Source organism: Oreochromis niloticus, linkage group LG16, assembly GCF_001858045.2.
Source record: "Oreochromis niloticus isolate F11D_XX linkage group LG16, O_niloticus_UMD_NMBU, whole genome shotgun sequence".
Taxonomy (NCBI): Eukaryota; Metazoa; Chordata; class Actinopteri; order Cichliformes; family Cichlidae; genus Oreochromis; species Oreochromis niloticus.
In genome coordinates, this window is record NC_031987.2 from 24,473,204 (window position 1) to 24,761,561 (window position 288,358).

The following is a 288,358-nucleotide window of genomic DNA, read 5'->3' on the forward strand; positions in this document are numbered from 1 at the left end:
CTGCCCAGATGCTCAGCCAATAAAATCTGGCCATTATTTGCTCCAGAGTTTTGTCATATTCCATATGCTCTATCATGGGGTTATAACAAGCCACCTGTAAAATAAGTGGAACACAACTGGGTGTGTTCCTCTTCTGTGAGAGTGTCACCACTCATTCAATAAAGCCTATCTTTAATCTATACAAAAAGCTGGTCGTTCAGTGCTGTGTCAGGACGCACCATAAATTTTCATCACTTGGTCAAAGACTGAGCATAGAGTTTCATCAAGCGACTGCTCAAATGGGAAATCACCCATGGAGTGAATCACTGGAGGCCTTGCCATCTCCTCCTCTCCAGAGTCAGTGTCGAATGACCTTGCATCACTGCTGAGTGCAGCGCAGACACTACATGTACATGTACATGTCCTACAAGGTCATGGACGCATCCCCACACACTGACCCAAAAAGTTATTAAACCCTGGCCAATCTGTCCCCAGAATTAAGGGATGTGTCAGGCACGAGCTAACTGTAGCCTTTACACTATGCATTTTCCTCTTATATTTTATTTGCAGTGGCACTATGGGATATTTGTGTATGTCCCCAACCTCCACCCACTCTGCCTCCAACAATGCCCCTGACTGAACCAGGGTTTGGTAGACCAGGGAATGTGTACAGCTCAAGTCCACCATGGCATGGCATATACCCCTATGACATCTTACCGGAAAACTATATGTATCTTCCTGGACGGGGGAAGCCCCAGCAACGTGGAACACCTGACCCACCTCAATTAGCGGACACTCTCAGAGGAGATGTCCCGGTCGCCGGCTCCTCCAACAGTCCTGCCCCGATGTCCATGCGATCCCCGGTCATCCTGTGCAGGACCACCGCAGGGCAAGGAGAAAGACAATGGCAGACAAGAAGCACCAGACAGAGTGTCCAGGTTTTCTGAATCTTGCATCTGCTGGTTGGCCTGATCCTGTAGCGCCTCTAGGTGCTTGAACTGCATCACCACCTGCTCCAGGTGCATAGCTGCCAGCTCCGCCACCATCTGAGCCAGGCTGTGTACTGGCTGCACGAGCCGTGTATCAGATATCTTGCGGTTAATCATTTAACACCACTGTGAACAGCAAGGACCCGGGTGTCATGTGCTTGCAGCAGCTTTGGAGCCATTGCCACCTGCACACTCCTCCCTCCTTCAGGTTTGGCATCACTGAAATAAGGAGAGCACAATTAATGAAGTCCTTTCAACTGCCCTGCCAGCCTCCCTGGTGCTGCCCCTCAAGCCCACTGCACCACCCCTCCACTGCAGCAGAGCCGTAGATCGCACCTTTGACACAATGGACAATTGAATTACTTGGATTACTGGGCAACATTTGTTGGATATGTCACTAAAAATGTCCCCAAAAGGCCCAAATACAGTGTTTTGGCTTCAAAATAACCTGGATCTAATAAAATATTTAACAATTATTTAATCTTTTTTTATAATTAAAAATGGCCTAAAGGCAACATATTATCTTACATTTAGTTGAAAAGCCTCCTGTACAATATACAGAACACTTTAATCATAATTTGAAGCTTGTAATACAGAGTTTACTGAGAGGAAGAAGGGCAAAAGCACTGTGTGGTAAAGAAGGCAGCAGATAGCTAGGAACCAAAAACTGTTGAAGAAATTGTTTTGCTTATTCACTGTATTTGGTTCATAAATGTACATTTCAGTGTGACTCAGCAACCTCACCTTCTAACAACTCTCATGTTGTGCTAGCAGAACTAGACTGTGGTCAGCTCTGCCGAGGAGTGGGGCAGTGATAAAGAGGCAATGCAGTACAGTAAAAACAAGAGGCTTTCAAAAATTACTAACATTTCTCAGGTTCAGCATTTAGTTTATTGTCCTTGTAATATTTAACTGGTTAAATACTTTTTAAAAGCCACCTTTGCATTCCAATTTTAAACAGCATTGTAAAGTGCTATGTAAAATTAAGCCACTTCATAAGGTACTTCATTAGGGACACCTCTTCAGTTGCTTCTTAATGCAAATATCTATTTAGACAATCACATGGCTCCTGTGTGCCATGTGATTGTGTGGATAAACTGTAAGGCTGTATGTGGATAAAACCACATGTATCCATGCAGGCCCAAGTGGGTGTGCTCACACAAATAAACAGATAAGCTGTCTGTAAACCTGCCTGATTTCCCGTCATATGTCAGCACAAATTAAGGTTTTCTGAGGAACAGCTATCAACTAAAAGAGTAGAAATATGTTTTTTGGAAGACAGTGAACTAAATAGTGTGCTGGCAAACAAAACCAGATACACATATTCAGACTGTTTCTGCTGATATGAGTTACTAATGGGGATATGTGAGATATGAGAACACTTAACAGCTTTTAAAACAAATTGCTAACATGTTCACAGATTTTTTTAATGTAAGATGCAAAAAGGAAGTGTATGGGTCATCAGTAACAGATGTTACAGTAACATAAACTTGTGGTATGAACCAGAAAATGAGAAGTAACTCTAAAATGTTCATAGATCTTTATCAACGATGCTTGGCTGAGAAACAGTTTTGCAAAAATGTTGTAGATAAAAATGTAATATCTCTCTCTTGTGTTTTTAACAGAGCTTAAACATTTTGTTTCTCAGCCCTGAAAAAATGTATTTTAATTTAGGAGTTTTGTCTCTGTTGGTTCCTCTGGGTTCTTCTTTTGTTTATATAAAAACATATTAAGTACATTTTGTGGGAAAAAAACAAACAAACTATGAATGCACACACAAGTACATGAAAGGAGTCCAAAGTCTTTGCAGCTCACAGTCTGAAGTACATCAAGGCAAACATTTCTGAAATTTAAACAACAAAAATGGAAGGTATTCAAAATAAAATGAGCTTCATACCATTTGTTCTAACCAGGTTAGCACAGGTGAATATTTCCTCTTTTTAGGAAAATATGTCTATGAATCCCCTCCAGCTGAAGTTGCTGTCTATTGGACGAGCACCACATGTTACAACAAACTGTTAAGGAGGTTGTGATGCTAAAGATATTAATAGATGACATTCCAATCCTACTGTATGCATAATCATTTAGGGTATCAATCTATTTGTTGACGATGAACTAAGTGTTTACAAAAGATAGATATACATTTGTAGATGATAAATGTTATATTAACAAAATACAAATGTGGTTTATCATTTATGAACCTTTGGTAAAGCATTAAGTAAGCATGAAAATATGATTAGAAAATGTTTAATAAATACACAGATCATTTTTCATGAACAAATAATGAGCAAATGTTTGTAAATGATCAGTATATAACTTGCTGATGTATTTTTAAGGTAGCCTATCAAAAGTGCAAAAAGTGATTAGGGTATTTTTAATTTTATAAACAAATTATATTAAATATGTAACTGGACTGCCGAGCACTAGAGGTGTTTGTACCTTACCTGTTACAGATGATCTGTATATGTAAGCTAAGTAATTAACACACCCTAAGAAAAATGTGTAAATAATTCCTTACATGTAAATGTGTCACATATCATTAATAGAGCTTCTTTGCTTGTAATAAATTAGATTATGCATATACAAGTTATTAACAAATCTTTCTGCATCCCCTTATTCTAAATTTTTTACCATATACAAACAATATTGTTATCGTTTATTATGTGTTTTTTTCCTTCTTTTTTATTATTTAAGATTTATCCAACTTTAAGTGAGCTGAAATGTCAAGACAGGTTAAAATCATTTTTGCTATAAGAATTTCTTAAACTGCATCTAAAGATAACAGAAGGATGTCTGAAACAGAATCACACATTTATAAAAGAGAGGTAGCACAAGCAGCATGAAACCATTTTTTATCCTCTTACATTAGTTGAGCATTTAACAGGAATGTGGCTAGCAAGAAACTGAATTACAAAAACAGTTTATATTTAGGAATGACAAAAAATAGCATAAAATAGCATTTTACGGTAGATGCTGTTTTATCATGGACATATAACATGGACATATAAGCAGAGAAGTGTATGTTATACATTTAACAACTCACGCTAAAGATTTCTGTTATGGGAAATAGTATTTGCTATAGTGTTTTGGAAATGCAGTTGAAACCCCAACACCAGAACTAAAGGATTTATCTATACCAGAAGTGGGGAACTCTGGTATAGATACATTAAGCTTCTCGGATGAGAGGTGAAACGTCTTCAAGCAACCTAAAGAAGTCCAGACGCTTTTCTTTCCAAGCTCGTTAGAAAGTCTTGAAAAATATGTTAGTTATATAAAAGTAGCATTGCACGGCTGTTTCTTCGAAGCCAAGATCATTTGATGACATCATGGAGGCTCCAGGTAAAAATAAAATTTACTTATTTCATTAACTCTTCTTTTTTTGGCTGAGCTGCTGTTGCCTGCAGTGGGCGCTGATGCATTGGCTTATTGAGGTATGTTGACATCTTCCTGTAACAACAATGAAGGTCTTAGGCTACGTTCACACTGCAGGTCTTAATGCTCAATTCCGATTTTTTGATCAAATCCGATTTTTTGTCTGCTTGTTCACACTACAAATAAAATGCGACAGCAAACGCGCTCTAGTGTGAACGCTCAAAGCGGCCCGCATGCGCAAAAGAAGACTTCACACACAACGCGCTCTGTTTAGACCCAGAGCAAACAATATTGTTTGACTGATGGCCCTTAATATAAAGACTTCGGACTTTACGTTTCCCAATTTTTGCTTTAAGTTGTTTTGTTATTTACATAATAATGTAATTAACCTAATAATGATCCTTATTGCTATTTTAGAGAGGAGCGGTGCTTCAAAGGATAGTTGCAGATTTCTGTCAGAATCTGCAGATTACACAGTACAAATAAAATGTTCACGTTGTCTTCCCAACAGTTTCACTAACATCTACTCTGGATGGCCAGGAAGCGTTCGCGATGTCTTCTCGGGCGCTTCTCCTGTGCTGATAATTGGCGTCTGCCTTGTGTCAGTGACGTAAAAGACGGATTTAATGCGACATGACCGTTCAAACAGCAGTTGCTTTCTAAAACATCGGATATGTATCGGATTCAGTACCACATACGAAAGTGACCCAGATCGGATTTGAAAATATCGGATTTGTGCCGTTCACACTGTCATACCATGATCGGATATGGGTCGCAAAGGGTCAAAAAAATCGGATTTGATGCGCTTTCGCCTGCAGTGTGAACGTAGCCTTAGTTTTTCTCGGAACTCCTTCCCCCCATTGTTCATTTGTCAGCTCATCCTAGCCAACTGGTAAACGTGGAGGTCTAGCACCAGTATTTAAATCTGAAATTTGGTGTCGCCAACTATTACCTGTTTTCTAGCCCAGCTTTGAATTGCAGCTTTTGGAATTTTTTTCTGTTTTAAAGGAAGTAATCAATCATTTAAGGAAACTCTTCACATTATTTGGCCTAGTATTTTACTTTTATTAAATGCTTCCTTTTCATCAGTTTGTGTATCAGCTGCTTTCAAGCATGCTGTTGTGCAACCCATTATTAAAAAATTTAAGAAACATTTCGCCACTTATCCAAGTGACTTCTTCAGTCTCAGCTGACTGCAGGTTTCCCCAACCTTATTAACAGTACATTTGCACATCAACTGAAACTAACCGACTGAATGAATAATGGGCTGTGAGGTTAGTTCCTTGATCATTAATATGCCAATTGTCATGACCATTGATCAACAATCACTGATCAAATACCACTGATCTTTGTCAATGACTCATTGACAGAGATCAATGGCCATGAGTACCATTCACAGTAAGTTGGTGAATGGCTGCAATCACAGCATTGTAAGATGGTGAAAGATGTACCCTTAGGCCCCCTTCTCGATTCAGAGATAAAAATGGCCTACTTGACCCCCCACTCAAATCAGCGTTCCTCCCTGTACAGGATGCGTCCATCCTCGTCACTGAAAGACTGACCTGTAGGTGTGACTAGACTGCAGAGTGCTGGCATGAGGAGTTCTCTTCTGTCATGGAAAAAAACATATTCACCTCTAAATTGGACTACTGAAATTCTCTCTATTTGGGTCTTGTTAGAACTTATTTTGTCTTTAAGATTATATTCCTCATAATTTAATCACACATTTGTTTTATCCTTTACTGCACGAAGTTATTTATTGTAGAATAGAGCTTTGAAAAGAGAATGCCCCACATTCCACAACCGGAATGTATCACAGTGGTGCTTAGTTTAGACTGGTACTTTGGCTCCATTCTCTTGTTCATTAACTAACTTGTAAAGCATTTTGGTCAACTTTGCTTTTAAATGTGATATAGAAAGAAAATTGACATTGACATACACACAAGGGGTAACGAGCAAACAGGCCACAGGTGGGAACACAGCTGACACTAATTCAGGCTAAAGAGGCAAAGGAAGCAGAACTGAACATGACACACACGAAGCAGGAGTCACCAAATTAAAACAGGAAGTAACCCACACTGGGACTCAAACATGTCAGGTTGACACGGAAACCAGAAAGAAACACACATGAAAACAAGACAAACTAAACATGTGACGTGGAACATAGTGGAGGCATGATAACAGTAAGCCAAGACTGGATAACAAAACTAAGACCAGAAAGTACAAATACAGATCATAGAAGAATGCAGGGTTCGTACAGGTGCTTGAAATCCTTGAAAATGCTTGGATTTTAATATTTTCCTTTCAAAGTTTGAAAAGCACTTGAATTTTGGATGTGATGCTTAAATCTCCTTGAAACTATAACTATATTTCAGTCACCACAAATAACTATCTGATTGAATAGTTTTCTTATGAGATACAGAAATAAAATCAGTCGCAAAGTCTAAAAGCAAAATTTCTCTGCCTAGGCTGCCTTGCTCCTCTGCATGTCAGACTGTTTCTATTCTCCATGCCTGTCTTACTGTACATGATGTTATTAGCACAAACACTTTAAAGGTGATAATTTAGGACTTCAACAATAATACAGCAATGTAGTTAAACATCTTACAGTTAGTTTTATTGGGAATGAACTTAAAAAAAATCTGTCCCCCTTTTTTTGTGTCATATAGGAAAGAAGTTTCAATATCTGATGACAAGACTTATTAATTTGGCCTTACTCTGTATTTTTTTGTGGTGTTTGCTGCAGTTTTCCTGTTGTGTGTGTGTGTGTGTGTGTGTGTGTGTGTGTGTGTGTGTAAAAGCTTGAATATGGACCTTGAAAGTGCTTAAAAAGTGCTTGAAATTGACCCTGAACAAGGTGTATGAACACTGAGAACCCTAAGAACCAAAACCTGGAACACAAACTTAACCTTAACATCATAACGACGCCTGAATGACAACAATACAAAATACAGAACTATAATATAAGAATAACAAACTAAAAAACTCCTAAACATTCCAAAAACTTAAAACTCTGGGTCACACACCCAGCACCATGACATTCTTAGTTTTAGACTAGTTGGTTGGTCTAATTTTTTTTTCCTTGTTTAGTCGACTAAGAAATTATTTGGCAGGAACATCCAAGTTTATATCGTTAAATGGTAATTATGAGATGTGTTTCTGGCCATTTTACAGAGAAACACCTAAATAACTCTTCAGCCTTTTCTCTGGTGCTCCATAAGAAGAAGTTGGTTTGAGTAAGATGGACATTGTGTAGTCTGTCTTCTGGAAATTGGAGTTTCAGTATGACAGACATGACACGGTTAAAGGCTCTGACCTCCACACTTCTCTTTTCCTTAGTTTTTTATTAAATTCTCCTTCACACCTTTCCTTTACCACACAATGCTTTCCACTAAGGTCAAAGAACAGTGATACGAAAAGGATGTAGGAGTGAACTATTAAGATGCAGTCACAGAGTGTGAACAAACTGATGAGGAGTAAGAGGGAGAGACTACAGGGAGTGCAGAATTATTAGGCAAGTTGTATTTTTGAGGAATAATTTTATTATTGAACAACAACCATGTTCTCAATGAACCCAAAAAACTCATCAATATCAAAGCTGAATGTTTTTGGAAGTAGTTTTTAGTTTGTGTTTAGTTTTAGCTATTTTAGGGGGATATCTGTGTGTGCAGGTGACTATTACTGTGCATAATTATTAGGCAACTTAACAAAAAACAAATATATACCCATTTCAATTATTTATTTTTACCAGTGAAACCAATATAACATCTCCACATTCACAAATATACATTTCTGACATTCAAAAACAAAACAAAAACAAATCAGCGCCCAATATAGCCACCTTTCTTTGCAAGGACACTCAAAAGCCTGCCATCCATGGATTCTGTCAGTGTTTTGATCTGTTCACCATCAACATTGCATGCAGCAGCAACCACAGCCTCCCAGACACTGTTCAGAGAGGTGTACTGTTTTCCCTCCTTGTAAATCTCACATTTGATGATGGACCACAGGTTCTCAATGGGGTTCAGATCAGGTGAACAAGGAGGCCATGTCATTAGTTTTTCTTCTTTTATACCCTTTCTTGCCAGCCACGCTGTGGAGTACTTGGACACGTGTGATGGAGCATTGTCCTGCATGAAAATCATGTTTTTCTTGAAGGATGCAGACTTCTTCCTGTACCACTGCTTGAAGAAGGTGTCTTCCAGAAACTGGCAGTAGGACTGGGAGTTGAGCTTGACTCCATCCTCAACCCGAAAAGGCCCCACAAGCTCATCTTTGATGATACCAGCCCAAACCAGTACTCCACCTCCACCTTGCTGGCGTCTGAGTGGGACTGTGTGGTCGCAAATTTTGAAGCCATTCTGATAACCTTCTCCCACCAACGATGTGGAGATCCAAATCCAATTAAAACCAGGACACTCAAAAAGATGCTCTGTAAAAGAGTAGAATTCTTGGAACAGAGTTTAATACACTGAATCATATGAACAGCAGGAAAAATACATACAGACATTTAGCAAGAAAATTACAAAGCAGAAAGCAAGCAAAGCAAAACCCCGGGGTGTACAGCCTTAAGCACAGACAGCAGAGCAACACGGAGACGGACAGGTAGCAGCAGCAGGAGGAAAAGAGCCCTGGGGGCGTCCTCTGGTCCCCTAATATAGGGACCAGTGTCGCCGCCCCCTGCTGCTGGGTAACTTTCCCACACGCCCCGCACAGCTGCTGGGGTCAGATAGCGGCCAAGGTCTTGGCCAAAGGCCATTCAGGACTCTGAGTACCCCTTGCTCTGGCTTATCACAATAGGTCATGACACGGTCAAAGGTCACACATTAATCCTAATTATTAAATCTTATTCAGCAAGTGGCACAATCTTATAACATATAATACACAGGTTACATGCTTAAAAACACTTCAGTTTGGGTTCAAAGTGTGTGTGTGTGTGTGTGCGTGTGTACTTTGTATGATATTTTATCGTTATGTGTTCAGGATCTCTGTTACAATGTTACTGTTTTGGTTGTGCTGCATTAAAGATGTTAAATTAATTAATTATTAAGTAGATTATTCAAGAGAACTCTCCCCCTACATTAACTGCCCTGTTACAGTACCAACTTAATAAACCTCGGTGAAGCAAAATGTCTTGTGCTTAAGACTCTACATGAAAGTTAAAATATATATGTTCAGTGCGCACAGATATATAGTGTATATAGTTACATAGTTATACATATCAAACAAAAATCCACCACATTCCCCCCTGTGGTACCTGGAGGTACCACCTAAAAAGACCCCATAACTAAAGAAGAACAAAAATTGTGAAAACTAATGCGTGCGCTGTTTTTTTGCTAACATATTTTAAAGCAAGCTGTAAATAGAACATAAGAATTTGTATAAAGATCCCACACAGTTGTTGCTCAAATGAATAAGCCCTTCCTTCCACCAAAACCCTCATAGTCATCAACATAACATTCTCCCAACATTCATTTCTCTTAGTCAATTAATTTAAGACAAATTGATTCATCTTCATTTGCAAATCATACTACACAGTATCCTAAACAGAATACTCAAGAAACTTAAAAATCAGCCTAATTACAGGAAAATGAAAGTAAGGCATAAAACACATCAGCAGAGACACATAATACATACATGGATTACACAACACCATTAGTGACATTAAAAATAACACAATTAAACAATTAATTCTAAGTTTTGGGTTTCATCTTGGTCAGGTGCAACTTCTTCTGAACAGACTTCTCAGTGTGGGCTTTGAAATGTCCTTTGTTAGCTTCAAGGTTGACATTTCTCTGCAGCAGCTTCAACCTTTACTCAACTTGTGTCCCTTTTTCAGTCCATATTTCAACCAATTTATGAGTCCGAGAAAAGTCTCTCTTGGTACTTCTTGACTGCTGGATCTTGCATAGCTTCTAAGAATACTCGAGACGACTTGGTCCTACTCTTGATTAAAGTCAGGGTCGGCGATGGGTAGTAGTTGATCTTGCACATCCATCATTCGGAAGCTGGTTTGGGCACTGTACGGCTCCACCTGGGCTGTAGGCTCTGCAGCAGGTTCAACAGCTACTGGATGGGTCATGGCTCAGCTGTCTGGAGCAGCCTGTTTCACTCCGTTGTCCCCTCACACTCGTCATCAGATCGCCAGCACCTGCTCCAGGACCTCTGCATCTCCGTCTGTTATCCGGATGCCATCTCCACCTGCAGAAAGATAACTTTGCAGAGTGCATTAGTTTTGTTCACAGTTAGCAATACAGGCCCTTTGTGAGGACTTATCTATGGACATTTGTGAGTATGCCATGCAGTGTTAGTTGTTGTAGTCTTGTTAGTTCACAACTGCATGCACCTTAGTACTAGAGTTAATATTTGTACCCAGTTGACCTCTTCCTTAACAAATTCCAATTCATTGCTTTATTTTGTGAAGCACCTTGAAATGTTTGTCTCAAATGCTGTTATAAAGAGAAAGCTTTACTTATCTTTACATAGCTACTAATTTAGGAAGTGCATAGTAAAGCTGCCACAAGTTGTTTCATTTACCTATTCATGTGTCTGTTTTCTGGTGATCAAGACATCTAATCACAGCCACAGGACCAGGGAGCTTTAGGGCGACTAGTAGCTGAGTTACTGCTTCTTCATACAATACATTATTGGGGATCTGTTGGCTTCTATAAGATCCTCTTTGTTCTTAAACACTATTTGAGCACATGTCAAATTTATATGCTGAATTTAGATAAACATTAACTCTGTCACCGGCCAATTCACATTTCATCATTAACACTTTTAGCCCTCTACTTAGCGTTGCTGGCTATATGACTGATCAAACTTCCCACACCTCTATAGCTGCCGAATCAGAATTTTCAAAGCTAAGTTAGACAATGCCACACTGACCACACAGTTCTTCATGTTGGCAGTAGTTAAACCATCACTCAAAAACCATCACTTGACCTAACTGTCCTAGCCAATTATAGGCCAATCTCCAACTTTCCTTTATGTCAAAAATCCCCACAAGAGATGCTGTAAAATAGTCACAGAGGAATGCCTTATTTAAAGAGTTTCAGTCAGGTTTCAGAGCACATCACAGTATAGAGACAGCTTTGGTGAAAGTTAAAAATGATCTTCTTAAGGCCTCTGACAGTGGATTGATCTCTATGTTCGATACTTGTGACCATAACATGTTATTCTAAGAATCCTCCCACATACACAAGACTAACCATTGAGCTTCACAAGGTTTCACACCAGGATCTATTTCTGTTTACATAACACATGCCTCCTTCAGGTAACACCACAAAAGACACAACATACCTCTGCCATGCTGATGACACCCTCTCTCTCATTCATCCATGAAGCCAAACAACACACACCTGTCAGTCAACCTAAAGGAATGCTCTGAATGGCATTATCTTGGTCTCCATTAACACTGTGAGGTTTCTTGGAGTAATTTTTTAAATCCCAATATGCACTAATATGTGCTTTTACAGGACTGCTTTCTTCAATTTCTGCAAGATCTCTAAAGTCCTGTCCCAGAGTGATGCTGGAAGACAAATTCATGCATTTATTACTTCTAGGCTGAGCTTTTATTATTATCAGGTTTTGGTAAAAACTCCTTAAAAAGCATTCAACTACATCAAAATGTTGCAACATGAATGCTGAAAGGGACTAGAATGACAGAGTATATTTCTCCTATTGACTTTTCTTCATAGGCTCCTTGTTAAATCTGTTTTTTTAATTACCATCCTGCTCCTATAGTACTATATCTCCCCACTTGACTCTCAAACTTTAAGCTTACTAGAATATTTAAAAGTAGAATGGGAAGCTGGGCCTCCGGTTTTTAGGTCTCTCTTTTGAGTTATTATTAGTTATTATCAATCTCTGGCTCTCCTACACAGCATGTTTTTAGTCCTGTCTCCTTCTCCTTACTCAGCTGGTCACAGCAGATGACCACTCCCCCCTGTGCCCAGGTCTACTGGGCATTTATTCCTGTTAAAAAGGGAGTTCCTCCTCTCCAAATTTCTTGCTAAAAGGGGGTCAGATAAATAATCGTTTTGTAATGTTTTAATTTTGCAGTTTATCCTTAGATAATAAAGTGCCCTTAGATGACTGGCATCATAATTCCATGCCTGTTCAACCTTGAGTTGAATACTATACAGCTTGACAGTCTTTGTTCTTATATAAAAATAGCCATTGAAAAGCTAAAACAGCTATATTAGACTAATCATACAAATTTTCATGCATGGGTTGTTCATAGACAGTAATCATAAGAAATTCCCTAATTGAACCTTGTTACACAATTTGGTGGTGGACTCTGAGGCAGACAATTACTTCACACCCCATTTTCCTTAACCTGAGTGATAGTAAATTTTGGACCGTAAATAATACATGTAATTGGCATTATATTTACAATACACCTGGATGGCCATGATGAACACTGAGACCTCCTGAAAAACAAACAGTTTTAATTGCAGGGTTAAAGGTCTACTTCAACTTTTGTAAATTTGGATTGTACTAGGTCAATAGTTGCTTACCTATTGAGGTTTAATCATTCTGACTCAACTCTGCCTTACCTTAATCTTCTCAGTTTGCCCCATACCAATGAAATGTTCTTCTCTTTCCTTTTGGTTGCCATGTGCCCGGTCAGACTGCATGTCCCTCCTCAGTGCTTCAAACTCTACCTTTGCACACTGGAACTAGAATAGAACTAGAATAGAGTCATTTAGTTCTGCAGGTTTTACTAGAGTATGCATTTGAGTAATTTAAATATATCAATCCACAGACAACTGGACCCTGCCACACACAGGAAAGATAATTTAGGCCCCATTTTTCTAAATTGAGGTTTGATCATTTTATAGGGGATCAGGCTTTAGCCTCTTTCCCTCCAAAATATCTGATAATTTAGATTTTCTCTTTTTTGGGGAGGGGGTTCATTCTTTGGGAGAGTTAACAATTTAGCTCTGCTAAGCTATATGTTCCCCCCTTTTCCCAATGCAGTTAGGATTATGACAGAATCCTTCACTGCTTTCTCCTCCACACTGCATTCATTTTTATTTTTCTTCCGTTTGAAAGGAACTACAAATTGCTCACACTGAATTATCGCACTATGGATGGTTTAGTGCTGCACGTTTAGAGCTAGCATCTTACTATTAGCTTCAACACATGAACTGAGGTAGCTGCCACTGGTCTATATGTAGCCACACTGAAAAAGATAAAAGACAGATTATTTGTCATATCTACATACAGATTTACATGTGTACACATTTGCACCCACACAGTTACATACATGTCAGGAGGATACCCAAGAGCAGTGTACCAGGGTCAGAAACAGCAGATGTTTAAATTTCTCATTTCATGTTACCAGGGATCCTGAGTTTCATCAGTACCACAACTTTTAGTAAATCCCCATGTGTACGTTTCATCCCTTCAATAATGCAATGCTCATAAGGTGATTAATAACTTCCCTAAGTTTATTTATCTGTCCCATGCCCTACTGGGGTTCTAATGCTCTGTGTGTATCTGTTCTAGTGTCAGTGAGAGTCATGTCTGTGCCCTTTATGTATTAAACTTCCTAATCTTAAATAATATTCTAATGTAAGAGTGTTAGTAATGAATATATTTCTAATAATCTCCTATCTAATGCTTTCATGTGGCCTAGTTCATATTATTTGTGTTCTTTTTCTACTGGGAGAGTAACACAAGGGGTGGAGCCCAGGGCTTTAAACTTATTAGTTTGCTGGGAGCATTACTGATGCAGCTGCTTCATGTTGTTCACTGTAGATATCATGGATAGTTAGGTACTCTGGTATCAGTCACAGTCCATGTACTGAAGATTTCTCTTGGCAGTAAATTCCTTGTTGTTACGGTGCTGCCCACATTCCTCTTGGAGTTCTCCAGGAACATCCACACAGAGAACATCCCAGATGCCGACGATGTGGGCTCTTAGAGCCCACCGATTGTCAGTCCTCAGCAGATTGATGAGTATGTCAGCTGACTAAAAGTATGTTTTAATACACTTTTCCAGCCCTCTGCAGATACAGTCTTTCATTGGACTCGAGGAGACTCAGTTTCATGAATTGTGGATCTTCACTTGGACACTCCTCTCTGGAGTTCCTGGGCTTTCACATGTGCCAACCATTGGATGTCGTCATCCAGCTGACTCCTCCTCTCCACCTTTGTACAGGCCTCATCAGTGACATAGGCCTTCGCAGTGCCAGTGTTGCTCTACTCCACAGGCTCATGGCCTGGTGTCTTTCACTGGTGATCTGTGTTTCTCCCCTTCAGTTGGTGAGCTCCTTCATCTGTAAGGAGGCATTTCTTTTTTTTTCATAGCAGGAGAGTCGTTGTTTGAAGTATGTGCATACATCAGTTAGTTAGTAACTGTTTTCATTTGCTCCACCTTTTTTTTCTTTTGCCTGTGAGCTCGACCTCATGTTACTCTCCATTATCTTACTCCTGGTCTTTGAATTCTCCTATTTAGCTTCCTTTCCTCTGACTCACAACTTTCTTTGTCCCACCTGTCTAATCACTCTTCACTCTTCAGCTCCTTAATCTGACTTCCTACATCTCAAACTTTCTAGTGTTTACTTCTCCTCTTCTAAGCCATAATCACTTTTGTCATGGTTTTTGTTTTTTTTGTTTAGTTTTTTAGTACAAAGATTCAACTTTTGATTTCTCCTTATTGCATTTTAGGTTAATATGTTTTATTTCTAATTACCAGCTTTTGCTGGAACAAAGGCTATGTCATCCCCTCCAAACCCTGCTCCTGTGTATTTCCCCCCTGCACGATGCACACTGCTTATTTAGGGAGCTTTCTGTTTCCTACTGGCAGCACAAATTTATCTATATTTGCTTCTTTATTTTTCTTGTAAAACTAAAACAAGATCATAGGGGCTTTATTATCATATACAACAGTTTTATGTTTTTCTGCTCAACTTTCCTGTAAGTGACAAGATGCAGCTGTGGGATTAACCCTGTCACTATTCAAAACCCTGATTCCTGAAACAATTACCCCCAAATTTTGTCACATTACTTATTAAACTTGACAAATTAAAAGCAATAGTAATTTTGCATATGTAAGAATTACCATATTGCATTTGCTAAAGACAGCATTTTGCAAGTTATTCCTTAAATGTATAAAGTGCAATTTATTTATTTACTTTCTTGGATGGTAAAAAGCACTCTGATGTTTTGGGACTCTTAAAACTTAAATGCTTCCTGATTCAAGCCTGACACTCGAGGCCTTAAAGGGTTAAGGCCCTCTTATGTCACGCACCTCTGAAGCTCGTCTAAATGTTATTTCTCTTATAGCTATAGAAGAAGAATTACACACAGTCTGACCAGCATCAAGGCGAGTGTTTTAGATACCAAAGATCCCTTTAATAATCCCTTCCCCCATACAATATCTAATCATGCTTTTTATTTATTGATCAGCATTTCTAATGATCCACAGCTGCAGGTTGACCAGCCATGCACCCCACAACTTTATTTCTGTTGTTTCTTTTCCCAGCCAAATATTCTTTTCCTTTAAATTTTTATTCTTTTTTTCTAAAGTGCTCGAGTGTAATCACTTTTCATTCTTACCTACTCTTCCTCTTATTTTACTATTACACTTAATGGCATTATTTATTACATCTTTCTAATTATTGTTTTATTATTGTTACCATTACACTCTAATCAGTTACTATTATATTTAAACTTTTTGTTTACTCGCTGAATTATTATTATTCTCAATTCTTTTCACTGCTTCTCTACTGTTATGTCTTATGCCCCTCCGTCATTCAGTTCTGTCTTACTTCCCTTTTCTTATTTTAATAGTTTGTTATATTTATTTTAATTTATCTGAGAACCAGTTTACTGGCCTTATCATTTTCCTCCCAGGTGTTTCTTCTAATATTTTATTCTCAAATTTAGAGCTTCTTTCTTCCTGTTCCTCACTCTGTTGGGCACTATTCTTTTTACATTTTTTGTTGTTTTTTGTTCATAGTACTCAGCATTTGATCACTTGTTTAAGCATCTTCACTGCTGTGGGCCTTAAACTTTACAAACAAGTTACATCTTTTTCTTTTTTTTTCTTTTTTAAGCAAACAATTTTGCTTCCTGTCTCAGGTGACTCCTCTGAGCTTCGCACAAGCTCACCATAACAATAACCTCTTTGAGACATGCAGGTCAATCTTTTACTCTTCTTCTCACACACTTGCATTTGGCTTAGATCATTTGAAAGCCTGTGCACTGGTCAAGGACACTCTTGGCAGGATGTCGGGGCCCACCCCACACACTCCACAGTCAGAGCAACTTGAGCCAGCTACACCCTGTGACGCTGTTTACGGGCTGCCTCCTGCAGCAGCGGCTCAGCTGATGTGAGCTCTCTCAGTACAACACTTTTCCTTTTTTCTCTCTACTGTCTCTGCTACTGTCTCCCTCTGCCACACTCAACAGGCGCTAAACTTTACTTGAAATTGTTAAGTCACAATCTCTGACTTATTAAACCACCATTTCCAACAAAACTCTTCTATTTCACTTCACTATTTTCCATCCAGTGATTTTAGCTATTATTCTCTGGGTTTGATACATCAGTTAGTTGCATTTAAACCCTGTCTACCTTCTTTTCTTTTCCCAACCATTTATTTGTGATGGCAGCATTTTAAACAGATCTCTAGCAGGTGTCTCTTTTTGTTAATTTGTTCATTATTTGTCCTCATGACCACTTCACCCAACATGTCAGCCTGTTTATTCTGAACTCCTCTAAGCTTCACACAATTTATTTCCAACAATCATTCATTTCACATCATATTACTCAGGTGCCTCTTGCACTCTCTGTATGCTTTTGGGTGAGTTTATGACCCCTCGGCAGAACTTTCTACAACATTATTTACTATTTCTTTGGTGAGTGATAACAAACCCTCAATATACATTTCACATGCAAACTCTGAGACATTATTAGATTCTTTTACAACTCCTGCATTTTACTGAGAACGATTTATGGAAGCTCTTTTGACTCTCTTATCTCCGTTGTAGCCCAAACATGTTCTTTTTTATTTGGTCTCTATCTGTTCAGCTGTTCTTAGATCATCACCACTACCTTCTATATTTCTCCAAACACAACACAAACCTCTCTATTTCATTTATTATTTGTTTGTGTGATTTATTTAATTTCCCTCTAATTATTTTAGTTTTATCCCAGCTATGTTTTATTATTAGAATTAGTTTATAGTTCTCATTCTTACTGTTATTAGTTTGGATATGTTATAATTTAGCTCTAGGTTAGGTTATCCTTTTTATTTTACTTTAGTCAAGCAGCTCTATTTCCAATTTATTTAACTTTTGGTCATACTTTTATTAAGCTAATAATCCAAAAAAAGTGCCTGCAATCCCTATTTACTCATTATCCCTATTTTGGCAATTAATATCTTCTTTTACTGAAATTTACCCACAAATCTTCCAACTTACTTCATGTTGCTGCTTGACAAATATTATTTCTACAGATCTTTCTGTTTAAATTCCTTAAACAACAACATTATTTTTCAGCGGCAGTGTCTATTTTCCTCTTTATATTCAAAAACTCTTAATTTTTTGCAGACTTATCTCTTTTAACTGCTCTGATGCTCCTCTCACTCCTCCACATACCGTAGGGATGATTCACAAACTGCCTGCAGACACAGCGCTCTGCAGCACAGAGAGCTCAGTTTTTTTAGTCTCTCAAATCAGTCCCTCTACAACTTTTTACTTATCTACCTACTAACTTCCCTTTTCCGTATTTATTTATCAAAACCCACCCCTTACGCGTATTCCTCTTATTTACAGCAAGAGTTATTTTAAGCAATATTTACAGCAATACATTGTTATACTCTAGACTACTACTTAGCAATATTTACAGCAGCGATTATACTTAAGGGTTAGTAACAGCTATTTACATATTTACACTTTGGCCGAAGGTGTCGCCTTTCATTCCGTGACGCGCGCATTTCATCTAGCCCGTCCAGACCGGTGGACTCGAAAGCCCTCAGATCCCTACTGTGAGCCCCAAGTCCCCGCGTTACTGGCTAGGAATTTATCCCCAAAAATCCCCCAAAGCCCGAGCAGTCCTGACTACCTAGCAATTCACTTGGGTTAACCAGGTTAACCAATTAAATGGTTAACGTAGTTAGCCTATATCACCTTATCTACTTAAATGGATAACTAGGTTTCCAGCGGTAACCACCTTGAGGGTGCCGACATATATTTCACTTTTCATCACTTTTATCACTTTTCATCACTTTTCATCACTTCAACTTTTTACTTCTGCGCAACTTACGCCTATTCTTCAGATGCACTAAAGAATAGCGGAAAAATAAACCCAAACTCCCCCAACACAGCCCTGGAGTCATACTCCAGCACAGGGCAGAGCAGCCTCTCACACACACAAACCCCAAATACGCACACACACATACAGCGCTCACTCACACTACCCCCGCGGGTCACACAAGTTACAGGAATAACACACACACATATGATGCAGTATTAAACTCCACTCCTTCAGCATCCGCAACTAGCATTATTTTTACAGTGTAACACTTTATCACTTAGAATAACAGCGACCATTTGATTAAAGTCCTTTTCAAGGTTAGGTGGAATCTACTCGGAGCCAAGGTGGAACCCCCCTCTGCACTCAGACAACACCAACATTGAGCAGAAAAAAACCTCTGCTTACCTTATTGTAGCGGCCGCTTGGTGTTCTCTGATGTGCAAGGCTTTGGCATTCCCCAAGGCTCCCAGCAATCACCTTAATTCCTTGTCCCTTCGTGGTCGCCAATTGTGGTCGCAAATTTTGAAGCCATTCTGATAACCTTCTCCCACCAACGATGTGGAGATCCAAATCCAATTAAAACCAGGACACTCAAAAAGATGCTCTGTAAAAGAGTAGAATTCTTGGAACAGAGTTTAATACACTGAATCATATGAACAGCAGGAAAAATACATACAGACATTTAGCAAGAAAATTACAAAGCAGAAAGCAAGCAAAGCAAAACCCCGGGGTGTACAGCCTTAAGCACAGACAGCAGAGCAACACGGAGACGGACAGGTAGCAGCAGCAGGAGGAAAAGAGCCCTGGGGGCGTCCTCTGGTCCCCTAATATAGGGACCAGTGTCGCCGCCCCCTGCTGCTGGGTAACTTTCCCACACGCCCCGCACAGCTGCTGGGGTCAGATAGCGGCCAAGGTCTTGGCCAAAGGCCATTCAGGACTCTGAGTACCCCTTGCTCTGGCTTATCACAATAGGTCATGACACGGTCAAAGGTCACACATTAATCCTAATTATTAAATCTTATTCAGCAAGTGGCACAATCTTATAACATATAATACACAGGTTACATGCTTAAAAACACTTCAGTTTGGGTTCAAAGTGTGTGTGTGTGTGTGTGCGTGTGTACTTTGTATGATATTTTATCGTTATGTGTTCAGGATCTCTGTTACAATGTTACTGTTTTGGTTGTGCTGCATTAAAGATGTTAAATTAATTAATTATTAAGTAGATTATTCAAGAGAACTCTCCCCCTACATTAACTGCCCTGTTACAGTACCAACTTAATAAACCTCGGTGAAGCAAAATGTCTTGTGCTTAAGACTCTACATGAAAGTTAAAATATATATGTTCAGTGCGCACAGATATATAGTGTATATAGTTACATAGTTATACATATCAAACAAAAATCCACCACAACTGGAGCTCTCTGCCCTTTACCAATCCAGCCACGGGCCCATCCATCTGGCCCATCAAGACTCACTCTCATTTCATCAGTCCATAAAACCTTAGAAAAATCAGTCTTGAGATATTTCTTGGCCCAGTCTTGACGTTTCAGCTTGTGTGTCTTGTTCAGTGGTGGTCGTCTTTCAGCCTTTCTTACCTTGGCCATGTCTCTGAGTATTGCACACCTTGTGCTTTTGGGCACTCCAGTGATGTTGCAGCTCTGAAATATGGCCAAACTGGTGGCAAGTGGCATCTTGGCAGCTGCACGCTTGACTTTTCTCAGTTCATGGGCAGTTATTTTGCGCCTTGGTTTTTCCACACGCTTCTTGCCACCCTGTTGACTATTTTGAATGAAACGCTTGATTGTTCGATGATCACGCTTCAGAAGCTTTGCAATTTTAAGACTGCTGCATCCCTCTGCAAGATATCTCACTATTTTTGACTTTTCTGAGCCTGTCAAGTCCTTCTTTTGACCCATTTTGCCAAAGGAAAGGAAGTTGCCTAATAATTATGCACACCTGATATAGGGTGTTGATGTCATTAGACCACACCCCTTCTCATTACAGAGATGCACATCACCTAATATGCTTAATTGGTAGTAGGCTTTCGAGCCTATACAGCTTGGAGTAAGACAACATGCATGAAGAGGATGATGTGGACAAAATACTCATTTGCCTAATAATTCTGCACTCCCTGTATTTATTGATGACTGATTGGGGAGTGACAAACAGGTGAGAAACGAGACACCTGTAAAAGTAACAACACAGATGAAAACAATGTTCAAATCAGGGGAAAACAGATGCAGGAATTAAAACTCATGCAGGTCAGAAACAGACATTTGTTTCAAAGTAAAACAGTAAATAAGTAAAATAATTAATACAGACATGAATATAAACACTCAATTACAAAGAAATAAGAATAAGCAAGGAACTGAGAAACACTGCAGGAAGTAAAACTAGACTTGAGCCTTGAAACAGAAGAAAGGATCACAAACTGACACTTACTAGCAGATCAAGTAAAAACAGAAACTCAACAATAATAATATGATAATAAAAATAATATCACAAGAAAAAAGAATGAAAATGCTAACTCGAACACTAAAATAAAAACCAAACAGGAAACCAAAACTTAACGACTTACCGTATTTTTCAGACCATAAGGCACACCGGATTATAAGGCACATTAAGCGAAACAAAACAGTCAGATAAGTCAAACTTTACTCAATTCATTCTTCTTGCTTCCTCCACTTCCGTACCATTGATTCATTAATGTTGAATTCTCTCGCTGCTCTATTCCCATGTTGTTGCAGTATATTAATGACTAACCTGGTATTGTGTATAAATTATCTCAGTTGTTCTCCTGACTGAAGTTTGGTCCGTTTACAGCATCCTGCCATGCAATTGCATTTGTCCCTAACCATCAGGAACCCTCACGTTAACTTTACTCGAGTGGAAAAAAGTTAGTGTTCATCCTCCAGCTTCACTGTGTTTATGTTATGCTAACATAGCTGTGTCGCTAGCGATCACGTAGCACATATACCAGCTAGCCCAACTTCAGTAACTACTGTTTAGTTTTCTGTCTTCATTTATGTTGGAAGTGATAGCAGAGCTGTACGTTTTCATTTTTTCAGAAATCTCTCAGTCAGAACATGCTATATCATGTTTAAGTGGAAACTAGCGAGCTAACTTCCTGCTAACTTCTAACTCTGTTAAATTTAATAAATTCTGTTTTCATGGATGCCTGGATGTTAAACTTAATTGTTACACCTGGTAAAGCAGCAACGCTGATCATTTTATTAAAGATGAAAGAATTTAGACAGTTTTTAACTCTCAGTGATGCTGCAGTGTTTGTTTGACTTTGGGACCTGAAGCAGACAGAGTTTTTGGACCCAGATTACTCTTCGAGGCTCCTAACTACGGTAGCCGTAATGCTCCGACAATCCATCAAGCGGTGCGGCTTCGTAGCTTACCAAAGTTGTACTAAAGCATTTTTTGACAGATGTTTGAGCGCCATGTACCACATAAAATCGGTTCGAGGTCAGTAAGCACAACCAGAATTCATACATAAGGCACAACGGATTATAAGGTGCACTGTAAATTTTTGAGAAAATTATAGGATTTTAAGTTCGCCTTATAGTGCCAAAAATACATAACATATATATTAAAAAAGCAACAACAAAGACTACACCTAGGAACCAAATACCTAGTCATTTTAGGCTAAAATTGAAATACAGAATTATATTTATTGTAGTCAAAGATAAAACTGCAAAACATTTATGAATAGGTCATCTTCCTGAAATCAGTTGTTTTCTGGAACTTTTTCACAGATCCATTGATAAGAAGATGAACACGAAAGATCATTCCAAGATTTTTGTTTATCCCTTCCGACATGAACACAGTCCTCTTCTCCACCATTATCAGGCTGATATCTTCCCCAGTACCTAGCAAGTCAGCAACAACATTATCTCATTATTATTATTAAGAAGAAATTAAGATGTTTGTTGCTTGTGTGTGTGTGGGGGGGGGGGGGGGCAAAGTAGCTGTAATTAATTTTGCTGAGTATAAATACACTTTACATTATAATCACCAAATAACAATGGGGATAAGAAAAAGAAAGTTTTGGGTTTGTCTTTTCAGAACATGGTGGTTTTTAATCACGCTTGCATAAATTCTGCAGATGGCAAAGCACACTGGTTCAGTACTTCTTCTGACCCCCTGTGGCCAAAACAAGTTATTAGCACACATCTTTAAGCTTTTGGTCGTACAGTTGGGATCCACTGACATGTTAGCTCACCATTGTGTTTAACAACCACCATTGGGTTTAACAAATATCTTTTGAAAATTCAGTAAAAGGAATAAACTGAACCAAAGTGAAGACTTACGTCAGAGTCAGTGGAGTCCCATCTACCCATTTCCATGTTCCCTCCTGTTCTTTGTCATGCAAACCAATCCAAACTCCTTCTGTGGTGATTGTAGAGATGAGGTTCTGTTTAATATGAAGGAAAAACTTTTTATTTTACTTTAGAACACAGTTTTAGTCTATGCAGTTTATTGTATCTAAAAGTCTCTTTTAAAAATCCAAAGCCAGCACTAATTAAAACTTCGAATTTTCTTCAACGCATTTCGTGCAACACTGAAGATACATTTAATGACAGCTCACACAGCAAAACACTCACTCATTCAAATCTTTAATTCTGTATGTCATTTTTTTTTCAACAATCAATAAGTCATTGCCACCAAAATATCTTCATATTGTCTAAACAAGCGTGGTCAAAATGTTAATATATTCTGTCAGTGGACTCTTAGAGGTGTCTGCTCATGTCATAAATCTAATACCCATTTTTACTAAAACATAATTTTTACTAAAACACATAGAATATCACAACCAAAAATCATGTGCTGTGGAAACCAAACATAGTGCAATAGTATTCTGTAGGTTACTGGACTTCCTGTCACTCCTGCCCTTGGCCAATGCCTCATAGGAAATGCTCTTTCCTGCAATGTATGCTGCATACCCTGCATTCGTTGGCATCTATTCCATATCCTGTTTTCCTTATCCTTGCTACACTGCCACACTTCCTTATTCTTCCTCCGCGTCTTCTTCCACTGACAGGTTGTTTCCCCGATACAATTTCTGTCTAAACAGATTTCTGTGATACACTCTAGTACATTTTAAAACGCTCATGATTTTTTTTTTTTACTTTATTTTGTGTTAACACTACAAAAAATGTATACTTTGAAATTAAAACTATTCAGCAAAAATGAAAAGGGTTTCATTAAATTCTGTATCGAATCACAGAAATCTAATCTGTCTAATAAGTGTCTGTCTCACACTCAGTGTTGGGCAAGTTACTTTGAAAAAGTAATTAATTATAGTTACTAGTTACTTCTTCAAAAAAGTAACTGAGTTAGTAACTGAGTTACAATATTCTAAAAGCAATTAATTACTTGAAAAGTAACTATTGCGTTACTTTAAAAAAAACGTTCAACCCTGTGGGGTCCAGGGTATAATTGGCCATTTTTAACTACTTTTGATTTTCCCTCCACATTTTACCTTTAAAAACTATTTATTCTGCCTTGTTTGGTATCATCCTTTTCAGCACAACCTCACGTGTCTGAATTTACAGTCATGTTTTCATTTTGATATACTGTATTAACACAATTAATCTAAAATCAGACATAAAACATAAAATCAGAGTAGAAAAAATTATATTTTTTACCATAACAACCACAAACATGTTTAATGAATCATATTTCATAACTTTAAATGCAAATATAAATTGTCAATTTTAAAATGCTATGCACAAGTTTTGCAAACAACAAAGTTATTTGCATCCATTTACCTTTTACCTTGATTTTTTAAATAACGATTTCAAACTATTTACAGAACAATCAGCTGTTCTGCATTCAATAAGATGGCACACAAATTATTTGTGCCACTCCAAAAAAATAATTTTTGTCCACTATAAAGGAGAACATCACAGCCTGATACCTGCAGGTCTGACAGCAGCAGGTGTATCACTCCTTTTTTTACCTGGAGACAGCAGTCACCTCATTGTTCTGACACACAACACAAAACTGTCCACAACACTACACACTAACTACACAAGACAACACATTAACTACACACCCCAAACACGCTAAACGTCACAAATCTCTCTCATATCTAAACTCGCTCTCCCTCTTTTTCTGCTCCCTCTCTCACTCTCTCTCTCGCCGTCACTCCTACAACTTCCCCTGTTTTTTTTTTTGGTTTGTTTTTTTGGTCATAAGCAGAGAGTGCTCGCTAGCGCTGTCCTTAGACAGTAAACGTGACAAAACTATTGAGGAAAAAACGCCGCGTATATATTGTTTATCATGACTCTGGTTTTACGTGGCCTATCAACACAATTTAAAAACTGGTATATATCACCTTGTTGCTTTGTCTTTAAGTGGTCATGTGATTGGCTTACCACAACTACTTTATTCTTCCTCAGTCAAACAGCAGCACTCGTGTGATTGTTTTGCCCCCTTAGCTCCAGGTGTTGTGCTAGACAGTGATCGTGATTACCGTCCGCGGGAGCGCGCGCAGCTGCTTAAAGCTGTAGCGTCCAGATTACTTACATAGTCAGCTACTTCCGTGCAACTGATATAAGATGCGGTAAGCTGAACACAGCTTCAACCGTCTGTTTGTTGAAAAATAGTAACGGACTGCATTTTCTTGTTATTAACTGTAACGGCGTTGTAACGATAGGAATAGTAATTAGTTAGATTACTCGTTACTGAAAATAGTAACGCCGTTAGTAACGCCGTTACTTGTAACGCCGTTATTCCCATCACTGGAGTAAGGTTAAGCAGATTGTCATACCCACGCTGTATCGGTCAAAGATCCTGGCGCTTGCTCATGAAAGCCAGTGGTCGGGACATTTAGGCATCACAAAAACGTATCAGTTACTATTAAAACACTTCTTCTGGCTTGGCATGAAACGTGATGTGGCAGCTTTCTGCCGTAGTTGCCATATGTGTCAACTTGCAGGTAAACCAAATCAGGTTATACCCCCTGCACCATTATGTCCCATCCCAGTAGTCGATCAACCATTTGATCACGTCATAGTAGACTGCGTAGGTCCACTACCAAGAACAAAGTCGGGAAACCAATATTTATTCACCATTATGTGTGCAGCTACACGTTTCCCTGAGGCTATTCCACTGCACAAAATTACAGCAAGGTCAGTTGTGAGAGCCCTTACTAAGTTTTTTTTCTACATTCGGCCTGCCTAAAGTCATTCAAACAGATCAAGGTTCTAACTTTCAGTCTAAATTATTCAAGCAAGTAGCTAAAAGCCTACAAATCAAACAGGTTGTGTCCTCTGCCTATCACCCAGAATCCCAAGGAGCTTTAGAGCGGTGGCATCAAACCTTAAAAGCCATGCTCCGCAAATATTGCTTAGAGGCCAAAGTGGATTGGGATGAAGGGATTCCCTTTGTTGTTTGCTGCTCGCGAAGCCGTCCAAGAGTCACTCGGGTTCAGTCCCTCTGAACTAGTGTTTGGCCACACGCCTCGTGGCCCACTTAAAGCAATAAAAGAGGAACTTTTGATCCCGGAAGGGAGCCCTAGAGTGGGAGTGACCAAGTATGTGCAAGATTTCCGTGAGCGTTTGAGTCAGGCTAATGCTCTGGCTAAGCAGCACCTCACTGTTTCACAAGGAAAAATGAAACGCACTTATGATAAGGCTGCTGTCAAACGACAATTCCAGACGGGAGATGAAGTACTTGTTCTCTTGCCTGTCCCCGGATCGTCTCTTTCTGCTAAGTATGAGGGGCCTTATGAGGTACGCGAAAGAGTAGGAGAAACTGATTACATAATCGGCATGCCAAATCGAAGACGCAAATCCCATGTTTGCCATATAAACATGTTAAAGTTGTACCACTCCAGACCCCAACCAAAACCCACTGGGAGCTGTGCTCCTGTGGCCATCTTCAGTCACTCAGAGGTAGAAAGCACAGACGAGGCTGATGGTTTAAAACTGAACTACTCCGGTTGTTCTAAGCCTCGCTTGCCTAACTCTGAAGTGTTAAAATCATTCCGGAGTCAGCTTGATCACCTGTCTTCCGAGCAACAAGAAGACGTAGCTAGTTTGGTCCATGAGTACCCCTGTTTATTTGGCGATGTGACAACACGAACTACAGTGCTAAAACATGACATTGATGTTCAGAATGCAAAGCCCATCAAACAACACCCTTATCGCGTAAATCCCACCAAACGTTTGTTGATGAAGCAAGAAACTGAGTACCTGCTACAACATGGTTTGGCAGAGCCCAGTCAGAGCCCCTGGAGCTCACCATGCTTGCTAGAAGTGAAGCCAGATGGTTCACCTCGTTTTATCACTGACTTCCGCAAAGTAAACGCCGTTACTGTCCCTGACTCTTACCCACTCCCTAGAATTGAGGATTGCGTGGACAGTATTGGAATGGCCCAATACGTGACTAAATTAGACCTTCTCAAAGGCTATTGGCAAGTCCCCTTAACCGAGCGTGCTTCTACCATTTCAGCTTTTGTAACGCCTGACACCTTTTTGCAGTATACTGTCATGGCATTTGGGATGTGTAATGCACCCGCGACATTCCAGAGATTGGTGAATACGGTCCTCTATGGCCTTTCCAACTATAGTGTTTACCTAGATGACCTGGTAATATACACTAAAACATGGTCGGACCATTTGTACACTCTGCGCCAAGTATTCTACCGTTTAGCTCAGGTTTCTTTAACCCTCAATCTAGCTAAATGTGAATTTGCTAAGGCCACAGTGACTTATTTGGGCAGAGAGGTGGGACGCGGGCAGGTGCGACCTCTTAACGCCAAGGTTGCAGTGATTATGGAGTATCCCACGCCTACCACCCGGCGGGAGTTGCGCAGATTCCTGGGAATGGTAGGTTATTACAGGAACTTCTGTAAAAACTTCTCCTCCATAGTCCAGCCGTTGACCAACCTGCTAAGCCCTAAGGTTGATTTCCTATGGTCTGATGAGTGCCAGGATGCCTTTGAAAGTGCAAAAGCCCTCCTATGCCACACTCCCGTGTTAACTGCCCCCGACTTGTACCTGTTGAGAATTTTATATTGGACACATTTACCATTTACCTCCAGCATCCCTAATGTAGAGCCCATTTTCAGAGATAATTGAATCCCATGTTCCCTCGTCAAAGGAACAATCAAGATCTTTTCCCCAAATACTTTACATGTGTTGTTTTTAACCAAATGACATAAGTTATACCATTTTGATGCCTTTGTAAGTAAGGGTAGAAGGAAACTCTGTTAGCTTTTTCTCCTGAGACAACTTTATTTTGTCTTTCAGACAGTCCCTAATTTGTAAATATCGCCAGAAATGGCCAGGTCCTTCCAAATTAAACTTTACAGTCGGATCATTAAAAGACACATGTGTGTTATCTTCATATAAATCACTTATTAATCTTATGCCTTTTTTGTGCCATTATGGCCAATAAATTGTTTGTTTACCTATTTTTATTTTTGGGTTGTGCCACAGGGGTGCATATTTTTGAAATTATGGGGACAGATTACAGCTCTTGTGAACCTCTTGCCACACCATTTTTGAAAACTTTAAAATAGGGTTGTCTACTCTATTCCCTTTATTGTCCAGTTTTGAGCCAACACCTCAATGGGGGTGAATGGAAAGGCCAGTTCATGTTCCATTAGAACCCAGTGTTTACACAGCTTGGACATTTCAAATGAGATGTAATGTAATGTTTTATGTTGGGTTGGGACAGACCCCCTTCTTTTCTCGGTTGGTACAGTCTACCAAGATTGATGCGAGGTCTACCACCATCCCAAAGGAAGTGTTTTATCTTATTATCATATCTTAAAAAATTTGTGGTGAAATACAAATTGGTATCATTCCAATGAAATAATTGATCAGAGGAGCTACTACCATCTTTATTGTATTTACTTTGCCCCATAATGTCAAGTGCAGCTTGCCCCATTTCTCCAAATTAGTTTTAATCCTAGTAAGTAGTTTTCCTACATTATCAGTCATAATCTCATCAACATTCAGATTAAGTATTATTCATAAATATTTCATCCCTTTTTGTAATGAATTAAAATTGAAAGCTGACAATGAATTAGCAATACATGTTTGAGATATTGGGATTGCCTCCGACTTATGCCACTTAATATTGTAACCTTATAACTTAGAGAATTCACCAATAACATTTAGCAATTTTGTAATAGAATTGGTAGAGTCCTGACACATCACCAAAATATTGTCTGCATACAGAAATAATTTGTTCTCTCCCCCCTTCGTTCACACCCACAATACCTGAATCTTCCCTAATTTTAATAGCCATGGGGTAACTTTTGACTCTCCTCTCACTTTGGATGTTCATGTAAAATCTCTGGTTCAGTCTTGCTTTTATCACTTAAGAAACATTGCTAAATTAAGTCCTTTTGTATCTCGCACTGAACTGGAGAATATTATACATGCATTCATTTCATCATGTTTGGACTACTGTAATTCCCTGTTCATATGTCTAAGCAAAAACTCCCTGGAACGTCTGCAGGTTGTTCAAAACGCTGCAGCGAGGCTTCTGACCAAATCCTCAAAGTAGTCACACATGACACTGTTGCTAATTCAGCTCCATTGGCTCCCCATTGAATACAGAGTCCATTTTAAGATTCTGGTTCTGACTTTTAGAGCTCTTCATGGACAAGCACCAGCTTACATTATTGAACTTCTACAGCCCTGTGTCCCTAGGAGGTCCCTGAGGTTATGTGATCAGGGCCTACTTGTCATACAGCATACAAGGCTGAGAACTAAGGGAGACAGAGCTTTTGCCACTGTGGCCCCCAGACTGTGGAACTCTCTCCCTCTGAGCTTAAGATCTGTGGGCTCAGTACTCTCTTTAAAAAAAAAAAAAACAAAAAAAACAACTAAAAACTCATCTTTTTTGAATTGCTTTTGGTTAACAGTTTTAAATTCCTTGGTATTTCTTTGTGAAGCAGTTTGTGATCTTTGTCTTGAAAGGTACTATATAAATAAAATTTTACTTACAAAGAGCCCTGTGAACAATTTATTTAGCAATATTTTTTTTATTATTATTTGTAGAATGAAGTATAAATTAATTTCATTAGAAAATGTTTAACTTAAGAGAAGTCTGAGTGTTTCTTTTCAAATACCAGTTCATGTATATTGTTCTGTAAATGTACTAAAATCTGAAATGTGTGACTTCCCCAAGAACCCAAAATGAAACTGACAGCAGAAATGCTTTCATTTTTATCTGTTTTTTGCTACAGAGCTAAAGAGCTAAAAAATGCTTGAGTGTCACTACTGACACTGATCTGCATCAAGGGTGAAATTGATAGCACTTTGCAGTTTGAATGTTTTTGCTAAAGGCTCCTCTGAGAACGTTTGCTCTTTGTTGCCATCTTCTGGTATGACTTGGGATAGCCAGTTATTTGATTACATCCGAGAGAGGAAAGCATGGTCTGCTTTATTTTAGAACATGTGAATGCAATGTTTATTTAGTAGAATCATTTATAAAGAGAGAATTAACTTGTAATCTGGCTATTTAACTTTTTGTGCAGTGATTATAAGTTTTTTGTGTGATTTGTTGCTTCTAAAGGCCTTTTCTCAGTTTTAACCTACTCTAACTGGCCTAAGTTAAGAGAGTGAAGTTAGACCCTCAATGTGGTCATTCTGTAGATGAGTTTAGTCTGAATTTCGACTCTAGCAAGACACTGGACATGGAAGACATTTACTGAGAGCAGTATTTCAAGTTCTACTTGTTAGACAAAAACAAACAAAACAAAAAACAAAAGCAAAAGACAAAAACACTAATTAAAAACCATTTTTGTAATGCCCCCTGGCCCTGATTTCAGTGATTTTACGTATCGTATCATCATGGCTGAATTAACATAAAGTTTTTTAATGGTAAGTTAGCCATAAAGCTATGGAGGACCACAAGAGCCACACGTATTGAAATAAAGAATTCTGTGCTTGAATAATGAATTGCACAATTAAATATGCATCTGTAAATTAATTTAAAAATGCATATTTTAATTACTTATTCAAACATAAATTATTAAATAATAAATTACCTTAATTTAATTTTAAAATCAATATTTTAAAATGAATTGTCAATCCATTATTACATACTTAAAATTGAAAAGGATTTTCACAAAAAAAGAATGAAACTCACAATAAAAACCTCATTTCAAAAACCATTTGTCATGGCTAGCAGGGAGGAGGGCGGAGATACATGAAGGATGACAGCAAGGAGAACACATGGTAGATTCACAGACGGACGCAGAGAGACTTGGGGAGAAAACGCAGACGGACCAGTAACAAGCAGGAGAAAACACAGGGGCCGTTTATCAATGCCCAAGTATGCGAGTACGTACTCGCGTGCTCGGTGAGTACGTACTCGCCGAGAACGCACGGGAGTACGTACCCGCCGAGAACGCGAGCACGGACTCGTGGGCCGTTTCTCAATTCTCAAGTACGCGAGCACGGACTCGTGATTTGTACAGTCGGAACACCTGCGTACGTGATGATGTCACAGGTCCGGAGTTTTTACTGCCGTCCCCTCTTAATTTAACTGTGAGTAACATGTTATGAAGCTTAACTTTAATCACAGCCAAACCGGTTTACTCAGGAACAAATAAAACACTGAAATAAACCAAACATTAACATTTAGAAGTGATCTAAGTGACTTATATATCATTTTTAACCTCAGTAGTGAAATCTCTATTAATAAAAATAGTGTACATGTACATACGTGTACATACCTTAATAAAAAAAAAGCAGGTGAGATGTTAGAACGCTTTTATTTCTATTCTAGTGGACACTCAATACTATAGACAGCTGCTGGGGTTTCTTTAACCTGAGTAGTGAGAGGACCGCGAGCGGGGGGGGGGACGATGTGCCGGGAGTCCGCTGTTGAGTTTTGGACGAAATGCATTCTGGGATATATAGCTGTCCCAAGTCTACACCGATGCATGCTCGATAAAATGGGCGGATCGAGAACACATCCGGGACTTTTTCGCGTTCTCGGCGTGATGCGTACTTCGAATTGGAACAGTACTTGGTCTCCGACTGATGACGTATCACGAGTACACGAGGACGCAAGTGCGCACAAGTACGCATATTGATAAACGCCCAGGGCCTATGTACACAGTAGAGTAATCAGGGAATTGGAGACAGGAGGGAAACACAGCTGGGAGAAATCAGGGCTAATGAGACTGGGGGAGCAAAACTAGACACATTCACATAAGACATGGACCTTCAAAGTAAAACAGGAAATACACGACAGACACAGAGATCCAGACTAGACACTGAACTTAACAGACAGACTGACGAGCAGACAATATGGCTGTGTCCCAATCCAGCGACCACACACTTCGGAGTACACATTTTGAGACCAATTACATCGCAGCGACACGACGACGGCTGTCCCAATTCGAAGTGTACTCCAAATGCGGTCGCCAAATGCGCCGTTGATTTCCCCAAACTTGAAGTGTGGTCCTGTGTAGACGTCGTGGTCCCAAATATCCCACAATTCATAGCGCGGCAGTGGGTGTGGATGATTTTGCCGAAAAAAGCGGCGGATGGCTGAAGCGAAGCGGCTGAAGAGTAAACTTTCAAAAGTAAGTACTGAATATTATGTCACTTATTTATGTGCGACTGTTTAATAATGAAGAACATTAAAACATTACTGTTGGCCACATGTCGGCAAAGTTATGTGACATTAGTGATGTTTGTACTAACTTGGTTTTAAAGCCTTTACTTTAAAATATACGCCGTTCAAATAGTTGACTTTAATCTTACAGAGAATGTGATAATTTTATGGATAATTAAAGTCAGTCATATATCCACAAACACAACAAGCTGAAAGTCAGTGATGCTGCTCGGTTTGCAGTCCTGAATATCACGGCACAAGCAGGATCCACTGCGCTGTTAATGTTAGCTATGTTATATTGCTGCCTCTGTTCGGTGGTGTCGAGCCAAACGGACTTTAACGTGTGTTTGAACGAGCTGACGGTTCACTCGTTAAGCTGAAAGAAAGATGCTTTAATCACAGGAGTCACACATGTGTCCACTGGACCATCTCTTCTTGTTTAGTACTCGTAATAACACAAATATGTTAAAAGTTTATTTTGTGACCCAGAAAGAGTAATATTTCAAACTCCGCCACTCTATCACACTGCCTCGTTTGAGTTTTGGACGAAATGGATTCTGGGATATTGCATTTTGTCATTTCGAGCTGATTGGAGACCAAAACAGCCAATCAGATTCTTTTGCATCCAAGTCTGTGATTGGCTGGTTTTGTGCCACAATTATAACTGTGTACAGAAAGAGTTGAACGCGCATGGACAGAAATGTTGAGAGCGCAAGCAACACATTGTGAGCAAGCGCAAATGCAAAAACTGAGCGAGAGGGGCTGCTATTGTGTGTGTGTGTGTGTGGATAATAGCAAACACTCAAATACATTTTTTGCACACAGCAATGAATTTTGTTCACTCAAATTTAGCTTTTCCTCACTCAAAATAAATTTCTCCTCAAAATGCAACACTTGTACCTGCAATTTTTTTTTTTTTCACGTGCGCTCAGAATAGTAACACAAAAATAACGCCATATAAATCCTCCTTGTCTTGTGCTGGTTTGTAGCAGTGTATACACCTGAGATTGTCACCTGTCTGTCTGTCCTGCACTCTCTCTCTTTTTCTTTCTCTCTGATTGTGTAATAAAAGTGTGAACATGTATTTATAAGTTACGCTTGTGTTTGAATCCTGCAGCTTTTCACACATTTGATTTCCATGTGTGACGACTGCAAGTGTCCAGAGTGAGGACAGACTGAGGGACCCACTGCTGCACATCATCTGTGAGGCTTTGCACCCCTGATGATCCACCAGGACAAACTCAGCAGTGTGTGAGGAAGAGGAGGAGGAAGAGCCAGCAGCAGCTGACAGATGGAGAGAATAGACAGACTGTTCCCTGTTTGTGAAGGACTCCTAGAAAAGTTTAAAATAACTAATTGTCTGTCCTGAATCAGTCTTATTAGGTAATGTTCAAATAATGTTATCATCCCAGTGTTTTCAGTGTGGGAGAAAGTACTCAGGGCCTTGGATTAGTAGTACTGCTGTGTTTGTTGCATCATATTGCTGTAATTGTTTATATGCTTTATATATTCTGAGGTAAGTTGATCTATAGTGTTACATCATATTCTATAAGGATGTTATGTGTTTGTTTACTTTCTGCCCAGTTTGACCCATTTAGCAGAAGTCAGCCTGTTTAAGGCTCTGATATCTATTCTGTATGACTTAAAGCAGTTATGACATGGTCTGATTTTCTCACCCAATAAAGGGATATTTAATATATTCGTCTACTCTTCATTCTATCAGAAACAGTTATCACAGCTCGTACATTTCCTTTTTACACATGTAAGCATTGAGCCAAATTTAGTAATGCCAACATATTAAACGAACAATATTTGTGTCTTATATATAATGCATCTCTATATACACTGTCAGAGATACTTGTCTTTGAGTGAAGATTTAAGAAACAACAGAATTATTAACTTTTAATTAGCTTTAAAACATGGAAACATTTTTATGGGCACAATGACAACTGATTTACTAACATGTTTAACCCATTGCGAATTATGGACAAAACCCCCACCTCAAAACTATCCAGTTTCTATGATTATAATAATATCTAAATTCATCATGTTCAACATCTATTATTAATATATTGGGTGAACTCGGAGACTTACTGCAGAGTCAGAGGCGTGCCGTCTACCCATTTCCACGTTCCCTCTTGTTCTATGTCATTTAAACCAATCCAAGTCCGTTTCTTGGTGAATGAAGCGATGAAGCTCTGTTCAACAAGCACACAAACATTCATGTTATGAATCACTTGACTCCCTTTTATTTCTGTCCCTTTGGCTGCAGATTCTCATCACCCTCATGCCTAATTCTTTCAGTGTAATGGGGGAATAACCTGTGTGTATGCTGCATCTTCCTACAGTCTGTTTTATTTTCCTTGCTATATCACCACACCAGTGTTGGAAAGGTTACTTTTAAAATGTATTCCACTACAGATTACAGAATACATCCCCCAAAATGTATTTTGTAACGTATTCCGTTACATTACTCAATGAGAGTAACGTATTCTGAATACTTTCGATTACTTAATTTTAATAATAATAATAGTAATAATACTATTACTGAAGGTTACTCACCATACCAATACCAACTAGATTTTTAAATATTAATATAAAATGAGTTACAGTAGGGTGGACATTGGGTAAGGCTGCACTTTTTGCAGCGATTTCAAATAGAAAACTATTCTGCGCGTGTATAAAACAGGTCCATGGCTCTGAACTGTAGTAAAGAGACCTCTGGCTAATACGTCGGGTTCTGTGTTGGGTTTTTAGCTGAAAACTAGCTTTACTGTCTGGGTCAGCTTTGCTAGCGAGAGACAGAGAGGGCGTTGAAAGGCTGCTCCAACAGGACTCATTGTTTGGGAGGAAAACAGGAACACAGTGTACAGTCGAGTCTTAATAGCTTACTTACAACTGGGCTCGTCAGGCACTCTTTTTGGGTGCAGTGGTTATTATTATATTTACATGCTTCATACATAGTATGCCTGTAACACTCTGCCTGTTGCCTTCATATTTAATACTTTTTTGAATAATACTTTTAAAAAATATTTCTTCACGTCATTATGTGGGCCACAAGTAGGGGTGACATGGACTGCGAGATTAGACCCAGGCATTAGAGCCTCTTAATGCGTGTTTTGTTTGGGTTTCCACCGGCATAGAATTAACAAAAATAGAGAGGGCATAGCCTAACATATTTATTTCAACAAAGTAACTGTATTCTGAATATCAACTTTTAAAATGGTAACTGTAACGGAATACAGTTACACATATTTTGTATTTTAAATACGTAACACCAGTACATGTATTCCATTACTCCCCAACACTGCACCAGACACCTTTGTTCACTAGCTGTAAGGTTGTTGCCCCCTAAAAAAAGCATTCTCTTCAACCTTTACAAATTGGTGCAACTTTGATGCACTTAAGTTGTCGGAACATATTATATAATCCTTGTAATCATCCCTACTTACATTCGGGGATTTGACAGATTTTCAAAATTAGATGAATGATTTTGATGAGCTTTATTGTTTACCTACTTTTTACTTTATTCTGTATTCACTCACAAAATGCCTTTTGCAAGTTATACTTGGTGTCCAGAGTGACTGATTCATGGCTGTTAAACTAGTCGAATGATGACATTTTTATGGAAACATTTTTTTTCTCTAACAGGGGAAAGCCGTGTTCATAATAATGTGGGGTTTGAATTTTAATATTCAATTAAATACACAATATAAAACATGCATGAACTTTGTACCTGTTCTTTAGGGCTGTCGATCACGACCAAATCTGCTCCTTGGTCAGTGCAGTGTTTTCTATCTGAATCCCAGGAACCAGATCTTTCAGACAGGAGATAACAGCTACAACAGAACTTGCTCCATCGAGTAGGACATGTTTTCTCTGGAAGAAACATCAAATAAGAAGTATTAAAGATCAACATGGAACATTCAGCAATGGCTTATTTGGAATCTATATTTTAACCTAACGAAGATCTACATGCACAGTGTGTTCACATACTGACAGTTGGTAAACGTATTTGTTTATCTTTAGTGACAGGGCTGCTATACCTCCTATAAAATAGCTTGTGAGCCTGACACTGCAATGCAAAGGAGATGCAATAAAACTTTACAGTGACTCAGATAAATATGTATATATCCATGAAGATTAAAGTTTGCTTTCTTAAATTACTGTCAATTCAGATATAATGAGAAAATATTTCCATCTATGGAAATATCTGCTTTTCCAATGAATCTAGGATAAGCGGAAGCAAATGGATGGATGGATATTTCCATCTATCACTGGAAAACGGAATCACTGAATTTCAGTGTAAAACTTTTTACAAAGACACACAACAGCTCAGAAAAGGACTCACTCTGGTTGAACAAACTCTGCAGCCTCTCCATCTCTTTGGTCATTTCAGTGAGGTTGGCCTTCAGCAGGTCTCTCTCCTCAGTCATAGAAGAAAGTTGTTTACTTGATGACAGATATTTGTGTAAGGAGCTTTTGTCTGAAATACAAATAAGTAAGCAAAGATGTTTTGGAGACACAAAAGACAAAAGAACACTGTTGCAGATTTATTTTAGAGCTAAGGAAAATTTTGTATCCTTGCTTTCATATATATGTGTGTGTATATATATATATATATGTATATATATAAATAAATCAACACAACACAACTCACAGTAGAAAGCAAGAATGATAATTCCAGCCAGCAGCCCCAACGAGAGAATAACAACTAAATAAAAACTTCTCTTGCAGCTCCTTGGACCTGAAAAGAAAATGTGGGTGGGGGAGTTGGGGGGCAATAATGCATGTAACAGTTATAGCAGATTTTAAAATTTTAATTTTAAATTTTTGTAGTTTCTTTCTTACCTGTGGGGTTTTTCATAGAAGACTTGTTGGCAGGTTTATTGACACTGACATAAATTTCCTCCATTGCATGAAAGGATGTGGATTATTTCTGAGAGCTCAGCTCTGCAGCACAGGACATGTGAAATGTGAGAGTCCCAGTGGTTTCAGTTTAGTCTTTTATTTTAAGTTCACAGGAAGTCGACAACATTTGGTTTGTGCAGCTATGCTACCACTGAAACTAGACCTGTTCTCAAGCGGTGCATCTATATACTGTTCTCGCTGGCTCTAGTGAGCCTTGACCTCCTGGCTAGCTATCGAGCAGGTGGGTAACAGATGTCTCCCAAAACGTCGGAGCACTTTTGCAAATATGCCATGTCTTGATAAATCGAGCAGATATTTGAAGTTTGCACAGCTACATTCTTGCCTGAAAATATCTTAAAAGTTTATTTTGTGATCCAGAAAGAGTAATATTAAAACTAAGTAGCTAGGTTGGGCCACGAAGGACGCATTTGGAGCAGCCTTCAAATTGGGACAGCCTTCGTCGCCTGGCTCGTCACCAATCCCAGAATTCATAGCACAGCCAAGCCAATTCCAGTTTCCAACAATGGCAGGAGCTACTTAGTTTTAATACATAGTTTAATACAAGAGCCAATGAGAATACCGCACTCTCGGCACACCGTGCCTCGACCTCCTGATAAGCTTCAAGCTGGCGGGCTCCGAAGGGTGCAGCCTATTTTGCAAGATCTCGCGAAAGTTTATCTTCATTTTTTTTTCTTCCATGTCCCTTGCGGTGCTCCGTAGACTAGAGTATAAAGTAAACATCATCAAAGCAAGTAAATACATAAAAAAACATCAGCGAATTGTAACTAAGGGTCATCTTATTGCCTTAGAAAATGAACACCCACAAGTGCCAATCCCACTCAAAACCTCTGTACCCTCACCCCTGACTTCTAAGTTAGACATCACCCAGATAGGAAAGTAAAGGTTGCCTAATTTGGTAAAAGTAATTCATATAGTCAGTAATGGCATATCTTATTTTCTCAAGGTAAAGTGTGTTTGTGAGTTTTGTAATACAGGATCTTTAATACAGGAATGTCTTTGCCCTTCCAAAGCTGCAGGATTAACTTCTTTGCAATGATCAGTGCATATGCTAAAAGGCATTTTTGTGCCTATTGTCAACCTATTGTAGACCCTGTGCTTCTTTCCAAGTCCCAAATACAATTATTGAAGGACTTAGGTCAATCCTAACTTTTAGAACACCGGATAGATTTGTCAAAATGCCACGCCAAAAACCCTGAAGCTTTGAACAAAGTGCAAAGCTATGCAGCAAAGTGCTGTGTCATGCATTTTTCACATAGGGGAGAGCAATCTGTATAGATTTTATGAATTTTTCTCCCTTGAATAGTGTAGTCTGTGTATAATTTTATACTGGATCAGATTGTGGCAGGCATTTATAGAAATTGTGCTTATACTGTGCAAAGCCTCCTGCCAGATGTCATCTTGCAAAGGGGTCCCAAGCTCAATCTCCCACTCTTCTTTAATTGAAACAGTAGAAGGGATGTTAATCTCCCGTAGTAAACTATAGAATAGTGGAATTTTCTGTTCAGGCCCTAGGCATTCACTTGGGCAGTTATCTAGCACATCAAGCTTGGCCCTCTCAAATTGTGGCAAACGTGATCAAACATAATTTTGTAGTTGAAGATATCTGAAAAAAATGACTGTTTAGTAATCCATATTCATTTTATAAGTGTTGAAATGACAGGAAGGTGTCATTTGAAAAAAATAGTCTTTCACTTTACAAATACCCAGTTCTTGCCACAAGGTGAAAGCCCCCATCAGCACAGGATGGAAAAAAATATGCAATACATATACAAAATGACAGTGTTTTAAGTTCAAGTTGTTTACTTTTTCTTTCCAGATTATTGATTGATTATAGTGTGCACCTTTACAGTAAGGAAGGCGGTTCTCCCGCTCCATCTGCAACCCTTTCTTAGCAATGCTGTACCATCCAACAGGAGAGGAAAATTATTCTTAAATTTGAAGCACAATAATAATGCATGAGATTAGGGTAACCTCATGCATTATTATGTTGTGTTTACAAAGATGTTCTTTTTTTTATTCTGTGTGATTTGTAATTCCATATAAATGGCATTATAATTGCATCCAACTTTTGGAAAAAATGATTTGGGCAGAAAGATGGTTATATTTTGAAGGAGGTACAAAAACTGCATCCATGTCTAGATCCTCTACAAAGTTTAAATTGAGTGGACAGCGTTTGATTTGTGGGTATTCTGGCAGTGAGGATTTTGTATAATTACTGAAAAATCACAAGAGAAGAGCAGAGTTCCATGCCAGCTGTTTTATTGAACAGGCAGGTCCACTGGATGTACACACTGGATTTCCAGTGTGGATGTAGACACTGGATATCTGGAGAATCCCACAGACTGGTCTGTATATATTTAGGGTTTAGTATTGATATGTATGCTGCTTGGCTCAGCCACGATGCTGGAATAGGATGCAGCGAAATGCTTGGATCTATTTTGATAGTAGTAGCACCTCTTACTCTCTGTCAGTCCAGGGCTGTTTAATCATGCCCAGAGACAACAGCAGACAGCAGATGTATCTGCAGATGAACAGTCTGACTACTGATGATTGTCCTGTTTATTATTGTGCTTGAGAGCCACAGTGACACTAGACGAGGAAACACTGAAAAAAACCCTCAGACGCATCACAAAAGAAAAATTTGATTTCCGCAGTTCACATTTTCAGAGATTAACTGCAGTTCAATGTCAACGACACCCTGAAAAAAAAAACCAATAAAAGTGCAAGGATCTGCAAAGGATCAATTTGGTAATCATTAATAATACTCAGTTCATCTTATTTACCTTTCAGGCCACATTATCACGTGTAGTAATCTCATACTTATTACAATAGTTCTTCAAAAACTATTGACAGACATCAGTACAGCTGAATTGGAACCCCTCTGTGTGTAAACAATTACAGTATAACATAAAGCTGGCAGAGGAGGAGTCTTCATACTGCTGATAAATTTAACTATGAAAAAAAAAGTAATTGCACAGCTTTGTGAAACTTTGACTGCTTCTATTCAGGAAGAAACTAATGACTTTCGTAACCTGTGTTAAAAGTTTTTAATGAATAATAATAAAAACACTGGATTTTGTTTTGATTTTTTTTTTTTTAATTAAAGGATCAAAGTTTACCCAATGGCTGGCACTTTAATCCATATTTCTGTGTATTTTGTCCATCTGTAATCAAACTAAACATCCTCACAAACTAAGATGAAGACTTGATATATTCAATTCAATTCAATTCAATTCAATTTTATTTATATAGCGCCAAATCACAACAAAAGTCGCCTCAAGGCGCTTTATATTGTACAGTAGATAGCACAATAATAAATACAGAGAAAAACCCAACAATCATATGACCCCCTATGAGCAAGCACTTTGGCGACAGTGGGAAGGAAAAACTCCCTTTTAACAGGAAGAAACCTCCGGCAGAACCAGGCTCAGGGAGGGGCGGCCATCTGCTGCGACCGGTTGGGGTGAAAGAAGGAAAACAGGATGAAAGACATGCTGTGGAAGAGAGACAGAGATTAATAACAGATATGATTCGATGCAGTTGGTTGCAGCAGAAGAAGAGAAGCAGATCACTTTTAGTACCAACATGTTCTCGGTGGCTCTGCTGCTGCTGGATCCTGTGACTGTCACTGAATAGAAACACTGACAGCATAGACACTACACACTGTTACTTTCATTAGAATTGCATTCAACATGTTTTTATTTAGGACACTACTATAGGATAGGCCGTGCCACAGTCAACTTTCATTGGGTTCTGAGCTACAACCGCTTATTTTTTGCCTTTTAACAAATGTATTTAATGAAGGTATTTTAATATTGGAAACAATCTGCCTCAATAGTGTATTTTCAAACCTGTGTGTAATTTTTTTGGTTAGTTTGAAAGATTAAGATAGATTAAGGCCACACTGTTTAAGTACACTTTTTCATATTGCTTGGTCTTGTAATTTTCCAATAAAAACAGTTCATGCTTTGTGCATGAACTGTACCTGGGAACGCCTTGGTGTTCCCCCGGATAAGCTGGAGGAGGTGGCTGGGGAGAGGGAGGTCTGGGCTTCTCTGCTTAGGCTGCTGCCCACGCGACCCGGCCCCGGATAAAGCGGAAGAAGATGGATGGATGGATGGATGGATGGATAGTTTGAAAACATGAAAACACACTCCCTTTATATTTGGTGGTGTTGTCACATTTTAACCTGCTAGGACCTGGCATCCACCTGTGTGAACATCACACTTTGGGTTGTCTAGACCAAAATACTAAATTTTGCTCTACAAGGGCCTGATATCCACTTACAAAGACATTATACTGCCACTGTCCTATCAAAATTTAAAGCAAATGTCCTCATATGTGGGTCTCATCTTTTTCAGAAACAAAAATCAGATTACAAAAATCACGTAATTCTTTGTTTTTGCATTCATCAGGTCCCAATCAGCCCAAATAGCAAAGAGAAATTAAAATGCATACCATGCAAGGTTCTTTATTTGTTCATTTCAATCTAATCTAATAAATACATACAATTCTAAAGAAAATTAAATACAGAAAAATAATGTTCTTGCATACAAGCTTCCTCACAGATCCCAAACCAGATGTGGGGGTTATTTCTGAGACTGTGCTGGAACTTAATTTTGAACAATTACCTAATGTGTGAGAAAATAATCCGCTGTCATGCTAATGGCGGTCTGCACTCTCTCACCTGTCTGTAAAAGTAGGCCTTAAAATTACTGCAGTGATCTATCAGAGATGTGCAGAGCGTGGAAGGAGAGTAAAAAAAATACAGGTCATTCACAGCAGGCAGTTTACTGCATTTTGATGATCCAACCCATACATGATTAGTAAAACTACTGTTAAGATGTCTACGTAACACAAGCTTTATAGCACAATCCCAAGAAACGAAAACGAAAATGTATAAAATAATTGTCAGCTGTTAAACATATACATTGTTGTTGCTATCATGGTCCCCTCTTTCTGACTTGTATCATTTCTAAAATACACTCTTCTCTGACAGGACCAACCAATAATCAATTTGCATTTATATTTTTATTTTCATTTTTGAATTAAAAAGAAAAAACATTGCAGTGCCATGCTTCCATGTTCAGAAACATTATTCAGCAAAAAAAAAAATAGAATGCAAACATCACTTTTTGTTTTCTGCTGTATCCTGCTTGTTTAGTGTGCACAACCTTCCACAACAATTTATATAAACCCCAATCAAAGCAAAAACGTGCTTTTATATATGTGTAGGAAGTGAATGAACTTCCATTATCTTTGCGCCCCCTTGTGGCTACAGAAGACATTACGACTGGTTTTCAAATTCCTGTTCTAATACATATTACAGGCGTTTTCTGAAGATGAATCACAATTTTATTTCTGTCGAAAATGCTGAGGAAACTGTATTTCAATAAGAATGGATCATTAAAATGTATTTAATGATCTTATCATTTTCTGCATCAGATTTTTAGCAAGTAGAATGCATGATACATGCTGTATTTGTGTAAACGCTATTTTTTCTGTAATCTGTACAGTAGATTAAAAAAAATAAGAAAAACACAAATACAGTAAAACACTATATGCACATATACACACACATACACAGCAAGAGAAAATAATCCGTTCCAATCCAACTAGAATAATAACAATAAAGTGAAGATAACATTAGTTTAATGCTTTCAGCAGTCACAATAACAAGCGAGCAAACATTAAGCAATATAAAATGCAAATGTTTAACCAGTGCAGATTTCAACCAGCATTAGCTACTGATGTGCCTTTTTAATGTCCGCACACCTGAGAACAGTTTAGCTATGTTTCAAACTAAAAATGCTCTAATATTGTACGGCAAATTACTCAATAATGCCCAAATGTTGCAGACTGAAATGTAACAATTTTAACAATCCTCTCTAGATGAAGCTCTTAGGTCTAATCTTTGAGATGCCAAAACACTGTTACAACTGCTGAAAGAATCTAAACAAAATTCATGCAATAAACCAACATTATCAATAAAAATACCACAAAATTATTGAAAAAATGTTGACACCATTTCCCCAGTGACGGTAATTATTGACTGAAACCACACTGAGCACACACTAAAGAAGACCACGGTCTTTTTTCCCCCAATGACATGAACTACAGTATTTATCTGCTTCCTAATAAGGGGCTGCATTCGATTCTCTAAAGTAAAGCTGTGTGCTGACAAAATAATACAGTAATGTGGACAAAAATACTACAACAAAAAAATTTTTGTGATCAAAGACAAGTAATGACTCCAAATACCTCATTTTGTCCAGATATTATTTGATCATTCAGGTAATACAGTTATAATAAAAAGATAATTTCCAAAAAGGTAGTATGCAATAGGACTTGAGTTTATGTTTGCTGAATGTGCTTATTCCAGTCATTTTTTCCCCACCAGAAGGCAAACTAATCAATCTTAATAATAATAATAATAATATTTTTTTTCTACACACCTGATGTGTCTCTGGAAGTATGTATGTATGTATGTATGTATGTATAAGTGCATAGAAGACTGTATTTTATGTTTTACCCAAAATGTGAAGCATGTTGTGACTGTATGTTTTTAAAAGTGCTATCCAAATAAAATGGGTCAGTTACTGATTACTATTATTGTTATTATAGACATAGTTATATTTCAAGGCTTGTTTTTTTACTAAAGCTTAATACCTATTCAGAAAAGGATATATAAAAAATGCTAATAAAATAACATGAACTAATTTGAAAAATATGTAAAATGTAAAATATGTAAAATTACATAAGTATTGTAACGGCTGAATTTTCAAACAAATTCAGCTGTTACAGTACTTTTTCACAGACCCACTGGTAAGAATCGTCACATCTTTCATCATTCCAGGAAGTTCCTGGATCTCTGATATGAACACAGTCCTCTCTAAGGTGGTGGTTGTCAGGCTGGCCAGATGCCCAGTATCTGGTGAGTCAATAAAAAAACAATATCAATATATTTTAATTAGATATAAAACAACATGGGAAAAATTACTACTGATAGCATGTTTAATCAATTGTGAATTATGGATACATGGACAACCCTCTGTCTCTAACAATAAATTGTTAAGTGGGTAAGAAAATGGACGGATGGATGAATGATAGCATTGGCTGTTGTCTCCTGGGTCTGTTTTTTTTCTTTATTATTCACCATAAAATGTTTAGTTAATAACAAGTTATATCCAAGTAAGGCCAAAACAGTCTCTAAGATTTTCAGTTCCTGGTGTCCAGGTTTATCAATTAAGTTATTTTCTTGATAAAATAACTTCACCAATGAAATAAATACATTAAAAAACATTACTTCTTTATTTAAAACATAACATTTACTTAGTAAATAAATATTATTTATAAAATTATATATTTATTACAAATATATTTAATATGTTGGCTGAACTTGAAGACTTACTGCAGAGTCAGAGGCGTTCCATCTACCCATTTCCACGTTCCCTCTTGTTCTATGTCATTTAAACCAATCCAAGTCCGTTCCTCGGTGAATGAAGCGATGAAATTCTGTTCAACAAGCACACAAACATTTGTGTTATGAATCACTAGACTTCCTTTTATTTCTGTCCCTTTGGCTACAGATTCTCCTCAGCTTTATACCCAACGCTCTTTCAGTGTAATGGGGGAACTGCCATGGTCTGTGGCCCAGTGTTTTGAATTATTAATAGTCATTGATTTCATTGTTATTTATAGTTTCTAGTCTCTTGGTTTCTGTCTCTCTGCCTCCCCTGTATTCCTTGTGTCAAGTTATGTTTTCATGTCTCTTCTTCAGTGGTTCCAGTGTCAAGTCCACATCTCAGTCTGTCTCATGTTTCCTGTTTTATTTTTATAGTTCCTTGTTAAAGTAGTGGAAAGTTTTATGGAAAGATTTTTTTTTTCGAACTGGGGAAAGTCATGTCCATAATAATGTGGGGTTTGAATTTTAATATTCATTAACAAACACAATATGCATGCACTTTGTACCTGTTCTTCAGGGCTGTCTATCACCACCAAATCTGCTCCTTGGTCTATGCAGTTTTTTCTAGCTGAATGCCAGGAACCAGATCTTCCAGACAGGAGATAACAGCTATGACTGAACATGCTCCATCCTGCAGGACATGTTTTATCTGGAAGAAACATCGAATAAGAAATATTACAGATCAACATGGAACATTCAGCTATTCTTTATATGGTCTCTGTTAATTAACTGGAATCTATATTTTATACCATCTATATACAAAATGCCTTGTGATCCCGACACTGCAATGCAGAGGAGATGCAACAATGATGACAATGATTCATGTGAAACATATCCATGAAGATTAAAGTTTGCTTTCATAAATTTGTCAAATTCTGTCAGTTCAGATATAATGAGAAAATATTTCCATCTACTGCTGAAAAATGGAATCACTGAATTTCAGAGTAAAACCTTTACAAAACACTGCAGTCTCTCCAGCTCTTTGGTCGTTTCAGTGAGGTTGGCCTTCAGCAGGTCTCTCTCCTCAGTAATTGAGGAAAGTTTGTTACTCATTGAGAGATATTCAGCTGAATCTTGTAAGGAGTTTTTGTCTGAAATACAGGTAAATAAGCAAAGATGTTTTTGACATCACAACACTGTTGCTGATTTATTAGAGAGCTGAGCAAAAATATTTTAGAATTTTGCCAGTAGGTAATAAAGATGGAGGCAGAGAAAGAAAGCAGAAAAGCACCATCTGCGTTTAAATCAAACGTCGGGACGCATTTGAGATTTTTTTTAACAACGATGGGACAAATGAGATGGATACGACACATGGGATTTGCAAGGTGTGTTGTATGAAAATAAAATACTCTGGGAATACTACGAACATGAGGGCCCATCCAAAAATAGCATTAACGGAGGACGGCAAAGCTAGCTCTAAATCAGCTCAACTGAAAAATCCACCAACGCTGGACACTCTTAGCTTAATAAAGCTATCTCCCAATTCAGAGTGAGCTAAGAAAATAACACAATCTATCACGTACTTCATCTGCAAAGACCTGCGTCCTGACAACATTATGGAAAAGAAGGTCTTTTCTTACATGCTCAAGATGCTGGAACCCAGGTATGTGATACCATCACAACGTTTTTTCGCGGACACAGCCGTACCCAATCTCTACATAGACATGAAGCGTAAAGCTGAGGAAAATTTGAGCACAGCAGAAAGGGTTGCAACGCTTAGACCTCATGGGCTGTGGTTTCATATGTGACTATAAGAGCTCATTATCTCACAGCGGACTGGCGACTGCTGTCATACGTTTCTGCGCTGGTCAGAAACATATGATTCTCCAAAGTCGAACATGAAATGAAAGTCACACTGCAGCGAACATTGCCGATGTCCTCCAAAATGCAGCGCAGAAATGGGGGATTGCCTAAAAAAATCTGGTGGTTGTCACCGATAATATGATTCTAATATGATTGCCACTCAGCTAGCGGGATACCTGCATGTGAAGTCCTGCATGTGAAGTCTTTCGCCCATACGCTCAATCTTGCATCACAATCAGCCTTAAACCTGCCTGCAGTATCCAGGGTCTTGGGGAGAGTGCGGCGCATAACTGGGTTTTTCAATAGAAGCGCAGTGGCAAACCACGCTCTGGAGCAAAAACAGAAAATTTTGCACCTCCCAACTCACAAGCTCAAGACCAACGCCTGCACGAGATGGAACAGTGCTTATGACATGCTCCAGTGTTTCCTTGAACAACAACCTGCCATTTGTGCAGCACTGCTGTCTCCCGAAGTTAGAAAGAGTAGCACAGATATCTTTACTCTAAATGAGAAGAAATTGTCCAGGCTTTGACGTCAATGCAAGTTGCAACTACTGTGATGTCTGAGGAAAAGAATCCTACTCTGTCTCTCGGAGCACCGCTGCTAGCACAGCTGTTGCATGACACACATGACAACATTGGCGACACCGCGCTGGTCAGAAACATCAAGCAAAATTTTAGTCAAGATCTTAAGAAGAGATATGCCAGCACAGTCGAGAGGAACACCCTCTATACAGCATCAGCTCTCGACCCACGCTTTAAACCCTGCCGTTCCTGTTACGAGAGGAAAGACAAAAAACCTATGCCAGAGTGGTTGCTGAGGCTATAACCCTTCAGATAAGCAAACATTCTGGTGTTATAATTTAAATACCTTACAATATTAGTAGACATTATATTTTTGTCATATTGGTAAGGTTCTATTTAACAATTAAATACATTAATTATAATTTACTGAAGAAAAACAACATATTACTGCATACTAAAAGATATAACATATTTATTTTCTCTCTCTCTCTGTATGTGTGTGTGTTTTATAAAGGAAGAGAAGAGGCAGCAGCCCATCTCTGAGCCAGAAGCCCATGAATATCATGAGGAACCTGACGACACTGAACAAAATCCCAGACCCCCTCTCATACCAGCCAAGATGAGGAAGTCTTGTGGGCTAACAGACTTGCTTGGTCAGACTTATGGTGATGTTAGAGCCCCACCAAAATCATTATCTGCCACAGCTGAGGACGAGGTGAAAAGATACCAGGAGGTCACGGCACTGGCACTCACAGAAGACCCACTAAACTGGTGGAAATCCCATGAGAAAGTCTATCCTTTCCTGGCCACACTGGCAAAAAGATACCTTTGTATCCCAGGTACTAGTGTCTCGGCTGAAAGAGTCTTCTTGACCGCTGGAGACATCGTCACAGCAAAACGGAGCACTCTGACTTCAGAGCATGTTGATCAGCTCCTCTTTCTGAGCAAGAATGCTGACATTCCTTCACTGTCTTTTTTTAGGGCAGCAACAAACAGGACAGTTTACTTATTTTAATTTAAGACAACATGTTTTATTTTATTTAAATTTTTTATTTAATGTAAAATTATATTTTGTTTTACTTTACTTTCAAATTCTTCAGTTGCTGAAGGGGCTGCACAGTTTTTGCAAATTGCATGGTTCAGAATAGCTATAATTGTACCAGATGATTGCATTCAGTTAAGTTGGATTAGTCTGTAATACAAACCGTTCAGTCTGTCAACAATAAAACTGACTGAGAGAAAGTCTGAGTGTGAGACTTTGTTATTAGATAAAATGAATATTGATAAAGTTTACCTTTATGGACAGAATCTGCAGTAGAAAAAATGTGATAAATTGCAAAATATCGTATTGCAATACTGAGAATATTGCAAAATATGAAAAAAATTGCAATAATATCGTATCGTGGAGTGTATGGTGATTCCCACCTCTAGTATGTATATACATACACAGACACACAACACCACAACACTAACAAGAAAACACAACAACAAAGAAACACAACTCACAGTACAAAGCAAGAGTGATAATTCCAGCCAGCAGGCCCAAGGAGAGAATAACAAGTACATAAAAGCCTCTCTTGTAGCTCCTTGGACCTGAAAAGAAAAAAACAATAGTGGTTGTGGTGAAGGGGGTGATAATAATAATAACAGTTTTAAAAATTAAAACTGAAAATTTTTGTAGATTCTTTCTTACCTGTGGGGTTTTTTATAGAAGACCTGTTGGCACGTTTGAAATCATCTTCATTGATATTAATTTCCTTCATTGCACGATGGGTTGTGGATTATTTCTGAGAGCTCAGCTCTGTGGCACAGGACATGTGAAGTGTGAGAATCTCACTGGTTTCACTTGATTCTAAGGTTTTAAGCTCAGAGGAAGTCGCCTACTTAATATGTGGTTTGTGCAGCTATGCTACTGTTACAGCGCTGAAATGATGGACCAACCCATCTCCTGTGCAACATGTTTATTTTTAACTTAACAGAAAACTGTAAAAACAGAAAAATAGACATTAATCACTTGTTTCGGCCCGCGGCCGGTGTTCCAGATTAACTGGCGTCACAGGTTAACCGGCGTCATAGATCAACTGGCGTTGGTCGAACAGATAAAATAAACCTTTAAAATAAATGAAATGGTATTATGTATTTATTTTTGGCCTACATCAGTAAGAAATGCCAAATTATATACACAAAGTTATAGAAATCACCACTCCCGTTGTTCATGATGATTTCAATAACATCACATAATAACATGTAACATCACATCCTGTAACCATAGTCAGCCTGTGTCTTTTCTCTGGAAATAAACAGCCAATATAGGTAATCCATCAACATGGCTGGAGAGAGTTGGTAGTTATATACAGTCTGTATAAGTGTGGTTAATATAATAAACATTTGTAAGGAGATGGCAGTTACTGTGAATTTACAGCAGTTACACAGTGATTAGTAATAAACAGAGCCAGTGAGAGTGAGTGCATTTAAGAAAGTGAGTGACTCAGGTGTGTCAATTGATTTGTCATCTGTTTTTGTGTGTGTAGGAGAGCTAGAAGTGTTTACTTGTAATGCTAGGAACATGTATAATGTAATTTCCAAAACTTGCATATGATCTGCAATTTGTAGCAGACCTACTGACTATCACATAGCAGCTGGAGCAGTCTCAAATGGAAGTCAGTCCACTACTGCCACCTGTGGCCAAGTGCCACTGTTTTTGCTATGTCTACCACCAGTGTTGGTCAAGTTACTTGAAAAAAGTAATCAGTAACTAATTACTGATTACTTCCCCAAAAAGTAATCCCGTTACTTTACTGATTACTTATTTTCAAAAGTAATTAGTTACTTAGTTACTTTTTAAAAACACGACTTACAACCTGAATAGGTGATAAAGCGATAGATCTTTCAGCCCAATTCTACTTTTTCTGCATAATCCATCATACAAAATGTAATCAAATTGAAAAGTCTCTTTTTAAAACTTGTTTTATTAGTTTTAATCTTTTAACTTTATGCATCAAGCAAAAATTAAATTATATGCAACATTCTCTGACTGGAAGAAATTTGTTTAACATTTAAACCTATTTTCTGCACATTCCAGCACATAAAATAAAACATTTTTTTGTGTGAAAAACAGCAGAAAATAAATAAAATCAAAGACACAGCGGTCCTGTTGCTCTATTTTCACCTGTATAGCAGGCGGATGTTTGCCCTGGTGCAGTTTGTCTGTGAATTTCTCATTCCCTGGTAGCGTACTCGGTGCTTGCTCTGAAGTTTAGGGTTTTTTTGCTGTAAAAAGAAGTTTTCTTCCCATGCAGTGAACAGCGGACGCTAATGTTTTTGTCACTTTTTATGGATTCAAACTCAAAGTAAAGTCAGTACTTCCACACTTTAAACGCTGCATGCTCATACTCTCTCCCGCACTCGATATATTATCCATTGTTGATCTGCACACAGCTGTTGTCACGAACGTCGCACTCACTTATGTCATTGTCATGAAACACTCTTGCAAAAAAATCACGGTTTTAGTAACGCAGTAATGCAACGTGCTTACGGGAAAGTAACAGTAATCTAATGACCTTTTTTGCAACAGTAATCCCTTACTTTACTCGTTACTTGAAAAAAGTAATCGGATTACAGTAACGCGTTGCCCATCTCTGTCTACCACACATCTGTTCGACCAACGCCAGTTGATCTGCGACGCCAGTAAATCTGTTACACCGTACGCTGCCTCTTCACCACTGACACTACTTCTTCTAGTGTAGATAACATTATTTTTTCCAAACTTATACAGTTTAATATTCACATGCACCACTTTTATAAACTGCATGAATAACAAAAAAATACATCTTACTGTATGCACAAGCGCCATAGTGAACTCTCATTACAGTTTTATCTTGGTTTTTACTACTGTTTTAATCTATTTATGAACCTGTCTTATTAACTGTATTTATTAAACTAGATCCCTTTCAAATAAATATTTTTCTTAACATATTTCTACAGCATCCACTCTTAATGAACTAAACATACAGCAATTTTCTCTTATTGTGCAAAACATATATATTGTGGCTTTAACCCCCAAAAATATACCTGCCATGAACTTACAGACTTTCGGTACAGTCTAACAACTGGTCAGACGATCAGAATGTGCAGCATGGGTGAGAGGTTATTTTCATCAGCAGTCTTTTCTGTGTGGTTAGGCATGTTTGACGACATATCTTAAAGTGGATAAATTGGTGGTTGGGATTCTTTGATCAACCAAAAACATTGGCTTAAGTCGTGGTCCAGGCTATCTTCCCTTGTTGGTCTTCCAGATCTTTTCATCATTCTTTAATGGAAAAATCTTGGGATTTCAACTGCTTTGGTAGGTTCAAGTAGATAAATGAAACTATTCTCTTATGTGAGTATTGCACCAACTCTACAATTGGGTGTCCTTTTAACTTGTCTCCCCACTGGCTATTATGAGATTTGAAAGCTGAAAGTAGTTTAAAACAGTGAAATAATGATTACTTTGAGACTCTATTGCGAGTGACCAGATCCTGAAAACTGAGCATTGAATTTGCATCATTTAAATCCTCTAGTACCTGAATAGAATTATGATTACTTTTGCTACATTTCTTTCACCTGTCAAAGCTTTACTAAAAATGGGCTTACTACTAATATTAATGTAGGGTTCCATATTACCAAAAATCTGCATTATTAACAATGTTATCTTCTTTCACTAGAGTCAGATTACCAAAATGTTCCACCACCAGAAATGTCCACCTATTTATTTATTTATTTATTTTTGCTACTTATGACCTAATAAGAGCATTTTTTAGATCCTTTCAGGTTAATTTTGGGAAACCAGAAGTTTTCCAGAGAGTTCTGCACTGCATCTTTTAAAACGGAAAACATGCCTTAATAAAGAACATTGAAACGTAAACAAAGGTGGTACAAAGCTTGACCTTATGCTACATGTTCCTGTTTGCTATGATTACTGCAAAGTCTCTTTGAAAACAAATTATATGAAACTGCTAGGTGTCAAGAGATTTACTCTAAAGACACTTCTTCAGCTAAGAGTCTAAGGGTAGAAACACACACAGACGCTGTGGTTTTCACTTGTATACAAGGGCGGTCACAGAACGCTCACACCAGAGTGGGGGCCCTGTGATGCGCGCTCTGTTCTTGCACTTGTCTTTATTTATATACAAAAATAATACAACAGTGAATACGTCTATTCATAGGCAGAGGAAAGTTAGTGCGTAGGGAGTGAAGATAAGAGTGGTTCAGGTGTATGCATGTGTGTTGTGGGATACAGAAAGACGCGGCCTCTCTTCTCGTTAGGGAGCGTCAGATAAGAGTGTCCAGCTCTCCTCTTCCTGCTTGTTCAGCTATTATCGCTGTGAGAAAGAATTTATAAAACAGTCTTGTAGTGGACAACAGTCTAAGTCATCAAAAGGTCAACATACAGTATTCTATCATATGCAAACTTATATCATTAAAAGCTTATACTGACTACTAAGTACAATTTTCCATTGACATTCCCTCCTGTTGTCAGTATAACTTTCAAGTGAGATATCAGTATGTAACATCTTGTTGTACAGTTTCTATCACACCATCATTAATCACACAAAGTCTTCATGTTCCAACGGGTCGGAGTCATCATCATCGTCATCATTTGTCACGGCTATGTATGCAGCAACAGTGGAAACAATTATACGGTTAATCATGAGTTTTAGACATGGCAGTATACATGTTACAAAGACACAAAATAAAAGTAAGAATACAAAAAGGGATAAATAGAATAAATAAGAATAAGAATACAAAGGAATTGCAAGTATTTCAAGTATTTCAAGTATTGAAGTCTATTGCACCGTTGGTTTTTAACAAAAAGTATTACACAGTGAAAAGGGAGTAGTAGTCTTTTTAGCAGTCACTTGTATTATTTACATAGGCCTGATTTTGGGCCTGCTGGATCTGTCTCAAGGCGTTCAGGGCGTCAGTCATGTTTGATGAGTGTACATTGTCTGATGTGTGTGTGTGTCATTTCTCACTCAATCAACAAGTGCACGTCTGTTCAGGTGTGTGTTTCTCTTCATTCTGAGTCAGTGTGTGTAGATGTGTATGTTTGTGTATGTTGGCGTGTTTATCACCTTCCTGTTCTGGTGTTTTGGGTAAACCACGGCCTGAAGCGTGCCCTGGGGTCCTGCCCTCCTCCTTTTCAGTCCAGTTGCGACCATTGCTGCTGCTGCTCATAGTTCAGTTTGTCCTGGTCCTGGCCCCAATTGGGGCAGTCCTTTCTCCAGTGTCCATGCTCACCGCAGGTGAAACCTGCATCTTCTTCTGTGTTTTGTCCATTCTGAGGTGCCTTTTGACCTCAGTTGCTCCTCCTGTCTCTGGCACGCCCTTTCTTCTGCTGCCCGATCATCCGTGTTGGTCCGTCACTGTCCTGTACAGTGTTAATGCAGAGTTATCAAGGTCAGCATTCTTTTGCTCGGCCTTACTTTTCATTCGGGCTTAATGGGCGTCTCGTCACAGCTCTGTCAGCTGAAGCTGTCTGGAAATCTCCCCCGTGTAGTGAAACGGGCCTTGGATTTAACGCTCTCCGTCTCTGCTGCATGAGATCGCTTTCCTGTAGCACTGTTGACATTTTTAGATTGTTGTTATGGGTCCAGCTGCTGCAGCATTTGGTCAGGGTCAGGGTCAGAGATGGTAGAGGGGAGAGCAGGAGTCCAGGTCAGCTTCGGCTTTCAGGACCGGCAAAGCAGCCTGTAATTAAACATAAAGAGAAAAAACAAAAACAAAACAAAAACAGACGAACAGGAAAATGATGTTGTATTGGCTGTGTTATTCAGAGAGGGGAGAAACACCGGGCCAGGCCCTGTGTCAGCCTTCTCTCCCCCTTTTTTGTTTTTCCTCACAATATAATCAACTCATAACCCACCAAGTTGACAGGACAACACAGGTAGATATTAAAATTCGTAAGATCACGTTTAAAAGCACAAAAAAGGAATTTTCCTTCCTTCAGTAATCACTTGTATGATTCAATCAGCAGAAAACATCTCACAATTTGACTCTTAACCACTAAATTTGTTGTTTCATCACTGGTTGGTCATACCAGTCTTTCTTTTTGAAGTTGTTGTCCTGCAACCCAGAGAGTTTATTTGTTAGTAGTGGATAAACTTCAGCATTTGATAACAAAACTATTAAGTTTTCCCTGTTTTAACACTAATGAGGGATATAGGCGCATGTATAGTGTGTGCTGTAGTGTAAGCTGTTCTTCATTGCATGTATGTGTATTAGTAGCTTGCAAGCAGGGCCTCTGGGCCTGTCTCACCCAAAAGAGCATTTTCTCAACAGTTGCCTTTCTCTCACGTGTGTTAAGAAAGGCAAATGTGCTTGTAGCAGTTGTGAGATTATTATGCTGTTATATATTACATTATACCTGTAATCAAAATGAGTGAATCATGATACTGCTGTAGGCCACATCACACTTCTGAGTTAAAAGAATGTGAAAATCATTAGATTTATTAGATAGGTTTGTATTATCCTATGCTGCTGATTTATTGTGAGTGAGTTACACTGTTTCATGACATTTCATATTGCCGAGTTATGAAAAGAATATTGTATTCAGAGAGTAGGGGCCTCTCTCTTTTTTTTTTTGTGATAGTAAAAAGAACAGAGCACATGCCACGGGAGCGTCACCCCCACCTTTGGTGGAGGCAGAAAAACAGGGAGCCAAGGTCATAACTCAGGCTCACTAAGAGTTAGAAAGAATATGAATGCTTAGTTTGTGGCTGTGGCGCATTTTGTATGGCTTCTTTTCTTTGTTTAGTAGCTTTCTGCCTTCACCTGAGGGTGTGCCCTAAGCATGTGACTTCAGGTCTCCATAATTGGAGTTTATTTAAAGATAAATAAAATGATTTCATATATTGCTCGCAGATCATGCATTAGACGGTATGTTGCAGTATTAGCCTGCTTCAACACTTAAGCAAAACATCACTATTTGTTTTATTATTATTATTATTATTATTATTATTATTATAAATTCTCCTTTCTCAAAAACAGAAAATGAAATTGTAGTTGTTCTTGGTTGAGAAACACAAAACCTCCCTTTTCCCCCTTTTTTTTTCAAAACAAGAAACTAAGTTTTAACTTTTCTGGCTTGTCACCTAAAACAAAACAGACAACCCAGCTCTCAGCTGGCTCTGAACAGAAGTTACAGTACTCATCACTCAAGCAACATTTCAAAAAACAAAAGAAACAAAAACAAAACTCAGCACACTGCACAGAGAACAACAACAATACACAACTGAAGATGTTGTTCTTGTTTGTTCTCCTTGAATTTTAGAATAAAGTTATTACATCTGCATTAGTAAATCATATGCCTAATCATTATGTGTCACTGTGATCCACAAGTATGATCACAAATTTAGTCATTTTTCAACCCAACAAAACAAAAAACAAAACAAAACAAAAACAAGTTACTGATGGCTTGAACGCTTTACACACGAGTCAGGATGCAAAAAGGCTGCTGCCAAAAACAAATCAGAAGCGTGAGGGAAAAAAAAACAAAAAAAACTGAGCCCACAGACAGCTTCATGTTTGAGCTTTAATAGCGGTTTCCCTCCCTCTGATGTGTTCTTATGTAGCTCCTGCTCTAAAAAATGTGTAACCTGCTCATCAGCTTAGCAGTGACCATGTATTTAATTCAGCTTCTCAATTGTGAAGCTTTAGCTGTTGTATAGAGGGTTTAGCTTGTTAGTTGTTAGTATAGGTGTGCTCTATATTTCAGCAATGTCTCATCTAGGATGACAGGTTTTCAAGCAGGTCAAGTGCCTCTATGCACTTAATTAGTTTAGATATTTTCTTTATCTCATATGTCATTATACTGAATTTGAGCAAACCTTAAGCTTGATGCAGACTACTTTTAACAATTATCCACCTCACATCATAGCTAACTGAGGTGCCTCTTCATATTAATATTATGTTATTATTAATGTTATTATCTTTTTATATAACAGCAATAGTATATTACAATATTTTATTTTGCATCCATCAAGGGATGGGGGTGATCTGCAGTTTCACCCCGTCCCAAGCTGGAGACATTTTCCTTTTCACACACTTTCCTTGGCTGAACAATGACAAAACCTTAATATACCTTATGCATCTCTCTATTTCATTTAATATGTGTTTGTGTGAGTTATGTATTTTCATGCAGTCTATCCATTCTAGGCACGGTCGTCCTGCCAACTATATTTCATTGTTAATACCAGTTTACAGGTTGTTATCCTTGCTTTTATCAATTTGAATACATTACAGTTGTTTTATTTAACTTTATTCCTCTTGCATTTATATGTATTCAGTTGGGTCTGTTTCCAGCCCTTTTTAAACTTATACTTGGATCTCTAATTTTACTTGGTGAGGGATTATTATGTTCTTCCTAATCTGAACTGCTTCTTTGTTTCTTACAGTCACGTGCAAAATGTCCCTCTTTTCCACACCTCCAGCATGCAGTATTAAAGTCACTGTTTGGTGTGTGTCTAAACCTGTCTCTACCCCTGCTCCTGCCCTACGCATTCCTCTCCCTCTCTTTTGGCCTCTGAAACCTCCCCTGTAGCCTCCACTGAAAGCTGTGAGAACAGTGTCAGCGTCGAGGGCAAAAACTGAGACCTTCTCTTTCTTTTTCACCACTGTCTGTGCATGGTTAGCATATTGAAACGCCTCATCTGCTGTGCCCGTATCTTGCGTTACCCAATTCTTTTCTACATGAGACCTAATGGGTGGTAGTAATCCTTCAATGAAAGTGCGTTTAAATAGATTTTTATTTTCCTCTTTCTTTTTCTTATTTTCAGTTCTCCTTTCAGCTTCAGTTTCCCATGCTTGGAAAAGTTTATATTCTTCTTCACGTTTTAATTTCTTCTTTGGGTCTTTTGTTAATGTAATTTCTTGTTTCAGGACAGCTTTCAACTGGGTAACAGCTGAGGGATTGCATTACCCTTCCCAGCTGTGGTTTTTAGCTTTTTGTGGATTTCTCCACCTATTTGCACTTATTCTACCTGCTCCGGTTTGTTGTTTTTCTAAACATTCCTCATCAGGTGTTAATTTTGCTTGTTTATTCCCCATTGTCAAAGATTTTGCTGGGCTGTCACTGGCACGCTTGACTTCAGAGTGGTTGCTGATACGCCCTTCTACTTCACTTCTAAAAATGAAGCGGTATCAGTTTTACGAGATAAAACTCAACCGTTCTCATTTGTCACCAGTACGTGAGCCTCAGCAAAGAAAACAAATAAAATAGAAGTAGTTCAGCAGCGTATTGTGCTGTAAAATCAACTTACTTCCAGACACATACACACACATAGACATTTGCGCGCTTTTACTAATTCGGTTCCTTATGGCGATTCCTAACCTATTTTATTTGTCGGTTCATTAAGGCGATTCCTAACCTATTTTATTTGTCGGTTCATTAAGGCGATTCCTAACCTATTTTATTTGTCGGTTCATTAAGGCGATTCCTAACCTATTTTATTTGTCGGTTCATTAAGGCGATTCCTAACCTATTTTATTTGTCGGTTCATTATGGCGATTCCTAACCAAAGTAGTGTTTCTCACCTCTCAGACGTCTCACTGGTGATTCGGATCGTCAGACTGAATCCCGCCGCCGTGGACCAGACTAAAAACACCGGCCTGGACCCGAATTCACACGTTCCAGGGCTTTCGGCCTCGTCTAAGAGGGCTGTGCACAGACTTCGGTGCTGGCTCCACGGCGTCAGGAAACAGTATGCCAGATCCTGGAACAGAGTCACAGATAACAGTTCTGATGTTTCTGCCCCGGCTACGAAGGACCAAAATAAATGTCAAGAGATTTACTCTAAAGACACTTCTTCAGCTAAGAGTCTAAGGGTAGAAACACACACAGACGCTGTGGTTTTCACTTGTATACAAGGGCGGTCACAGAACGCTCACACCAGAGTGGGGGCCCTGTGATGCGCGCTCTGTTCTTGCACTTGTCTTTATTTATATACAAAAATAATACAACAGTGAATACGTCTATTCATAGGCAGAGGAAAGTTAGTGCGTAGGGAGTGAAGATAAGAGTGGTTCAGGTGTATGCATGTGTGTTGTGGGATACAGAAAGACGCGGCCTCTCTTCTCGTTAGGGAGCGTCAGATAAGAGTGTCCAGCTCTCCTCTTCCTGCTTGTTCAGCTATTATCGCTGTGAGAAAGAATTTATAAAACAGTCTTGTAGTGGACAACAGTCTAAGTCATCAAAAGGTCAACATACAGTATTCTATCATATGCAAACTTATATCATTAAAAGCTTATACTGACTACTAAGTAGAGATGGACCGATCCGATATTAGGTATCGGTATCGGTCCGATACTGACCTTAATTACTGGATCGGATATCAGCGAGAAATAAAAAATGTAATCTGATCCATTAAATATCAAAAAAGCAGCTCACAAAACTTGTGACAGCCGTAACTCGGCTCATAACCATAGCACGTTGCAGCAGTATGCGTCACCTGATACAGCGGCTGTGTGTATTTGTAGCCTCACTACCAAACCAGCATTTCATCTCCGAGGAAGTTATCCCAGAGAGAAGTAAAGCAAGTGTGTAAGTTCATCTCTGAATGTTTGTAAAGCATTCCCGCATTAAGCTTAACAACCAATATATGGAGCGACTGCCTCTCTCTCTCCCTCACCTTCCTGCCGCTACTTCAATCATGAAACTGCTTAACGATCAGCTGATCGGCTTTTTTGTCACGAGTCTGTCTCTCTTCTTTGTTTTTGGCCCACTTTGCACCAGAAGGAGGAAACCAGCGGCTGAACAACAGCAGCACCTTTAAGCTTGATAAGCTGTTGTTAGAATTTATTTAATATTACTTTCTACACCAGGATCCTTTTCTACGTAGCTGACGGCTGGTAACTGTGCAGGGGCGGATCTAGCAAAGTTTAGCCAGGGGGGCCGATAGGGCATGAACAGGGAAAAGGGGGCACAAAGACATACTTTTCTTTCTTATTCTCATTTAAAATATCTAGCTTTTAATAAATAATTATCTGAATCTTACACCCAAAGTTTTAATCTGATGTAAAATGTATAGAAGTCCATTTCTGTATATAGTAACTGTTAAGTCTAATATACCCTAGTAAGCTATAGTACTTTTTCCTTTGGGAAGATACCATCTGTGCAGTCTGCAATTCTGTTGAAGAAAGATGTTGAATCTATTTAATTATTCTTGAAAAATAATTTATTTCTGTGCATTTTTTTTCGCCCTGCATCAAATTAAAGTTGATTACATCGATTAAGCATCATGAGGTGGAGGGTGGGGGGTGGTTCCCTATTTTTTTTTGCTGGGAGTTTGCAACCCTATTAGTTAGGTTGCTTAATATTTCTGCTAAGTACTCTTTAAAATAGCAGAATAGGGAGGATGGAGCAGGTTTAAGTTTATTAGATTGATCAGTGTTGCTGAACTATGAAATATTTTGGGCGCAGTGTATTTTTTACATACAGGTATAACAGAATAGCTTTAGTGTTGTTGTTTATTTAAACTTGAGTATGAACTTATACAAAATGCAGCAAGATATTAAAAAAACAGTTTTATTGATTAAAAAAACACACTATATCGGATTCATATCGGTATCGGCAGATATCCAAATTTATGATATCGGTATCGGTATCGGACATAAAAAAGTGGTATCGTGCCATCTCTACTACTAAGTACAATTTTCCATTGACACTAGGTCATCCAGATTGTCTAAGACCTACAAATGTTTCTGTGTAGATGCAAAGTGCTGCTGCTTTGCTGTTCTCTGTTTTATTTTTAATTCTTTTGTTGATCTTGTGCGCTTTGCTCTTGCTCTTTTAACATGATGTTGGGTTTTAACGAATGTTCACCTTAATAGTTAAGGTCAATTAATTAGGGCCCGAGCACCAATGTGCAAAACCCCTATTGTAATCGCTCAGTTAATTGTTAATTGAAATGAATTGGCTTTTTGAGGGCCTAGACATGCTCAAAAACGTATGAAATTTTGCAAATGCATCAGGTCTGGTGAAAAATTACTTATATTAATTGGTTCAGACATGGGCCGGGTAAAATGGCTCAGTAGCGCCCCGTACAAACATGAATAATCTGAGTTTACATTGAATACTGTGAGTTTTTATCAAAGGGCGCGAGCCCAGCAGCATGGCAAATTTCAGTGTGAACAATTAAATTGCTGTAACTCAAAGAAATCCAGTGTAATTTCTTCCCAGATTTTTTTTAACTGGATAAATAAAGGATTTATAAAAGTCACTGCCAAAAAGTGATTGCAGCTTCTACCTTGTTACAGGGCTGTTGTTTGTGGCTCAAGATGACTTGATATCATTCACGAGGGATACATTTGACATATGTTTCACGTATTATAGACCAACAAGTTATTTATAGTAGTTTAAATACGAGCAATCAGTTTTCAGCATATACCAGAAACCAGTTTTTGGCAGACGATCACTTTTTGGTACAACACCGGTCATTTGTACACATTTACTGTGTTATATAAAATATATAAACCAAATGTCTTTGAAACTTATAGAATCTAGTCTTTTGGTAGCACTTTATCAAACTGTTGTTTGCTACAGAGTTACAAGTATTATACTAGTAGTAACATAGCATCCACCATCTCCTGCTTGCATATTTCTGAAAACATCTTTGTGGTGTGGCAGCCATCAATTGAGCCAGCCCTGCAAACCCTGTGGATGGACAATGCAGTGGACAGTGGGAGAAAGCATCCTAAAGCTCTCTTTGCAGACCACCCTGTGTGATTCTCCACTCGCCGACCAGAAAAGACAAACCGCAGGTCTCAGTTGCAGCAGCCCATCCACGTCTGATCTTGCTTCGGCAGATTGAGCAACACTGCCAGAGACTTCCTGTAATCGATTACAGTTGTTAAAGAAACCGTCCGGGAACAGGTCACTCAGGTTAATCATGTGTGAAGAACTGCAAATATTGTTTTTCCATCTTTAAATACCCATATGGAAAACAAATAGAAAAACCTTGTAAAAGACTTAGATAAGATGTGGCCTACTTCATATAGTGAATCATATAAGGTTTATATGATTTACTCATGAAAGTGGCCACTTTCTCATTACTTTCATATATTATTTTAGTAAGAATCCAAAACATACAAGTTTCATTTATATAATTTTTCAAGGGATCTTATATCTGTTTTCAGGGTTTCACACAAGACAGATACAAACTTTATAAGATTTATATATATATATCTTTTCCATATGGGTATTGTTGGTGTATTCAAAATATTCTTGTTTAATTGTTATTGTCATTGATTTTATCATCAAATAAATATCCACCTAAAATTGTTCAAAGTTAGCGTTATGTTCATATGTGATAAAAATACCTGTGAATTAAATTGAGATCAGTGACAATTACTGTTTGTTTTAATCAATTTATTAATAACATAAAACTTTTAAACTACTGCAACATATAACAACGTAACAAATATATCCAAATAAATAAATTTCTTAATGCATAACTCATTTTGGAACTAATCTTTCAAGAAGTGAAAACAGTCCGTCCTCTCCTCAGCCTCTCTTTGCTGCCTCAGGTCCTCTCTGATGAGGTCTAGCAGCTCATCACCCTGTGTCTTTTCCTCTTTCTCCCTGTTGTGGATGCTGACTTGCTTCCTTGTCGCTTTCTTTTTGGTTACCTTCATGGATGAGGTGATAGGACAGGAGGCCTTCCGTTTGGCCACTGTCCTAATTTCCTCTCTCCCCGAGGACACTCCAGGGCCAAGCGCAGCAGTGTGCTTCCCACTGACTCCCTCTCCTGACCCTGGATACTTGCAATCCTAAAGGCAGAGGAAATCAAAAATGACAGTAGACAAATAAAAACAACACAACAACTCTTAGTTTTTTGGGGGGTTTTTTGGTTTTTTTATTGTACAATGTACCAAAATACATCGCAGAACTTAAGCAGACCCACCAAAAGTGTACAATTATAGGTGATGAGGAACGAAGCAGCCATCAATCAAAGAAGAAAGGAAAGGCACAGTAATAGAAGTCTCCAGCAGCATACAATTATCTTAATGTCCTTCCTTATAAAGTAAGATATAACTAAATTAAAAAGAAAAGAAAAAAAAATAGTAATAATACTAAAAAAAAAAGGAAAAAAAAAAAGGAAAACGTACAGTCTACGCACATACAGTCTATCTACATTAGTTTAGAAGCAGCATCAAAAAATCAAGTAAGGTGTGAGCTTTATTAACATTACATTTGTCTAATGAAGCCTTCAATAAAGAGACTTCATTTTTAAAAGCAGCAAAGATCGGAGTAATTTTCAAGAAGCGACATTTATGAATGAAGAATTTTGCGACTATAAATAGGTTGTTAATCCCAAATTCTATTTTCTTATTTACTGTTTGTAGGCCAACTCTAATTACTTGAAAGGTTAGAGAAGGGCAGTCAATATTTTTAGAAGTTAACCAGTACTGGAAACCATCCCAAAAAGATCTGGTGCTTTCACATGAGTAGAAAAGGTGCTCTGTAGTCTCAATATCAGTGCTGCAAAATGTGCATGTGTTCGTATCTATATTGGATTTCTTGTGAAGATAATCCTTGGACGGGTATATGGCATTTAACACTTTAAAGTGAATTTCTTTAGCTTAGTAATTGCACATTTATTAACTTGTGTTCTTAAGAATTATCTTCTTGATAACACAGAAACATACTTTGTGGTTTTTTTCTTTGTCCTGATCACACGCAACAAATCAGAGAAGAGAGGAAACATCACAAGTTCTGTACAGCAGCGGTCTGTGGAACTGTAGATAGTATTATACTGCTAGCAGGCTCCTGTGTAGCTGCAAGAGCAAATAATTATAACAAAACAGCATTACAGGAAAAGGTGCAGAAGGGAAGCACTAAATACTGACTAACACCTCTTGATAAGTATAGATCAAAAAGCAGAACTAGGTAGAGAGCTTGACGCGCTTAGAGACTCCACATACTACAAATAGAAAATGAGGCTATGTGCAGAGAAAAAGAGGCAGAGTGGATGTGCAGAACCATAAAAGGTGAGATGAATTGATGTGTAAGACCTTAAAAGGAAAGGATAAGAATGTTAAAGGAGGAAGGAGATGTTTTGATTGAAACTGAGTGAATGGTATTAAATGAGGAATCACTAAGAAGTATCAATGTAACAGACTGAGGGAGCGCCCCTCGGATCAGCAGGAGGCTTTTGCGCTGAGCACATCCCCCATGTACATGGAAGAATACAGAAGCTGCTGAACTGAAAAGTCTGTCTCGAGTCTTGTTTGTTTTTTACCAGGTCAGAATCCACGAATCAGGGGCGACAGCTGGTCGCCAACAGGTCCACGAGTGGTTTGGTACCGGGCTGTGAGAGCTGAGGCTCGGGTGTGAAATTTATGGTTTTCAGGGTTTTTATTGGTGACTCGGTTTCCCTGGGTCTTTTACCGTGTTGTAGTTGTGTGTTTTATTTTGGAAGAAATATTTACGCGTTACCATAGCGACTAGAGAGCATTAAAGGGCAGAGAGGAGGATGTTAATCCTCCAAAACATCCAAAACATCTCCTTCCTCCTTTAACATTCTTATCTTTTCCTTTTACAGTCTTACACATCAATTCATCTTTCCTTTTATGGTTCTGCACATCCACTCTGCCTCTCTTTCTCTGCACACAGCCTCATTTTCTATGAGCGTGAGTATGTGGGGTCTCTAAGCACGTCAAGCTCTCCATCTAGTTCTGCTTTTTGATCTATACTTATCAAGAGGTGTTAGTCAGTATTTAGTGCTTCCCTTCTGCACCTTTTCCTGTAATGCTGTTTTTGTTATAATTATTTGCTCTTGCAGCTACACAGGAGCCTGCTAGCGGTATAATACTATCTACAGTTCCACAGACCGCTGCTGTACAGAACTTGTGATGTCCAGACGGTATTCCTCTTGTGTTCTGCTGTGCAAACTTTTGGATTTAGGGATTAACATAGTTGCCATGGTTTCCTCTCTTCCTTATTTGTTGCGTGTGATCAGGACAAAAAAATTACCAAGTATGTATGTGTGTTATGAAGAAGATAATTCTTAAGAACACAAGTTAATAAATGTGCAATTACTAAGAGTTGTTGTGTTGTTTTTATTTGTCTACTGTCATTTTTGATTTCCTCTGCCTTTAGGATTGCAAGTATCCAGGGTCAGGAGAGGGAATCAGTGGGAAGTCCACTGCCTCCATTGGCCCTGGTTTGCCCTCATGGATGAGGTGATAGGACAGATGCCTTCCATTAAGCATCCTGTCCTAATTTCCTCTCTCTCTGAGGACACTCCAGGGCCAAGCCCAGCAGTGGGTAACCAAAACGAAAGCGACGAGGAAGCGAGTCAGCCACCCACAACGGGGAGAAAAAGACACAGGGTGATGAGCTGCTAGACCTCATCAGAGAGGACATGAGGCAGCAAAGAGAGGCTGAGGAGAGGACAGACTGTTTTCACTTCTTGAAAGATTAGTTCCAAAATGAGTTATGCATTAAGAAATTTATTTATTTGGATATATTTGTTACGTTGTTATGTGTTGCAATGGTTTAAAAGTTTTATGCTATTAATAAATTGATTAAAACAAACAGTAATTGTCACTGAACTCAGTTTAATTTACAGGTATTTTTATCACATATGAACATAACGCTAACTTTGAACAATTTTAGGTGGATATTTATTTGATGGCAACAACAATATTTTGAATACACCAACAATATTTAAAGACGGAAAAACAATATTTATAGTTGTTCACACAGGATTAACCTGAGTGGTAAGATGAAATGCACAGTGGTTATCATCAGCATGGCTTGACGCACCAGGGTTCAAGGGCCCTCCCAACGCTGCTTGCAGCTTTAATTGTGAGTGAATTTTTATTATGCATTGTTAGAAATGCATACTCTCAATTGAAGAAGCCAGTTAAGCCCAACAAAAAGTGACTTCGGTCTTTTTTTGTGTGTGTTTTGCATGCCTTGCATGTAGGCCAACGTGCAGGGCTGGACTGGGACAAAAAATCGGCCCGGGCATTTTGAGAGACCAGCCCAGCAGGCATTATAGGAAAAACCATAAAGCCTTTAAATGAAAACAAACACCGTTTGTGACAGTGATGTACACTCTCTTGTTGGTATATATGTATAATCTAATAAAGTTAAACCTACAGCATCCTCCCTATTCTGGTATTCATCTGAATTTCAAGAGCGGGACCACTCCTCCTTCACGCCCCCTCCGCCCCCCCCCTCTCCAATACCTGATGTTCTCATTTTCATGCGAACACCCCTCATCGGCAGACGCCTCACAAATTCTGATTCCTACTCACCCTTAGGCTCATCACCATGGATTCCCCGTCGCTCAGCCCATCGGACCAAGACCTCACTCTTTGTCCACCTGATTTTCCCCTGGCAGTTCGGGATCTGCAAACTGATCTTCCTAGCGGAGCCGCCGCGGAGTGCCCTATTACAGCCGGTGTTCCAGATTAACTGGCGTCGCAGATTAACTGGATTTGGTCGAACAGATGTGTGGCAGACTTGCATTTTCAGGAGCTGCTACCGACAAACCAGCAAAAAAACGCCAAATGTGTCATCTGTGACACTTGTGAGGTTATCTCAAACACACTCCATCCGTCTTGATGCCGTTGAACAACAAAATGTTTAAAAATGTCATGAGTTTACCTGGTGATATCCTCATGCGCGACGCGATCGCGAAAACAGCAAACAATTAACACCACGCCGATGTTGTTCACAGGACAGCAAGAGTAAACGATCGGGAGAATCTAGTCGTCGTTATTGTTCCCCTCCTACGTTTTATTACTCCGATTTCAACGCTTTTGCTTCACAACTAAAGCGTGCAGTTTACTTTGTGTGTACTAAAATCGACTCGACTCAACCAGCGCCACCTGTGGCCAAGTGCCATAGCCTACACCAGGGGTCTGCAACCTTTTACACCTAAAGAGCCATTTGGACCCGGTTTCCACGCAAAAGAAAACACTGGGAGCCGCAAATACTTTTTGACATCTAAAAGGAAGATAACACTATATATATTGTTTTTTACCTTTGTGTGAACAACTAAGATGTGTTGCTTATGAAATCCTTGAAGTGCTACAGAGAAAATTACATTTTATTTATGTAATCAACACATTTTGAACTCTTAAAGAAATATAACAAAAGCAAAGACACCCAGCTGAACTAAAATGATCCATGTAGCAAACAAAAACTGTTGTGAGCCGCCACCCTTATATCGCCTTTGGGCTTTTGGAGCCTTGACCTGACTTTTAAAAAATAATTGGTAAAAAAGCTCTATGCTGCTGAAAAATGAAAAACAGATATTTGCAAAATTCTGCCTAAATATGTATTTTACCTGGTTAATGCGTGCGGCGGGGGCGTGGTCTGCAGCGCCGCTGCAGGGGAGGCGGACGCACCTGAGCGGCACCCGCAATCACGCCTCACTGCCTTAAAGTCTGTGCTCTCTCTGCTGTTGTTGTTGGTGGTGGTGGTGTGTGTCGGGCTGTGAGCTGCGAAGCTACAGCCGGCTGTATGCGTACAGCAACCGTGTGTGAAAAGTGGTCAATAAAGAGATGCTGAAAAGCGCGTTCATGCAAACATCATCGGGTCTGCCGTGATTTGTTTACAATGGGACTTCTGCTCCTGAACCTCTGCACACAGCGTCTGCTAATCGGTGCTGTGCGAAGTCAGTTTACGCAGGACTGTAAGCTGTCATCTGTCGTCTGTGAGGCGTGAGCAGTGTTTGTCTTTAACATAGTTCACGGTGGAGCTGCTGACATAATGTGGATCCGAAGATCCATAATTGGCCTACCTGGGGTTGAAAGTCTCGATAAATGCACGGTGTTTCGGCGGGAATACCGGCTTCCGCGAGTGTGACGCTTATATTGAGCGAGGAAAAAATAATAGAATATAATTTTATATTTATATTTCAATATCACAATAATCTTCCAATTTAGAACTACACTCTTAGAAAGGATGTGTTAAAAATTGACACAAAAAATGTGTTGTTACACTATTAACACATTTTGTGTGAATTTTAGCATAACATGTGTAAGAAAATGTGTAAACATTGAAAAAATGTGTAAAAAGCTTAACACACTTGATGTGTTGCACAGTTTAACACATTCTGTGTGTTATTTTCGGAATCTAACAACAGGACCTAAAAGCAGCGCAGTAATTTGATGCTAGCCCTTTGTTTAGTGAAATAAATTGTAGATGAACAATGTATTAAAACTATATTAACTGAATAAATAAAATGTTTAGTTATTGTTTGTTTTACATAATCATTTCCTCATTACTTTCAACAAATAACACATTTTATAATGTAATGTGGACCAAGGTGTGTATGGTGTACTAAAATTCTGAAAGAGGATAAATTTTTTATTTCTCAATGTGTATGGCATACCAATTAATGGCCATGGCTATACTATAAGCATAAGTATCCACACAAAACAGGCTTAATTTTGACCGTAACATGTGAACTAGGGCAATACAAGTGAAGTAAAAGTAGAAAATGAAATGAGTAAGAACACACATGCTGAAAAGTGAAACAAATTCTGCCCAGCAACATGCATACCAGCGGCGGGAAGGGGGCGCTATGTTTTCGCGCCACTGAGACAAAGGAGACAAAGATGGAGGTTACATCGCCTAGTATGTTGTCAGACCTTACAGTAAGTATAATTTACCAGTTTATCTTAATGTACTGAAAGTATGTCGGGTTTCTGGAAGAATGTGAAACTTTGAATTTATACAAAATATAGGAGTTATATAGGAGTTTTGAGTTTAAGTTAATTACTGCTTAACTATACCTAGCTAACCTTAATGTAACAGTCTTGCTAACATATCCTACTCTTAATTTTAGTATTAGTTCTTGGCTTTAGTGCCCTACTTCATTAGAGTAAATGTGTTTTGGTAGTATTTTTATGTATTACTTTATTCATGTATTTATCTATTTACTTTATTTATGTATTAGAGTATTCAGAAATTGCTCTTAGAACCAGTGTTGTAGTTGAGCTAGCGGCTCCCACAGGCATTCTGGTGTCTATGAGCAACGCCAGAGTCAGCGCCTAACCGTAGCAGTGTTGTGTAAAATGACAATATTGTTGTTAGCTCTGAATATAGCAAATGTAGTTATCACCGAGACCATTCGTTTGCTAGCACATAATAGGAATAAAGACTGAGTAACTTTAACATGAAATATACCTCATATTGACAGAGATAACTATTTTTTAAGCAGTTAAAGCAGTTTTTGCATCTAGTATAATTAACTAAAGTATGTGCGCATTCTTTTTTAAGGCTTATTGCTGGAAACATGCTCTGATATAGTTTCTGTTTTATGCAGACCTTCTGAGGAAGTAATAGTCAGTGTTATTTAAAAAAACACAACAGCAACTTGACCATGCATATTATCTTACTTATTTAGCCATGTGTTTCTTTTTTTCAGCACGCATATGACAACTTAGAATCTGTCAAAGTCCTTGTAACCACTTTTATAGATGAGAAGTAAATTTTTTAAAGTAAATTTAGCATTTTAATAATGTAAATTCCACTACATACTGTAAATTGCACTTGTTTCCACTTACTGTGTATCTTTTAACCTTTATCTCATTATTTATTAGCGCTTTTTTTTTCTTAGTTAAAATTGCTCAGCTGTTACCCATATACCTCTGTCCTTTCTTCCTCAGGAGCATTATTACGTCCAGTCTCCCATTGTGGATTCCTAAACTGCGCAACCTTAGACGGAATAAGAAGCGAAAAGTGACAGATGACTGTAGTGAAGACAAGAAGCTCAGGCAAGAGGATGGGAATACCAGCAGCACAGATGAGTGGGTCACCCTGATCAAAAGATTGCGGCCCTCAGCTGAGAACCTTCCAGCTATCATGTCAGGCATGGAGGAAACATACACCAGTCGCAGAGCCTGGATTAGCAAGGACTCCCCCACTGCCGCTGGAATATTCAGAGAGTACCCACGGTTTTTGGACATGCCAAGTCTGGTAAGTTGCTTGGTTTCCTGGTAATGGTTTATGTACTCCTTCTTCACTCAGTTGTGTTTTGCATACAAAGTATGTAACAGGAGTGGATACATTTGGAGGTATGTTTATGAGCTCCTAGTGAATATTTTGAAAGTTTTATAATTTCAGAGTTGGATCATTATTCACTGGGCTTTTATTACAATGAGCATCACTTTTCACATGATCCAAAATCTTACTCGTACCACCAAATGACTATAATAGTAGGGACATCAAATGACAATGTAGAAGTACTGCTCATGGAAGTGAAAAACCTACAAAAAATCACCTAAATCTGTATGAAACTCTGCTTTCAGCAGCACTATTTTCAGCACAAAAAGCTCTACAGGACAAACCGCAGACAGGCAAAATAAGAAATTGGCTGCTAGAACATCAGCTAAAAAGTCCTAATTTTTTTCTAAGGGTCTGATGGGACCCAAATCATAGCTAAAATTAAGGAATAATAGACTTGTATTCAAATACCACCCCAAGTAAATTGTTATGTTTCAATGTGTAGGTAAGCTTGATGTGGAAGTGGGTAACAGAAATGTGATACTGTAAAGTTTGATTTTAGCCATACAGCTACCAAATGGGCAGAATGTACTTTTGATTTCATGTATTTAATGCTTTATTTTAAACTTAAACACTGTTTTTTCTCTCCACAAGGTGGACTTGGAGTTTGGCAAGCTTACAGGAGGAAAGACAGATCTCTTTTTACGAAAATGGGAAGCCAGTATCATTCCGAAGCTCAAATCAGTAGCTGCCCTGGAAACAAGAGTGATCTAAAGAGTGCAACCAGGCAGTACATCATTGTTGCTAAGAATGACAGAGTAACCATTTCTCTGAATGAAGCCCAGACGTGTGTTGTGGATAAACTTTTCAAACTGTACTGGGTATGTAACTTGTCCTATCCAGCACCGGTTGTCTTCACCTTCTTTGAGTTTGTCTATGACCTGCCGCTGTCCACCCAAAGGAAAACCAAAGTACTGGAGCTGATTGCACAGATTAAAGCATGCAAGTACAAAATGTTCACCTGTCCAAAATGTAGAGAGTCTCTGTTCACAAAGGTGAGAAACCTCATTTGGCATCTTTGTCAAATACACTGCTTATCAGGACTCTGACCATTTTTATGCCTATGCAGTGGAAAGGTCAGACAATATGAACTGATTGGGTGAAATCTTTGATTTTTGGCCTTTATATATAGTGACAAGCTTTGATGCTAATAAGCTGTATTTTTATATTATATATTTATATTAGCTGTACAAAATTGTATAACCTGGATGCTATAATCGCCAAAATGTATGTTTTTCTGTTTGCATGCAACTGCACATTTGTTGAATGTTGACAATTTGTTGAAGATGACAATTGTTGCCTTTAAAAAAATTTAATTCATGTATTGTCTGGACATGATTATATTATATATATATATGTATAATATATTTTGCCCTTTTTTCAATTTTTTGACATTTTAATGATCTAGAGAGATAGAAAGTTAGTCAGATATGAATTTTGTTTGATTTTGTCAAGTAAAAATTGTGATATAGCTTTGGCTAAAATTGAATTTAAAACTTTTTAATTGAAAATATTCTGACAGTTGTTGTTTATTCAGTTTGTAATGATTTATAATATGCTAAATAAAAAATGGAATTCAATAAATATCATATATACCTATCTTTTTTCTCCTTTTTTTCAAAAATTGAAATGTACACATTTTAACACATCTTTGTGTCAAAATAACACATCCTTGTGTTTACGTTTTTTAACACAGAAGATGTGTTAAAGGAGCAGACACATTAATTGTGTTTAAACTGACACATCATGTGTTGTCCCTGAGCTGATGCAGCACATGTGTTAAAATTTAACACATCATGTGTCAATTTTAACACATCCCTTCTAAGAGTGTACAAGTTTAAAAGAACTAACATAAATAAAATACACTTCAGCGAAATACTTCTAATTTATTTTCCCAAACCACGCGGAGCCGCACTATAAGGACTAAAGAGCCGCATGCGGCTCCGGAGCCGCGGGTTGCCGACCCCTGGCCTACACCCAGATCAACTTGTGACACACATCTGCACCACGTTTGAATTCGTTTCATGCACAATACATTTGTACTTTTCAATTGTGTCTGTGCGTCATGCAAATAAACCTTTGAAATGAATGAAATTATGTCATATTTATTATTGGCCTACATTTGTAAAAAAAAAAAAAAAAAAAATTCCAAATTATATACACAAAGTTATAGAAATCACCACTCCAATTGCTCATCGTGATTTTGATATTTTCTTTTTCCATAACAATGAAATACGCCTTGGACAAACATGACACATCAATATTTTATTAGTGTTGTGACATCACATCCTGTAAGCATAGTCTGCCTGTGTCTTTTCTCTGGAAATGAATATTTTCAGCCAATATAGGCAATCCATCAACATGGCTGGAGAGTTGGTAAGTGTGGTTAATCCAATAAACATTTGTAAGGAGATGGCAGTTACTGTGAATTTACAGCAGTTACACAGTGATTAGTAATAAACAGAGCCAGTGAGAGTGAGTGCATTTAAGAAAGTCAGTGACTCAGGTGTGTCGATTGGTTTGTCATCTGTTGTTGAGTCTGGAGGAGACGTAGAAATCTTTTGTTTTAAATCTAAGTTAGGAAGATTCATGTTTTAAAACAAGCACTTTTTGTGAGAAATGCAAGAAGTACATCTGCAGAAAGCACATAGTTACATTCTGTCCATGATGTGGACAAAATTGAAAATGTTGAACATTGAAAAACTGAGAACGTCGGGCAAGTTCAAAAGAAATGTGTTTGTAAAAATGAAAAACCTTTACCAAATTGTTCCTAAAAATAGTTATGGAAAGTCAAACTGTTGTATGTCTGTGTTCTACATGTTTATCTAATGGAAAATAAAGTTGCTATTGTTTTATTGCAGTTTTTTGACAATTCTGAGTGGATTTACACAGTACGGGTCAAAATGACCCGCAACATATTCAATGTCATTTTTAAAAAAAACATAATACAAGGGTTAATTTCCAAAACTTGCATATGATCTTCAATTTGTAGCAGATCCACTATCACATAGCAGCTGGAGCAGTCTCAAATGAGGTCAGTCCACTACTGCCACCTGTGGCCAAGTGCTACTACTAGATTAACTTGTGATACATCTGCACCTGCTTCTATGACCACATTAAGTAGAGGCTGAGTGGCTGCACTTACACCTGGTGCATTCAAATCCACCCACAAACATGTTGAAAGATGCAATGCCAGCAATGTGGATTGTCAACACTAAAAACAATCATTAAGCAAAGACAACAGCACTGTAAAATCTAATTAGTTCCCAGAACTAAAAAAAAACTAAGGAAACTCGTTGCCTCAAAAAAATTGAGTAAAGCTTAGCTAAAAATGACTAAGTTAGGGCAACTTACTCATTTTGAGTACACTGTACAGCCTTGTTAGTTCCCAGAACTAAAAAAAAATATGTAAACTCGTTGCCTCAAAAAAACTAAGTAAAGCTTACTTAAGATGACTGTTAGGACAACTTGTACATTGCAAGTCTACAGTATTAAGAATAACTTGATATTTCTGACTGTACAATACTAATTGTTTACCTACTGACAAACATTCCAAGTTCAACTAAATGAAAAAACAATTTGTGGTAACCTGAATATGATTAAAAATAATTAACAACACTTTTTGTAATGATGTTAAAATCAGCCCAACTTTTATTTTCAAACACAACAAAGTATAACAGCCAACATACTGGACACTGTTCTGCTGAACAACAAACAATTATATTGCCATCACTGTTATAATCTTACAATGAAACAAAGTCACAGATGTAATTATTCTGAAAATAAGTTTAGGTCTACCACAGTTTGTTTTGTACTTACATTACTTATATAATCAAAATAAAATATTTATTGTTCTGTCACAAGTGCAGTCTCTAATTTAAACAACACATTTGTTTTTCATCCCAACACAGGAGCTGGAATGTTGTATTATTTTAAGGATGGCTTGTTTCCAGTCCAGGCATTACTGCCTGAATGACTGTCATGGATCGAGGTGATCCAAATGTAGGTGCAGAAGAAAGTCTTTAACTTCCCTTAAGTACACTGGCAGTGGATGTGGGTTGGAGATGCAATGAGCTTGAACTTGCAGGCGACCATCTTCACTGACCACACCATCTGTGACGGAGGACTCATCTCTCCTGGTGTCCTGCAAGCAAACAATCATATTTTTTGGAACATGAACTTAATTGCTTTCTTAAAACATTTTTTTCTGCATTTGGTATAGAACAGACTCCAATTTAGACAATCACAGACTCCCTCCCCACCGGAGAGGTAACATTCAATGTCCCAATTGTTAGTCTGGATAGCGGGTGGAGGGAGGTTTGGAGTCTTCACACACCCCCGTTCTCTGCGGCCTGCTGGAGCGGGGGGGCTAGGAGGAGGAGTTGGCCGTCCGACTGGGGTCTGGAATGTGGGGCCTCCCTGCTGCTGCGGAGTCGGGGCGGTCTGCTTCTCCCCACCGCAGGGAAAAGGGTAACACCACCTGGGTCTGGGTGCAGTTTCCCCTCCAGGGGCAAGGGTACCCAGACCCGGTTCTTAGAGTACGCTTGGGGAGAGTGATTGTGTGTACAGCGTCTCTTTATGTCTGTCTCCGCGTTGGTTGAGTGTGGAATAATTGCCTATGAGAGCATGAGGGTGGGAATGGATGTTTGTGTCTATATGTCAGGTTGGGTATCAGACGCCACCTCTCTGGGGACATCTCAGGCCCTCCAAGGTTTGGAGGCCCATCTCGCCCCACCACTTCCCCTGCCGGTGGCGGACGCCCTCAGACATCAGTGCGTTGGTGGTTCTGTGTGTCCGGGGGTGGGCGCCCAGGTACACACCGGCTCACTCCTTGGCGGCTGCTTATCGGGGCCTGGAGCCTGGGGCTCGCTCGGGCCACTTCAAATATCACCGCCTTTATCCAGGGGATGCCATACCCTGCATTTATGGACTTCCTAAGATCCACAAGGAAGGGGTCCCACTCAGACCCATAGTCAGTAGCATAAACTCAGCCACTTATAACATTGCAAAACACCTTGCTACCATCCTTGCACCTCTCGTGGGGAACACCCCACACCACATCAAGAACTCCACCGACTTCACCGACAAGGTCCAGAAACTTACCCTGGATCCAGATGAAACCATGGTGTCCTTTGATGTAGTCTCTCTCTTCACTTGCATACCCACCACGGAGGCAGTGGAGACTGTCAGAAAACGACTACAAGAAGACAGCTCCTTGGAAGACAGGACCAACTTCACACCCGATCAGATTTGCACACTGTTAGACCTCTGCCTTACCACAACATACTTCAAATACAACGAAGGCTTCTACAGACAAAAACATGGCTGTGCCATGGGCTCCCCTGTTTCACCTATTGTAGCCAACCTTTACATGGAGGAAGTTGAAAGAAAGGCTCTTGGCTCTTTCAAAGGAGGAGCACCCAGCCACTGGTACAGATATGTAGACGACACCTGGGTCAAAATCAAGACACAACAAGTGGAATCCTTCACTGCGCACATTAACGCCGTGGATAAAAACATCAAGTTCACCAGGGAAGACACAAAGGATAACTGTTTGCCTTTCCTGGACTGCGCTGTGCACATTGAAGAGAATGGCAACCTCAACATTGAAGTTTACCGGAAGCCCACACACACGGACCAGTACTGCCTCTTTGACTCCCATCACCCTCTGGAACACAAACTTGGAGTAATTAGGACCCTACACCACCGGGCAGAACATGTTCCCTCTAAGCCTGAAGGGAAAAAGAAGGAACACACACATGTAAAGGAAGCACTGAAAACATGCGGTTATCCTAACTGGGCGTTCATAAAGTCAGCAAAGAGGCACAGAAAAGAAGATCAGACACCAGCGAGGGAGGATAAGAAAGACAGACGCAACAACATTGTCATCCCCTATGTAGCCGGTGTATCAGAGAAACTCAGGAGAGTTTTCTCCAAGCACGACATCCCAGTGTACTTCAGACCAAGCAACACACTCAGACACAAACTGGTTCACCCGAAAGACAAAACTCCAAAACACAGACTGAACAACGTGGTGTATGCGGTACAGTGCAGCGAGGAATGCCCGGACCTCTACATTGGAGAGACCAAACAGCCACTTCACAAGCGTATGGCACAACATAGAAGAGCCACCTCCACAGGACAAGACTCAGCAGTCCATCTGCATCTTAAGGATAAAGGTCACTCTTTCGAGGATGCCAATGTTCACATTTTGGACAGGGAGGACAGATGGTTTGAAAGAGGAGTGAAAGAGGCCATCTATGTCCACTGTGAGCGACCATCTTTGAACAGAGGCGGTGGTTTACGACACCAACTGTCTGCCATCTATAATCCAGTTTTGAGTTCCCTCCCCAGACGCCTTAACGCCCACTCACATCCTGGGCCATCTGACCTCAGGAATTCACATGACAAGGTGGGGCCAGGTTTCACAATGGGCTCACCCGAAACCCTGGCTGATTAGGTCCCACACCCACTTTCACACCTTGGCGCATGTGATTAGAGGATCACCAGGGGGTCCTTTGTCCCTCCTTGGGGGGATACTCCCACTGGGTTTAAATCTGGGACTCTCGGCCATTTGACCTTAGAACTGAAGAAGCTTCTCGGATGAGAGGTGAAACGTCTTCAAGCAACTTAAAGAAGTCCAGACGCCTTTCTTTGCAAACTCCTTTGAAGACAACGTGGAGAAAATCTCTGATTACAGCCCCTCTGATGAAGATAACTTTGAGGTACTTCCACTTCAAGTTGCAGGCAGTTTCAGTGGAAAATGTCATTTAAAATGACTCCATGACCCAAAAAATTGGTGGGCAGGCAAGGTTTGTGTGTGTGTATGTGTTGTGTGTTGCAGGAATCCCCTCGGTGGAGATTTAGGAGATGACTGAAAATTCAGAACCCCTGGCCAGTATTCCATATGGCTCTTTAAACTCTGCCTTACTAGGTCTTACCGCTCTCAACTACCACTATTGTTCTGCTCCATTTCTGGGCATTCCTTTTTGTTTAAGTCACTATACAAGTCACTGTCATTAAAACATGGCCAGATGATGTTCTCCTCCAGCTACAGGACTGTTTTGATCTAACAGACTGGTGATCTTTGAACAGCAGGACCTGAAGACCATCACTCAGTCTGTCCTTTTCTACATCAAGTGCTGTGTAGAGAATGTGACAGTGACCAAAACCATCCAGGTTTTTTCTAATCGAAAACCTTGAATGACGAGTTGAGGACAGTTCTCTGTACAGCACTGCCAGAGCCAACCTGAGGAGGGGCATCAAACAGGCCAAAGAGGCCTACAGGAGGAGAATAGAGGGTTTCTTCACTGATAACAACCCCCGCCAGGTATGGAGAGACATCTAAGCCCTCACCACCTACAAAGGCCAGAGCCCCACAACCCCCGACACCAGCCTCAAACTCGCAGAGGAGCTCATCGCCTTCTTTGCTTGGTTCTGCTGACCTTCTATCACTTCTCAGTGGAGAGTGTGTTCTCCTACTGCCTGGGCGTTTGGTACACAGGGGTCACAACTGAGAACAGGAAGGCTGCGCACTGGGTAATTAACACGGCCCCAAAAAATCATTGCCTACTACCACCCCTGGAGGCCATCGCCAGATCCTCCTGTCTCAGGAAAACCAGAGCCATAACAGGTGGCCCCTTGCACCCTGCCCACCACCTGTTTGACCTGCTGCCCTCCAGTCGGCGTCTCAGGTCAATCAGGTCCCACACCTCCAGGCTCACAAATATCTTCTTCCCCTGGGCACCCCACCCGTGCCCACACACCTCAATGATCTGAGCCATGTTCTCAGTAACCCTCATCACTCAGGCTACTTACACACTCAGACCAAGTCTTTTCTTTGCACTACTTCTGAGCATTTTGCAACTATTTTGTTCTCCAATGTGTGCCTTTCTCTTATATTTGTATATATTTATCTTGTTTGTATATGTCCCTCTTGATTGTATATATTTATCCTGTTTGCAATTTATTCCTGCCGTCTACTATTTATATTTGATTCCAGCACAGTTGGTGTGAATACAACAGTAAAAAAAAAACAAACAAAAAAAAACATTCAATGTCCCAATTGTCAGTCTGGATAGCCCTGACCACCACGCAACATACAATAATGTCATGAAAGCATCATTTTAAAAAGGGCTATGCAAACATGGCCAATAACTTTCATTCTAATGATGTGCAAAATGATTTGGGCACAACACAAATTTTGCTGTTAGAAAACTTGCAGACTTCACTATATACAGTGTAGACCCTCTAAACTAAGTTTGGGGGATGTGATCTTTCAAGAAATGCAGACCAAACTGTTGTTGTTTGTTTACTTACACCTCTTATAGAATTAACTGGAGTCACCAGCAACAGCATAGTGCAGTCATATCTCAAGTCTAATAACAGAAGACAGGAAAAGATCAGTAAAGAAAGAACTTCCCCAAACCAAAGCACAAATAAAACAATAAGTAAAACAGGCTGATCTAAAGTATGATTAAATTTCAGCCTGATTAATATAAATGTCACTGACAGTTGCTAATATATTGGAAAACCAAAATACTTACTGATGTCTTTCTGTCCAACAGCAAGAGTGCTGGTCCCGAGCCTCAAAGACAGTAAGAAGCAAGCAGAGGGAGAAAAAACAGAACATTTTTCAGAAACTGATTTGATCCTTAATGGCTGTGCAATCATTGTAACATAGAGTTTGCTTATGTTGTTAAATAAAGGCTAGATTTGACATTAATAGATGCCACAGATGTTCAAAAGCTGCCACAAAGCATGAAAAAAAAAAAATAGACGTCTCCAAAAACGTCGGAGCATTTTTGCAAATATGTGATGTCTTGAGCAGATATCTGAACTTTACACAGCTACATTCTCGACTGAAAATATCTTAAAAGTTTATTTTGTGACCCAGAAAAAGTAATACGTTTTTTAGCCGCGCTCCTCCGCCATTGCCGTGCTTACAAGTACGCACAGGCTCCGACAACCGCGGCTGACAAATGCGATCCTCCTTTTCCCCAGACTACCCTTTCTGGGTCACAAAATAACCTTTTAAGATATTTTCAGGCGAGAATGTCGCTGTGTAATGCTCAAATATCTACTTAATTTATCAAAATATCACATATATGCAAAAGTGCTTCCACGTTTTTGGAGAGCTTTGTTATCCACCAGCGCGATAGCTGACCGGGAGGTCAAGGCTTGATAGAGTCCGCAAGCACAGCTAATTCCTGGCGTATTGTTTTCAACCCCCCTGCGGTCTTTTGCTAGTCAGGTTAAACATGATATATATAGTTAGTTAGTTATGGCTATGGATTGAAAATACCCCCCACACCCCACCCCACCCCTAACGGCTGCACCTCCCGAAGAATTTTGTCTGGGCTCTTATCTCACTTTTTTTTATTTCAGACAATCAACAGAAAATTTCACAGACATAGTTTTATATAAGGTTTTTAAGGCTGTGGTGTTAATTTTTAAGTAACATGAGCCCAGCGGCAGCAGCAACGCTAGGCTAACACTAACTAGCTAGCAAGATTATAAACCTGGTGCTAAACTAAGAGAAGCCACAAAATCAGTTTGAATAAGAGAGACCGGCCCACCATTATAGGAAAAAACTTCAACCTGCCCTTCCCGTCATTCGACATCACAACAGTTTCCAGCTTCATATCTCATGCCTTCCGGTTCCTGAGCATCAAAATTCCCACCATAAAGACATACTTCAGCGGCATCAACTTCTTTGCCAAACTCCTCACAGGTTCACCATGCCCATACATTGCATCATCCCAGATATCACAACTCATCAAAGGTCTCCAGCGTCAGTCACCTGCCACGACCCCACACCGCTTACCCCTAACTTCAGATCTTCTACATCGCTGCATCTCTACCCTCCGGCTGAAGTATAGCGACTACTTCCTGGCACGCACACTTGAAGCCATGTTCCTGCTCGCTTTTTCCGGCTTCTTACGCTGTTCCGAATTCACCTCCTCATCTTCGAAGTTCCATCCGACTCTTCATCCGTGCTTGAGTGACATCCACCCAGTCTCCCAAGACTGCCTCATTTTTACCCTCAAACGAAGCAAAACCAATCAATCGGGCAGCCCCACACCTATATACTACTTTAAAATAAACTCACCTTTAAGTCCCTTCGAATCACTAACCCGTTACCTCGACCTCAGAAAATCTCAGCACGCCTTACCTTCAGATCCTCTGTTCCTCACCGAATCTGGCCACGCCCCAACCAGGACATGGTTCCTCTCACACTTTCGCCAAGTGCTCTCGTCTTCTGGGATTCCTCCAAATCTCTTCTCTGGCCATTCCTTCCGCATCGCAAAGGAATCCCTGACCACTTAATCAAGCTCCTGGGTCGATGATCATCACAAGCCTACCTGTCACACATTCACAACAATCTCCAAGACCTCCGTAATGCCCAGTCTTCGCTCCTGTAGGGGATGCCAAAATGGAACAGAAGAAGCTGGAGTGCACAGAAACTGCAATGCAAGTTGGTAGAGATGCAGGTATACGGACTTTCTGGATTCCACAGACTATCACCTAAAAAGAATAAACAAATGACATTGCTGCAAATTTTGTAGAATAACATTTTAATATTATTTTAAAAATAAAATATTTTTTTTATATTATATTCCAAGTCAAATGGAAGTCTTTCTAAAGTTATTTAATGATATTTATATTATGAACAGCAGATTTCTGTTTTGTTAAGACATTTTAAGTTTTTAACGTTTTAAGATAAAATAAACACACACAAAACAAATGCAGACAACAAAAACACAAAACCTGCAAACCCACCCGACTGACCAAAATCAACTCAAAATACTCCCACATGACAGAATCTTCTCTCTTTCTCAGTGGCTCCGTATCGCTCAATAGAATGATCAGTGGTTTGCTATCTCTCACCATCAAAACACTCCACAAATCCCGCGAATGATTCACTTCCTTTTAAACCCTAGAGTCAAGTACCGAAGCAGTTAGGTTCCAAATGAAGTTGACTCTGAAGTTGTCTTCATTTTGTTCCTGTATTGAGAAACACCACTTCAGTAAGAGTGCACGGACTACAGCAAAGCAGGGTAGTTTGGGAAAATCTATAATCCTTGTCTGCTTCCTAATTGTGGAGGACCACAAGTGTCAAAATGAAATAAATGAGCAAATAAATAATAAATCATTAAATGATTGAAATGCCAGCACAGGCATCCAGTATCCGTAGTTTCAGGTGCTGCACATCTTGTATCTTCACACCATAGACAATTGCCTTCAGATGACCCCAAAGATAAAAGTCTAAGGGGGTCAGATCGGGAGACCTTGGGGGCCATTCAACTGGCCCACGACGACCAATCGACTTTCCAGGAAACTGTTCATCTAGGAATGCTCGGACCTGGCACCCATAATGTGGTGGTGCACCATCTTGCTGGAAAAACTAAGGGAATGTGCCAGCTTCAGTGCATAAAGAGGGAAACACATCATCATGTAGCAATTTCAAATATCCAGTGGCCTTGAGGTTTCCATTGATGAAGAATGGACCCACTATCGTTGTACCCCATATACCACACCAAACCATCACTTTTGTTGTTCCAACAGTCTTGGAGGGATCCATCCAATGTGGGTTAGTGTCAGACAGATAGCGGTGGTTTTGTTTGTTAACTTCACCATTCACATAAAAGTTTGCCTCATCACTGAACAAAATCTTCTGCGTGAACTGAGGGTCCTGTTCCAGTTTTTGTTTTTTTGTTTTTTTATAAATATTTTTATTGAGACACAAATGTACATTAATTTACAATGACAATACAATCTGTTCCCCTCACACATTTGTTAATTTTTCTTACATGAACAGATACAATAATACACACACACACATACAGGAACAACCACACATACGCTTATATAAAATTGAGAAAAAGCAAACAAAAACAAAAACTAAGAAGAAAACCAAAACAAACACACACACACACACACACACAAAAGAAAAAAAAAAAAAAGGGGGGGGGGGGGGGATTATATTAATCAGCTGGTAGAACGTTTAATGACTTGCAATAGTTTACGAAGGGGCCCCAGATACGATAAAATCCTCTGTATTTGCCCTTCGCCACAAGGCCTATCTTTTGCAATTTAAGAAATAACATCACATCTCTAAACTATAAAGAAACTGAAGGTGGCTTTGAAGATTTCCAAAGGAGTAAGATGCAATGTCTAGCCAAAAGTGATGTAAAGGCTAATATTTTGAAGTGTGTAGGGTCTGTCAGACCAGTGTTGTCTGGAAGCCCAAAAACAGCTAGAAAAGGGTCCATGCAGATTTGGGTCCCAAGAGCCTTGGAAAGAATAACTGAATACTGACTCCAGAAGCCATGGAGTCTCGGGCACAGAAAGAACATATGACCTAGGTCACATGGGGTGGCATGACATCTCTCACACTGATCCATCACTTGTGGGTAAATCTCAGAAAGACGAGATTTTGAATAGTAAACCCTGTACAATACCTTGAACTGGATAAGTTGTAACCTGGCACAGGACGTACTATAACGGACATTGGATACTGCTTTCTCCCATTGCTGATCCGAAAAAATTACTCCTAACTCCCGCTCCCAAGCCCTCCTAATTTTAACAACTGAATGGACATTTAAATCCATAAGTTGTTTATATATTAAGGATATAATTGACTTCTTATTGGGTTTAAGGGATAAGAATTCCTCCCATGGTTGGACGTTTGGAAGAAGAGGGTAGGAGGGGAAGAGAGCAGAAGTGCAGTGCCGTGCCTGAAAATAACGGAATAGATTGGTAGCCGGAAGATTTGTTTCCGAACACAGGTCTAAAAAAGTTAAGAAAGTGCCATCTTTATAGAGATCCTTAAAAGTATTAATACCATGACGCTTCCACTGTACATAGGTACCATCAATGAGGCCAGGAGTAAACAGATGGTTCTGTGTGATGGGCATGTGTACTGATGCAGAAATGTACTTAAAATGACTCCTGAATTGTGACCAAATCCTTAGACTAGACTGTACCACGGGGTTTTTTGTGAAATGAGAAGGCTTAAGTGGTAGTGGAGAGAACAATAAAGCTTCTAAGGATGAGGAAGTGCACGACAGGCGCTCCAGTTTACACCACAGCAGTTCTTGAGATTCAAGCCAATGGGTCAATTTGTGAATATGAGAGGACCAATAGTAAAATAAAAAGTTAGGCAAGGCAAGACCACCATCAAACGTCAGTCTCTGTAATAATGATTTCCTCACCCTGGGATGTTTCCCTCCCCACAAAAACGATATGACTAGCTGGTCCAACTTTTTGAAAAAAGCTTTAGGTAAAAATATAGGAATACTCTGAAACAGAAATAACAATCGAGGCAAAATGTTCATCTTTACAGCATTGATCCGACCAATTAGGGACAAGGGTAGCGAATTCCATCTTTGAAAATCTGATTGAATTTGAGTGATTAAAGGGGAGAAATTGGAAGAGTATAAAGAAGACAAAGTACGAGTCACGTTAACTCCCAAATATTTAAAACCGGCAGGGCTAAGTCTAAAAGGAACGTCAGATTGTTTAAGTGTAAGACTTAAAGAATTTATGGGGAAACATTCACTTTTAAGAAGATTTATTTTGTAACCTGACAGAGCGCCGAACTCGTTTAATAGAGACACAATCGATGGTATGCTAGATAAGGGATCCGAAACATATAGAAGCAGGTCATCTGCATACAAAGACAATTTTAAGTCAAGGCCAGACCGGGAAATGCCATGAAAATGAGGAAGGGCCTTCAAAGCTATAGATAGGGGTTCAATTACAATAGCAAAAAGTAGGGGGGACAGGGGGCAACCCTGTCTCGTGCCGCGTGACAATGAGAAGTAGCCAGAGGAAACACCATTTGTATAGACACTGGCTTGGGGTGCCTTGTACAACAGTCGAATCCATGAAATAAATCTGTCCTTGAAACCAAATCTTTGTAAAACCGCAAAGAGAAAGCTCCACTCTACACGATCGAAAGCTTTTTCAGCGTCAAGTGAGATAACTATTTCCGGATTAGTGGTCGAGTGTTGGGAAAGAATGACATTCAAAAGCGTGCGAACATTAAAGAACAGCTGGCGGCCTTTGATAAAGCCATTCTGTTCATCTGAAATAATAGTAGGAAGAACCTTTTCAAGGCGAATTGCTAAAATTTTAGCCAAGACTTTAACATCCACATTCAGCAGTGAAATAGGCCTATATGAGGTGCAAGACGTAGGATCCTTACCCTTCTTTAAGAGAACAGTAATTAGTGCTTGAGACAATGTAGGGGGCAATAGTCCACGTTCAAAAGATTCGTTATACACTGAAAGAAGTAGTGGGGCTAACTTGTCTATAAATGTTTTAAAAAATTCAACTGAAAACCCGTCAGGTCCTGGTGCCTTACTATTGTGCATGGTCTTGATTGCATGCACAATTTCATCCAACCTAAAAGGGGCATCTAATTGTTCAGACATAACAGGATCGACAGTGGGCATTGTAAGACCGTTAAAAAAAGAATCCACCTCAGAAGCGTCAGCAGCAGATTCAGATTCATATAGGGAGGAATAATACTTCTTAAACACCTCATTTACTTCCTTTGAATCAGAGACCAAGTTGCCTGCTGCATCTTTAATTTGAGAAATTAAGCGAGAAGAGGCCTGACGCTTTAACTGATGGGCCAAAAGCCTTCTGGGCTTATCACCATGTTCATAATAAGTCGCACGAGCACGAAGTAAAAGGCGTTCAGCATCTGCCGTAGAAAGTAAATCAAATTCGGTCTGCAAGTCAAGTCGTCTTTTATGCAAAGCAGGAGTGGGACTGGCTACAACCTGTCTATCTATGTCACAAATTTGTGTAGTCAAAGTTTGAAGTTTGGCTTTGTGGTTTTTAGTGGAATGGGCAGAGAAAGAAATTATTTGCCCACGCACATATGCTTTAAGAGATTCCCAAAGCAATGACCTCGTAACTGTATCGCTGTCGTTAAACACCATAAAGTCATCAATTGCGGATTTGATAAAGGTAACAAATCCCTCATCCGAAAGCAACAAAGAGTTAAATCTCCAGGGTGAGGAAAAAGAGGACTGGGCTATGAGCTTGATGTCAACGCTAAGTGGTGCGTGATCGGAAATGACAATTGGATGATATGTAGATGACAGTACTTTTGGAATAAGGGAACCGTCCACAAAAAAATAATCAATCCGCGAAAAGGATTGATGTACCTGAGAAAAGAAAGAGTATGCTCTGGTAGTAGGGTTAGAAAACCTCCAGGGATCTACAAAACCATTCTGAAACATAAACTCTGAAATAGACTTGGACATAGAGGATTGGGTCAGGGTCCGAGGATTCGAGCGATCTAAGGCAGGATCAATAACACAGTTCAAGTCACCACCCAATATTAAAAGATGAGTATCAAGGGAAGGGAGACTACTCAAAAGTGCATCTGTAAAACCTGGATTATCAAAATTCGGCGCATACACATTGACTAAGAGGACGGGTACATTGTACATGGTACCTACAACAACCAAATATCTCCCGTTTTTGTCAGCTTTAATCTCAGAGGCTGTAAACTGTACCCTTCTGTTTATTAAGATCGCCACCCCCCTGGCTTTTGAATTAAACATTGAATGGAATGTATGTCCCACCCATGGGCACCTGAGCCTAAGATGATCTCTATTTCGCAAATGGGTCTCTTGCAAAAACATTACATCACTCTTTAGACGTTTAAGATGCGAGAATATTTTAGATCGTTTAATTGGGCTATTCATACCTTTGACATTCCAAGTTAAAAATCTAATACCACTATTGCCTAAGGACTGACCTGAAGTGCTAGTCATTGCAGAAAGATAAAAGAGAAAATACTTATTTCTTCACCCCCAAAGAAAGAACAAGTGGGAAAAACACACTCACACAAACACACAAACCAAAACCACAACAACAGAAGTACAGCTTCAGAATAAAAGTAATAATAACATGTCAAACACACCCTCCCGCCTCCCCCCTGCACAGCAAAAGCCCCCATCCCCAAACGATGGAGACGGCAGTGCACGCTCCCACCCGGAGCAATCTGAACAAAAACGCTCCGGACTACGAAACGAACCGTGTCAAACTAAAGCTCCAACAGAGTCAGTTCTCAATAGATTAAAAGGCACAAATAAAATAAAAATAACAATTATATTTCACTACAAGACAGGTAAAACAAAACAAGTGTTTGGCAGAGTAACAAACTTAACTTACCACAAAGACGTTTGGATTTGGATCATTCGCTATTTCAAACAAACGAACAAAATAAACATTGTCCCGCTATGTTTTTATCGCGTGGTTATTGTCTTAATATATTCCTTGGCCTCTTCTGGCGAGACGAAGTCGCGCTGCATTCCTTGATAAGTGATCCGTAGCCTTGCCGGATAGAGGATCCCAAATCGGACTCCCTGGATGCCGCGAAGCTGGCGACGGACCTCATTGAAAGCCGCACGGGCCCGCGCTGTCTTAGCCGTGTGGTCGGGGAACACAGAAATGGTCATATTATTTATCTGTACCCTCTGCAGCTCCCTGGCTTTCTGGAGAATCCTAGCACAGTCCGCGTAATAGTGCAGCTTCACAACCATAGCGCGGGGACGTTCACCGATGTTAGGTTTGGGGGCCAAAGTCCGGTGGGCTCTGTCTACAAGCGGCTCCTTCCCAAGCTGAAATGCCTCCATCAACAGCACGGACACGTCTGTAGCAGACAGGACGTTCTCCTCTGGCACACCAACAATGCGTATGTTATTGCGGCGAGACCTGGACTCCAAATCCTCACATTTATTATCCAATTTGGCCAACTCCTTTGACATCGCATCCACTTTGGCTTGGAGGTGGACAATATCATCCGTGCATGTAGAGAGAGACTGCTCCATCTCCGTAACTGTGCTTCTGAGGCCAGCGAATTCCTGCCGCATGGTCGTTATGTCTGAGGAAAGGTCCGTCTTTAGTTGCTGTATGTCGGACCTTATAGACGTGAGATTCTCCGCAAACGCTGCCGTCAGTTCCTTTTTAAACAGTGCTGAAATTTCTTCACGAAGTTCAGAGAGGAGTTCGGCCTTCGTGAACTTCTCCGTATCGACGAGCAGCGTGTCAGGCGACCCAGGCAGTGGCGAAGTTTTACCACGAGGCGGGGATGCAGTGCTAGCAGCAGGCCGCAAGTTCGGCTGAGAGGTGATTGCGCTCTTATTAACCTTACGCGACATTGTAAACGCAAAAACAGTCTTGTCTCAGAACTATACAAAACAGTTGATATATTAAAAAAAAAAAAAAAAAAACCCGTCAAAATGTGCCTGGAAATACTCAATAATAACTAGACTCTGTAGGAGCTGCGTTCGGTGCGACCTACGCCATGTTCACGTAAACCGGAAGTCCCCAGTTTTTGTTTTGCCCATTCTGCAAATTCTGTGCGCCGATCTGGGTCATCCTCGTTGAGATGCTGCAGTAGCTGGAGTTTGTAAGGGTGCCATTTGTGAGTAGCTAATATCCGCCGAAGGGATGTTCCACTAATGCCACTCTCCAGTGACATGCAACGAGTGCTACGCTGTGGGCTCTTGCTGAATGAAGCTAGGACTGCCACTGATGTTTCTTCATCAGTGACAGTTTTCTTGCGTCCACATTTTGGCAAATCCAACACTGAACCAGTTTCACGAAACTTAGCAAGCATTTTGCTAACTGTAGCATGGGAGATGGGTGGTCTTGTAGGGTGTCTTGCATTGAAATCTGCTGCAATGACCCGGTTACTGCGTTCACCAGATATCAACACGATTTCGATCCGCTTCTCACGTGTTAACCTCTTCGACATGTCAATGGCTGTGAACAAAGAGAAACTTGTAAATAACTCATGAAAGAATAAAGTTACGTTGAAACCAAGCACACCATTGTTTTTCTTGTGACATTACCAATAAGTTTGATGTGTCACATGGCCCTCTTTCTGTTGAAAAAACAAAAGTTGTATCCAAGATGGCCGACTTCTAAATGGCCACCATGGTCACCACCCATCTTGAGGAGTTTGCCCCCTCACATATACTAATGTGCCACAAACAGGACTTTAATATCACCAACCATTCCCATTTTATTACGGTGTATCCATATAAATGGCCCACCCTGTACATTTGTTTGGGTTTTTTTACAGATACAAAGACATGTAGAAATATAAGATATACGATAAACTTTTCCAGGTAACACTTACAGGATCTCTCTCAGGACATTAACATTTAGTACACATATTTAAGCTTTTGCCCTTAGTTTTGCTCATTGCACTGACACATGAGCTCGTCAGGGAAGTTGTTTCTGCATCTACGTGACTGTGTGAGCTGATTATTGTGGACCCAAATGCAGAGAACAGGAGGCAGAAGTGAAATGACAAACAGGAGGGAATTGAGACACCAATGAAAGAAATTACACAGATAAGAACGATCTTCAAATCAGGAGAAAACAGATGCGGGAAGTAAAACTAACACATGACAGAAATAGAAATTTGTAACAGCAAAACTGTACATGTGTGATTGTATCATTAAAAAATAAAACAAAACATAAAGTTGTTTGGTGCTTTTTCGCAGATCCACTTAACAGAAGTCGAACATGGAAGATCATTCCATGACTTTTTTCTATCATTTCTGAAATGAGCACAGTCTTCTTTTCCACCACCATCATCAGGTTGATGTTCTGCCCAGTACCTAGCCTAGCAGGTGAGTAAAAACAACATTATCTTATTATTATTGAGGAAAAATTCAGATGTTTGGTGTGGGTGTGGGGGATTTCATCAGCTAAATTTTCCATCAACATATCCATTAACTTTGAGAAAGTTGAGTAACAGACTGTACATTAGGATCAATGAATTTCAGGAAATGATGAAGAGGAAAACCAAGTCATTAGTAGGGATGGGTATCGTTTAGGTTTTATCCGATACCGGTGCAAAACCGGTACTTTTGAAATGGTGCCGGTGCTTAAACGGTGCTCAAACCGGTGCTTAAAGAATGGAGAACACAAACTTTGTCCAAAAACCTCTTATGTTTTTATTTTTAGCAGTCTTTTTTTTTATGGTGACTCCACTGTTGAAAATGGATGGAGATCTTTGACTATAAATTTTGTCACTGCCCCATGAATTTCATCCACTTTTTCTTTGGTCATTTTAGCCTTTTTGGCCAGGGTGAAGGGAGTATCTGCCATCAAACAAGAAGACAGCCGCATGTAACTACGACGGTGTTTGCTAGTTCACCTTACATGCATTAGTGTAATAATGTGGTTAGCCTACTCAACGTAAATTACACACGAACAACAATAAGCTACTCGCCCAGAGAAGAACGGCTGCTGCTGCCATCATCATCCATCATCATTTCCGCTACACTGGCAGGGCTAGGGGCCAGGACTCTACTCTTCGGGTTTTTGGGGGATGTTGCTAACTCCGGGTCCGATAACAGGCACCACACCCGCAGTAGATGTGCACGGTGTGAGGTCTTGCAGCAAGGTGTCAAATACGGTGCATTTTTCAGCTTTTTTTTCAGACTTTTGACCGCTTCGCCTTGGGCGTTTTTAATCTGTAGCTCTTCTCTAAAAGAACGTACGTACCTGGGCCCGCCTACTACGCTTGCCAAGGTAAAATGATTGGCTAGAATCCAAAGTGTATGACATCTCAAGAAAAAAAAAGCACCGAAATAAAGCACCGAAATGTGCGCTGCTTTTCGGTCTGGTTCTGACTGAACCAAAGTGAAGACTTATGTGAAAATCACTGGAGTCCCATCTACCCATTTCCATGTTCCCTCCTGTTCTTTGTCATTCAAACCAATCCAAGTGTATTCATTGGTGATCGCAGAGAGGAAGGTCTGTTTAACATGAAGAAAAAAAATAGTTTTGAACCACAATTTTAGTCTATGTAGTTCATTTTATCTAAAAATCTATTTTAAATATCCCCAAACAGCACAAATTAAATCATTTACTCAGTTTCTTTTACACATTTATTTCAAGGAATTTGAAATAATGTCGCAACAGCTCATACAGCAAAAAACTCTAGTTAACCTGTAACATGTTGTAACTCCCCCAAACAACCAATAAGTCACTGTCACCAAATTCTCCTGATACTGTCTAAGCAAGAGTGATCAGAATTAATGTTTTCTGTCACTGGACTCTTAGAGATACCTCTAAGAGTGATGTCATAAAGCTCCTACACATTTCACTAAATAACTGCAGAACCAGATTTATTTTTCTACGGATATTTATTGTTTGCATGTTGTTGTCTCCATGTTAATATTCACAAGCTGATTTTGACAGCAGAAGGTTTTAAATTCTAGTAAAAGACATAATGAGTTAAGAAAAGTGTTTTTGTCTGCAATGAACAAACTTACAAAAATACAAAATATAGTGTAAGGCCTGGAGAATCCCACAGACTGACCTGTAAATACTCAGGGTTTAGTGAAAAATATTATTGGAATACTTGGATTAGACAGGCTGCTGGATGGAGGATGGACAGGATGGGATTGCCTTTATCTGGGGTGAGAGTAGTGACAGCTACTGCTCTCAGGCAGTTGCCAACACATCATTATACATGATCCTCAATAAGAGAAATGCTGTTAAGTGTACTAAGGGTTAAATACAGAATCATATGTCATATGTGATTTTGCTGCAAGGTAATTATGTTTAATGGCTTAACACTGATCAGAATCTAACCAGGTATAAGTTTAACCAACCAGGACCTGCTAAGACTTCCTGTACAGACAGACTTCCTGTACAGGGGTGCTGGTGCCACAGATCAACACACAAGAGTGAGATTTGTTGTACAAAATGTCAGCACATCAAAAGACATCAAACACTCTTTTCAGCTGTTTTTTTTTAACCCCATAGGTACAGGAATTAACCGTGACTCAGCAACACAGTTAAAAAATACAATAAAGCTGCTTAACAGGGAAATATTTTAGTGATGCTTAGACGTTCCTCTTTTTTTTTTTACTTTAAATGTTTTATTGGTGTATATGTACATTTTAAATGAATGAAAAATACATAAAAGACTATAGTGGAGACCAATGGGCTCCATGAAGAATCATCCTGACTTAATGGTTGTTTTCCTTAACCTTTCAGTTTACTGGAGTCGTAAGGACAATGCAGTCATTTTACAAACATTATGACCCCATAACAAATGATATGCTTGAAATACAGAAGCCGTTTATTTATTTATTTGTAGGTACTGATGCTCAAACACTGACTCAGTCTGAAATAGTGATTAAAAGATCTGGAGAATCCCACAAACTGGTCTATATTTAGGGTTTAGAATTGATATGTATGCTGCTTGGCTCAGCCATGATGCTGGAATAGGATTGTAGTGGATTGCTTGGATTTACTTCAATAGTAGTAGCACCTCTTACTCTCTGTCAGTCCAGGGACGATTTATCATCTCCAAAAACAACAGCAGTGAAAGCAGTGACTGTAGCTGGACAAATTGTGCAGATTTTAGTACCGACACGTTTTCTGTAGCTCTGCTGCTGCTGGGTGACTGTCACTGAACAGAAACACTGACAGCGTGGACACTGTTACTTTCATTAGAACTGATTTCAACATGTTTTCTCTACATGTATAAAGTGTGACCAGCTCACACAGCCAGCCTCTGTGATTCTGCAGCCACTTTTGATCCGGACTGTATGTGCAGGAAGTGAATGAACTTCCATTACCATTTCGCCCCCTGGTGGCTACAGAAGACATTCCCACTGGTTTTTATAAAAGCTGCTTGGGGGTGTTAACGTTCCTGCTCTTGCACATATCACAGGCGGGGTATATCACTGTTCTATGGGTTTGCATAATCATGAGAAAAGACACAGAAGTCAAATTCTTTTTCTGTCCACTTTTCTGAAGATGAATCACAATGTTATATCTGTCAAACGCATGCTGAGGAAACTGCATTTCAATAAGAATGCATCATAGTTTATATTTACAGTTTTTAGTCTCTTGGTTTCTGTCTCTCTGCCTCCCCTGTATTCCTTGTGTCACATCTAGTCATGTTATGCTTTCATGTCTGTTCTTCAAGTGTCAAGTAGACGTCTGAGTCTCATGTTTGCTGTTTATTTTGATAGTTCCTTGTTAAACTAGTCAAATGATGAAATTTTTATGGAAACATTTTTATTCAAATTGGGGAAAGTCATGTTCATAACAACGTGGGGTTTGAAAGTCAATATTCATTAAAAAACACAATACAACACACTCATGCACTTTGTACCTGTTCTTCAGGGCTGTCTATCACCACCAAATCTGCTCCTTGGTCTGTGCAGTGTTTTCTAGCTGAATGCCAGGAGTCAGATCTTTCAGAAAGGAGATAACAGCTGAGGAAACTGCATTTCAATAAGAATGCATCATGAAAATGTATGTTTTAATGATTAAAAAAGTTAAAATAACAATGGCAAGACCTTATCATTTTCTGCTTCAGATTTTTAGCAAGTAGAATGCAAAATAATTGCTTTATGTATGTAAAAGCATTTTTTTCTGTAATCTGTACAGTAGATTAAAAAATAAGAAAACACATAAATACAGTAACAAACACACACACACACACACACACACAGACACACAGCAAGAAAAAATAATCTCAGTTTTCCAACTGGAATAATAACAATAAAGTGAAGATAACATTAGTTTAAACGCTTTCAGCAGTCACAATGACAAGCGAGCACATTTGCAACATGAACGTGTGCAAATGTGCTGTTTCATGTCCGCACACCTGAGAACAGTTTAGCTATGTTTCAAACTAAAAACACTCAATATTGTCTGGCAAATTACTCAATAATGCCCAAATGTTGCAGACTGAAATGTAACAATTTTAACAGTCCTCTCTAGATGAAGCTCTTAGGTCTAATCTTTGAGATGCCAAAACGCTTTTACAACCGCTGAAAGAGTCTAAACAGAACTCATGCAATAAACCTACATTATCAATAAAAATACCACAAAATTATTCAAAACATGTTGACACCATTTCCCCAGTGACGGTAATTATTGACTGAAACCACACTGAGCACACACTAAAGAAGACCACGGTCTTTTTTCTTTTCTTTTTTTTATGACAGGAACTACAGTCTTTATCTTCTTCCTAATAAGGGGCTGCATTTGATTCTCTAAAGTAAAACTGTGTGCTGTGACTGTATGTTTTTAGAAGTGCTATCCAAAAAAAAAATGGGTGAGTTATTCGTTATTATTACTGTTATTATAGACATAGTTATATTTCAAGGGTTGTTTTTCACTAACGCTTAATACTTATTCAGAAAAGGATATATAAAAATGCAAATAAAATAACAATCATGGCTTAATTAGAAAAAAAATTACAAATCCAATTTTCCAACAAATTCAACTTTTACAGTAGTTTTTCACAGACCCATTGGAGAGAATTTTCACATCTTTCATCATTCCAGGAAGTTTCTTGATATCTGATATGAGCACAGTCCTCACTAAACAACAGGTTGTCAGGCTGATGAGATGCCCAGTATCTGGTGAGTCAATAAAAAACAATATTAATATCTTTGAATTAGATATAAAACAACATGGGAAAAATGACTACTGATAGCATGTTTAACCCATTGTGAATTATGGATACATGCACAACCCTCTGTCTCTAATAATAAATTGTTAAGTTGTTAAGAAAATGGATGGACAGATGATAGTGTTGGCTGTTGTCTCCTGGGTCTGTTTTTTTCCATTATTCATCATAAAATGTTTAGTTAATATCAAGTCATATCCAAGTAAGGCCAAAACAGTCTCTAAGATTTTCAGTTCCTGGTGTCTTGGTTTATCAATGAAGTTATTTTCTTGATGAAATAACTTCACCAAGAAAATAAATAAATTAAAAAACATTACTTCTTTATTTATAAAACATAATATTTACTTAGTAAATACATATTATTTATAAAAATATTTATTTATTACAAATATATTTAATATACTGGGTGAACTCGAAGACTTACTGCAGAGTCAGAGGAGTTCCATCTACCCATTTCCACGTTCCCTCTTGTTCTATGTCATTTAAACCAATCCAAGTCTCTTTCTGGGTGAATGAAGTGACGAAGTCCTGTTCAGCAAGCACACAAACATTTGTGTTATGAATCACTAGACTCTTTTTTTTTCTGTCCCTCTGGCTACAGATTCTCATCAGCTTTATACCCAATGCTCTTTCAGTGTAATGGGGGAATTTCCATGTTTTGTGTTTTTGAATTATTAATAGTCGTTGACTTCATTGTTATTTATATTTTCTAGTCTCTTGGTTTCTGTCTCTCTGCCTCCCCTGTGTTCCTTGTGTCACATCTAGTCAAGTTATGCTTTCATGTCTGTTCTTCAAGTGTCAAGTACACGTGTCAGTCTGAGTCTCATGTTTGCTGTTTATTTTGATAGTTCCTTGTTAAACTAGTCAAATGATGAAATTTTTATAGAAACATTTTTATTCAAATTGGGGAAAGTCATGTTCATAACAACGTGGGGTTTGAAAGTCAATATTCATTAACAAACACAATATAACACACTCATGCACTTTGTACCTGTTCTTTAGGGCTGTCTATCACCACCAAATCTGCTCCTTGGTCTGTGCAGTGTTTTCTAGCTGAATGCCAGGAGTCAGATCTTTCAGAGAGGAGATAGCAGCTACATCTGAACTCGCTCCATCCCGCAGGACATGTTTTCTCTGGAAGAAACATCAAATAAGAAATATTACAGATCAACATGGAACATTCAGCAATGCTTTATTTGGTCTCTGTTAATTAACTGGAATCTATATTTTATACCATCTCTATATAAAATGCCTGGTGATCCTGACACTGCAATGCAGAGGAGATGCAACAATGATGACAATGATTCATGTGAAACATATCCATGAAGATTAAAGTTTGCTTTCTAAAATTTCTGTCAGTTCAGATATAATGAGAAAATATTTCCATATCTCACTAGAAAATGGAATCACTGAATTTCAGTCTAAACCCTTTTACAAAGACACACAACAGCTCAGACAAGGACTCACTCTGGTTGAACAAACTCTGCAGCCTCTCCAGCTCGTTGGTCATTTCAGTGAGGTTGGCCTTCAGCAGGTCTCTCTCCTCAGTCATAGAAGAAAGTTGGTTACGAACTACAGAGACATTTGCATTTAGAAGCTCTCTCTCCTCAGTTATTGAGGAAAGTTTGTTACTCATTGAGAGATATTCAGCTGAATCTTGTAAGGAGTTTTTGTCTGAAATACAGATAAATAAGCAAAGATGTTTTTGAGACACAAAAGAACACTGTTGCTGATTTATTTTTGACCTAAGCAAAAATATTTTTGAATTTTGCCAGTAGGTAATGAAACATGTTATATATATAACAGAAGAAAACAACAACAAAGCAACACAACACAACTCACAGTAGAAAGCAAGAGTGAGAAGTCCAGCCAGCAGCCCCAACGAGAGAATGACAACTAAATAAAAGCTTCTCTTGTAGCTCCTTGGACCTGAAAAGAAAAAACAATAGTGTTTGTGGTGAAGGGGGTGATAATGGTAATAACAGATTTAATATTTTAAACTTTACATTTTTGTATTTTCTTTCTTACCTGTGGGTTTTTTTGTAGATGGCTTGTTGGCAGGTTTGACATATCGTTCATTGACATAAATTTCCTCCATTGCGTGAAAGGATGTGGATTATTTCTGAGCTCAACTCTGTGGCACAGGACATGTGAAGTGTGAGAATCTCACTGGTTTCAGTTGATTCTAAAGTTTTAAGTTCAGAGGAAGTCGCCTATTCAATATGTGGTTTGTGCAGCTATGCTACCACTGAAACTAGAGCTGTGTGTATGTATGTGTATATATATGTGTGTGTGTGTGTATATATATATGGCTCAGTAATGAATAGTGTAGATTTCTGACTGAGACATTTAAATCTTAAACCTTTAAATATTTAAATAGTGCTGTGAAAATGTATTTATTAATGGGGCAGTGTAAGGCTCCTAACGCTGCCACCAACATTCAACAGAAAAACTTGTCAGTAAAAAGTTGCTGAAATATCAAAAATGTGAAAAAAGACACCAGAGCTCATGATAGTTTGATGCAGTATATTTTATTTTTCAACCAACCCAGGTCAGCACTCATAAAAGACTGATTATGATCACTTTTTGTTGTAATGCAATGTCTGTGTTTTTATCTGTTTTTCGAACTAAGGGAAACTGTCTTATACAGCACATCACAAACATACATCATACTGAGTTTCCCTGGGAACATTACCCCAATCCCAAACCCTACAAGTCCCTTTCCACCCCCACCCCACCTCTACCAACTCATATCACCTTTACAGCATGACCACAACATACCAATGACAACACAGTTTGGTGTAACAGATAAGGAAAGAGGAACAATAGATCAGTAATTTAAAACAAAACGAAAGAAAATACACGTATAAACTCGCACTTCTGAGTAGTCTTTTAGTCTAATTCCCTTCCCAGTTTTGGACTGTTGAGGGGTTCGCATAATTAACTCTAGCTGAGGATAGTTCTAGGTACAAGATATCTAACAAAGTGTTCAGCCAGTGTTTCACCAAGAGTTCATGTGGTGGCAGCCACCTCTGAACCACTAGTTTTTTGGCCGCAGTCATGCCTGCCAAGCATAATTTGCGCACTTTCGTTGTCATTGAAAACCTGGAGTCGTCAAGTATAAGATGTAGCAGTGGGTCAACAGGAAGACTGCGATACATCAGTAATGACAGCATCTTTATTACCTTGCCCCAGAAGAAGAACACTGCAGGACATTCCCATAGAGAATGATGCAAGGTGCTCTTTCTTTGCTGTTCTCTGTTTTATTTTGTTTCTGTTGTTGATCTTGTGTGCCTTTGAACTGAAATGAATTTGCTTTTTGAGGGCCTAGACATGCTCAAAAACTCATGAAATTTTGCACACGCATCAGGTCTGGAGAAAAATTACTTATTTTAATGGTTTCAGACATGGACAGGGCAAAATGGCTCAGTAGCATGGACAGAATGATCCACAGTACCTCCTAGAAAATTTCAAAAGAGCAGCCCCTGCACTATGTTTAATCTATGAGTCTGAAATTTGGCAGCCTGATGTAAGATATTAAGATGTACAAAGAAGTCTGATAGAGTCATATGCTAAACCCAGGAAGTTGGCCACTTTGAATTTAATATGTAATTTTAGGGACATTTTTCATCGTTTTCAGGCCTCGTACTTTAACAAACTCCTCCTAAGGTTTTAATCAGATCAACATGATCTTCAGTCAGTGGAAACTAAAGACCTTGGTGTAGTTAAATTGCAAAGCTTTTGGGGTTTTGTGTTACAGCATAGTCACAGCGACACGTCGAGTTTTAGTCATTCGCCAACTAGCACACAACTGCTGTAACTCTAGGACACTTTATCCAATCTCTCCCAAACTTCACAGGCATGATGAGAGCCGAGCCCCGAACAGATTGATATGCTAATAGTATAGTCATACCTGCCAATAGTTAGAGTGCTGAGTAGTGGGAAGAGGAAATGCACACTAGATTATAATCATCATTGATCTAGATGAAATCTTAACTGGCCATTCAACACACAACGTGCATCTGTGTGACATTTGCTCAGATGGTATTCTCCATTGCCACCAAGTGGAAATAGGTGTTCAGCATGGCTTGACACACTGGGGTCCGAGGGCCCTCCCAACACTGCTTGCAGCTTTAATTGTGATTGAAGTTTTAGTATGCATTGTTAGAAATGCATACTCCCAATTGAAGAAGCCAGTTAAGCCCAACAAAAAGTGGCTTTGCATGTCTTGCATGTAGGCCAAAGTGTGGTTTTATGTATTCACTTGTATTGGTAGAACGCTATTTTTGACATGCTGTGTGGTTGCCTTACAAGCTATACTGTGTCATCTCAATGAGGATTTCACCTCATCTTTGTTTTAGTATTTGCTGTGTTTAAGTTAATATTTTGTTTTTGTTTTTGTTGTCTTTGTTTAGTTTTTATTACCCGACAGTTGTGGAAAAATAATTTGAGCATTGAAACCAAACTAAAAGCTCCTTTATAGCCATCATGTGGACACAATCTTTGTCTATTCAGTGGTTGGGAGTGAAATTCTCACCATCATGTAGGCACCAGCTTGGTAATGAAGTGTATCGTGGCTTACGATCAGTTGTTTTCCTGTTTTCATACACTCTTTCTTTGTACAGGAAAGTTACAAATACATATCAATAGTACACAGAGGTTAGATGAGGTGAAACACAAATTTTCCATTACAAAGGTAAGGCTTAGTTTTACTGGTGATTTATTTATTTCATTTTTAAAACAAATTGAGGTTTTCTTTGGTTGTCACCGAAGCTACAAATGTGAAGTAAAAAAACTGGATAAAAAACTTGAAAGTGGAGCTGACAAGTTATGATTCACCTGTAATAAAAAACATAAAAAATGAAATCTTAGTTTTCTAACAATTACATTGAGATATGTTTACTGCACTGCATAATTAAAAAAAAAAAAGAAAACAAAAAAGCAGGGCAACAAGACACCACCAGAGATGTGTTTTATAAGAAGTGAATGTTTTCCTCGCCTACACTGTAATAGTTCAAAAGCACAAAGGCCAAAAAAAATGCAAATAACTGCAATATGAGAAGTCCTCCTCTCATCTTTCCCGTCACTCTCAGGGGAATGTTTATTTTCTTTGCTCTCTTCACCTTCATCATCTTCACTCACTTCTTCCCCACTATCCGTTAGACAGGCAGATCTCTAAGACACAAGATTATCTTGATAATTGTGAAAACGTATTTGTGTTCATGACATGACCGCTACAGTTACAGTATCTTGGTTGAATAAGGGTAACAGCATTATGTTAAAATGTAGTAGATTAAGTTAGGATTATACAGCATATATACATATGCTATGTCCCAATTCAGGGGCTGCATCCTTCGGAGGCTGTATTTAAAGGCCGATTGGATCACAGCCAGGCAACGAAGGCTGCTCCAAATGCGTCTGACAAATGTGGCCTCCTTTTCCCCAGATTTCTGGGATGGGTCGGGTGTATCCTTCGTGGCCCAACCTATCCCAGAAATCATAGCTCGGCCCCGCCAATTCCAGTTTCCGACAATGGCAGCTACTTAGTTTTAATATTACTCTTTCTGGAAAAGTACTCTGATGTTTTTGGAGCTGTCTGTTACTCACCAGCTCGATAGCTGACCGGGTGGTCAAGGCTCACTAGAGCCGGCGACAACACCGGACTCCCAGCACATCGTTTTCTGACCCCACACAGTCTTTCGCTCTGAGGTTAAACATGATATATAAGTCACTTAGATAACTTAAAAATGTTATTGTTTGGCTTTTTCAGTGTTTTATTTGTTCGTGAGTAAATCGGTTTGGCTGAGATTAAAATGATAGTTTTCGCACAGCTGAATAAACACCAAACAGAAAACTGATTAAGCAGAAGTGTGAGATGGTAGAGATTTTACTCCAATGTCCTGTTATATTTTAGATAGCAACAAGACAGTGGTGACGCTAATCTGCAAGCTAGAGTGTCCCATTTCAGAGCTTCGCACTTCCGACCTTCTCGGTCTTCGGAGAACCCGGCCCACGTAGACCACAAAGGCCAGGTCTTCCGAAGGATGCGGCCCCTGAATTGAGACATAGCTATAGAGGGGTCTAATAGTCTTGTGGATGTGCTGGTTGATTTAGTAATAAGTGAAAACATTTGTATTAGTGTTCAGTTAGGTGTGCTACCTACTTCAGGATACTTAAATTAGAACCAGCAAAAGCTAAATAAACTTGAAACTCATGCTGCTAAGTTTGGACTGAGTGATTGGAATAACTAACAGCTGCCACTACATGAGCTCTGTTCCCTGTATTCAGTCTGTCCACGTCTTTGTGTGCTTCTCAGGTTTCCTCTTTCATTTTGATAGTCCCCAGTCCTGTTTTTAGTGTGTTCAGTTTTGCTTTCACCCAGTCTTGTTATGTTTAATTAATTCCAGCTGTGTTTCCCTCCAGTTTCTTCTTGTCTGTTCCATGTTCTTTCATTTATGCCAAGTCATGAGTTCCTTGTTTGCCATTTTAGTTTCTAGTTTACCTTTTGTTTGTTTCTAGTGATGTCCCAGTGAAGCTTTCTGAAGCACTGCAGCTTGTGTTGAAAAGCTTCGAGTAATGAACCTTTTTTCAACGCAAGAGTCCTCTCTGTGACATCTGGTGGCCAAAAATATCAAGAGCAGCTTGACTCTACAAAATAAAATGAACTGCTTCATTATGACTGCCCACTCTACAGAGTGGAGTTCACAGTTCTGTCTGATATTGGGCCACCGTTGTGTTGCTTGAGTGAAAAAATTGTTATGTTTATTTGTTTAATAAATAATTCTCATCAATAAACTTTCCTTGTTTAAACACATGTCATGGTGTGGTCTGTCTTTGCTTGTGACTTCTTGATGTTGGTAAATACAATAGATGAAAAATACATATAATATATATAGAGAGAGAATAATGTACAACACATTATGGAGTATGCTTCTGCTGTGAGGTCCAGCCTCTGTGTACTTATGCAATTAATCACTGAACAGCTGGACAGGTATGTTTTTAAATAATATTATATTAGGCCAATTTTCCTTACAGACTATCACCTAAAAAGAATTTAAAAAATGAAATTATATTAAATTTAAGTCAAATGGAAGTCTTTCTAAAGTAATGTAATGATATTTATATTATGAAAAGCAGATTTTTGTTTTGTTAAGACATTTTAAGTTTTTCATGTTTTCACATAAAATAAACACACACAAAACAAAGGCAAACAACAAGAACACAAACCCTGCAAACCCACCTGACTGACCAAAATCAATCAAAATACTTCCACATGACAGAACCTCCTGTCTTCCTTGCTGGCTCTGTATCGCTCAATAGAATGATCAGTGGTTTGCTATCTCTCACCATCAAAACACTCCACAAATCCCGCAAATGATTCACTTCCTTATAAATCACTGAATCAAGTACCGAAGCAGTTAGGTTCTAAATGAAGTTTCGGATGTCATTGATCACATGACTCTGGCCAAGCTAATCAAGCCTCGACTCAGTGCTTCTGAAGCAGTGTGTTGTGTTTTTTTTGACACACGTCAGCTTCAAGCGGGCCATCTTTATTTGTTTCTTTATATTCATTTTTTAGTTGAGCATCATATCAAATAAAGCAACCTCTATGTTTATTTCTCTTGCCTCTGAGTCTTGCATTGCAGTCCTACCCTTGCCTGTCTTACGACCTTCAATGACAAATACACAATCAGGTTTCTGACATACACAAATCTATTAATTCTGCGAGTCATTACTAAAAGCTAATCTTAACCTGTAATGATGGGTGGGTAACAATAACTCATAACAACCACTTATGGGAAATCAAAACAAGACACATAAAAACACATAAAAAAAATAAAAGAAATAATACTTTCAATCTAGGAAACACACCTTCACGGATCAGAGATCTATGGTGAACAAACTTTTCATCAGTTCTGGTCACATAAATTGACACACAGCTTCATGACCTGGGAATATGTCCTTTAAAATGTTTAATAGTACTTCACTCTCCACACACAGCTGCTTTAAATGGTGAAGATCAAAATTTAACATAAGAGTGCCCTCTAGTGGCCAGTATTGCATGTTACAATCTCGGGGAGAGTTCATGCCTTAATGGATTTTCTACAGCTGTACTGTTGTCTTCATTTTGTTCCTCTATTGAGAAACACCACTTCAGTAAGACTGCACGGACCACAGCAAAGCACGGTAGCTTCCTTTGGGAAAATCTATAATCCTTGTCTGCTTCCTAATTGTGGAGGGCCAAAAGTGTCAAAATGAAATAAATGAGCTAATAAATAATAAATCATTAAATGATTAAAATGTCATTATTAATTAATTAAATTGGAAATGCATAAATATTTAAGTTGTCAATTTTTTTCAATTAAATAATTGATATTTAATTATTCACATATGTAATTATTCATTTCCAATTTCAATTATTTAATGATGCATTTATTCATTCCATGTTAGCATTTGTGGCCCCCCATACTGAATTACAGGCTGTCTTTGATTATCTAAAGTAAAACTGTTTGCTCATCAAATAATTATAAACAGCAATACTGCCACAACTAGCTGTTTCCTCTAAAAAAGGTTTTTGCTTGTTTTTTTGTTTTTTACAGATACAAATGCAGTCACAATAGAGTAAAAAAAGATTAAAATTAAAATGTAGGATTGAGTAACAACCACACAGTAGAATTAAAATGTAAGACATTTAGAAATATTTGATCTACAATAAACTATACAGGCTTATGGTACTTTATTTTTTGTTTTTAACAGATCCACTTTAGAGAAGCTGTATATAAAAGATCATTCCAGGTCCTGTTCTCATTATTTCTCGTATGAGCGGAATTTTCCAGGTAACACTCACCAATTAATGAATCCATTGGGAATAATGAGTCATTAATTCTGTAGGCCTTTGGAGAACTTTTAAATCTTTCACTCTTAGTGTTCTCATCAGTGTAATTTTAACTTTTAGTTTTTGGTTATAAAGTGATCACCACAAAATATCTACAGTGATAATATAACTCATGCCTTTAGGAAACAGCTGACAAGTTTTTATCTTCCCATGTGGCCAAAAATGAATATTTAGCACACATATTTAAGCTTTTGCCCTTAGTTTTGCTCATCGCACTGACACATGAGCTCATCATGGAGGTTGTTTCTGCATCTATGTGACTGTGTGAGCTGATTGTGAGCCCAAATACAGAAAACAAGAGGCAGAGGTGAATTTAAAACCAGCTTTTAATACTGCTTAGTCCTTATGAACTCTCCTTCATTATGTTTTCTACTGAGGTCAGCGTGGCAAAACTATTTACACAATGGTGGCTGATTGGTAAATGACAAACAGGAGGGAATTGAGAGACAAGTGAAAGACATTACACAGATAAGAACCATCTTCAAATCAGGAGAAAACAGATGCAAGAAGTGAAACTAACAAATGACAGAAATAGAAATTTGTAACAGCAAAAGGCACACTCATTATAGAATAAAACAGAGTTCAAACTTAGTTTGTGAATTACAGTTAAGGCTAAATCTGTAAAACTTGTGATTATATCATTTTTAAAAAACCATAAAGTTGTTTGGTGCTTTTTCGCAGATCCACTTAAGAGAAGTGGAACATGGAAGATCATTCCAGGACTTTTTCTCATCATTTCTGAAATGAGCACAGTCTTCGTTTCCACCACCATCATCAGGTTGATGTTCTGCCCAGTACCTAGCAGGTGAGTAAAAACAACACTATCTTATTATTGAGGAAAAATTCAGATGTTTGTTGTGGGTGTGGGAGGATTTCATCAGCTAAATTTTCCATCAACAGCTTGGATTAAATTACTGAGAAGGCTGATTAACACACTAGGATCAACGAATTTCAGGTAATGATGAAGAGGAAAACCAAGTCAACCAAGTCATTAGTATACAATCTTTAAGCCTCTGGACTTGTAGTTTGGCTCAGCCCACTGACCAGTGTGATTCTATATGTAGAAATGTCTGTTGGAAGTTATAGACTGAACCTACTTACGTTAAAATCACTGGAGTCCCGTCTACCCATTTCCATGTTCCCTCCTGTTCTTTGTCATTTAAACCAATCCAAGTGTGTTCATTGGTGATCGCAGAGAGGAAGGTCTGTTTAACATGATGAAAAAAGTAGTTTTGAACCACAATTTTAGTCTATGTAGTTCATTTGATCTAAAAACCTACTTTAAATATCCCCAAACAGCACAAATTAAAACATTTACTCAGTTTCTTTTACACATTTATTTCAAGATTTTTCCTCAACACTGAAGAAAAACAGCTCATACTCATACAGCAAAACACTCTAGTTAACCTGCAACATGTTGTAACTCCCCCAAACAACCAATAAGTCACTGGCACCAAATTCTCCTGATAGTGTCTAAGCAAGAGTGATCAGAATTAATGTTTTCTGTCACTGGACTCTTAGAGGTGTCTAATAATTTCATAAATCTTCCACACATTTCACTAAATAACTGCTGAACCACATTTCATTTTCCAAGGATATTTATTGCTTGCATGTTGTTGATTTTGAGTGCAGAAGGTTTTAAATTCTAGTAAAAGACATAATGAGTTAAGAAAAGTGTTTTTGTCTGCAATGAACAAACTTAGAAAAATACAAAACATAGTGTAACAGTAATAGCAGTTATAGTAGCAGTGCTTCAAATTACTGGATTTCCTGTTGCTCCCATCCACCTCATAGCAAATACTCTCTATTGCAATGTAACAGAGGAAGAACCTTTGTATGCTGGCTTCAATGCATTCTTTGGCAGCTTCATATATTCTGTTTTCCTTATTGTTGTTAAATGCAGAAAGGATCATAAGAAACCATTTGTTTTTTGTTATATTTTTGTTCAAAACCCAAAAAACTTATTTACATGGTACGGATTCCAATTTTTGTTTACAAGCTCAATAACTCACACATACATAAAAACTGTACCTGTTCTTTACCGCAGTCAATAACCACCAGATCTGCTCCTCTGACTCTGCAGTCCTTTCTGGCTGCATCCCAGGAAGCAGAGCTTTCAGAGAGGAGATAGCAGCTATGGCTGAAATTACTCCATCCTACAGGACATGTTTTTTCTGGAAGGAAAAGTAATACTTCAGTTCAGAAAGAATTTAGACAGTTTTTAACTCTCAGTGATGCCGCAGTGTTCGTTTGACTTGGGACCTGAACGGACGGAGTTTAGGACCCAGATTACTCCGCGAGGCTCCTGACTATGGTAGCCATAATGCTCTGATAATCCATCAAGCGCTGTGGCTTCATAGCTTATCAAATTCGTACTAACTCTTTTGACTGATGTGTACCACATAAAATCGGTTCGAGGTCAGTAAGCACAACCAGAATTCATACATAAGGTGCACTGTCGATTTTTCAGAAAATTGAAGGATTTTAAGGTTGCCTTATAGTGTGGGAAATACGGTAGTCAAAAATAACCAGTTATATTTTGGACCTGAGACAAAGTATATTAGGTATAAATTTTTTATCATGACAGTGTAAATTTGTGTAAATTTAAGCATGTAACAATCTGAGGGTTTTTTTCTAACAAAAAGTGAAACTTATGTTAGACTTGTGTTTGTAAATGAACCGCCTCATATTGTGTTGCTTTCTGGATTTTATACTTATTGGGCTACATATTTATTTATTTATCATACAGGCTTTACAGTACATAAAATCAATATTCACATGTTTTATGTAACCGACTGTTTAACTATGTCGTCTACAGTAAATAATTAAGCTGTAGATTATATTCATATGAAACATGTTTATACTTACTGCGCTTGAATCATTTTAACCATATGTAACACCTGCATGTGTGTGTTTTTTTTCTTTTGTTGTTGTTGTTTTTAAAGGCTTTGATTTTGCCACCCCATTTGATTTCCATGCCACCCTAAGAGATTTTCTCCAGATTCTCTAGAAGCCACTCCTCAGTAAAAGGCACATGTCACCCTCTAGTTTTTCTAAAGGACTCTCAGATTATGAGGAGAAAAATTTGATGAAAAAGATATTTAACTATTTGGTCTGAATGGCATGTGTCATGTCTGGAGGAAACATGTCCCTGCTCATTACCTGGCCGATACCACCCCTACAGTGAAGCATGGTGGTGGCAGCATCATGCTGTAGGGATGTTTTTTGGCAGCAGGAACGGGGAGACCACTCATGTACAGAGACATGCTTGATGCTAAGTTGCCCGCCCAGAGCCCAGATTTGAGCCCAATTAAACATCTGGGATAAGATCTGAAAATGGCCATGCACCAACACTTTCATGCAAGCTGATGAAGCTTGCGAGGTTCTGTAAAAAAAAAATGTGAGAAACTGCCCAAAGATAGGTGTGCCAAGCTTCTGTCATCATAGAAAGATGGCTGTAATTGTATTGAGCAAAGGCTGTGAATACTTATGTACAAGTTATATTTTTCCCCAAAAGTTGATTCTATTCACCTGGACCTAACTAGCACCACAGTGGCGCTACTTTCAGTCATATATATATGACTGAAAGTAGCGCCACTGTGGTGCTAGTTTCACTATAAAACATTTGCATAATGCATTGCATTTGCATAATGACTGAAACTAGCACCACTGTGGTGCTAGTTGGTGCTCAGAGAAATAGTTTTTTTTTTAAATCAGGAAGCTCTTGAAGAAAAAAACAGGAAACTTAAATTTAAAGTTGCACCCTTTACAATAAGTGGAAGTGCTGAATCTCGTAATGTGTCCCGATCTGAAAAGAATCGATGCATGTTTCTGAGACCTCATGCATTGATACTTAAGGTTTCGCTAGCAAAATTCAAATTCTATAATTTTATTATTTGCCAGAATAAAAGGTTTTCAAGAATTACTGTAATTTTTTTTAGACACATACAAAATACAATTTAAGGAGCACATGCAAGGTGCAAGGACTCACTCAGTCTGGTCAAATTCTGAAGCCTCTCCAGCTCTCTGGCATTTTCAGTGAGGTTGGCAAGTTTGTTACTCATCTCAGAGAGATTGGCATGCAGCAGGTCTCTGTCCTCAGTCATGGAGGCAAGTTTGTTACTCATCTCAGAGAGATTTGCAGCTGAATCTCGTAATGTGTCCCGATCTGAAAAGAATCGATGCATGTTTCTGAGACCTCATGCATTGATACTTAAGGTTTCGCTAGCAAAATTCAAATTCTATAATTTTATTATTTGCCAGAATAAAAGGTTTTCAAGAATTACTGTAATTACAATAAGTGGAAGTGCTGTCAATGTTTTGCTGACAAAGGTTCTTTATGTTATATTATGGTTCTTAACATTAATTATGCATGACTAAAGATTGTTATTGCAAGGATGAAACAGAGTTTAACAGTGATTTATTAATTTTTAGCTATTTTTACGTTTTTTTGTTGGGTTTTTTTGCATTTTTTTTTTTATTGAAATCCAGCCTTCAGGAAGATTTAACTGTGGCTGACCTCTCAAGTTTTTTTGTTTTTTTTTAGACACATACAAAATACAATTTAAGGAGCACATGCAAGGTGCAAGGACTCACTCAGTCTGGTCAAATTCTGAAGCCTCTCCAGCTCTCTGGCATTTTCAGTGAGGTTGGCATGCAGCAGGTCTCTGTCCTCAGTCATGGAGGCAAGTTTGTTACTCATCTCAGAGAGATTTGCAGCTGAATCTCGTAATGTGTCCCGATCTGAAAAGAATGGATGCATGTTTCTGAGACCTCATGCATTGATACTTAAGGTTTTGCTAGCAAAATTCAAATTCTATAATTTTATTATTTGCCAGAATAAAAGATTTTCAAGAATTACTGTAACTGTTATGTTGCTGTGGAACCAGACTCACAGTAGACCCCAAGAATGATGAGTCCAACAAGCAGGGAAAGGCTCAGCAGAGCCAGAGAGAGAATAACACCTGAATGGGAACTCCTCTTACAGCTCCTTGGATCTGGAAGAAAGAGAAGTAAAGTGTTGAACAGTGACAGAAAAATATATATTATAAAAAATATGTTAAAATATTTCTGTTCCCGTTGTGTCACTTCCTCCTGACCTCGGCATTTTGTTGAAGGTATTGGGTTATTAGGTTTGACGTGGTCAACGTTGACATAAATTTCCTCCATCATTCGTAAGAACCCAGTTTAATTATAACATGGTCAGCTCTGCAGCACAGAATATACTTGTGTCACAGTTTCTCCCTTTCTCAACTCTAGAGGAAGTCACATGACTAAGATGTTATTAATATAATAAGAGGAAATTACATAAAACTAAGAAATTAGTATGAGGTTATCATTTGCCTTTGTATAGCAGATCTCTGACTCAAATAGCCTTTATTTTTATTTTTTGGAAACCCATGTAGTGAAAGGCAAGTGGAAAGAAACCATATTCAATTCATTTCTATTCATCTCATTCATGAAAGCTGTTGGCTGCTGGTAAACAAGTTTATTTTCTTAAATAGTCTCTATAAGAATATAGATATTTTTGTCAGAAACATTTCTGAGATGAGTGACTGAAAATGTCAAAACAAATAATGATTAAAATTAATGAAGCATTTTAAAATCTGAAATAGTACAAATATGACAACATAGCAACTGTTTAAACTGAGGCACTTTAGTGTTTTTTGAATTTATGTTTGAAAGTCTTTGACATGCAAGAAAAGACAGGAAAAGCTCTGCAACGCTAAAAATAATGGACTGTTAAATTAGAAACATGCCATGCTCTGTTTCTGTTGATTCAAAAGTGTCAGTCTCTCAGTGTTATCCCTGTGATAAACTGGCGACCTGTCCAGGTTGTACCCTACTTTTTATTTTTATTTTTCAAGCACACACACACTCTTTGTTATGGTACTTTCCAGTGCTTGCTGCCCTGGCTTCTGTGTTCCTCCGGTAGCAGTCTCCCCTCTCCGACCCCGGCCGCTACTGAAATAGGGAAGGTATGATTAGAAGATGTTCTCTGGCTGTGCCAAACCAGCCTCTCCAACACCATGCCCTGAACCTGCTACTCCACTTCTCCCCTGCAGCTGAGCTGCCAACCACACCCCGTCACAGGACTATTGTGACTATGTCCTGGAGTTTAAAAATGTCAACAAAGTGCAAATCCTACAAAAGAAAGAAGGATGTTCATTCACTTTCGTTTAGTCGACCCAACTGGGGTTATCAAAACTAAAGTTAACGCTGAGTACCATAATCCAAATCTGACTGAGAGAGTCAGCAGGCAAGAATTTTTTTTAAAAGCCACAAGAAAGCACTGAGACACACAGATGAGGAATCTGAGACTAAGGAGAAAAGGTTAAATATATACGTGTCACAGGCAGAAATACAGACACCAGAAGAATATGCACTTAAACCATTTTTTCCTTAATGAATGCAGATGTCTGTCATACATCTGTAGAGAAAGATGTGTTTCAGTGAAAACGTGTTACTTTTAAAAAAGAGAAAAAGTAAATTCGATTATTTTATGAATAAAAATATTAAAACAACACAGATAGTACCGCATCCTTTTTCGCATCAGAAGGAGCTTTTGTCATTTTATGGTTTTCATTCCATTTGTTCATTTAGCAGTGACAATAGCAGAGGCCCACTTGTGATAAGATTCTACATGCATGCATACAACTAGTGTCAGGAGTGATCTTGCTATACTAAGTTGAGAAAGTGGTATTACTATTACTAAAGTTATATGATTAAAACATGTGAGAAAAGAAATCTGCCACCACACACCACACAGTGCAACGTCCAATATTAAACAGCGACTGGGTGATTTAGGTTCCTCACAGAAGTGTAACCTCAGAAGTCTAGGTGTTATTTTTGATGAAGCTTTTTCTCTGGAGTGAAACTTAAATCAGATAGTAAGAACCTGCTTTTTTCATTCGAGGAACATCTCAAAACTTAGATCTATGGTGTCAACAACTGAACTTGAGATGATAATCCATGTTTTTGTCTCTACAAGACTCGACTATTGTAATAGTCTGTTTACCGGTCTAAACAAGAAAGGGCTAGCTCGTCTATTGGTTGTTCAAAACTCTGCAGCGAGACTACTGACTCGCTCAAACAAAGGAGCTCATATTTAAGTCCTGTTTTAAAGTCGCTACACTGGCTACCAATCAGATTTAGGTTCCATTTTAAAATTCTAGTTTTAACCTTTAGAGCACTACAGGGACAGGCCCCTCCCTATATTGCTGATCTGATTTGTATACGTACCTCTTCTTGTAACCTGAAGTCATCAAATCAAAACCTTTTAGCGGTCCCCCACACTCATTTTAGAATTTGAGGGGACCGATCTTTCCAAGCTGTTGCACCCAGACTGTGGAATGCTCTATTTCTACAGTGCCTGGACTCGGTGGAGACCTTCAAAAAGCAGCTAAAGACAATTTTATTTCAAAAAGCTTTTAATGAGACCAGGGATTTTATGATGTATTTATGATTGTATTGTGTTTTTGTTGTCTCTCTTGTGAAGCACTTTGTGACATCTGTCTTTGAAAAGTGCTATATAAATAAACTTTTACTTCCTTACTTTGCGCAGTGGTGTTGCTACAGTTCCACCAGATATGGTTTACCTTGAAATCGAAATTATTAAACAGTATGTTTGCTATCTTGTAAAAATTAAGGTAGTTTTATGAATTAATTTAAAGGTAAAAATGAGCAAAATAGATTATTTAGACAAAAACACGATTTTACAGTAATTACTAGCTTGTGATGTTTTGGTATTTTTAGCATATTTTGCAAAAAAAATAAATATTTTTGCAGTAAAATTTTTTAATATCTAAATATTATGCCAAAACTGAAAGTTATGTATTGCTTCTTGATTCACGACAATTAATTGTTTCCAATACAGAGACATGCATTTTGGAGCTAGCGGTCTATTGCTGTTGCAATTTGGCAGTTTTTCATTGTAATTCTTACACACATACAAAAGAAAATGGAAGAAAATCCATTAATTAAATCAATTTTATTATACTGGTTATACCAGTGGTTATACCAGTGGTTTTTCAAACCACTGGTATAACGTGCCTCTCATGCTGAGACAGCTGGGATAGGCTCCAGGGCCCCCTGCGACCCTGAAAGGACAAGCGGAAGCGAATGGATTGATGGTTTGAAAACTGTGTGCAGGTGGTGGAAGCAAAAGAGCAAAAAATAAAAATAGAAATAAATAACTGAAATGTGTGACTTTTGTTGTTGTGCGCTTCCCATTTTAAAGTAGTTCATATTTTCAATTTATGAGACTTTGTAAGAGCTAAACATCAGTTTAATTCAGTATTAATTATATACTGCCAAATCACAGTAACAATCTCCTCAAGGCACTTTATATTTTAAGGTAAAGACCTTACGAGAGCAAAGGTTTGCTGCGCATTGTTTTTTTTGTCTGTCAACTTAAGCGGTGCGCTGCATTGGTTTAATGCATGTCTGAAATGACATTAAGGTTCCAGCACAGAAGTGATGCAAGATAATGCTAAAATATTTTCCGGAATGTTAAAAAATGATTGAATATAAACATTGATTATCTTGGTATTATAAATTATAAACTATAAACACATACATATAGTATTGTGCAAAAATCTTGGGTCACCTCTCATTTCTTCATATTTTGAAAGGAAAATGGAAAATCTGTTAATTTATTGAAACAAGTCCAAACATACATAGAAATGCACCATGTAAAGCAAAACCAGAATCTGACTGATTATATTGATGTTGAAAAGTAACGTTTGGTATGGCAGTGATTGATCTTTAAACAGCCTAAACTCTCTTAAACTTTCATGTAATTTATTTAAGTAGTCTTCAGGAATAGTTTAGATTACTTGAAGGATTTTCCTGTTGTCTGTAACGATGATCCCACACTGTATTGTGCTCTGGGAGGCTAATCATGACTGATATGGCATGCTTTTACTACAATAACAGTGTGTTTGGGAACACTGTCAAAAAATAACTTGTTGCCAGTCAAATGCTTTCCAAATGGCATTACCTGGTGGACAGAAATCTGACGGTACTTTACCATGTTCACACTTCCCTCAGTGTTGACAAATTCCCCAACACCACTGGCTGAAGTGTAGCCCCAATTCATGACAAAGCCTCCACCATGTTTTACAGATAGCTGTAGACATTAACTGTTGTAGCTCTCCCCTGAATCAAATTTGGTTTCATCACTCCACTATACATACCACCACATATTTTAACTACAAACTTAGATAGTAGATTGATCAACTGAAGGCCCAGATATAAGATATCTATATGTGACACATACTCCCTCGCATCTTTCCTTGACCACATGACATTTTCCACTAATGTCAAGGAACAATAATTTTTTAAAAAGCAGGCATGAGTTAACTTTTTGGACTATTCAACCAAGACTGCCAGAACTATGTATGCAGTGATGGCTGATCTGGGGAGTGACAAACAGGAGAAACAGGAGACACTGGTGAAAGTAACACAGATGTGAACAGTCTTAAAATCAGGTGAAAACAGAATCAAGAAGTAAAACTAATACAGGACGCAAATGGAAAAGAGGAAACATGCAAACGAGAAGTAACACAGGCATGAATATAAACACTCAATAACACAGAAATCAAATGGAGAAAGGAACAGAGAAAAACTGCAGGAAATAAAACTACCTCTCAAACTACCTAATAAAAATTAATATTTGAAACAAATGTGACACAACTGAAAGAATAAAGTAAAAAAAAATATTCAAAGACTCAATAATAGCGTCAAAATAAAATAATTTACTGAGTTAACAATGAAATCAAAACAGGAATCATTTTAACAAATACAAAACTCAGAACTGCAAAGCTGGAATAAAAATACAAAAATAAACAGCTCTGCTTGTTTTGTATAATGATATCCCTCTGACAGTCTCCACTGAAGTAAAAGGAAAAATGCACATTAGCACATCAGCTACAACAAAATACCTCATCATTACAGAATACAACAGACTGATACATTTATAATCACAGCTTAAACACAAAAACATTTATGAACAGATCATCTTTAAGAAACTGTACAGTGGTTTGGTGTTTTTTCACATATCCACTTCAGAGAAGCTGAACAAGAAAGATCATTCCAGGACTTTTTCTTATCGTTTCTGACATGAACACAGTCCTCTTTTCCACCACCATCGTCAGGTTGAGCTTCTGCCCAGTACCTAGCAGGCCAGTAACAATAACATCAGCTTAATTTTATCAAGTTTAAATTCAGATGTTTGATGTGGGTATGGAGGGTTTCATTAGAAAAATTTCAGATAATCATGGAGATGACAACCAATTTCTTTTGAGGACATAGCATTTGCTAAACAGGTCTGTACAAAGTATACAGGCAGACAAACCCAGCAGGACATCAGGTGTGATATAATATCTTCTTCTGACTAAGGTTGCCAAAACAAGTCATCATTTAGGGGTACACCTTTAAGCGTTTGGCCTTGTAGTTTGGCTCAACCCACTAATATGTTGACTCACCAATGAGGCATTCATCTGTAGGTTATCAAATAGCTGAAATTTACTGAAAGTAATAACTTAACCAAAGTGAAGACTTACATCAGATTTAGTGGAGTTCCATCTACCCATCTCCATGTTCCCTCCTGTTCTTTGTCATTCAAACCAATCCAAGTGTGTTCATTGGTGACTGCAGAGAGGAACGTCTGTTTAACATGAAGAAAAAAACATGCTATTTTAGTCTTGAATCACAATTTTAGCCTATGTAGTTTATTCCAATTTTATCAAGCATCTCTTTTAAAAAAGCCAAACCAGCAATAATTAAACTTTGAGTTTTCTCGCAACATGTTTCTTGCAACATTCTTCCTCAGCAATAAATATAAATATACTTAAAAGCTCATATATTAAAAAAACATTAGTTATAATTGTTGAGGTTATCTCTGTTTCATCTGTATTATTGTAGTACAATATAAAGCGCTTTGAGGCGAGTGTTGTTGTCACTTGGTGCTATATAAATAAAATGCAATTGTCACGGCTGTGGCAGCAGTCGTGTGATGTAATGAAGGAGGACCCAAGTTGCAGACAATGGCGATGATGCGAGTGAGTTTATTTACAGTGAACGATAATGAACAGAAGTGAGGACAAAACTAAGCCAAAAACTACAGTAGCTTGCAAAAGTATTCGGCCCCCTTGAACTTTCCCACATTTTGTCACATTACAGCTACAAACATGACTCAATTTTATTGAAATTCCACGTGAAAGACCAACACAAAGTGGTGTACACGTGAGAAGTGGAACGAAAATCATACAGGATTCCAAACATTTTTTACAAATAAATAACTGCAAAGTGGGGTGTGCGTAATTATTCAGCCCCCTTTGGTCTGAGTGCAGTCAGTTGCCCATAGACATTGCCTGATGAGTGCTAATGACTAAATAGAGTGCACCTGTGTGTAATCTAATGTCAGTACAAATACAGCTGCTCTGTGACGGCCTCAGAGCTTGTCTAAGAGAATATTGGGAGCAACAACACCATGAAGTCCAAAGAACACACCAGACAGGGTGGATAAAGGGATAAAATTATTGAGAAATTTAAAGCAGGCTTAGGCTACAAAAAGATTTCCCAAGCCTTGAACATCCCACGGAGCACTGTTCAAGCGATCATTCAGAAACGGAAGGAGTATGGCACAACTGTAAACCTACCAAGACAAGGCCGTCCACCTAAACTCACAGGCCAAACAAGGAGAGCACTGATCAGAAATGCAGCCAAGAGGCCCATGGTGACTCTGGACGAGCTGCAGAGATCTACAGCTCAGGTGGGGGAATCTGTCCATAGGACAACTATTAGTCGTGCACTGCACAAAGACTTGAGACTGGGGCGGAGGTTCACCTTCCAGCAGGACAACGACCCTAAACATAAAGCCAGGGCAACAATGGAATGGTTTAAACAAAACATATCCATGTGTTAGAATGGCCCAGTCAAAGTCCAGATCTAAATCCAATCGAGAATCTGTGGCAAGATCTGAAAACTGCTGTTCACAAACGCTGTCCATCTAATCTGACTGAGCTGGAGCTGTTTTGCAAAGAAGAATGGGCAAGAATTTCAGTCTGTAGATGTGCAAAGCTGGTAGAGACATACCCTAAACGACTGGCAGCTGTAATTGCAGCAAAAGGTTGTTCTACAAAGTATTCAAAGACACATCCCACTTTTCAGTTATTTATTTGTAAAAAATGTTTCGAATCGTATGATTTTCGTTCCAGTTCTCACGTGTACACCACTTTGTGTTGGTCTTTCATGTGGAATTCCAATAAAATTGATTCATGCTTGTAGCTGTAATGTGACAAAATGTGGGAAAGTTCAAGGGGGCCGAATACTTTTGCAAGCCACTGTAAACTGGTGAAAACTAGTGAAGAAACCTGAAATCACACAAAATACGGGAAAACAGCACGGAGAATGTAGGGCAGAGAAACACAGAAATACACAGAATAACACAGACGGAGCGACGACGAGCAGAGGCGAACACACACTATAAATACACACCAGGTAATGAGGAAATGACACGCAGGGGTGGACACAGCTGAAACTAATGGGCACAACGAGACACAGACTTTCAAAGTAAAACAGGAAATTCACAGACTGTTTTACAAACACATACTCCCATAGATCATCGTGATGTTGTTTATTATGTTGCTCTTTTTCTTTTCTTCTGCTTGTTTTCTCTTTTTTCTTTCTCAACAGGTGATCCAGGTGATTGATATATGTATTTTTGGTCTGCTTATTTTGTTGGTTTTTGTTTTTTGCCCTTTATCCCCGTCCCTCTTCCCCGCTGTTTTTCTTTCCCTCTCCCCTTTCTTTTCCCCAGTCAAGTCTGTCCTGTATTTAGCAAGTGAAAATAAAATAAAATAAACAATAAAAGGTGAATCAAATAGACCATTACGGCAAGGCTGGGATGGTCCATTTGGTAAAGTAAATCCGTTGGGCTTCTTTTTTCGCCTTTAGACAATAATTCTGATGGCAAAAGAGCCAAACAGGACAGACAAAAACCCCCCCCCAAAAAACACATACTCAGAGACACGAACAGAACACCGGGGGAGGACACGGGTACGGATAACAGAACACTAAACACAAGAACCAAAACCTTAGGAACTAAGAAAACAAGAATTAACCCGAAACATAAGATGACACCAATATTAAACACAAAATGCTGGGTCAACGACCCAGGATCATGACAGCAATTGAATTAAAGTGAACTGAATTAAAGTAAACTTAATTGAATTGAAGAAGTCATGGCCATCAAAATCAAAACCCAAGCAAGAGTGGTCATCAATGCTAATGTGTTGTGTCAGTGGACTCTTAGAAGTGTTTGATGTTCAGTGTTGGGGAGTAATGGAATACATGTGCACATGTTACGTATTTAAAATACAAAATAGTAGCTGTATTCTTTTACAGTTACCATTTGTGGTGGGGAGTGGTCTCCGGTGCCGTGCAGGGAGGGCCCACGCACCTGCGCGGCATCGGCAATTATGCCCGCCAACCTGCGTAAGGGGAATTGGGTTGTTGTGTGTTACCTTTTGTCGTGTGATGTGGGGCTGACGGCCAAGAACTGAAGGCAGAATAAATAAAATGGCTCTAACGCCGAATCTGTGGTCCCGCCATGTCTCAGTCACGCCATACCATTTAAAAAGGTGATAATTAGAATACAGTTACTTTGTTGAAATAAATGGATTACATGGCGGTCTTTTCCTGTTTCATATGTTAGGCTATCCCCTCTCTAGCTTCTCTCTAATTTTGGCAATCCTGCACATTGCTGGAAACCCAAACACCATTGTGTAATGGTGGCATTACACAATGGACCCAGAGCCAGCACAACAGAGCCAGCAGTGCACGGGCAGGAATGCATTTCTTACTTGGAAATTCCGACACCACTTCATATTTAAAAAAGAAAGAGTTGGGCGAAATCTGACCGTGCAATGCAAACCCTGTTTGCCAGCAACTAAGCTGCTCTCAGCGTCAAAAGACTCCACCTCCAACCTAAAGAAACATCTGGAAGTAAATTCTTTGTTAGCCCACTGCAACTACCTTGTTTTAGTTGTGGTAGCTACCTGGGTTCTGTGCCACTTCAGTATCTTCGATGTACTATTGCTGTGTGATTTATTACTACTAGGTTAATTCATAGACCGCAGACTGTTAGACTTGATGGATAGCATTAACAACCTGCTAGCTCCAAATAATCATGTGCAGTTGAATATATAATATATTATATATATATGAATATATATATATATACGACACAGGAGGGAAACCATGGCAACAACCAACATATGATCAAGTAGCAGTTAATAATAAAAATTAAATGTTACTGACTAGCATATTAATCATACATGTTTAGAGGCAGCAGCCGACCAAGATAGTGTGCATTTGTGAGTACCTGTTTGGACACGTGTGTGAGCACTTGTGTGTGCACCTTTGTGTGTGAGCGCGCTTGTGTTCATTAATAGTAGATGTGGGGAACCACAGCCCTGCACCCCAGGACATGAAGCAGGCATGGAAATGAACCAGGCCCAGACATCCAGAGGCAGAAGCCACAGAGGGCTGCAGCAATGAGTCCACAGGCTCCGCCTTTGTTACACAGTAAAGGTAAAAACATGTATACTATTATAATATCACTCAAAGGTTACTCAGGCCTTAAAAATTAACAGATACTACAGCCAGCTACGGCAGAACAGACCCCACCCCAGCACAGGGCCGACAGAGCCAGGGGAGCCAGGCCCTACCAATCAGCCACACCCAAGCACCCAGACACAGAGAACCACCAATGCACCGGTGTTGATGTGTGTTGTTCTAAAGTACATTTAAAACAGGGGAGGGGCGTGGCACCAACAACCCTCTGCCAGACAACAGCTGGTGTCAGCATGAGAACCCTCAGTGTCTACATGTATTAAAATTGAGAGGTGGGCACCAGCACCAGTGGTGAGGCTGAATAAACAGAATGTCCTCTGGACGCCGTTTAGTGTGCCCACCCATAAGGCCGTATATGTAAGTGTAATGATAGTGTAAGTAATGTGAGTGTTGTGGAAAGAATTGAGGCATAAGTGGCCAGGAGGGGAAAAGTAATTTTTAAGGGTTTCATTCATAGCAATATAATTTTTTTTTTTTTTACAAGATACAATTATAGTTGTTTCAGGGTTTCCTGTGTAGATATGTGCTAAGTTAAAGACTGAAAGGTTGATAGAAATGCCTATTTTTTATTGAATACTGGGCAAAGCTATTTACATAAAATAAATAGTATAATAGTATAGAGTATTAACTTCAATATTCAATATTCATTTACAAACACAATAACTCACACATACATAAAAACTGTACCTGCTCTTCAGGGCTGTCAATAACCACCAGATCTGTTCCTCTGTCTCTGCAGTCCTTTCTGGCTGCATCCCAGGAAGCAGAGCTTTCAGACAGGAGATAGCAGCTATGGTTGAACCTGGTCCATCCCGCAGGACATTTTTTATCTGGAAGAAATTACCAACAAGTAATTTTTCAGTTAGTGAATGATCTTTTAGGAACTTTACTACGATGCTTATTTAATCTCTGTTTAATAAACTGGAATCCTCCAGTCTATTCACTTACTGACTGTTATATTTGTTTGTTTGGTTTATTTAACATAACCACAGTTAGTATCTCTTTTACTTCAACAGAGAACAAATGTAACACCAACAACACCAGGAAAGTGTGCGGACCCACCGCACCCACTTCCTGCTGGGAAAATAAAAGACAAAGTGGATTATGTCAACTTCATGAAAACACTGTAGCTTGATTGTTTGTGTGATCACTTTGTTGATGAAAGCTGGACCAGGCATAGTTGATCACTGATGTGCTTTTTCATTTGCCAAATGATACTGCCCACAAATATAATGCCTGCATACTTGGACGATATTTCTACTGCCTCTTTGTAGTGCTGCTTAAGTGCTGAAGCACACGAAATGTCTGTGGCTAATTTCTAAGCCTAACTACTGTTTTTAAAGTGACAAGTTTATGTATATTTGATCAGAAATATTTTTCCTTCATGTCTAAAGCTGGGTGGGAGATCAATATGTTACTGCAGCCAAAATATGAAAAGCAACACCGAAAATACAGCTGAACTAAATCTAAATAATGGGGAAGCAAAACAAAATATAACACTAGATCTACTTGTTGTGGATTCATTTTTCTTTGTTTCTTTCTTTTTTTTTTCCAAATTTTTTTAAAAATAAGGTTAATGTGTGTTTGTTAGTTTATTTACACAACAGCTCATACAAGGACTCACTTTGGTTGAACAAAAAATGCAGTCCCTCAAATTCTTTGGTCTTTTCAGTGAGATTGGCTTGAAGCAGGTCTCTGTCCTCAGTCATGGAAGAAAGCCTGTGACTCACTGCAGAAACATTTGCATTGAGAAGGTCTCTCTCCTCACTCATTGAGAAAAAGAAAAGCTTGTGATCATTAGAACCCATATCAATGACCAACACAACTCACAGAGGAAACCAAGAGTAATAAGTCCAGCCAGCAGGAAAACACTCAGCAGACTCAGAGCCAGAATAATAACCAAATACGAACTGCTCTTAGAGCTCCTTTGACCTGAAAAGAAAGGAAAAATAAACAAAATAGGGAACCTAATACAATGTGCAACAGTTAAAACACCTCTGCTTTTTCCAATTTCTGCCACTTCTTTCTTACCTGTGCGATTTCTTGAATATGTTGGGTTGTCACTTTTGAGATATTTAGTATTGACATAAATTTCCTCCATTGCATGAAAGGACGTGGATCATTTATGAGAGGTCTGCAGTACAGGACATGTGAAATGTGAAAGCCTCAAAGGTTTCAGTTATACTTTTTTTTTTTTAGAATCAGAGGAAGTAACCTATTGAATATGTGGTTTGTGCAGCTATGCTACCACTGAAACTGGATCTGTTCTTTAGCAGTGTATAGAATAGAATAGCAATCTTTTGTCATTGTTCATGCACAGTGAAATTATGGCTGCCCCGTGCCAACTGTGCAGGAGAAAAAAAAAAATAGTAAAGAGGTCAAGGGGTCACCAGTGGTGGCCCTGTTTTTCTGAGACAGGAAGATGTAGTGATGGCCTCCAGGGGTGGCAGAGGGCAGCCAATTATTTTTTGGGCACTGTTAATTACCTTCCGTGCAACCTTCCTGTTCTCACAAGTGGCCCCTGCGTACCCCAACCTGTTCTGTTGTTGCAATGTGTGCCTTTTCTATTTTTTTGTATACTATATCAATCTTGATTGTATATGTTTATTATTTATTCCTGTTGTCTTACTATTTATACTTTATTCCAGCCCAGTTGGTGTGGAGCACCCACAATTTTGTTGTACATGTACAATGGCAATAAAGTGTTATTCAATGCTATTGTATTCCATTAGAAATCAGAATAGGAGTATTACACAACATAATAGGTTTATTGTGATTTTATTTGGCTTTTGTTCTGCTCCTGCTAAATTGCTTTAATAAAATATTGCACATTCAGTCTAAATTGTGGACATTCCCTTTTGAACCCTTGTTTTGTCCTGGTCTGCGGGGCAGACTGAGTGGAGAGAGTGAGGTGGACCCAGGAGAAGACACAGGCGAGGAGGCGGGACTGAACTTTAAACAAAAGGCGAGCCTTTATTGTGGCTGATACAAAGGCAAGACAAAACAGCAGTGACAGTGGCTAAACTAAACTAGAACCTAAACTGGTGAAACTAAGAACTGAAAACTATGACGACTGTGACAACTATGAACAAGATTTTGTGCTGGGACATGACCTGCAGTCTTGAAACCTGACATGACCTGAGGGATGAAACACAGACGACGCAACACTGACAAAGAGCAACGCGGGGCTTAAATACACTGAGAGATAACGAGGGGAATGAGACACAGGAGCAGAACACAGCTGGGAGTAATCTGACATGGCAAGACCAAGAGGAAGCAAAAGTCAATACACTGACATAGGACACAGACTTTCAAAGTAAAATAGGAAACATAACAGACGTGGACTTGACTAGGGGAGACAGCAACCATGGAACACAGAAACAGAAACCAAAAGACTAGAGAGGATAAACAATTACAAAATCAAAGTTCAATAATGATACAAAACTCAAAACACTCTCCAGAACCCCCAGCTGACGTAGTGTGATGCTGCCCGGGCTCTCCAGAACCCCAGCTGGAACAGAAGACAGCTGAACAGGCCGCGGACCCCCCAGTGGAGACAGACGGCTGAACGGGCCCCTCGGAACCTCCAGGGGAGGCAGAAACAGGACCAGCAGGTATGAAGTCCTCTGGTACAGATGAAGCTGGTTGGAGCTGCACAGGGCAGTGGTTCTGACCAGGCAGCAACAGCAGGATGCAGTCCTCGACTGTCCGAATGAGCTCACTAGAGCTTCCAGCAAAGGAGGGAAGTAGCATACTTAACTCGCCCGAGATCTCAGCAGGGAGTAATTGCTGAGACAGCCCGGCTGAGCTCCGAGGAAAAACAGGTTGCGCTGGCTTCTTTCTAACCAGGGGTCAAGAGTCAGCTGAGAGCTGTAACTCAGCCTCTGGGGAGGCCTTGGAGAGAGTAATAGTCTCTAAATCAGCCAGCTCTTGAAAGATAATTAGCGTCTTAGTGGGACTATCTCCCTCCTTAGAATGAGTGGGTGGAGATGGTGGCTGGATAGGTGGCTGAATTGACTGTTGAGCTGAAACCTGAGCTGATAACTGAACTACAGGCTGACCTGACCTGCAAGCTTAGCTAATGGCAGAGCTACGGACAGAGCTAACGGCTATAGTAGTGATTGTAGTTATAGCTAACGGCTATAGTAGTGGTTGTAGTGGAAGTTGAGTGGGTGGTTGTAGTGATGGCTGAGCAGGAGACTGAGCAGGAGGCTCAACTGAGGGCAACTGAGCAGGAGGCCGGGCGGCTGACTGAGCTGAAGGCCGAGCGACTGACTGAGCTGAAGAGTGGGCTACAGGCTGAACTAATAGATGAGCTAATAATGGCTGAACTGATGGCAAAACTAAAGATTGAGCATACCAAGCTGCAAGGCTTTTTAGAAGGGTGGCTGAGTCCTTCTTGCCTGGGCCACCCATGCCAAAAAGTTCAAAACAGAGCCTCGCTCTCAGATCCGTAATTAATTGCAGTAGTCCTTCGAAGTCCAAAACACTAATATTACAGGTAGTGGATGACAGGAAGTTATCAAAAAACACTACCTCTGGAAGCTTCTTATAGAGATCCACAGCGTGGATCATCCGCCGGCAATAATCCCACAGCTACTCGAGATTCTCCCCCTCCGAGGCAAAACCTGAGTCCGCTGGATTCATAATGGTCACGTCGTACTGTCCTGGTCTGTGGGGCAGACCGAGTGGAGAGAGTGAGGTGGACCCACTCTCCCTAACCCTAACCCTTAACCCCTAACCCAAGACAGGGACAGTGGCTAAACTAAACTAGAACCTAAACTGGTGAAATTAAGAACTGTGAAAACTATGACAACTGTGATAACTATGAACAAGATTTTGTGCTGGGACATGAAAGAACTATGAAACATATACAAAAACGAGCAACATGAACATGACCTGCACAGAGTCTTGAAACCTGACAGACCTGAGGGATGAAACACAGACGACACGACACTGACAAAGAGCAACACGGGGCTTCAAGTTCAATAATGATACAAAATTCAAAACACTGGGTCACCGACCCAGGACCATGACATGGTTAAACAGTAAAGGTAAAAACATGTATTATCATAATATCACTTAAAGGGTTTTTACAGGTTACTCTGATCTTACAAATTTACAGATGCTTGGGGCCTATTTTCCAGGCCATTAAATTTAACCCAGTTAGTTACCAAGTGCATTTAAAGGAGAGCTGCTAGTAAAAGATGTAACTGAGGGGCCAACCTGGATCACAAGGCCACCCTGGCAAGCACGCCTTCATCTAGAGCTGGCGAGTCTCCTACCAGGTTCTGTTTGCCTAATGGGTAATACTCATAGGATGAGAGACTTTTAAAACGGAGAGCTGGTTCCAGACGTTCCTGTACTCAGGTTGCCTGGTCAAAATCCACACTTTAGAAAGTGACTACATAAAAATATGCAAAACTCCATTAATAGTAGAACTGTTAAAATAACAATAAAATTATTTTTTTTTTTTTTAAGTTATTAATGCCCCGAATAGAATAGAATAACATAGAATAGCCCTTTATTGTGAATGTACATGTACAATGAAATAAAGCTTTAGAGAGTATTTTTGTTAGTTACTTCCTCTTTTCTTTATCAGTGCTCCAAAACTTCCCTCAGCACTGTTCTTCTTCAAGGGGGTTCCTACCACAACTACTACAAAGATGCCTTAATAAATGGGTTATGGTGATCCTTTATTATTTTTTACACTACATAGGTAAGCTCACTTTTGTGACTTGAATAAGTCATTCTGAGTATAAACAAATATAATCATAATAAAATCTACTGGGATATGATCCACCTCGACAACCATACTGGTATTGAAATGTTTCGTGCTGTATCACTTAGTTCAGTTTCTCAGCTTGCTTGCTTTCCGGTTTTCAGAGGGAAGTTGATGAGAGAGAGCAAACAGTGCTGTCTACTAGGCTACCCTACTGGAACCTACATAACTGGATTATAAGGAAAGAACACAAGAACTTTGAGAGACTACTCATATGAGTCATTTAAGAGATTCTGCTCTGACAACTGAAGCTTAACTTTTACCAAAGACTGTGCACGGCACACCAGAAACTTTCTTTCTGTGAAGAACCCAGAGAGGGTTATTTGGTTATTATTGATTTCATAAATAGTGTTATTATGTATTTCCTGAGTTAATTTTTTCTATTAAGTACCCAGAGAGGGTTATTTGATCTCGGAAAGGGTTATTATGTTTGGTTATGTGTGGCTTTCTGGAAAACAATAAATGTTTACATTTCGGCAAACCTGCGATCGTCACACTTTTTCTGTTACAAACTGACCCTTGCCCCCATCAGAGAAGGGAAAAGTTATGTGGCCCTCACTGGAAAAAGTTTGGGGACCCCTGGTTTAAATGAAGCATATGCGTAAGTTCAATAAGAAAGGTCTGTAATTAATTACTTATATACTTTTCCATAGTATTACATTTGAATTTAACAGTTCAATCTTTCAAATAACGGACAAATATTTGTGAAATCATGATACATTTGTGAATGTATTTTAACAATCTAAATATGCATATGTACAGACAAATATATTTAAAAAACAAGAAAATTATGTTTTATTACATTTACAGTGATTTTATGTTATTTTACATTTGAAATGTGAAATCACAGTCTATTTATGTAAATTTAATGATATTCTAGAAGAACAGTACAAAACTGTAAAATACACAGTAAAATACTTTTATATTACTTTTTTTTTTTTACAGTGCACTCTTTTTCTTCTTCTTCTTTTTTTTAAATGTACGCAGTCAGAACAGAGTACAACATTAAATTGAAATGCAGAATAGAACAAGAATCACAGTTAAAATGTCAAAGCATGTAGAAATACATGCTCTCTAAGAAACTGTACAGTGGTGTCTTGGTATTTCTTTACAGATCCATTTCATAGAAGCTGTACATGAAATATCATTCCAAGTCCTCTGATCTTCAGCTCTTATATGCACACAATCTTCTTCACTGGTCAGTGAGCCTCCATTATTGGGTTCATTTGTTGCCCAGTTCCTAAAGAACAAAGGTTTTATATAAGAACGTATCAGTAAGATGAAGAAATGGAGTGTGGGGATTGAATCCCCATAAAAAATATGACAATGACCCCACTGTCTCTACTAGTTTTTGGAGAAAGTTAGCATGCATACGTCAGTCTCCAGATAAAAATTAATGTGTCATTAAGATCATTAATTTTTCCCCTGAAATATGCCATTAAGGTAGAAAGATGGTGCAGTTGTTAACAGTGTTGTATAGATTCAAATCTACTGTGTCCTTTCTGTGTGCAGTTTGCATTTTCTCTGCCTGTGTGGGTTCTCCGTCACTTCCTCCCACAGTACAAAGACGTGTGCTAGCTGAGTGGTGGAGAAAATGGATAGATCGATGTATTTGTCATGAAATGTTCAAAAGGTCGTAACTGAGTTCTTCTGCCCCCATGTGCCCCCCCAAAAAGTCAGTAGCATCCATCTTTAACCTTTTGCCCTTATTTTGGCTCAACCACCTGACATGTAAGCTCACTGATGAGGTTATTTCTGCATACATCTATGTTCATGAAAAAACACATTGCCGGAAATCCAGTAAATGTAATAAACTGAACTAAAGTGAAGACTTACGCCAGAGTCAGTGGAGTTCCATCTACCCATTTCCACTGTCCCTCCATTCCATTGTCAGTCAAACCAATCCAAGTGTTTTCTTTGATGATTGTAGTGAGAAAGTTCTGTTTAAAATGAAAAACAAAAAACAAAAACAGAATTTAGGGTGTGCTGTCTGTACTAGTTTTGTCTAAACATATCTATTGAATGCATGCAAAGAAAATTCTTAATTTTTTTGACACTGTTGTCATCATTCTCATCGATCTCTCTGGTTCTTTGAAAAATAAACACTCAGACATTTAAAACCTTTGTAATGCTTTTATTTAAAACCTCGGCGCATAGGGAGATCATGCAACCTAAAAGCAGATTTGAGGAGTAATGTGTCGGATGCAAACTAAACGGCTCTTAGAGCATGTGCGAATCTTTCGTCACTTTGCCAACATTGCAACAGTTAATGTATTTGAATGACACAGTTAGCGCCCAGTTAGCTCTTAGCATTTCTCGACAGCTCTGCCTCCTTTTCGACTGCCCGAGACATTTAAACAATGGATACCTCCGTATACAAACAAATTCATGCTTTTCTCCTCAATGTAGAGCTTCCCCCGATTGAACAACAGCGCTGTAAAATAAGAAGAATGGCGCCTAATTACAGACTTAATAATATAGACTTAGTAATATGTCACGTGAAGATTCATCAGCCAGATTAAGTTTTTACTGACAATTGACAGTGATAGCGGACATCATCATCACTATTCCAATCAATTCTCTCCACACAGACAAGCATAGAAACACTTGACTATTACTAAATCAAATTTAACACGCATACACAAACACGATTTGTAATGACGCAAGTTCAGTTGACAATACGGCTCATTCGCTTGGTCATCAAGTGGCGGTATGCTCGTACACTGGGGAGTAATGTAGACAAAATGTAGACATTTTTGTCTACATTATATTGAAATATTTCACTATTGCAAAAATTTTAAGAGATACTTGTTATTCTTAACATCTTAACAGATACCCTGACCAGTAACTATCGTAAAATGCTTCGAGCGGAAGTAGACGCCTTTCGCACATGCGTGGTACGGATCGGGTTTCCAGTTTGGATTGGGTAGTGACAAAAGCTGTGTCCCAAAACGTAGGCTGCATCCTTCGGAGGCCGCATTTGAAGGCCGATTACGTCAAAGCCAGGCGACGAAGGCTGTCCCAATTCGTCGACTCCTTCAAATGTGACCCACAAATGCGTCCTTCATTTCCCTGAATTTGAAGGATGGGTGGGGTGTGTCCTTTGTGGCCCACCATATCCCAGAATTCATAGCGCAGCCCAGCCAGTTCCAGTTTCCAACAATGGCGGCCGCTACTAAGTTTTAATATTACTCTTATTAATCTTTCTGGGTCACAAAATAAACTTTTAACATATTTTCAGGCGAGAAAGTAGCCGTGTAAACTTCAAATATCTGCTTGGTTTATCAAGACATCGCATATTTGCAAAAGTGCTCCGACGTTTTCGGAGACGTCTGTTACCCACCAGCTCGATAGCTAACCGGGGAGTTCAATGGTCACTGGAGCCGGCGAGAGCAGCGGACTCCCGGCTAGATCGTTTTCAGACCCCCGCTGTCTTTCGCTACTCAGGTTAAACATGATATATAAGTCACTTGGATAACTTAAAAATGTAATTGTTTGGCTTTTTTCTGTGTTTTATTTGTTCTGGAGTAAATCAGTTTGGCTGAGATCAAAGTTATTAGATTAGATTAAATAAAACTTTATTAATTAATTATTATTATAATTATCCCGGTTCCTCCGGGATTTTCACACAGCTGAATAAATGTCAAACAGAAAACTGATTAAACAGAAGTGTGAGACGGTCGAGAATTTACTCCAGTGTCCTGTTATATTTTAGATAGCAAGGAGCAGACAGGTGAGTTTATTAAACTCCACTGAGACAGCGGTGACGCAAATCTGGAGGCTAGACTGTCCCATTTCACAGCCTCGCACTTCCGGCTTTCTCGGTCTTTGAAGGACCCGGTCCACGTAGACCGCGAAGCCTGGGTCCTCCGAAGGATGCAGCCTATGTTTTGGGACACAACTATTGCCTTGTGTTAGCGGTGAGCAGGGGGGAGGGGGGGCAAAAACACAGCCTTGTGTTAGCTGAGTAGAGGGGGGAGGGGTGGTAGTTACACTTGCAGTAGCACAGGAACAAAGCAGGAGGGAGAGAGACAGAAAGACAGCCAGGGGCAACAACAAGAGACAACATCGTCACATTAGAAAGGTATAGTAAAGAAAATGAGTGACACCAAGAAAAGAACCAAATCTGGAACCATTTCAATGTTATTGACAATACAAAGGCAGAGTGTAGAGTCTGCAAGAAAAGAATATCATACAGAGCCAGGTCCACAACCAACCTCCACAGACACCTGAGAACTGTCCAACCAATCAGTGCAATGGGAAGATAAAACGCAGTCAGCTGAGTGTGATATTAATGAAGGTGCCAGTGTGTCTACTGCAGCTGTTGCTGCTGCTCCTTCTACAGCATCATGCAGTATACCACCACAACCACCAAAACCAACCCACAGCTCTATGAGACAGTTTTGCGGAAGTCTGTGACCCCAGCAAGGCAGAACTTAGTTGATAAAGACCTGGCAAAAATGATTGCACTTGATTTCCAACTGAAGGATTTTAGGAATAAAGGATTCAGGAAGTTTATGCATGCACTGAATCCTCTGCATGGAATTCCAAGCAGAAAAACACTCTCCCAAAAGAATCATCCCAGGCCATGGCAGAGGACGTGCATCTTCTTTTTGTTTTGCATATTTTAATTTATATTTTACTGTGTTGCGGTTTGCAGTGTTTTGTGTTGTTTCACTTCAGACAGATCCTACAGATTCATTTCAGACAGCTCCTACTCCTGATGTTATGAGAGGCAGACCCCCACTGTCAATGAATTCCTCACGCTCTACAGTTACACACCAGGGCTTATAACTAAACCAACTGATTTGGCACGCCAGACGTCAGGGTTCAGCAACTTAATCTCATTCTTGGGAGATTTAAGGTCACATGAAATGCTTTGAGAACAAAAGTCCACTATTGTCCTTTAAACAGGGGCTGACAAAGTCATCCTAACAAAACACACACACACAAAGAATACAACATTCCTACAGACATATTAATTCACATTCCTTTGAACAACTTAAATCCTTCATTCATTTGAAAGGTTAATGGAAACACATAACATGAGTGAATAAATTAATTGCAATATACACACACTGTACCTGTTCTTCAGGGCTCTCTATCACCACCAGATCTGCTCCTTTATCTCTACAGTCCCGTCTAGCTTCATCCCAGATACCAGAGGTTCCAGAGAGGAAATAAAAGACACCACTGAACATTTTCCATCCTGTAGGACACGTTTTCTCTGGAAGAAACATCAAGCAAGAGACAATCCAGACCAGCAAATAACCCATAATGCTCATCAGATCTCAGAAAAGAGTTACAAAATACTTTTAATTCCTTAATTCTTTTTCAGGCCATTATCATATTCCATTGAATCCATTTGTTCAGTGAGACCAAATTGTTACTGGCTTGACTGCGGCTCACAAATTACGCGGTGATGCCCTGTTGCCAAAGCCAGCCATTACATCAGCTAGTGCCAAAGCCAAAATAAATAGATAGATAAATGCTCTAACACTATTGATGTAGTTATATTATCAGAAATGTGTGATTCAGGAAGTTGAAAGAGCATAATTAAGGAGCTTCATTCCCCCCGAAAATTTTTGCAAAGTCCTGGTGTTAGCTTGATCCGGGTTGTGCAATTAAAATCATGGTCATGGTTATAACCATGGCACAAAAAAGACACACACACATCAGCGCCGTAACTAATCACCTAAACATCTGAGTGCGAAGTTATATTTGAAGTATTATAGCATGCCTGTGTGGACTAGGTCAGTTCAGTTTTGGCTGGGGAGTAGTTGCAAGGCTAAAATACTGAAAGACAAATGGAATACGGTATACGGTAACATAATATGATGGGGAAGTAAAACTGAACATAGGGCACATGGGATGAGAGACTATGTAAATAAAAAAGGAGGTAACTATAACACTGAGGCCAGGACTAAGACATAAAACCTGGACACAACTAAACAGGGAAACTGGACAGACATGGAGATATGACTGTGAGACAGAAAAGGATCACAAAAGATGGATAAATCTTGCATAATCAAAGTGCATAGACAGAGCTAGAATATAATATGAATATGAACTAGAATACAAAAATGTTTCCGCAGGTCCTTCCTCCCTGCAGCTGTCAGACTGTACAATCAGAACTGCTCCCAACAATCATAGATGTTTACATCTGCGCTGTAACTGCAATAAGTTAATCAACCGATTCGCACTACAACCTGGTTTGCCCAGGTTAAAGCACAAGTAATTCTCAAAATTGAAAAGAATCACTAAACTCAAAGAAACACAAAACCCTGGGTCCAAGAACGAGGGGCCATGACAATGTTTTGTGGCAGTACAACTCAGCACATAAAAACAAAATTAATCAAAATACATTAAGGTCTATTTGTTTGGGGGGAAGGGGGGTATAAAGGAATGTATTCCAGGATGCATCGTGTTTTTTGTGCCAGTCATATTTGTCTTGTAAATGTGAATTTACAAGAAATGGAATCACTCAGTAAAACCTTTTACAAAGACACAAAACAGCTCAGACAAGGACTCACTCTGGTTGAACAAACTCTGCAGCTTCTCCAACTCTTTGGTCTTTTCAGTGAGGTCAGCTTGCAGCTCCTCAGTCATGGAAAAAATTTGGTCAATCATGGCAGAGACATTTGCATTTAGAAGGTCTCTCTCCTCACTCATTGAGGAAAATTGGTTATTCATAGCAGACAGAAGTTCGCTTGAATCACGATCTAAAACAAAGACAAGTAGGACGCATGTTTTTGAGACTCAAACAACACCAGACATTTATTCTTTGACTGCTTCTGGCTTCTTCTGATTAATTTTATCCTAAAATGTTTTACTTATCTTACTTTTTGAGTCTTCTTTTATTTAAACATTACCGAGTTTACTCATATTTCATTAGAAATATTGTTAATTATGGGCTATCCAGAAAAAGAAAAAGAAAAGCTTGTGATCATTAGAACAGATATCAATAACCAACAGAACTTACAGAGGAAACCAAGAGTGACAAGTCCAGCCAGTAGGAAGACACTCAGCAGGCTCAGACACAAAATAATAACCAAATACAAACTCTTCTTAGTGCTCCTTTCACCTGAAAAGAAAGGAAACATAAATAAATGTATAAAATAAAATAGGGAACCCAATAAAGTGTGAAACAGTAGAGATGTTAAAACACCCTTTTTTTTAAGCACTTTAAGCATTTTTTTAACATTTCTTTCCTCCCAATTTCTGCCACTTCTTTCTTACCTGTGCAATTTGTTGAATGTGTTGGGTTGACACATTTGAGATGTTCAGTATTGACATAAGTTTCTTCCATTGCATGAAAGGGTGTGGATCATTAATGAGAGCTCAGCTCTGCAGCACAGGACATATTAAGTGTGAACATCTCACTGGTTTCGGTTTATTCTTTTTTATGCTCAGAGGAAATCACCTATTTAATATGTGGTTTGTGCAGCTATGCTACCACTGAAACTGGATCTGTTCTTGGCCTGTGTATTTATATAGACATGTGAAAGGATAAAGAAGATAATCTGTAAAAGAAAAAAAGAGTTTTAAGAGGAACATTTATATAACACAGGGGTCGGCAACCTTTCTGATGGCGAGTGCCATTTAAAATTTCCTCAGAAGTCAGTGTGCCATATGATTGCATTAGCAATAAATTTAATAACGCTCTATATTAACAGTCACACACTATATAGAACAACTTTATAGAATTATATTTGTTCGCAGATGTTGGCAGCTATCAGCAAATAGTTATCAGCTATTTTGAAACAAAAACAAAAAAAAGTTCCATAACAAGAACTCCATTACAGCAAATACAGAAAATACAAATGCTATTTATGGTCTCCTCACAACAATGATAAGAAAAATAAACTGGACCAATATGGCATGTTTGTTAATACAGAGACACACATGTTAATGTGATCTCTGGTCTCCCACTCAGAGACACAGGTCTCCGAGTGTCCAGCATTCAGACGGCTACCTGAGGACACTCATGTGAGAGAAAATCTGCTCACACAGATATGTAGAGCCAAATACTGTCAATAAGGCCTCTGCAATGTTCTGAAGACAGTTAAACTTGTCAGGTAGTGATGTCCAGCAGGTGAAAATGCAAGCTCCATGAACATGCACAGCTGTGGATACCAGCTGCTTCGATGTCGCATTAACTGGCATTAACTCAGCCAGTTAATGTGAGACAAATCTAGCTGCTCATTAAAGATTTCTGGTTTGATCAGAAGATAAAAAATTGGTCCATACACCTGAAAGTCCCAAAAGTGCATTGTGAATTCTGTCTCGAGTCTATGGATGTGTCTGTGTATTTCCGTGGTGCTGATGCTGTGCTGAGCGGACAGCTCCTGAAGCTTTTGAAGTGTCGGAATGTGGAAAGCTAGCAATGTCCCTCTCACTGGTAGGCTAAGTTATTTTTAGCCAACTACAAGTTGAATCTGGTAGTTGGGTTTGTTAGCTAAGATACCGTCATTAAGAAGCTGCACAACTAATGTGTCTATGCGAGCTAATTTGCGATGTGCAACCCTGGCTCGGCCATTTATTTGTTAATGCACCTTCTCAGATTAATTCACTGCGTGTTGTGCCCAGGGCTGGACTGGGACAAAAAACCGGCCCGGGCATTTTGACTAGATACCAGCCCCACCAGGTATTAAATCCATAAAGCCTTTGAATGAAAACAAACGCTGTTGTGACAGTGATGTACACTGTCTTGTTGGTATAAGTATGATTTCTATACATTTTATGTCAGATAAAAACTTTGGTTGTAAGCTTCAGATAATTATTTAATAACAGCCAGACATTTTAAATGAGAATAAGAAAGTATTTCTTTGTGCCCCCCGTTCCCTGTTAATGCCCTACCTGGCCCCCTGGCAAAACTTTACTAGATCCGCCCCTGCACAGTTATCAGCTGTCAGCTAATTAGAAACAGATCCTGGTGTTATTTGTCTCTCAGAAACAGTTCATAACTTCCCTTCAACTCATCCATGTCACCTAAAAGGTAAACCTGTTTCTCCATCACCTGTTCAGCTCTGATGATTCAGTAAGGACATCTCCTGGTTTCATCTGCATGTTTCCCTCTCACCAGATATACAAACCCATATCATGACCAGCAGCTTTACAGCTGTGGCTCCAGTAAACATCAGCTGATACTAGAAAGTAATATTAAATAAATTCTAACAACAGCTGATCAAGCTTAAACGTGCTGCTGTTGTTTAGCACGACATCCGCTGGTTTCTTCTTTCTGGCGCAAATAAACAAACACGAGAGAAAAGCCGATCAGCTGATCATTGATCGTTTCATGATTGAAGTAGCAACAGGAGAGGGAGGGGAGAGAATGAGAGAAGAAGAGGCAGCTGTGCAGCATAAAGACAGAATAAATCCAGCATTGTGTCTTTTTTTTTAATTTTAGCTAAAGTACGGGACAAACTGTGTTCCTTTTCAGCTTAATACGAAACGCGTAATATTTTCTCTGAATGAGGGACGATTCTGTCTTTTTACAGGCAACTCTACTAACTAAACTTGTGAATAAAATACAGTTCACTATGGTATCACTAACATCAAAGCACACACCCAGCTGTATAGAAACTCCGTCATGCTAGCTAGAGTACGAGTTATTGTAACTGACTGTAAAAAGTCAGCACAACAAAAATAAACTCCACCTAAACTTGGTTTATATCTGACCCAGATAGACTGCAGGTCATAACTTCTTACCTTAAGTTCAGTTCACCTGACACTCGGCCGCCTCGGGTCTCTCCTCCTCCTGCCTCCCTTTTCTCTCATCCACCTGCTGGCCTCCACCACTTGTTAATTTTACTGAATCTGAGGAAGCGCCGCCATAGCCACCACCAAATAACTGAGTTATTTTTACACACCGACCAGCATCTGAACAAACCGCCACCTTTCATTGTTTATACCGTTACAAAGGGAAAAAAAAAGTCACCGGGCCACCGAGCAAATGCCCGATGGCCAGTCCAGCATTGGTCGTGCCATCAGTTAACCCTTCGTGCCAGCTGTGGCACGCGTGCAGAGGGTTGCCGACCCCTGATATAACATATATATAAAACATGAAGTAGCTATTCACCCTATCTTCTGCACTTAACACTGTTGGGTTTTAACACATGTTCACCTTAAGGGCTGTTTTTGATTTAATTGTTTGAAAGCCTTACACTGGCTAGGTTAATATATTTTGACTAAACCTTAGACATTATTAGAGTTCTACCAATTGAAAGAGGCAGTTTACCCCAGAAAATGGTGTTTTGCATGCCTTACATATAGGCCAATGTGTGGTTTTGATGTGTGGTGACTTGTATTGGTAGAATGCTATTTATGGCATACTCTGTCGCAGTCTTGTAAACCATGCTGTCATTTCAGTCACTGATTAACCTCATTCCTGTTTTGGTATATGCTTGTTTTCATTTGTTATCTTGTTTTATTTTTATTACTCATCAGTCACATTTGGGTTTACAGGGCTTAAGTAAATTATTTACATTGTTTTTAAAACAAATTCTGTTTTACTTTGAAACATAACCATGTCGATCATCAGCTGAAAACTTGGCATATCCCAGCAGGGTGTACAGGACAAAATCCTAACCAAGTCTCGCAGTGGTACCTCTCAGCCTCCTGTGCAAAGAGGTTTAATATCAATTTGAAAGTCCTAAGTGACTTCCTTTTTTGAATTATCACATTCGCAGACTTGAGTGTCCATGCCACCTGCCCGGCATGATCACAACACCTTGACAGCCTTTTTGGCTAAGAAGTAAAAGCCATCAAAATTTGAAGTGTTATATGACCTTATAATGATGGCACCAAGTCTATCTTAATTTTTTGTTTTTCACAGTCACTTTTCAAATATAAATTTGAAAAAGAGTGCACAGAAAAGGGATGTCTCCTTTCCTGTACACTCCATAATATTACCCGCACCCCAGCGACACAGTGTAGTCAAAATGTAAGCAATTATGCACTACTTGAAATTATTTATGCCACAATTTGTGTTTCCTTTCCTGTCGAATTCCCAGAATTTATGTATTCTATAAAAAAAAATACATAAAAAGCTTTTCTTTTTCTTTTTTTGTTTGGGCCAAACGGTTATTGTTTTTCACCTTGTTCTTCCTGGTCTTGGACACTTTCTCTCTATCCTCTCTCGTTCCTCATTCTTCTTTCTTTGCACTGACAATTACACAAACATACTGTATTCATCAAGAATGCTTTTTCCCTCTCTGTCCTTGTGCTGCCGTTGCAAAGGTAATTGTAACAATTAAGAAGAATTTACAACGGATAAAAGATATAAACTTTTTCTTCTTTAAATAAATATATCCAAGATTGGGAAAAAAGGAATTAAACATACATATTCTATGGAGACTTGGAGTAACATATAAATGTAGCTCATAATAATGCTGATTTAAAAAATAACAACAATTAAATATTATCACTTTGTAACCAGTTAGTCATTTTACTTGTTTTTACAAACCTACGTGATGGTTGTTGTATCCAAAAACAACCATGTATGAGAAAGCGTGCTTTTTACGCTTGCTTTTTTTTTTTTTTTTTTTTTTTTTTTTGGCCTGTTACAGCTCGAGCCAATCAGCAGACCGTATATTGAGACGCTGGTGAGTGTGTTGCCACGACAACGAACCAAGACAACATTTACTTGCACGCTGCTACCTGACTGACAGAGGGCTTTATGTAAAGTAAGAAGTTCTTCGACACAGCGGTGAGTTCTTATTAAGATGCTTGTTTGTGAGGTGTTTTAATCGATCCAGCATTAACGTTCAAGTGAACGCAGAGAGCTCTTACAGCCTGCACAGTATGTACAACTACGGTTTAAGTATTGTGAAGTGCTTAAGAGACTGAGAATATAATAAAGGGCAAAACGCAACGAAATATTTCATCCCAACGAATAGTACAATGGTTAAAATAAAAACAATGTAAACATAAATAAAACAGCTTGGCTTTAGAGACTATTTATGCCAGTGGTTCCCAAACTTTTTTTGCTGGGCACCCCTTTGTTTTACAAGAAAAATGTTTGCGCCCCCCCCTCGCGCGCGCACGCACGAACACAGCCTCCAACCACACTCACCCATATTTTGCTCCATTGCGGGTTATTTCACACCTCAGACATTTAGTAAACAATTAAGCAAATACAAGTAATCTGCAATAAATTACAGGTAGTAAGAAAATAAACTACTAACTCTTTTACGCTGTGTCCACACCTACACGGGTATTTTTGAAAACGCAGCTGTTTCGTCCACGTAAACGGCGTTTCGAGTCACCGAAAACGGAGATTTTTTTAAAACTCCTTTTTTTGCGTTTACGTGTGGACAAGGAATACAGAGTTCGTCACGTCAAAGGGATGTGCCTTTTTCCAAGTCACGCTGTGCGCCACGTTATTGTTTACATGAGATGAATTGCAGAATAGCAGATAGAGACAAAATACTGTTAATCTGACTATCTTCAGGTTTTACACGCTTACATATACACACAGCTACTGTCCCTCTATTTAGAAAGGCAGAGGCGTCACGGTGTGATTATTTTACTTGTAGTTGTTTTTTTCCTGTGTAATAATATTCAACATTGCTATCAATACATTTTTCAATCCCTCTGCAAAATGGGTTCAAAAACATAAACAACTGTGGGATACTGTTTATCCATGATTTGAACAGGGGGAACAAATTGTGGCAGGATCAGCCTGATGTTATTTGTATCCCGCTGTAACTTTACTGTATAAAGAGCTAACATCTCCTAAATGCCAGGAGTAGTTAGTCATTACAACAAGTGTTTGTGAACTAAAAATCAAGAATGTGGGATCCTGTTTGTCCGTGATTTGAAGAGCCCAGCGCTGCTCCCGACAAAGGGAAAACCAATTATGCAGGGGAGACCTACCTTGGCACTTGTGCAGGTGAAACCAAAGGGAAGATATGCTTCACCATATTTTCTAGTCTTTGGCTTAGAATGAAGTTGGTTTGGAAACATATTCAGCTATGCTTCATCTCCTGATTTGCGTTTCTGGAGGCGCCCCGTGCTAGCAGTGTCCAAGCATTGTTGTTTTTGTTTTGTTTTTTCCTTTTCATACCGCGCCCCCCCTGCAATGGCTCTGCGCCCCCCCCTAGGGGGCGGGCCCCACACTTTGGGAAGGTCTGATTTATGCTAGCTACTTCTCCTTTTCTTCGTCACTGCTCCAAAATGTTCTTACTCACAGGGAGCACTGCACTTCGTCGGGGGGTTTCGTAAACTTGTCAGCTAACCAAAGACTTCTGAATAAATGAAATATATATATGTATATGTATATACATATATATGTATTGAGAGAGAGAGAGATAAGCTTCTTTTTTGATTTTTGTAAAAAGTAAGTTGTATCAAATTTACTTTTTTAGTCCACTTTCATCATGTTAATCATGTTAATCAAATGTTTCTAAAGTCACATCAATGACAAATTTCCTTTTACTTTATCATCCCAATTTCCCATGGGATGAATAAAGTATTATCTATCTATCTATCAATCAATCAATCAATCAATCAATCAATCAATCAATCAAAAAACCCATATTTCATTAAACAGTCATTAAGTCATGCTGAGAAAGCACTTGATTTCTGAAATTGAATATAAATCTTCACATTATTGTACCATATGTATGAGATATACTCAAGTGACCTTGGTATACAGTATATAGATTTAAATTGTTAAAGACACACCCTAATGCTACTTCTGAACTTGATGTGATAACTGAAACATAAAAAATGGATGTCTAGTTTATGACTCCATGTGTTGTCTTGTGTTCTTCTGTTTCCTTTCTTGCAGGTGATTTTACCACACAACATATTCAGAATGAGCTTCACTCAGATGAAGAAAAAAGCATCCCTGCTTTGTAACAATAAGCGTGTGAAGGAGAAGAAAACAAGGGTGAGGTCCTAACTTGCAGTTTTTGTCCTGTTCTCTGTAATTTTGAAGCTGCTTGCCAGTTATGTTGTGAAATATGGCCATATGACAGCTTTCAGGTGACAAGGAAATGAAGATGTTACAGTAGATGTCAGAATTGGGATTTTCTGACAGATTAACAGGTTTCTATTTTCTTGTGACCTACCTGTTGGACATTGCCCCATTCTTTTTAAAATAATGACACGTTGTCCTAATAATCACTTTGGCTTTCCATAGGGAACAAAATTACATGGCTACAGTGTTTTGTTGCAGTGCATTTTAGCTCTCTTCCACTTCACTTACAATTTTCTCAGGTCAGAATGTGGAACACTAAAGTCCATACTTGCTTACTTATTTGGTAAGATTGTTAAAAATAAAAAAATAGGCTCCTCATCAGTGTGAGCTGCGCTGTTACACACCTGACAGAAACTGGGTACAATGTTCAGGGACACCGTGGAGTGATTAACATTTTTTACTCTACATTAGTTGTTATTTCATCTCATGCTCTAAAATATTTTATATTTTCAAAATAAGTGCATCCAGATAGTCTTTAGAATTTATAAAGATTCTTTAAATCTGTGATATTTTCAAAATAAAAGACTTAATTTGTTATGAGAAGCCACCAGTTTGCTTTGTTTCCATTTAGATATTGGAATCCATCAAGATGTTTTAATATGGTCAGATTTTCAAAATAAAAGCCCTCGCTAGATATGGATCATAACATTCAGAAATATAAGATAGGTAATAACAGATAATCAAATCTAATTAAAAAACATATTCTCTCTATCTGCTGCAGATGCTCATTTTTACAGTCTTGTGGCATTTATCTCTCTTTAGCTTTTTTAACCAAGATATTTAACTGAAGCAAGTAGCAGTGCAAACAGTCCCACTGCAGTTTCTCCAGAAATTCAACAGCCTATTTGTTTGTTCTCAACATTTATTTCTTCTTACCTCATGTTTAATTCCACAATAAATAGTTTGCTTAACTACATAGTAAAAAAAAATCTAATGCAATACATTACCCTGGTTATTAAATAAAAACATAAATATTGCATTTGCAGTTTTGCTGCTATGTTAATAATTTACATTTTGAGCTAAGATCATTTTCCTTCAGAGAGACTAAGTCCACTTAGTTGTTTATTTGCTTTAGGTGCACCGATGAAAAGTTACCAGAGGATTGTGTAGAAAATATATTAACGGCAAAATGCTGCACAAAATGCTGCAGAACATTAACATTATTTGAGTTTATGTATATGCATGCATTAGAGCTGTAAGCTGAGCTGTTTCAAGAGCAACAGCCTACAGCTCACCGCCTCATTACTGCTGATTAGGAGACCGTAAATAGGCCTGTGTTGCTGTATGTTTGCAGGTGACTCCATCAGTTTTCACCCAGGAGATGTTGCAGTCCACAGAGGAGCGCCTGAGTAACACAGCTGAGGTGCACCCACCTCGCATCCTGGAGTTGCTTGACCTGAGCACCGCTCCACATCACAAAGTAAATGCCAGCTAATTCTGTGATATCACACTAGTTTAAAAACTTGCTTCCTATTACACAGTGATATGGTATAATATTAACTTGGAACCAGGTCCTAAAGGATTGTAAATAGCAATAATGAGAACAATGAAAGTGGCAACAGTCTACCTTAAAAGATGCAAATTGAATGGGAGTTCTTATTTTTAAATATTTTCTTTGAAATCACTTCCTCCTGATTCAGGAGGAGGATCTTAGAGCAGAGAAGCTATCAGGTTATTTATAAGTTTTCCTCAGAGAACCAAACCTCAAAGTATTACTTTAACTCTGCAAACATTAAAATCACTTACCTAGCAATAGAGACTCTTGTGCTGCAAAAACAGCTCTGACCCTTCAGGTGAAGAACTGTAGACAGGCTGAGGTTGAAATAATGAGGAATTTGACTAAATCACAGGACATTTGGCTGACCACCAGTCTGGTGATTTTTCACGCTCATCATTTGTAGGGTTGTCACGACATTATATTTTCTCCCCATAATTGATTGTATATTTTAAAGTTACATCTGCACAAAGGCTAGGATTGCCTAAAAAAGAGATGATTAATATTATTGGCATCATACTGTGTGTCCATCTTCCACTGTTATTTAGGAAAAACATTTTTTCTTTTTACTGCTGGTCATTACATCAATATGAATAAAATGCTTGTTTAAATATTAACAAATATTGTCATGTGCTCACAAAGTAGCAAAGCAAATTCAATACGTATTGAGTACAAAGTGTAAGGCAAATGTGGTAAGACATTCTGTTGTTAGAGCCAAAGTACCTGTACCGAGGAAATCTAAAGCATTACCTCTGTATGTGCGTTTTGCTAGGGTTCTTTTCCAGATATAGATCAGCCGCTCTTTCAGCCCTACCCATCTGAGCTGGTCTTCCAGAATTTCACTCCTAGACAGACCTACAAGTTACCACTGCTGCTTCTCAATAATGACAAGGTATGTTAATCAAAAGAGTAATGAAGATTAAATTATTTTGAAATCAGCTTGACTGTCAAGCCTATATTTGAATCAGAAACATTTGTGAAAAAACACAGCCGCAGCATGACTATTTAAAAAACAGAAAATGTGTGGAGTGTGAAGAAAAGGTCATTGCTGACTGGAGGAAATCTATATAAGATACCATTAAGCAATGATTAATAATCACTATCTTTGTGCTTGTTGCTGTGCTGGGTTTTTGCACTTTTCTATAGTTTATGTTTATTTTTTTTGTTCAGGTTTCACGGCAAGTGAAGCTGGAGCAGCAGAACTCCGTGTATTTCAGCATTTTGCCTTCAAGTGATGCACGTAGCAACGTTGCACCAGGAATGTCTGCCACTTTCACAGTCTTCTTCACCCCACACGAAAACAAGGTACAAGAGACGTTTGCGTTTGATTGGACTGTGCAGCACAAAAACAAAGAAGGCTAGACTCAGAGAACGAAACACAATGTCACAATAACCACATATAGGATGAGGATAAGCTCATATTATCTCATATAGCCTTTACCAGACTTTATGCATAAACTTTAGGTTTAGGACTCAAGTGTGATTTATTTGGTTTGTTTCTTATTTACATTTGAATAACTGAGCAGCTAATGGACTAAACAGTTTGTTTCTCTCACCCCAAACCTGTAGCATCGGATGGCTGCCACTTCCCGAGTCTAATTCTGTCCGTGGTTTCTTCCTGTTAAAAGGGAATTTTTCCTCCCCACTGTCACAAAGTGCTTGCTGATGGGGGTTTCTCTATTTTACTGTAGGGTCTTTGCTGTACAACATAAAGTCTCTAGAGCCGACTTCTGTTGTGAATTGAACTGAAATGAATTGAATCAAACTGGATTAAACTGAACTGCTTGCGTGCCCAAATTCAGTGGCAAAAAATTATTTAACAACTGATATAATAAAGTATATAGAGTTTGCATGTTTGCAGCAGGCTTTTCTCCTTGTCTACGCAGGACTACCACCATAGACTGGTTTGTGTGACAGAGAGGGAAAAGTTTGAGATTCCAATCCGGGCCATTGGGCCACGTGCCATTCTTGACTTTCGAGACAAGCTCGACTTGCCCGTGTGTCCCGTGAAAGCTTCAACTGAGAAGACTCAACTTGTTTGTAATGCAGGAAACAGCAAAGCCAAATTCAGGCTCCACACAGAGAGGTGAGAGTCAGCACAAGAAGGGCTTATGTCTATGTTTTGGAGTAATTTTCTATATTTTACTGTACAACAGTAAAACAGTCATTCTTGTGCCCAGTGAAAAGTTATTTTTAAAGTTCAGTTTGTGAAAACTGAAAAGCTCAGTTAAATACATTTGAGAAAAAATCCAGAATCATAAGTGAACAGAAAACATTTTTTTTACCTACTTATCAAAAATGACATGATGGAGTCTTGGGTATGCCTTTAACTAGACTTTGCGGTACTTCTTGTTGAGTCTGGTTAAAAATTTGCTCTTCCTCTGTCAGTTTCTAAAACAGTAACCTATAATTGCAGGCCTTTTTCAGTGACACCCGAGTTTGGGACGCTTGATGTTGGCGAGAGCATGCAGGTGACTGTGGTTTTCCACCCAATGAACACAGGAAACCACAGGCAGGATCTGTTGCTGCACTACCATACTGGTGAGAAAACAAAACTGTGACATCAATGAGACTTGTGTTAAAGACTCTTCAACCTAAGATGTAACAGATAAATACATACTAATAAGGGGCTTGCGAGAGGAGTGCGTGTGTGTTTGTTGGTTAGGGGGCCAGTGAAGTCAAAGGTGACATACTGTAGGTGATGAAAGAGAATATAGCCAGTCCTTAGGGACAGAAGATTCAGCTCATAATGGCTGTATTATATCACATTTCCTGCTCAGTATGGCTACCTCCGAGGGGCTGTTTTCTCTCCTCCCTGATTTCTTCTCATAGTACATGTCACATCTTGTGGACTACCAGAATCTGGTATTTGGGAATCTTCTGTTGTCTTTCAATTACACAGGAGTAACACTGTTAAATTTCATTGAAATCCTGACAGTATTCCTCCATATTTTTACAAATGACTAATCAAAACAAAAGTAGAGAAAAAAATGATCTCTTGATACCTATACTCCACCACTTAAGTGACCCTCTGGTAATTACTAGGTCATAATAAGCACCATGATGTCTTCTGATCAGGTGAAGATGTGTACATTAGCCTGCATGGGTCTTGTGAGGAACTGAACATCCACCTTGAACCTGACTCCATCTGGATGGAGAATACTTATGTCTCCCTGATCAGTACACGCACAGTGTCCCTCACCAACCACAGTGACATCCCTCTCCAGTACTGCTGGACTTTGTGGCCCAGCCAACAAGAAGAGGACCTGAGCTTATTGAGGTATTTATGCATGCGCACAAAATGCATTTATTAGAGCATGTGTTGCCAGAAATGAGCTCGGGTACCCATCACATTCTTTCTGTCGTGCAGATCTTTGTTCTTCTACTGGCCTCTTTTTCTCTCTGACACTCCTCATTTGCTATTTGTTATACTTTTCACTGTCTCTCCCTGCTTGCCTCTAGGGACGGCTCAGTGCTCCAGCAGAAGGAAGAAGTCGAGCTAGGACAGTTGCTTAAGTCCGACCCTGCAGGGATCCATTACCTCCCGCTGCAGTCCAGAGCCCCACAGGAACACAGAAGTCAGGATGCAAACGACTACCTCTTGGCCCTTTCACACAGCTGTATAACTGCGGAGCCTGCGGTGTGTTTGTGTTTCATTGTCTTGTTGTGTGTTCACATGATTTTCCTCTTGCCAGACTGATTAGTTGATTAAATGTCATTACACTGCCCATTGTTTCTTTTCCATCAACTCTCCTATAGTATGTCTGCATAATGTAATAGTTTTAAGTGGGGAGAAGGAACAGTGACCCAGCTCCATGTCTAAAAGCACGTGAAATTTGTTGATGTTTCTGTGAATCATTTCTTGCAGCATGCTCTACCGTCAGCGCTGTATTATTGCTGTGAGAACAGAATTCTGAAAAGGTTGATCAGATCTGATGTTAAAACTGTCACAGAGACTTTGTGATCAAGTCTGTTAGCATGTAAATTCTGTCTGATTCTTCTGTGACATTAGAACCACAGATTTGGGCCTTTCTGTCCGGAGACCTTTAGATAGTATGAGCTGTTCTGTCTTCTGTCCCCAACTCAGCCCCATTCCCTGGACAAAGAGATGGACAACAGAAAGTTAGGGAGGTCATCTGTGTATGTGTGTGTGTTTGCGCACGCACGCGCGTATGTGTGTGTGTGGAGTAAAGACTGACCAAAGAATCAGTTGTTTTCTTCTTCTTACGTTTTTGTAATGTTTGCATTTTGTTTCACTAAAATAATTATTGTTTTCTTTATGTGATTCAGGAAGGGGAAATATGGCCCAGCACCACAGCGAAGTTCACCATCATCTTCAAGCCTGAGGAGGCCAGACTTTATCAACAAACCATATACTGCGATGTCACAGGTCAGTGCATGGCTGGAAGAAAATTATGCTTATTCAGGTTTCACAAACACACACACATACAGCAGCAAAAGATAATAATGAATAATGTTATCAGTTTAATCAATACTTTTTTGTCCATTTTAGTCATGTTTACATTGTTAAAAAAATAGAGCATAATCACAGAAACATAGAGGCAACTTTTAAACGTCACATGCATAAACTCTGTGTGATGTTTGCTTTCCTGTGTCCTACAATTTTCCTTTCTCTGTCTTTAGCTCTGTTATAACTCTTTCATCATGGCTGTTTGTCATCTTAGGATGTGAATCACCGTTACCCCTCACAGTCAACGGTAAGGGCATGGGCCCTCAACTTGTACTTAACTATGATGGGATGAACTTAAAAGATTTATTCATAGGTGAAAGATTTCGTCAAGAGGTAAGAAAAACCAAGCCAGTGTGAACACGTTACGTTATTGCCAGTATGGCTCTAATGTATAATGCTTGAGCTACAACTTTGTGTGAGTTGAATTCAGCCTTGGTGGTTGCACTGCAAGGTTATAGTTCTTATCCACAAGCAAACAAAACAGCATATATTGTTAAAAAAGCTGTAAAATAAAATCAAACAAAATCAAAAGTTTTTCTTTTGACAGTTTTAATGCACAAATGTAATGCTGAGAGACTCTACCACCTTTTATCGATTCATCTACTCCATTAAACACATTTTGTATAGATGATCATTGTTGGGTATTTGTTCTCATACAAGAACTCTATCTTCAGGTGCAGTTGTCAAACAAAGGGCCAATTGATGCCCCTTTCAGGTGGTCAAGTCCTGACACTGCTTTTGGCCGCTGTTTCTCCTTCAATCCTGAGGAAGGTGTTGTTCCCTCTGGTGCCTGCCAGATAGTGGAAGTATCCTTCCGCAGTCCCATTCTGGGTTCATTCTTTGAAGATTTGCTGCTAACTGTGGCAGGACAACCTCAACCACTGACCTTCACTGTCGGGTAAAGTTAGCAAGCAGCAGAGCCAGTTCTCTGCCAGGACATTTACATCTAACAAAGCACAAATAAAAGCTGACCCACGAGCAGTGGGTCTATTACACTCTCAGTGCGTATTTTCAAATCTAATTGTTCCCGAGGTTTCAAGGTTTCTTTGTCTTTTCTTTGCAGGGGTTCCATCATTCGTCCCACAATCCACTTCAGTGTTTCAGAGCTTAATTTTGGGGATGTAGCCTTTGGTACATCACTTTTGCTCTTCTAGTTTTTATAACATATATCCAGAGAATAATGACAGACATCATCTTAATATTTTCACATTTTCTCATATTGGCTTCTTTTAATCTCCCTGCATAGGTTTTCCAGTAACAGTTGGTTGTACGCTCTTCAACCCGTCCTTTGTACCCGTGAACTTCATCCTGCGTGTCTTGGGAGACGGGCTGGGCTCTCCTAGTGTTAGCTCATTCAAACAGGTTTCTGATGAGTCACTGAAAGATTGGCAAGGTCATACTGCTAGAGATCTTCATCCATGCCCTGTGGAGTTCACGGTCAGCCCGGCAGCAGGGTCAGTGCGTAGCGTGTCCGATGTCGACATTCAGGTACAGTTTATTAACACCATCCCCGCCACTGACAAAATATTCCAGCAATCAGTGTTTTCATGTTATGAAATAGTAGGAAAAAAGCCCCAAATATTCAGTTTTTATTTTTTATATACATGTAAATTATGTAGATTATTTAAATAATATAAAAAAAATATTCTGGGGAATCTTGAAGGATTAGTAAATCTCATTGACATGTTTTGCTGGTTTAGAAAATAATCACATTTCTAGCCAGCAGTCATTAACATGGTGATTACCCTGTCGATACTGGGGTCTTTAGAGCTGAAGGTGACATTAATGAACTTTATTTCTTTTCCTTTTAACCTTAGACACTTGTTGTCCTGTCTGTGTATTGCTGTTTTTGTGGTCTTGTTGTATGTCTGTGTGATGTTTGTACAGGTCACACTGTGCTCCAACACAGTCAAGACGTACCAGCTGTCACTGGTGGTGGATATTGAAGGTGTTGGGGAGGAAATTCTGACTCTGCCTATAAATGCTAGGTACATAAACATGCTTAATGTCCAGACATACTCAAATAAACAGCTATTGAAGTCATTTCTGTCACAGCAAAATGAATCTAACATGTCATACTGGGCCCATGTACACAGATCTTTATTCTCTATTAGCCTAAGACTGAAGATCTTTTTACCTTTGAAAAGAGAAACTTAATAAAAAATGATGAATAAAAATGAATGACCATCCATCTGATATAGGAAAATGGAATAAAACCTCTTTGTTGTGGTGTCTTGGTTGGTGGATAAGACCCATACAATCCATGAAATGACATACATTACTATAATTTTTCTTTAAAAACATTCAAAGTATAGTAGTTTTTACTCAGCTATATTTGTCATTATAGATTAAACAGAGCATATTATGTTCATTACCAACTCTTCAAGTCGAGCATCACTTAAGGATCCCAATTAGTAGGATGAGTGTTAAGTAATCTCTTCTGTCATCCTTTTTCCTAAAGCAATGTAGCTTTTTTCTATCAGTAGTCTCTGTTGCACTTTTGTTTGTTTGCATCCATTGAACTTGTATATATAGCTGGTAAAAAATTTTGGAGAATTAATAGAGTTTAGGCATGATGAAGTGCAATTACAGATCTTTTATTCTCCTCCCCTTTTCCTTGTTTTTCTCCTGATTGTCTGACTTGCTTTTTTCTCTGTGTTGATAGGTGTGTTATGCCTCAGATTTTGGTGGATACTCCAGTGTTAGACTTTGAAAGGTGTTTCCTCAATCAACCCTATGAACAGAAAGTGCGGTTGAACAACCCCAGCAATTTGCCTGCCTGCTACGGCATGCTTGATCAGGTTGGATGGATCACTTGAGCAACCAAAATTATAGTTTACATGTTTTTGGCATCCACTAAAGTGTCTTACACTGTACTTTTACTTTTCAATCAATATGAAGTTGGAGCCAGGAGATAGTTAGCTTAGCGTAAAAATGAGAAATACCCACTTTTAGCTCGTCGCTTGTCACAAGGGGTCACCACAGGTAATAGATTTCTATATCAGATGCTGTTCCTGATGCAACTGCTAAGGGATTTGGGTCTCTTCCTTAGAACAAACTGGGATCTTTCACTTGTTAGGCAAATATGTAAACTGTTACAGTGTGGAGCCATGAGCATAAGATTGGAAATGAGCAAACAAAAGAACTGGCTTTGTCTAAATATAAAGCATTTCACTCAAAAAATGTTTATTTGGGATTAAGTTTAAAAAATTATATTCCACACAACTGTGTCATGTAACTTCTAAGAAAGCGTTCAAGTTTTATTTGTGTTATTTTGCTTTGGATTCATTTGGATTTTTGAGACAAAGGACAACAAAAACTTTCCATATATAATCAGAGACTGTGCTTCATGTATATATAAAGCAGAGATGAATACTTTGTGTACATGTGCACTGAGGCAACTTACCTAAACACATTTTGTGCCAGATCTGTGTGCTGACATTAAAACATATAATTTAGTTTTTCTTTTTGCTCTCCCTGTTTTCAGGAATATGAGGAGAATCCTTCACTGCTTTTAGGCAGTTCTGCACCTAGAGGAGTGATTCATCCGGGCACCTCAGAGGAGCTTCCTGTGCGTCTCCTAGCCAAGGCTGTTGGAACGCTACATCACACGATACGTATTGCTATATTTGGCAGCCCCCAGCCACCCCTGGTCAGTGGAAGTGTATGTGTGGGAGTGCAAGTTGTGTGTAGGTCTGAATACCGGCATGGTGTTTATTCTCTAATCCTCCTACTTCTCTTCTGTTTCAGGAGGTGGCCTTGTCATGTATTGGGCACGGGCCACTAGTTCACATTCAAACCACACAGCTACACTTTGGCAAAATCCCAGTTCTGATGGACATTGGCAAAACCCTGCTCCTGTCAAACCACTCACCTATTCCAGCTCACTTTACCACTCCAATGGTACAAACACTAACCCAAGAAAACAAAAATACCATTTGTGACTTAGACCGGCAGGCGCATACTATTTACTTATATCTGTCCAACCATAGATCTGTGCACATATTGGCAGACTGACTTTCTTAACTCCTGTAATTGATCAATTTTCAGTCTAACTGGATATGTAATTTATGAGGTAATGATTTTACTGCTATGTTAACCTTTGAAATAATTAGTTGCTGCTTAAATCTGACTCCTTCCCCGTGAGAATAAGGGGCTTCCTTTGCACTAGTCATTTTAAACCGAATTGTAACATTTTGCCAGTTCAGATAGACTTTAATGGTATAATGATGTAGTCTCACTGTTTGGTGTAACATTTATGGACAAAAAATGCTGTTAACCTTTACTGTTGACCAGACTTCAACTTTCATCTCTTGCTCTCTCTTAATCTCTTATCTCTCAGAGTTCATTCATAGCAAACTTTTGCAGCACAGTTATAGAAAATGCTCCTACTTGATATTTTCATGCATCACATTTTAGTGTTGGAACGACCTATTGGAGCTTCTACGCTGCCTTGGTTTTCTCCTCAGCTCATGATGTTCACACTATGAATAGACTCAGATTTTTGTTTCTGCTTCCTTAGAGCATCAGAAAGCCCTTTTGGCGTATTGAGCCCAGTGAGGGGGAGGTGCCACCAGGGAGCCAGGTGGAGCTCAAGGTTGTGGTGCATCTGAAGGACACAGTTCAGTTTGAGGGCAAGTTAGAGGTTTCCATACAGGACAGTCAGCCACTCACTGTCCTCCTGTCTGCCACTGGAACTGGCACTACAATTGTCAGTGACAGGCCTTTTGGTCCCAGCCTTGACCTGGGCACCCACTTCAGGTAGAAATCCCATTTTCATAGACAAAAACTGAGCTTTTCCTAGCTATTAACTCACGATGTAGATGTGAATAATATGACACTGACACTATCCTTTGTCTTTATTCTACTTTATAAGTCATGAACCATACCAGTACCACTTCAAGCTCTGCAACCATGGCAAGCGAGTACACCGGATGTACTGGAAGGTCGATACCTCACAGCCCACTGCAAAACTCTGCAAAGGTGGCAGCTTGCCCAACCAAAGCTTCCTACCCCCTATCTGCACTCTTAAACAGAGAGATGATCCAAGACGTGGATCTTCACTCCCTTCCAGTAGGGAGAAGTCGATGGTCAGCCTCAGACCGTCTCGTCTGGAACTTTTTCCAGGTGGCTCTGCTGACATGGTGCTGACAGTCTCTGCAGACGCCCCGAAGGTGAAATAGTTTGTTTCAAGTTAAAGGTTTGCACATGCACTAAATGACATGTTGTAGCATACTAAGCAGCATAGAACATGTAAAGAATGCTTCTTTTTGACAACGCAGGTTGTACGAGAACGTCTGGTGTGCTATGCTATAGTCGGCCAGCAAGGGTATCAGGAGAAGATCATGTCTGTAGACATTACTTGTCGCTTTGTGGCTCCGCTGCTCAGCATTTCCTCAAAGCAGCTGAACTTCTACATAAAGAAGGTTAGTCTTGAGCAAAAATTAGAAACAGTGCCTTTTCTAGAATAAATGCATATACTGAATGCTCTCTATTGTAATGCTCTGAATGTTGTCTGTATTGTATGTATTTTTAAATATTATCTAAAGCCTAGTTAAAGGCTAAAGTTAAATATCCATAAGCTACAACTTTGATAGATAGCTATGTCAGTCTTACAGGTGTCCTTAACGCATTTCAAGATTCACAACCAAATGCAACACAGATGTTGTGTAGTTTATGGATATTGTGACAGGATGTCTAGCATATTCCAAACTCTGTATAGTTTAGTGAAGGCATTTAGATTATTTGAAAATTACAGTAACTTAACCTTATTAAAGACATCATTAGTTAACAGTTAAGAGCTAGTTGTCGGTTAAACTGCAGCTGCTTCATTCCTGTCCTTTATTGTGGTTCATTTAATTAAAGATTTATATATGTGTTACAGGTCAAAGGGGAGAGTGTGCGGCCCCTGTATGAGAAGCTGATCTTGAAGAACGTGTCCTCTCTGCCTGTATCCATGAAGCTGTCGCTCATAGAACCTTTCTCTCTGTGTGAGGCCCCAGGGCAGCGCAGTACAGCCACCACTAAGGTGCACATTGTTGTTTGCTAGTTGTTTTCATTTCAAGTTCCAGGAAAGCAGGTTTTCTTGATTCTCACTATTCTACGATATAGCCATACACTAATGTTTGTGAACATTTTTGTGGAAACGTCTGTGGTGATGATTGAATGATCCTGATTAGACGAATATTTCTGTTAAACTTGGGTCCTGTGGCAGAATTATAATATATAAATAAATAAATAAATAATTTTATTAAATGATTTCTTTCTTCCAGGTGCAAGACCATGCTCTGTGAAAGAAGTGCTCTTACACTGATTTGCCCAATATACTGAAGTGCTATAACTCCAATAATAATGTTGTGTATTTTTTTCAGTCTGTGGTTTTAGGCGACAAGTGTGAGGCTGAGTTGTGGGTATGCTTTAATCCAGCTTTCTATAAGGATCGAGTGTCACACATTGTGGATGAGGTAACTATGGTACAGCCTCTTTTGATATAACATGCTGTTATCTTCTTTCAGTTGTGCATTTTTGAGCAGTGGCTTATTCTCCTGGATTTACATTGAAATTAAATAGGCTGAAATTAAAAACTTTTGTTGTTTTTTTACTCATTTAATGATCTAAAACTAATGTCTAAAACTAATTAAGCTATTCAAAGCCTTGGCTTTGAATAAATGTTCACTTAATAACATAGTTTTTCCCTCTTTCTTGAAATGTTTTTCAGTATCTTGAGGTAAATTACTTGGGACACCCACAGCAGGATGTAGTGGACCTGCATGCTGAGGTCCACTACCCCAACCTCGACTTCCCCTCCACCACTGTAGATTTTGACTGTGTGTTAAACTGCACAGAAACTCACAAAATAATGACCATCACAAACTGTTCCCTGCTTCCTGTGTCCTATTACTGGACCTTTCTGGATGACCACATTAACACCAGGTACAGTCACACAGAATCTGCCCAAACAGTATTAGAACATGTATCACATTTATAAACCAGGCACTGCAGCTTCATGTTGTATAATTGTAAAGTGATTGTGTAATAAGTCTTTTAAACCCAGAATTGTTCTGTTTTAGATGTTATGTGGGTGAGAAACAGCCAGCCACATCACTTAAGAAAGAGATTAAAGTGCTGTTACAGTGTTAATACAGAACCTATTTGGATATTTATTTTGACCAAGTAGTCTAGAGTCAAGTTTGAGATCAAATATCTGACAGCTAAAGCTTGGCCAAAACTGGGTCATGCAACAGGACAAGAATTCCAAGCTCACCAGCAAATCCACAACAGAATCATGTGTGTTTGTATAAACATGACCAAAATAGTTCAGTGAGTTAACTAATTTCTAGTATCTGTACTTTAAAAAAAAAAAAAAATCTTGGCTCTGTAAGATGCCAAAGTGAGGAAATATCCTGAATATTTTAACTTCAGATCTGAGTAAAGTTCTCTTAAAGGGAGAGGAAATACAACTGCACGATCAACTGATTCTGATTTTAAAAAATGAAATAATGGGTCCACTTCAAGAAGATCTTGAATTTGTTTGGGTTTTTTTCCACCAAGATGCTAAAAGACAGTATCATATTTTTCCTTCATTGCAGATAATTTTTCATATTTTCCATTTATTGTAAGATTTCAATGCATTGATTATGAAAAATATATTTTTAACTTTAGGGATGGTTTATTTGACTATTTTGCTCTTATAGAAAAACAGAGATGCTGAAAGGAAAAAAGAAAAAGAAGCAGAAACTTTCAGAAAGTCAACTGGAAGAATGGAGGCTCTCCTCTGCAACTCTTTCACCTGCCTTTTCAGCTCCTCAAACCCCCATGCTAGCTGCAGATCAACAAAGCAGCACACAAGGTCCTGTGCGTGTGGAGGAGGTAAGCAAATATTTCCATGTAAGAAATTTCTTCTTTTCTTTTAGGCGCACGAAACATAAGCAGACTTGTTATCAAAAGAAACTAGACATAACATTTATGTCCAGTTACTTATGAGTCCTTGCTAAAATAATACAACAATGCCATTTAAAAAGATAAAATAGTTTTATTGTCACAAGCCAGTTGTGTTGTGTTGTGTTTGTGGTGTTCCAAACAGATTACCAGCAGTGCCCTCTGGTGGACAATCCATGCAACATGAATAATGGTTGAAGGGCGTTTCCTCTGTCCTTTCTTTACTTTAAAATTTTCATAGTAGATTCATGGATGTAGTGAATGAAGGCATGCAGAGGGTTGGTGAGATGGTCCGCTGTGATGACGCTTAAAGCAAGCAGCTGAAAAAAAGAATAAATCATTTGGGCTCTAGTTGCAGCTATGATTTTGTTCTTCACTGATTCAATCATAGAGTATTTTTTTATAATCAAATTTAATTAGATTCTTGTTTATATATTGTAAAATTTTTAAATGTATTGTCCACCATCTTTCAAAACTGAGATTCAGAACATTGCTGAGAGTAAAACCTAAATAACATCTCTATGTCTACTGGTTTTCTTGTTGTGTGTGTAGGTATTTGATATCTTGCCGACACATGGTCATCTACAGCCTGGGGATCAGCAGGCAGTCACGTTCTCTTTCTACGGCCACGAAAATATCAGCAGACAGGTGGTCGCGCAGTGCCATGTAGAGGATGGGCCTACATATGAAATCATTCTCAGAGGACATGCATCAGAAATCAGCTACACCCTTGACACCACCCATTTGGACTTTGGCCAGCAGGTACGTATACAAGGCACCTTAATTCTTACGTTTAGCACCTGGTATCTTTATTCCAGCCAGCTCCATCTGTCCAGTGGTTAAAGTTCAAAGTGTGAGTATTTGGACTCTCAGCTTAAACACATTCAATTTAAAATAAAATAATGAAAACTACATTAAGGTACCAAATCTCAGATTTAATTTTAGTAAGTTTATATTAATATACAAAGAACTGTGTGAGGATGGAGCAGTTTTAACATGAAGATAACGATAAAAGAGCTCCCATTTGACTCAGAGCCTTATAATTCACAATAGTTTACATTTTAACTGAGGTGCAAAGAGCACAAATTATTAAAGGTAATAATGAGAATTCAAAACTGCTCAGATCCAAAGCATATTGCTTGGCAAATTGTTGTTAGACCCTTCAAGAAGTGAGTTGGGTTGACCTCTGTGAATGCCTTAGAAAGGGAGGAAGGGTCAAATGATATTCTGTGAAACATTTGAAATGATACCATGTGCATCTCTCAGCTTAGTTTTGAACACTTAGAAAGTTAAACACTGTATAGAAAGACTTACATTTGCCATATTTCTATACACCAATCAGGCCTAACATTATGACCACTGACAAGTGAAGTGAATAACACTTTTAATTTTTTTACATCATGGCATCTGTTAATAGATTGGATTTGATTCAGAGTAACATGTTTTTGCTTCCCCTGCTTGTGCCCTTATGTGTAAAACTATCCTTTCTCATATTTTTATAAACCTTGAGATTAAAAAATGTCCATTACAGTCAATGCTTTTTTCTTTTTTTATTGTTTTCTCTACCAAATACAGTATACTAGGTTACTAGGTGGAGTACTTTGTCTGTTTGCAGTAAGCGGCTTGACATGATCATTAATAAAAGTAAAGGTGCAGTTAACTTTAAAAGGCAGATGAGTGTTTCTTCTCTCCTCTTAGTCTTTGTCCTTTGCTTCTAGCTTTTTCATTGTGTAGCTGAAGTTGATGTAACCCTGACAAATACGGGCAAGGTGGGCTTCAAATACAGTATACACCCTCATAGAGAGGAGGAGGAGGAAGAGGTTGGTGAGAAGGAAGTACGGCAGATGAAGGTCTTTGAACATGAGGTCAGACCTGGTTGGCCTGCAGTTATTCCTGCTCAGGTGAGCTTATAAGTTTGCCATTTCAATTGTGGATGTTCAAAGCTATTTTATCATGAAAAGGATGGCTTTCCTTATGTGTGTGTGTGTGTTTGAGACAGGGTTACCTTGATGCTGGTATGGTACAGGTTCTCCGTGTACTCTACCTTCCGGGCATTCCTGAAGTGTTTAAGAAGAAGCTTCAGATGCAGGTGGCTTTCCTACCACTAGAGGAGATCACTCTGACTGGTGTGGGAGTGTTCCCCAGGATCAGCCTGAATTTACCACGAAACCTGTGTATGCACACACACATACACACAGATATGTTCAATCCAAAATCAATGAGCTAAAAGATGAATATTTAACTCATTCAAATTTACTTTAAAATAGTGCTTTTGCTCAAAATAAATAAATGATTCTGCATCAGACAAAAAGGGCTGAAACACAGTCAGCATAAAGTAGGACTTGTAAATACATATGATTGCATCAGTGTGTTACCATCTTATAGAACTATATAAGTATGTTGTCAATTATCCTTGTGAACTCCTATTTCCCTCTTTTTCTCTTTAAACCAGTTTTGTTGAAAAGCATCAAGCTCAAACGGTCCATAATAGACCTCTATTATGATAACAGTTCTTGAGGCACAAATTCAACTTCTTATTTCTGCACTGTGATTTCTCTTGCAGCAGAGGAGTGTTATAGTGACGTGTTACCGCAGGCCAGAACAGCTGTGGAGAAAGATGGAGTCAAAGAGAAGCTTATGAATGAAATTACTGTTCGGGAAGGAGCAGCAACAGAGGCGACGCGCACACTCACAGTCAGTACCTTCATATTAGTGACACCTCACATTTTCTATAATTTTGTTGAGGATTAAGAAAAAATACCTATTAATATGTATGCTGACTTGATATTGTGGACATGTAAGGAATTAATGAGGATTTGTAGGGAAAATTAAGCACAAATAAAATCCCTCATTGCAGAGGTATTTACAGTTGTAGAATGGTAAGGTTTGTTTCCTCTGTTGAGTTTTAAGTGTTTTTACCACTTCTTGTGTCCCCTGCTATTCTCTGTTCTCTCTTTGACCTCTAGTATGAAGATCTGCTTCACATGGAAATCGAACGATTGTTGGTCAAAAAAAATGCTCTTGCTGTGGCTAATAGCTTGCTGGAGACTGAAGAACCACAAGAATCCTTCAGAAAGTGGAACAAGCTAATAAAGTATGTAAACACAACTACACACATGCATTTTGGTGGAACAGATGGTGACTCTGTGTTTTGAAGTGAGAACTTTGTCAAACTGTGCTGGGGAATTTGTGACTGTTTAGCTTTTTTTACTTTGTGCACTCTTGATACGATGTCATTATATCTCGTTGAAAGTCCACAAATCTATAATATAATGTATACGATACTTAAGTTGAGTATACAAAGCAAAATTACATTTAGTAAAATTATAATACATATATTCTAAACATTTTTACAGACTTAAGTCTATAACAATAAATTATCTTACTAACATGCTTGTTTGTGCCCAGTGTTTTATTCTTATTATTTAAATTTTTTCCCCAGGTTCCAACTCCCAGAGTACATTCTGGATTTTGGTTTTGTCATTCCTGGCAAAGTCGTGAGTCGTGCTGTAAAAGTCAGCAATAATGGATCAATACCTGTGTCTTTCCATCCCACTAGCAAACATCTTGGGGACACAGGTAATGCAATGTCCTCTGACATTTTCAGGTCATCATCACTCTCTCTCTCTCTCTCTGTTAGACTAATTTACAAGAACAAAAGGAAAATAAACTGGATCTCTGATAACTCTAGAACAAAGATGAGGTAGCTGAACAAGTGACAGTTTTACCTACAAACACTTAGATGGTTTAAGAAAGATTACAACAAGACACAAGGTTACAATCTTGGATCGGGATAGTTTGTTAAAGTGGGGTAAGATTCATTGGTGAATCTAAATTGTCCGTAGGTGTGAATGTGAGTGTGAATGGTTGTCTGTCTCTCTGCGTTAGCCCTGCATCAGGCTGGGAACCTGTCCAGGGTGTACCCTGCCTCTCACCCTGTGGTAGCTGGGATAGGCTCTCCAGCCCCCCTGCAACCTTGAGAAGGATAAGCAGAAGAGAATGGATCAATGGATGGATGGATGGATGGATGGATGGATGGAATAAGGATATGTTTGGAAATGTAATTAAGAGAAATGGCGCTGCTTTAAAGCAACACCAAGTATTGATTTCTTGTAGTTTTTTTTTTCTAGCTTAATGTGTTCTGAATGAAGATAATAGAAAATGTAGATTTGTAGCAGTTTTTAAACCATCTTCATATCTAAAGCTTTTGTACACTGTGGTGAATTTAAGTATTCACCTCAAGTAAAAGTATACATTTTTTAATTTCTCTTTAATTTAAATGATTTTAAAATAATTTATGACTCTTTTTGGTTCCTCACAGGTTTCACAGTAGACTTTGAAATCATGAAGAACCAACCCCGTGATGAGACGAAGAGTTTCACAGTTAAATTTGACCCTCAAGGAGTCAACCTGAATTTGGGTTATACGAGTGCTATTTTCCCGATCCAGGTATACACAGGCTTACACCTGTATATGTCCACAAACTAAATTTGTGTCTTTTCACTCTCCCTCTATAAGTCTTTTTGGATCTAAGATGATTTTCTTTGCTGTTACAGGTCACAGGTGGTCCAACGGTGCAGGTGCGACTGTGCGCAGTGGTAACCATGCCAGCTGTCACCGTTTCCAGTGATACGATTCAGTTTGACACTCTGCAGTGTGGCATGTGTCAGGTACACTATGATAACAATGGATGATGACTGTGTGAAAGTTCTTTTCTCTTCCTATTCTTTTATCATCCAATATTTAATTTGAAATATTTACAAAGTCAAAAATTGCTGTGCCTTGAAAAATATTTTCAAGGCACAGCAATTTCCCCCCATTCTTTCTTCTAATTCCACCATAATAAGCAAAAAACAATACAAAAAAAGAGTACAAACAATATTTGTAGTGTATACAAAATCTTTACAAAAATCAAGCAAACAATAATAGCGATTCATTTCACCATCTAAGTGTATAAATAAGGCTCAAATATTTATATTAACTCTGTGTCTGCGTTTTTTGTTTTTAAGCTCTACTGTTATTCCATTGCATACTGTTTTTTAGAATAAAAATTAATGATACAAAAACGAAATTCACAACTTTAAGTCATGTTTCATCTTTTTAATCCATCTTTTATATACTTTATGTGTATAAATTGAATTTATTTTCTTCATTTGTGATTGGACTGAAATATGTAGGTAGAATCATATAACCATCCACAGTCGGATGATACAGAGAACCAGTGAGTACTTTCATTCAAATTAAATAAGTAAAGTAAGTAAAATTTTATTTATATAGCACCTTTCAAGACAAAGATCACAAAGTGCTTCACAAAAAATCAATAAAAATGTAAAAATAAAAAAACAAAAAACAGAATAAAGAACAAGCTAACTAAATGCAAATCAGAAAGATGAGGGGTTTTGTTTTTAGACCACTGAGTCCACAGATCTAAAACTCAAAGGGAGAGACTTCCAGTGTCTGTGGCCCATTCTGGCAAAAGCGCTCTCCTTTAGTTTTCAGCTTGTATGATGTACAGTAACTGTGTCCTGATAAGAAGACCTCAGGGACCTGCTGGAGACGTATGGCTGCAAAAGTTCAATGATTTAAGCTGGTGCTTGACCGTTAAGAGCTCTAAAAGTCAGAACCAGATGTCACAGTCTGCGCTTGCTGACCGTGTGGAGTGAGAATAGTGGAGGAGGAACATAACTCAGACACACAAAGGATGAGGGAGACCTAAACACAGGGGACACACGACAGACTCATACACCGAAGACATGACACTATGGACAATGTAGTGGGGAGACACAGACATGGGAGGAACCTAAACAGACAAGAACTAAATAGAGAAACATAGAACTAATAAATGCATGGATAACAATTTCAAGTTTAGAGCATGAAACAATGGTACTTAACCTAGCAATATTTCTTAAATGATAAAAACAAGAGCCTACCAGAGCTCTGACATGCAAATCTAAAGTGAATGCACAGTCAAGACTTACCCTTAGATTCCTGACAGATGATTTCACAAATGACAAAAGAGGGCCAAGAGCTTTCATTAAACTGGCCACAAATCTATCAGTGGACAGACCAGGTCTTCTGTTTTATCTCCTTTAAGTTGGAGAAAGTCAGTCATCCAGCCATTAATGGAGTCTAAGCACCTATCCAGGATCTGCAGCTTAGAAGTATATTGGGGATTAAAAGAGATATATAATTGAATATCATCTGCATAGCAGTGATAGCAAAACCTCTTAAAGGTACTAAGAATGTGCTCAGGTGGGAGCAGGAATGTATGTTTACAGTCGTTTTATTACACCTCTGTGTAATGTAAGACATTCTAGGCTTAAAATTATTGCATTTTGAAAAACAATAGTTCATTTTAACCAGGTGAACATAAATTGAGCTGATGTGCAACTTAAAAAATCAGTCGAGACAAGAATCTTTTTGTTTCAACGAACAGTGAAAATCAGAAATAGTTCCGCCAGGTAAAGGTGCTTAAGCCTCAGGCTGGCTGAAACAGAGATTTTCTGTCATGTGGTGCAGGTAAGACAAACTGTCACAAAAACCTGAAAACATTTACAACATGCATGATTGACTTCAGAATGAGAAGGAAGGCATATTTTTGTCCAAAACATAGACTAAGAGATAATAGATCCTGACTGAGTTAGAACAGATACTAAAATATAGTAAGTAGATGCTGTGTGTGTAAAACAGTTATTAACAGTTAATGAACGTGGTTATTTTTATGTATTTAAAAACATATTGGGTTTGTTACTTTCGTTAGTGTTTGTTTTGAAAACATTAATGAATTCAAACATGTTTGAATTACAGTGTGTTCCACTGAGATGAAAAAAATATATGCAATTACAGTAAAATCTATTATTCAAAGCTAACCACGTTTGCAAATTTCTCATCTCTATATTTCTTTTCTTGGACTTGAGCATCCCTATATAATTCACATTCCTTAGTTATCATTACTGGGCCATGGTACAGCCTTTCACTTCATCTCATCTTTTAAATTTGCCCTTTTTACCAGTTCTCGCTTTAATTCAAGTTTCTTCTGATTGGCTGTTCCTCACAATTAACAGTTTTGAACAGCAGGTAAGTCCGGCTGCACACAGCACACAGCTCTAACTGGGCTCACTGTGGTGTCCTCCTACATATGGTTTCCAAGAAATCCGGTAAATTAGTGAATTGTCAGACCTATACATTCCAACCTTTGGTATTCTAAGGGCATGAGTAAATCTCTTTAATTGAAACCAGTTTTGACTTGCAGTAATGCGATGTCATTATATTTAATGACATATTGTTGTGCAAAATGTAAGAATTTCTTTAAAACCCAACAGATGAAGACAATACAGCTGCTGAACCATGAGTCTGTGCCATGTCACTGGAGCATAGCTGAGGAGGTTAAGCCTTTTAAAAAGGTATGACTGTTGTTATTTTATGAATATAAAAAATGGAATCCACAGGCCATCTGTGTCGTGCCAAGAAAGATATCAGATAGAGAGAAGTACAGTAAATGTGATGCCTGCATTTGTTCTTGTTCTCACTCAGATCGATAAGTTCCTGCCCCTCTACAAGCGTAAAAAAGCCTTGCAGGAGCAGCGTCCACCTCCAGTGGTGTTTGAGATGTTTCCCTCCTCTGGTGTGCTGTCCCCTGGTGAAAGGGTCAATGTCCACATAAAGTTCAAGCCTGCTGATGGGGTGAACTGCTTTTAATATTAGAACAATAACTGTTAGATATAATTAGTAGCATAACATCATACTGCTTAATCATGAAAAAGTTGCAAGAGAACATGATATAAAAGATGTCAAAAGACGGACTGATCTGCTCTATTTGTCTTTCAGTGTCCTTACAACAGACGGCTAGTGGTGCGAGTTGCTGACAGCACCCAGGAGGTGTTCATCACAGCTCAGGGTCAGGGTGAAGATCCACATCTCGAGTTCTGCCCGTCGGTACTCGAGCTGGGGCCTTGTCTCCCTGCCAGCACTGACGTTGAAGCTGAGGTTACAGTGAAAAACCCCTGTTCTTTCCCCATTGAGTTTTACTCCCTGGAGTTTGACACACAGTATCTCCAGGAAGAAGAGGTAGCACTTTTTTTTCTAAAGTTTCAGAAATATTGTTGCAAATTTACTTTAAAATGAAGTGCATGATTTTTAAAGGCAAGGCTACAAGTGGTGTAGTAATATGAAGAGATTATGTGATTTCCTTTCATTGATAAAATACAGCATGATTAAAAAGGCATCAGAAAAACACAAAGTAGAAATGGTGTGCAATGCAATTCTGATTGGGTAGTTTTCTTCCACTACAGTTAATCTCACACAGCTTTCCTGAATTAAATTATTTGTTTTTGTCTTTTGCATTATGTGGTGTCTCTAATAAGACATTTTTTCTGGGTTTTTAACTACCCTCTCTTCTCATGGTCACATGCAGATTCTGCGTTTGATGCAGGATTATAAAGACAACAGTGTGTTACTACTTCCTCCACGTGTCCCGGGAGAAGGGCTTCCCTCAGAACTGCTGGACTATTACAAAGAGTATTGGTCCAAGATGAAGGATGAAGGTATCTTTAAAGATACCTAAGCAGCTATTGATAATATACAAACAGTTGTGTTAGCACATATTTGTTTTAATGTCTGTCATAATGTCACTTTTAATCGATCTGTGTGCCCCAGAGCTGAAGGCAGGTATGGATCATGACGATCAAAATGAAGACACACAGGGAGGAAAAAATAAGCCTAAACTAGATGAAGACCACCCAGAAATTAGTGCTACAAGTGTGAAACCACCTGAAATGTGTAAGTACAACAAGTTTCTTCTTTGTTGGTTCTCAGTCATCCAGGCTATGATCACCTTGAGTTGAAAGCAACAGGACTTCTTTGTAATGTCCTTTAAGATGTTTCACTTCTCATCTAGCAGTTTATAAAAAAATGCCATCAGACTTATTTTGATTGTAAAATTAACATTCAAATTCAAATTCAGTTTTCTCAGAATTGACCAGATTGGCGAGCAGCGAGAGTCTAAGACAGTTTGAGATGACCCCTGTCTGCAGAGCAGTTGCCCGACATATGGGTGTTGACCTGTCACCTGAGGCTCTGGTTGCACGCAACTGCAGAGGCATTGCTATTGTCGTATATGGAGCCCCACTGACAGGTTTAAAAACACATTCTGCAATGAAAGAATTTAAATGAAGATAGTGTATAAAACAATCATCCCCAGTCAGTTAACTTGATATAAAAGATGTGTGTGTGTGTGTGTTTCTCCTTTTTTTTTTTTTTTCAGATAAGAGCAGCATAGCAGCTGCTCTGGCACTTCAGTATGGAGCGGTGTGCCTCTGTGTTGATGATGTGGTTACAGATATGCTTTTAAATGGCACTTCACCAGTTAGCCTGACAGCCAGACAACTCTTTGACTTTGCTGCTACAGAGCATGCTCAGAAAAATGCTAAGGAAGCTGGTAAGCTGGAAGCTAGAGAAGCAGCTTGTGATGGAAAAATGAGTAACACCTTTAACTGGTCATTTTCAGTTTTAGGTAAACGGTTAAGAGTTTTTTTGGAATTAACAGTAAAAGTCTGTGTATATTCTTAAACATCCCTCAAAATAATGTTGTCTCACCTTTTTGTTTTTAATTAGACTAAATAACATTGTTGAGAAAAACATCCATTAATTCATTAATTTTCTAGCTGCTTATCCAGTTCAGGGTTGTGGATGGGCTGCAGCGTGATTCAGCTGTCAAAGGAAAAGAGGGTGCGACCCGGGCAGATCGCCAGTTTATTGCATGGTCTGAAAAAAGCATAATCTTTAAAAACCATCCCAAAACACAGATACATGTTTTGAAAACAGAAAGGTTTTAATATGTTTTGAAAACTGAAATTAAATTATGAATTTATCGTTGATGTGAACAGGTCCAAACAAAAGACACAAAAAATAGCCTGATATCAGGCAGCAATGCCAACTCTTCATAGCCTGACTCTCACATCTGCAGCCAGGCAAACACAAAGAGGACAGAAGAGTAAACCTTCTCTATATGTGATTGTTGATTTTTATTAAGCTGTTTTGTTTGTTTTTTCATTTAGCTAAACACATCTTAATAGTTGTACTATAAAGTGATGAAGAAAATGTACATGGCAGTATAAAAACTCACCAGAATTTAGAAAATGGTGTAAAAATGAAAATTTCCTTGGGATTAAACCATTAGAACCTACACTTATTGTATCCTCTGCAGTAAATTAAATGAAGCTTACCCCCATACTTACAGATATTTCAGATCTTTTACAGTAAGGCAGGATGCCAGAGTAGAAGAGTAACTAAAAATTACCCACCTGCTACCAGGTCTGGTCATTGAGGAAACGTCTGGATCAGGACCCACAGCAGCCTCAGATCCAGATTCATCGACTTTTATGCTAAATACAGCCAACAACTGCGAGGACAACAGTAATGAAAACGACTCCAAGGCTCCCCTGATGACGGAAAATCAACACATTGTCCATTCTCTGGTACATTTTCTCGAAGTATCTCCGTATCTGTTGTCTTTGAGCTTTTCACAGGACTTTATTTTGTTTGTTTTTACTTTTTATTTCTGTTTTAATGTATTTCTTTTCTCTATGAATTGGTGGCCTGATCCTTGCTTTGAAGTTAAATAATTCATTTAAATTTCATTTCATTTACATCTCTATACAAAACTATTTTATAAACTGTGAATACAGAGTAATTGTTACTCATAGAAAACCAATTTATTTAGTGTGATTTTGCTTCAGGGAGGAGATGTGACCACACTGAGGAGTCTGTTGCCTGAGCATTTACTGGTTGATATCCTAGCAGAAAGATTTCAGGTGAGGTGAAACATCCTATTACACTGTGTAAACATTGTGTGTATATACAGAAAAGTACAAACTGAAGAACTCTTAGCCAATGGTGTGCATTAATTTGGCGCAAATAAGAATGTTTTCTCTCATGTTTCTCTATTTATTTTGTAATTCTCACTAATGTTTGTGCTTACGTTGTGATTACAGTTAAGCGATTGTTATCGTGGAATAGTGATTGATGGCCTGGACTCAGCGTACACTCGGGTTCCAGCGAGCACTCTGCAGGTTGTTCTCAAGGCCTTAACTAACCGCCAACACATCTATTTGGTCAACTTATCTGACTCTTATACAGCCCTGAAGGCACGGGAAAGAGCTCAAAGAGAAGCTGAAGGTAAAATATTTACAGACAGAAATTCTTATACCTGTGAACAGAACTCATAGTTGTCATGTTTATGTATTGAATTAGATAAATGACCAAAACTGTGTGTGTGTGTTTCAGAGGCTCTGCAGAAGGAGAAAGCTGCCAGGGAGGAACAATGGCTACAGGAAATGGATGAGGAGGAGTATAATGCTCTGCCACAGGAGGTGAAGGAGCACATTAACAAAAAACACAGAGAGGAATTCCGACAGCAGAAGTTCAGGTACTGACAATATTTATTTTTTTCAGTGAGGTTTTAATTTCTAGTTTTACTAAACTGCACAAAGTCAAAACTGATGTTTTAGCTTGATGAAATGGACACAGTCATCAATGGTATGATCAACATGCCTAGTGAGGCTCAGTTCTCTGGGTGAAAATGCCTTGTTGATGTCAGAGTAGGGCTGCTCAATTAATCGAATTTTAATCTAAATTACGATCTGGGCTTTCAATGATCATTAAAAATGACTGAGCCGATTATTAGCACCTCCCTCGTGCTTTACTCTCGAAACAAGGATGTCCCCGAATCCTTGTTTACTATGTTATGAAGAATTTAGGCACTTCTGAAAGCAAAAGGGAGCCCAAGCCAGTGATAGCATTACATGCCTAATAAAGTCATCATAAATGATAAGGGAGGTACAGAGTGGTTAATCCATGTAATACAGATGATTAAATTAAATTTCATATTTAAGTTGTTAAGAAGAAAAAGAAAATATAAACACCAATTATGAAAAATAGCAGATTGGACTGAATAAGTTCTGCAATGAACACTTCCAGTTTTTAACATTAGTCTGAAAGGTGAATTTTTAATCAAAATGGCGTATTCAAATAATACAAACAAGCATAATAAATACGTAATATGTGGTTTAACAATTATATAAATCATGGTTTAGAACATGGCATAAGCCACTATAACCACATTTTAAGGTATTTGATGTCATTCATTATCTGCTTAAACCAGTTATAGACTTAGATTTACTATATCTACCATGTAATAAAAGCCCTCATAGTGATCATAAATATAGAGACTTGAAACTAGTTCTTGTTTCCTTCTACGTCTAGGAATATTGTGCACAGTTTTATTTATGCTGAGCATGCACACTTTCACTCAAATACCAGGAATATATTCAAGTTCAAATGAAAGTAACTAAAAACAATTCACCTGTGTGTAAGGGCGCAGATGGCGAAAGAGCTTGAAGAAAAGAGGCAACAGGAAGAGAACCAAAGGTTGAAAGAGGTGGGAGGAAAGAAGGACATTAAAGAACCATCAAGGAAGAAGAGCTTGCTGGGGGTAAAGCAGGTCTGTATCCAGTCTGAAGACCAGCAAATACAGAGAAAAATTAGAGCACTGAATTATTTTGTCCCATTTCCTCTGTAGTCAACAGGGGCATTGAATGTGCTAAGGGCGTCTTCTGTTAACCACTCCAAAGAGCCACTAGGGGACACAAGAGAGCAATGTCATCTAAGTGAAGGTGCAGACAAGTGTAAAAAAAACATGTAATATTTTATAAAATGTAATATAGAGTAAAAAATGAAACAGTTTATAGAGTGCAGTATAATCAGTTACTGAGTGACTTCTGGTCGTTATTCCTACAGAGCATCATAGCAAAGAGGCTGATGATCCACAGAAGCAGACAGAAGGAACCAAAGGAACCACAGGTTCTCCTCAACCCACAGACACACTGGAGAAAGACAAGGTAGATTAGAGCTTAGCAACGATGTCAACACACTCAACCCCAGTGCATTATTTAAAATGGTAGATATGTATAGTAGACTAGTTACCTACTTTGTAACTTACTGGAGTTTTTATACTGCATGTTTGGGATATATTATTTCATAAGATTGTGCAATGTTATACAACAAATCAGATATGAGGAATAATGGAATAATAAATTGAGATGAGTTCTTACTATTTTAACAACATGTCTGATTTTTTCAAGTATGTTTTGAACACTTACTTGATTTTAATTTGAGAAAAAAGACACTCAAGAAACAAAAGTACTTCTTGTAGGCCTATCTGTTACTGTGTGTGCTGTGAAATCTTCAGCTTCTTTTACTTTAGTTTTTAAAACCACTCAATGAAGAATTAATGATTTACTCTGCAATCCAGTGTGTCTTGCATTCTGCACAGGATCTAATTACATTAAAGTATTTAATTTTGCTTTTATATCTAACATGAATTGTGTTTGTTGCCAGAATACAGAAACTGTAAATGTGAAGAGTGCAGGAGAAGAAAAAGAGTTGAAAGATGGAAAACAAGCAGGGGAGAGGAATCAAAAAGACAGAGCAAGAAGACAGAGCTTACCTGCTGGGAAGGTTTGTGCAAACATGCCATTTAAGGGCTCTTTGTTAAGTCAATAACATAAAACCCGAGGCCTGTATTACAAAGCAGGATTTAGTCCAAGTAACTTCGGGTCCAATCCTGGGTTTTCCGTACTTCTTATTCAGATGCTTCTTACTCGCCTTGGTTACTTATGCTGTAAACCTAACTTGTTCTGGTGCACATTATGTTCTACATTAGAGGTTAACAGACTCACATCATTGCCTACTAACCATTCAAGTGCCACCATTCATTCATTCTCCATTCTCCATTGCTCACCATACCCCCATTCAGTCCCGGGTGGAGAACCTGCAGTCTCAGTTCTGTCAATACGAGGAGAGCCAAGCCCTGGTGGAACATATCCTGCACCACTGGGACCGGCGCCGGGGATTGTTGTTGGTCCCACTCCCCACTGAAGATGCTTTAGGGTCAGCTGAAGTTATAACAGAGAAGCAGGTGTGTTAGGTGGCCAACACACCTGGTGGTCCTCCACCAGTGGCCCTCCAATCCCTCCTTTTTTTTAACTTAAATGTAAGACTGCTTGGAAAATTGGAAAGGTGTGCTATATTTCTTTATCCTTGTTTGAATCCAAAATATTTTTTCCATCTACACAGTCCTCTGCTGATAAGAAGAGCAGGAGAGTCTGTAACAAGCTCATATCACCTTTGCACAGTCAAATAGCGGGACTGTCAGAAGCAGAGAAGGCAGAAGACAAGGCATCTCCTCTGGACATTCCATATATTGTGTTAAATGTAACAGAAAAAGACTACATGAGCATCATAAGCAGCTCTTTGCCTCCCCTAGATGAGGTATGGCAAACATTTCACAGATCTTTCATTTTTATAAAATTATTAATTATGTTTCTGTTGAAAATTTTCCCTCATGGAATTGTTCTTTATGGAATTGTTTAAGATGAACTCCTAATCTATTTTCTTCTCTGCTTTGGTCTCATTAGGTGTTGGATGATTTAGGGATAGGTCCTAGTGGCCCTCCAATCCCTCCTCCTGTCACCTTCTCTGTCGTTCCTTTTCCCAAAAAAAGAGAGCAAGCTAAACTAGAACAGACCTGTTTCACCTTCCTGATTCCTTCACGGCTGGATGAAAAGAACAAGGACAAGAAAGAGGACGAGCTTCAAGCATCCGTTGTAAAGTTAGCGGTAATGTCTATACAAAAAAACCATTTGAGGCAAAATCTGAAATATAAGCAACTTGGACCTCATGTCCATTTAACCCACACAAGCTTATTCTGGTGTTAAAAGCATGAAATTTTAGATTTTCAAGTCAGAACACTGTTTGTCTGCTGTTTTTGTAAAGGAAGAGGCAGCAGGCTCTAAAAGTCATGGCAAGGCCACCATTAAGGACAGTGCAGTGGCGAAGGACAAGGATAAAACGGGCCGAGAGATTCACAGGAGTAAGAAACAGACTTCCGCCAAAACAAAAGCACAGGGACCAGACCGTCTCGGGTCACGTTCACATGCTTCCTTCCACCCTGAGGACACTGACCAAGAAGAACATCAAGCAAACTTGGAACAAAAACGCAGCCATATGTAAGACGTACTGCAGAATCACTGATGTTCATTAGTGTTTTTTAATTTGTTGTTGGTGCTGCTTGTCTGAGTGTGTGCTTCTATGCATTTAGTCTGACAGCATTTCGCTGGGTTGTGCCAGCTGGCGGTGAGGCGGTACTCAAGATCTGGTTCTACTCAGAGTCCCCAGGAACCTTTAAACATACCTTCAACTTTGAGATAGTCGGGACCCGGAGACTCAACCAGCTCATCTGCAGAGGAGTTTCTACCTATCCTTCCATCAGCAGCGATTACACGTCAGTCTGCATAGTGTGATGAACTAATGTAGTGAAATAACTGCAAACAGAGAGGTTGTAGTTGGTGTGTTGTGTTCTGCTTCACTTTGTAAAAATCTAGATCTATTTTTCACAGATGAATTAAGTGTGAAGCTTTTTCATAGTCTGACGTTTTGTGTGTGATTTCCACAGGACTGTGTTTCCCCACAGTAAGAAAGTCACTCAAACTAAAGAATTGCTTCCTAAGACCTATGTAATTAAACCTGGATACTTTGAGTTTGGACCTTTGCTCTGTGGCAAGACCAGAGACAGGTGAGAGGCAGAACGATGGCTGTAAATGGTTTCATGTGGTTGTGGTTTTCTTTGTATTTACAGATTCACGTGTCTGTTTTCTAGATACAAGGAAAACAGGTATCCCGAGAACTCAGAGAAGCTGGTGATTCACAATAACTCATGTCTGGAGGCTGAGGTCCAATTCAGTTTCAAGCATGATATGCAGGCCACCACATATCTGTTGGACCCCCCAGCCATGACCCTCAAACCGAACCAGAAACAGGTAGAATAGCACTAATGCTGTCTGATAATTTTACTTTACTTTCTCTACTTACATTTAAATATTTTTCCACCCTACAAGGAGTTGATGCTTTGGTCGTACCCAACAAAAGTAGGACAAATGAAGGACAGCTTGATTTGCCAGATCAAAGACAATCCTGAGCTTGTGGTCATTGAGCTTTCGTGCTGGGGCGTTCGGCCAGAGTTGGAGTTGGAAAGCAAGCATTTGCACTTTGACAGGATTTTGCTGCACAGGTACCAATATATACAGCAGTAATTCAGGGAACACTCGTAACTATTGCTCAGTTTACAGATTCACAAGTGAATTTGAAAAAAAAATCAAGAAATTTCTCCTCAAGAAAGGAGCTTCATGATAAAATCCAAATATGCTACAGTGGATAATTTGCGATTTCTCTCTCTTCACCCAACCTTTTTTTTTTTTTATCCTGCCCAGGAGGGACAGCCGCAGCATTATGATGTATAATAAGACAGCTCTGCCAGTGTCCTGGAGACTGCAGGGTGTGGAAGAGTTGGGTGATGAGTTCACTGTGCCACAAGATCAGGGCATCATCTCACCAAACTCTTCTTTCCCTTTGAGCTTGCGCTTCAGAGCCCGAAGGCCACTCAATATTAAGAGAATCTTACGTCTGGAGGTAGAGTACAACCAGAGCAGTACTCATGGTGTAGTTAATAAATAACATGAAATACATGAATATATTATAGACGTGTTATACACACAGAAGTACATCATGTGGGGTTTTTTCCAGGTATCCGATGTGGAGAAAATTCTAGGTGTTGTATACACTGAAAATATTCAGGTTACTGCCGAAGCCTATGACGTGGACCTGGAAATCAGTCCAGGTACAAATGAAACAGCTTTTCGTTTAAAAAAGTGAATTTGGGCCTTTTATTGATTTAAATGCAGTAAACGATCCGTTTTTGACCGTTTTGAACCTGCACTTCCATTCTCCGCATTTTATGCAAAGGAAGGAGTCACATAAAAATGATATTTAAGTTGAAAAAATGTAACAAGGATGTTACAGTAACTGAAAATCCATCATACAGACACTGTTATATACATTTATATTTCCTTAAATAATGAAAATTAAGTAGAGCTGCCTTTTTATCATGAGGAAATATTTTTGTCACAGAGAACCGGCATCTAACGCAGTTAAGAACCATTAACAGATAGCACTGCAAAATGACTGACTGAGTGGGTGGCAGGATATAATAACGACCAATAATGTACTACATGCTCATGTTTCTATGTCAGATGGCTGTCTTAATTTTGGAACCATCAGAGTCTTTGAGGAGGTCAGACTATCTCTCAGATTGAAAAACCAAGGAAAATATGAAGTATCATACAAGTGAGTTTAAACTGATAGTTTTTGCAATATTTTATTCATATAAAGGTTTTCATGGAAGGGTCGTTTAATTTTATTGTTCTCTTATCACAAGGTTTAATGTCGAGCAGACAGACCCAGCGCAGCCAGACCTAAACTCCATTTTCAAAGTGTCTCCTCAGTGTGGTAGTCTGATGCCCAACAAGCCCACAACAGTGAACATCGTCTTCAAACCTGATGTGGAAGTGTTCATTAAAGACCAACCTATCCTGCCTTGCCAGGTTTGATCCATAAAAAGTAAAAACTTTATTTAAAAGATTGAAATAATTGATAGCTGACACTGAGTGAGCTCATCTTTTGCAGGTGATTGAACCGAGCATTGGGACAGGAGGAGAAACTGTAGCTATCGTGGCGATCAGGGTATCAGCCCGATCTGTTTTCACCAGGTGAAGGCCGATTCATGCTCTCATTAATTCTGCACTATTAATATATTACTTATTAATAGTGCAGAAACATTATTGTATTAGCACAGTTAGTATAGAATTTGAAAAACTGTGTTTCTTTCATCTCATTTCCAGCCTCTTATTTTGTTCATATGAAGCAGCTTAGTAGTTGTTTTTTTGTTTTTGGTGTTTTATGGTCGTCTCTCTTCAGGTACAAGATCACACCTTCATCTGACTTGAACTTTGGTCCTCTGATCTATGGCAACAAGAAAAGCCAAAGCTTCACCATCGAAAACAATGGGGTCTTTGAGGCCTCTTTCACCATCTGCCGCAGGATCACAGATCCCGTGAGGACAGGGTAGGCCGACAGAACACACAAAAACAACAGTTTTAGTTTTAGTTTTCACAAAACAAAATTTTGTAACATTTAATGTTAATAAATTTTGTTTTTTGCTCTTTACATTCTGGCCTCAGGGGTCCAGGTAAGACAATATCAAGAGAGACCCTTTCAGGGAGGCCTAATGCTGCCAAAATACCACCAGAATCCTTTCAGAGTTTTCTTCAGGTGAGAGAACGCTGGTGAATTTCACACCAGTGACATCGCCTGATAGATGGTCCTGTTTGTGGTTTTACAGTCATTGGACTCTTCATTAATTTTCTTAGAGTTACATTTTCTGTTTATTTTGAGGTGAGACAAGCTAATAATTAATCCCAAAACAGTCCTGACATTTTGTCTTTCAGTTCCTTTGAGTTGTTATGGATTTACAAAAGTAAAACAGACAACATAGACATTGAAAAGGTCTATAAAGTGAATTAATATTAAAATGATAAAACCCCTTAATTTTAACAGGGAAGCAATACAAAAAATGGTGATGATGGTCATGAAATAAAATTGTGTATAATTTTGTGTCTTTGATTTTTATGCTTAAGAATTTTTAAAGCAAAATAAACTAAATTCTGCTCTTTGACATTAAATTTGATTTCTTTTTCTAAATACTCATTTCAGTATTCTCATCACCTCTCATTGCTTCCTCTCATTTTCCTGAATTCTTCCAGAATCGCCTCAGCGTGGGTATGTTCTCAGTGTCTCCCTGCATTGGGAGCCTACAGCCAGGGTCTCAGCAGCTGGTGACAGTGGACTGTGCAGCTGAACAGCTGGGCAGGTGGAGCCAGGGTCTGCACATTGACATCATTGGGCGTGACCCCTCAGACCATCCTGATGGCATACCCTACACACTGCTGGCTGAAGTCTGCAAGCCAGGTGAAAGCTGTATGATTCTTTTTTGATCAGTAAACCTGGTCAGGCTCAGCTCTGCAGTCCTGAAATTACCAAAAGCATATTAAAAAGGTTTTTGATCAAAAATTAAATTCTGTTCTAAACTTACTGCTAGCTGTTCTTTGATTTAAATCATATTATATCTAGCTCTTTTTTTTTTGTTTCTAGGCATAGTATTGGATATGGCCTCCATCTTTGAGGAACACCATCTGTGCTGCAGCACTAGCCAGCTTTCTTCAGAGCAGTTTTGCAGTGCTGAAGGGATTTTTGTGCTGGATGAAAATAAGTTTATCTTCAACAAAATCCTGGTGGGTCAAACCAGCCGAGCTCGCTTCAAGCTCACCAACAGCAGCAAGGTCCCCTGCATGCTCAGCTTGGCCATCAGAAGTGCTGGGCCTAAGGTGAAGTCTTTAAAGTCACAAGGATAAATGTATATAGGACTGTTTCTGTCTATCATAATGTAGGTAGAAGTTTGAGTCTAAAATATGTATGTTTTACAGTCATCCCGACACATTGAGGTCTTTGACTTGCCTGTGACAACACTGAGCATTCCCAGCCTCTCGCACGCGTTTCCTGTTGTCACCTTCACACCTCAGGCAATGCAGCATTACAGTGCTGTGTTTGAGGCCAAGGTGGAGGGAAGTGGGAGGTAAAGAAGCAAATGACTGTGTATGCCACTGCAGTGTTGTCTTTAGTTTTTCTATGCCTTTTTTTTCCCCCTGTTACTACTGTATATAATAACAGAGTAACAGCACCGGTTGTTTTCTGCTGCTGACTTCTCCCACCCTGCTCTCTTCTCTCTGCTGGATTAAGAGTGACACCCACAAATAAGACCAGCGTGCTGGAGTTTGACCTTTTGGGACAAGGCACTCTGCCCAGTGTTTGCGTGGTACGTCCAGGTCTGAGGGGCAGTAAAGGAAGCCCAGTGCTGCACTTCAGACAGGTACCGGTAGGGCGCAGACATATCCGACCCCTGGTGCTGCTAAATAATGGAAATGTTCCAGCTGAGGTGAGAGGAGGGAAAAATGCCAAATTTCGTCTGTTTACCCATTTGAAATTCAGTAAAACCAAATTATACCAAAATATAAATATTATTATTTACAATGCATTCATAAACATAAACAGTCTAGGTAGAATTTCATGAATAATGAATGTGTTTTCTGAAAATGTGTATAGGTCCAGATTGACATGCTGGATGAGCATGGTGTGTTCACCCTAAAAGCTGCGTCTGACAACGTTAACACCTCCGTGGACTCCACACAGCGTGCTTCAGGTAAATAAAACTTATATTTGTGAAACTACGCCTACAGAAAAATGCACTGTAATTTTAACTGTAATGTTTTAATGCTCATTTTACTACAGCACGCTAAAGGTAAAGCTGACATTTCTTTAATCTGAGCACACACACTGAATCCTTCATGCAGTGAAGCTTGCCTGCTCACTATTGTCTAACTCATGATCAAATCAGTCACTTAGATGAAGTAGACTTCCTGACACATTGCAGAAATTGAGTTCTTAAGGCTGTAGTGTGACTTTCTCTCCTAAGTGCCCATCTTAACATTGCTGGGTATGGTCTTACATATTGTTGTAAGGATTCATCGCATTAGCTGGCAGTTTTTCATGGTCCATGAGCATCAACGTGACCTTATTCCAAGAACTTCCCATTCAATTTATGTCCCAATTTATGATTTATGGATCCTAACCGACATGACTCGGTTTTACCGTCTTTTCTTTGAGGTCAAGTGTGATCTTGTTTTAGTTTAACAAATGCACTGAAAACTAGTGGGTGAGGCTTTAAACCATTCACACTTCCCCCTCCTCAGTGATTTCTGACATTTTTCCTTCTCCACAGAGCACAAATCGGTGCACAGAGTAAACCTAAAGCTGAAGATTAATGAACCAGTGGAGATTGAGGTTGGCTTCTGCTCTGATAAACCCTTGAGTGTCAAGGCAAAAATGTCACTGCAAGTGAAGGACAATCAGCAGAGCAACACTACAATAGAAGTAACAGGAGAGGCTTACCAGCCAATCATCTCTCTAGATCACATCAGCAGGTCGTTGCAGGACATAGATCATGAAGATGAAGAAGAAGGTGTGGCAAGAGATTTTTTTACAAAACCTCCTAATCTTGTGATTTAGTGCAACAGAAGCTCGAGTCTTTTATTAAAAACCTAATTTCTCGTTTATAGGTAATTATGAGGTGCTGAATTTTGGTGACTGCCATGTAAACGTTCCATACAAAGAAAGTTTTACTATGACCAACCACAGCAGCAGCCAGGTGCTGAGGTTTGAGTGGCCCCCTGGTGGACCTCATGTCAGCTTTTCACCACAGGTAAAACATCAACAAAGTGGCAGAGACTTTAAAACTGTTAAATGGTGGAGCCAAAAAATACTTTTTCATAGCAGTGATAAAATGTACATTGTCAAAAGTTGCTGGTTAGTTTGGCATTATTTTTGAAACAAAATAATGCCTCAGTGCAATCAACATTTCTCTTGTGCAATAATTAAATAATTTGTGGTTTTAAATATGTACCAATGACTTTATATTCATTTATTGATTATATTTGCTCTTTTTAAACTTTGTATTGATGGTTTTTTTGTTTTTATGTGAGTTTGTGCAACACAATTTCATTCTGCAATGCATATTTGAGGTAGTGCTGACAACAACAACAATAAAAAAATCTTGAATCAAACCAGCATCAACAAATAGTCACATATGGGGGTAGATGCTGTTAACTCCTAATACAGCCATAGACATTATTTCTGAACACTTGCAATTCCTTTCCTAAGACTTTATTGATTGTAGTAATTTTCCATTTTCTCTTGCTTGATTTACTGCCGGCTCAGGAAAACATTTAGCTGCTTGTTGTTACAGGTGGGACACCTTCATGCTGGTTGCTCTAAGGAAGTGATTGTCACATTTAGCTCCAGCGAGCCAGTGACTCTGTCTCAGCTGCAAATGAGATGTAAGGTTTGCCAGGTGGAGTTCCAGCAGCCTGTAGAGGAGGTAGCTGACTGGGATGACCGACACAAGACGGTACACTGGCTGAGTTCTTCAGAGAAAGCTTCAGATGTATCCAAACAGGCTGTAAAGGACAAGGTACGGGTGGTGCCTAGCTTATTGTGCTAGAGAGACAGGTGGTGTCAAATGCTGTATAGGGAGACAAGTTAATAAATCACATTCTTTTATCCAGGTGATAAGAACAGATCCTGAGCCTTGCTGCTCTGTGGTCGACGGCTCTCAGGTGGAGCTTGAATTAAGCATCAGTGCTGTCTGCGACTATGTGAAGTTAAGCTGCAGCACAGACACCATCCGCTTTGAGAACACCATGCTTTTCCAAACCAGGCTGCAGCAGTAAGTCAGGCTTTGTGTACAACATATTCCAAGTCATCAAACCTAATAATATGTAATATGGTATTCTTGTGAAACATTATTTGGGGTTTCTTATTCATCAGATAAAAATGAAAATGCTAAAGATCAAAAAGAGATAGCCACTAAAGGCTTATATGTGATGTATATCTAACATTACATTCCTCAACAGTGGGCACCGTAAATCTAAATTCAAAAATATATCTTTCTTTCTGAGTATTGTGTTACTTTTTTTGTTGTCTGCACACACGCACATAGACTGCAGGTTGTGAATGAGGGAAGTATGAAGGTGGAATTCTCCTGGGAAGTTCTCATGGATCCAAGCAGCAATATTGTCAGCTGTGACCAAGAAGGTACAACAGAAATATTATATCATCAATATTATTGGGCCAACTTGTCATTGTTGGATTTGATCCTGAAAATAAGTGCTATTTCTTTCTGTACCAACACGTGAATATTTTAAAAGCTGGACTTGACTCTGTGTAAATGTCTACATGTGCTGTTTAACAGAGGGGACCTCGACTTCTCGACCTGGCAGCAGATCAGCAGGATCACTGACTGAAGCCCGTCCTCTAGCAAACTTGTTGTCACTTCTAATGTTGAACCGTGAGCTGCCTCCTTTCAGCGTTGAACCCAGCGTAGGGACCATGAAGCCGGGTGCCAGGCAGAACTTCACTGTTCGCTTTTTACCTCTGCAGGTGTCCACTTTTCAGGGAAAGCTGTTTTGCAGGTAAGGGAAGTGTAACATTTCCATGCAGGTAAACGTTTAACTAGGTATTTTCTTCAAGTTTTTTGAAAATGGCATCAATGGTTTGGACGCTTTTCTTTCCTTTTTGTGAGTATGCACATTTCTTCCAGTATTCAGAACTTGCAGGATGGGGAACAGGCCCCGTGTATCTCAGTGTGTGGCCGCAGCCTTTTGCCCCAATTCCACTTTGACCTGGAAGATTCAGACTACATCAGTGGGAATCGTCGTAACTCTGAATTCAGTGGCCCTCTGGACCCAAACACCAGAATTTTGGAGATTCATGCCATTGGTTTGTCTGTGCCATCAACACGGTAATAGCATGTAAGGTTAGAACTTCTATCTCTGTCAGTGTAACGCTGAATGTTTCATGCTCTCGGTTGACTCTTTAGGTCTTTTAGTGTGGTGAACCCAACCAGTAAGCCCTACTCATTCAAATGGAGGTGTGAGGACAAAAGTAGGAGCCATTTCCACTGTCTCGTTCCATCTGGCGTCATTCCCCCTGGGAACAAAGCCGAAGTAAGAATAGACAGAGTGCACCCCCCATAACAATAATGGTCTTTTCGTTGTAAAGTATCTCACAGAGTGTGCTACCTCATTCCCATCTTGATTTTGTTTTCTCCATTAGTAAGTCTTCGGTTCTCTTTTTTTACCTTTATCTGTCTTTATTCATCTCACTCACTCCACTAGTTTTTCTTGAAGTAACAGTATATAGCATTATGACCACCTGCCTGATATCTACCCTCACCCCCACCACCACCACCACCTCTCTTTTGCCATGAAAATACCACATAACTGTGATGCACTGGGTATTCTGATACCTTTCTATCAGAACCACCATTAATTTTTTTGGCAATTTGAGCTCCGGTAACTCGTCTGTTTTCATAAATGAGTCTTGGCCACCTCTGAACCTGTTTTGTCTGCTTTGTTTGCAGGTGTGTTTTGAGTATGTTGCTGAGCAGCTGGATGCAGTGGAGTCCCTCTGGACCTTCATGGTTGACACTCTATCGCTGTCTGTTCCCTTCCTGTGTGTGGGCACTGCTAGAGAACCAATCACCTATCTCGACAGACCTCACTTTGACTTTGGGGAACTGCTTATTGGTAAATGCAGTTTTAATATATACAAATGCAAAAGTTCAAATAGTTTCTTATACTTATACCTTGTACATATTTGCTTCTTTTGATGGTGAGATTAGAGGGATTTTCGTCTTCAACTGTATATATCTTTTGTGATCTATTTAATCTTAAGCTTGGCTAATGAAATGCAACAAAGAGTACATGTCATTCAATACAATCTTGCAATTGAGCATAGATTTACTGCAGGTATGATGATGTCCTGCTCTGCCAACTCAGTCCCTGCCTGCATCAGCTGATGCCTCTACGAATGCCCTTCACAAATCCAATTGGCAGCTCTCACACAGGGCATGCTACCTAAGTTGCTTTAGCCTACCCACGGTTGGTGTGCATCTGCAAGCTGCTTTGCAACCCACTTCCAACACAGCTCCTCTTTCAGTTTATGCCTTAAGATTAGTAAATATACTGTCTCTAATGATAGGATGGTGTTAATGGCAGATGTGTTGCTACAATAGGTTTTTTTTTTTTAAGAATAAATGAATCTATCACATTCTGATACAGATTACTTTGAATTTTTTCCATGTACTCTTAAAGGACAAAAAGTGGAACAGGCAGTTAATTTTGTGAATGAAGAGGACGAGCCCTTCCATTTCTCTGTGGTTCCTTCATCTCTTTTCTGTGAAGACCAGCAATCGAGGCTCATATTGGAGCCCATGACTGGCACAGTGGCACCCAAAAACAGGTTAATGACTCTATAATCTTCATTAGATAACGATGAAATATGCTCCCCAATGGCATGTTATAGAAAGTCTAAGAGAAAACTGCATCAGATAATTGTAAACTGTTTTGTGCAGGTTGCCGTTATTGGTGTCGTTCACACCTTCCTGTGAAGGTTATGTGAGTTTCAAAGTGGTTCTGAGGGTGAAGAAGAAGTCAGAACCACTCACACTGATCATCAAGGCTGATTGTTTCACCCTAAGCACTTCTGTACAAGTTGAGAAGCCAGAGGGGGGCCTCAAAATGATTGCCCCCAACCACCAAGAAACTCTGGACTTTGGGGAGGTCGGCACAGTTTGATGATACAGACAAAAATATTCATATGTATATATGTACAGCCACCTTCCTTTACATGACAGCTTAGAACTTCCTGTGTGTCTGTCTGTACAGGTGGGGATTTCAGAGCAATCCACTTTTACTTTTCTGGTGTCCAATCTGTCAAGATTCATCCTGGAAGTGAACTTTGAACTAACGGGTCCCAAAGCACTGCAACACCACTTAGTCACAAAAACACAAAATGCTGCCATCGGTGCTGGGAAGCAGCTGCAGTCTTCACTGTGCTTTTTCCCCCAATGCATTTGCAACCTGAAAGATGTCAAACTAAATATCAAGGTAATAGGCTAGTGTGGATTTTTACAGAGGTAACATGCTTTAAAGGATCAGCGAGGCTTTTAAGTCTAAAGGAAAACATCATGCTTGTAGTTCTCTTTTAAGACAAGCTCATGTACATGTAGGCAGTTTGGATGAAGTTATCATTTTCATTAACAAAAATGAAATGAAATTAAAAATAGATCATCTTTTAGAACTAAGTCTATCTGAGTATTGTGTGATGTTTTTTTTGTTTCATTGCTGACAGTTTAACCAAAAGGCATTTCCAGTGGAAATTGGCTGACATATCCTGAGCATAACCATGTATAATATCCACAAAAATTAAAAGGAGGTTATACACTGCGGTAATATTATGTTGAAGCACAGTACGTATCACTCGGCGAGGCTCCTGCCTACGGTGGCCGTAATGCTCCCACAATCCATCAAGTGGTGTGGCTTTGTAGCTTATCAAAGTTGTACTAAGACATTTTTGGACAGATTTTCGAGCGCCGTGTACCACATAAAATCGGTTTGAGGTCTGTAAGCACAACCAGAATACATACATAAGGTGCACAGGATTATAAGGGGCACTGTCGATTTTTCAGACAATCAAAGGATTTTAAGAGCGACTTATTTTCCGAAAAACACAGTAATAATGACGGCCCGCTTGCATGCTCTACCAAAAAATGTGCTTTGGTGTGTATCTGACGGATGAAAGCCAAACCAGTTCCACATCACTGAAGTTGCAGCATTTTTACAAACCAATTCTGGTTCATCTGTCATTCATTGATCCGCTTTCGCCCTTCTCATTCTCCGTTGCCGCCATGCTTTTTCTGCCATGTGCGTATGAAAACAAAGGCACTGCGCATGCACGTTTTACCCATATTCTATCGCGACATTTTATTTTCTTATCGTTGCCTAACATTATACTGGTATTACCGTGAACGGTATGATATGGCCCAGCCCTAGGTGTGAAAGATAATAATTATTGAATTCTACTTTCTGGGCATTTCCGTTTCCCCTTTCTGATGTAAATTTCTTCTTGATTCATCTCATCAGGTGAAACGTGGGCCAATATTTGCCTTTGATATAAAAGGCAAGGCTGTATCACCCAGTCTCGAATTCTCTTCTACCAAGCTTAACTTTGGAAAGTGCTTCTTGTACTGTCCTGGTATGGAACCGGCAGCTCAGACCCTAGTGTTAAGGAACAACGGCAAAAGGGACATCAGGTGTGTTTAAGTCACAGAACCATAAGCATGATTTTTTATGAATTAGTGAATTAGAGTTCTCATATTTATTAATATAATATGATATAATATGTAATATTAATATTATATTAACACATAATGTTTTGCTGCAAATATCATCAAAGCAGAACAGATTTATTTTAAAATGTGAGGTAACTGACATTTGATATTTTTTATCTCTAAACTAGTTTTCTGGATTTATGGTAACTTAATGTTAAACAGTTGTTGTCGTAGTTTGAATTCCAGTTTTTCAAGGTTTCAAGGTTCTTCAAACATTCAACTGATGTTACTGGTTTTACTCTTATCTGGCTCGTTGGCTGGTCCTGTCCTGGCCAACTCTGCATGATGCGTGGGAAGAAGAGGGAGACACTGCTGTAACTTTGCATGAAGCAGATCTTTAATTATTTTCATATAAGGCAGCAACAGTGCATGACAATATCAGTTACACTCAAACATGTGCACATTCACACACTTTACAGTTGATTACAGTAACTTAATGACTGTGTCAGCTCTTCATGGTGGTTGCAGCTCACTGTCACATAATCTTGTCCCAGGCTTCCTACAACAGGAAGTAACATCACACAGAAGGTCCAGAAACAAGAGGATCATTTAGAGCCTGATTGATAAATTACTTTTAATTCAATTTAGAATTTTTACTCAGCATTTTTTCAGTGTCGCAGTTTAAAAATAAGCTTCTTTTTTTAATGCTGCAGCAAGCCATGGATTACTCATTTACACTCTGCTCGAATCAGCCGGTTGTTGTATTTGTTGCAGTTTATATGTTGCCACTGGGAAACTGCAGATTTTGATGTTGCATAGTTTATTTCTGTTTGACAAACTTTCCAAAATCAACACTCAGAACATCGTAGAGGATGTTTCTCCTGCCTCTTCTTTACTTTTTAATTTGTGTTTATCATATGTCTCAAATACAAATACCAGAATATCATTAATATCACTGATAGTGACACCACCGATATATCAGTCAGGCTCTAGTTTCATTCAGATTTTTGTTTTTTTGTGTCAGGTAACTCTGAGAACAGCACGTTGCTGTGTAGATAAACAAAAATTTGACTCACAGAATCTGATCCTTCAAAGCTTGTGCTTTCAGCAGGATGCCTCAGTTCTGTTTCTCTCCACGACTCAGTTGTTACTATAATCAGAATAAATGAGATTTTCACAGTCTAAAATCAGATTCTTGTCTTTTACTCCTCAGCATCCAGTGTCAGTTCAAGAACACTGCTTTCTTGGAGATGGACTTCCATGCAGATATTTTGACACCTGGTGGTGTAAAAGAGATACCATTCACCTTTTATCCTCGTGAGCCATGTCAGTATCACGAGAAGCTCACCTTCATCTTAAACAGCTGTGTCACAAAACAGGTGGAGATACTGGGGCAGGGCATCGAGATGAAGGTGAGAATCACTGTGCATGTGCTGGACTCAACAACTATATTTAGGTTTTTGGTCAACTTGGCCAGTTTAAATAAGAATTTCTTCAGTTAACATAGCAAACAAGCAAGCAATTTATTTATATAGCACTTTCAGATCAACCCCCAGCTGAACACAAAGTGCTGTACACTTGACATGCCAGTAATGATACACTGAACAAGTTAAAAAAAATAAAAATAATATAAAATAAAGAAAAATATTTTTTGTAAAAAGATGATAATTAAAATGACATTTAAAATAATACAATTAGCACAAATAGCAAAAAAATAATAAAATAGTATAAAATGATAATTAGAATTACATGAATACCCACCTCACAGTGGTTATGGATGGATTAAAAGGCATCTTTTAGATCTAGTATAGTCTTATTTCAATATAGCATTTAACTGTATTATATGTTTGAAAAAAGCAACTTGAACACATGTAGCATTTATAAAATCAAGCTACATATTTAATAATTTTATTGATATCAGATTTTCAAAAACCTGGATCCAATGTGAAGATGCTCTCATGTCCACTGGCTTCATAATTTGACTATAAAATGTATCAAAATCAGTATGTTTTTAATATCATATCCTGACTTTGTGTCCTAGCTGGAAGTTGAGCATCCAAGGCAGAAGAAGGTGAAATTGGGACCTCTGAAACTGGGTCAGAAGATGAAAAAACAGGTGGTTCTAGTAAACCGCAGCAGTATCGACCTTTCTTGCACCCTAATGCTCAGCACAGATACACCAATTGATCAAAAGGTATGCAGACAGACAACACAGGCAAGATACACATAAACAGCAGTCCACTGGAGAAGCACTTCATGTCACCCTCTCTCCCAGGATCTGTCTTTCAGTCCAGAAGGTGAGCTGAAGCTGAAGTCTAGTGGCGGGTCATGTAATGTTCAGATCCATTTCTCACCTCATCAGCGCATTCGTCCCTTCACTGCTGAGCTGCAGGCAAAGTGTTTAGGCTTGATCCAACCCCTTCTGACCATCCAAGGCTCTTGCCAGGTACATAAATTTCACTGTGAGACAGATGATCTGTTTCTTTATGTCTCTTGATCAGCACCAGCTTCTAATCAGGAGTAAATTGTCACATAAAATATTTTTTAATAAACCTTTCCTTCAGACTTCCTTTAAAAAAGTTCTGACTATAGACAGTATTGCTAATATGAATTAAACTGAATGCTATGATCTTATAACAACGATTACCGTTAACGTAACTCACAAAAAACTACCAGGGTGTTGAAGTTCAGCTGGACCAGGACTGCCTTTCCTTTGGAGCTGTGGTCCAGCACTGCCAGGTCAAGAAGAAGATTGTCATGACAAATACTGGAGACAGTAGTGCCAGGTAAGGTTAGACGCTACCAGCAAACAAATCTCCACACAGACACACAGTATTGTGTTATTGCAATCAGGTGTCACATGCACAGAATTATATCCTCCTATTTGCGTTTTACTTTTCAATCCACCTTCTTACAGGTTTAACTGGAAAACAGAGGATTTTCCTGCAGAGTTGTCCATTGTGCCATTAAAAGGATTTATCAACCCAGGGATGGAAGTTCCCTTTCAAGTGACGTTTGCCCCTGTGGAGCTGCGTAATGACACAAGATATGAGAATCTGTCCTGCTTTGTGGAGGGTTCCTCCTCACCCCTCACCCTCACTGTCACTGGCTCCTGCATCGCCACCTCCACTAGCAGAGAGGTTTGACTGAAGCACCTTTTCAGACAAATACAGTGTTGAGTAATATAGTAAACAAATAAAACAAAACAAAAACACAAACATCTGATTGATCATTGGATAGTTACGTGTTAAGAGCTATTTCAGGTTAACTGAATGCTTTCGAAGAACAGTGAGGATGAGAATGTGTCATATTTACATGATGCATGTATGTGATCTAACTTTTAAAAATCACTGACTTACGTGTGTAAGTGATGTATTATTTGTGCTATTGAGTTAAAAGTGAGAGACTTTAATCTTACCTTTCAGTCTTCATGTACAGAGCAGCAGTGCTGTATGTATTCAGTAAACTAACAATGCATTTCTGTTTCCATTTAATTATTTTAAATAACCACATGGCATGGCACACTTAATAAAGATCTGCTCACTCACATGGGACAATTTATTGACTGGTTACTGGGACAGTGCTTCCAGTAACCAGTCAATACATTCAGCATTGGCTACATCATATCTATTAAGAAAATGTGGAAAAAGCAGAAAATACTATTTTGTAAATGAACTAATTGAAACCAGATGATGGCACAATAGTAAAGATGACTGTCAGTGTTTCAGATTGTAGGGATGGTTAGAGGTCAACATCAGGCAATGTGAAACATATGTAAGAGATTTTAAAACATATTACTTGGCTTCAATTAGCTCAGTAACACTAATGGCTACAAGAAGTCTATCTAGAGAATGAGTTGAAGGTAATCTAATTTTTTACCATAACACAGGAATTAATTTCTCGTATCAGCAGATGTAGCTCAGATGTGGGAAGATTATGTTTTGACATCAGAAGTTTAAACTTCACACATCATCTGTTCTTTGTAATGTCAGTGCCTTTGAGCTATCTGTCACTGAACTGTTGCTGCCATCTCTCTGTGTGCAGGTGGTGAATTTTGTTTGCCCAGTTCGTGGCTCTCACACTCAGACCCTGTCTGTGCTCAACCCCACAAACCAGTGTTGCAGCATCGCACCTGTCATTGAGGGTGAGCACTGGAGTGCTGCGCTCTCTGTGAACTTCCAGCCCCACCAGAACACAGCATTCACAATCACCTACCGACCTATGACCATGACTGCTTCTGGACAAAAACATCAGGTAGAGGAGCAATGCCATTTTAGTGGCACTGAGTTTAATATGAAATGTATGTAAATATGATTGATTGATTAAATGGATTTAATCCCTGAAAATTGTACATTTCTCCTTCCTTTTGCCTCAGGGATCAGTCTTTTTTGCTTTTCCCGATGGGACAGGCATCCTGTACTCCTTGCAGGGAACTGCTGATCCTCCTAAGGCAGAGGACACTATTGAGCACGAGCTGCCGGCAAAAACTAGCCACACCGTGCTGCTTCCTGTGCACAACTGGCTCTCTAGGCAACAGCGGTAAAACACTTAAGACCACATTTACTAATCAGGGCAAAAACACTGAAAGGTGTGGTTATATTTAAGATAAGATAAGATAACATAAGATGGCCTTTATTAGTCCCACAGGTGGGAAATTTGTTTTGTTACAGCAAAAGTGCAAAGTTATGTAGCAGAAATTAGAAAACACTGGAATGCAATAAAATACAATAAAATAAAATAAAATACTATATACAATAGAATAAAATAGAATAGAATAATATATACAATAGAATAAAATAGAAATACAAATACTATATACAACTGAGTAGGAAAATACAAAAACACAACTTCGTCAGAAGAAGAATTGCACGTATAGCAGTCTTATTGCACATGTGTGGGTTTGTGTGTTTGATCAGCTGCAAAAGTCTTTATTGTAGAGTCTGACAGCAGTGGGGAGGAAAGACCTGCGAAATCTCTCCGTCCCACACCGTGGGTGCCGCAGTCTCCCACTGAAGGAGCTGCTCAGTGCTGTCACAGTCTCATGCATGGGGTGGGAGATGTTGTCCAACAGGGATGACAGCTTAGCCGCCATTCTCCTGTCACTCACCACCTCCACTGGGTCCAGAGGGCATCCTAGAACAGAGCTGGCCCTTCGGATCAGCCTGTTCAGTCTCTTCCTGTCCCCAGCAGAGATGCTGCCCCCCAGCAGACCACACCATAAAAGATGGCTGAGGCCACCACAGAGTCATAGAAGGTCTTCAGGAGTGGGCCCTCCACTCCAAACGACCTGAGTCTCCGAAGCAGGTACAGCCTGCTCTGCCCTTTCCTGTAGAGGGCGTCTGAGTTATGAGTCCAGTCCAGTTTGCTGTTCAGATGAACACCAAGGTACCTGTAGCTGTCCACAGCCTCGATGTCCATACCTTGGATGTTCAGTGGTTGCAGTGGAGGATGCTTGTGCCTGCGGAAGTCTACCACCAGCTCCTTGGTTTTACTGGCGTTGATCTGGAGGTAGTTCAGCTGGCACCAGTCCACAAAGTCTTGAGTCAGTCCTCTGTACTCCTTGTCGTCCCCATCAGTGATGAGGCCGACTATTGCAGAGTCATCAGAGAACTTCTGCAGGAAGCACTGGGTGGAGTTGTGGGAGAAGTCTGCAGTGTAGATGGTGAAGAGGAACGGAGCCAGAACCGTTCCCTGTGGGGCCCCCGTACTGCAGACGACCCTGTCCGACACACAGCCCTGAGTCCTCACATACTGTGGTCGGTCGGTGAGGTAGTCCAAAATCCAGGTAGTGAGGTGATGGTCCACTCCAGAGTTCTCCAGCTTGTCCTTCAGAACCGAGGGAAGAATGGTGTTGAAGGCACTGGAGAAATCAAAGAACATGATTCTCACAGTGCTCCCAGCGGTCTCCAGGTGAGCGAGGGAACGATGTAGGAGGTGAATGATGGCATCATCCGCTCCAATGCCAGGCTGGTAGGCAAACTGAAGTGGGTCCAGTGATGAGCTCACAAGGCGCCGAAGCTGAGCCAGGACCAGCCGCTCCAGGGTCTTCATCAGGTGGGATGTCAGAGCCACCGGCCTGTAGCTGTTGAGGTCCTTGGGGCGTGAAGTCTTTGGCACTGGAACAACACAGGAAGTTTTCCAGAGCTGTGGGACTCTTCCCAGCCTCAGGCTCAGGTTGAAGAGGTGCTCCATCACACCACACAGTTGGTCCGCGCAGGACCTGACGACCCTCGAGCTGATGCCATCTGGACCCGCTGCCTTCTTGGCTTTAATCCTCCTCAGTTCCCTCCGAACCTGGGTGGTTGAGAGAGACAGGCTGGAGCCTTGTGTTGAGTGTGTATTGGATGCTGTTGTTGGGGGTGGGGAGGAGTGAGCAGGGTGAATAGAGGAGGTGTGAAGTGTCTGAGGTGTCAGAGGTGGAACAGCAGCAGTGGGGGTGGGTGAGTCTGCAGCCGATGTTGGAGACTGCCTCATGGCTGAATCAAATCTATTGAAGAAATGATTCAGTTCATTTGCCCACCTCACATCCCTCCCAGGCAGAGAGTTCTGATGTTTGTGGCCTGAGATGGTTCTGAGGCCTCTCCAGACTTCACCAACATTGTTTTGCTGAAGCTGGTTCTCCATCTTCTGCCTGTAGCTGTCCTTCCCATTCCTTATCAGCCCCCTAAGCTCTCTCTGCACCCTTTTCAACTCCTCTTTGTCTCTGGATTTGAAGGCCCTCCTCTTCTGCTTGAGGACAGCTTTAATTTCTGACGTAATCCAGGGTTTGTTGTTGGAGAAACACCGTACAGTCCTGGTAGGTACGGTGTTATCCACACAGAAATTAATATAGTCAGTAATGCATGTAGTAAGGCTGTCGATGTCCTCTCCGTGGTCGTCACAGATCACCTCCCACACAGTCGACTCAAAACAATCCTTAAGAGCCTCCTCGCTCTCCTCCGACCATCTCTGCACTGTGCGGGTGGCTGGTGGCTCCCTGCGCACTAAGGGCTCATACACAGGGACAAGGTGCACCAGGTTGTGATCAGATCTGCCCAGGGGAGGGAGAGGTGATGAACTGTATGCCTCTTCAGCATTGGCATACAGTAAGTCCAGTGTTTTATTGTCTCTGGTTGGGCAGGTCACATACTGGGTGAAGGTGGGCAGTGTGGAGTCCAGTGAGGCATGATTGAAGTCCCCTGATATTATGAGAAGGGCTCTCGGAGATTGTGTTTGCAGTCTGCTGACCACAGAGTGGAGAGAGTCACAGGCTGCATCCGCGTTGGCCGAGGGGGGGACATACGCTGTTATCGCGATAACATGCGAGAATTCCCGGGGCAGGTAGTATGGACGCATGCTAACGGCTAACAGCTCAATGTCTCTGCTGCAGAGTTGTTCTTTTACAGTGATGTGCCCAGGGTTACACCATCTGTCATTCACAAACACTGTCAGTCCCCCTCCTTTCCTCTTACCGCTGTCTCTCGTCCTGTCCGCCCGCAGCAGCTGGAATCCCGGTAGTGTCACGCTCGTGTCCGGAGTTAGCGGTGTTAGCCACGACTCCGTTAGCATCATGATGCTACATTGCCGGTACTCCCTCTGTGACCAGGTTAGCGACGTTAGCTCATCCATCTTATTGGGCAAAGATCGTACATTTCCAATAATTACAGAAGGAAGAGATGGTCGATAACGTCTCCTTCTCGGGCGACGGCGCTCCTTCCCAGCACGACACCCCCGTCTTTTCTTCCTCAGTTCACTGGGAATGTCGAGTCTGTCCGCCGGCAGTACCGCTGCGGGAGGCAGCGCTAACAGCTGATCCCTACTGTAAACAAAGGATCCCTGCTCTGGGTCCCCAGACACGGGCGAAAAAAATAGAAAAAAACTAAGAAAAACAACCAGAACTAGCACAAAACGGTAGAACATGGTTGCAGAGTCTAATTACTAATATGTTAGTTATAAAAATTACTAGAAGAAAAAAGATAAGAAGGAAAGAAACTCAGAATGAGCAGAGCTGCTGTAACAGGCTGCCGCACACGGGGGGCGCCGGAAGTGGAACTGGGGAAGTTGCACTGTTTTCTAAGCACAGGCACAGTCAGTTCATTTTAATATGACATGCTGAATCTGCAAGGTTAGCACAAAGTCAAGAGATGATATTCAGCTAATTTACTAACAGGAGAAGTTTGTTAATGGCACCACCAAATATTGTTTATTTATGTGTAATAAAACTTTATTAAAAAAATGTCTTTTTGCAGGTTATTAATGTAATTGCATTGATCAGAACAAACACAAACAACCGCTTCAAACTAACAAACAAATGCAAAACATCAAAATAAGAAATGGGCTGCTATTAAAACTTCTCGAGGCATGATTACTGTCAGGATAAGGTCCAAATTCAGCATCATCATCCTTGCATTCTCTTTTTTCTTCAGCCATATTTGTTGAAATTCCTGCCACAGAAGCCACAGAATATTGAAAAGAACCTAACGCCAAAAATTGAAATTGAAATTTTGTTGCTGCTGATATTGCGTGTCTCACTTTTAGTTTGGAGGTCCCAGGTGGCTTGGTATAAGTTTTTATCACATCTTTGTCTGCATTTCCAAATAAAGTGACACGAGTGCACAAACGTCTCCTAAATCTCTGCCATGCCTTGTTCATGCAGCAGTAACTGACAGATTCAAGTGTAAAAAATAAGATATGCTTTTTTTTCTCCTGCTTTAAATTGCATGTTGCCAACATTATAAATCAGTTTTTAAATATTTAGCAGCCAAATATACCACTGTCTTTACCAGCTAGTTTTTTTTTTACTATGTGTATGCTGCCTAAACTGACCCAGAGATAAAAACTAGCTGGGTGAAGTGAAAATAGAAATTTTAAATATTCTAGCGCTTTAATAAAAAGTAAAGTGAAGGAAATGATCTCAGTCAAGTCATGAATGTTCTCATCTGTGTTCTCAGGTTCCTTGTGCAGCTAGAGATAGTGAAGCCTGATAAACCAGATGCTACAGTGTCCCTCAGGGGCATCAAGTTCATCGATGTCCCCGCCCATGCTAACAGGGACTATGAAATGTCTTTCTTTACATATACAGAGGGACAGTTTAACACCAAGGTTTGATCAAACATTACACATTTCCAGATCTGAACTGACCTTTGTTACCCATCATGACATCCTTTGATCTTTTTCTTCAGGTGACATTCCGTAACCATGAGACAAGTGAGTACTTGTTCTACCTCGTTACCTTCAAAGCCACGTCTCCAGGAGTCCTGTCCACCATCGAGCTAGTGACACCAGTTCGCCGGGCGGCCTCAGCCACCATTCAAGTAGAGAACCCCCTGACCACAGCTTCCTGCCTCACCACTGATTGTAAAAGCCGTGATATCATTGTCCCACCTCATCACACGGTGCCAGGGCAGTCCAAGGTGAATACTGAATACGACTTCCATCATACTTGGAAAACAAACAAACAAACAAAAAAACCACCAAACTGTGTTTCCATAAACTCTTATTGGCACTGTCTGTGAATGTCTGCCTTTCCTTTTAGGGTGTTTTGCCTTTCGAGTACAAGCCTCTGCAAGCAGGCGAGTCTACAGCACGGCTAACTTTGTTCAGCAGTGAACTGGGCCACTTCCACTACGATCTGCTTCTCAGAGCTCTGCCTCCGGCACCAGAGAAAACTGTGCATTTTAACGCTTTACTGGGCCGCAGCCACACCATCACCGTAAAGTTTATCAACTACGCCCGCTTCAAAACCTCATACTTCTGTAAGGTAAAAAAAGAAAAAACAAAGAAGAAGAAATAGCCCTCTTCTGTCTTTGTGCACATTGTATACATTCATGCTAGGAAGACTATATATGCGTTCAGTATCAGCCTTCATCACTTCTTAAGACACCTTTTTATGTGTTCTTTATAATTTGTCAACACACAACTCAGTGTCTGCATCTTTCTGTCAGTTTTAAACTGGAATTTTCTCGTGTTATCTCTCTCCTCCAGACTGATTACCCAGACTTTATCGTGGACAAGAGTGTCAGTGTAACTCCGGGTTTCCACGCAGGCTCACAGGCCAGCGTGGACGTCTGTTTTGAGCCTTCTCAGCTGGGAGAAGTGAAAGGCCAGCTCAGCCTGTCTTCAGGAGTCGGTGGAGAATACATATTTCCCTTACACGGGTTGTGCTTGCCCCCCCAGTCTCAGGGCCCGTTCAGCATTAAATCCGGTGGGAACATCATCATCCCCTTCAAGAATGTGTTCCTGCAAACCACAGCTTTCTCTTTTCTGGTAAAGACCAGTGTTGGGCAAGTTACTTTGAAAAAGTAATTAATTATAGTTACTAGTTACTTCTTCAAAAAAGTAACTGAGTTAGTAACTGAGTTACAATATTCTAAAAGTAATTACTTGAAAAGTAGCTATTGCGTTACTTTAAAAAAACATTTAACCCTCTGGGGTCCAGGGTATAATTGGCCATTTTTAACTACTTTTGATTTTCCCTCCACATTTTACCTTTAAAATCTATTTACTTTGCCTTGTTTGGTATCATCATTTTCAGCACAACCTCACGTGTCTGAATTTACAGTCATGTTTTCATTTTGTCATATTGTATTAACACAATTGATCTAAAATCAGACAAAAAACATAAAATCAGAGTAGAAAAAGTTATATTTTTTACCACAACCACAAACATGTTTAATGAATCATATTTCATAACTTTAAATGCAAATATAAATTGTCAATTTTAAAATCCTGTGCACAAGTTTTGCAAACAACAAAGTTATTTGCATCCTTTTACCTTGATTTTTTAAATAACCATTGCAAACTATTTACAGAACAATCAGCTGTTCTGCATTCAATATGATGCCACACAAATTATTTGTGCCACTCCAAAAAAAATCATTTCTGTCCACTATAAAGGAGAACATCACAGCCTGATACCTGCAGGTCTGACAGCAGCAGGTGTATCACCTCTGTTTCTACCTGGAGACAGCAGTCGCCTCATTGTTCTGACACACAACACAAAACTATCCACAACACTACACACTAACTACACAAGACAACACATTAACTACACACTCCAAACACGCTAAACGTCACAAATCTCACATCTCAAAACTCGCTCTCTCTCTTTTTCTGCTCTCTCTCTCTCTCTCTCTCTCGCCGTCACTCCTAAAACTTCCCCTGTTTTTTTGTTGTTGTTTTTTTTGCTCATAAGCAGAGAGTGCTCGCTAGCGCTGTCTTTAGTCAGTAAACGTGACGAAACTATTGAGGAAAAAACGCCGCGTATATATTGTTTATCATGACTCTGGTTTTACGTGGCCTATCAACACAATTTAAAAACTGGCACCTTGTTGCTTTGTCTTTAAGTGGTCATGTGATTGACTTACCACGACTACTTTATTCTTCCTCAGTCAAACAGCAGCACTCATGCGATTGTTTTGCCCCCTGAGCTCCAGGTGTTGTGCTAGACAGTGATCGTGATTACCGTCCGCGGGAGCGCGCAGCTGCTTAAAGCTGTAGCGCCCACATTACTTACAGCTACTTCCGTGCAACTGATATAAGATGCGGTAAGCTGAACACAGCTTCAACCGTCGGTTTGTTGAAAAATAGTAACGGACTGCGATTTCTTGTTAGTAACTGTAACGGCGTTGTAACAATAGGAATAGTAATTAGTTAGATTACTCGTTACTGAAAATAGTAACGCGGTTAGTAACGCCGTTACTTGTAACGCCGTTATTCCCATCACTGGTAAAGACCAAGTAGAATTTGTGAAAATGGGCACAGTGAGAAAACCAGATAAAGCAGTGGCGCAAAGCTAAAAATGTCTTATCGACATAACATATAATGATTTCCAACATACTAATTCAAACACATCAAAAACAGTCAATGTTATTAAAAACAGGGATGTTTTACTGAGAAGTATTTACACTGGGTTCACTGCGATACCATGAAACATATTAAATTTAGCCTGGAACAGATTGCAGAATTGTGCAACCCTGTCTATGTTTCAACAGATTTGACTACTGCTTCTCTTTGATACAACTTTCACTTTAGCATCTTTTCTTTTTAACATTGATAAAATGCTTCAGTTTAATATATGTGCTTCACTTAATAGCACAGCTTATTTTCATTTGATATAACCTGAACCTTGTTTAAACCTATAGGTTGACAACCACCATTTTACAGTCAAAGGAGGGGGAAGCATCAAATCCAAAGAGATTCAGAACATCCAGGTGTCCTTTGAGGCTCCTCCAGATGGCTCTCCAGGACCGTGGTTTGGCACCTTGACCATCTCCAGTCAGAGCTCTGAGGGCCACAAGAAGCCCTACTCATGGGTCTATTACCTGAAGGGCCACCGCCCTGAGTTATTATAGAAAGATGCAAATATAGAAGGGCAGAGATGCCAACATGAGTGCAATGAAAAAGGCCTTGATTGCCAGATTGTACTATGGTCCAGTTGCATCTGCTGACAAATTACTTATCTGAAGCTTTATTAATATTTTATTGTCAAAATCCAGAATATTTCCTTGTGTATTGTGTGATTCAAGTAATTAGCTGACAAACCTTTCAATAAATATTTAACAACTGACTGAATAAATCCTGCAAAGAAAACTTGGAGATGCCTGTTACTGCACATTTATTACCACATGGGGGGAATCATGAGTTCATTTGAACAGTACATGTGGTCCACTGATAGGTCCAGTTAGATCACTTGACTTCCTTTTTGTATCATAATGACCCATATGTTAACTTTTCACCTAAGTGAATTCATCCAAACTGGCCTGTTTGCTGTTAGACACATCATGGGGAAAACTAGCTATACAGCAGTAACTTTCTTATTACCCAAAGTTAGAGCTATCACATCACACATGATGAGGAGCTGCAGTGTATATGCAAAATACACTCTTTTTACTCTATCACAAAGAACACTTTGATACATCCTATGCCAGACTTTTCTGGTGGCCCACCATTTCTCTTTTCACAGTGGAAAGAACAAACTTAATTAATTAAACCAAAGTGCACATAAGATATAATTTACAGACTTATGCTTATTTGTTTATTTATCATGAATAATAAGCCCAGCTTTACTGCTTGCAACAACAAAACACAAAACAAAAATGCAATATCCCTGTATTGCAGTAATTCACATGGTACAGTTGTAGCAAAAAGTTTTGAGAATGACACAAATATTGGTTTAAACAAAATTTGCTGCTTTCGTTTTTATGATAGCAATTTGCTTATAATCCAGAATGTTTAGAAGAGTGATCAGATGAATTGAAAAGTCCTTCTTTGCCATGAAAATGAACTTAATCCCCAAAATCCATTTCCACTGCATTTCATTGCTGCCATAAAAGGACCTGTTGAGTAATAATCTTCTTGTTAACTCAGTTGAGAATGTTGACGAGCACAAGGCTGGAGATCATTATGTCATGCTGATTGAGTTATAATATAGCAGACTGGATGTGTTCAAAGGAGGGTGATGCTTGAAGTCATTGTTCTTCCTGTTAACCATGGTTACCTGCAAAGAAACACGTGCAGCCATCATTGGGTTGATTATGAAGAAATGGGTTGCCATCAGCCAGAAGTTGATTCACAGCATGCCAGGGCGAATTGCAGAGGTGAAAAAGAAGGGCCAACACTGCAAATATTCTTTGCATAAACGTGATGTAATTGTCAATAAAAGCCTTTGAAACCTGAAGTGCTTGTAGTTATACTTCAGTGCATCACAGAAAAAAACTGACACAGAGATCTAAAAACAATGAAGCAGCAAACTTTTGCTGCTAACATTTGTGTCATTCTCAAAACTTTTGGCCACGTCTGTAGTACACTGACCGAGGGCAATGTCCTGACATCAGTATAACTAATAACATATTGTGACAACTTCTGATTATCCATAAACATATGACTGATATGTGGTGATCCAGAGAATCAGCTGTAGTTCTGCTTTGTCCGCTGGTTCTTTTAAAATGTAAAATTAACTGATATATCAGAAAAGGCAGTCAGCAGTTGGACCTCAGTTCATGTGCTAAATTATGTTTTCTTTTTTTACAACAGGAAGTAAATCTATTTATAAAAGTGAACAGTATATAGCTATAGCTACAACTCGCACTGCAATGCTTTAGCTAAATAGATATTCAGAGAGGAATAAAACGAAAATAAAATAATAAAGGATAATAAAACATTAACCATAGCTAAGCTTACAATATGTATCGAATCTTCAAAAAAAGTGGGTATTATGGTATTTTTTCACAGACCCACGGCAGAGAATTCGTGCATGAAAGATCATTCCACAAAGTGTTTTCAAATGTCCTGATATGAGCACAGTCCTCTTCACCCCACTTTGGGTCTCCACCGCCATTATCAGGTTGGCGATCTGCCCAGTACCTGACAGATCAGTGAGCACAATTATTACCTTTGAGAAAAAAATTAGATCTGAAACATTTATAAAAGCAAGAAAAAAGATGAAAACATTTTTATAACATCAATGATTACAGATGATAAAATCAGTGTCCTGGCTTGATTAATCCACTGAATTTATGGATCTACAAACTCTGTAGCTGTTAAGAACAAATTGCAACAAAATGCCAAACAAAACTTGGTGAAGAAAATAAGTTACTCTGTGTTTTTTGTTTGTTTGTTTGTTTTTCCCTTTCAGGAGATGATGGTAGTGTTGGCTGGTGTCTCCTATATGATAATTCCAGGAGATACTTACCCAGGTTAAAATCTGTGCTAAATCAAAACCCTGTGCTTTCACCCGCTGTGGTAACCCCATGGGAAATAATAATAATAATAATAATAATAATGCATTGGATTTATATAGCGCTTTTCAAGGCACCCAAAGCACTTTACAATGACATTATTCATTCACGCTCACATTCACACACTGGTGAAGGCAAGCTACGGTTGTAGCCACAGCTGCCCTGGGGCAGACTGACAGAAGTGAGGCTGCCATATCGCGCCATCGGCCCCTCTGGCCAACACCAGTAGGCGGTAGGGTAAAGTGTCTTGCCCAAGGACACAACGACCAGGAAAGAGAGGCCGGGGCTCGAACCGGCGACCTTCCGGTTACAGGTGCCCTTCCCAAATAAGGAAGCAGCTAAAAGTACAGTCTTCATTCTAAAATGCTAAGTTAATATCATGTATGACCACCATAAGGCTATCAAAATAAGTCAATTTTTATGATTTTCAGCGACTGACATCTAAGTCTATTAGCGAGTTTATTTCTGAGCAGCATGTATTATAAAAATAATTAATATAATCTGCCAGAATGACAGCTTACATCAGATTAAGAGGAGTTCCATCTACCCATTTCCATCTTCCCTCTTCTTCTTCATCATGTAAACCAATCCAAGTCAGTGTATTGGTGAGCCTAGTAAGGTACTCCTGTTCAGAAAGAACAAAAACATGAATTCCCATTTGGGTTTATACATACATTTTAATGAAATTTGCAGATTGTCTCGGTGGAGTTTAATAAACGCAGCCGTTTGCTCCTTGCTCCCTAAAATATAACAGGACACTGGAGTAAAATCTCTACCTTCTCACACTTCTGTTTAATCAGTTATCTGCTTGACGTTTATTCAGCTGTGTGAAAACTTTTATCAGCCAAACCGATTTACTCACAAACAAATAAAACACTGAAAAAAGCCAAACAATAACATTTTTAAGTTATCTAAGTGACTTATATATCATGTTTAACCTGAGTAGTGAAAGACTGCAGGGGGTTTGACAACAATGTGCTGGGAGTTCGCTGTTTTGGCCGGCTCTAGTGAGCCGTTCATCTCCTCCTTTGGCTAGCTTATTATCCCTGCAGGGTACCTGATCACAGGCAGGGCATAGGTGTTGACAGCCCGGATCTTGTTCTTACCTTTCAGCTGACTCCTCAGGACTTGCCTGGTACTTGGTGGTTGCAGCTTTCCTAGTGGTCTCCTTATGGTTCCCATTTGCCCTTGAATCGATGTCACATTCACTCTTGGCATACAGCTTGATGTCATCCACGTAGAGGAGGTGGCTGATGATTGGCCCATTCCGTAGTCAGTATCCGTAGCCAATCTTGTAAATGATCTCACTGAGTGGTTTCAGGCCTATGCAGAACAGCAGTGGAGACAGTGCATCTCCTTGGTAGAACCTGCACCTGATGGTGACTTGTGCTATGGGCTTGAAGTTAGCCTCTAATGTATGGGCTCTAGTGTTATATGCCACATACACATTGAGCTCCTGATGAAGGCTCTTAGGGTCCTGTTGATCTTGTATAGTTCTAGGTATTCCATGAACCCAGGTGTGGGGCATCAATCCAGGCAGCGCACAGGTTGCTGAGCCTAGTCTTGCAGTCTCAGACAACAGCTCGGTCTACCAGTAGCTTCCTTTCTGTGCGCCGCTCATGTATTGAGCCATAGCTTACCCGCTATGATGCCTGACAGGAGCTTCCATGTGGTACCAAGGCTAGGACCGGTCCCTTCTGAGGGTATTTGGGGATCAGGACTGTCCGGTCTTCAGTTATCCATTCCGAGTGTCTCTCATCGACTCAGTGAATACTCAGCCTCTTCAGCCAGTAGGTGTGGCCATGTCGAGGCCTGGTGCTGTCTAACTCTTCACTATGATGATTACTAGACCATGTTCAGGGTCTGTGATAATCACTGCGATGGTTAAATCGCAGTGATGGGTACTGGACTTTGATGGATATCATCCATCTAAGTTCAGGGAGCAGCCCATTTCTCATCAGGGTGTTCTGGTACCTCAACACCTGATGCAGGCCTTGTTAATCCGGTCACTTCCTTGCCTGTGTGACTCCATATTTACTTTTTTTTTCGCTCATATCTGCAGTAAGCTATAACACTATACTATACACACACACACTAGACTTCTTCCACAGTGTCCAGAGTGAGATGGAGTAATAGCTGTTTCAGGGTTTAATAATTGCTGGGACATAAAAATATGTATAGTATGTTTGTTTGCTTTGATGTAAAATTTCAGTTTTTATAGTTTTTCTCCTGCTTTGACTCTCCCTCTAGTTCTCATCTAAAGATGTATTTGCCAAATCAGCTCAATTGTAGTTTCATGTCAATTATTACAGGTCCGTCAGTATTCGGGAGCTGAATCTTCAGCCCTGCTGAAAGCCTAAATGGAAGCCTGTCAAGTAAAAGTGAAGAAAGGAGCAAAAACGAGACAAGCAGCATACCGGAGACCGCAAAGCTGAGTGCAGAACTGATCAAATTAGAAGCTAAAATAAAAGACTAAAGGCACAGCCATTTTTATTTTCAGAAATTTTCCATTTTTAAGGGCAAAAGGTTTCAAACTTGTCCATGCCTTAAACCTTATGTGTGTTTAATCTAGTAGTAGCAAATGCATACCAATGAGGGATTTATGAGGACACTGAATAAAAAATTGCATCCTTGAAAACAGCATTAACAATTTAGTATTGAATGAAAATAATCTATATACAAAGTGTCTTTGAATGGCAGAGATGCATGTAGCACAGAGCTATTGCTCAGTGTCTGAGTGGCAGAACACCAGAATCTCAGGTAAAAGCTCACAAAACCATTTCAACAACCACCACACCGCTAAAAGTAGACATCTCACAAATTCCAAACCTGCAGGTTTCATCACACTCAAAAGTAGTGAATGAGGGGTACGAATATAAATATTCATCTATAAACACAGTAAAACACATAAATATGAACTGTACCTGTTCTTTAGCGAAGTCGATAACCACCAGATCTGCTCCTCTGTCTCTGCAGTCCTTTCTGGCTTGATTCCAGGAATCAGACCTTCCAGAGAGGAGATAGCAGCTACAGCTGAAACTACTCCATCCTGCAGGACATTGTTTATCTGGAAGAAATTAAAAACAAGTAATATTTCAGTAAGGTTAATGAAAACTCTTTAATGAACCTTACAACAATGCTCAATTGATCTGTTTAATTAATTAAGGAGCTCCAAAAGCTTGATCACACAGATTTATCTAGAGTTTATTCACCTCCTGGCTTTTATATTTGTTTGCCTGTGTATATTTACTATGGTGACAGTTTTTGTACCTAATCTATTTTAGGGCTGCAGCCAATATTTTAATAATTGGTTATTCCATTGAGTAATCAGATAAAAAGTACTTCTGTCTTATTAATGGGCAATAATAAATGTTCAAAAGAGAAAAATGAACTCCTCATCAGTTTATATTTTAGAAATTGCAGTTGCAACTCTTTCATGTATTTACAGGCCACATTAAAAAACAATTCTTAAATGCAAAAATAAATATATGATGTCAAGTGCAGTAGTGCCCAATGAAATAATACAGCCTAAACTAATCATTCCAAGGCTTTAAACATTTTTAGGAGGCAAAAAACAAACAAGCAAAAAGCATTTTATCTCCTGGATGAGGTAGATTTGGTGTGTGTTTGTGTATACGTGTTTTTGTGCCTGTGTCTGTGTATTTACGTTTTAGTAAATGTGTTTTTGTAAGCCTTTAGAGGAGCATGTGGTGGTCGCAATGAAGAAAAGAGAGCAAATCAATATTCTGATATTTGCCTTGTCCATTTTTTTTACTGGCCTACAAAAGAAAAAAAGTTTATATTTATATTTCAAAAAACAAATACATATTAATGAATATAGTTTTTAAATCTGAAAATAATGTTATAAAAGCATCTTCTATTCATGTCGGAGTTAGCTAAATAGATGGTTTGATGTTAGCTTCCCCCCACCTTAACGAAGAGGGTGAGCTCAGGCGGAGTGAAGAAAGCATGTTTGGTCTTGGTTTGTTGCATCCAAAACAGCAGCACTTGTGGCTAAAACTTCAATTCAATTCAATTCAATTTTATTTATATAGCGCCAAATCACAACAAAAGTCACCTCAAGGCGCTTTATATTGTACAGTATACCCTATAATAATACATACAGAGAAAAACCCAACAATCATATGACCCCCTATGAGCAAGCACTTTGGCGACAGTGTGAAGGAAAAACTCCCTTTTAACAGGAAGAAACCTCCGGCAGAACCAGGCTCAGGGAGGGGCGGCCATCTGCTGCGACCAGTTGGGGTGAGAGAAGGAAAACAGGATAAAGACATGCTGTGGAAGAGAGAAAGAGATTAATAACAGATATGATTCAATGCAGAGAGGTCTATTAACACATAGTGAGTGAGAAATGTGACTGGAAAGGAAAAACTCAATGCATCATTGGAATCCACCGGCAGCCTACATCTATTGCAGCATAACTAAGGGAGGATTCAGGGTCACCTGGTCCAGCCCTAACTATATGCTTTAACAAAAAGGAAAGTTTTAAGCCTAATCTTAAAAGCAGAGATAGTGTCTGTCTCCCAAATCCAAACTGGAAGCTGGTTCCACAGAAGAGGGGCCTACTTTACTGGGAACCTGTCAGGAGTCCTTAATGAAGCCAGCTGTTCCACAAGCTCCACCATGAAGAAAAGTTATTTTCAGCTGTTGTCATCTGACTTATTTGGTTTACACAGCAAAAATCTACAATAAAGCTACATCCAAATAATAAAGGTAATAAAGTTAAAATATGCAGATGAACTGCTAGCTTAGCCTGATAGGATCGTTAGGTTACTTCCTGAAATTATCCCTCTAATCTAAGGGTGTATCTAAGGTGGGGGTGGGGGGACATGGGGTGTACTAGAAAATATTTATTTCAAGTGTTTCCCAACATTATCTTGTATATTTAGATTAATATCAAATATAAATAAATTAGATATTAATTCAGTTGTATTAATATATAAAAATGCTTTTGTTTTTCTTCTATATTTATTATATTATATATCTGTTATATAACTTTATATTTATTATGACTACATTAGATTTCTCATGTTGTGGGTAATCAGTGTATTACAGCAACCAAAACAAAACAAAAAAAACAAAACCCATAACTCAATACAATAAATACAATTTCACAAAAAACACATTTTGAAAAGTTAAATGTTATACAGTGTCAGTATCAATCATTCCAAATCCAAATTCTAACTTTGGCACAACCATAAGGTGTATATAAGGGAGGGACATCTCTGAAAAGTGAGGTCAATCCAAAAGTGCTTTAAATGGCTCTCTGAGAATTGGAAGGTGAAATATTGAATTTGATGTGTGCAGAAGAAAACTCTTTTCCATATCAGACAAATATCTTGAAAGAAAAAAGATTATTATTATTATTATTATGATGATGATGATAATTCAGGAGTGTGACCAGGTATTTATAGGTTTACAGGTGTGGGACTGCACATTCCTCATCCCATCTATTGCAATGGCGATATGCTCCACACTGCGGCTCTGGTGTAAAAAAATTCATATCATCAAATTAAATCTTTTAAAGTTTTGTTTTGTTGAATGGCTGTGAAGAAAGGCTGTTATTATCAGTCTCCTGCAGGTTAACATCTAACTATTTTTTCCTGTCTTTCCCACAGTAAAAAATTTAAAGTAACCACAAAACTGCAATCTACCCAATTTTTACGCAATATGCAAAATACAGCGACAATAACTGCTCCTAACTTCTAATAACTGGGTGAAACTGATAGAAGGTTGTGTTTAGAGACTCAGTTATTTGTGAGTCTCTAAACAAACCTGTAGATCAGAAAGTGATGTCTCAGTGAAAAGATGCATCACAACTGAATCAAAAATGACCACTTGATGAAACAAGTAAAATAACAGTTAAAAAAAGATTTAAAGGATATTGAGATAAAAATAAGTATATGTCAGTGTAAGGCCTATCAGCTTCCTTTTCAGCTTCCTTAATGAAAATACATTAAGCGTACTTGTTGTGGATTCAATCATTTTATAAGTTACTAAACACCATTAAATAAGTTTCACATATGTGTTGATGAAATATATCCCTTAAATTATATTAGTACCATTCAGACTTGTAAATGTAAATTTGTGATGAGCATAAGGTACACTGCTGCACTGCAGCTTTATAGTGACAAGCAGTGATACTGACAATGGTTCATATGATATTTTCCTAATGACTGAAATTTGATTTCTTAAAAATATGGTAAGTCAGAAGATGCTAATTCATTCACTTGTTTGGAAACTGAATCACTACATTTCTGAGAAAAACCTTTTAGAGACGCAAGGACTCACTCTGGTTGTAAAAGCACAGCAGTTTTTTAGTCAGCAGATCTCGCTCCTCATTCATTGAAGAAAGTTGGTTACTGACAGCAGAGATGTTTTTATTCAGAATGTCTCGCTCCTCAGTCATGGAAGAAAGTTGGTTACTGACAGCAGAGATGTTTTTATTCAGAATGTCTCGCTCCTCAGTCATGGAAGAAAGTTGGTTACTGACAGCAGAGATGTTTTTATTCAGAAGGTCTCTCTTCTCAGCCTCCGCCGACACATGTCCAGCTAAATTATGGTCTGAAATAAAAAAATTGAATAGATTAAATTAAGTTAAAAAAATAGCTGGTAATCATTAATATAGTGGCTGATGATCAGTAGAACAACTATCCATGAAAAGCCCAACTCACTGAAGAAACTAAGTGTGATAAGTCCAATCAGCAGGAAAACCGTAAGCAGGCTCAGGGAGAGAATAACACCCAAATAGAAACTTCTCTTAGAGCTCCTCTGACCTGAAAAGAAGATAAAAAAAAAAAAGTTACCCAAACAAATGTGCAGTAGTAATAAGAAACGATATAACCTCCTTGTTCTGTCACTTCCTTTTTACCTGTGTAATTTGTTGAAGGTGTTGGGTTGTCAAGTTTAACGCATTCAACATTGTCATATATTGCCTCCATTGCATACATGGATTTGGTTTATTTCAGAGAGATCAGCTCTGCAGCACAGGATGAGTGAAGTGTGAAAGTCTCACTGGTTTCAGTTTACTCTCCTTTTAAATTCAGAGGAAGTCGCATATTTCAGAGGATTGTGCAGCTATGCAACCACTGAAACTTGATATGTTCTTAATTAAGCTGCGTATATATGTGATAGCCATACGCAAGATACAGAAGTCAAACTGCTTTTCATGATTGTGTGAAAAAATTACAATTTTGCTTAAGTGTAAGTAAAACAATGTATGAATATGTGTGTGATTAATTTATTTGTAGAGATTAGTATTAGAAAGCACTGTGAATGCTCAAATTGAGTAGAAAGTTTCAATACAAGCACCAGTTCATTCACCATCAGAAATGGACAAATCGTCTCCATTAAGCAGATTTGTAAAGGTCAGCTGCTATACAGTCCTGAGGAATAACACCAGAACAACAAATAACAACAAGCAGTTCATGACTTTTAGATTATGAAAATCAATAAATTGCTGTAGACCAAAACTATAAAGGCAAAATAAGAAGTCCCTCACTAGAGCACCAGTGACAGTGTCACGAACTAAATTGGCAAACTCAGAAAATTAATTTAAAAAGACTATAGCAAATAAAGTAAGACTAGGTTAATTCAACAAGCTCCAAAGACAGACTCGCGTGGACACACACACGCATACACACAGCATAACCCTCAGTGAAAAAGGTAAAAATCAGCTTTTACTCTTATAATATGGTTAAAAAAAAGAAAGTTACGTTAAGATTACTTCTAAAGTTGACATCCATCCATTCATCCATCGTCTTCCGCTTTATCCGGGGCTGGGTCGCGGGGGTAGCAGCCTAAGCAGAGAAGCCCAGACCTCCCTCTCCCCAGTCACCTACTGTAGCTTATCTGGGGGAACACCAAGGCGTTCCCAGGCCAGCCGAAAGATATACTCTCTCCAGAGTGTCCTGGGTCTGCCCCATGTCCTGGTGGGACATGCCCGGAACACCTCACCCAGGAGGCGCCCAGGAGGCATCCTTGTCAGATGCCCGAACCACCACAGCTGGCTCCTTTCGATGTGGAGGAGCAGCAGCTCTACTCCGAGCCCCTCCCGGATGGCTGAACTTCTCACCCTATCTCTAAGGGAGAGGCCAGCCACCCTTCGGAGGAAGCTTATTTCCGCCGCTTGTATCCGCAATCTCGTTCTTTCGGTCACTACCCACAGCTCGTGGCCATAGGTGAGGGTAGGGACATAGATCCACTGGTAAATTGAGAGCTTCACTTTTACGTTCAGCTCTCTCTTCACCGTGACAGACCGGTGCAGCGTCCGCATCACTGCGACTGCAGCACCAATCCGTCTGTTGATCTCCGGCTCCCTTCTCCCATCACTTGCGAACAAGACCCCGAGATACTTGAACTCCTCCACTTGGGGCAGGAACTCATCCCCGACCCGGAGTGGGCACTCCACCCTTTTCCGGCTGAGAACCATGGCAGTAACGATTAACACTGGAACGCATTAATCGTTACTGGGATTTAGATAGGGTTGTTATTTGTTACTTCGTGTGGTGGCTATCACGGAGCTTCCATAGATTCAGTAACATTAGCAAGTGGTGGAGGCCAGCAGGTGGATGAGGTAAAGGGGACGCAGGAGGAAGAGAGAGCCGAGGCAGCACCCGGTCCGAGTGTGAACTGAACTTCAGGTAAGAAGTTATGACCTGCAGTCTATCTGGGTCAGATATAAACCAAGTTTAGGTGGAGTTTATTTTCGTTATGCTGACTTTTTCGTACTGGGTGCTAGCTAGCATGACGGAGTTTCTATACAGCTGGGTGGGTGCTATGAAGTTACTGATGTTGAACTTTATTTTGTTCATAAGGTTAATTATTAGAGTTGCCAACCATCCCATAAAAAACGGAATCGTCTCGTATTCAGAGAAAATATCACGCGTTTCGTATTGAGCTGAAAAGGAACACAGTTTGTCCCGTACTTCAGCTACAATGAAAAAGACACAAAGCTGGAGTTATTCTGTGTCTTTGCTGCACAGCTGCCTCTTCTTCTCTCATTCTCTCCCCCTCCCTCTCCTGTTTCTACTTCACTCATGAAACTGATCAATGATCAGCTGATCGGCTTTTCTGTCGCAAGTCCCGTCTCTCTTGTTTGTTTATCGCCCACTTTGCACCAGAAAGAAGAAACCAGTGTAGGTCGCGTTAAACAACAGCAACACGTTTAAGCTTGGTCAGCTGTTGTTAGAATTTATTTAATATTACTTTCTAGTATCAGATGATGTTTGCTGGAGCCACAGCCGTAAAAGCTGCTGGTCATGATATCGGTTTGGATATGTGGTGAGAGGGAAACATGAAGATGAAACCAGGAGATGTCCTTACTGAATCATCAGAGCTGAACAGGTGATGGAGAAACAGGTTTACCTTTTAGGTGACATGAATGAGTTGAAGGGAAGTTATGAACTGTTTCTGAGAGACAAATAACACCAGGATCCTTTTTTAATGCAGCTGGGCGGGTCTAGCAAAGTTTTGCCAGGGTGGCCAGTGACCCTTTCTTATTCTCATTTAAAATGTCTAGCTTTTAAAAAGTAATTATCTGAATCTTACAACAAACGATTGATAGATTGATGCATATATACCATCAAAACAGTGTACATCACTGTCACAACAGCGTTTGTTTTCATTCAAAGGCTTTATGATTTTTTCTATAATGGTGGGCCGGTCTCTAGTCAAAATGCCCTGGCCGAGTTTTTGTCCCAGTCCAGCCCTGGATGCAGCTCATCTGCAGTCTGGTATTGCCTACATCTTCCTATTCGGAGGGCAGAATTTCCGAGTTCTGAGTACAATCGAAAGCACCACAACTGCAGTTTTTGTGCTGGATGTAAAAAAGCACACATGACGCTGTGACGTGGGCTAGAATCATGGCGTCGGTCAACGACGGTCCGGGCGTGGGATTTCTCTCGTGAAAATATGCACATTTTTTTTTCCTTTCTATTGGTAGGTGGCACAGTGCACTTGAGGCAAGTAAGCAAGCTAGAAGACTGGCAATCTTGCTGGGTATCCAGTTACGGAAGCAACACATTAACAAGAGAATTCTGAGTAAAACCAAAGTTACTTTCCCTAGTAACTAGTTACTTTGAAAGTAACGAGTAACTTGAAGTAACTGAGTTACTTTTGATAGAAGTAACTAGTAATGTAACTAAGTTACTAATTTAAAGTAACTTTCCCAACACTGATTGCCGGCAATGCGAACCAAGCTCTTTCAATTGTTGTATGGGGATCGAATGGCCCGTAGCAATGGGCCAGACACCCCATACTCCCGCAGCACCTCCCACTGGACACCCCGAGGGACACGGTCAAATGCCTTCTCCAAGTCCACAAAACACATGTAGACTTGTTGGGCAAACTCCCATGCGCCCTCAAGTATCCTTGAGAGGATAAAGAGCTGGTCCAGTGTTCCGCGACAAGGACGAAAACCGCATTGTTCCTCCTGTATCTGAGGTTCGACTAGCGGACGAAGCACAAACCTGATGCATCAGAATCACTGAGATGTCAGCTTTTCCCCCAACAGCGTGTCCGCATACGTGCTGTCGGGGCTGAGAGCTGACATCTCCCGAGATCATCATCCCGAGATACTTAAACTCTTCCACTTGGGGCAAGAACTCGTCCCTGACCTGGAGTGGGTACTCCACCCTTTTCTGGCTGAGGACCATGGCCTCAGATTTGGAGGTGCTGATTCTCATTCCCGCTGCTTCACACTCGGCTGCGAACCATTCCAGTGCGAGCTGGAGGCCATCACCCGATGAAGCCAGCAGAACCACATCATCCGCGAAAAGCAGAGATGAGATTCTGAGACCACCCAGGTGAAAGCCTTCCGCCACTTGATTACACTGTCCTGGCGGGGCAGTGCTGGTGGAGCCCATCACCCACCAAGAACGAGTCCGACTTACTGCCGGCTATGCGGACCAAGCTCTTGCAATGGTTGTATAAGGATTGAATGGCCTGTAGCAATGGGCCAGACATCCCATACTCCCGTAAAATCCCCCACAGGACACCTCGAAGGACACGGTCGAATGCCTTCTCAAAGTCCACAAAACACATGTAGACTGGTTGGGCAAACTCCCATGCACCCTCAAATATCCTTGAGAAGATAAAGACCTGATTCAGTGTTCCACAACCGGGACATAAACTGCATTGTTCCTCCTGTATCCGAGGATCGACTAACGGACGGACTCTCTTTTCCAGCACCTTGGCATAGACTTTCCCAGGGAGGCTGAGGAGTGTGATCCCCCTGTAGTTGGAACACACCCTCCGGTCCCCCTTCTTAAAAATGGGGCCCACCACCACGGTCTGCCAGTACAGGGGTTCTGCCCCTTAGCTCCACGCCACATTGTAGAGGCATGTCAGCCAGGACAGCCCTACAACGTCCAGAGCCTTCAGGAACTCGGGGCGGACATCATCCACCCCAGGGCCTCTGCCACCAAGGAGTTGTTTAACTGACTCAAAGACCTCGCCCCCGGAAATTGGCGGGTCATCCCCCTCATCCCCAGACTCTGCTTCCTCCTCGGAAGGCGTGTCAGTGGGATTAAGGAGGTCCTCGAAGTATTCCTTCCACCACCCGACAATTTTCTAATTCGAAGTCAGTAGCGCTCCACCAGCACTATATACAGTGCAGGTAGAGCACCGCTTCCCCCTCCTTAGACGCCTGACAGTTTGTCAGAATCTCTTCGAGGCAGTCCGAAAGTCTTTTTCCATGGCCTCTCCGAACTCCTCCCACACCTGAGTTTTTGCTTCAGCCACTGCCCGAGCCGCATTCCACTTGGCCTGTCCGTACCTGTCAGCTGCCTCCGAAGTCCCACAGGCTAACCAAGCCCGATAGGATTCCTTCTTCAGCCTGGTGGCTCCCTTCACTTCTGGTGTCCACCTTTTGGTTCGGGGGTTACCACCACGACAGGCACCAACCACCTTGCGACCGCAGTTCAATGCAGCAGCTTCGGCAATGGAGATGCTGAACATGGTCCATTCGGACTCAATGTCCCCAGTCTTCCTCGGAATGCTGTTAAAGCTCTGCCGGAGGTGTGCGTGGAAGATCTCACGGACTGGAGCCTCTGCTAGGTGTTCCCAGCACACCCTCACTCCACGTTTAGGTGCACCAGGTCTGTCCAGCCTCCTTCCCCACCACCTGATCCAACTCACCACCAGGTGGTGATCAGTTGACAGCTCAGCCTCTCTCTTTACCTACTTAGTGTCCAGAACATATGGTCGCAGGTCTGGTGATACGATTACAAAATCAATCATCGACCTGCGGCCTAGAGCGTCCTGGTGCCATGTGCACTTATGGACACTCTTATGTTCGAACAAGGTGTTTGTTATGGCCAAACTGTGATTTGCACAGAAGTCCAATAACAAAACACCACTCGGGTTCAGGTCAGGGAGGCCGTTCCTCCCACTCACGCCCCTCCAGGTCTCGCTGTCGTTACCCACGTGAGCATTGAAGTCTCCCAGTAGGACAACAGAGTCTCCAGGTGGAGCACCTTCTGGTACCTCTCAACCTCACGCAGTAACTCAGGCTCCTTCCCCACCAGAGAGGTGACATTCCATGTCCCAATTGCCAGTCTTGGTAGCCAGGGATCAGTCCGCCAGGGCCTCCTCTCCTGGCCGCCGCCTGGCACACAATGCACCAGACCCCTACGGCACCTCCTGTGGGGCCTGCGGGAGGATGGGCCCATGTCTCCTTTTCGGGCTGTGCCTGGACGGGCCCCATGGCCTAAGGCCTGGCCACCAGACGCTCGCCCTCGGGCACCCTCCCTGGGCCTGGCTCCAGGGTGGGGCCCCAATAACCCTATCCCGGGCAGGGTAAACTGTTCCCTCGATGTTTTCCTCATAAGGGTCTTCTGAATCGCTCTTTGTCTGGTCCCTCACCCTGGACCAATTTGCCATGGGAGACCCTACCAGGGGGTAAAAGCCCCCGGACATAGCCCCTGGGATCCCTGGGACACACAAACCCCTCCACCTTGATAAGGTAGCGATTCACTGAGGGGTTCTAAAGTTGCAATTTAGAAATTATTGTGCTGTATATTTGCATAAGTGTGACATGTGTAGCTGTGAGGTACTTGCATAGCATAATTTCTATGACCATTTTTTGTTAGTAATATATATTTTCCCCACTCACTGAATGACAATAATATTAATATCATATTCCAATACTGCAGTGTCAGCAGTGTTGGGAAGGTTACTTTTAAAATGTATTCCATTACAGAATACTGAATACATGCCCCAAAATGTATTCTGTAACGTATTCCGTTACGTTACTCAATGAGAGTAACGTATTCTGAATACTTTGGATTACTTAAGAAATTATCATGTTGTTTACAACTACGTGAATGTACTATTGCTGTGATTTATTACTTTTACTGAAGGTCCGCGGCTCCGAACCGTAGTAAAGGGACCTCTGGCTAATACGGTGGGTTCCGTGTCGGGCTCGTAGCCGAAAAATAGCTTTACTTTGTTGTCTGGGTCAACTTTGCTTGCCAGAGACAGAGAGAGGCGTTGAAAGGCTGCTCCAACGGAACTTATTTTTTCCGGAGGAAAACACGAACACAGTGTACAGTCGAGCCTTAATAGCTTACTTACAGCTGGGCTCGTCAGGCACTCTTCTTGGCTGCAGTGGTTATTATTATATTTACATGCTTTTTTGCTCCATGACAGTTCGGACTTTTCCTTTCTCTCCCTCCCTCGCTCACAGACACATAACGTGTATGGCAGTCCATTCTCCCTGCAGCACGGACTACACTGCCCATGAGGCTACATTCTTTAGGGCCATGCCTGTAGCATTCTGCCTTTTAGCTTAGCACAACAACAACAACAAAAAAGCGCTCTCTCACCCAGGAAACACGCAGAGAGAGAGCGCGTCACCCTGTAACCATGGCAACCGTAACGCTGCCGCCTGGAACAACAGAACACAGCTGTTAAACAAACCCAAACAGTCCTGACCCGCGAGAATATGAAACAGGAAAGTACCGCCGTGTAATCCATTTATTTCACTAAAGTAACTGTATTCTGAATACCACCTTTATAAACGGTAACTGTAACGGAATACAGTTACTCATATTTTGTATTCTAAATACGTAACGGCGGTACATGTATTCCGTTACTCCCCAACACTGAGTGTCAGTATGGGTCAACTCAAATGGGTACACAAACAAACAACCAAACACACACACACACACACACACACACACACACACACAAACAAACAAACGTTTTATGTCATTTTTTATGTGTATGTGGTTTTAAGTTAGTAATTTCCACATTTCTATAGGGCCTATAGAACCCAAATTGAACATAAAAGCTGTTTACATAAAATAATAAATTATTTTGGCCTGCACTGTATTTAGTATTTTGTACCCTGCCTCTTGCCCTATGACAGCTGGGATAAGCTAAAGCTCATGAATTGGGTAAGAAGAATACTGAATGGATTTATTCCTAATTACATGAGGTCTGACAAATGGCAGCCAAAAACTGTAGTGTCTTTCTCCACTGTCAATTGACTTTCTTACACAATAAAGCCAGCATATGCTACCCTGTGCAAAAAGTTCTGCAGTGTAATAGTTCTGCAATGTAAGACTTCAAATTTAGAAGAATAAGGAAGTATTACTGCTGTGCTCTTACCATTCTAAAATGGTACACATAACTTGTGCAACAATGACTGTGTGAAAAATAACAGAAGTCAAACTTTTTTTTCTGTTCAGTTTTGAAGGAGACAGTCAGTTCTTTATTTCCACAAAGATACAGAGCCCTGCAAGGGACAGTGGAGAAAAAAACAGGAAGATGTACTTTTGTGAGATCCCGCAAAAGTTTTAAGTCCATGCACCTCCAGTTCGGTATTGAAACCTTAGTGTTAGGTTTATATTGTTGGATTGTCATTTGTGCTTAGAAATATATAGTTATATATGCTTAGAAGTATATAATCATCTGTAGATTGAAAGGATGTCTCTTCCTAGGGGGTCTGTAACAAGTCTGTGTAGCGTGAAGAGGGGAGTGCGTTCACTCCTCTTCAGAGTATTCTGGCATAGATCACACACATCCTAGGGTCATGAGAGAGGTCATATCTTCTCTTGCTGACATATGATATGGTAAACACACGTATATCTGTTTTAGTATAAGTGCCTTTTGTTTAGATGAACTGCTGGACTTCCAGGCCAGCAGGTTTAGGGAAGTCGTTCACAGGGTCACATCTTGACACACACACACACACACATACCTACACTATGCACAGACTGGTACCCTTTGTTCACGTGTACGCCTGTGTAAGACGTCATATGTTAATGAACTTATGCATATTCAGCTAACCTAAATAAAGAGCAGTGTTGTGAGGGAGCAGACGAGAGCGACTGGGGTCAAGCGAAGGAACGGCGCTTGTCATGGTTCTCTCCCTCGTGCACGAGTAACACAAAGAGCTCTGGTGACTTGCGTCTTGCTTTTTGCTGTTGTAGTTGAATTGTCTCGTTCCAGCGAGGGGTTGTGCCAGACAGACCCATCACTTAGAAACAACCACTCCCTGTCCTATCCCCCAGTCATGTCTGTCCCGTCTGTAACAACCGAAAATCAAATCAAATAAATACATAATTATAATAAAGGTCAATCAAATGGACAATATGGCAAGGCCATGATGATCCACTTGGTAAAGTAAATCCGCTTGGCATCTTTCTTGGCCTTCAGACAACAATTCTGATGGCTAAAGGTCCAAACGGGAAAGGCAAAAAAAGAAAAAAAAAAAGAAACAACCACAGTGATGGAGGACACACACCCATGTGAGAGATTCATAGATTTTTATTTTGAGCTTGGACTAAATTATAAAGACATTAAAACAGTACTTGGCAGTAGACACTGTTTTCATATAAGTGAGAGACATCTGAAGAGAGTTCTTAGTGCAAGGGGACACACTTGTCACAAAGCGTACTCTGACCTGGCAGTCTTGGTTGAATTCATTGGCAACCAATTGCAGTACTCTGCGCAGCTTCATGGGTACCAATGAATGTACGCTAGATGCAGGGAACATGGACTACATGTGACGAAAAAGGATGTGGGCTTGGTGTTGAAGGAGCTGGATTCCTGAGGTGGCACTGAGACAAGCAAGACGTCTCAGGTGAAGGAACTATTTTTCTAAAGGGCCGAACTTCATCTGGCACCTGGACTCATGATAAACTGAAGCCATATGGCATCTCTATCAATGGGGTTATTGATGGTTTCTCAAGAAAAATAACCTGGTTTAATGCCTACACAAGAAATAGTAATCCGAAAGTGATCGGGGGGTATTACATAGAAGCAGTGCAGTGCTTAAAGGACTGCCCTGGAGTTATGAGGGGCGATCTTGAAACAAAATGGCCACGTTAGAGGCTTTCAGCATTTCCTTGTGCCCATGGCTCCAAACGACACCCTTGAGAGTTACGTGGAGGGAGCAAGTACCGCCAATCAGAGAATTGAATACTGGTGGCATTTTCTTCGCAGCCAGTGTCTGGAGTTCTGGTTGTCCTTATTTCCAGACATCAGAGACAACGGGTACTTTGATGGTGGGTTTCTGGACAAAAACCACTTTCAGTTTTGTTGCATGGGACTTATCCAGGTGAGTTAATAAATTATGCATGCATCCATACACACAAGAGTGTGTATGGATGCATGCATGTGTGAGTGAGAGATAAAGGGAACGTAGGAAGTGATAGAGCAGTAGATGAAGTATAGTGAGAGATGAGAGCAGGGCCAGGCTGAGGGAATGGGGAGGCTTGCAGGAAGAAAGACAAGAGAGGGAGAAGAGGTGGAGAGGAGCAGGGAGTAAATGAAATGAAAATTGTGTAAATACTATAATTTAGGCTACTAATTTTTTTTAGGCAGGCATGTATGCACCTGTGGTTAAATTTATGTATTCTTTTTAACAGGATCAGCTGGATGACACTGCACAGGTTTGGAATACACACTCCATCATGCCATCGAAAAACATCAATATCCCCAGTGGTCGGCCTAATCTAATGCATTACCTGAGCTCTATGGACAAGAGACTTCCTTTGCCCCACTGAAGAACATGTTGAACTTAGTAAAAATGTACGGTGGCCCTGAAGTGCAAACCACAAAAACAAATCACAAAACGCACAACAAATTGAAAAGCGCAACAACAAATTGAAAAGCGCAAAAACAAATTGAAAAGCGCAAAAACAAATTCACTAAACGCAAAAACAAATTGAAAAGCGCAAAAACAAATTCACTAAACGCAAAAACAAATTGAAAAGCGCAAAAACAAATCACAAAACGCACAACAAATTGAAAAGCGCAACAACAAATTGAAAAGCGCAACAACAAATTGAAAAGCGCAAAAACAAATTGAAAAGCGCAAAAACAAATTCACTAAACGCAAAAACAAATTGAAAAGCGCAAAAACAAATTCACTAAACGCAAAAACAAATTGAAAAGCGCAAAAACAAATTGAAAAGCGCAAAAACAAATTCACTAAACGCAAAAACAAATTGAAAAGCGCAACAACAAATTGAAAAGCGCAAAAACAAATTGAAAAGCGCAAAAACAAATTCACTAAACGCAACAACAAATTGAAAAGCGCAACAACAAAAGAAGAATCACAAAAACAAATTGAGAAGCACAATTACATTAAGAAAACCGGAAAGGGTAGGTACCAGTCGGCAACAGGAGACATCACTGATTGGATGTCCGCGCTGTTCATCTTTGGAACCGGAAGTTACTCTGCCTGTAGCGCATTATTTTCAAACATGAACATTAGCGGTGACCCAAACATAGCTGTCACTATTCGAGAATATTTTTGATTCAGGACATACATACGAGGTGATACTGGATATGCTCAAGTGTAATCATGACATTGCAATTAGTATGCGTACACTGAAAACACATTTAAAAGAATCTGGACTGTACAGACGAGGCAACTATTCTCCACTTCCTGAGGTGAGGCGTGCCATTTTGTCCGAGCTTCGAGGACCAGGACAATTGTTTGGATATCGGACCATGTGGCAAGTTCTCAAACAAAAACACAAGCTGCGTGTCAAGCGTGATGTAGTTATGAGGCTGTTGAGACAACTAAATCCTCAAGGAATCGCTTTGAGAACTCGAAGGAGGTTCACAAGACGCACGTATCACTCCATGGGGCCCAATTACATATGGCATGTAGATGGCTATGATAAACTGAAACCCTGTCAGGATGTATAGATGGCTTTTCAAGAAGACTGATGTGGCTTGTGTGTGGAGCAACAAACAACAACCCGGCTGTTATAGCTCACAATTATATAAACTGTGTAAAGAGTCTTGGTGTGATACCAATGAGATTACGAACAGACTTCGGGACTGAGAATGGGACTATGGCAGCAATACAGTGTACCCTCCGTCACGCGCACATGGACTATTATGCTGGATCGTCAAGCCACAGTTACGGATCATCTACTGGGAATCAGCGCATCGAGTCATGGTGGTCTCATTTCAGAAGAGGAAGGTGGGTACATTTGTGTCTGGTAGGTGTAAGCTACAGTGAAAGCTGATCAGATTGTTGTTTTTTTACATGCATTTAAGAAAATAGAGTAGCGTCCTGCTGGACGTGTTGAAAAGTTGGATGAGATAGACGTTAACAGCCGTCACTTTATTGCAGGAACTCAAAATGGTCATTGTCAGCTGTTGTGCCGAAATGAGCATGCTTGCCTAGATTTAACGACGCCAATACAAAATGAAAAACTCAGACCAAACTCTCCACTCCTCACAATCAACACACAGAACAGAGTGAAAAGAATACAGCATTTTTAACAAGAACATTACTGCAGGGTCGCTACAATATTTATGGAAAACTAATATGCATTACTTTGTTTGACATCCATTTGTGGCATGTTTTAAATGGGACCAAAATGTAACAAACCCTATAAAATGACCAAGAACAAAGCTAAATTGATTCTTAAATATTAATTATATACCCAGGTCTCAGTTTTGGATGGACTTTTTTGGAGACCTAAGAGACTCTGGAAACTTCAATGGAAGCCACGAACGCCAATGCTTGCTGAGATTCTGCTTCACAGGGGTTCTACAGAAAGACCTGGATGAATGCAAAGACCTCTGGAACAAACACAGGATCCGGCCAAGCAGACTTGCATCGTGTCCAGGGGGGATTCCAAACAAACTCTCTCTCTTGCCTCACAGGTATTTGAGTTCTTAACAAAATTAACCTTTTGCATCAAACTAAATGCAAGGTGTTGTTATTGCTTAAGTTGGTTAATATATATTCATAATTTTACACATAAGTATGATAGAGCAGTTTATAACATGTCACTGCATGCGTTGATTTATATAGTTCCATATTGTCAGCAAAAAATCCTTCACTGTTCTATTTTCATTTTGCAGATATGGTTCAAGAGACTGTGGATTTGCTGTTGAGGAGAGGGAACTGGATGCGTTTCCCGAGGAGGGGCTACTGGTTGGATTGTGTGGTGATCCAAACATTGGGGAATATTTACAACAGGCTGTACAACAAAACACACTGCAGCAGCCACAAGACTGGGAATCGGCCACAGAACTGTATTTGGCCCTGAAGGACATAGCTGGGTTTTAGATACCAACTGAACTTCAGTTTGTAATGACATTTGTCAGAGTTACTCTGACGAAGACACACATGGTGTCGAAACGTTAGTTTCTTTCCTTTTTTTGCACCTAATAAAACCTTTGGACTTACTTGAGTGCTCCAGCCCTTCTGTTTTTCCTTCATTTTTAAATGTTAGTAGTGTTTCCTTTCCCTCTTGCTAAATTGAATATAATATTGTTCATAATATATAGCAACTGGCATGGATTTAAATATTAACATTTAACCACAAGGAAACATTTAAAATTTTCTTTAATAAAACCATTTACAAATAGTGTCCAGCATTTCTGTCACTTTTCCAACATACACAATATTCAGAAAAAACAACTAAATGTTTAACAATATGGAAGTTGCTTGTCACATGAATGTGTTAAGTAGTATGCCAACGGCAGCTGAACCTAACAGGGTAACTCAGTAACTGTAACTTGATGACCTTGCTGATTTAAGAACATCCAAATCCTGGAGCATTTTGAATTCCAAAGTCCATGTTGGCCTTAAAGATGCTGTATGAGTCACAGATGGGTAGCTTCAGAGTATTTGCACAGGTGTTTGCAACTGGAAAAGGCAAAACACTTAAAAACTGGATGCATGGTGGTGGTGTCATTCCTGCCGGTGGAACTGCCGTCAGCCCTGTGGCAAACATCATCAAATCTTCCAGACACACTGCTGTTGCCTTCTCTGAAAGAAGAAAGTAAACACTGTAGTACATTACAGAAAATTTATTTCCTCACCTCTCCTTTCATAAAACTATAAACAAATAAAAATGGTCATTCAAACCTTCACAATCAAGGAGATAATCTGCCCAAAAGCCAAGTGTTAGGACCTCCTTATGCCGCTTGTTGCTTCCTGCTGGGCTGAGATCTGGTCTGAACATGCTCTCCAGTTCTGAAGCAGTCAGGGCCTTGGCAGAGAAGCATAGGAGTGGGGCCAGCACACTGGAATTTTGTTGCAGTGCACTTAAAAAATTCAGACTTTCCAGTCCATCTTTAAATCTGCAAAGGATAGACAAATAACTAATAATTGGTTTATAGCTATAACTATTGCAGTCTTCTAAATTGTGTTTAAATGTCTTTACCTACTAGATCTTTCATTATAAATTTGGACAGATTTCAAATGCATAGAATCACTCATACACAAAAACAATTCATAGCGCTCAGAAATTAACTGTGACAGCAAAAAAAGAAGAGCTCATTGGTATTTTAGCATTTAAAAAAATAGTGCTTTCACACTGGAATAAACAAGTGTGTCAAACAAGGAATCACCTCTTTTTATAAATAACTGAAAAATTAATCATGTTGCATGACTATGATTATTATGGGTCATTGTGAACAATAAATGTATACTAAATTAGAGTTCTAGTGTCAAAAGGTTAATAGCGTGCGACAGTGGCTCAGGAATTAACTTGTTGTTCATCAGATCACACGGATGCTACTGAATCAGTTTTTTCATATACATCTGAAGGTCTGAAAATGTCAGTGGCTGCTGTGATGAGCAACTGGCCATCCTGAATTTAAAAGGAGTAATGAGTTTACCGTTGAATGACACTTTGGTTTCTTTCAAGGATGTACCATCTGAGGTACTCCTCCACAAATGCTTGTTTCTCAAAAGGCTTGACGTTTCTGAGGCATCCAGCAGTTTGGAAGATTGTGCTGTTTTGCAAAATAAGATTATGCAAAGACTCCTCTGATTCAGCTTTCAGGACCTATAAAAAAAAAAAAGGTTTACTGTAAGAAAAACAAAAATATAATTTTCACTACTTTTACGATTCATTCAAACATTGGATTAAAAAAATAATCAATTTGTTATTTCACTTGTGTTGTTGGGAGTTGGAAATCTGTCCTTTCAGATTACAGAATCTACCTTGAACCTACTTTCAAGATATGATCCAACCCGGATAACTTTTATCCTGATTAAATCTTTTAAACTGGCCCCAAGTGTCTTCTAAGTAAACCCATTCCCTGAGCCTAGGTAATTTTCTACCTGATGTAGAATTTTTGTGATCTCCTCATCTTGCACATCTTCTACAGTGGCGCTGAAACTCTGATTCCCTGTGATGTGGTTGACCAGGTTCTTGGAGAGGAAATGTGGTGCTGGTCCCCCATGCACAATGGATACAGCGATCATCTTTCCTGCTAAAAAGTACTCATCTTGCCTGGCAGCTGTTATACAGGGCACATAATTATCATGGTTAATTGCTATTAAATATGCTAATGAAAAAATACGCCAATTTTTATTAAAATTTCCATTGTAATAATTACGGAGAAAACATCCACCTCTTGAATTATATACAAGATAACGGCTCTCTGGAGGTCCATCAAAGATGGGGCGATTTCACAGACTGCCCATAAGAAGTGTGAGGAATTCACGCCTCGGGCCACCTGTATCCAAACCTTCTTCAAAGCTGCCAGCATCATCATTAAACTTGATGAACATGTCGTAGTTGTCAGAGTATGTGCTGCGTCGAAATCCTCTAACAGCTCCATCCCATACAGCTGACTTTGATATATTGAACCCGCTGACCTTCTTGTGGTCAAGTTCCAGTGCCAAATTTGCAATAATTCCATGTGCCTGCAAATTGGTGTCTCTAAAAAAAGGGAAACTTTTTTTTTTAAAGGTATATATACTTCTCTCATGATTGCATGATGTCTTGTACAGAACAAGATGGCGGTTAATTGGATTCAAATGTTTAAATTACTAACACAGGTTCTTCTGGGGGCTCAGCAAACAGTGAATCGTTATCTAATTGCAAAGTAAAGGCGGTGGAGATTGTCTGCTGCACTGTTTTACTAATAAAATAGTTTTTTACCTGTTGTACTTCATTAGCAAGCACAAGATCCCCAGCACCCTTCCTTAGAGAACAAAGAAAAGCATTTTTGTTGTGTACTGTGAAAATATTAATTGACACTTTGAGAATATTTAAGCATCTTGATTAACAAACAAGCAATACAAGTATTATGTAGTCCATGTTCCAAAAACCATATACAGAATGAATGACAAAAGTGTATATCTCATTAATACAAAGTGTAGGCAAAAAACAGTAAAAGATTACATGTTCTTCAAATATCACTTACTCATATTCTGCCGCTTTCTGTAAAGGACTGCTTTCATGTTGAAGTTCCCATGGCTGAAACAAACAAACAAACACACGCACGCGAGCACGCACACACACACACAAAATGTATTTCACATATAACTATTAACTGTTTTACTGAACTGAGGCAAATGGTGGTGGCTAAACAACAAGAAAACTCTATAAAAAATTTTAAATTGTACTTACCAGTGTATCAGCAAGATCAAACTCAGAGGGCCTTTTAATAACAATCTCTTGGTCAGAGTCAGACAAGTCTGAGTTTTCTCCAACTACAAAACATGAAAACAAATTAAGCTAAGCTAACTAAATTCATACTAATGTATGAAACTTTATTTGATCATCAATAATAGATTAATACGAAAGGCATAAAGTTAGCATTTAAAACTCATGACTCAGTAGATCCAAAAATGGCTGAATTTCATGTTTCCAGGAAGAAACATAACATATACAAGCTAATTTAGGGAGCAATGGTGGCAGAGGAGTTAAAAGCCCGCCCTGTAATCAAAAGGTTGAAGGTTTGAGCCCTGCTCAGTCTGTCACAGTCGTTGTGTCCTTGGGCAAGACACTTCACCCTCCATGCCAGGTGGTGGTAGTGGGAGGGATAGGTGGCATCTGTGTACAGCAGCCTTGCTTCAATCAGTGAGTCCCAGGACAGTTGTGTCCACATTGTAGCTAATCACCAGCAGTGTGTGAATGTGTGGGTGAATGACTGGTTTTGTTGTGAAGTGTCTTGGGGGGGTTGTAGAACCCTAGAAGGTGCTATATCAAATACAGGCCATTCACCATTTTAATGTAGGTATGCTATTGACTTGGGTGCTTTATGCGTAATGTTATCATTTCACAATTTCAAAATTAGCATTTGTTGAAACTAAGGGAATGTGTGTCAAAATCCAAACAAACATTAGCAGCTTACCATCTTCAAAGTCACTCTTCAAGCAGATGAAAACAGTGATTCTTTGATAAGGCTTGCCAACTTCAGCCTTATGAGCCTCAAGTGTAAATGGTCTTTGTGTTCCAGGGACAGTAATGACCTCAGTGCCATCCGGATACAGAAGAAGGAAAGGTCCATCTTTTAGATCTTTGTTAAAGTCCTTCATTTTTTTAACAGCTTGATTGAGCAGACTTATGGCAGTAGCGTCAGGGTCTGTTGTTAGGAAAATAGTTTTTCCACGGTATGGCTTCAAACCACCCTTTTTAATGGTCATCACCGACATTTATCTGTAAGGAAAAAGACATGAACAATGGGCCAAGTAGATACTAATATGACTCTAAGCAGATCTATTCAAACTTGAATATTTATTAACTGCAAAAGAGGGATCTTCCTGACAACCTAAATGTACAATTACTCATAAACAATTGTTCTTATTCTGGATAGCTTTACTACACTGAACATTTTTTACACAACTCCCCTAAGGAATAACAAAAGAATGTCATTAGAAAATTAACCTCAACTTGTTTTCAGACAGAGCTAGCCAAACTACCTGAACCTTTCTTTTTTCCTTTTTCTTTAAGCCCTTCCTCCCTTCAGAAAACTTTTGCCTCTCTTCATTTTTCTTTTTTCTGTATTCTAAGAAGGTGCTGAAGGTTGGAGTCGGGCAGTTTGAGGTAGTCTGTGATGCTAAAGGGAAACAAAGGAAAAATGTACTACAATGTCACACATTAAAGACATTCATTCATGTGACATTCCATTGTCCACACAACACGCAAATAAGGACAACACTGAATAATCTCACTAGAAAATTTCTACCAAGGAATGACAATGTAACTGATACTATTGACCAATACAATTCTACACCAGTAAGTTTTAATGTATAGACACATAATAGTGTTAGTTCCTAAAGTTAACCAAACATAATAAATGAACTAATTTATTATCGTTTCAGTTGTGGAAATGCTCAGAGGACTGTTCCACGAAGCAAGCTAATCCCAAAAGCCAGGCTCACTCTGAAAATCCAGGCTCGATTGCCCCAAATTCGGTTCCAGGAACCAGGCTAACCTGCAGTCTTTCTGCTCATTCATTATGCAATATGCTTGTGGACAAGTCTGGTCCGTGGCACCCTAGCTGCGAGGTTTGTTAACACTAGAACTGCCCTCAAACCTTCACTACTAGAAAGGTCTTGAGCAGTCATTTTGATAGCTGCGTGCATTTTCAAATGAGCCTCGATTTTCTGAGCTCGCTTAGTGGAACAGCCCTCTGGTCTGCTATGGTCTGGAAACAGCTAACGCTAGGCTAATAAATCAATAAATAACAAACATTTTATTATGCTTATTAACTTACTCAATGGGAGTGAAGTGTCTCCGATGCAAGATGCGTGATAAAGCCTCTCGCCACAGCCGCTGCAAAAGTTTGGTGACTCCTCAACCAGACTTTTCCCATAGCTAGGACAAAACATTCCGCCGTTTTTCAAAAGAAATGCGCTACAGGCAGAGTAACTTCCGGTTCCAAAGACGAACAGCGCGGACATCCAATCAGTGATGTCTCCTGTTGCCGACTGGTACCTACCCTTTCCGGTTTTCTTAATGTAATTGTGCTTCTGTGGCGGACCACCAGATGGCTCCACTCACACCCAAGTTGAAGGGAAGAGCTGGGTGGAGATTTTGGCGCTTACTGTATCTTAAGTTCTGAGAGACAGTGTGTGAATAAACAGTTGGAGTGAGACACAGGAACCTCTCGTGTCGTTATTTCTTACCTCCACATTGGTGACCCCAGTAGCGAACATGCTAAGGCTCGACGACGAAGCCAGCTCCGGCCTGGAAGCATCGGCTGCCGCCGGATTTGCACCTCCGCCGATGGCTGCGTTTGCTGTGGCGCTTACTGTATCTTAAGTTCTGAGAGACAGTGTGTGAATAAACAGTTGGAGTGAGACACAGGAACCTCTCGTGTCGTTATTTCTTACCTCCACATTGGTCAGCCCCTCCGCGTGCCTGGAGAATTCTTGCCGGAGAACCCTCCCCCCTGCTTCGATCCATCAGTGCTATCGCTCAACCCACTTTTGCGCTCGCTTCGGGTTCCTGGTCCTGTGCACCATTGCGTGCCTGACACTTTTGTTCCAAAGACTTTAGAGACTGCTAAGTTTGTTTTTGTCAGGCACGATGCCCACAAGACACCGCTGCGGCCGCTGTATGACGGCCCATTCCGGGTTATCGAACCGGGCCAGAAACATTTTGTTTTGGATTTTGGGGGTCGAAGGGAGACTGTGTGTGTTGACAGACTTAAGCCTGCACATGTTCTTCCGGACAGTAATGTAGTGCCGGCCCAGGCCCCTCGCCGTGGCCGCCCTCCTTCAATGGGGTTGACAGACTCTGGTTTCCCCCGCAGGACTACCCCCGGACCACCAACGTTTGAGCCTCCTTCTGCCTTTCCTGCTCGCCTTCACCAGCCTCGTTCACAGGATGGACCTTCCTCTGCCTGTTCTCTCCCTCCCAGGTTCAGTCGTTCGGGTCGTTTGCTTAGGCCCAGGGTCCTGGACTGAATAGAGACCTAACTGTGTGTTCAAGGGGGGGTATGTGTGGCGGACCACCAGATGGCTCCACTCACACCCAAGTTGAAGGGAAGAGCTGGGTGGAGATTTTGGCGCTTACTGTATCTTAAGTTCTGAGAGACAGTGTGTGAATAAACAGTTGGAGTGAGACACAGGAACCTCTCGTGTCGTTATTTCTTACCTCCACACTTCTCAATTTGTTTTTGTGATTCTTCTTTTGTTTTTGCGCTTTTCAATTTGTTGTTGCGCTTTTCAATTTGTTTTTGCGCTTTTCAATTTGTTTTTGCGTTTAGTGAATTTGTTGTTGCGCTTTTTAATTTGTTTTTGCGCTTTTCAATTTGTTTTTGCGTTTAGTGAATTTGTTTTTGCGCTTTTCAATTTGTTGTTGCGCTTTTCAATTTGTTTTTGCGCTTTTCAATTTGTTTTGCGCTTTTCAATTTGTTTTGCGTTTTTCAATTTGTTTTTGCGTTTAGTGAATTTGTTTTTGCGCTTTTCAATTTGTTTTTGCGTTTAGTGAATTTGTTTTTGCGCTTTTCAATTTGTTTTTGCGTTTAGTGAATTTGTTTTTGCGCTTTTCAATTTGTTGTTGCGCTTTTCAATTTGTTTTTGCGTTTAGTGAATTTGTTTTTGCGCTTTTCAATTTGTTTTTGCGTTTAGTGAATTTGTTTTTGCGCTTTTCAATTTGTTTTTGCGCTTTTCAATTTGTTGTTGCGCTTTTCAATTTGTTGTGCATTTTGTGATTTGTTTTTGTGGTTTGCACTTCAGGGCCACCGTAAAAATGAGTGTGTTTTTAGACTGACCAAACTATGTGATCCAGATGTATATGAACTGTGCAATAGCCTCCAGCAACAGGCCCATATCAGGCTGTGAACTTGTACATGCATCTAAGAGAAACCATCATGGCACCACCTACACTACTCTTTTGCCTGTGGCCTTCTTTGTCTCATATAGTGACAACACACTTTCCTTATCTGACAGTTTCAGATGCAGACATGCCATGGGTGTGAAGAAGCAATCCATTACATACTTTGGCTCTTGGAGAATGGCCTTGTGAGCCATTGTTTTAATGGCAGGCTGCATGTTGTTCTTAGGGTGGTAGGAAGTGGGAACCCATCCTTGTAAAGCGGTCAAGCAGGTCTTCTTCATCATTATGCATTGTGCCCTGGAGAGCCTTATCAACAGCTGATCTATCAACAGGAGAGAGATAGTTGAGTGATCAGGATGTCTACATCAACTGAGTCCATTCCATGGATGCAGGCTAAAATGAAATCCTGAATGAAATCCTTTGATAGCCTCACCACGATGACACAATGGTCTAGTAATTCTTTCACCCAACTCTGTCCAGCTGCTTGCCATTCAGTCTCACAAAAGGCAAATCTTTTGCAATGAAATTCAGTCCATAGTCCTGGGGACAAGACAAAACATGCACATTGCATAAGAAATGTAAATGAATTATATAGACTCAAAAATGTCAATGTCTTGAATATACTTACAGCTATTTGTCCAATATTAGTTGTCTTTACATTCCTAAACCATGGTTGCCTTGACAATTTACATATAACACTATCATACTTATGTCTTGATGCTTGCTCAATCACCCAAGTAAGTAAATCCCAAAAGGTTGATTCTGTTCATCTGGATGCAGCATTTTCAGTGGGAGAAATGTTTCGTCACTCATCCAAGTGACTTCTTCAGTCTCAGCTGACTGCAGGTTTCCCCAACCTTATAAACAGTACATTGCACAATGACTGAAACTAGCAGCAGTGAATGAAAAATGGGCTGGGAGGTCAGTTCCTTGATCATTAATATGCAAATTCATGACCATTGATCAACACTACTCATCAAAGTCCATCAAAATCAAAGAAAATCAAATTTCAGGATGTACCACAATTCACAGATCACATTAACTTGGTGGACCGACACATCAAATTCACCAGGGAGGATATGAAAAGTGGCAGGTTAGCCTTCTTAGACTGTGAGATTTCCATCAGGAATGGGGTACATCTAAAAACTGATGTGTACCGGAAACGTACACATACGGATCAGTATTTAAGTTTTGACTCTCATCATCCACTGGAGCATAAACTGGGTGTCATCAGGACGCTACAACACAGAGCGAACACCATCCCCATAGACACGGCAGCCAGGGAAGCAGAAGAACATCACATCAAGAAGGCCCTGAGTAAATGTGGTTATCCCAGCTGGACTTTTGTCAAAGCTGGGAAGGCACCAAAAGAAAGCTCCAGCCGATCCAGGAGAGAAGGACAACCGCTGCCCAGGCGAAAACCTGTAGTCATCCAGTATGTGTCAGGAGTATTGGAACAGTTGAGACGCATTTTTTCTAAACACCGTGTCTCTGTGGCTACACCAATAATTGATCCACCCCAAGGATTGGGTCCCCTGATACAAACAGAGTAACATAATATACGCTGTTAAGTGCCAGGAGGATTGCCAGGATTTATACATCGGGGAAACCAAACAACCTCTGGCCAAGCGGATGGCACAACACAGAAGAGCTACCTCGTCAGGCCAGGACTCTGCAGTCTATTCACAACTACAGGCCAGTGGACACTCTTTCAGTGATGAGGATGTACACATCCTGGACAGGGAGGAAAGCGTGTCTCTGCGCAGAGGCGCAGAAAGGGGAAATGACGTAGAGAATTCCCACAATAATCCAATAGCGCATGGCAACACCTGTGCATTCCGCCAATGTGTCAATATTCCCAAAAAAAAAAAAAATCCTAGGTCCATCATTTGGTTCAGGGATTTGAATAAAAAAAAAAAAAGTCTCTGCAAATCTAAAAGTCTCTGTGTGGTCAACAACAGACACACATAATGCTATATCGTGGTCTAAACCAATCAGAGATAGTCAAGGGTGGAACCTCAGATGCCCATGTCCAAGGTAAGATGTTCAGATATTGAGATGTTCAGTTCGAAGCCTTTGAAGCACTTTTAATTTTGACTTTCTTTTTATTTAAGATATATCTTGAGATATTTTAATTTTGTTTAAATTTCAGCTCAGTGAAGCACTTTAAACTAGAGATGGACCGATCCGATATTACATATCGGTATCGGTCCGATACTGACCTAAATTACTGGATCGGATATCAGAGAGAAATAAAAAATGTAATCCGATCCATTAAATATCAAAAAAAGCACCTGACAAAACTTGCGACACGGCGTAACTCGGCTCATAACCGTAGCACGTCGGAGCAGTATGTGTCACGTGATAGAGCGGCTGTGTGTATTTGTAGCCTCGCTACCAAACCAGCATTTCATCTCCGAGGAAGTTATCCCAGAGGAAGTAAAGCAAGTGTGTAAGTTCATCTCTGAATGTTTGTAAAGCATTCCCATGTTAAGCTTAACAACCGATATATGGAGCGACTGCCTCTCTCTCTCCCTCACCTTCCTGCTGCTACTTCAATCATGAAACTGCTTAACGATCAGCTGATCGGCTTTTCTGTCGCAAGTCCGTCTCTCTTCTTTGTTTTTGACCCACTTTGCACCAGAAAGAGGAAACCAGTGGCTGAACAACAGCAGCACGTTTAAGCTTGATAAGCTGTTGTTAGAATTTATTTAATATTACTTTCTACACCAGGATCCTTTTCTAAGTAGCTGACGGCTGGTAACCAGAGGTGGGACCAAGTCATTGTTTTGCAAGTCTCAAGTAAGTCCCAAGTCTTTATCCTCAAGTCACAAGTCAAGTCTCAAGTAAAGTCAAGCAAGTCAGAGTCAAGTCGCAAGTCAAGACAGACAACTTTCAAGTCAAGTCCGAAGTCCGAAACTTTGAATTTCAAGTCCTTTCAAGTCTTTTTTTTTAACCCTCTGGGGTCCCGGGTATAATTGGCCGTTCTTGACTACTTTTGATTTTACTTCTATATTTCACTTTTAAAATATGTTTTTCTTGCCTTGTTTGGTATCATTATTTACAGCACAACCTCAAATATCTGAAATTTGAGTTATTTTTTTCATTTTGGTATACTATATTAGCACAGTTGATCTAAATTCAGACAAAAAATTCAGAATCCGAGTAGAAAAAAGTTATATTTTTTTACATGTTTAACGAATCATTTTCATGACTTGAAATGCAAATAGAAATTGTACATTTCTAAAAATTATGCACAAGTTTTGCAAACAACAAAGTTATATGGTACTATTTACCTAAAAATGCAGCCAAGGCCTCAGGCGTTTTTTATATAACCATTTAAATCTATTTACAGAACAATCAGGTGTGCTGCATCAAATAAGAAGGCACACAAATTATTTGTGCCAGTCCAAAAAATGTAGTTTGTGTTCAGTATAAGACAGAGGAGAACACCACAGGCCTAAACCCTGCAGGTCTGACAACTGGAGGTGCAACAGTCCAGTTTTCTATGTGGAAACAGCGTTTACACTGGAATCTGCCTTTGACAGCTTTTTTAGATCAAATATGAAATTCAGCAGTCTAACCGACACACAATACAAAACAATAACTACACAACAAACTAACTACAGCCTCCAAACACGCTAAACGTCACTAATGTCTCACATATGAAAACTCGCTCTCTCTCTTTCTTTCGCTCGCCCGCTTTCCGTCGCGGGTGTCACTCCTAAAAACTTCCCCTTCTCCCTAAACAACCAAATGTCACATGTTGCCTTATCATTTTTTTGATTGGCTGACATGGTAAACTCTAACACCAATAGGGAAGGGGTGTTTTTCTTTTTCTTTTTTCACTCGCAAGTGGAGAGCGTATGCTAGGCTGTCTGTAGAAAACGCCGTTTTTGTCTAGCATCCCTGTTGAGAATAACCTTTGCAAATAAACAACAGCTAATAATATAAGATCAAAGTATTTTATTTGATGTATTGACATAAATGACAGAAGAAAAAGGCCATGTATAGCAGGACTACTCAATTACACACTAAGGTGGGCCAGATTTTCTAACCCCCAAAAAATTTTTTCCCAGGCTCAGACATGCAAAAGTTAAACACGACCATATACTAATTGCAAATTGAACACAGTGATTTTGAATTGTGATGTGATGGTAAAATAAATATTTGTCAGTCTAAACTGGGTTAAATCTACGGGGTTAATGATGGGGAGGAGACGGAGAGAGACTGAGTACAGCTACAGAACCCACTTTCTGAAACGGACCCTGCTCACCATTCACCGACAATTCTGAGCTAACAAGTTGCATGTTATTCTTGGATGCGCTTGCAGGACTGGATTTAAAATAGCATGACAAACATATCATACCTGTTAAAGCCAAACAGTATCATCAACGTAGCCCGAAGAACATTTGCTAATAAGATGAAGTTAGCTAAGTCAGCTGTCTCATCGTAGCAAAAAAAAAAAATGATTCTCTTCTTGCATGTTTTGCATATTGCATTTCGTTTTTTGTTGACTACTTCGTAGTTTATGTACCCGAAAGAAATTACTCTTGGAAGCATTTTTGGCTCGAGCGTTTTTGTTCTTGTTTTTTTCAAATCTGGTTAATTTGATTGGCTGTGCTACAGCCCACGCTCACATACATACGGAGTGTGGTAAGAATGAATGAATGAATAAAGTGAATTAATTGTCCGCACTTTTTATATAATATGTATGTTAAATTTTAGATTTGGGTAAAATATCAAGTCTTTTCAAGTAAACAGGTTCAAGTCCAATTCAAGTCCCAAGTCACTGGTGTAAAAGTCCAAGTCAAGTCACAAGTCTTACAACCTTTTTTCAAGTCAAGTCTAAAGTCATAAAATTAATGACTCGAGAGTCTGACTCGAGTCCAAGTCATGTGACTCGAGTCCACACCTCTGCTGGTAACTGTGCAGGGGCGGATCTAGCAAAGTTTAGCCAGGGGGGCCGATAGGGCATGAACAGGGAAAAGGGGGCACAAAGACATACTTTTCTTTCTTATTCTCATTTAAAATGTCTAGCTTTTAATAAATAATTATCTGAATCTTACACCCAAAGTTTTAATCTGACGTAAAATGTATAGAAGTCCATTACTGTATATAGTAACTGTTAAGTCTAATATACCCTAGTAAGCTATAGTACTTTTTCCTTTGGGAAAGTACCATTTGTGAATTCTGCAGTTCTGTTGAAGAAAGATGTTGAATCTATTATTCTTGAAAAATAATTTATTTCTGTGCATTTTTTTTTCACCCTGCATCAAATTAAAGTTGATTATGTCGATTAAGCATCATGAGGTGGAGGGTGGTTCACTATTTTTTTTGCTGGGAGTTTGCAACCCTATTAGTTAGGTTGCTTAATATTTCTGCTAAGTACTCTTTAAAATACCAGAATAGGGAGGATGGAGTAGGTTTAAGTTTATTAGATTGATCAGTGTTGCTGAACTATGAAATATTTTGGGTGCAGTGTATTTTTTACATGCAGGTATAACAGAATAGCTTTAGTGTTGTTGTTTATTTAAACTTGAGTATGAACTTATACAAAATGCAGCAAGATATTAAAAAAACAGTTTTATTGATTAAAAAACACACTATATCGGATTCATATCGGTATCGGCAGATATTCAAATTTATGATATCGGTATCGGTATCGGACATAAAAAAGTGGTATCGTGCCATCTCTACTTTAAACACAAGAACTTTTTCAGTACTGTATTTTTTGGACTATAAGGAACACTTAAAATGCTTTAATTTCTTCAAGAGTGCGCCTTATGTATAAATTCTGGTTGTGCTTACTAACCGTGAAATGATTTTATGTTGCACACGACGCTCAAAAATCTGCCAAAATGTTTTAGTACAACTTTGGTAAGCTACGAAGCTGTACCGGTTGATAGATTGTTGGAGCATTACGGCTACTGTAGGTAATACGTACCGTGCTTCAACATAGTATTACCGTACTGTGTGTGTATAAGGACTCCAAAATGGCACCTGTTAAGAGACATGCTTACGAAGCGGATTTCAAACTCTATCAGTCACGTAGTAGAACATGGGAATAGAGCAGCTGCGAGAGAATTCAACATTAATGAATCAATGGTATGGAATGAGTTGAGTAAAGTTTGACTTATCTGACTATTTGGTTTCGCTCAATGCACCTTATAATATGGTGCGCCTTATGGTAAAAAAAATATGGTAACATATCTTTCTTGTAGAAATGTGGTCCAAATAAAGAACTTTGTATCGACAAGATTGTTAGTTAATAATTTACAAATCAATATTGTCTGTATGGACAGCAATTAAAAAAAAAGTGAACATGTAAAGCAGGGGTGTTAAGCGATGCGGTTGAAAAATTTGGGTGCACCTAACTTTTGTAGGTGTAACTTTTTTAGGCACACCAGTGCCACCATAGCAAAAAGTTAGTCTAGAGCCCTGGTTTCAATGCTGGACTCTCTTACCGCCTGTGTGCGTCACGTCACCTCTGGGGAGACTGGCGGTAACCGCATCTTGCATGCAAGCTCTCCATCCCTGGAGGGAGCCCAGGCTGCTGGGGTCTTGGATTGGGAGGGTGTTATTTCGCAAGGTGGTGTCCACAGATGCTTCCCTAGGGGGGTGGGGAGCGCTGTGTGAGGGGGCATCCGTAAGAGGGATCTGGACCACAGCCCAGAGAGAAGGTCTTTGACCAGTGTCAGTATATCGTGTTGCATAATTCACCAGAACTCATACAAAGTGATATTCACATGCACTCTGGCAAAATGTCCCGATGAGGCCCATACCAATGCACTCAAACGGGACCTCCATTATCAGTAATGGTGCTTTTGGAATGGCCGGCTGGTTAACCAGCTGACACTCTGGGCAGGATGCGCACCATTGGCGCACATCTGCCCAGATGCTCAGCCAATAAAATCTGGCCATTATTTGCTCCAGAGTTTTGTCATATTCCATATGCTCTATCATGGGGTTATAACAAGCCACCTGTAAAATAAGTGGAACACAACTGGGTGTGTTCCTCTTCTGTGAGAGTGTCACCACTCATTCAATAAAGCCTATCTTTAATCTATACAAAAAGCTGGTCGTTCAGTGCTGTGTCAGGACGCACCATAAATTTTCATCACTTGGTCAAAGACTGAGCATAGAGTTTCATCAAGCGACTGCTCAAATGGGAAATCACCCATGGAGTGAATCACTGGAGGCCTTGCCATCTCCTCCTCTCCAGAGTCAGTGTCGAATGACCTTGCATCACTGCTGAGTGCAGCGCAGACACTACATGTACATGTACATGTCCTACAAGGTCATGGACGCATCCCCACACACTGACCCAAAAAGTTATTAAACCCTGGCCAATCTGTCCCCAGAATTAAGGGATGTGTCAGGCACGAGCTAACTGTAGCCTTTACACTATGCATTTTCCTCTTATATTTTATTTGCAGTGGCACTATGGGATATTTGTGTATGTCCCCAACCTCCACCCACTCTGCCTCCAACAATGCCCCTGACTGAACCAGGGTTTGGTAGACCAGGGGCTGTGTACAGCTCAAGTCCACCATGGCATATACCCCTATGACATCTTACCGGAAAACTATATGTATCTTCCTGGACGGGGGAAGCCCCAGCAACGTGGAACACCTGACCCACCTCAATTAGCGGACACTCTCAGAGGAGGTGTCCCGGTCGCCGGCTCCTCCAACAGTCCTGCCCCGATGTCCATGCGATCCCCGGTCATCCTGTGCAGGACCACCGCAGGGCAAGGAGAAAGACGATGGCAGAAAAGAAGCACCAGACAGAGTGTCCAGGTTTTCTGAATCTTGCATCTGCTGGTTGGCCTGATCCTGTAGCGCCTCTAGGTGCTTGAACTGCATCACCACCTGCTCCAGGTGCATGGCTGCCAGCTCCGCCACCATCTGAGCCAGGCTGTGTACTGGCTGCACGAGCTGTGTATCAGATATCTTGCGGTTTATCATTTAACACCACTGTGAACAGCAAGGACCCGGGTGTCATGTGCTTGCAGCAGCTTTGGAGCCATTGCCACCTGCACACTCTCTCCTTCAGGTTTGGCATCACTGAAATAAGGAGAGCACAATTACTGAAGTCCTTTCAACTGCCCTGCCAGCCTCCCTGGTGCTGCCCCTCAAGCCCACTGCACCACCCCTCCACTGCAGCAGAGCCGTAGATTGCACCTTTGACACAATGGACAATTGAATTACTTGGATTACTGGGCAACATTTGTTGGATATGTCACTAAAAATGTCCCCAAAAGGCCCAAATACAGTGTTTTGGCTTCAAAATAACCTGGATCTAATAAAATATTTAACAATTGTTTAATCTTTTTTTTACAATTAAAAATGGCCTAAAGGCAACATATAATCTTACACTTAGTTGAAAAGCCTCCTGTACAATATACAGAACACTTTAATCATAATTTGAAGCTTGTAATACAGAGTTTACTGAGAGTAAGAAGGGCAAAAGCACTGTGTGGTTAAGAAGGCAGCAGATGGCTGGGAACCAAAAACTCTTTGAAGAAATTGTTTTGCTTATTCACTGTATTTGGTTCATAAATGTACATTTCAGTGTGACTCAGCAACCTCACCTTCTAACAACTCTCATGTTGTGTTAGCAGGACTAGACTGTGGTCAGCTCTGCCGAGGAGTGGGGCAGTGATAGAGAGGCAATGCAGTACAGTAAAAACAAGAGGCTTTCAAAAATTACTAACATTTCTCAGGTTCAGCATTTAGTTTATTGTCCTTGTAATATTTAACTGGTTAAATACTTTTAAAAGCCACCTTTGCATTCCAATTTTAAACAGCATTGTAAAGTGCTATGTAAAATTAAGCCACTTCATAAGGTACTTTATTAGGGACACCTCTTCAGTTGCTTCTTAATGCAAATATCTATTTAGACAATCACATGGCTCCTGTGTGCCATGTGATTGTGTGGATAAAGTGTAAGGCTGTATGTGGATAAAACCACATGTATCCATGCAGGCCCAAGTGGGTTTGCTCACACAAATAAACAGATAAGCTGTCTGTAAACCTGCCTGATTTCCCGTCATATGTCAGCACAAATTAAGGTTTTCTGAGGAACAGCTATCAACTAAAAAAGTAGAAATATGTTTTTTGGAAGACAGTGAACTAAATAGTGTGCTGGCAAACAAAACCAAATAAACATATTCAGACTGTCTCTGCTGATATGAGTTACTAATGAGGATAAACGAGATATGAGAACACTTAACAGCTTTTAAAACAAATTGCTAACATGTTCACAGATTTTTTTAATGTAAGATGCAAAAAGGAAGTGTATGGGTCATCAGTAACAGATGTTACAGTAACATAAACTTGTGGTATAAACTAGAAAATGAGAAGTAACTCTAAAATGTTCATAGATCTTTATCAACGATGCTTGGCTGAGAAACAGTTTTGCAAAAATGTTGTAGATAAAAATGTAATATCCCTCTCTTGTGTTTTTAACAGAGCTTAAACATTTTGTTTCTCAGCCCTGAAAAAAAAATGTATGTGGGTTCTTCTTTTGATTATATAAAAACATATTAAGTACATTTTGGGGAAAAAAAACAAACAAACCATGAATGCACACACAAGTACATGAAAGGAGTCCAAAGTCTTTGCAGCTCACAGTCTGAAGTACATCAAGGCAAACATTCTGAAATTTAAACAACAAAAATGGAAGGTATTCAAAATAAAATGAGCTTCATACCATTTGTTCTAACCAGGTTAGCACAGGTGAATATTTCTTCTTTTTAGGAAAATATGTCTATGAATCCCCTCCAGCTGAAGTTGCTGTCTATTGGACGAGCACCACATGTTACAACAAACTGTTAAGGAGGTTGTGATGCTAAAGATATTAATAGATGACATTCCAATCCTACTGTATGCATAATCATTTAGGGTATCAATCTATTTGTTGACGATGAACTAAGTGTTTACAAAAGATAGATATACATTTGTAGATGATAAATGTTATATTAACAAAATACAAATGTGGTTTGTCATTTATGAACCTTTGGTAAAGCATTAAGTAAGCATGAAAATATGATTAGAAAATGTTTAATAAATACACAGATCATTTTTCATGAACAAATAATGAACAAATGTTTGTAAATGATCAGTATATAACTTGCTGATGTATTTTTAAGGTAGCCTATCAAAAGTGCAAAAAGTGATTAGGGTTTTTTTAATTTTATAAACAAATTATATTAAATATGTAACTGGACTGTCGAGCACTATGGTGTTTGTACCTTACCTGTTATAGATGATAATTCCTTACATGTAAATGTGTCACATATCATTAATAGAGCTTCTTTGCTTGTAATAAATTAGATTTATACATATACAAGTTATTAACAAATCTTTCTGCATCCCCTTATTCTAAATTTTTTACCATATACAAACAATATTGTTATCGTTTATTATGTGTTTTTTTCACATAATAGGTTAAAATCATTTTTGCTATAAGAATTTCTTAAACTGCATCTAAAGATAACAGAAGGATGTCTGAAACAGAATCACACATTTATAAAAGAGAGGCAGCACAAGCAGCATGAAACCATTTTTTATCCTCTTACATTAGTTGAGCATTTAACAGGAATGTGGCTAGCAAGAAACTGAATTACAAAAACAGTTTATATTTAGGAATGACAAAAAATAGCATAAAATAGCATTTTACTGTAGATGCTGTTTTATCATGGACATATAACATGGATATATAAGCAGAGAAATGTATGTTATACATTTAACAACTGACGCTAAAGATTTCTGGGAAATAGTATTTGCTATAGTATTTTGGAAATGCAGTTGAAACCCCAACACCAGAACTAATGGATTTATCTATACCAGAAGTGGGGAACTCCGGGCCTCAAGGGCCAGTGTCCTGCAGGTTTTAGATATCACCCTGGGTCAACTCACCTGAATCAAATGATTAGTTCATTACCAGGTCTCTGGAGAACTTCGAGACATGTTGAGGAGGTCATTTATCCATTGAAATCAACTGCGTTGGATCAAGGACACATCTAAAACCTGCAGGACACTGGCCCTTGAGACCTGGAGTTCCCCCAACCCTGATCTATACAATTATCTGAAATCATGAATGAGGCGGCCTAGGGGCTCTTTACGATGGACTTCTGCAAGTCATTCATTCCAATCAGTCACTGCAAGGTGGTCCACCAGTAATTCCTCTGTGTGGTTCCTTCTGAGCCGCCAGACATTCCAGGCCCTGTTTAAATGTTTGGTACGAGCTCCTATTTGAGCATCAACAAATGCTGGTTAACAGTGTAATGCCTGTAACCTCGCGGGGATAAACCTGCCACTCATCGCTGATGATTATGGATCCTCTTTTGGCGTGATGAGCTATAAGTGGAATCAGTTCTCTTTTTGTCCTGTTTTCAAGAAATCAGAGAACCTGATGTCACTCCTCGGTAGAAAGCCCCCAGAATATCGAGTTTAACCAAAATACCAGACATTTGCTGTGTTATCAGATGCAGTAATCAGCATTTATTTAAGCAAAAATGGCATAGAGTATGGCATCCACATGTGAACACATCTCTCCTAACCCTGCCTTACAAGCCAGATTGCTCCAATCTCTGCTTCTCCACAGCAACCCCTGCTGTCAGTGGTAGCTTTTTTAAACTATAGAAATGATTTACCTGACATCAGAAAAATACACAATCAGCTTTACTGTTATGACACAACATTAATGTGACAAATTAATGTCTGTTGATGCAGAAGTGGTGGTGGATGGCCCAGCTGTGCATGTGGTGGTGGATGGCTCAGTTGTAGATTTGGTGGTGGATGGCCCAGCAGTGGAGGTGGTGGTGTTGGATGGTTCAGAGGCAGTCATCATGTTAGTGATGGATGGTTCAGAGGAAGAATCAGAAGCCAATCCAGTAATGGGACACTTGAGTGGAACTCTGTTTTTGTGGTTGTTCCTCTGTAAACACTATCAAGTGATCTATGTTAACTTTGGGTGTTGTCACACCTTGGCTGTCAAAAAGATCCCCGCTTTTTCCTGTGATAACAGCAATGTTGTAGGGGCCAAGGTAGCTAGGAACTATCTTGCCTCCTCTCCTCTGCTGCCTCCTCATGTTCAGCATCCACGCTCAATCAAAACAATATAAAAAAAAACCCAAAAGAAAACCTTATCTCAATCTTCATGCCCACATGAAAATTGAGAATAGGTTTGACTTTGTTTTTTTTAGATTGTTTTGATTGAGCTGTTTTGCTATTTGACATAGCAGTCTGAAACATGCTGTCGAGCTTCAGAATTACATCTGTATCCTACTCAGCAGACAAAATGTCCTCCACACTGCTGTCCACCTATAAAATGATGATTATGTGATATTATACAAAGACATTAAAATAATTTCTGCAAGGTTACAAAAATTAAAAAGTTATTTATTTTTAACAAACAAAGGTTTTAAAAAGAACTTAAACCTTAAACCAAGTATTCAGCAGGAATTTGAGTGTGATATCTCGCCTCTACCAAACATTAAAAACAAGGCAAATACTCTGTAGTCACATGGTGCTTTGTTCTCAGGCCAAAATGACGGCATGACGGCAATGAAATGACAGCATCTAACTGTCCCATTCATGTGGTCTGTCATTAACCAACTTAGACAGTGGTCTGCAAAATAAAATAGCAAAGAATTCATTACGATATGAAAGAAAATTTATTTACAAATATAAATACGTGTAAATTACATGATCACTCTGTATGGTACCATTCTTCCTCTCAAACAACCCATTTGTCTGCAGGGGGTATGGGGCACAGAGACCTCTTTCAATATTAAGAATTTTGCTAACTTTCTTTTTGATCTGCATTAAGAAAATGTAATGATACAGGTAAAATAAGATTAAACTGCACTGGTCAATGAGTTCAATTATAGCTGAATAATCTATACTCTAAATTATGGATTTATCTTTTGCATGTTGTAGCTGCTACTTCATTCACAAACGCCTTCCCTTGTTCAATAAGAATCTGCTTGGATGCTTTAAACTGATAGAATAACTTAAGAATACACTGGGTTACTTCATCAGTGCTCTTTGAGTTTAAAGGATATGCTTGGGGCCATTTAGTTAAATAGTCATTCAGTACACATATGTCCTGGATTCCATTCAAAGTCAACCCAAATGGCTGTGTTACCTTTTAAAGACAGAAAACATTACTGATTACATGTGAGCAATTTAGTCTTGTATAATTCAGTTATTTTCAATTTTTTTTTTGTTGACATGTAAAAAGAGAAAAGTAAAATAACAATACACCTAAAATGTTTGTCTTTTTAATTATGACCCCGCTGGCCCGGCATGCTACACACTGACTCACCTGAAAGTGCCAGGGGGCAGCATTTTTTAATGTATTTTCTATTTTTTGATTTCTTATGATACATGGGTAATATTGTTAAATTCTTGTGTCACATTTGTGTGTATTAGTATGGCTGTAGTTGGGTTAATAGTCTGTTTGTCTCGCCATATGTTCTTTGAGTCTCGTCTCTTCAGGTCTCAGGTTTTCCTCATGCTCCTGTCCAGGTCATGTTCATGTCATAGTTTTCATGTTTAGTTTAACTTTCTCCCAGTTCGCCTTGCCTTGTTTTTTTGTTTTTGCTACCAGCCTTAATAAACAGCTCACTTTTTGTTATACACCACAACACCCCAGCTGCTCAGTCGTGACAGGAAGGAAAGCAAAAAACCAAAAAAAAAACCCAAAAATAAAACTAAAAGACAAGTTTGCTTAATTATTTTTATTCATGTAAAGCTCATAGAAATTTCTTTAAAAAAAACAAAAATGAAATGTGTAAGACATCAACAACACCTTTCATCTTAGCCTCATATTGGAGCCAAACAGTACTCTTATTATCATAAAATTTTACACAAGAAGTACATTTTTGTGAGATGATTTTGGACCTACAGTTAAACAAAACAAATAAAACAGCCTTTCACTATTTACTTGCAGGAGAACACTTTATCACAGGAGCAGTGGTTCATAATGTTGCTGACTTTTGTATTTGTAGGACAGCTCAATAACCAACACCCCTAAACATGAAGTAATCTTTAAAATTGCGTTTTGTTGTTTGTTGCAAAATTATTTTCTTTCTAAAAAATAAATAAATAAATAAGTACATCTAAAAGAAGCTAGAAAATTTTGCATTTCCTGTGAAAATGCCGGGTAAATGGCGTGTTGCGGAAATCGTCTTCCGAAAACAGCTGAAAAAGCGGAACTATCTGCTGAAAAGCGGTGAAAAAGCTGAACGGTCATGGGTAGGAGTTGAACTGGCGCCGCCTGCTGTCAGGGTGCCTGCTCATCTTGCATGAGCTAAACTGGCGCTCATCCCAGCTAGTTAAACCGACGTGCAGAAGAAGCTGAACTGTCTGCTTAAGAGGGGTGAAGAAGAAAAATTGTGGTAATAGTTACAAAGCAAAGAATGAAGAAACAGTAACTCAGTAGGTTGAATGCCTATGACATTCACCCAATTACAACTCACGTCATCTCCGGTAATGGTGGTGACAATGGTCACTTGGGAATTATAAATATGAACTCTACATGTTTTAGGACAAATGTGATACACAAGACACGTAATTATGGTACACTACCTTTGTTCCTGAAGTGCGCAACATTTAATTAAAGTCCAATTAAAACTTTGTGTCAAATAAAGACTATAGTGCAAGCATAACAGTTACAGGGTAAAAAGTACTCACTGTTAAAAACTCATCAAAACTCAGAGCTCCTGGCCTTTAAACACAAATTTTATTTTTTTGAAAAATCTGTAGGAAAGGTTCAGGTGGTTTTGTATGACAAAATATGCACATACAGAGTGAGATCCATTACTGTTTAATTATCAATTTACACAGCTAATCGAAAGATCTCTGTGGCTTCAAAAAGCGAAAAAAGAGGATGCTACAGAAAATGACAAACCACAAAACAATTGCCAAGCTATTGGCAAGGGAAGGGATTATTAAGGTATTCTGATTCTGATACTAAAGCTGTCAATAATTATAATACTGTGTTGCCTATATTGTCATTTGAGAATGTGCTATATACTGCCAGCAACCCTTTAAATTCCATAAATATATACTTCACTCTTTATTATAACAGGGACACTAATTTGTGGTTATTTGCATGTTGTGGCTGCTATAGCTGCGCATACTCCCACAGACAGCAGTTCGTTTCTGACAGGCAATCACCTTTTGGCACAAAATCAGGAATCCCATAAGCAGCATGTCTGCAGGAACAATAAGTTGATTTGTGCAATGGCAAAAAACCCCCCCAAAAACAACAACAACAAAAACAACAGATAAAGGATGTCTCCCAGTTGCAGATCTTTTTTTCCTCAAGTATTCTTACTCACTGGGTTACTTCATATTAGAAGTGAGAAAAAACGAAGACTAAATGTAAGTGAAGGAGACTGTAACACGGAGATATCTTTTCCGCTGTGGACATGCTGATGGGTGATAGGCTTTCCAATTGTGTTCAGTGAAAAGCACAGTTATGTTTGTGGTGTGATGTGCTTGTAGTAGACTGGTGTTGCGATGATGTTACATTCCTTTAGCATAAATGACAGGTAGTTACGTGACTCCCCGCTCAAACCAGCGTTCCTCCCTGTACAGGATGTGTACATCCTCATCATTGAAAGAGTGACCACCAGCCTGTAGGTGTGAATAGACTGCAGAGTGCTGGCATGAGGAGTTAGCTCTTCTGTCATGGAAAAAAACATATTCACCTCTAAATTGGACTACTGAAATTCATTCTATTTTGGTCTTGTTACCACACATTCCACAACCGGAAAATATCACAGTGGTGCGTAGAGTAGACTTTGGCTCCATTAGACCAAAACAACACTATAAATCAGTTGTTAGGAAAAGCTCTTTTTCCCTCGAACTCTACAGGAAAAGAGATGGCTGCCATGGTGATGTCAGACGCAACATTTCCTTATAGGGAGATGTCCAAAGAGATGCAGAGGTGCAGAAGATGAAACGTGAGCCGGACATGGGGCCTAAAGTCTTTCCTCCAACTGTTGGCCAATCATGTTAACATTCTGTTTTTACCACATGCAATAAAATTGTTTACTGCTTATGTGCGGCAGGCCTTTGTTTCTCAGCCAGAGAGATGGAGGTCCGTGGCACTATGTAAACAAATCTGAAATTCTAACCATTGAAAACTGTTGTGAAAACGTAGAATTTGAGCATATTTGTCTTCTCTCATAAAAACCCAACAGCCTTGAACACTCATCTTTCCATTGTTTGCAGTGCAAAATGACACATATCTTTTAACAGGTGTTAGAAGTTATGATCACATCACTCCAGTTTTAGCAAATTTATACTGGCTGTCCGTTTTTATATTGATTTTAAGATTTTTTGACTTACTTTCAAAATTTTAAATGGTATGAGGCTAGCTATTTAAGCAAATTCCTCAACATATACAGTATAACCACAAAAAACCACTGAGATTATCTAACCAGATGCTCTTAGTACAGCCGAGATCTAAATTACAGCATAGAGCATAATTTGAGTTCAGTTTGAGAAAGAATATTGTATTTACTTCATCTCATGTCTTATTTTACTGTTACTATTTTCTACTGTTTTCTCTTGTTCATTAACTAACTTGTAAAGAATTTTGGTCAGCTTTGTTGCTTTTAAATGTGATATAGAAATAAAATTGACATTGACATACACACAAGCGGTAAAGAGGAAACGGTCCACAGGTGGGAACACAGCTGACACTAATTCAGGCTAAAGAGGCAAAGGAAGCAGAACTGAACATGACACACACGAAGCAGGAGTCACCAAATTAAAACAGGAAGTAACCCACACTGGGACTCAAACATGTCAGGTTGACACGGGAACCAGAGAGAAACACACATGAAAACAAGACAAACTAAACATGTGACGTGGAACATAGTGGAGGCATGATAACAGTAACCCAAGACTGGACAACAAAACTAAGACCAGAAAATACAAATACAGATCATAGAAGAATGCAGGGTTCGTACAGGTGCTTGAAATCCTTGAAAATGCTTGGATTTTAATATTGTCCTTTCAAGGTTTGAAAAGAGCGCGAATTTCGGATGTGGTGCTAAAAACTCCTTGAAACTGTAACTATATTTCAGTCACCACAAATAACTATCTGATTGAATAGTTTTCTTATTAGATAGAGAAAAAAAATCAGTCGCAAAGTCTAAAAGCAAAATTTCTCTGCCTAGGCTGCCTTGCTCCTTTGCATGTCAGACTGTTTCAATGTGTGGCACCCCCCCAACGGAGGTTGATGTTTTAATGAGTGTTTGCTGGAAAATGACAAATACAAATCATGGACAACACAAGGACCAAGTCCACCTGAAAAGGCTGCAAGAAGGCTTTGCACCTTTTCACAATGGGGGAGTTTGTGTAAGTCCTAGTAAATAATTTTTGAGTATGTGCTAGCTAGCAAACTTGCAGGATAAATGATTGAAATGCACTGAGTGTGATTCAATAAGGCAGCACTATTATAGCAGTTACTTACGGCATGGTAATTTATGGAATGTGCTGTGAACTTAGCTAACATTACGTAGCAGTAATGTGAGTTACTTGACATAAGTGAAAGCTTTAAACATTAGCCTGATACATAACTAACCAACTTAAGGCTTTCTGATTAAAGGGTAAAAGCAAAGTTGTCACAAAGAAAATAGAATATTGTTTATATTTTTGTGCACTGCTGCAGCTTTTTCAAGTATTAACTTGGTGCCTTTGGTAACACCTTAGAGGGAAATAATGGTAATGTGAGGGACTGATCCATTTGGGCACGAAGAATAGCCACTTTTTTTGTGCTACCGAAGTTCCCCGGCTTTCATTCAAAATCTGTTTATCATGAGCACCTACACTTTAAAGATGATAATTTAGGACTCCAACAATAATACACACAGCAATGTAGTTAAACATCTTACAGTTAGTTTTATTGGGAATGAACTTTAAAAAAAATCTGTCTCCTATTTTTTGTGTCATATAGGAAAGAAGTATCAATATCTGATGACAAGACTTATTAATTTGGCCTTACTGTGTATTTTGGGGACTGTTTGCTGCAGTTTTCCTGTTTTGTGTGTGTGTGTGTGTGTGTGTGTGTGTGTGTGTGTGTGTGTGTCACAGCTTGAAAATGAACCTTGAAAGTGCTTTAAAAGTCCTTGAATTTGACCCAGAACAAAGTGTATGAACCCTGAGAACCCTGAAAACCAAAACCTGGAACACAAACTTAACCTTAACATTATAACGATGCCTGAGTGACAACAATACAAAATACAGAACTATAATATAAGAATAACAAACTAGAAAACTCCTAAACATTCCAAAAACTCAAAACTCCGGGTCACACGCCCAGCACCATGACATTCTTAGTTGTAGACTAGTTGGTTGGTCTAATTTTTTTTTCCTTGTTTAGTCGACTAAGAAATTATTTGGCCGGAAAATCCAAGTTTATATCGTTAAATGGTATTTATGAGATGATGTGTTTCTGGCCATTTTACAGAGAAACACAAGTAATCTAACAAATAGTGTAACAAATTGCTTTCTCCTGGGAGGAATTAAGTAACGTACTACATTAGTTTTAAACAAATAAATTACCATCACTATGTTTTGCCTCATGTGGAGAACATACGGTCTTATAAGCTCTCAAAGTCAATATTATGAGCTATATTAAGAGATCAAAGTGTATTTAAGGTTTACAGTAGCTCAGTTTGCATTACTATGTCTGCTGTTGTGCTGCCATCCTTTAGGATTATCACAAATTAATTGTTACTTCTAGTTTTTTTGGTTGACGATGACTGGAGGGAATTTTATTTTGGTCATTAAAATCCTAAATAACTCGTCAGCCTTTTCTCTGGTGCTCCATAAGAAGAAGTTGGTTTGAGTAAGATGGACATTGTGTAGTCTGTCTTCTGGAAATTGGAGTTTCAGTATGGCAGACATGACACGGTTAAAGGCTCTGACCTCCACACTTCTCTTTTCCTTAGTTTTTTATTAAATTGTCCTTCACACTAGGGGTAGGTTTTGATTATCGATTTATCGATTAAAATCGATTCTAGCTTGAATAACGTAATATCGATTCATTAAAATCATGAATTGATTTTTAAATATAAATTTATTTTGCCTGAAAAGCGAGAATCTCAGGTTGAAACAAAATTTCAACAACCACCAAACAGCTAAAACAGTAAATGAGAGCAGGTACACCAATTCTGCACAAAGACATAAATACAAAGTGCAGACCCGCCAACGGATCAGAAGCAGTGAGATGTGGTTTTCTCAAAATCCTGCTCCTCACATACAAAGTCTTAAATAATCAGGCCCCATCTTATCTTAATGACCTTGTAGTACCATATCACCCTATTAGAGCACTTCGCTCTCGCACTGCAGGCTTACTTGTTGTTCCTAGAGTATTTAAAAGTAGAATGGGAGGGAGAGCCTTCAGTTTGGATTTGGGAGACAGACACTATCTCTACTTTTAAGATTAGGCTTAAAACTTTCCTTTTTGCTAAAGCATATAGTTAGGGCTGGACCAGGTGACCCTGAATCCTCCCTTAGTTAGGCTGCAATAGACGTAGGCTGCCGGGGGATTCCCATGATGCATTGAGTTTTTCCTTTCCAGTCACCTTTCTCACTCACTATGTGTCAATAGACCTCTCTGCATTGAATCATACGTGTTATTAATCTCTGTCTCTCTTCCACAGCATGTCTTTATCCTGTTTTCCTTCTCTCACCCCAACCGGTCGCAGCAGATGGCCCCGCCCCTCCCTGAGCCTGGTTCTGCCGGAGGTTTCTTCCTGTTAAAAGGGAGGGTTTTTTTTGTTTTTGACCTTCTGCAGAATATTTTTAAGGTCATCTGCTATAAAATCCCAGGCCAGGAAAATCTCCTTCATGTTTTTTTGTGTTTTATGCTCTGTTTCTTTGACACAAAGGCATCTGCTGTGATGCTTACACCTTTGATAAAGTCTCGCAAGTGTCAGCTTTCTTTTTATAGATATAACAATATAGATATGTACTGATACATGATCAGAATTATAATATTTCTGACTGTCTGAGGAAAAATTTCCCCGATTCAAATCGAATCGAATCGATTCTAGAAATCAGTGACGATACCCAGCCCTAATTCACACCTTTCCTTTACCACACAATTTTGTCCTCTAAGGTCAAAGAATAGTGATACGAAAAGGATGTGAACAAACTGATGAGGACTAAGAGGGAGAGAAGACTATTTATTTATCGATGACTGATCGGGGAGTGACAAACAGGAGAGAAATGAGACACCTGTGAAATTAATAACAGATGAAAACAATTTTCAAATCAGGTGAAAACAGATGCAGGAATTAAAATTAATACAGGTCAGAAACAGACATTTGTTTCAAAGTAAAACAGTAAATAAGTAAAATAATTAATACAGACATGAATATAAACACTCAATTACGAAAAATTACGAATAAGGGAGGAACTGAGAAACACTGCAGGAAATAACACTAGACAAAAGCCTTGAAACAGAAGAAAGGATCACAAACTGACACTTACTAGCAGATCAAATAAAGACAGAAACACTTAATAACAATAATAATATGATAATAAAAATAATATCACAAGAAAAAGGAATAAAAATGCTAACTCAAAGCTGCTCTATTCCCATGTTGTTGCAGTATATTAATGACTAACCTCGTATTGTGGATGGATTATCTCAGTTGTTCTCCTGACTGAAGTTTGGTCCGTTTACACCATCCTGCCATGCGATTGCATTTGTCCCTAACCATCGGTAACCCTCACGTTAACTTTTATAGAGTGGAAAAAAGTTAGCGTTCATCCTCCAGCTTCGCTGTTTATATTATGCTAACATAGCTGTGTCGCTAGCGATCACGTAGAATATACCAGCTAGCCCAACTTCAGTAACCCTGCAAACGTCACTGCTGTTTAGTTTTCTGCCTTCATTTATGTTGGATGTGATAGCAGAGCTGTACGTTTGAATGTTTCAGAAATCTCTGTCAGAACATGCTATATCATGTTTAGGTGGAAACTAGCGAGCTAACTTCCTGCTAACTTCTAACTCTGTTAAATTTAATAACTTCTGTTTTCATGGATGCCTGGATGTTAAACTCAATTGTTAACCTGGTAAAGCAGCAATGCTGATCATTTTATTAAAGATAAAAAAATTTGTTTTTAACTCTCAGTGATGCTGCAGTGTTTGTTTGACTTTGGGACCTGAAGCAGACAGAGTTTTTGGACCCAGATTACTCTGCGAGGCTCCTGACTACGGTAGCCATAATGCTCCGACAATCCATCAAGCGGTGCTGCTTCATAGCTTACCAAAGTCATACTAAAGCATTTTTTAACAGATGTTTGAGCGCCGTGTACAACATAAAATTGGTTTGAGGTCAGTAAACACAACCAGAATTCATACATAAGGCGCACCAGATTATAAGGTGCACTGTTGATTTTTGAGAAAATTAAAGGATTTTAAGTGCGCCCTATAGTGCGGAAAATATGGTATATTATAAAAGTAAACATATATATTAGAAAAAACAACAACAAAAAAACACACCTAGAGACTAAACACCTAGTCATTTTTGGCTAAAATTGAAATATAGAATTATACTTATTGCAGTCAAAGATAAAACTGCAAAACATTTATGAATAGGTCATCTCTCTGAAATCAGTTGTTTTCTGCAACTTTTTCACAGATCCATTGAAAAGAAGATGAACACGAAAGATCATTCCAAGATTTTTTTTCATCACTTCTGACATGAGCACAGTCCTCTTCTCCACCATTATCAGGCTGATCACTTGCCCAGTACCTAGCAAGTCAGCAACAAAAATGATCTTGAAATCAAGATGTGTGTTGCTTGTGTGTGTGTGTGTGGGGGGGGGGGGGGGTCAGAGAAGCTGTAATTAATTTTGCTGAGTATAAACACACTGTACATTATAATCACCAAATTTCAAATAACAATGGGGATGAGAAAAACATAGTTTTGGGTTTGTCTTTTCAGGACATGATGGTTTTTAAACACGCTTGCATAAATTCTGCAGATGGCAAAGCACACCAGTTCAGAACTTCTTCTGACCCCCTGTGGCCAAAACAAGTTATTAGCACACATCTTTAAACTTTTGGTTGTGCAGCTGGGATCCACCCACTGACATGTAAGCTCACCATTGTGTTTAACAACCACCATTGGGTTTAACAAATTTCCTATGTTAAGAAATAAACTGAACCAAAGTGAAGACTTACGTCAGAGTCACTGGAGTCCCATCTACCCATTTCCATGTTCCCTCCTGTTCTTTGTCATTCAAACCAATCCAAACTCCTTCTGTGGTGATTGTAGACAGGAAGTTCTGTTTAATATGAAGGAAACCCTTTTTATTTTACTTTAAAACACCGTTTTAGTCTATGCAGTTTATTGTATCTAAAAGTCTCTTTTAAAAATTCAAAGCCAGCACTAATTAAAACTTCGAATTTTCTTTAACGCATTTCGTGCAACACTGAAGATACATTTAATGACAGCTCACACAGCAAAACACTCACTCATTCAAATCGTTAATTCTTTTTGTCATATTTTTTTCAACAATCAATAAGTCATTGCCACGTTGTGCTGACTTTTTACCGTCAGTTACAATAACTCGTACTGCGTACTAGCTAGCATGACGGAGTTTCTATACAGCTGGGTGGGTGCTAACTCCACAATCGCCCCCACTTAGGGGGATATTATTAGGGAGTTATTCTGCGTCTTTACGCTGCAGCTGCCTCTTCTTCTCTCATTCTCTCCCCTGTCTCTCCTGTTGCTACTTCAATCATGAAATTGATCAATGATCAGCTGATCGGCTTTTCTCTCTTGTTTGTTTATCGCCCACTTTGCGCCAGAAAGAGGAAACCAGCGGATGTTGCGCTAAACAACTGCAGCATGTTTGAGCTCGATCAGCTGTTGTTAGAATTTATTTAATATTAATTTCTAGTATCAGCTGATGTTTGCTGGAGCCACAGCTGTAAAAGCTGCCGGTCATGATATGGGTTTGTATATCTGGTGAGAGGGAAACATGAAGATGAAACCAGGAGATGTCCTTACTGAATCATCAGAGCTGAACAGGTGATAGAGAAACAGGTTTACCTTTTAGGTGACATGAATGAGTTGAAGGGAAGTTATGAACTGTTTCTGAGAGACAAATAACACCAGGATCCTTTTCTAAATAGCTGACAGCTGGTAACTGTGCAGGGGCGGGTCTAGGAAAGTTTTGCCAGGGGGCCAGGCAGGGCATTAACAGGGAACGGGGGGCACAAAGAAATACTTTTCTTTCTTATTCTCATGTAAAATGTCCAGTTTTTGATAAATAATTATCTGAATCTTACAACCAAAGTTTTTATCTGACGTAAAATGTATAGAAATCATATATATACCAACAAGAAAGTGTAATCATTGTCACAACAGTGTTTGCTTTCATTCAAAGGCTTTATGGCTTTTCCTGTAATACCTGGTGGGCCGGTCTCTAGTCAAAATGCCCGGGCCGATTTTTTGTCCCAGTCCAGCCCTGGGCACGACACCCAGTGAATTAATCTGAGAACGTGGATTAAAAAATAAATGCCAGCGGTGCACATCGCAAATTAGCTCGCATAGACACATTAGTTGTGCCGCTTCTTAGCTAACAAACCCAACTACCAGATTCAACTTGTAATTGGCTAAAAATCACTTAGCCTACCGGTAAGGGGGACGTTGCTAGCTGGCAGTTTTTTCAAGCAATTTTGAAATTTCCACATTTCGACACTTCAAATGCTTCAGCAGCTGTCCACTCAGCGCAGCATCAACACCACGGAAATACACGGATACATCTGTAGACTCGGATACATCCGTAGACGTAGTTTTCGGGATGTTCAGGTGTATGGACCAATGTTTTATTTTCTGATCAAACCAGAAAGATTTAATGAGCAGCTGGGTTTGTCTTGCATTAACTGGCTGAGTTAATGCCAGTTAATGCGACATCGAAATGCAGCTCATTGAACTGAAAAGCTCGAGTCTGTGGGGGTCAAAGTTTGCAAAACTACGAATGCAGCTGGAATCCACAGCTGTGCGTGTTCATGGAGCTTGCATTTTCACCTGCTGGACATCACTACCTGACAAGTTTAACTGTCTTAAGAACATTGCAGAGGCCCTATTGACAGTATTTGGCTCTACATATCTGTGTGAGCAGATTTTCTCTCAAACGAAGAGTATCCTCAGGTAGCCGTCTGAATGCTGGACACTCGGAGACCTGTGTCTCTGAGTGGGAGACCAGAGATCACATTAACATGTGTGTCTGTATTAACAAACATACCATATTGGCCCAGTTTATTTTTCTTATCATTGTTGTGAGGAGACCATAAATAGCATTTGCATTTTCTGTTGTACAGTTCATTTGCTGTTCTTGTTATTGATAAAAAGTGTCTTTTTTTTGTTTCAAAATAGCTGATAACTATTCGCTGATAGCTGCCAACATCTGCGAACAAATATAATTCTATAAAGTTGTCCTATATAGTGTGTAACTGTTCATATAGAGCGTTATTAAATTTATTGCTAATGCAATTATATGGCACATTGACTTCTGAGGAAATTTTAGATGGCACTCATCATCAGAAAGGTTGCCGACCCCTGCTCTAGAACATTAAACATGTTTTAAAACGCTCATGATTGTTTTTACTTTATTTTGTGTTAACACTACAAAAAATGTATACTTTGAAATTAAAATTCAGCAAAAATGAAAAGCGTTTCATTAAATTCTATATCGAATCACAGAAATCTAATCTGTCCAAAAAGTGTCTGTCTCACAATGTGACAGAATTATAGTTGTTTCAGTGTTTAAGGTCTACATATGTGTTGATTAAATGTTGAAAAGATTAATAGAAACATTTAGTTGTTTTTCAAAATGAGAAAAAGTTATTTACATTAAAAATGGGAGCTTGAATTGCAAAATTTATTTACATCTCAATAACACACACATACATAAACACTATACCTGTTCTTCAGGGCTGTTAATAACCAGCAGATCTGCTCCTCTGTCTCTGCAGTCCCTTCTGGCTGCATCCCAGGAACCAAAGCTTTTAGAGAGGAGATAGCAGCTATGGTTGAAGCTTCTCCATCCTACAGGACATGTATTTTCTGGAAGAAATTACAAACAAGTAGTATTTGAGTTATTGAATGTTTTTTTTCTGAACTGTATAACAGTGCTTATTTGATTTCTGTTTAATTAATTAAAGTCCTCCAAAGACTTGATCACAAAGATCTAAGCACATTTGATTCACTTAAGACTCACTAGTAAGATTAATAATCATAATCATAATATAACACAACAAACCTTACAATCTACTAATAAAAACATTTAACAAATACAACAATGAAAACATTCAACACTAGCATAAAAAACAATCAGAAACCCCAAACATAACCACTTATATTTAGCCATGCTAAATATATGTGGTTATGTTAGCTTTTTATGTTAGCTACAACAAAACACATGATATTATAAAATAAAACAGAGGACAATTAATATCTAGAATTATAATCAGAGATAAAACTTCAAAACATTTATGAATAAATCATCTTAAAGAAACTTTACTTGGGTTTGGTGTTTTTTCGCAGATCCATTGACGATTATCTGTCAAACACCAACCATCATCCCAAGACCTTCTCTCATCCTTTCGGACATAAACACAGTCCTGTTTTCCACCATTATCAGGTTGTGTTGTTATCCAGTACCTAGCAGGTCAGTGACAACAACATTATTTTATTATGATTGAGGGAAAAATGAGCCTTTGGTGTTTGTGTGAGGAGTTTTGTCAGACTGATTTTCCGTCACCAACTTTGAGTTTTTATAAATACACTGTACATTAAGATCACCAAATTACAGATAAAACTGGAGATAATATATATTTCATTTTACTTTTACTACACAAAGTATACAGAGAAACACACAAGCCCAGACTGCACAAACATCTCAACTGATATAATAACTACTGCCTTGGCTCAGTGTGGAAAGAAATTTTGGAAATCTTTTGGAAATTTAAAAGTAATGAATGAACTAGTAAAGTAATGAACTGAACCAAAGTGAAGACTTACGTCAGAGTCAGTGGAGTCCCATCTACCCATTTCCATGTTCCCTCCTGTTCTTTGTCATTTAAACCAATCCAAGCGTTTTTTATGGTGATCATAGAGAGAAGGGTCTGTTTAATATGAAGAGAAAACATTTTACTTTTAAACCACAATTTTATCTGCATATTTTATCTATAAACTATGGAATTATTTTATGTCATAAGTTGCACCTGAGAAAAAACATAATCATAGAAAATAATTTCATTTCACAGGCGCAGTTATATTCCTCGCTCCTAATTTCAACAAGCCACATGCTAGAACGTGCAAAAAGAAGCCATCACATAAAAAGATTGTCTGCTTTGCATACACTGCTATTTCTTTACAATTTGAAAAATTGTTTGCCAAATAATTATCAACAGTTATTCTTTTCCTTTGTAGCTGTGGAAATACAGATAACTATCACTGGATTACTTTAGTGCTGAACAAATCCTTTAAACTGTCCGCTTAATCTGGTGTACAACATAGCTTTTATGATTTAAAAAAATAATTATAACAGTTATCACTGTTGCTATCATTTTGTGTAAATCTAAAGGGTCTTGTAGCTACATAATGCACCATCCTTGAAGCTGCTGCATGCTAGGTGTTTTAAGTTTTTATTAGTGGTTCCAATAGATTAAAAAAAGATTAACTAATCAATCTCACAATTTTCTGTGACCTGAGTGTGAGAATAAGCTCTCACAAGTGTTATGATCCAATGTTGTCAGTGTTTGTTTTATGTGTGATTCCTCCCACCAGAGGATGGCTGTGGGTTTTTCCCCTTTTCTTTCTTAGGGGGTAGACACCTGGGCGTGCCTGCTGAGTAGTTGGGTGGAGTCTCTTCCTGTCCTCGGATTGGATAATTGGTTGATCACCTCCAGTATTTAACCACCAGATGAGAGGCACTTGGTCCCCCCTCTCCCTGAGCCTCCACCATCCAACAAAGAGCCTGTGCTTTTGATTCGTTGTTTCGTAGAGTGTCTTTGCCCATTGATTTGCAAGTATAACCAAGTATAACCTTGTGTGTGTGTGTGTGTGTGTGTGTGTGTGTGTGTGTGTGTGTGTGTGTGTCTGGCATTAGAACCTTAATCTTGTAAATAGCTATAAATAGATTTGTAAAGTAGCAATTGTGTATTTTTTTTCACCTTGTATATATTGTTCACTGCAGCAGCCTAGTAGGCGAGAGAAGCCATTTTTGTTGCTTAAGTTTGCTCCTGTTTTTCGTTAGAAAGTTAGGTAAGTGAATTGTCTTTTGGTTGGTTTTCATTTGTGTAGGAAAGCATGGGGACCTTTAGGGAGTTTTGTTTGTTATTTTTGGCATTGCTCACTGCTGAAGCAAATAAATGGCTGTGTAGCACTTTACAAGGTACTACTGTTTGTGTTCTTTCTTGGGTGGTGTATGAGTGGGGCCAATTTCTTGTTGCATTCAATGCACGCCTAGGCTTAGAACGTGACACAAGGCACTGTGGTTGCAGGGGTTGACAGGTACTTGCGTGCAATAGGTGCCAGCCTGGCATGTGCTCCTTCTCTCTTTAACCACCACTGTAGTGGACACTCTCCTACGTCAATTTTGGGCTCTGCTTTGTACAGATTCAGACAGCGGTCTATAGCATCTTCCTCTGTATCTGAATCAGAAGAACCCAGCAAGCAGATGGACATCTTGCTCTTCTTTGGTGATGGTTCCTCTGTTGTCTGAGCAGATGGTTGGTGTGCACGCGTCTCTGCCATCAGAAGGTCATGTACTGAAGCCCACACCTCTCTTCTTTCGTCTTTGGAAAGGCACTTAAGGTCTTTAAACCTGGGATCAAGGGCAGTAGCGATCTTCAGCCATGTGAGATTGCTGCCATCCCTCCACTGAGCTATGTCTGTGGTAAAAACCTTTTTAAACCTCAAAACGTAGACTGGGTCATCATCTGAGGGCTCCATAATCCTGAACAAATGACACAAGGCTGACAACACCATGAAGGAGGAGACATACTGCTCTTCCCCCAGCAGTTCGGTCACATATCTGCTATAGGAAGATCAAGTCTGTATTTTTCTATTAATCACACAGAGACAAACATAAATAACACATATGAAAATATACAGAGAAGTGGAGGGGGAGAACATACTTGAAGACAAAGCTAGAACACAGAACACAAAGGTAGACATACAATCACGAGAAACAAAATGATTTACCTGCAAGGTTCAAGTAGTTCCTCCAGCTTTTGCAGTCTGTGAAGCTCCTGGTCAGTCAACATGGTAACCTTGTAGTTTTGCTGAGCCAGGACGGTGGTCAGCACAGATTTGTTTCTCTGGATCCGCTTGATCATCTCTAGGGTGGAGTTCCATCTTGTTGGAACGTCCTGAACAAGCGGTTCTGTTTGAGGTCCATGTGCAGCTTGCTGTGCCTTTAATTCCTGACCATTTGCTAGACTATGCTTAAAATATCCGACAATCTTGCAACATTTGGCCAGAGCCCTTTCAAATGTGCTGTCATTAAGAGAAACTGTGACAGTTCTTTGCAGAATTTGGGCCATGCAGGGCATGTGTTCAAATGGAAGTAGCCTGGCGGCTGCAACCATGTTACGAGCACTGTCGGTGCCATGCGTGGTTAGTTTGTCCCTGATTTTCCATTTGTTTGCAACACTCAGAAAATGGTCAGCACACGCCTGTATAGTGTCTCTCTTCAGTTTTACTCACTGTTAGTGCAAACAATTGTAAAGTCAAGTTGTTATCAATAAAATGCGCCGTGACCCCCAAGTAATTATCGTTGTTCACCGAAGTCCAGTGGTCTCCGGTGAGACCAACGTTCCTTACTTGTACAAGCTTACTGGACTCCTGAGCCCTCTGGTCCTCATACAAAGCAAGGGGTCTCAACACAATGGTTCCTCTCGAGGGCGGATTGTGACACACATCTCCTGATGCAGCGCGAATGACTTCTCTCAGTCCGTCATCTTCTACTATGCTAACTGGTCGGCAGTTTAGGAATTGGTTAATTTTTCTCTCATATGTTTTGTTATTCATCCACGAGCACCATACTCCTGAAGCCTAGACTGGCGAGGTCCCGTAGAGGCGGATTCAGTTGGGTGTTTTGCTCTCAGGTGATACGCCAGTGATCAACTGCTTCTGTGGTACTTGAATTCACCTTTGCAAATTGTGCTCTTTACTCTCGTTTTGTCCAACAAGCCGTCAGGCAACTTCTTAAAAAGAAACTTTCCACCCGAAAGTCCATCCTCGTCCATGCTTGCATGTGTTAGCTATAGTAGCATGGTATCACTTCTTCTTCTTCTAATCATTTCTGTCAGGCCAAACGCCAGCATAGCGCAATGTTGCCCCTTCCTCCAGAGCTGTTCATGAGTTTAAAGGTCTTAGATTACAGGAAATTAGCGTTAAATTTTTTAACGCGTTAAATGTTTCACGTTAATCTCAACAATTAACGCGTTCATTTTGACAGCACAAGTTTTTATGCTTTGTGATTATACTGTATCTGTGCAGCTAACCAGCAGATTTACTTTAGTCATGTCTGTTGTAGATCCATCACTCTGGTCTTGGGCCTTGGACTAGCACACATCTATTTGCTGTCTGTTGTCACTGCACAAATATTTGTTGTATAATTTTCTTTAAATTATTTAAATTTTAGTTTGATCAGTTTTTTATTCAGTAAAAAATAAATTTTTATTACAGAAAAATGTACAAATGTTCTGCATTAAAATATTCTTCCAACTCTATACAATTGTTTAGTCTTTAAATTGTACACTACAACTGAAGCTGATTCACTGTAGCTAAATCATACCACAATTTGTTAGCTGATTCAAATGATTCTAATTGTGCTAAATGGGATGTACTGTGCACCAGTGAATGTACTGATTTATCACTGGCTTCACTTTAATACTGAAAAACATTTTAAAAAATGTGTAATTCTAGGGCACGTTTTGAAGCTCTCGCATCCAGTTATGGTATGGACAGTTACACGTGTTTGATGCAGACTGAGCAACTTTTTGTTCAAAGGTTTAAATGTCTGTATTTTGGCCAAAGTAAAAGTTTGGCCATCAGAGGTTCTGATGCACACTTCTTTTCCTGATCCTTGTTATGTGTTTTTTAAGTCATAAAAGCTTTGTAATACTATACAGCTGATTAATGGGACAGCAGTGACCTGGCTTCACAACTTCAGAACTTGCCTTAGATTACTCTGGTTTAAAGGATTTGTTCAGCAGTAAAGTAATACAGTGGTAGTTGTTCGTATTTACACTGCTCCACATCAAACAACAACTCATACAGTAAATCACTAGTTAACCTGCAGCATGCTGTAAATCACTCAAACCCTTAATTCATTTGTCATGTTTATTTTTTCCAACAATCAATAAATCATTGTCAACAAAAACTTGTTGATGCTGTCAACACAAGGTGATCAAGATGCTAATATATTCTCTCAGTGGTGTTACGGCCCTGGCCGTATACAGGATCAGTGTGTGTCAGTATGTCTGTATTGTTTTTCATATGTGTGTACTGTGCCTTTAAGAGTCTCAGCAGGTCCCTCCTTGGGTGAGCTGTTTTGGGTTGGCTTTGACCTGCAGCTCCTGATTGGACCCACTATCAACAGGCTGTTTGTTTGTTTTTTTTCATAAAAACCTTTTTCCTTCATAAAAAGGTTCATAAAAGATTTGAAGAGATTTTGCTGATGCACTTTAATTCAGCAAATATAATGTAAAATAACCATATTCATCAGTTTTTTTTTTTTGTTTTTTTACTTTATTCTGATTGTGTTAACATTAAGAAAAATGTTCATTGTTTAACAGTAAAACTATAAGAACCACCAAATTAAAAAAAAGAAAAAGAAAAATGTCTTTTGGTTATAGGGATTTTCCCCTCAATGAAGCAAAACTATCAATGTTGTTACGTGGTTTAATGTCTAGATATGTGCTGATTAAATTCTGAAAGTTTCTTCTTTTTTTTTCAAAACTGAGCGAAGTTTTTAACTTCAATATTCATTTACAACATAATAATACAACCATACATGGGGCCAGGAGGTAACAAAATGAACCAATTAAAGACACCAGTAAATATGTAATTAAATGTTTCATTAATTAATAAAAATTTGAATTAATTAATCAAATACATATTTAAATAATTAATTAAATGCCCATTCATTTCATTTAAAACATTTACTAAATTATTTATTTATTTCAAATTGCATTTAATTAATTGATTAATTAATTACAATTTGAAAGAGAAAGAAAGAAAGAAAGAGAATTATTTATATATATATAAATATATAATTATTTATTTATAAATAAATAATTTTCATGCTTAATTAATTAAGTATGAAAATGAATTAAATAAATACATCATGAAATAATTAATTAAATGTCTCAATAATTACTTGAAAATTGAAATGTAAAATAATAAATTAAAATGAATAATTAATTAAATATGTCAATAATTAATTACTCAAACGTGTCATTAATTGAATACAATTTGAAATAAATGAATAATTTAATAAATGTTTTAAATAAAATGAATAGGCATTTAATTAATTACTTTAATATTTATGTATTTAATTAATTCAAATTTTAATTAATTAATGAAATATTTAATTAATTATTTAATGGTGTGTTTATTAATTCATTTTGTCACTCCTGGCCCTTCATATACATAAACACTGTACCTGTTCTTCAGGGCTGTCAATAACCACCAGATCTGCTCCTCTGTCTCTGCAGTCCTTTCTGGCTGCATCCCAGGAACCAGATCTTTCAGAGAGGAGATAGCAGCTATGGTTGAAGCTGCTCCATGCTACAGGACATGTTTTTTCTGGAAGAAATTACCAACAAGTACCAGTTCAGCAACTTAGTGAATGATATTTAAAGAACTATATAACAATGCTCATTTGATCTGTTTAATTAATTGCAATTTTAGTACTTCAATAGTTTTGCTTTTATCAATCACACCAACAAGAACAGCAAAGTCCGAGGGACACATTTCCTGCTGGGAAAGTAAAACAGAGTGGACTGGGTCAAAAAATAAGAAGATGAAAACACTCTAGACTAATTGTTTGTGTAATCACTTTGTTGGTGAAAGTTGGGCCCAGATCCAGTTTGGCAATGATGTTCTTTTTTCATTTGCCAAATATGGCAGTGTTGTGATCACATTCATTTCTGATACTAAACTATTATTGTCTTGGTTGAAATGACCATGTTGCTGATGAGACTGACAACAAATATTATGACTGCATGGTGGTTAGAACTGTTGTATTAGCACTGTGACAGACTGGTGACCTGCCCAGACTGTACCCTGCCTCTCACTCCACGGCAGCTGGGATAGGCGCCAAGCCTCCCAAGACCCTGAATTGGATAAGTGGAAGACAATGCATAGATGTGTCTGTTAACCCACTTTCAGGCCTTTTGTTCACACATTGATATCTGAGGCAATGTTTGAACATCTAAAAACATTTTAGAGATAAAAGACTGAAATTTTCACTGACCTTTCTTACCATCAAAATAAATTAGAATCTGTAATACATCAAAAAAATCTTGGCTAGTTAAAATATGAAAAAAGTCCAGCACTCCTGCAAAGAAAAGTGCTTGTATGAATGTTCGACTAGGTGAATGAGGCATGTTGTATAAAGCGCTTTGACTGCTCAAGCAGAGTAGAAAAGTGCTATATAAGAACCAGTCGTTTAGTTTTTGAGATATTAACGTTCAAACATTGCCACAGATTTCAATGTGTAAAAGAAAAAAAAAAGAATTAAAAATAAATTAATGAACCATTTTTCAAAAGATATATATCTTGAAATGTCTTGGATATATTTAAATAATGCTAAATTATCACAGCACCCATTAGATACTTTCAAACTTTGAACCATGAAATTTGTATGTAAATGTGTGATGGTCAAGCAGAATGTTCTAAAAAAGAAAAAGTCTGTTTTAAGATGGAATGACTGTAACTACCTATATTGAGGTCTATTTGTTGTAGATTCATTAATTTATAAATGTAACTTACAATTTCTTTAAAGGAATCGATTTCAGCATTTTTGTACTTGTTTTTGTGATGCAGTTCGGCAGTGTGGTTCATGGTGGTATTACTGGGGTTAGGTTAATTGTGTGGATGCCCTCAAGGGCTTCCACACTATTGAGTTCCAATTTTCTCCGTTCAAACTCTAAACTGTTCTGCTCTTTCTGCTAATGCCGGCTATGACTTTCGGTGTTTATTACTATTATACTTTTTAAAATATTACACTTTTTTCCTTTAATTTGTCCCATTGAAATGAATGAGTCTCAGCTGACTGCAGGTTTCCCCAAACCTTGTAAACAGTACATTGCATAATGACTGAAAAAAAGTTTCACATATGTGTCGATGAAATATAGCCCTTAAATTATTTTAGTACCAGTCAGATTTGTGATAAGCATAAGGTACACTGCTGCACTGCAGCTTTATAGTGACAAGCAGTGATACAGATAATGGTTCATATGATATTTTCCTAATGACTGAAATTTGATTTTAAAAATGTTTTAAGTCAGAAGAAAATGATTACATCATTTGTTTGGAAAATGAATCACTACATTTCCAAGAAAAACCTTTTAGAGACACAATAGCTCACACAAGGACTCACTCGTTTTAAGCTCCTCAGTCATGGAAGAAAGTTGGTTACTGAGTGCAGAGATGTTTTTATTCAGAAAGTCTCTCTTCTCAGCCTCTGCCGACACATGTTCAGCTGAATTGTGGTCTGAAATAAAAGGAAATAATATTGATGCTTTCATTGATTGAGGCACAAAAGATCTAAATAAAAAAATTTTAAAATTCTGACTGTAATTTATGAAACATATTAATTATGTAAACCAATTTTATGCTTGTACAAGTTATTGTTGCTGTGATCTTGTTGTCTTCAAGATGATTTCAAGAGGATCTTGAAATGGAACAATCGAAAATTCCACATTGCATTCCAAATTTAATTAGAAATTACATACATTAAATTGCATTAAAAAATAGCTCTTAATCATTCACATGGTGACTGATGATCAGTAGAACAACTATCCATGAAAAATCCAACTCACAGAAGAAACTAAGTGTGATAAGTCCAACCAGCAATAAAACAGTGAGCAGGCTCAGGGAGAGAATAACACCCAAATAGAAACTTCTCCTAGAGCTCCTCTGACCTGAAAAGAAGACAAAAAAACAAAAACAAAACAAAAACAAGGAACCCAAATAAATGTTCAGTAGTAATAAGAAATGTTATAACCTCCTTGCTCTATCACTTCCTTTTTACCTGTGTAATTTGTTGAAGGTGTTGGGTTGTCAGGTTTAACACATTCATCATTGGCATATATTGCCTCCATTGCATACATGATTTGGATTATTTCGGAGAGCTCAGCTCTGCAGCACAGGATGAGCGAAGTGTGAAAATCTCACTGGTTTCAGTTTATTCTCCTTTTAAATTCAGAGGAAGTTGCATATTTCAGTGGTTTATGCAGCTATGCAACCACTGAAACTTGATATGTTGATAGGTTCTTAATTAAGCCATATATATATGTGATAGTCATACGAAATCAAACTGCTTTTCACGATTGTGTGAAAAAAATACAATTTTGCTTAAGTGTAAGTAAAACAATGTATGAATATGTGTGTGATTAATTTATTTGTAGAGATTAGTACTAGAAAGCACTGTGAATGCTCAAATTGAGTAGAAAGTTTCAATACATGTACCAGTCCATTCACCATCAGAAATGGACAAATCGTCTCCATTAAACAGATTTGTAAAGGTCAGATGCTACACAGTCCTGAGGAATAACACCAGAACAACAAATAACATCAAGCATCTCATGGCTTTTAGATTATGAAAATTAATAAATTGCTGCAGACCAAAACTATAAAGGCGAAATAAGAAGTCCCTCACTAGAGCACCAGTGACAGTGTCACGAACTGAATTAGCAAACTCAGAAAATTAATTTAAAAAGACTATAGCAAATAAAGTAAGAGTAGGTTAATTCAACAAGCACCACAGACAGACTCGCGCACACACAACTGAGCATAACCCTCAGTGAAAAATTTGAAAATCAGCTTTTACTCTTATAATATGATTTTAAAAAGAAAGTTGTAATTTAGAAATTACTGCACTATATATTTGCCGAAGTGTGACATGTGTAGCTGTGAGGTACTTGCATAGCACAATTTCTATGACCATTTTTTGTTAGTAATATGTTCTTTCCCTCTCACTGAATGACAATAATATTAATATCATATTATAATACTGCAGTGTCAGTATGGGTCAACTCAAATGGGTACAAACACACACACACACACACACACACACACACACACACACACACAAATGTTTTATGTCATTTTTTATGTGTATGTGGTTTTAATTTAGTAATTTCCACATTTCTATAGGGCCTATAGAAACCCAGTTGAACATAAAAAACTGGTTACATAAAATAATAAATGATTTTGGCCTACAATGTATTTAGTATTTTGTACCCTGCCTCTTGCCCTATGACAACTGGGATACGCTAAAGCTCCTGAATTGGTCTGACAAATGGCAGCCAAAAACTGTAGTGTCTTTCTCAACTCTCAGTTGACTTTCTTACACAATAAAGCCAGCACTGGCTACCACGTGCAAAATGTTATGCAATGTAATAGTTCTGCAATGTAAAACTAAAAATTTAGAAGAATAAGGAAGTATTACTGCTGTGGTCTTACCATTGTAAAATTGTTCACAGGACTTGTGCAACAATGACCATGTGAAAAGTAACATAAGTCAAACTTTTTTCTGTTCAGTTTTGAAGGAGACAGTCAGTTCTTTATTTCCACAAAGATACGGAGCCCTGCAAGGGACATTGGAGAACAAAAAAACAAGATGTACTTTTGCGAGATCCCGCAAAAGTTTTAAGTCCATGCACCTCCAGGTCAAAATTGAAAACTTAGAAACAATCACAGCAATGGAGGCCACACACCCATGTGAGAGATTCATAGATTTTTATTTTGAGCTTGGACTAAATTATAAAGACATTAAAACAGTGCTTGGCAGTAGACACAGTTTTCATATAAGTGAGAGACATCTGAAGATAGTTCTTAGTGCAAGGGGACACACTTGTCACAAAGCATACTCTGACTTGACAATCTTGGTTGAATTCATTGGCAACCAATTGCAGTACTCTGCGCAGCTTCTCGGGTACCAGTGAATGTACGGTAGATGCAGGGAACATGGACTACATGTGACAAAAAAGGATGTGGGCTTGGTGTTGAAGGAGCTGGATTCCTGAGGGCTGGCACTGAGAAAATGAAGACGTCTCAGGTGAAGGAACTATTTTTCAAAAGGGCCAAACTTCATCTGGCACCTGGACTCGTATGATAAACTGAAGCCATATGGCATCTCTATCAATGGGGGTATTGATGGTTTCTCAAGAAAAATAATCTGGGTCAATGTCTACACAACAAATAGTAATTCGAAAGTGATTGAGGGGTATTACATAGAAGCGGTGCAGCGTTTAAAGGGCTGCCCTAGAGTTATGAGGGGTGATCTTGAAACTGAAAATAGCCACATTAGAGGCCTTTAGTGTTTCCTTGTGCCCGTGGCTCCAAACGACACCCTTGAGAGTTACTTGAAGGGCGCAAGTACCGCCAATCAGAGAACTGAATACTGGTGGCATTTTCTTCGCAGCCAGTGTCTGGAGTTTTGGTTGTCCTTATTTGCAGACATCAGAGACAATGGGTACTTTGATGGAGGGTTTCTGGACAAAAATCTCCTTCACTTTGGTTGCATGGGACTTATCCAGGTGAGTTAATAAATTATGTTTTCTTGTGTGTATGGATGCATGCATGTGTGAGTGAGAGATAAAGGGAATGGAGGAAGTGATAGAGCAGGAGTAGATGAAGTATATTGAGAGATGAGAGCAGGGCCAGGTTTTGGGAACCGAGAGGCTTGCAGGAAGAAAGACAAGAGAGGGACAAGAGGTAGAGAGGAGCAGGGAGTAAATGAAATGAAAATTGTGTAAATACCATAATTTAGGCTACTATTTTTTTTAGGCAGGCATGTATGCACATTTGTTAAATTTATGTATTCTTTTTAACAGGATCAGCTGGATGACACTGCACAGGTTTGGAATACACACTCCATCATGCCATCGAAAAACATCAATATCCCCAGTGATCGGCCTAATCTAATGCATTACCTGAGCTCTATGGACAAGAGACTTCCTTTGCCCCACTGAAGAACATGTTGAACTGTGTAAAAACGAGTGTGTTTTTTCGACTGACCAAACTATGTGATCCAGATGTTGTGAGATTATTCTGTTATCATATGTTACCTTATATATGTAATCAAAGTAGTTGAATTATGATACTGCTGTAGATCATATTATACCCCTTAATATAGAGTGTGTGATCAGTATGTAGTTTTAGTTTGCATTATACTTCTGACTTAAAAGAGTGTGAAAATCATTAGATCTATTGGATTGACCTGTATTACTCGACACTGTTGAATGTGTTACATGGTTTCTTGACATTTCATACTGCTGAATCATGAAGAGAATGTTGTGTGCAGAAGACCTTGTTCTGATAGCAGAAGAGACAGACCACATTCCATACCCCCACCTTTACAGAGAGCAGAAAGACAGGGAGCCGAGGTCATAACTTAGGCGCCGTGTGAGAGAAAGAATGTGAATGTTTAGGCTTTTACGACTAGGTGGGGGCTACTAGAGGCTATAAAAGGCTGAGTAACCCGTCACCATTTTGAGACTTGCTGTGACCCTCTGCAGGCAGGTCTCCCCATCATGATGGTTCTTATGCTCTTAAGTGTTGAATTATATGGAAATAAAGTATTGTTGATTGAGCATTTATACACCGAGTATTGTCCTTCCTTCAGCCCAAAGATTAAAAGAATTGGGAGATTTTAACAACTTGGTGCCTGGTGACCCGGATCTTTGGCGCGCTGAGGAGGGGCAGATTTGGCCTGTGGTGAGATCGTGGGGCGAGGCGAACAGAGGGCCGGCCTAAACAGAAAGGTAAGCACAGCCTGTTGTATTATAAATACCAAATGTGCATATTGGGCTTTCCAAATTAATCTGTTCGCTGAGTTACACGTATTTTCCCATTAAATTTGTCGGTGTCTGGTTTTTGGCACGAGATACTAACAACATAAGTTGAGGCTGAATTCCAGTGTGTTAGATAAACTGCTTCTACCAAGAAACTAATAATATACTACGTTGAGCTAGTTGCAGTTTAATTGCTTCTACCAAGAAACTAATAATATACTACGTTGAGTCTAGTTGCAGCCCACTTTACCTTCCACATTTAACTTTGTCTAAGACTGGCTTCTGTAGCAATAATACATTAGAATCTTTGGAGACGCGGCCATAAGTCCAGTACATTGAATAGAGGTTTTGAAGTGGGTTATGGTGTCAGTTGAGTCCTCGTTGATGCGGCCATGAAATTAGTATAAAATTAAGGTTAAGCAGATACTGGCTTACGGTGCGGTTGAGCGCCAGCAACGCGTAATGCGAAACACGTCCGTAGGTTTTGGTTTATGATGCGGCCGTGTTCTGGTGATGCGGCCGTAAGTGCAGTAGTGAGGGGTTGCTGGTTTCAGCACATTGAAAAGAGGTTAGACGGTGGTTTATGGTGTCGGTTTTGAGCCTCGAGGGCTGCGGTCATAAAATTATAAGTAAAATATTTACTTCACCCCGATTAAAGGTAAAGTACACGCTGGTTTATGGTGTCGGTTTTGAGCCTCGGGGACGTATGCATCACTTCTGTTTATGATGCGATTTTGCCCTGTGGTGGCGGCCATAAGCGCAGTGAAAGGGGTACCTGGTATATGGTGCGGTTGTGCTTCGGAAGAGTTCTAACAGTTGAGCTCAGAGGTTTCTGTGTAAATTTCCGCTGATGAAAAGTGCTCTCTGTGGGTCTCACTGCTGGTGAGGCGCGCTCTGGGTGCTGCTTTGTGTGTGTGAGGCGCGCTCTGGGTGCTGCTTTGTGTGTGTGAAGCGCGCTCTGGGTGCAGTTCTCTGTGTGGGGCGCGCTCGGTGTGTGAAGAGTGAACACAGTGACAGTGGCGGTTGATGTGTGAATAGGAGGACATTAGTGCGAAGAGAATGCTTTAAGATCAAAGGTTGACGCCTAGTGTACCTGTGGAAATTAAGTTTGTCCTGGGGTTGGCTCCCCCACCGTGTGTTGGACGCGACGCACGGACCAGCGGCGTCTGGAGGTCCAGGTTTATCACCTGAGAACTCAGGGCCCTCAAACGATAACAGAATAACACTGGAACGGCTGTGTAATCACGGGTTCACATTTATTCTGGAATAGAACAAGAGAATGCTTTGACATCTAAGGTTGAGTTCTATATTAGTCAAAAGATAAAAGTTTGAAAATCCTCGTTTCAGTGGTTGAAATTGTTGTGTGCCTGTCCCCTGACGAGTGTGAAATTAAATAAAGAGGGAATTTGGAGCCACATAGAGATAGACGGGCATAATTGGGTGTATTACTCTGTGGTGTAATAAAAAATAATAAAAAAAAGGAGAGAGAGCGAGTAAGAGGTGTGTAGTGGAGAATTATTGAGAAGCAGAGAGAGGAATGTGTTGGGAGACTGGCGTGCAGTTTGCGCTGTCAAGGTGGGCGTGTTGCCTGCTTATCTGTTTAACAGTGATGAAAATGATATTAAATAAATTTCTTAGTGTGTTAATACAGGAAGCTACGGACCTGGACCAACTGCCCCCACAAGCACAGCGGCCGAAGCAAAATTATAAGTAATGGGAACCACACCCAGCAAGAATCAGCAGCTGTGAAACAGACAGCAGCGGGGAGAGAATTAGAGGAGAAATTAAGAGAAGTTTTAACACAAAATTGGGGTCAACAGACTTGTGGAGGTTGGGAAGGCGTCCGGAGCATCACAACAAGAGGTGAAACAAAAACACACACGAGCAGAGAAGTGTGAGAGAAAGGCTCCTTTTAAGGTAACGCCTAGTTTGAGAAAAAGTTTAAATTAACCTGCCTACAAATGCACACACATGCAATGAAAAAACAGCTTACACTCATGAACATGTGAAGATTTTCCAGCAAGGTTAAAGCAGCAAAAATTAACATACTTCTGTTGTTAAATGATGAAGTTTATCCATTACTAACAAATAAACTCTCTGGGTTGCAGGAGAACAATTTAGCTTCAAAGAAAAAGAAAATAAAGAGACTGGTATGACCAACTAGTGATGAAATAACAAATTTAGTGGTTAAGAGTCAAATTGTGAGATGTTTTCTGATGATTGAACAACACAAGTGATGACTGATGGAAAGAAAATTCTCTTTTGTGAGTTTAAACATGATCTTAAGAATTTGAACATGTGCATGTTGTCCTGTCAACTTGGTGGGTTATGAGTTGATTATATCGTGAGGAAGAGGAAAAAAAAAAAAAAAAAGAAAAAAAAGGGGGGGGAGAGAAGGCTGACACAGGGCCTGGCCTGGTGTTTCTCCCCTCTCGTTGTAACACAGCCAACACAACATCATTTTCCTGTTCGTACACTTCTGTTTGTTTTTGTTTTGTTTTGTTTTGTTTTGGGGTTTTTTTCTCTTTATGTTTAATTACAGGCTGCTTTGCCGGCCCTGAAAGCCGAGGCTGACCTGGACTCCTGCTCTCCCCTCTACGTGACCCTGACCAAATGCTGCAACAGCTGGACCCACAACAACAACCTGAAAATGTCAACAGTGCTGCAGGAAGGCGATCTCATGCAGCAGAGACTGAGAGCACTAAAACCTAAGGCCCGTTTCACTACACGGGGGAAAATTCCCAGACTGCATCAGCTGACAGAGCTGTGACGAGACGCCTGCCAAGCCCGAATGAAAAGTAAGGCCGAGCAAAAGAATGCTGACCTTGATAACTCTGCATTCACACTGTGCAGGACAGTGAAGGACCAACACGGCAGCAAACTGGACGTGACCGAGACAGGAGGAGCAAGTGAGGTCAAAAGGCACCTCAGAATGGACAAAAACACAGAGGAAGGGCAGCAAACTGGACGTGACCGAGACAGGAGGAGCAAGTGAGGTCAAAAGGCACCTCAGAATGGACAAAAACACAGAGGAAGATGCAGCTTTCACCTACAGTGAGCATGGACATTGGAGAAAGGACTGCCCCAATTGGGGTCAGAACCAGGACGGACTGAACTTTGAGCAGCAGCAGCAATGGTCGCAAACAGACTGAAAAGGAGGAGGGCAGGACCCCAGGGCATGCTTCAGGCCGTGGTTTACCCAAGACACCAGAACAGGAAAGTGATGAACACACACACACACACACACACACACATCAAAAATGCTGATTCAATTCACTGAGAAGTGATCCACACACATACACATGCACACGCTTGTGCAATAAAGAGTGATGCGCACACACACACATACACACTGATGCAATGAAGAATGCTTTGCTAACAAATGCTTATGCTGATATGCAAAATGCTGCACACAAATATCCCAATACATAATTTTTATGAGGAGCCATTGATTATCATTGATTATTTAGAATGTGTTTTATGTCACCCAAAGGGCATTTATGTAGATTTAAGGAATAAGGTCTAAAACAGTTCGGTTATGAAAACAATGTCTGTGCGTGATGTCTGTTTATGGCTCAAGGCCTTGACTGAATTCTTTGCTGTGCTTCACACAGCCCTGGTGAGGAACAGAGGCACAGAGTGAAAATGATGAATTAATAGTGTAAGTTTTAGGTCGGAGTACCGCATTTTCTGTGATTGAGATTTAATTCAAGGAGGAACAAAGGTGTTAGGCACCTGAGGTTCTCATTCCTACACAATATTGTCCCGGCAGGAAGCAAAACGTTCCTGTGAATTTCTGGTTGATTTTTTGGTTTTGCTTAGCGCTAGCTTGATTTTATCAGTGAGCTTTGGCTTGTGTTCTTTCTCTAAGCAAGACAGGGGTGATTTTATGTTTGGACATGTCTGCAACGGGCCCTAGTTTGTGTTATTTTATTAGTATTTTGTTGGTTACATCTGTTTTCGTTTTTGTTACAGTGCACTGAGGAAAAACATCTGAGAGGTGTGATCCACCGGTGGTGATATTTTGTGAGTTCATGATTTAAACCAGGCCTGAAAGATTGAGATTTAAAGCGCTATAAAATATTATTACTGTAAACAGTTGCAAAGTGTGCTTCTCCATGATTGTAATTGGCTTGGGAGAAATTCACTTATATGGGACACTGATCACGTGAGAAGTCCTGAGTCTAAAAGGATTGCAGCAAGTCAATCCAGTCCAAAAAACAAGGAATTGTTTTCCTTTAAAATGATGACGTCATCTTGCTGGTGATGGATGCTCGAATAGGTTGCGCGTGAGACTCCATTATCAGCAACATCTGGTATGAATGGGTGTGAATGAATGCATGTGACTGGACTGTGATGGACGGACTAAAAGTTTTGACTGACTTGATACTGAGACAATGACTGCACCAACTTTAGGATTAGTAAATGCTGACAAACAATTCACCCAGCCGGCAAGAGAAGGGTGGATGGTACGCTCTGTTTTGTTTTTACAGGAGCAGGAGGATAAGAGAGAGCAGAGGGGGAGACTGTAGCTTCACATGAGAGTGTGGAACTGCAGACTTAACCCTTTGGTTGCTAATTTTGAGTTACTGATGTTTGTATTAAGAAAATTGTGTTTTATTAGCTGTGGGTATCACATTATATTGTTGGGAATGTTAAATGCTACAATGGAGAAAACGTTTGATTTCACTCACGACTGGAATATGTTACTATTAACCATAGCAGGCCACTGTAACTTTTATAGAGGAAAAAAGCCAAAACTTTAACTATATCTATGAATAACAGGGGAATGGTAGACTTGTCACATTAAAAATAGAGATATGTAATAACAAAGACTGGTCCACGTGATTTAGGTTCTTCAAATAATAGTCAATAATTTAGAAAGCAGAATGCAACCGACAGGGGCATGTGATAGGATGTGGTAATGCACAAGAACAAGAGCAAAGTAATGAAAGAAAAAACCTCTTGTGCTTAGTTTTGATAAATTAAAAATTCAAATGTACCATTACACTCAGAGGATCAATATGAAATCAAAAATATATTCCAATTTTGTATGAAGCACATGATTGACAACTGTTCTGTCCTGAGTTTTTGTTTCCTATAGCGCCCGCTTGACCACACCAACAGTTTTTCTCCACCAAAGGAGGGAAATTGCGAATATTCAAGGGAGGAATATCACCAAAAGTGGGACAGGTAAGCCCCGATGGGGGTGATAACACCATAAAATTCACTTATGGTAAAATTCTTAAAATTTGACATGAAACATAAAATTCTCAAAACCTTAGAGAGAGAAAGGAGTTAGGGTTAAACATAATTTGGCAAACCACATAAGGATGGAGGTTTGAATCTATAATACTTTGAAACAACACTCAGCAAAATGTTGACCATGTTGACTATGTTTACACTAGTGTGCATAGGTTGGCTAATCTGACCAGGGAATGCACAGGATTGTCAGAACAGTCGACGTTAAAGTCACCTTTGACAGTCCAGACTGGGATGGCGTTGGACATCCTCAAGGTGAAAAAGGGTTGGTGTGACCAAGGTATGGTTTGGCTTGTTGTATGTATATTTCAAAATGATACAGCTCTGGATGGACCAGTTACCAGGCCATGGGAGGATGACAGACTTTATTAAATGAGGAGAAGGAATTTTCTGGAATTGAAGATCCTCTGGGTAAGTGGTTGACTAAAGCATGCATAAAGTAAAAAAATAAAAATCATTATGTTATCGATTGGTAGTAGATTGATAATTGGCCATATTTACAGCTGTATTGATTTGTTGTGGACATAGTCTAATTAATGTTTAAGCACTCTAATTAACAGATTGAAAAAGTGAGGGAAAGACAGTGGGAAAAAACAAAAAAACGGAGTTACAAATGTGAAGTTTATATTAAGACACAGGTTTTGTTTCTAGGTAGTTCTGCGGATGCAGGCTCTGGGCGGAGCCCGGAGTTCAACAGATCTAACATGATAATGAAATTGATTTCATTCCCTAACACAGGATGACAAGGCTGGAGCAACAATACTGGAGAGGAGAATTTCCGATACTTTCTGAGATATAAGGTCACTAACCTTTTCCTTTAATTTTCTAGCTCCGATGAATTGACACATGGGAGTGTGTCAAAAAGGGGGAAGTTGAGTTTTAACATCAAACAATGGTTTTATGAACAGTTTATGACTTAATTTGTGTGGTTAATAAGTTAGGTATGGTAAAATTTAAGCTTATAATGTGTTAGACTTAGAAATGGTTCATTAATTTTTGATTTCTTTTACTAAACATACACACATTGCAAATGTGCTCATAATGAGTTGACACTCAGTCTTTTGAAGGTCATAAGCTTCGTTCGGCGTGACTGTCCGGACTGATAAATTGTAGGTATTGACTTTGAGTGCAGAGGGCTAAATGTCAACACGCTTACACACACATAAATTATGATTAGAATGAGTCCCTGGGTCAGAGAGACCTGAACATGAGATTCTAAACCAACTTTGAATCACTAGAGGAACAATGGATAACAACATTAGATTATCAAGGCTGGGGAGAGAGGTGTTTTGGTTTTCTGTCTCTTACAGCGAAAGGAACAGACACCAGACGAGGTTACGGAGATACGAGGACCCTTCACAGCAGAGACAGATGTAGGGACTACCGAGACAGCAACTGGGGTCAAGTGTCATGGCGTTTGGGCTCCTCGAGAAGATGGATCCCATAAACACAGCAATAACCATGAAGGGGTTGGCGAAAATCTAGGAACACCAGACCAACGAGGTTCGAGAGGATCTTGGTAAAAAGGGGGACACAGCTGTGACCCCAGAATACACAGATCTTTGTTTGAAATCGGGGCAGAATAATCCCCTGATCTGTGCAACGACTAAAGGGTGGTCTAACCCCGGAGGTCGGAGAAAGAAGCTGAGAATCACCCAACTGGAAGATACTGGTAGCTGCAGCAATAAAAATAAAGGATAAAAGCTCCTTAGACAGAGGTTCTAGTCTGAGTACATTTGAAAGGTATAAGGTGGCACCAAAAATGGGAGTGGGAAACTGTAGCACCAAAATAAAGCTGTGGGAGAATTGGGGAGTGATGGGAGTGTCATCTGTAACTGCTGTTATTGTTGTAAACCTAATTTTTCTTGCATCTGAACTGCGTAAACACAGAGGTCATCCCACATATGGTCCACCCGTTAAAGGGGGACAGAGGGCCTCAGGACCAAGAAGAACTGGACCTTGTAACGCTGGAGTGTATGTTATAAGTGATCTCTTAAAAAAGAGATCAAAAGGGGGAATTGTGAGATTATTCTGTTATCATATGTTACCTTATATCTGTAATCAAAGTAGTTGAATTATGATACTGCTGTAGATCATATTATACCCCTTAATATAGAGTGTGTGATCAGTATGTAGTTTTAGTTTGCATTATACTTCTGACTTAAAAGAGTGTGAAAATCATTAGATCTATTGGATTGACCTGTATTACTCGACACTGTTGAATGTGTTACATGGTTTCTTGACATTTCATACTGCTGAATCATGAAGAGAATGTTGTGTGCAGAAGACCTTGTTCTGATAGCAGAAGAGACAGACCACATTCCATACCCCCACCTTTACAGAGAGCAGAAAGACAGGGAGCCGAGGTCATAACTTAGGCGCCGTGTGAGAGAAAGAATGTGAATGTTTAGGCTTTTACGACTAGGTGGGGGCTACTAGAGGCTATAAAAGGCTGAGTAACCCGTCACCATTTTGAGACTTGCTGTGACCCTCTGCAGGCAGGTCTCCCCATCATGATGGTTCTTATGCTCTTAAGTGTTGAATTATATGGAAATAAAGTATTGTTGATTGAGCATTTATACACCGAGTATTGTCCTTCCTTCAGCCCAAAGATTAAAAGAATTGGGAGATTTTAACAATGTATATGAACTGTGCAATAGCCTCCAGCAACAGGCCCATATCAGGCTGTGAACTTGTACATGCATCTAAGAGAGACCATCATGGCACTTGCCACCTGCACTACTCTTTTGCCTGTGGCCTTCTTTGTCTCATACAGTGACAACACACTTTCCTTATCTGACAGTTTCAGATGCAGACATGCCATGTGTGTGGAGAAGCAATCCATTACATACTTTGGCTCTTGGATTATGGCCTTGTGAGCCATTGTTTCAATGGCAGGCTGCATGTTGTTCTTAGGTGGTAGAAAGTGGGAACCCATCCTTGTAAAGCGGTCAAGCAGGTCTTCTTCATCATTATCCATTGTGCCCTGGAGAGCCTTCTCAACAGCTGATCTATCAACAGGAGAGAGATAGTTGAGTGATCAGGATGTCTACATCAACTGAGTCCATTCCATGGATGCAGGCTAAAATGAAATCGTGAATGAAATCCTTTGACGTCACCACGATGACACAACGGTCTAGTAATTCTTTCACCCAAATCTGTCCAGCTGCTTGCCATTCAGTCTCACAAAAGGCAAATCTTTTGCAATGAAATTCAGTCCATAGTCCTGGGGACAAGACAAAACATGCACATTGCATAAGAAATGTAAATGAATTATATAGACTCAAAAATGTCAATGTCTTGAATATGTTTTACAGCTTGTCCAAAAATAGTTGTCTCTACATTCCCAAACCATGGTTGCCTTGACAATTTACATATAACACTATCATACTTATGTCTTGATTCTTGCTCAATCACCCAAGTAAGTAAATCCCAAAAGGTTGATTCTGTTCATCTGGATGCAGCATTTTCAGTGGGAGAAATGTGTCGTCACTCATCCAAGTGACTTCTTCAGTCTCAGCTGACTGCAGGTTTACCCAACCTTATAAACAGTACATTGCACAACAGGGCTGGACTGGGACAAAAAATCGGCCCGGGCATTTTGACTAGAGACGGGCCCACCAGGATAGAGATTGAAAATGTGACGTCATTCAGGGGTAAAACCGCAAAGGATTCTGGGAACTTGTGGCAAGAGGTACAAGCGCACGCAGGCTTTCAATTGAACTCAGTTACACAGCGATAAAAAGAAACCCAAAAAATGGCAAGAAGCTGTTGTATTATTAACTGCAATAGCCGGTCGCATGACAGCCACGGGAAGCCGACGCGTAAAGAGATCGTTTTTTTTATCGGATTACGTCGTTGAAGAGAAATTTTTTAAGCCATGTTTCCGAAGTAAGAGCAGACAGATGGTCTGGATATACCAAATATAACGTCTCAGAACACTCCAGCTCACATGCTCCAAGCATTCCCACAAAGGTCAGTATTTTGTAGTAGTTAATACGTCACTTTTCTTAACATAATTGGTGATATAGGTTACAAGCAAGTCTGGCACTTAACAGAAATTGTCGCGCTATGCTCCTTTATTTATTGTGCATAAATAGTGAATTGTCCTGACACAATATTGCGTTTCGCTTCTGTTATTACCACGGTACATTGACAAAAACATATACTTTTATTCACAGGATAAAACAGTTGTTTTGTATCACTAATTGTCCAGTGCGATTACAGCATACAATATTATTGTCACTGCTACATTTCTGTAATGCGTACCAGAAATTATTTCCACTACTAATTAATTGCCGTTGAGCTCAAAGGTTATATTAATAAACGGTTAACGAATGTGTATTTATGACGACGATTTGTGAGACTGATAAACTTACCTTTGTTTGTACGATGGTCTTTCGTTCTGCACGGTGCATTTCAAGGTCCTGTACCCATCCGTCGGTAAACTGTACCTGGGCTTGTTGCAGTGACCTGAAGTTACTAAAAACTTCATGAGTGTATGCACTCACTCCAAGAACCGTATAATTATAAATCTGAACGTGGTGAAAGTTGGGCAGCACGCTAACGTCTTTTGTCCACTCTGTGTGCTCGTAAGGGTCTGACCCTTTCACTCCTTTGATTTTTTCCTCGTATCTTTTCTTTGCCTTTTCGTCGAGTCTGTCTTTGTACGGACCGGCATTGTTCTCCTTAGTTTTGTACATTCCGTTTTTGTGCGGCAAAGAAAAACCAAGAAGGTATTGGAACCGGAGAATGAACGTTTTGCGGTGCTGCAAATGCTTGCATTTGATGCGGTACTTGTTTTGCCTCGAGTTCCCGGCATGCAATGCGCGAAAGTCACGTGATCTGTCAATCGCTATAGGAAAAACCTTAAATTAAGACCAAGAACACTAGAGGTGAGACATGATCATTAATTAATATTAAAATTAATAAATGACAGATTTAGTGATATTTTCATAAACACCTCCTTTCCTTTTTTTGTTCTCCGTTTTCTTTAGTTCGTCTATAAGATTGCTAAACAAGGGGGAGGGTGCATCCGGCCTCCTCGGCTGTAATTGGTCCAGCCCAGAGTCGATCATGACCAATTGGCCAATCCAACACTTTCATTATATATATACCCTTCCTAAACAAAAAAAAAAAAAAAATCCATCGGCCCATAAAAACAAAAAATGCCCGGTATGCCCGATGGCCAGTCCAGCTCTGTTGCACAATGACTGAAACTAGCACCACTGAATGAAAAATGGGCTGGGAGGTCAGTTCCTTGATCATTAATATGCAAATTCTCATGACCACTGATCAACACTACTGATCAAAGTCCATCAAAATCAAAGAAAATCAAATTTCAGGATGTACCACAATTCACAGATCACATTAACTTGGTGGACCAACATCAAATTCACCAGGGAGGATATGAAAAGTGGCAGGTTAGCCTTCTTAGACTGTGAAATTTCCATCAGGAATGGGGTACATCTAAAAGCTGATGTGTACCGGAAACCTACACATATGGATCAGTATTTAAGGTTTGACTCTCATCATCCACTGGAGCATAAACTGGGTGTCATCAGGACACTACAACACAGAGCGAACACCATCCCCACAGACAAAGTGGCCAGGGAAGCAGAAGAACATCACATCACGAAGGCCCTGAGTAAATGTGGTTATCCCAGCTGGACTTTTGTCAAAGCTGGGAAGGCACCAAAAGAAAGCTCCAGCCCATCCAGGAGAGAAGGACAACCGCTGCCTAAGCGAAAACCTGTAGTCATCCAGTATGTGTCAGGAGTATTGGAACAGCTGAGACGCATTTTTTCTAAACACCATGTCTCTGTGGCTTTTAAAACCCCAAAATTGCCAAAAACTGGTCCACCCCAAGGATCGGGTCCCCCGACACAAACAGAGTAACATAGTATACGCTGTTAAGTGCCAGGAGGATTGCCAGGATTTATACATCGGGGAAACCAAACAATCTCTGGCCAAGCAGATGGCACAACACAGAAGAGCTACCTCATCAGGCCAGGACTCTGCAGTCTATTTACACCTACAGGCCAGTGGACACTCTTTCAAGGATGAGGATGTACACATCCTGGACAGAGAGGGAAGCGTGTCTCTGCGCAGAGGTGCAGAAAGGGGAAATGACGTAGGGAATTCCCACAATAATCCAATAGCGCACAGCAACACCTGCACATTCTGCCAATGTGTCAATATTCCCCCCCCAAAAAAAATCCTAGGTCCATCATTTGATTGGTTGGTCGCACTGCTGGTCACACCGGTGCGACCAGCCGCTTGAGTAAAAAAAAAAGTCTCTGCAAATGTAAAAGTCTCTGTGTGGTCAACAACAGACACACATTATGCCTATATCGTGGTCTAAACCAATCAGAGATAGTCAAGGGCAGAACCTCTCAGATGCCCATGTCCAAGGTAAGATGTTCAGATACTGAGATGTCCAGTTCGAAGCCTTTGAAGCACTTTTAATTTTGATGTTAGATTTGTATTGTTTATTGCCATTTATACTTAGAAATAATTACACATATATGCTTAGAAGTATATAATTGATTGTGTAGTGATAGGAGGTTTGATCCTTAATAGTCTGTAACAACTCTGTGTAGCATGAAGAGGGGAGTGCGTTCACTCCTCTTCAGAGTGTTCTGGCATAGATCACACACCTCCTAGGAGAGGTCGTATCTTCTCTTGCTGATATATGGTATAACAAACACACGTATATCTGTTTTAGGCTAAGTGCCTTTTGTTTAGATGGACGGCTCTGGGGAGTCTTCCTGGGGTGACAGTTTGACCCCCCCCCCACACACACACACACACACACACAAGGTATTCTTTGTTCACATGTATACCTATATAGGGCTTTGGAGTTGACGTCACTGGAGGTGGGCCACGCCCCCTTTCCGCCATGACAGTAGGCTAGACACAGGATACAGCTTCAGCTATGGTTCGTACGTGTTGTGTTATCAGTTGCAACGTTTGATCACACGATCGTGAAGGCAAGAAGCTGGATAATGGGCTCTCTTTTCATCGTTTTTCAACCTGGAGGCAACGTGAGGGATCCCATGTATCCGATATTACTAAACAAAGACATCAGGCTTGCATTGCAGCGGTGAGACGAGCGGATCGAGTTCTGTGCAATCCCCAGCTTTTTGTTGGTTTGGTCTCCGCATCTTCTTTCCGGTGAGTTCTAAATTAATTCATATCACTATTAAAATGCTTTTAGTGTTATTTTCAATGTGCTGAGGTCATAGATAATGAGATAAAACATGCTAATGTGTGATGCTGCAGAACCACGTCATGTCATCATGTCGACTGAGTAGCTTATGATTTAGCGTTATTGCAGGCAAACCAGCATATGAAATGGATGTAACAAATCCAGACTGGGCACCAACACTGCTCATGGGCCTCTAAAAACATACTAAATTGCTCTCATTGTACACTAATCCGCACATAACTTCCAGATGAATCACACACCTGTCATGTGCACTAATTTTATCTTACAGGCTTTTATGCAGCTGCAGAGTCTGAAGGTGTGCCCCGTGCAGAAGTAATCGATGAAGATCTGACAGAAGAACAACAACAAAATTACAATGTCATAGCTGTGGACAGCAGTTGTGTTGGACAAGTGGAGGTTGAGGTACCACCTGTAAATGTGGACAGTGGTGATCGGACAGACAGCATCACAGAAGCTAAAGGGCAGACGAAGCATTGTGTGTGCAATGAACAGGGCAGAGCAGAAATAAACACAACACTGCTTGATAAGATTGTTAAGGTTTGCTGTGTTTTGGTGAATATGTGCCCCAGTGTGGTTGTCAAACCAGCGCCAAATGAAACTTGCTCTTGTTGAGTATTCATAAAGCTGTTGTGTTGCATGTGTAGTTCATTGTAAATAATTGTACTTTGTGTGAAGTAGTTTCAATAAAACAGAAAAGAATAGTATACATGTTTTTTTTTTTTTATTCTTGATCTTATCACATGTACTTAGCAAGTACATAGAAATGAAATGCAAACTATTTACATGGCAACACACAGCTGGCATCAATCTTGAACCACAAAATGAAACATTACAGGCTATTTAGAGCAGCACATTGTTTGGAGAAGTATTTCCCAACAAGTTCAGGAAGACACACTTTAAGAAAGAAGTCTTGTGCTTGCTTTAAACGTGGTTCCCAGAAATCCACATCAGGGAAGATGCGTATGACAGGTCTCTCTGTGTCCACACAACGAGGTCACAGTGCAGTTTCATTCAGTCGTTGTGAGTGCAGTACCTGAAACACACAAAAACCACTTTTAATAAAAGGTCTGTAATGAACCAAGGCTAATATAGATGGTTTGGCTGTACGTGCAAATCAAAAACTGTAACAAGGAAGTTGTTTAGAAAGTTATCATGTTCAAACCGACTTACCTTTGTCTTAACGACAACGTACAGTTGTCGCAGCGTGGAGGCATAAAGATGGACAAATCTTGCACCCAGCCGTTCGTGAATTGGATGTGGGCCTCCAGGGATTTATAATTCTTAAACTGGTTTGCTGTGTATGCGCTGACTCCACAGACAAGGTATGCAAAGATCGGGATAGGACAAAGGCGGTAAGATAAAATTAGTGCACATGACAGGTGTGTGATTCATCTGGAAGTTATGTGCGGATTAGTGTACAATGAGAGCAATTTAGTATGTTTTTAGAGGCCCATGAGCAGTGTTGGTGCCCAGTCTGGATTTGTTACATCCATTTCATATACTGGTTTGCCTGCAATAATGCTAAATCATAAGCTACTCAGTCGACATGATGACATGACGTGGTTCTGCAGCATCACACATTAGCATGTTTTATCTCATTATCTATGACCTCAGCGCATTGAAAATAACACTAAAAGCATTTTAATAGTGATATGAATTAATTTAGAACTCACCGGAAAGAAGATGCGGAGACCAAACCAACAAAAAGCTGGGGATTGCACAGAACTCGATCCGCTCGTCTCACCACTGCAATGCAAGCCTGACGTCTTTGTTTAGTAATATCGGAAACATGGGATCCTTCACATTGCCTCCAGGTTGAAAAACGATGAAAAGAGAGCCCATTATCCAGCTTCTTGCCTTCACGATCGTGTGATCAAACGTTGCAACTGATAACACAACACGTATGAACCATAGCTGAAGCTGTATCCTGTGTCTAGCCTACTGTCATGGCGGAAAGGGGCGTGGCCCACCTCCAGTGACATCACGCTCCAAAGCCCTATAAAAGAGCAGTGTTACGGGAGAGCGGACGAGAGCAACTGGGGTCAAGCGAAGGAACAGCGCCTGTCCAGTTCTCTCCCGTGCACGTGAAACATAAAGAATGTTGCCTACTCGGGTCTTGCTTGTTGTGTAATTACATTGCCTTCAACGTTCCAGCGAATAGGTTCAAGCTACAAACCTATCATTTGACTTTCTTTTTATTTAAGATATATCTTGAGATTTTTTAATTTTGTTTAAATTTCAGCTCAGTAAAGCACTTTAAGCACAAGAACTTTTTCAGGACTGTATTTTTCAGACTATAAGACACTCTTAAAATGCTTTAATTTCTTCAAAAGTGCACCTTTTGAAGTATGAATTCTGGTTGTGCTTACTGACCGTGAAATTATTTTATGTTGCACACGACGCTCAAAAATCTGTCAAAATGTTTTAGTACAACTTTGGTAAGCTACGAAGCTGTACCGGTTGATAGATTGTTGGAGCATTACGGCTACTGTAGCCAGGAGTCTCGCAGAGTAATACGTACCGTGCTTCAACATAATATTACCGTACTGTGTGTGTATAAGGACTCCAAAATGGCACCTGTTAAGAGACATGCTTACAAAGCGGATTTCAAACTCTATCAGTCACGTAGTAGAACATGGGAATAGAGCAGCTGCGAGAGAATTCAACATTAATGAATCAATGGTACGGAATGAGTTGAGTAAAGTTTGACTTATCTGACTATTTGGTTCTTAATGCACCTTATAATATGGTGTGCCTTATGGTAAAAAAAATATGGTAACATATCTTTCTTGTAGAAATGTGCTCCAAATAAAGAACTTTGTATCGACAAGATTGTTAGTTAATAATTTACAAATCAATATTGTCTGTATGGACAACAATTAAAAAAAAAGTGAACATGTAAAGCAGGGGTGTTAAGCGATGCGGTTGAAAAATTTGGATGCACCTAACTTTTGTAGGTGTAACTTTTTTAGGCGCACCAGTGCAACCATAGCAAAAAGTTAGTCTAGAGCCCTGGTTTCAATGCTGGACTCTCTTACCGGCTGGGTGCGTCACGTTGGGAGGGTGTTATTTCACAAGGTGGTGTCCACAGATGCTTCCCTAGGGGGGTGGGGAGCGCTGTGTGAGGGGGCATCAGTAAGAGGGATCTGGACCACACCCCAGAGAGAAGGTCTCTGGCCAGTGTCAGTATATCATGTTGCATAATTCACCAGAACTCATACAAAGTGATATTCACATGCACTCTGGTGAAATGTCCCGATGAGGCCCATACCAATGCACTCAAACGGGACCTCCATTATCAGTAATGGTGCTTTTGGAATGGTCGGCTGGTTAACCAGCTGACACTCTGGGCAGGATGCGCACCATTGGCGCACATCTGCCCAGATGCTCAGTCAATAAAATCTGGCCATTATTTGCTCCAGAGTTTTGTCATATTCCATATGCTCTATCATGGGGTTATAACAAGCCACCTGTAAAATAAGTTCCCAAAGACTTTTAGTCACCAACAACTGGGTGTGTTCCTCTTCTGTGAGAGTGTCGCCACTCATTCAATAAAGCCTATCTTTAATCTGTACAAAAAGCTGGTCGTTCAGTGCTGTGTCAGGGCGCACCATAAATTTTCATCACTTGGTCAAAGACTGAGCATAGAATTTCATCAAGAGACTGCTCAAATGGGAAATCACCCATGGAGTGAATCACTGGAGGCCTTGCCATCTCCTCCTCTCCAGAGTCAGTGTCGAATGACCTTGCATCACTGCTGAGTGCAGCGCAGACACTATATGTACATGTACAGGTACATGTACTACAAGGTCATGGACGCATCCCCAGCCAGGCTGTGTACTGGCTGCACGAGCCGTGTATCAGATATCTTGCGGTTTATCATTTAACACCACTGTGAACAGCAAGGACCCGGGTGTCATGTGCTTGCAGCAGCTTTGGAGCCATTGCCACCTGCACACTCTCTCCTTCAGGTCTGGCATCACTGAAATAAGGAGAGCACAATTAATGAAGTCCTTTCAACTGCCCTGCCAGCCTCCCTGGCGCTGCCCCTTAAGCCCACTGCACCACCCCTTCACTGCAGCAGAGCCGTAGATCGCACCTTTGACACAATGGACAATTGAATTACTTGGATTACTGGGCAACATTTGTTGGATATGTCACTAAAAATGTCCCCAAAAGGCCCAAATACAGTGTTTTGGCTTCAAAATAACCTGGATCTAATAAAATATTTAACAATTATTTAATCTTTTTTTATAATTAAAAATGGCCTAAAGGCAACATATAATCTTACATTTAGTTGAAAAGCCTCCTGTACAATATACAGAAGACTTTAATCATAATTTGAAGCTTGTAATACAGAGTTTACTGAGAGGAAGAAGGGCAAAAGCACTGTGTGGTAAAGAAGGCAGCAGATGGCTGGGAACCAAAAACTGTTGAAGAAATTGTTTTGCTTATTCACTGTATTTGGTTCATAAATGTACATTTCAGTGTGACTCAGCAACCTCACCTTCTAACAACTCTCATGTTGTGCTAGCAGGACTAGACTGTGGTCAGCTCTGCTAAGGAGTGGGGCAGTGATAGAGAGGCAATGCAGTACAGTAAAAACAAGAGGCTTTCAAAAATTACTAACATTCTCAGGTTCAGCATTTAGTTTATTGTCCGTGTAATATTTAACTGGTTAAATACTTTTTAAAAGCCACCTTTGGATTCCAATTTTAAACAGCATTGTAAAGTGCTATGTAAAATTAAGCCACTTCATAAGGTACTCCATTAGGTACACCTCTTCAGTTACTTCTTAATGCAAATATCTATTTAGACAATCACATGGCTCCCAGGTGCCATGTGATTGTGTGGATAAAGTGTAAGGCTGTATGTGGATAAAACCACACGTATCCATGCAGGCCCAAGTGGGTGTGCTCGCACAAATAAACAGATAAGCTGTCTGTAAACGTGCCTGATTTCCCGTCATATGTCAGCACAAATTAAGGTTTTCTGAGGAACAGCTATCAACTAAAAAAGTAGTTTTTTGGAAGACAGTGAACTAAATAGTGTGCTGGCAAACAAAACCAAATACACATATTCGGACTGTCACTGCTGATACGAGTTACTAATGGGGATATACGAGATATGAGAACACTTAACAGCTTTTAAAACACATTGCTAACATGTTCACAGATTTTTTTCATGTAAGATGCAAAAGGAAGTGTATGGGTCATCAGTAACAGATGTTACAGTAACATAAACTTGTGGTATAAACTAGAAAATGAGAAGTAACTCTAAAATGTTCATAGATCTTTATCAACGATGCTTGGCTGAGAAACAGTTTTGCAAAAATGTTGTAGATAAAAATGTAATATCTCTCTCTTGTGTTTTTAACAAGCTTAAACATTTTGTTTCTCAGCCCTGAAAAAAATGTATGTGGGTTCTTCTTTTGTTTATATAAAAACATATTAAGTACATTTTGGGGAAAAAAAACAAACAAACTATGAATGCACACACAAGTACATGAAAGGAGTCCAAAGTCTTTGCAGGTCACAGTCTGAAGTACATCAAGGCAAACATTCTGAAATTTAAACAACAAAAATGGAAGGTATTCAAAATCAAATGAGCTTCATACCATTTGTTCTAACCAGGTTAACCAGGTTTTCGACCAGCACCACATGTTACAACAAACTGTTAAGGAGGTTGTGATGCTAAAGATATTAATAGATGACATTCCAATCCTACTGTATGCATAATCATTTAGGGTATCAATCTATTTGTTGACCATAAACTAAGTGTTTGCAAAAGATAGAAACAAAAGATATACATTTGTAGATGATGAATGTTATATTAACAATATACAAATGTGGTAAGCATGAAAATCTCATTAGAAAATGTTTAATAAATACACAGATCATTTTTCATGAACAAATAATGAACAAATGTTTGTAAATGATCAGTATATAACTTGCTGATGTATTCTTTTTAAGGTAGCCTATCAAAAGTGCAAAAAGTGATTAGGGTATTTTTAATTTTATAAACAAATTATATTAAATATGTAACTAGACTGTTGAGCACTAGAGGTGTTTGTACCTTACCTGTTATAGATGATAATTCCTTACATGTAAATGTGTTACATATCATTAGTAGAGCTTCTTTGCTTGTAATAAATTAGATTTATACATATACAAGTTATTAACAAATCTTTCTGCATCCCCTTATTCTAAAGTTTTCACCATATAAAAACAATATTGTTATCGTTTTTTCCTTCTTTTTTATTATTTAAGATTTATCCAACTTTAAGTGAGCTGAAATATAAAGACAGGTTAAAATCATTTTTGCTATAAGAATTTCTTAAACTACATCTAAATATAACAGAAGGATGTCTGAAACAGAATCACACATTTATAAAAGAGAGGTAGCACAAGCAGCATGAAACCATTTTTTATCCACTTACATTAGTTGAGCATTTAACAGGAATGTGGCTAGCAAGAAACTGAATTACAAAAAAAGTTTATATTTAGGAATTACAAAAAATAGCATAAAATAGCATTTTACTGTAGATGCTGTTTTATCATGGACATATAACATGGACATATAAGCAGAGAAGTGTATGTTATACATTTAACAACTGACGCTAAAGATTTCTGGGAAATAGTATTTGCTATAGTATTTTGGAAATGCAGTTGAAACCCCCAACACCAGAACTAATGGATTTATCTATGCCAGAGGTGGGGAACTCCAGGCCTCAAGGTCCGGTGTCCTGCAGGTTTTAGATATCACCCTGGGTCAACTCACCTGATCAATGATAGTCATTACCAGCTCTGGAACTTCGAGACATGTTGAGGAGTATTTAGCCATGAAATCAACTGCGTTGGATCAAGGAACATCTAAAACTGCAGGACACTGGCCTGAGACTGGAGTTCCCCCAACCCTGATCTATACAATTATCTGAAATCATGAATGAGGGGGGCTGATCTTTACGATGGACTTCTGCAAGTCATTCATTCCAATCAGTCACTGCAAGGTGGTCCACCAGTAATTCCTCTGCGTGGCTCCTCCTGAGCCGCCAGACATTCCAGGCCCTGTTTAAATGTTTGGTATGAGCTCCTATTTGAGCATCAACAAGTGCTGGTTAACAGTGTAATGCCTGTAACCTCGCGGGGATAAGCCTGCCACTCATCGCTGATGATTGTGGATCCTCTTTTGGCGTGATGAGCTATAAGTGGAATCAGTTCTCTTTTTGTCCTGTATTCAAGAAATCAGAGAACCTGATGTCACTCCTCGGTAGAAAGCCCCCACAATATCGAGTTTAACCAAAATACCAGACATTTGCTGTGTTATCAGATGCAGTAATCAGCATTTATTTAAGCAAAAATGGCATAGACTCTATGCCATAGAGTATGGCATCCACATGTGAACACATCTCTCCTAACCCTGCCTTACAAGCCAGATCGCTCCAATCTCTGCTTCTCCACAGCAACCCCTGCTGTTAGTGGTAGCTTTTTTAAACTATAGAAATGATTTACCTGACATCAGAAAAATACACAATCAGCTTTACTGTTATGACACAACATTAATGTGAGAAATTAATGTCTGTTGATGCAGAAGTGGTGGTGGATGGCCCAGCTGTGCATGTGGTGGTGGATGGCTCAGTTGTAGATTTGGTGGTGGATGGCCCAGCAGTGGAGGTGGTGGTGTTGGATGGTTCAGAGGCAGTCATCATGTTAGTGATGGATGGTTCAGAGGAAGAATCAGAAGCCAATCCAGTAATGGGACACTTGAGTGGAACTCTGTTTTTGTGGTTGTTCCTCTGTAAACACTATCAAGTGATCTATGTAAACGTTGGGTGTTGTCACACCTTGGCTGTCAAAAAGATCCCCGCTTTTTCCTGTGATAACAGCAATGTTGTAGGGGCCAAGGTAGCTAGGAACTATCTTGCCTCCTCTCCTCTGCTGCCTCCTCATGTTCAGCATCCACGCTCAATCAAAACAATATAAAAAACCCCAAAAGAAAACCTTATCTCAATCTTCATGCCCACATGAAAATTGAGAATAGGTTTGACTTTGTTTTTTTTAGATTGTTTTGATTGAGCTGTTTTGCTATTTGACATAGCAGTCTGAAACATGCTGTCGAGCTTCAGAATTTCATCTGTATCCTACTCAGCAGACAAAATGTCCTCCACACTGCTGTCCACCTATAAAATGATGATTATGTGATATTATACAAAGACATTAAAATAATTTCTGCAAGGTTACAAACATTAAAAAGTTATTTATTTTTAACAAACAAAGGTTTTAAAAAGAACTTAAACCTTAAACCAAGTATTCAGCAGGAATTTGAGTGTGATATCTCGCCTCTACCAAACATTAAAAACAAGGCAAATACTCTGTAGTCACATGGTGCTTTGTTCTCAGGCCAAAATGACGGCATGACAGCAATGAAATGACAGCATCTAACTGCCCCATTCATGTGGTCTGTCATTAACCAACTTAGACAGTGGTCTGCAAAATAAAATAGCAAAGAATTCATTACGATATGAAAGAAAATTTAGTTACAAATATAAATACGTGTAAATTACATGATCACTCTGTATGGTACCATTCTTCCTCTCAAACAACCCATTTGTCTGCGGGTGGTATGGGGCACAGAGACCTCTTTCAATATTACGAATTTTGCTAACTTTCTTTTTGATCTGTAATAAGAAAATGTAATGATACAGGTAAAATAAGATTAAACTGCACTGGTCAATGAGTTCAATTATAGCTGAATAATCTATACTCTAAATTATGGATTTATCTTTTGCATGTTGTAGCTGCTACTTCATTCACAAACGCCTTCCCTTGTTCAATAAGAATCTGCTTGGATGCTTTAAACTGATAGAATAACTTAAGAATACACTGGGTTACTTCATCAGTGCTCTTTGAGTTTAAAGGATATGCTTGGGGCCATTTAGTTAAATAGTCATTCAGTACACATATGTCCTGGATTCCATTCAAAGTCAACCCAAATGGCTGTGTTACCTTTTAAAGACAGAAAACATTGCTGATTACATGTGAGCAATTTAGTCTTGTATAATTCAGTTATTTTCAATTTTTTTTTTTTGTTGACATGTAAAAAGAGAAAAGTAAAATAACAATACACCTAAAATGTTTGTCTTTTTAATTATGACCCCGCTGGCCCGGCATGCTACACACTGACTCTGAAAGTGCCAGGGGGCAGCATTTTTTAATGTATTTTCTATTTTTTGATTTCTTATGATATATGGGTAATATTGTTAAATTCTTGTGTCACATTTGTGTGTATTAGTATGGCTTTAGTTGGGTTAATAGTCTGTTTGTCTCGCCACATGTTCTTTGAGTCTCGTCTCTTCAGGTCTCAGGTTTTCCTCATGCTCCTGTCCAGGTCATGTTCATGTCATAGTTTTCATGTTTAGTTTTAGTTTATCCCAGTTTAGGTTTAACTTTCCCCCAGTTCGCCTTGCCTTGTGTTTTTGTTTTTGCTATCAGCCTTAATAAACAGCTCACTTTTTGTTATACTTAGTTTTCTCTCCTGTGTCTGCCTTTGGATCCACACCACAACACCCCAGCTGCTCAGCTGTGACAGGAAGGAAAGCAAAAAACCAAAAAAAAAAAAAAAAACAAAAATAAAACTAAAAGACAAGTTTGCTTAATTATTTTTATTCATGTAAAGCTCATAGAAATTTCTTTAAAAAAACAAAAATGAAATGTGTAAGACATCAACAACACCTTTCATCTTAGCCTCATATTGGAGCCAAACAGTTCTCTTATTATCATAAAATTTTACACAAGAAGTAACTTTTTGTGAGATTCACAATATGAATGGAAAGTTCGGGTGTATACAGACCCATAAATTAATGTTCTCAGTCATTCCTGGACAGAGTCAACCTCTCAAGTCTTTGAGAGGTTGACTCTTGGGTTTTCTTCTGACCACAATTTGATGTTGTACTGCTGACATGAAAATCGATGAACACTTTATTTGCCTCTTTGGGCCCACACAGCACTTTGCCTTAAGACACTGACATGTACCTTTGTACCTTATAGAGTACAAATGGCCATCTGTAATAAGTCAAAGGAATGTGTGCTTAGTAGTCATAAACATGATATTAATGTCTGTTGTACTGCAACATACTCAATAGTCAGTAACATACATTCTGTGTTAAAATGTAAACTTATTCAGTAGTAATTTATTCTACAGTAAAACATTTTAGGACATTTTGACGTACACTGTATAGTTATGAGCCATTGCTCACAGAGCAATGATTTTGGATCTACAGTTAAACAAAACAAATAAAACAGCCTTTCACTATTTACTTGCAGGAGAACACTTTATCACAGGAGCAGTGGTTCATAATGTTGCTGACTTTTGTATTTGTAGGACAGCTCAATAACCAACACCCCTAAACATGAAGTAATCTTTAAAATTGCGTTTTGTTGTTTGTTGCAAAATTATTTTCTTTCTAAAAAATAAATAAATAAATAAGTACATCTAAAAGAAGCTAGAAAAATTTGCATTTCCTGCGAAAATGCTGGGTAAATGGCGTGTTGCGGAAATCTTCTTCCGAAAACAGCTGAAAAAGCGGAACTATCTGCTGAAAAGCGGTGAAAAAGCTGAACGGTCATGGGTAGGAGTTGAACTGGCGCCACCTGCTGTCAGGGCGCCGCTCATCTTGCATGAGCTAAACCAGTGCTCATCCCAGCTAATTAAACCGACGTGCAGAAGAAGCTGAACTGTCTGCTTAAGAGGGGTGAAGAAGAAAAATTGTGGTAATAGTTAAAAAGCAAAGAATGAAGAAACAGTAACTCAGTAGGTTGAATGCCTATGACATTCACCCAATTACAACTCACGTCATCTCCGGTAATGGTGGTGACAATGGTCACTTGGGAATGATAAATATGAACTCTACATGTTTTAGGACAAATGTGATACACAAGACACGTAATTATGGTACACTACCTTTGTTCCTGAAGTGCGCAACATTTAATAAAGTCCAATTAAAACTTTGTGTCAAATAAAGACTATAGTGCAAGCATAACAGTTACAGGGTAAAAAGTACTCATTGTTAAAAGCTCATCAAAACTCAGAGCTCCTGGCCTTTAAACACAAATTTTATTTTTTTTGAAAAATCTGTAGGAAAGGTTCAGGTGGTTTTGTATGACAAAATATGCACATACAGAGTGAGATCCATTACTGTTTGATTCTCAATTTACACAGCTAATCGAAAGATCTATGTGGCTTCAAAAAGCGAAAAAAGAGGATGCTACAGAAAATGACATCAGCAAACAAAAAACCCAAACCACAAAACAATTGCCAAGCTATTGGCAAGGGAAGCGATTATTAAGGTATTCTGATTCTGATACTAAAGCTGTCAATAATTATAATACTGTGTTGCCTATATTGTCATTTGAGAATGTGCTATATACTGCCAGCAACCCTTTAAATTCCATAAATATATAATAGTTTATATTGTTAAATGGTATTTATGAGATGATGTGTTTCTGGCCATTTTACAGAGAAACACAAGTAATCTAACAAATAGTGTAACAAATTGCTTTCTCCTGGGAGGAATTAAGTAACGTACTACATTAGTTTTAAACAAATAAATTACCATCACTATGTTTTGCCTCATGTGGAGAACATACGGTCTTATAAGCTCTCAAAGTCAATATTATGAGCTATATTAAGAGATCAAAGTGTATTTAAGGTTTACAGTAGCTCAGTTTGCATTACTATGTCTGCTGTTGTGCTGCCATCCTTTAGGATTATCACAAATTAATTGTTACTTCTAGTTTTTTTGGTTGACGATGACTGGAGGGAATTTTATTTTGGTCATTAAAATCCTAAATAACTCGTCAGCCTTTTCTCTGGTGCTCCATAAGAAGAAGTTGGTTTGAGTAAGACTGACATTGTGTAGTCTGTCTTCTGGAAATTGGAGTTTCAGTATGGCAGACATGACACGGTTAAAGGCTCTGACCTCCACACTTCTCTTTTCCTTAGTTTTTTATTAAATTGTCCTTCACACTAGGGGTGGGTTTTGATTATCGATTTATCGATTAAAATCGATTCTAGCTTGAATAACGTAATATCGATTCATTAAAATCATGAATTGATTTTTAAATATAAATTTATTTTGCCTGAAAAGCGAGAATCTCAGGTTGAAACAAAATTTCAACAACCACCAAACAGCTAAAACAGTAAATGAGAGCAGGTACACCAATTCTGCACAAAGACATAAATACAAAGTGCAGACCCGCCAACGGATCAGAAGCAGTGAGATGTGGTTTTCTCAAAATCCTGCTCCTCACATACAAGGTCTTAAATAACCAAGCCCCATCTTATCTTAATGACCTTGTAGTACCATATCACCCTATTAGAGCACTTCGCTCTCACACTGCAGGCTTACTTGTTGTTCCTAGAGTATTTAAAAGTAGAATGGGAAGGAGAGCCTTCAGTTTTCAGGCCCCTCTTCTGCGGAACCAGCTTCCAGTTTGGATTCGGGAGACAGACACTATCTCTACTTTTAAGATTAGGCTAAAAACTTTTCTTTTTGCTAAAGCATATGTTAGGGCTGGACCAGGTGACCCTGAAACCTCCCTTAGTTATGCTGCAATAGACGTAGGCTGCCGGGGGATTCCCATGATGCATTGAGTTTTTCCTTTCCAGTCACCTTTCTCACTCACTATGTGTTAATAGACCTCTCTGCATTGAATCATACGTGTTATTAATCTCTGTCTCTCTTCCACAGCATGTCTTTATCCTGTTTTCCTTCTCTCACCCCAACCGGTCGCAGCAGATGGCCCCGCCCCTCCCTGAGCCTGGTTCTGCCGGAGGTTTCTTCCTGTTAAAAGGGAGTTGTTTTTCGTTTTTGATCTTCTGCAGAATATTTTTAAAGTCATCTGCTATAAAATCCCAGGCCAGGAAAATCTCCTTCATGTTTTTCTGTGTTTTATGCTCTGTTTCTTTGACACAAAGGCATCTGCTGTGATGCTTACACCTTTGATAAAGTCTCGCAAGTGTCAGCTTTCTTTTTATAGATATAAAAATACAGATATGTACTGATACATGATCAGAATTATAATATTTCTGACTGTCTGAGGAAAAATTTCCCCGATTCAAATCGAATCGAATCGATTCTAGAAATCAGTGACGATACCCAGCCCTAATTCACACCTTTCCTTTACCACACAATTTTGTCCTCTAAGGTCAAAGAATAGTGATACGAAAAGGATGTGAACAAACTGATGAGGACTAAGAGGGAGAGAAGACTATTTATTTATCGATGACTGATCGGGGAGTGACAAACAGGAGAGAAATGAGACACCTGTGAAATTAATAACAGATGAAAACAATTTTCAAATCAGGTGAAAACAGATGCAGGAATTAAAATTAATACAGGTCAGAAACAGACATTTGTTTCAAAGTAAAACAGTAAATAAGTAAAATAATTAATACAGACATGAATATAAACACTCAGTTACGAAAAATTACGAATAAGGGAGGAACTGAGAAACACTGCAGGAAATAAAACTAGACTTGAGCCTTGAAACAGAAGAAAGGATCACAAACTGACACTTACTAGCAGATCAAATAAAGACAGAAACACTCAATAACAATAATAATATGATAATAAAAATAATATCACAAGAAAAAGGAATAAAAATGCTAACTCAAACACAAAAAAAACAAACATGAAACCAAACTTAACTACTTACCGTATTTTTCAGGCCATAAGGCCTGATTCCTCCACTTCCATACCATTGATTCATTAATGTTGAATTCTCTCACAGATGCTCTATTCCCATGTTGTTGCAGTATATTAATGACTAACCTCGTATTGTGGATGGATTATCTCAGTTGTTCTCCTGACTGAAGTTTGGTCCGTTTACAGCATCCTGCCATGCGATTGCATTTGTCCCTAACCATCGGTAACCCTCACGTTAACTTTTATCGAATGGAAAAAAGTTAGCGTTCATCCTCCAGCTTCGCTGTTTATATTATGCTAACATAGCTGTGTCGCTAGCGATCACGTAGAATATACCAGCTAGCCCAACTTCAGTAACCCTGCAAATGTCACTACTGTTTAGTTTTCTGCCTTTATTTATGTTGGAAGTGATAGCAGAGATGTACGTTTAAATTTTTTCAGAATTCTCTCTGTCAGAACATGCTATATCATGTTTAGGTGGAAACTAGCGAGCTAACTTCCTGCTAACTTCAAACTCTGTTAAATTTAATAACTTCTGTTTTTATGGATGCCTGGATGTTAAACTCAATTGTTACACCAGGTAAAGCAGCAACGCTGATCATTTTATTAAAGATAAAAAAATTTAGTTTTTAACTCTCAGTGATGCTGCAGTGTTTGTTTGACTTTGGGACCTGAAGCAGACAGAGTTTTTGGACCCAGATTACTCTGCGAGGCTCCTAACTACGGTAGCCATAATGCTCCGACAATCCAGCAAGCGGTGCTGCTTCATAGCTTACCAAAGTCATACTAAAGCATTTTTTAACAGATGTTTGAGCACCGTGTACAACATAAAATTGGTTCGAGGTCAGTAAGCACAACCAGAATTCATACATAGGCGCACCGGATTATAAGGTGCACTGTCGATTTTTGAGAAAATTAAAGGATTTTAAGTGTGCCCTATAGTGCGGAAAATATGGTATATTATAAAAGTAAACATATATATTAAAAAAAACAACAACAAAAAAACACACCCAGAGACTAAACACCTAGTCATTTTTGGCTAATATTGAAATATAGAATTATACTTATTGCAGTCAAAGATAAAACTGCAAAACATTTATGAATAGGTCATCTCTCTGAAATCAGTTGTTTTCTGGAACTTTTTCACAGATCCACTGAAAAGAAGATGAACACGAAAGATCATTCCAAGATTTTTTTTCATCATTTCTGACATGAGCACAGTCCTCTTCTCCACCATTATCAGGCTGACCACTTGCCCAGTACCTAGCAAGTCAGCAACAAAAATGATCTTGAAATCAAGATGTGTGTTGCTTGTGTGTGTGTGTGTGTGTGGGGGGGGGGGGGTCAGAGAAGCTGTAATTAATTTTGCTGAGTATAAACACAATGTACATTATAATCACCAAATTTCAAATAACGATGGGGATGAGAAAAACATAGTTTTGGGTTTGTCTTTTCAGGACATGATGGTTTTTAAACACGCTTGCATAAATTCTGCAGATGGCAAAGCACACCAGTTCAGAACTTCTTCTGACCCCCTGTGGCCAAAACAAGTTATTAGCACACATCTTTAAACTTTTGGTTGTGCAGCTGGGATCCACCCACTGACATGTAAGCTCACCATTGTGTTTAACAACCACCATTGGGTTTAACAAATTTCCTATGTTAAGAAATAAACTGAACCAAAGTGAAGACTTATGTCAGAGTCACTGGAGTCCCATCTACCCATTTCCATGTTCCCTCCTGTTCTTTGTCATTTAAACCAATCCAAACTCCTTCTGTGGTGATTGTAGACAGGAAGTTCTGTTTAATATGAAGGAAAACCTTTTTATTTTACTTTAAAACACCGTTTTAGTCTATGCAGTTTATTGTATCTAAAAGTCTCTTTTAAAAATTCAAAGCCAGCACTAATTAAAACTTCGAATTTTCTTTAACGCATTTCGTGCAACACTGAAGATACATTTAATGACAGCTCACACAGCAAAACACTCACTCATTCAAATCGTTAATTCTTTTTGTCATATTTTTTTCAACAATCAATAAGTCATTGCCACGTTGTGCTGACTTTTTACCGTCAGTTACAATAACTCGTACTGCGTACTAGCTAGCATGACGGAGTTTCTATACAGCTGGGTGGGTGCTAACTCCACAATCGCCCCCACTTAGGGGGCGACCATGGAGTTATTCTGCGTCTTTACGCTGCAGCTGCCTCTTCTTCTCTCATTCTCTCCCCTGTCTCTCCTGTTGCTACTTCAATCATGAAATTGATCAATGATCAGCTGATCGGCTTTTCTCTCTTGTTTGTTTATCACCCACTTTGCGCCAGAAAGAGGAAACCAGCGGATGTTGCGCTAAACAACTGCAGCATGTTTAAGCTCGATCAGCTGTTGTTAGAATTTATTTAATATTAATTTCTAGTATCAGCTGATGTTTGCTGGAGCCACAGCTTTAAAAGCTGCTGGTCATGATATGGGTTTGTATATCTGGTGAGAAGGAAACATGAAGATGAAACCAGGAGATGTCCTTACTGAATCATCAGAGCTGAACAGGTGATAGAGAAACAGGTTTACCTTTTAGGTGACATGAATGAGTTGAAGGGAAGTTATGAACTGTTTCTGAGAGACAAATAACACCAGGATCCTTTTCTATGTAGCTGACAGCTGGTAACTGTGCAGGGGCGGGTCTAGGAAAGTTTTGCCAGGGGGCCAGGCAGGGCATTAACAGGGAACGGGGGGCACAAAGAAATACTTTTCTTTCTTATTCTCATGTAAAATGTCCAGCTTTTGATAAATAATTATCTGAATCTTACAACCAAAGTTTTTATCTGATGTAAAATGTATAGAAATCATATATATACCAACAAGAAAGTGTACATCACTGTCACAACAGTGTTTGCTTTCATTCAAAGGCTTTATGGCTTTTCCTGTAATACCTGGTGGGCCGGTCTCTAGTCAAAATGCCCGGGCCGATTTTTTGTCCCAGTCCAGCCCTGGGCACGACACCCAGTGAATTAATCTGAGAACCAGTGATGGGAATAACGGCGTTACAAGTAACGGCGTTACTAACAGCGTTACTTTTTTCAGTAACGAGTAATCTAACTAATTACTATTCCTATCGTTACAACGCCGTTACAGTTACTAACAAGGAAATGCGGTCCGTTACTATTTTTCAACAAACAGACGGTTGAAACTGTGTTCAGCTTACCACATCTTATATCAGCTGCACAGAAGTAGCTGTAAGTAATCTGGGTGCTACAGCTTTAAGCAGCTGCGCGCTCCCGCAGACGGCAATCACGATCGCTGTCTAGCACAACACCTGGAGCTAAGGGGGCAAAACAATCGAGTGCTGCCGTTTGACTGAGGAAGAATAAAGTAGTCGTGGTAAGTCAATCACGTGACCACTTAAAGACAAAGCAACAAGGTGATATATACCAGTTTTTAAATTGTGTTGATAAGCCACGTAAAACCAGAGTCATGATAAACAAGATATACGCGGCGTTTTTTCCTCAATAGTTTTGCCACGTTAGCGCTAGCAAGCACTCTCTGCTTATGAGCAAAAAACCAAAACAAAACAGGGGAAGTTTTAGGAGTGACGGCGAGAGAGAGAGAGGGAGAAAGAGAGAGAGAAAGAGAGAGGGGGAGAGAGAAAGAGAGAGAGAAAGAGAGAGGGGGAGAGAGAAAGAGAAAGAGAGAGAGAAAGAGAGAGGGAGAGAGAGAAAGAGAAAGAGAAAGAGAGAGGGAGAGAGAGAAGGAGAGAGAGAGCGAGTTTTGAGATGTGAGATTTGTGACGTTTAGCGTGTTTGGAGTGTGTAGTTAATGTGTTGTCTTGTGTAGTTAGTGTGTAGTGTTGTGGATAGTCTTGTGTTGTGTGTCAGAACCATGAGGCGACTGCTGTCTCCAGGTAGAAACAGGAGCGATACACCTGCTGCTGTCAGACCTGCAGGTATCAGGCTGTGATGTTCTCCTTTGTAGTGGAAACAAAATATTTTTTTGGAGTGGCACAAATAATTTGTGTGGCATCTTATTGAAGAACAGCTGATTGTTCTGTAAATAGTTTGAAATGGTTATTTAAAAAATCAAGGTAAATGGATGCAAATAACTTTGTTGTTTGCAAAACTTGTGCATAGGATTTTAAAATTGACAATTAATATTTGCATTTGAAGTTATGAAATATGATTCATTAAACATGTTTGTGGTTGTTACAGTAAAAATATAACTTTTTCTACTCTGATTTTATGGTTTTTGTCTGATTTTAGATCAATTCTGGTTATACAGTATGACAAAATGAGAACATGACTGTAAATTTAGGCACGCGAGGTTGTGATAAAAAGAATGATACCAAACAAGGCAAAGCAAATAGTTTTTAAAGGTAAAATGTGGAGAGAAAATCAAGAGTAGTAAAAAAATGGCCAATTATACCCTGGACCCCAGGGGGTTAAACGTTCTTTGTTTTTTTTAAAGTAACGCAATAGTTACTTTTCCAAGTAATTAATTACTTTTAGAATATTGTAACTCAGTTACTAACTCAGTTACTTTTTTGAAGAAGTAACTAGTAACTATAATTGAATTACTTTTTCAAAGTAACTTGCCCAACACTGCTGAGAACGTGGATTAAAAAATAAATGCCAGCGGTGCACATCGCAAATTAGCTCGCATAGACACATTAGTTGTGCCGCTTCTTAGCTAACAAACCCAACTACCAGATTCGACTTGTAATTGGCTAAAAATCACTTAGCCTACCGGTAAGGGGGACGTTGCTAGCTGGCAGTTTTTTCAAGCAATTTTGAAATTTCCACATTTCGACACTTCAAATGCTTCAGCAGCTGTCCACTCAGCGCAGCATCAACACCACGGAAATACACGGATACATCTGTAGACTCGGATACATCCGTAGACGTAGTTTTCGGGATGTTCAGGTGTATGGACCAATGTTTTATTTTCTGATCAAACCAGAAAGATTTAATGAGCAGCTGGGTTTGTCTTGCATTAACTGGCTGAGTTAATGCCAGTTAATGCGACATCGAAATGCAGCTCATTGAACTGAAAAGCTCGAGTCTGTGGGGGTCAAAGTTTGCAAAACTACGAATGCAGCTGGAATCCACAGCTGTGCGTGTTCATGGAGCTTGCATTTTCACCTGCTGGACATCACTACCTGAAAAGTTTAACTGTCTTAAGAACATTGCAGAGGCCCTATTGACAGTATTTGGCTCTACATATCTGTGTGAGCAGATTTTCTCTCAAACGAAGAGTGACCTCAGGTAGCCGTCTGAATGCTGGACACTCGGAGACCTGTGTCTCTGAGTGGGAGACCAGAGATCACATTAACATGTGTGTCTGTATTAACAAACATACCATATTGGCCCAGTTTATTTTTCTTATCATTGTTGTGAGGAGACCATAAATAGCATTTGCATTTTCTGTTGTACAGTTCATTTGCTGTTCTTGTTATTGATAAAAAGTGTCTTTTTTTTGTTTCAAAATAGCTGATAACTATTCGCTGATAGCTGCCAACATCTGCGAACAAATATAATTCTATAAAGTTGTTCTATATAGTGTGTAACTGTTCATATAGAGCGTTATTAAATTTATTGCTAATGCAATTATATGGCACATTGACTTCTGAGGAAATTTTAGAAGGTACTCGTCATCAGAAAGGTTGCCTACCCCTGCTCTAGAACATTAAACATGTTTTAAAACGCTCATGATTTTTTTTACTTTATTTTGTGTTAACACTACAAAAAATGTATACTTTGAAATTAAAATTCAGCAAAAATGAAAAGCGTTTCATTAAATTCTATATCGAATCACAGAAATCTAATCTGTCCAAAAAGTGTCTGTCTCACAATGTGACAGAATTATAGT

At 39.3% G+C, this 288,358-nt stretch overlaps 8 protein-coding genes, 3 long non-coding RNA genes and 1 pseudogene across 16 annotated transcripts; 2 read left to right on the plus strand and 10 right to left on the minus strand.

Moving 5' to 3' along the window:
• Positions 1-9,814: 9,814 nt before the first annotated feature.
• LOC109197660 (uncharacterized) lies at positions 9,815-19,189 on the minus strand. Its single transcript, XR_002058768.2, has 2 exons — positions 19,018-19,189; positions 9,815-11,871 (listed from the first exon to the last, which is right to left on the minus strand). It is a non-coding gene; the product is annotated as an uncharacterized LOC109197660 (long non-coding RNA).
• A 22,738-nt stretch (positions 19,190-41,927) lies between these two features.
• LOC112844109 (CD209 antigen-like protein A) lies at positions 41,928-48,859 on the minus strand. Of its 2 annotated transcripts, XM_025903712.1 has the most exons (5): positions 48,638-48,859; positions 48,451-48,537; positions 45,124-45,266; positions 44,564-44,667; positions 41,928-44,083 (listed from the first exon to the last, which is right to left on the minus strand). In XM_025903712.1, the coding sequence occupies exons 1-5, from the start codon at positions 48,705-48,707 to the stop codon at positions 43,951-43,953; spliced, it is 537 nt and encodes a 178-aa protein (XP_025759497.1). In that variant the 5' UTR covers positions 48,708-48,859; the 3' UTR covers positions 41,928-43,950. The 2 variants fall into 2 exon arrangements, with proteins under 2 accessions (XP_025759497.1, XP_025759498.1); XM_025903713.1 differs by lacking the exons at positions 48,451-48,537; positions 48,638-48,859 and adding an exon at positions 46,597-47,700.
• An 18,038-nt stretch (positions 48,860-66,897) lies between these two features.
• LOC109197691 (uncharacterized) lies at positions 66,898-70,612 on the plus strand. Its single transcript, XR_002058813.2, has 3 exons — positions 66,898-67,602; positions 68,617-68,926; positions 69,608-70,612. It is a non-coding gene; the product is annotated as an uncharacterized LOC109197691 (long non-coding RNA).
• A 22,315-nt stretch (positions 70,613-92,927) lies between these two features.
• On the minus strand, positions 92,928-94,654 carry LOC109197419 (CD209 antigen-like). The gene is made up of 5 exons (XM_019352405.1): positions 94,536-94,654; positions 94,350-94,436; positions 93,975-94,181; positions 93,499-93,641; positions 92,928-93,035 (listed from the first exon to the last, which is right to left on the minus strand). The coding sequence occupies exons 1-5, from the start codon at positions 94,603-94,605 to the stop codon at positions 92,928-92,930; spliced, it is 615 nt and encodes a 204-aa protein (XP_019207950.1). The 5' UTR covers positions 94,606-94,654.
• Positions 94,655-101,711: 7,057 nt separating this feature from the next.
• On the minus strand, positions 101,712-106,611 carry LOC100692236 (CD209 antigen-like protein E). Of its 3 annotated transcripts, none has more exons than XM_025903683.1 (7): positions 106,503-106,611; positions 106,299-106,400; positions 106,055-106,146; positions 105,395-105,542; positions 103,435-103,577; positions 102,505-102,608; positions 101,712-102,201 (listed from the first exon to the last, which is right to left on the minus strand). In XM_025903683.1, the coding sequence occupies exons 1-7, from the start codon at positions 106,573-106,575 to the stop codon at positions 102,048-102,050; spliced, it is 816 nt and encodes a 271-aa protein (XP_025759468.1). In that variant the 5' UTR covers positions 106,576-106,611; the 3' UTR covers positions 101,712-102,047. The 3 variants fall into 3 exon arrangements, with proteins under 3 accessions (XP_025759468.1, XP_025759467.1, XP_025759469.1); XM_025903682.1 differs by having other exon boundaries at positions 105,395-105,571; positions 106,000-106,146; XM_025903684.1 differs by lacking the exon at positions 105,395-105,542 and having other exon boundaries at positions 106,000-106,146.
• A 3,733-nt stretch (positions 106,612-110,344) lies between these two features.
• Positions 110,345-118,376, minus strand: LOC102081526 (CD209 antigen-like protein E). 2 transcript variants are annotated; one of them, XM_019352656.2, is made up of 6 exons: positions 118,075-118,376; positions 117,874-117,975; positions 117,668-117,772; positions 116,731-116,873; positions 111,969-112,072; positions 110,345-111,580 (listed from the first exon to the last, which is right to left on the minus strand). In XM_019352656.2, the coding sequence occupies exons 1-6, from the start codon at positions 118,142-118,144 to the stop codon at positions 111,427-111,429; spliced, it is 678 nt and encodes a 225-aa protein (XP_019208201.1). In that variant the 5' UTR covers positions 118,145-118,376; the 3' UTR covers positions 110,345-111,426. The 2 variants fall into 2 exon arrangements, with proteins under 2 accessions (XP_019208201.1, XP_019208200.1); XM_019352655.2 differs by having other exon boundaries at positions 117,874-118,376.
• Positions 118,377-122,797: 4,421 nt separating this feature from the next.
• On the minus strand, positions 122,798-129,164 carry LOC102081630 (CD209 antigen-like protein E). Its single transcript, XM_019352708.2, has 6 exons — positions 129,065-129,164; positions 128,808-128,909; positions 128,359-128,547; positions 126,910-127,052; positions 123,662-123,765; positions 122,798-123,065 (listed from the first exon to the last, which is right to left on the minus strand). Exons 1-6 carry the CDS (start codon positions 129,132-129,134, stop codon positions 122,900-122,902), a joined length of 774 nt encoding a protein of 257 aa, XP_019208253.1. The 5' UTR covers positions 129,135-129,164; the 3' UTR covers positions 122,798-122,899.
• A 4,285-nt stretch (positions 129,165-133,449) lies between these two features.
• LOC100692506 (hydrocephalus-inducing protein homolog) lies at positions 133,450-189,024 on the plus strand. Of its 2 annotated transcripts, none has more exons than XM_025903670.1 (93): positions 133,450-133,535; positions 135,621-135,722; positions 137,107-137,232; positions 138,080-138,199; positions 138,478-138,612; positions 139,194-139,393; positions 139,724-139,848; positions 140,386-140,587; positions 140,770-140,947; positions 141,598-141,697; positions 141,993-142,111; positions 142,453-142,676; positions 142,842-142,909; positions 143,025-143,266; positions 143,666-143,766; positions 144,444-144,579; positions 145,266-145,442; positions 145,529-145,681; positions 146,301-146,539; positions 146,655-146,952; positions 147,061-147,204; positions 147,663-147,806; positions 148,150-148,242; positions 148,497-148,711; positions 149,473-149,647; positions 150,269-150,478; positions 151,435-151,617; positions 151,716-151,890; positions 152,280-152,410; positions 152,683-152,810; positions 153,159-153,295; positions 154,038-154,165; positions 154,273-154,386; positions 157,039-157,119; positions 157,250-157,399; positions 157,544-157,783; positions 158,130-158,259; positions 158,372-158,494; positions 158,679-158,849; positions 158,979-159,152; positions 160,028-160,191; positions 160,453-160,527; positions 160,708-160,891; positions 161,000-161,141; positions 162,089-162,215; positions 162,294-162,387; positions 162,512-162,612; positions 163,112-163,231; positions 163,530-163,691; positions 163,850-164,044; positions 164,191-164,391; positions 164,549-164,781; positions 164,874-165,056; positions 165,228-165,347; positions 165,432-165,591; positions 165,670-165,842; positions 166,042-166,240; positions 166,355-166,448; positions 166,861-166,954; positions 167,046-167,211; positions 167,294-167,376; positions 167,585-167,731; positions 167,848-167,938; positions 168,430-168,634; positions 168,818-169,050; positions 169,150-169,298; positions 169,463-169,658; positions 169,826-169,922; positions 170,502-170,741; positions 170,839-170,981; positions 171,525-171,749; positions 171,844-172,004; positions 172,278-172,372; positions 172,530-172,749; positions 172,878-173,078; positions 173,157-173,283; positions 173,700-173,865; positions 174,433-174,580; positions 174,693-174,900; positions 175,006-175,227; positions 176,263-176,432; positions 177,664-177,862; positions 178,492-178,644; positions 178,726-178,896; positions 179,127-179,236; positions 179,368-179,590; positions 180,495-180,704; positions 180,826-180,989; positions 185,381-185,531; positions 185,612-185,842; positions 185,965-186,189; positions 186,414-186,695; positions 188,573-189,024. In XM_025903670.1, the coding sequence occupies exons 2-93, from the start codon at positions 135,648-135,650 to the stop codon at positions 188,780-188,782; spliced, it is 14,907 nt and encodes a 4,968-aa protein (XP_025759455.1). In that variant the 5' UTR covers positions 133,450-133,535; positions 135,621-135,647; the 3' UTR covers positions 188,783-189,024. The 2 variants fall into 2 exon arrangements, with proteins under 2 accessions (XP_025759455.1, XP_019207949.1); XM_019352404.2 differs by having other exon boundaries at positions 145,266-145,430.
• Positions 189,025-189,203: 179 nt separating this feature from the next.
• Positions 189,204-198,189, minus strand: LOC112844107 (C-type lectin domain family 4 member E). Its single transcript, XM_025903685.1, has 6 exons — positions 198,060-198,189; positions 197,863-197,964; positions 197,480-197,752; positions 194,092-194,234; positions 191,689-191,792; positions 189,204-190,793 (listed from the first exon to the last, which is right to left on the minus strand). Exons 1-6 carry the CDS (start codon positions 198,136-198,138, stop codon positions 190,643-190,645), a joined length of 852 nt encoding a protein of 283 aa, XP_025759470.1. The 5' UTR covers positions 198,139-198,189; the 3' UTR covers positions 189,204-190,642.
• A 12,809-nt stretch (positions 198,190-210,998) lies between these two features.
• Positions 210,999-215,043, minus strand: LOC109197687 (G2/M phase-specific E3 ubiquitin-protein ligase-like; annotated as a pseudogene).
• A 24,569-nt stretch (positions 215,044-239,612) lies between these two features.
• Positions 239,613-252,659, minus strand: LOC109197676 (CD209 antigen-like protein E). The gene is made up of 9 exons (XM_019353344.2): positions 252,537-252,659; positions 252,325-252,426; positions 251,883-251,996; positions 249,942-250,084; positions 244,286-244,389; positions 243,786-243,925; positions 243,186-243,328; positions 240,436-240,539; positions 239,613-240,004 (listed from the first exon to the last, which is right to left on the minus strand). Exons 1-9 carry the CDS (start codon positions 252,613-252,615, stop codon positions 239,863-239,865), a joined length of 1,071 nt encoding a protein of 356 aa, XP_019208889.1. The 5' UTR covers positions 252,616-252,659; the 3' UTR covers positions 239,613-239,862.
• Positions 252,660-269,765: 17,106 nt separating this feature from the next.
• On the minus strand, positions 269,766-270,726 carry LOC112844110 (uncharacterized). Its single transcript, XR_003216708.1, has 3 exons — positions 270,469-270,726; positions 269,966-270,100; positions 269,766-269,828 (listed from the first exon to the last, which is right to left on the minus strand). It is a non-coding gene; the product is annotated as an uncharacterized LOC112844110 (long non-coding RNA).
• Positions 270,727-288,358: the final 17,632 nt, after the last annotated feature.

What these genes read in the sequence shown, in the direction of transcription:
- LOC112844109 (XM_025903712.1), bottom strand. Translation starts at nt 48,707, where the DNA reads ATGAAGGAAATTAATATCAATGAAGATGATTTCAAACGTGCCAACAGG. An exon ending in TATCACTCTTGCTTTGTACT is followed by an intron (nt 45,267 to 48,450) that starts GTGAGTTGTGTT and finishes TGTTTCTTCCAG; the next exon opens with ATAAAACATGTCCTGCAGGA. An exon ending in TAGACAGCCCTGAAGAACAG is followed by an intron (nt 44,668 to 45,123) that starts GTACAAAGTGCA and finishes CTTGTTGAACAG; the next exon opens with AATTTCATCGCTTCATTCAC.
- LOC109197419 (XM_019352405.1), bottom strand. Translation starts at nt 94,605, where the DNA reads ATGGAGGAAATTTATGTCAATGAACGATATGTCAAACCTGCCAACAAG. An exon ending in TCTCACTCTTGCTTTCTACT is followed by an intron (nt 94,182 to 94,349) that starts GTGAGTTGTGTT and finishes TCTGTATTTCAG; the next exon opens with ACAAAAACTCCTTACAAGAT. An exon ending in GCAGAGTTTGTTCAACCAGA is followed by an intron (nt 93,642 to 93,974) that starts GTGAGTCCTTGT and finishes TGTTTCTTCCAG; the next exon opens with AGAAAACATGTCCTGCGGGA.
- LOC100692236 (XM_025903682.1), bottom strand. Translation starts at nt 106,575, where the DNA reads ATGATGGAGGAAATTTATGTCAACGTTGACCACGTCAAACCTAATAAC. An exon ending in ACCTTCAACAAAATGCCGAG is followed by an intron (nt 106,401 to 106,502) that starts GTCAGGAGGAAG and finishes TCTTTCTTCCAG; the next exon opens with ATCCAAGGAGCTGTAAGAGG. An exon ending in GGGACTCCAGTGATTTTAAC is followed by an intron (nt 102,202 to 102,504) that starts GTAAGTAGGTTC and finishes CTCACCTGCTAG; the next exon opens with GTACTGGGCAGAACATCAAC.
- LOC102081526 (XM_019352655.2), bottom strand. Translation starts at nt 118,144, where the DNA reads ATGGAGGAAATTTATGTCAATACTAAATATCTCAAAAGTGACAACCCA. An exon ending in TATTACTCTTGGTTTCCTCT is followed by an intron (nt 117,773 to 117,873) that starts GTGAGTTGTGTT and finishes ATGTTTCTGCAG; the next exon opens with TGAGTCACAGGCTTTCTTCC. An exon ending in TTGACAGCCCTGAAGAGCAG is followed by an intron (nt 112,073 to 116,730) that starts GTACAGTTTTTA and finishes CATGTTAAACAG; the next exon opens with ACGTTCCTCTCTGCAGTCAC.
- LOC102081630 (XM_019352708.2), bottom strand. Translation starts at nt 129,134, where the DNA reads ATGGAAGAAACTTATGTCAATACTGAACATCTCAAATGTGTCAACCCA. An exon ending in ACATTCAACAAATTGCACAG is followed by an intron (nt 128,910 to 129,064) that starts GTAAGAAAGAAG and finishes CTTTCTTTTCAG; the next exon opens with GTGAAAGGAGCACTAAGAAG. An exon ending in TGTCACTCTTGGTTTCCTCT is followed by an intron (nt 128,548 to 128,807) that starts GTAAGTTCTGTT and finishes TCTTTGTTTTAG; the next exon opens with ATCGTGATTCAAGCGAACTT.
- LOC100692506 (XM_025903670.1), top strand. Translation starts at nt 135,648, where the DNA reads ATGAGCTTCACTCAGATGAAGAAAAAAGCATCCCTGCTTTGTAACAAT. An exon ending in GACAGGATTTTGCTGCACAG is followed by an intron (nt 165,843 to 166,041) that starts GTACCAATATAT and finishes TATCCTGCCCAG; the next exon opens with GAGGGACAGCCGCAGCATTA. An exon ending in TGGCTCTCTAGGCAACAGCG is followed by an intron (nt 180,990 to 185,380) that starts GTAAAACACTTA and finishes CTGTGTTCTCAG; the next exon opens with GTTCCTTGTGCAGCTAGAGA.
- LOC112844107 (XM_025903685.1), bottom strand. Translation starts at nt 198,138, where the DNA reads ATGTATGCAATGGAGGCAATATATGACAATGTTGAATGCGTTAAACTT. An exon ending in TCGACTTCGCTAAAGAACAG is followed by an intron (nt 191,793 to 194,091) that starts GTACAGTTCATA and finishes CTTTCTGAACAG; the next exon opens with GAGTACCTTACTAGGCTCAC. An exon ending in GGAACTCCTCTTAATCTGAT is followed by an intron (nt 190,794 to 191,688) that starts GTAAGCTGTCAT and finishes CTGATCTGTCAG; the next exon opens with GTACTGGGCAGATCGCCAAC.
- LOC109197676 (XM_019353344.2), bottom strand. Translation starts at nt 252,615, where the DNA reads ATGTATGCAATGGAGGCAATATATGCCAATGATGAATGTGTTAAACCT. An exon ending in CGAAAAAACACCAAACCCAA is followed by an intron (nt 243,329 to 243,785) that starts GTAAAGTTTCTT and finishes AATTTCTTCCAG; the next exon opens with AAAATACATGTCCTGTAGGA. An exon ending in TTAACAGCCCTGAAGAACAG is followed by an intron (nt 240,540 to 243,185) that starts GTATAGTGTTTA and finishes CATATTAAACAG; the next exon opens with AACTTCCTGTCTACAATCAC.